At 37.0% G+C, this 237,823-nt stretch overlaps 1 protein-coding gene, 1 long non-coding RNA gene and 3 pseudogenes across 3 annotated transcripts; 3 read left to right on the forward strand and 2 right to left on the reverse strand.

The window, feature by feature from the left end:
- Positions 1 to 1,786: 1,786 nt before the first annotated feature.
- Positions 1,787 to 2,215, forward strand: LOC108589876 (NHP2-like protein 1 pseudogene; annotated as a pseudogene).
- A 22,228-nt stretch (positions 2,216 to 24,443) lies between these two features.
- Positions 24,444 to 162,742, reverse strand: LOC144581416 (uncharacterized). 2 transcript variants are annotated; one of them, XR_013532205.1, is made up of 4 exons: positions 162,572 to 162,742; positions 155,450 to 155,619; positions 29,582 to 29,655; positions 24,444 to 25,173 (listed from the first exon to the last, which is right to left on the reverse strand). It is a non-coding gene; the product is annotated as an uncharacterized LOC144581416 (long non-coding RNA). The 2 variants fall into 2 exon arrangements; XR_013532206.1 differs by lacking the exon at positions 162,572 to 162,742 and adding an exon at positions 158,826 to 158,925.
- LOC100390822 (YTH domain-containing family protein 1 pseudogene) lies at positions 76,344 to 77,091 on the reverse strand (annotated as a pseudogene).
- Positions 133,041 to 133,087, forward strand: LOC118151966 (U6atac minor spliceosomal RNA; annotated as a pseudogene).
- Positions 162,743 to 195,265: 32,523 nt separating the features above from the next.
- RIOK2 (RIO kinase 2) lies at positions 195,266 to 213,131 on the forward strand. The gene is made up of 10 exons (XM_008991758.4): positions 195,266 to 195,369; positions 198,383 to 198,521; positions 199,212 to 199,328; positions 199,750 to 199,925; positions 203,452 to 203,540; positions 205,005 to 205,196; positions 207,204 to 207,296; positions 208,073 to 208,588; positions 211,056 to 211,152; positions 212,832 to 213,131. Exons 1-10 carry the CDS (start codon positions 195,304 to 195,306, stop codon positions 212,994 to 212,996), a joined length of 1,650 nt encoding a protein of 549 aa, XP_008990006.1. The 5' UTR covers positions 195,266 to 195,303; the 3' UTR covers positions 212,997 to 213,131.
- The last annotated feature ends 24,692 nt before the right edge of the window (positions 213,132 to 237,823 follow it).

The following is a 237,823-nucleotide window of genomic DNA, read 5'->3' on the forward strand; positions in this document are numbered from 1 at the left end:
TGATATTCTCATTGTTTATACATTTTTAAAATTTTTATAGATGTAGTATATGAGTATTTTTCCACAAGTCTATTAATTCTAGAGTACATAATAAAACATTTAAAATTATATAAATCAAATATAGAACACTGTTCATTTATCTTTAGCACCAAAATTTACTTATCTGGGCCAAAATCTTTGAAAGATTTATAAGGTAAGGAATAATCTTTAATGTAAAATTTAAAGTCCAAAGCAGAAATTCTAATGAATTTATACATAAGAATATGAACATTTTCAAAGTACTTTGAAAGAAACCATCAGACCAAATGGAGCGATTAACCTTGTTTACCTGGGACCACCTCATTTTAGCATTTAAAGTCTCCTGTCCCAGGAAGCCCCTTAATCCAGGGCAAACCAGGATTGTTGGTCATCCTACAAATACACTACTATGTCATTTTTATCACAGGGCATGAAGTAACTATAGTTTAAATTTTCTAAGGACTCACAACAAATAGGGTTTTAAAAGAAATAGTTACATATGTATCTGCATCAAATATTAATTAACCTTTATCTTATATAAAATCTAGAACCTTAAAACTATAAGGGGCCCTAGAAAGTATTTTGCCCCATGCTTATATTACAAGTAAACAGATTACCAATTAAGAGAATAGGAATGTGAATTGAGTATGATGAGAACTCTCTTCTCAGATTAGTTCTCACAGAACTTTTTGAGGATATTCTATTAGGTTGGTGTGAAAGCAATTGTGATTTTTCCCATTGAAAGTAATGACAAAATTGCAATGACTTTCACACCAACCTATTAAAAAATAATACTGAAGAAATTTATGATGGCTCCAAGGTGGTGAAGAAATTAGAAGACAATGCACTTTATTTTTATTTTTTTTAGATAGGGTCTCATTCTGTTGTCCAAGCTTAAGTGCAGTGGTGTGATCTCCACTCATTGCAACCTCCACCTCCCAGGCTCAAGCAATCCTCCCCACTTACCCTCCTCAGTAGCTGGGACACAGGCACGCACCATGATGCCAGGCTAATTTTTGTCTTCTTGTAGAGAGGGGGATCTCGCCATGTTTCCCAGGCTGGCCTCAAACTTCTGGGCTCAAGGTAGGGCATTTTAATATATAAATTCAATGTGAATACAAGATCTTATGAATAATTTTCTTCCATTTAGATAAATCGTAAAATTCATGTGGGAAAATGCCCAATAATTGTTAAGACAACTGTGAAAAAGAAGAGGAGGGAAGGAAGAATTGTTTGCAAGATACACAAAAGAGTCACAATAGTCAATTCTCTATGATACTATTGCTGCATGTATAAATTGTTCAGTAGAATATCAATACATGAGCATGAGGAAAATGGAAGGACACATCTACAGGTGTTAACATGACAAATATGAGACACGGAGTGCTGATTTATAAAAGTTTGTGGGGGAGGAAAGAGTCTATTGATAAAAACTGAATGTGTGATATAATTTTATCTGTGAACAATGACAGAAGGATATATGTATATATATATATATATATATATATATGCATAAAAAGATGCTTGAAAGACTATGAACACTAAAATGATAATGGTTGCTTACTCCAGGGTAAAAATACTGAATATGACCTTTATTTACTTCCATATAGTATTATTTTTAAACAGTAGGTGTTCTAGCCCTATGTTTCTATGCTTCAAAAGATTAAAAACTAGTAGATATATTTTGATTTGTCTTACATCATCTGAGAAAGAATATAAGACATTCAAAAGTCTAGATGTGCTCCGATTAAAAATTTCCTACCTGTGGATGTTGGCTGTGCTCGTTGACGAGTGGCAAACTCACCAAGCCTCAGCCACGGCTGAGGCTGATGTAAATCCAAAAGCCTACCCTCTTACACATGTCCACCTCACCAAGAAACTACTGGACCTCATGCAGCAGTCATGTAACTACAGGCAGTTTTAGAAAGAAGCCACCAAAACCCTCAATAAGGGCATTTCTGAGTTCATTGTGGGGGCTGCAGATGCTGAGCCACTCACTGGAGATCATTCTGCACCTGCAGCTGCTGTGTGAAGACAAGCATATGTTCTATTGTTTCTATCCTCCAAATAGGCCCTGGGGTGGGCCTGTGGGGTTTCCAGGCCTGTTCTTGCCCTGTCCTGTCACCATCAAGGAACCTCACAGCTCAAGCAACAGATCCAGTCCATTCTGCAGTCCACTGAAAGACTCTTGGTCTAAAGCTGTGGCCTCTGCCACAATCTCCTGCTGACTCTATACTGTGAAGATGTGTATCATATTGTCTGTGCTTGCAGGTAGAATTTTCAACTACTTTCTATTGTTATACAATACTGTAATTTGTAGAGCTGATTTCTGGAGTTTTGTATTGTTTTCATTTTGTTTCACTGGGTTGTTTCCGCTTCGCTCTTTACACACACTGTCTGTCTCTCTGCCATCCACTTTTTTTTTAATCCTCTATTTTGAGAAAAATACAAATGCCCAGAACAGGGAGAAGCAGAATGATGTGCCATTCAAAGGCTGGAAGAGCCAGGAGAGACCTGATGGAGTCAGGATAGAGATCTGGTTCCGACTTTCACTCACTAAATTCCTACTGTGTACAGGGTAAGATAGAAGTAAACACCACCCACTTGTATCCCTGTGCCTGGCATGCAGAATCATCCATACCTGTTAAAATGCTCAAGGGGTTTCCTTTGATCTATGGATGATTATGTATCATTTGAGGGAGAAAGCATGTGTTCTGTGAGGTTGTTAGGCTTAGGTCTAAGTGTTGTCATCTACTAATGTACCCCTGCTGCTTGCATTTGGTAATATGATCATAAGTTCTCCCTGCCAACCCTTAACCATGTCCCTGAGGGTGGCAGGGTGGCAACTCCCCAGAGAGATGCACTTAGGACCCCAGAAGTAGTCTGGGTGAGTGAGGGATGGGGTAGTTGGCATGGGTCTTGAAAGAGTCAGTAGTGACAAGGGTAAAGAGCATCAACTGCTGCTGCAACAAAAGATTCTGAGGTTATAAAGACCTGGCTGGGAGCTAAAGCAGAGATGAAATCCAAGGAAACAATCTCTCTCTGGTGGATGGGAATTTTTTCAGTGGACACTTGGCACCAGCTTTAAGCCCTAACCCCTGTTTCCTGCCATAGTATGGGTCAGATATATTCTTTATCACATGAAGAGGGTACTAACATGTCCAATCTTGTGAACATCCTATCAAATAAATATATTCCTGTTCTAATTTAAACAAAAAAATGCCTTCTTGACAATGGATCTATAAGCTGGCATATTTGAAATAGAATTAATATCATCTTTACAAACCTCATCCTGCACATAGGTGGACATAGAAAAAAATTAAAATAACATTTTTTTCTGAATTTGAAAGTAACATACTGTAAACACTTACAAAATAGAATTTACAATTTAAGAAGAAAAAAATTACAATAAACATTTTAGTTTATATCCTTTCATTACATATATGTGCATAAATATATATGTACTTAAGTATTTATACAGGAATATATGCATATGTGTGTTTGTAACCTGTGTTTTTCACTTCAGAGTGTATGATAAACTGTTTGTGCCATTAATTATTCATACTCAATATTGGCAAGGCTGCACAGTACTACACAGTATAACTAACAAGATTATTTATTTTACTATATTCCAATTTGAGCATATGTAATGTAATTTTCCCAATTTTTGTAACATTATAAATAACACAGCAGTAAGTATCATAATAATTATCTAGGTACATCTATAGTTATTTTATGTGACCGAATAATTTTGCTACTTTGATTTTCTCTAAAAGGTTTTGAAGTTTTTTAAAGCTTTAAATATATTATACCAAATTACCCTAGAGGATTGCAAACACAAAAATATTGGGCATTGTCAGTGTCCAAAGATCTTGGACACTTCATAATTATATCAAATTGCTCTAGTGGGTAAAAAAAAAATTTTATTTAGAAAGCCTTGTGATGTACTATTTACAAAGGTCACCTTTAGCTATCTTCTCAGTGTCTGCATAGAATCATGATTAGAAAAGTGTTCACATTTTGATGATGATTATTTCTAGGTGGTAGAGATTTCATGTGATTTTTTTTAACGTTTCTATTTATACTTACTGTCTTTCTAAATTATTTATAAAGAATGTGTTGCAGTTTTTAAAAATTTTATTTTAGGTCTGGGTACATATGAAGGTTTGTTACATAGGTAAACTTGCATCATGGGAATTTGTTGTACAGATTATTTTATCACTCAGGTATTAAAGTACTCAATAGTTATTTTTTCTGCTCCTCTCCCGCCTCCCAACCTCCACCCTCAAGTAGAACTGACTGTTTGTTGTTTCCCTTTTTGTGCTCATGAGTTCTCGTCATTTAGCTCCCACTTTTAAGTGAGAATGTGCAGTATTTAGTTTTCTGTTCCTGTGTTAGTTTACTAAGGATAATAGCCTCCAGTTCCATCCATGTCCCTGTAAGGGACATGATCTTATTCTTTTTATGGCTGCATAGTATTCCATGGTGTATATGTATCACATTTTCTTTATCCAGTTTGCCATTGATGGACATTTAGATTAATTCCATATTTTTGCTATTACAAATAGCAATGCAATGAACATTTGTGTGCATGTGACTTTATGGTAGAATGATTTATATTCCTCTGGGTATATACTCAGTAATGGTATTGCTAGGTTGAGTGCTATTCTGTTTTGAGCTCTTTGGGGAATTGCCATACTGCTTTCCACAGTGATTTAACTAATTTACACTCTGATCTGCAGTGTATAAATGTTCCTTTTTCTCTGAAACTTCACCAGCATCTGTAATTTTTTAACTTTTTAGTAATACCTATTCTGGCTGCTGTGAGATTGAATCTCATTGTTTTTATTTGCATTTCTCTAATGATCGGTGATATTGACCTTTTTTTCACATTCTTATTGGCCACGTGTATGTTTTCATTTAGAAGTGTCTGTTCATGTCCTTTGCCCACTTTTTAATGGGGTTATTTATTTTTTTCTTGGAAATTTGTTTAAGTTCCTTATAGATGTTGGATATTAGACCTTTATCAGATGCATAGTTTGCAAATATTTTCTCTCATTCTGTAGGCTGTCTGTTTACTCTGTTGATAGTTTATTTCACTGTGCAGAAGCTCTTAAGTTTAATTAGATGCCATTTATCAATTTTTGCTTTTGTTGCAATTGCTTTTGTGTCTGTTATGAAATCTTTGCCTACTGTCTTTGTCATAAAGCCTTTGCCCTTTCCTGTGTCTAGGATGGTATTTCCCAGGTTGTCTTCCAGGGTTTTTATAGTTTTAGGTTTTTCATTTAAGTCTTTAATCCATCTTGAGTTAAATTTTGTATATGGTGTAAGAAACGGGTCCAGCTTCAATCTTCTGCATATGGTTAGCCAGTTATCCCAGAAATGGCTAGACTGTTATTTGGGTGCCCCCAAATCTCTGTACCAGGAAGGTCCTACAGGCCTGGGTCTCTGGCCAGCCCCTTCTGGGGCTACTGAGCCAGTACCAACTCAGAAACTCCCTGAACAGAGCCTTCAGGGGCCAATGAAAGTCTCTCTGGCACTGCCTTTGCAGTGGGACTGCCCCTGCTACTCTCAGACTAATGAAGGAACAGACTTTAAATGCTTTGTTCACACTTACAACAAGCTGCAGTCAATCCAAGGAGAGGAAGCCAGTCCATCCCCAGCCCTTCCCCCTCCTCCTCACCAGACAGGGAAACCCTAGCTTGGGCCCACAGCATAGACCCTCCATACTGGGCTGACTACACTGAGCAACTGCTGACTTGCATCTCTCTGGGGTGGAGTCCTCAGGATACAAGCAAAATACCCTTGGCCAAAACCACTACTAAGGTCCCTTCCACTGCTACCTCCAAGACAGAGAAGGAACACAAACTCTGAGATCATCCTAGAGCTGCAGAGAGCAACCCAGGAGTGCCAAGTCATGATCTACAGCCAGCACTTAAGGGGGAGAGGAACTCACACTTTCAGAGCACTGACAGGGAACAAGACTGTAACTGTGAGGAAACAGAGGGGAGCTAAACAACCAAGCAAGTCTACCAACTGGCCAGTAAGCCTAAGTGCCACCATCCAGATCACACCCCAAAGCTTCATCACCAAAAGTAGCTTGCTAGCATATCCCCCTCTGAAACCAGAGACAAGTCAACTGCAAATAAAGACCCTGCACAAAGCCTCGCCCTATGAAAGCATCCAGAAAAAAAGTCTATTGACTGTACTCAATCTACACTGAAGTTAAAGGAACACCCACAGGCAGAGATGAGAAAGAACCAATGCAAGAACTCCAGTAACTCAAGTGGCCAGAGTAGCATATGTCCTCCAAACAACTGCACCAGTTCTCCAACAAGAGTTCTTAACCAGGCTGAGCTGGCTGAAATCACAGAAATACAATTCAGAATATGGATAGGAATGAAGATCATCAGGGTTCAGGAGGACAGCAAAATCCAATCCAAGGAAACTAGGAATCACAATAAAATGATACAGGAGCTGACAGCTGAAATAACCAGTACACAAAATAACCTAATGGGTCTAACAGAGCTGAAAAACACAATATAAGAATTTCACAATCTAGTCACAAGTATTAATAGCAGAATAAACCAAGTTGAAAAAAGAATCTCAGAGCTTGAAGACTGGCACTCTGAAATGAAGGAAAAAAGTAAAGAAAAACAATAAAAAGGAATGAACAAAACCTCTCAGAAGGACAGAATTATATAAAAAGGAAAAATCTATGAATCACTGGCATCCCTGAAAGGGAGAGGGAGAAAGTAAACTTAGAAAATGTATTTCACAATATCATCTATGGAAACTTCTCCAACCTTGCTAGAGAGGCCAAGCATCAAATTCAGAAAATACAGAGAATCCTGTGCCGAGAGTTCTCCACAAGATCATCTTCAAGACACATAAACATCAGATTTTCCAAGGTTGAAATCAAAGAAAGAATGTTAAAGATAGCTAGAAAGGACAGGCCATGTACAAAGGGAATCAGGCTAACTGCAGACCTCTCAGCAGAAACCCTACAAGCCAGAAGAGATTGGGGGGCCTATATTCAATATTCACAGATGAAAAAATATTCAATGAAGAATTTCATATCCAGCAGTTTTTTTAAATAGTTCATTTAAAATATCCCCACCATATGAAACCAGAGATTAAAATATATCCACAAGAATTATAGCAGCAATGGTGGTAGGAGTAAGTACTCCAGCTTTTTCTTTCTTCTTTTTAGAGATAGCATCTTGCTATGTTGCCCAGGCTGGTGTTGAACTCCTGGGTTCAAGTAATCCTCCTGCTGTGGCCTCTCAAAGTGCTGTGATTACAAGTGTGAGCCACCATGCCCAGACAACTCTCTAAAATTCTTGAATACCATTCACTCAAAAGCATCAGCTCATTTTATTGTTAGTTATAATCAACTTGACAATTTCTGTGCATTTCTGATAAGTACCAAATTTATCTACATATAAAAACCTGGCCCAACTGTACTCAACAAGACAAAATAAAAACAGCTGAGTTAATTAAAAACCATTTATGGAATGAAGAAATGTTTATATAAGTGAAATAAATATGTCTTGGCCCTTAATCCTTTAATTTCAGCTGCTTATCTAGCCATTTGGCAAGATATTTGGATTACTGCTAAAACATGATGCATTCTGAAATGGTGCTATTGGTGCCATCTGTCAAGCAGTATTTTTATGTCAAATTATTTTGTTTTCAATCTTTCCTTTACTCACTCTTCCTTGGCCATAACATGTGCAATAGGAGGACAGGCTAGAAGTTAGATTATACCAACTTAAACAATAGTTCTTTTTCAACTGTTGAATCAATTAAGTTTCTTTGTTTGCCATCAACAGAACTTAACTCTAGCTAAATTAAGTGTTATTAAAATAAAACAGAAAAAGATGTTATTACATGCATTGTTGTAAATGGGCTACTCAAAGATCAACAGAATGAGAATGGAAGGCCAGACATGGCTGACCAGAACAGTGAGCCACAAGAACCAAGAAAACAGAGAATGCTGGGAAAGCCTGGCCAGTATGACGCTGACATTGCTAGTGATATCAAAAGTCTCTGATCATTTTCTCAATCACTCTCTCAAGACTTAAAGTCCCTAAAGAGACAGCATTTTATAGGCCAACCTTAGATCACATAACTGCTTGGCTACCAGGGTGAGAGGTTGGCAACTGGAAATAACTGCATACCGTGAATACTCACTGTGGAAGAGGGGCAATCTGCAAACTAAAATGAGGGTACAACTCTAAGTGGGAATGGCTGTCAAGCATGATAAATGTTCACTGCAAATGACCGAATTTAGTACTATTACCTTCTTCCCTTGACTTTTAGTCTTTTTCAAGCTAAAGATTAACAACATATTAGTGAGTCATAAGATCAATTTAATAGATCTTAACTACCTATTCAAAAAAAATTGAATGGAACAGAAAATTTCAGAGCACATTGCACATAGGATGTTTGTGAAACTTCTGTTTATTTTATATACATCTGTGGAATATGAGCATGTACATGTTTGTGTGTGTGTGTGTGTGTGTGTGTAAATGTAGTCATGATCCACAAAGTTTGAAAAAATTTTATTCTAGTCCTTCCCAGAAATCTGTAGAACTAACAACTATATGTGCTCTCTAACAAGGACTACCACAGTCCACAAAGGGTAAATCCAATCTCATTTAACTAGTGTTATGAAGCCTTCATAATGAATCACTGTAAGTAGCTTGAGATACAAGATGGTTTCATCATTTATATCATTACATATGGTCATTAAATTTTATTTAATTAGGACAAAGAATTTTTACAGCCATTTATTTGATCACAAGTATGTACCCTCTTGTCTGAAATCTTACCAGTGCCACAAGTGAGAAAATTCCCCACATGGCAATTTTTCATTGTAAATGTTTTTATATAATTGTAATTTTATTAGCTCATGTTGAGCCAGTCAACTCTTGCTTCTTCCATAAAATTTTCTCCAATTATTGTAATCCACACTAACTCCTCTCCTTTCTCCTAACTCCTTTGATATTTAACTCTTAATAGTTCATCATATTGCTGTAACACCTCACCAAAATAAAACATACTTCAAAGCTAGGTAGGGATCAAAGACATACAAATGGCCAAGAGAAACCACAAATTTAAAACTAGTGCATATTTTTCATAAGGAATACCTCTGGAATCTTGTCTGAAGCTCATTCTTTCTGCTTTGTATAAAATTCTAGTAAGCATCCTATCTAGCACATGACAGATTTAAATATTGAATAAGCAAATGGATAAAATAACAAATGAATTAATATGAAAAAAATGAGATTTCTAAGCCCAAAGAAGCTTAATTGGAAACAAAATGCAAGGCTGGTGCTATAGACTGAATTGTGTCCCCTGAAAATTGATCTGTTAAAGTCCTAACCCCCAATATGACTATTTGGAGTAAGGAAATAATTAAGGTTAAATGAGGTTAGGAGGGTGGGGTCTTGATCCAGGAGATCAGTGTCTTTATATTGAGACTCCAAAGCTTGCTCACTCATTCTCCACTATGAGACACAGCGAGAAGCCAACCATCTGCAAGCCAGGTAAAGGGCCCTCACCAGAACCTCAGCCCTGGCAAAAATGTTGATCTTGGGCTTTCTAGCCTCTAGAACTATGAGAAAATAAAATGCTGTTGTTTCAGCCCCCAACCCCAACTCCTTACTAGGAGCTGTGATCTCTCTCTCTCTCTCCACTGCCACCCCATCTCTCTCACACACATACAACACTTGCATTTTGAACCCAAATTCAAAATGGCTTGGAGTTAAAGCATAAGAAAACAGAAGAGAATATTCAACAGTATTATCAAAAGAGTAAATTCGCATAATAAAGATTTTAAATCACTGAAGAGATTGTAATACATTCAGTATATTCTATTTACCAAAGTGGCTAGAAGTTAAATATTTTGTTACCTCTTGTCAAACTGAAAAAGGCAGTGTCACAAAATACTCTTTTCCAAAAGGATTTCTGTAGCTGAATTTGGTTGCCATCATTTCATCAAGTGTAATTTCACCTCCATGAGTTGATTATGGGCAATCTGAGGGCAGCAATTACCTGAGGTGCTTCAGAAATTATTAGTTGAAAACAATGTCAGAAGAGTGTGAGCCCTACACCTTAGAAATGGATAAATGGATCATCATTCATGCAATGATTGGATGAATTTTAAATATCATCCTTTACTTGATAAACTAATTTAAATCAAAATGTATAAAAGCCAAATACAATTCTGTGAATGATACAGAAAATTTATGACATTAAGCATTTTCTAAGGAAGAACAAGTCTATTTTATACAGCTGAGGTTGTTTCAGTAAATACATACCTCTGTAAGGTATAGACTCACTCAGGACTAAATCCTGGGATTTGAGAGCTTCAGATGCAAATACTCATCCCACCTAACAGGGACCCATCTGGTTTATTAACCACATTTTAATGAAGAGCAGAATTCTATTCCATAAATGGTTTGCATAACATCTACAGCTCATTTTCATGAAGAATTTATGCAAAGTGTTGTGCTCATACAACTAATATGCATCCATTTGGATTACGGTCTTTACAAAGACCACTCACCACAGTTTTCAAAATAGAAAAAGAATAAGAAATACATATGTGAACAAGAGAGGACAAGAAGTTTTCCAAAGGGCTTGTATATGTCAGAACTTCACAACTCTGACCTTAAAAAAACATGGTTTTGCCAAACTCCACTTTATTTTAAGGTAATTTTTAGTTTTATACTGAAATTTGGCTGAAATTGGAAACATTACTAAGGAATATTTATGGAGTCTTCTTCAAACTATATAGAAACTATACTCTTGCCTGATAAATATGAAGATATATATATATATATATATATATATATATATATATAACTAGGAACAAGATTAAAATACTTCTCAGTTTTTGTTTGCTTTTTTTGTAACAAAAATGTGTGCATATTTCTAAGATGAATACATTTCAACCTACACATTTTAAAACTGTAGTAATCAGCTCAAAGAACACCGAATCTATAAAAATCAAATAAACTTTTTTGTTTTATATCACAGTCTGTTTAAATTAGTGAACAACAGCAGTTTCCAGGGCTTTACCAGAAGTATGAATTCTGACAGCTCTTTTTGTCTATGTCTGTTAGAAATAGTGTTAGAGTTGAAATAGTAATTTATAGAGTAATAGATTTAAATCAGAAGATATTGAAAAATGATACTGCATAAACAGATCAACAGATCATTTTGACATGCACCGGGTATAGTTTCGTCTTCGCTGGTCTCAAAATAATTTCAGGGATGTACAGAAGGAACTGCTAAAATTCACAAATAATGTAAGATATAGCTTTATAAAAATATATAAAATAGCCTCTGATACTACTTCACTTATAAAAAACCACAAATATATTGTTCACAAGATCCTCTTACTGATCATGAAGTCATGCAAAATGTTTTGCAGGGAAAATGAGAAAATGCTAATCTAATGACAGCAATAGTCCCCAAGAGGATAAGCAGCCAAAATTATGCAGTGGAGGGCAGTGGAAAAGGACCAGAATTGGCATATTTGCTAGCAAGGTGACAACCATTATTAAACCAATTCTATTTCGCTTTATCTCAATATTCAAATCAGAAGGAAATATCAATTAACAGTTAAATCATTTATAATTTAGCACATCAGAGCATTTGTTACCCAGTGCCTCTCAATCTTTGTCACAGCATGGCACACACAGAAAATGATGCTATTTGAATAGCACAGAGAGATAAACAGATAAGATAATTGACTCCACAACTTCAACCACCGTAGGCTGCCCCAGGGCTAAGGGGACAAATACCTCTCAGTCATCCATAAAGAATTCTCAAACACACATTAGAAATCTCCTAACCAACTGAAAATGGAAATGTGTGCTATAACAATATCCCAAGTTGACATACATTAGCTTCCACATGCCAAACAAAATTTAAAAATATTCGCTGAATGTCTACTATGTGCCATGGTCTATTTTTAATGATGGAACCAGCAGGCAGATTTGAATATCAGGCTAAATCCTAATTTCACTCTGTAGACAGCAAAGTGCAATGAAATATTTGAGCACAGAAAAATAATTCAAGGGGAAAAAAAGTTTAAAAAAATTACAAGATGCATTTGAAAGATGATGCTAGAAAGATGTTTCAGTCCTAACTGTATTTTTTATTTGCTTTGGGAATGAGTTGAATTAAAAAGTTTATTGAGTAAGGTCTATAATTGTTCTCTAAAAGGTAAGAGGAGGAACAAGAAATCGGATTGACTGTGGTACTTCAGTGAGTTTAATTTGGCAAAAAAAAAGTCTGGAATTCTGGAAAGGAAAGAAACTAAAGCTGAGGGACCCAGGGTGTAGTGGTTGTCAGGTAGTCAGTGCTTCCAGGACAGGAATAAAAAAGAAACAAATATGCAAAAGATATAAAAAGGAACAGAAAAACACAACTTTATGGCTAATTATAGTTGTGAACAGACATAGGAAGCAGAAAGAAAAATTTAAGTTGTGTACAGTTTTCTGATCTAGAATATAAGATATATGTGACATCATTATTAGAGTCAGCTTAAGAAAAAACTAACAAATTAGATTTTAGATACTTCAAGTTCAGATGGCAGGACATTCAAGGATTAGGCAAATATGTTGTAGAACTTAAAAGAGAGGTGACTTTTGAAACTGTAACTATGCATTAGCATTCCAAGAAAAGCAAAGTGATGTTTATGAGCCAGATTCTACAGTCCCAATGACAATAGTGTTAAAATAGAAAAGCATACGCAGGTTCAACAACATGCCACATAAAACTGTTTATTCCACAAATCTCTTCCAACTCTCCACAAGTTATTTATTCAAATAAGATTCAGCGAATATTTAAATGCCTTCAGTGGCAGGACTGGGACATACCATGGAAGGCACAATTAACTTGGTCCTTGACCTGATGGAGCTTGCAGCACAGTGGGAGAAACCAACAGTAAGCAAAATGGCATGCAAATAAATATGTAATTGTCAACTGGGAATAAATGTTGTGAATTCAAATTTAAAATGCCAGAAGATAGTCTTACTGTCAAGTCATAAATCTGCTATGTACTAAATTCATGTTTTTAAAATACTCAAGGAACCAAAAATTACATATTTAATATTTAATGCTGGCCTTAATTAGATACTTAATTTACATTCAACTTTTTAATTGCAAAATTATTTTATTATTTTTGAGAAATTTATAATTCACATGAACAGCATAACCAAAGCTTAGTCAGTGTCCCTTTTAAAAGCACCATAACTATCTCTGTTCGTATTCTTCCATAATGCTGTATAGTTTTCTGCTCATAAGACTATCTCCCTTCCTTGACTTTACACTCCTTGAGAGCACTAAACAAGGCTTAAATGTTAGTATATCTGCAAATGCCTAGCATAAGGTCCAGTGCGTTGGAGGCACCATAGAATGAACAAGTGACTGAATGAATAAATGACTGTGAGCAGGAGAAAATCACTAGGAGAACCTCCATATTTTTATTTTCATCCTTCACCTTCAATACCAAAAATTATTAAACATCCGCCATAGATCAGGCTATAATAATTATTGGATTACAAGGAAGCACAAAATACAGTGCTAACTCTCAAAAAGTTTATAATTTAGGGACACAGACATACAAATCACATAGCATTTCATAGTTCACAAACTGTCTTAACATACAGTATCTCTTATGATCATCATAATAGTCTTATGAGAGCAGAAGGGCAGATATTAACTCTTATGATTCTGACGAAAAGACTGAGACCCACAGATATTAAGTGCCTTGTCCAAGGTCTTACTTGAGTTCTAGTACTCACTTTTACTCCTCTGCCTCACACTGAATTGGACACTGCCTTACTCAGGTGTACTAGAACTCATGTAAGGCAGTGTCTAACTCAGTTTGAGGCAGAGGAATAAAAAATAAGTTTCAGAAGTAGGTAAATTATAGCTTAAATACGAGATTAGTTCTTCAGGCTTACAAGTTAACATCAATTCAGCCTCAAATCTCTTACCTTAGATGCTAAAAAAAGTTATGTATAAAATATAAATACAATCAGTACTAATAATATAATACATTTAATCTGAGATTCAAGAATGTCATTTTAATTGCCTTCATAAAAAAATAAAAGCTAAAGGGTTTATATTTTCTAAGAGCCAATGTAAGTATTGATATATGCATATTTTTAAATAATTTGTATATTTTTCTTTTATGCAATAAATGCAAATTTTTTGCATTTTTTTGAAATAAGTAGTAGTGATAGCTAATGACTACTAGTAATGTAGTTAAAAGTTCTATTTCAAGCTCATACATCAACCAAACATTAGGAATAAGAAAAAAAGTCTTAAAATTGCTCAAGTGACTGAGTAATTTTAAGGTAGGCACCTCTTATTGCCTCCAGCTCATATCCTTCTTTGAGAACAGCCCCTCCTCTTCTTTCAACCATGTTTCTAGCCTATTCTCTCCATCAGAGCTAACTGGACCACTAGTAGGTAGATTACTGATCCAAGCAAGGCAATCATATTTTCCCTAGAGAACTTGAACTGCAGGACACAGAAATTGAGGAGCACAGTTGAAAGGAACAGTTGTGTAAATGGAAGAGCTAAAGGGAATTCCATAGACTTCCTTGCCAAAGATCCAGGAGCTGCCTTGACCTTCCATTCCTGAAGCTTGTCTGTTTCATTTATGTATCTCAGTCCCCTTTCAAAATATTCCTTTAAAAAATAAAAACGGAGAGTGGACTCAAGATGGCGCTGTGAGAACAACCCAGGATTGGAGCCCGCGTTGAATTCGCAAACGGTGAGTCAGTGCTGCATTTCCAGACTGATCTTTGTTGCCCACAGAACAGGGAAACTCCCAAGTATAAAAAGACACGGGACGCCAGGCAGTAGGTCTGCCTGGCGAAGCCGGCAGCCGGGGCAGCGGCGGCCGGCCCTACCCAGCAATCCCCACAGGGCGCGCTTGTCCGGGTGCCTTGTTGAACCGGCAACCTGAGACTTGAGAGGGCTGGACTTGAGACTGAACGAGACTTGCACAGTAGCCCAGCCCAGGGGATTGCAGGGACAGATCGTTTGGGATACCCAGTGGGACGAACAAAACCGCGATTTCAAACTATCCCGGGCAGACGGTCCGACACGCTCTGTGGGGGAGGGGCGTCCACCACTACGGAGGCAACCTGCCCCAACTGATATACACGCCCACTGCTGAGGCAGCCAGCCGTTGCCGAGGCAACCCGTCCCTATTGAGATACACGCCCACTGCTGACGCAGCCTGCCGTTGCTGAGGCAACACGCTACAACGAAGAGACTCCACCGCAGGGCGTGGAGGAGACCACAGCAGAGCCGGCAGGAACAGCGCGAATCACACAACAGCAGGGTGGAGCCTCGGCAGCCAAACAGTGGCTAGTCTGCCTTTGAGCTGGGCAGGACACCTGATCGGACATCCAAAAATAAAGCCCAAACCCCTCAACACAGAGCATTTGAGAAAAAAAAAAAGGGTTGTTTAATGAGCTGTGTTGCAGCAGAATCAAACATAGCAGCCTAACAGCCCTGAATGAACAACAGAGTGCACAGCTCAGCAATTAAACCCCTATAAAGTACAAACTGTCTCCTCAAGCAGCTCCCTGACCCCTCTATATCCAAAAGACTGTCATTAGGCAGGCATCATCCTGGGACAAAGAGAGCAGAAAAAGAAACTGGTAGCATCCCTCGCTGTGCCACGGCTACTAGAGGTGCACCCCAGACAAGCAGGGTCTGGAGCGGACCTCAACAGTCGTACAGCGAAGGGGCTAGACTGGTAGAAGGAAAACCAAGCAACAGAAATACTTCATCATCAACATTCTGGGTGTCCACTCAGAGACCCAAACGAAAAGTCAGCAACTACGCAGACGACCAGCGGACAAATCCACAAAGATGGGAAGAAACAAGCGCAAAAAGGAGGAAAACACCCGAAACCAGAACACATCGCCTCCTAGAAAGGACCAAGACTCTTCACCAGCAAGGGAACAAAGCTGGACGGAGAATGACTGTGACGAAATGACGGAATTAGACTTCAGAAGATGGATAATGAGAAACTTTTGTGAGCTAAAAGATCATGTATTAAATCAATGCAAAGAAACTAAGAACCTTGAAAAAAGATTTGAAAAAAGATTCGAGGAAATGATAACAAGAATGGATACCTTAGAGAGGAATATGAATGAATTAAAGAAGCTGAAAAACACAATACGAGAACTTCGCGAAGCAAACGCAAGTTTCAATAGCCGAATTGACCAAGCAGAAGAAAGAATATCTGAAGTCGAAGACCAACTCAATGAAATAAAACGAGAAACCAAGATCAGAGAAAAAAGCGCAAAAAGGAATGAACAAAGTCTCCAAGAAATGTGGGACTATGTGAAAAGACCTAACCTACGTTTGATAGGTGTACCAGAAGGGGACGAAGAGAATGAATCCCAGCTGGAAAATACTCTTCAGGACATCATCCAGGAAAATTTCCCCCACCTAGCAAGACAAGCCAACACTCAATTGCAGGAAATTCAGAGAACACCACAAAGATATTCCACAAGAAGAGCAACCCCAAGGCACATAATCGTCAGATTCAACAGGGTTGAAATAAAGGAGAGAATACTAAGGGCAGCCAGAGAGAAAGGTCGGGTCACCCACAAAGGGAAGCCCATCAGACTCACAGCAGATCTCTCAGCAGAAACACTACAAGTCAGAAGAGAGTGGGGGCCAATATTCAACATTCTTAAAGAAAAGAACTTTCAACCCAGAATTTCATATCCAGCCAAACTGAGCTTCATAAGTGAAGGAAGAATAAAATCCTTTGCGAACAAGCAAGTACTCAGAGATTTTGTCACCACCAGGCCTGCTTTACAAGAGCTCCTAAAAGAGGCACTACACATAGAAAGGATCAATCAGTACCAGCCATTCCAAAATCACACTGAATGCTAAAGAGCTTCAACATAATGAAGAATCTACAACAACTAACAGGCAAAACAGCCACTTAGAATCAAAATGGCAGTATCAAATTCACACATAACAATATTAACCCTAAATGTAAATGGACTAAATGCACCAATCAAAAGACACAGACTGGCAAATTGGATAAAAATCCAAAACCCATCAGTGTGCTGTATCCAGGAAACCCATCTCACATGCAAGGATACACAAAGGCTCAAAATAAAGGGATGGAGGAAGATTTACCAAGCTAATGGAAAGCAAAAAAAAGCAGGAGTTGCAATTCTCATCTCTGATAAAATAGACTTTAAAGCAACAAAGATCAAAAGAGACAAAGAAGGCCATTACATAATGGTAAAAGGATCGATACAACAAGAAGAGCTAACGATCCTAAACATATATGGACCCAACACAGGAGCACCCAGATACATAAGGCAAGTTCTTAATGACTTACAGAAGGACTTAGACTCCCACACAATAATAGTGGGAGACTTTAACACTCCACTGTCAATACTAGACAGATCAACCAGACAGAAAATCAACAAGGATACCCAGGGCTTGAACTCAGACCTGGAGCAAGCAAACCTGGTGGACATTTACAGAACTCTCCACCCCAAATCCACAGAATACACATTCTTCTCAGCACCACATCACACCTACTCTAAAATTGACCACATAATTGGAAGTAAAGCACTGCTCAACAAATGCAAAACAACGGAAATCATAACAAACAGCCTCTCAGACCATAGTGCAATCAAGTTAGAACTCAGAATTCAGAAACAGACCCAGAACCGCACAGCTTCATGGAAACTGAACAACTGGCTCTTGAATGTTGACTGGGTAAACAACGAAATGAAGGCAGAAATAAAGAAGTTCTTCGAAACCAATGAGAACGAAGACACAACGTGCCAGAACCTCTGGGACACATTTAAAGCAGTCTCTGGAGGAAAGTATATAGCAATAAGTGCCCATATGAGGAGAATGGAGAGATCCAAAATTGACACCCTATCGTCAAAATTGAAAGAGCTAGAGGAGCAAGATCAAAAAAACTCAAAACCCAGCAGAAGACAAGAAATTACTAAGATCAGAGCTGAGCTGAAGGAGATTGAGACACGAAAAACCCTTCAAAAAATCAATAAATCCAAGAGCTGGTTTTTTGAAAAGATTAACAAAATAGACAGACCACTAGCCAGATTGATTAAAAATAAAAGAGAGAACAACCAAATAGATGCAATAAAAAATGATAAAGGGGAAATCACCACAGATTCCACAGAAATTCAAACCATCATCAGAGAATATTACAAACAACTCTATGCACATAAACTAGTAAACCTGGAAGAAATGGATAAATTCCTGGACTCCTGTGTCCTCCCAAGCCTAAACCAGGAGGAAGCTGAAACTATGAATAGACCAATAACAAGGCCTGAAGTTGAGGCAGCAATTAAGAGCCTACCTCACAAAAAAAGCCCAGGTCCAGATGGGTTCACAGCCGAATTCTACCAGACACACAAGGAGGAGCTGGTACCATTCCTTCTAAAACTATTTCAAACAATCCAAAAAGAGGGAATCCTTCCCAAATCATTTTATGAGACCAACATCATCCTGATACCAAAACCCGGCAGAGACCCAACGAGAAAAGAAAACTTCAGGCCAATATCCATGATGAACATAGATGCAAAAATCTTCAATAAAATATTGGCAAGCCGATTGCAACAGCAAATCAAAAAACTTATTCATCATGATCAAGTAGGATTCATCCCAGGGATGCAAGGCTGATTCAACATACGCAAGTCTATCAACGTAATTCACCACATAAACAGAACCAAAAACAAAAAACACATGATTATCTCAATTGACGCAGAGAAGGCATTTGACAAAATTCAACAGCCCTTTATGCTAAAAACCCTCAATAAACTCGGTATCGATGGAACGTATCTCAAAGTAATAAAAGCTATTTATGACAAACCAACAGCCAATATCATACTGAATGGGCAAAAACTGGAAGCATTCCCTTTGAAATCTGGTACTAGATAAGGATGCCCTCTCTCACCACTCCTATTCAATATAGTACTGGAAGTTCTAGCCAGAGCAATCAGGCAAGAAAAAGAAATAAAGGGTATTCAAATAGGAAAGGTGGAAGCCAAATTGTCTCTATTTGCAGATGACATGATAGTATACCTAGAAGACCCCATCGCCTCAGCCCAAAAACTCCTGAAACTGATAAACAACTTCAGCAAAGTCTCAGGATATAAAATCAATGTGCAAAAATCACAAGCATTCGTCTACACCAATAACAGACTTAAAGAAAGCCAAATCAAGAGCGAACTGCCATTCGCAATTGCTACAAAAAGAATAAAATACCTTGGAATACAACTCACAAGGAACGTAAGGGACCTCTTCAAGGAGAACTACAAACCACTGCTCAACGAAATCAGAGAGGACACAAACAGATGGAGAAACATTCCATGTTCATGGTTAGGAAGAATTAATATCGTGAAAATGGCTATACTGCCCAAAGTAATTTACAGAGTCAACGCTATCCCCATCAAGCTACCATTGACTTTCTTCACAGAACTGGAAAAAACCACCATGAACTTCATATGGAACCAAAAGAGAGCCCGCATAGCCAAGGCAATTCTAAGCAAAAAGAACACAGCGGGGGGCATCACACTACCGGATTTCAAACTATACTACAAGGCTACAGTAATCAAAACAGCATGGTACTGGTACCAAAACAGAGATATAGACCAATGGAACAAAACAGAGGCACCGGAGGCAACACAACATACATACAACTATACAATCTTTGATAAACCTGACAAAAACAAGCAATGGGGCAAGGATTCCATGTTTAACAAATGGTGTTGGGAAAACTGGCTAGTCATGTGCAGAAAGCAGAAACTGGACCCCTTCCTGACACCTTACACTAAAATTAACTCCAGATGGATTAAAGACTTAAACATAAGACCTGGCACCATAAAAACCCTAGAAGGAAATCTAGGCAAAACTATACAGGACATAGGAGTAGGCAAGGTCTTCATGAACAAAACACCAAGAGCATTGGCAACAAAAGCCAAAATAGACAAATGGGACCTAATGAAACTCCACAGCTTCTGCACGGCAAAAGAAACAGTCACTAGAGTGGATTGGCAACCAACAGAATGGGAAAAAATTTTCGCAGTCTACCCATCTGACAAAGGGCTGATATCCAGAATTTACAAACAACTCAAGCAGATTTACAGGAAAAAAACAAACAAGCCCATTCAAAAGTGGGCAAAGGATATGAACAGATACTTTACGAAAGAAGACATATATGAGGCCAACAATCATATGAAAAAATGCTCATCGTCACTGGTCATCAGAGAGATGCAAATCAAAACCACATTGAGATACCATCTCACGCCAGTTAGAATGGCGATCATTAAAAAATCTGGAGACAACAGATGCTGGAGAGGATGTGGAGAAAAAGGAACACTTTTACACTGTTGGTGGGAGTGTAAATTAGTTCAACCATTGTGGAAGACAGTGTGGCGATTCCTCAAGGCCTTAGAAATAGAAATTCCATTTGACCCAGCAATCCCATTACTGGGTATATATCCAAAAGACTATAAATCGTTCTACTATAAGGACACATGTACACGAATGTTCATTGCAGCACTGTTTACAATAGCAAAGACCTGGAATCAACCCAAATGCCCATTGATAATAGACTGGATTGGAAAAATGTGGCACATATACACCATGGAATATTATGCAGCAATCAGAAATGATGAGTTCGTGTCGTTTGTAGGGACATGGATGAATCTGGAAAACATCATCCTCAGCAAACTGACACAAGAACAGAAAATGAAACACCGCATATTCTCACTCATAGGTGGGTGATGAAAAATGAGAACACATGGACACAGAAAGGGGAGTACTAAACACTGGGGTCTATTGGGGGGAAAAGGGGAGGGCCAGTGGGAGGGGGAGGTGGGGAGGGATAGCCTGGGGAGAAATGCCAAATGTGGGTGAAGGGGAGAAGAAAAGCAAAGCACACTGCCATGTGTGTTCCTACGCAACTGTCTTGCATGCTCTGCTCATGTACCCCAAAACCTATAATCCAATAAAAAATAAAAATAAAAAAAAATTAAAAAAAATAAATAAATAAAAACCAATTCTACATGTAAAATATATAAATCTTTGTACATATATAAAGTCCTCATATTTCATTTTTAGCAAGACTAGGTAGAAATGAATTATGTCCCTTTCAAAATGTATTTATTTATAAGGGAACAGGGAGGGGAAGAGCCTCTAATCTCACAGAGTTGAAGCAATTGATCAGAAACAAGTAATAGAAAAGATATAGTGGATGGGATCTTAGAGTTTAAAAGAGCCACATTTCTAAATTCGTTAGATTCTTACTATGACAATCTGAAAAATCATATCATTAAACAAACTTTTCTTTGATATATAGGAAAATCCTTCACCAATATCAACCTCAATTTACAATGGGTACATGACACAATAGTGCCATGTTTGACTTTTGTATTAGGTTACAAGTTTTAGGACATGCGAATGAAATGCTGTCCCAAGACAATCATTGCTATTCAACCATGGACTTCAATCTAGATACTGAGAGAATAGTTCCCAAATCATAGAAAAAAAAAAAGAAAAAGAAAGAAAAAAATCTTGCATTGGAACTGAGTTATAGAAAAAAGGAGAGAATAGTTGTACCCTCTCAAGTTGCTTTCTGAAGCCTTTTTTGTGCCACTCTTGGCAGAGGTTCCTTGTGTTAAAGAGTCACAAGAGGATAAGACAAAGGTGGTAACTTAATGAAAGACAAGTCTACTAAAATTATTTTATGGCATTGTTCTGATTAAGATAACCACATTTTATTTAATTAGTGGCTTGTCAGGTTTCTATTTCAAAGTGTATTAAGCAATAGAGACCTCTTCAATATTAAGCAATTTCTATTTTGTTGATTTTAAGGATTATGTTTGATTTTAAATTTTTTAATGAATTTTATTGGGTATATTTGAGGTCTACAACATGGTGTTAGAGGATACATACAGGTAATAAAAGAGACAGTAAAACATGAAGCACATTAACGTACCTATCATCTCATACAGTTTTATACCTTTTTATGACAAGAGCAGCAAAGTGTATTAGGAATTTTTGTTAAATAAGTATATTTTAGTTTTTCCATTTTTAAACACTATTTTTCATGATACTAATGTTTTAAGATTTATGTATTTAAGGAATAAAATTTCCGGGTTTTTGTTCTGTTTGGCTAACACCAATGATAGCTTTAAACGAGTCTGTCTGTGAAGTCTTTCTCAGAGTACACTGACCCCACTATTCGTTAATTAGTGCTTATGCTAGATTTACAATTGATAGTATCTCTTTCTGAAAATAACTAGTCAAGACAAAGGTCAAAAAAAGATATTCTAATATTTGAGGAGTTTCATTGTTGGATTTAAAAAGTCATGAAACCAAAAAGATCAGTTAATAAAACACCCCACATGCTGAATAACTAAAGTATTAAAGTAGCAATAGTAAAAATTTTAAACCTCCTTGTAAACCGCTAGTCCATAAAATTTAATATTAACCATAAAATGAATTTACCATAATTTGAAATACTTTATCCTGAGATAAAATGGGTAATGGAAAAGTCTTATTTATTGAAAAATAGATTAAAATGTTTCAATATCTTCACTTACAAAAGTGTGTGCAGATGAAAGAAAAAATTTTTCTCCTGCAAAATACCTTCCTTAAAATTGAACTTTATTCAAGGTACTCTCTTGTTATCCAACAGTTAACTGGTTTACATAAAAATAATGCACAAATGAAAGTAGGAGATTCTACAATTAATATGATAATTTATAGTCTGGGGTGTTCAGTGTAAAAATTAAAGTTATTTTAAAGAAAATTATTTTATATCTGATCTTTTTGGTCAGCAAATCTTATAAATTATAACAGTATAAAAATTCCATTTCATTATTTTTACTTCAGAGTGTTTTTCTTTATGTCTAAAAATAAAGTCAATTTGTATTCATAGCTCATAAACAATTTTCACACAATATACATTGTCATTTCTTCTGCTTTAGCATAAATAACAGCTAAAGCACTAGCTGGGCGAGGTAACTATTTTGTAGGGGAAAGTTCAAGTTGAATCTATGGTTGAATTTAAATTAATTTTTAATCTGTGAGAAGGAACTGAATAGGCTATTACTTGTCCTGGGTCTATTTATCTATATCGGCAGCTTTTTTCATTAGAGGTAAGGCAGTGGTAGAATTTCGTCAGTGCAGTGGCAAGATTACTTAAGAGTTATTCACAGTCTGATCTGTCAGGGAAAAAATGATACAGGAGGTTTAAAAATATAAATAGACAACCCCATATTTTATCCTATCTGTTCATCTCTGCATGTAGCAAGGTGTTTATGGGAACATGAAAGTTAAGATCATGTCTTCCTTTCTCTTCTCAAGTTCTCTGAAGTGGTACTGTTTGTTATTAAAAAAAAAAAAAGAGGCAGCCAGGCTCCTCTTCTCTCAGGGGAGACAGCTTCATTTAGAAAAAGAAAGTATCTACAGCTCCCCCTCTCCTCTGTCCCAATCTACACTGATGGGGCACGCAAGTGCCAGCATATATGAACATAAAACAATGACAGTTACTAAGAACAAGAAAGAAGGAAATCTAATCTGTCCAGCCCACACTTTTCTTAGAAACTCCAGGTTTACTACGTCTACCAAAACAGAGGAACCAGAAACCAAAAGGGTCTTTTTTTTTTTTTTTTTTTTTTTTTTGTAGAGATCTGACCTCACTATATAGCCTGGGTTGGCCTTGAACTCCTGGGTTCAAGCAATACTTCCACCTTGACCTCACAAAGTGCTAAAATAGCAAGTTTGAGCCACTATGCCCAACCCCAAAAGGTCTTAATGCTAGATATCAAGACCAACCACTTCATTTTTAGATAAGAAAAATTTAAGCTCAAAGGTATAAAGTGATATGTTCAAATTCTCCCAATCTTCATCCAACAACTTTATTTCTGGGACCAGGCTCTGCGCATGCCCCATGGCAGACCACAGTGGCCACATTCTTTTCTACTTGGGGCCTTGCTCCTGCTTTTTCTTTTGCTGCTCCCATCTCTTCCTAAGGCTTCTTCTCAGTTCACGTTTCTCCCGAGAAACACCTTGCCTGACCACTCTAACTAGCATATATTTATCACAATTTAAAATTATCTTTTAATTTATTTTTCTCCGCAGTCATTGCCTCTCCTTTACACTGGAACATAAGTCCCACGAGGCAGAGGCAGTTAATTATTTTCTTCACACAGTGTGGTATAGGGTCTGGCATACAGTAGCTGCTCATTGAATATCACTTGAACCAAGCATTGCTAAAAACTAAGGCACCAATAAAGACAAATGAGCCAAGTTTCTATCCACCAGAAACCTATGATCTAAAGGGGAAAGTGACTACTCAGATAGGCCCACCAAAGACAGAATTGAATAAAAGTAAAATATCAGGCATATACCTTATGAAGAAAGGTACAAAATACATAACTCTAAAGCCAGAAGTTTCTTAGAAGAGGTAGACATTTTTGAGCAGGATATGACTTGACTTTAACAGAGATTCTAGAAGGAAGGAACATTCCAGGGAAAAAAAGCATCTTGACCAAAACCATGGAGAAGATAGATATTATATTTGGGAAATAACCGGCGACAGCATGAGAAATGGAGAGAGCCAAGGACAAGTACAGAGTAAGGTAAGTACATTCCAGATCCCTTGACCACGTCCTTCTCTCCAGCTAATTATGCCAGTTTCTACGGTTTCTCTTCCTTCCATGCCAGGCCAGACTTCATGATATCACTTGAATCTCTCTTTTCAAAGAGCCTCATACTAAGTTTTCTATTCCACCTGCCCTTCAAAGCTCTGATTTCAGTCCACCTAGATGTTCCCTTTTTTTATACCTGGGATGGCAAAACTCAGTCCTTGAGTAGATCTATGCCCCTATCTAGGTACTTAACATTTCTTGGCACCCCTTTCTGAATCCTTTATGGAACTTACCAGGTATGTTTTTTCATGCAAGTTAGCCACTGGTTGTGCAATCCAGGTGTCCTGCAGCAAATGCCTGGTTCTATGTATCCCTGAAGGTGTCTTTGCTTCACACTCAGCTTCCTTCTTCTTGTACAGCACCCATCACAATATTCTACCTATTGGATTATAGACTGTGTCATTGGACTATACGATCTTCAAGGATTATAACTTATATCTAATAAATTATGTCTCTCATTCATTTTTATGCTTACTGTATTTCATGATACATTCTTCTAGGTACTTAAAATATATTTCCTGATTTAATAAGTAAATGAATGAATAATAGTACAACATATTAGGACAGAATGAGATGAAGGGGGTTGAGATTTCAAGTTGAAAAGTTTGTATTTCTTAGCATTGGAAAGTGATTTAAAAACTCAACACCATGATGGCTCACGCCTGTAATCCCATCACTTTGGGAGGCTGATGTCAGGGAGATCACTTGGGGCCAGGAGTTCAAGACAAGCCTAGGCAACATAGCAAGACCTTCCCTCTATAAAATAATAAATGAAATTAGCGTGGCATGGTGGCATGCACCTGTGGTCCTAGCTACTCTGGAGACTAAGATGGGAAGATTTCTTGAGCTCAGGAGATTAGGCTGCAGTGAGCTATGATCATACCACCACACTCCCTCCTGGCAACAAAGTAACACTCTATCAAAAAACAAACAAACAAAAAGCTCAACATAATCAGATATGTGTTTGACACTAATTCTGGCAGTGCATCTCTGATGATGTCTGATGTGGAAGACAAACCGCAGAAGAGAGAAACATGTGGCAAGTAAATCAGTTAGTAGGCCATCACAACTGTCCAAGTGAGGATGATACGGGCTGTGTTAAGACAACAGAAGGAAATGCAAAGATGGTAATTTAAATGGGTAAATGACAAATTCAATTTAAATATAAAGTACAAAAGTCTTAACTCGCTGTTGGGAATATGGGTCTGGATACGAAAAGATACTTTAAAATCACGGAACTTTTAGAATTAGAAATCAGCTACTACTCTTCCCACAATTCTATTTTAGCTTTTGAAACTGATGTGAAGGGCAGGTAATTCAATCCAATACAATTGGCTCTAACTTCAGCGTTACATGCTTAGAAGATGACGGTTAATACCATAGAAAGATAACATTTTCTGGGGAGGGGCTATAAGCACCAGAACCTGGGCTATAAAGCAAGAGCAAGACAGAGGAGCCAGGAAAGAAAATGAGGAAAATGAAATGGTCTAACTTTTAGAGTCTCTTGTTGGTCAAATTCTTGGTTTTCACACAGGGATCTATGTTCAATTCCTCGGTTTATTTCAATAAGTTTTTTTTTTTTTGTAACCTACTCAGTGCCAGGTACGACACTAGGTGCAGAGGCCACAGCGATCAATGGTAGAATTGCAAAGAGGCACACAATGTTTATACTCTTAGCCGGGAACCTATGTGAACATCTTGCACACATTTATCTTTCATGTTTTTACAACCACTCTTTGAGATTAAAACACAGAATGGTTAAATAACTTGCCCAAAGTCACCCACCTAGTTAATGGTAGACAAGGATTCAGATCTAAGCAGTCTGTCTCTAGAATCTGCTCTTAATTACTAGCTCTTAATTGCTATGCTGTGTTGCTTCTGAAGCCATACTTCCTGTCCCAAGAAAACCTGGGACAAAACATTCCAAAATATGGAAGTACATATATCAATTTAAATAAAATTAAGTCAGCATGGGGTAATAAATGCTTGGAGTTCAAATGAAGAATTGCAGCATGAGGGATCAAATAGTTTGAATGCTTCTAGTGTTTGTACTGGGTTATTATGATTTTCCTTATAAAACTAACATTCTGATGTAAGTAATTGAGGAATTCACTGGGGTTTCTTTGAATCTAAACCTCCCAATGACTTTCTATGATAGTCAATCATTGCACCAAGAGTCATTTATTTCATGGTCAGTACATAGTCAGTGTGAAACAGCTCTGGAGCCCAAGATGTATGCCTGTAAAAGCAAGGAGAAAAATGTCTAAGAATTAGACAGAAATGGGACTAGAATAAAGAAAGATACAAAGAAAAAGAGAATGCCAAAGACAAAAATTACATTCCCCTAGCTTTTCATTTGGCAACATTTAGCACATCATACAGTTAGCTGCTCACTTTGCAGTCTTTTCAAAGGAGCAATGGGTATTTGAGCACTTGTTGTATATTGGCTGAACTTTCCTGTCATGTTGCCTTTACTCTAGAAAGGGGTGAAAGAGGAGTAGGAATTTTCCATAAGAGAAGATCTGACCAAATAATAGTCTATTCAAAGGCTTTTCCCCCTTGAGTTTGCAAGTAAGGGATTGCAGGGCCTTCATGTTATTTTATCATCTCTTCTCCTTTCACCTTGACTAAAAGGCATGTCCTTGTATTAAACTCTGAGAGAAAGAAATCAAACATGATTTAATGTTCTATGTTTGACAACAATATTCAATGAAGTAATTTGTATGATTTACAAAGATATAATTTCCTCTGAAAGAAATTACATATGCTTAAAATAATTCTATGATACAGCATAGTTGTTTAAAAACTGGCATAAATACATGCTTTAAAATTATCTTTGCTTTCAGAAAGGAAAAGAAGAGCTTAAAGATCATCAATATTAAAAGAACAAAATAATTTTTTTAAAAATCAGGGGGAGATTTATTGAGGCCAGAGTACAAATAGAAACCATCTGTATTTTCATGAAGATTACAAAAATCAATCTATTGATCTTAGATTAAATACTTCAAATAAATACTATACATATAACACAATTCAGTTATAACATTACAAATTCAATATATTTTCATAATGTTTAAATTAAATATATAAATATTTTGGATAAGAATCAGGTTCATTTCAATTATTTATCTCTCAAGGGTCTAGAATTCTAAGTAGCAACCCTGGTACAGGCATCATTGCAAATAGTATGTATCATGAATCTATATATTCTATAATTCTTGCCATTTTTATTTGCATTCATTTTGCACTAACTAAAAAATACATTAGAAATGTCTTTCTCATGCTTTATACTTAAAATACAGTAAAATTAATCATCACATGAGTTTCATATATTATTTTCAGAACTGAACAATTCAAACCCACAAATTACAATATAAGAAAAATTACACTAAATTAAAGTTTGAAAGAACTTTTCACTAGAAGCAAACAAATATAAGCCAAAATAATGGCTCTAAAAAACAGAACTTGAAAATGCCAATTAGTACTACGTCTTGTGTTCAAGATGATCGCATGTCTTGAACTAGACATTCTAGGAGCCAAAATCTTAAATGCCTGTAGGTTCCAGGCCAACAGTATAAAGGCAGAAGCGTTAATCCATGTGAAGACTATGGCAACCCAGAGAAAACAAGCTCTGACTAAAAGGGACAGCTTCCACCAACTCAACACATAGTAAAGTCAACTAAATGTTGGTAAGTCATCTTTAAGAAAAAAGGAAATCTGAGGATAGTTTATGAAATCATGTGATTATTAATATTGACAAACAATTTTTTTAACTAAATAATATTCGGGACAAATCTTTTACTCAAAAGTTTCTCTGATGACAGAATGTAATCCTTAAACAACAAATGTTATCTTCCATGAATCACTGTATGATTTTAAGTCAATGTGATTCCATGTTAATCTAAAACACTGTGTGCAAAAAAAATTTAAATCGATTCCAAGATTTATCACAAAAAGAAAAAAAATAAATCTATGTGTCTCTCTTTCTATTTGGCAGCTCAAAAGATTTTTGTAGATTCATAGAGGGAATGAGAATTCAAGGCTTGCCACAGATGTCTTATTCTCTGTGTCTAAACAGCTATATTTTTTTAAAAAAACCTTAATTGTTTTAGAAAGAATTTCAAGGTAATAGATGTTAATAGCCCCACTTACAGTGATAAAATGAAGCTACAGATACTCTCCAAAAAAAGTGGTAAAAAGGAAAACAGAAAAACCACTCATTTCACTTTCATATTATTCTGCATACTAAATAGAAATCACATGGCAAAACATTTGTAAACGACCTACTGAAAATGGCACAGTGTGTCTATCAACTTGTATGCCAATCTAATGAACTTTACCAATTACCAATCATTTCACATACTACCAAGGAAAAGGTTGTGCTCTTAAGTTTTGTTTTTTTTTTTTTAAAGGGCAAGCTTATTTTAGCCTTTGTAGTGACCTATAAACAAAAGGGGCATCTATGACACAACAAAAACATTTTGCTCACTACCAGGGATAGCAACCTTCTGCATTTATAATCCCTTCTTACTTTGAATACTACATTACTTTCAGGGAATTTTGTATTCTTAGCATTCCCTTAGTGACCCCATTTGGTTTGATGCAAAAAGAGGAGAAAGTCTGATCTTCCAGCACCACAATGGGGTGGGAAATTTGTGAGCATTCCCTCTACTATCTTCAAGGAAATTCTGCTCCAACACCTCAAACTCCATTTCCTTGGAGGCTGAGGAAAGGTAATCACTAAACGTGAGGGGAAAAAAAAAAAACTTTATAATTTTTTAGCATACCCAGAATAGGTTGTCTAGCACTTCAGTTCGGCAGCTTTTGTTTTGCTCTTGAAATCTGGAGCCTCAGTAAAAAGCTGAAAAAAGAAAAATTCTATTTTTACAAACCATTTTATGTTTAAGGGCTTATTAAGTCTGGATGTAGATGCATACAGTAAAGAAGTTTCAGTGTGAAACTCTAGGATAAATCCAATGTCTAAGGGTAAAAAGACAATAAAAGTTACTCAAAGGGGCAGGAAAGATTAATCCATGAAAGGCAAAAATGAAGAAAAGTTTAGGAGAAAATGTGTCAAGCATGCTTAGATTCCACAAAGAGATTAAGATGAAAACAGAGGAGGAGATTTTATATGAAATGATTCCTCATAGAAGTAGGAGACTGGTATCTTTGAGATTAGAAGTGGTGGGGTACATACTAGACAGGGGTCTTGTGTTGATACAGCCATCTGTAGTAGCATTCAGCAGTCTATGCTTTCTGCTCTTAGCTTTCCACTCCATTTTTGCTGTTCTCCTTGGCCTAAGGTAATACTCATTCAACTCACCTTAGGAAGTTGTCAATTCTCTACTACAACACCTCTTCGTACTTTTACAACTATTGTTAGAGACAGACCCCAGCAAACTTCGGGGAAGGTGTGACCCAGGAGATCACATATATTCCCCCAAAATTGCAAGATTTTGCTAATATATTTTTGCAGAAACCAGAGGCATGTTTGAAAATGAATTCTAAATGTCTTAGATCAAGGAGAATAGAAGGTAGTATTAGCTTAAGTTTGAGTTTCTTAAACATTCAGATATGTACTGACCATATAAGCCAGCAATTCCATTCTAGTATTTGGTCCAGAGAAATGAAAACATATGTCCATGAGAACTTATAAATAAATATTCACAGCGGCATTATTCATAATACACAAAAGCTGGGAAAAACCCAAATGTCCATCAACTAGTGAATGGATATACAAGCAGTGGTATATCCATGCAATGGAACACTACTCAATAATAAAAAGGAACAAACTATTGAAAAACACATTATGCTAAGTAAAAGAAATTTTAATTAGAAAATAATAATCATACTGTATGATTTCATTTGAATGAAATTCTAGAACAGGCAAAACTAACCTATCAAGATGAAAGTTAGATCAGTAGTTGCCTGGGGACAGGGAGTTAGGAAGATTAACTTAAGTGGACACAAGGGAAATTATTGCATAAATTTCCAAAGTCTTTGATCCATATACTTAAAGTGTATGTATTTTATTTTTTGAATTATAATTCAATAAGTTGATTTTTTAATACATTACATTGAATTTATTGATATGAGTACACTTTCTGGAAATTCTGACCTTAATTTTTTAGCTCAAGCAGCTGAGAAGTAGCTCTAATCATTTTTTTGGTTAGTTAACTAAAAAATTATCATGACCTACAGTTAATTAAGCCAAGAAGCCAGAACTCTCTAGCATCATTGGAAGAATCCAAAAGCTTAAGAAATGGATTTATCACATTCAGATTATACACCCATCCCCATTCCTGAAAGCTTAGAGGCCTTCACTCACTGCAATGTCAAGAAATACGTCAGAGCAGTGAGCAGCAGCATCCTTAAAAAGTTGTGTGGTGGAGGTTGCCCTCTACAGGCTGGGAATGATAGTGGGAGACATCACTGTTGAGACTGGCTCCTGACAAAAATTGTGATGAGACCCCAGGGTGACAGGGCTACTTAGCAGCACTGACACACTGGAAAAAAAGTTAGTGCAATCACTGCAATGAAAAGCAGGAAAAAGTAATAATTACAATGGCCTAGTCTGCAAAGATCTTTGCTATGGCTAACCAACCATGTTGTCCTTAGAAATAAAATAGTTTCCCTACTCAATATTATTTATATAATATTTCAGTGTACATAACATAAAGTATCTTAAGAATGGATGGGTAGAAAGCTGAATAAAGGGGAAAAAACTGACATCCACCCAGTTCTCAGACCTAAGCCAGACCCAGACTTCCTTGGCCAAAGGGGAGACATTGTCCTCTTGAGATGGACCTTGCAACATAGCCCAAAAATATATGCTGAATACTTTTTCAAACCTTCTTCCAAAAGATGTGTATACTGGGGGATAAGTAATACTCAGACCTTTCAAAATTTACTGATTCTAATTCCCAAAGACCCAATGTAATAATTTGACTTCATTTGTTAATGTTTACTGACAGCGTTTAAGCCTCATCTCTATTTTCCTCTTCTTCCTTGCATCTATGCAAACTGATACAAGACATCCCCTTTTTAGCACCAGCAGAAGGTTCAAACAACATGTAGGAACCCTCACTCTGACCGCACCCTCTGACCACCATAAAAACTCCAAGCTAGTACAGCCATTATGGAAAAGAGTATGGAGGTTCCTCAAAAAACTGAAAATAGAACTACCATATGATTTGGCAATCCCACTGTTAGAAATATAGCTGTAGGAAATGAAATTAGTATGTTGAAGGTAGATCTGCACTCCCATGTGCATAGCAGCAATATCCACTATAGCCAAAATACTGGAAGCAATCTAAGTGTCCACCAAGAGAACGGGTAGAGAAAATGTGAAATAATAGACATATACATATATATATACACACACACATACACATATATATATATACGCACATATATATATATATTGTTTGTGTGTGTATCACACACACAATGGAATACTATTCATTTTTAAATAATAAAGAAAGTCTGCCATTTGTCATAACATGGAGAACATTATGCTAAGTGAAATAAGCCAGGTACAGAAAGAGAAATACTACACAATCTCACTTATATGTGGAACCTAAAAATGTTTAACTTACAGAAGCAGAGAGTAGAATGGTGGTTATCAGGGGCTACTGGTGTTGGGGGACAGGAAGATGCTGGTCAAAAGATATAAATTTCAGGTAGATAGGAGGAATAAGTTCATGAGATTCATTGTACAACATGGTGGCTGTAGTTAATAAAGATATATTATATATTAGAAAATTGCTTCAGGAGTACATTTTAAGTTTTTGCACCACAAATAAATGATAACTATGTTGGGGGAGGAGCCAGTCTCTTTTTCTTGTTCTCTCAAGCCATTTTCAGCCCAGGATGGGAGGGCTACATTGTTTTCCCCAGAAAACTTCATTATGTGAATAATAAACCTTTCCATACTCTCTTGACATGTGTGTATGTGCCATCTGTCTCAATATAAAAAAAAACCATTTTGAGTGGGAGGTTCGTTCTGTTTCTGAGGGATAACCTGAAACACCCCAAATGCCACTGTAATTCACTAACACAGGAGCTGATGGTAATTGTAATAGATAGAGCTTTGCTGTATGTCTCCTCAGATAGATTCCTTAGTTATTTCCTCAGTTTCTGGATATATAAAATGCTCATCAATGGGCTTAAATCACTATATTTGGAGATACTAGAGTAAGATATGTTATGGTAGAAAGAGCCAAGTAGAAGCTCCTGGAACATCCTCTCTCCATCTGGGTAGAAAATCAAACACAATGCTCTACATCCAAGGAAGACATGAATGCCACTATCAAAGTCTTGAAAATGCAGTTTAGTGCTTTTTATTATGTCCTCATTTAACTTACCTATTTGGCCTATGCAGATGGTAGATGATCTTGGAGAGTAAAACTTAACCAGGTAATAACTACAGTTGCTGCTGTTTGTTCTCTTGGAGTATCTTATTGGAGCAAATCAATGCAACCCCGGGTACCTTACACACAGCTATTGATTTGACTAATTTTTTTTCTCTATAACAATTTGAAAGTATAATTAGACACAGTTCATTCTCACCCAGAATGGGCAAAATTACACCTGCACTGTCACCTCAGTGAATTATGTTAACTCTTCTGCCCTCTAACCCAATTTAGTCTGCAGAAATCTTAATCATTTGGCATCCCAGAGAATATCTGGTCCATTTCACTGATGACATCATGCTGGTTGGGCCAGACAAACAAAAAGTGACTTGTATCGTTGTAAAACACAGGAAGGCCATAAAATAGTAAATGAACTCATGAAAATTCAATCTTGTTACTATAAAGTTTATCAGGGTCCAATGGTCTAGGGCATGTCTGAAAAATATTTCAAAAGTAAAGACCAATTGTACCTTCCACTAATTGTTGCTACAAAAGAGTCACTGAGATCTAAAGTTTTCATTTGATTTTAGAAATAACATATAATATATTGGAATGTGCTGCTCCAATCCATATACAAAGTAACACATAGGTCAGCTCTATTTCAGTGGGGCTTAAGGAAAAGAAAGGCTCTGCAGCAGATCTGGGCTGCCTCTGCAAGCTGTGCTGCCACTTGGGCCATATGACCCCACGAATTTAATGGTACTTGTGGTAAATAAAGATGCTGTATAGAGATTCTGGCAAGCTTGAAAAAAAATAATTATAGTTCAAACACCAAAATATTTAGAGCAAAGACATGTCTTCTTAATGATTCCTTCTCTTTTGAGACAGACTGTGTAACTGTTATCCAGATATGGAAAGTGTGACCATTAGGAATCTGTAGCTCCGCTTTTTGAAGAGACGATAAAAGTCTTGCCCTTTCTTACTCTGCTTAATGATACTTAGGGTATAACATTGCAATCAACATTTCCCAGATTCCTTTGCAAGCAGACTTCCCATTAGGTTATCTCAATAGATAATACAGAAGGAAATTGTTAGTCAAAAATTCATACATTTACATGATCTCATTCAGGATAAAAATGTATTTTTGAATATACCTTTAATTCGTAGTGTAGGTTCACAAACTTAATTTTTGTCATTGGCTTCAAGAATATACATTGGAAGATAATTTATAATATTTTATAGTGAGAAGATATTAAATCAAAATTAAACTTAAAATTAAATATGTCAAATATTGTGCTTTTGAACTGAGCATACATGTGCTCCAGAAATAATCAATATTGTTGAATCTGCATACTTTAAGTGTAAATATTACTTGTCTTCCCAAAATAAAACTTCAAAAACTTTGCAATATTAATAATTCAGTTCAGCCCACTTTCCACTGAGGAGTTACTGCCTCCTATAGATTCCTAAAATATGTGCCAGGGAGACACACAGGAACCCATACAAAGGCTGGGTGCAGTGGCTCACATCTATAACCTCAATGCTTTGGGAGGCTGAGGCAGGAGGAGGATCACTTGAGGCCAAGAGTTTGAGACCAGCCTGGGCAACATAGTGAAATCTTATCTCTACAAAAAAGGACAAAAGAAAAACTATCCAGTTATGGTGGTGCACACCTATAATCCCAGCTACTTGAGAGACTGAAGCAAGAGGACCACTTGAGACCAGAAGTTTAAGGCTGCACTGAGCTATGATTACACCACTGCACTCCAGCCTAAGCAACAGAGCAACATGCTGTCTCTAAAAATGAAATAAAATTCAATTTAAATTTAAAATGAAACATATATACATCGTTTCATAACCAAATTAAAAAATATAATCTTACACTTTTAAGTCACCCAAGGTACTAACGTTTCTGTGAGTGTCAAAATTAGCAAATCACTGCAGCATTCCTCAGGAGACTGATTACATACCCTCATATGATTTATCACCCTCGCATGAAGGGCTTTTGGGGAATCTGCAGCACAGGTTTGTAGGATCTTTGTCCTGGGGCTTGAATGAAGTTTGGTGTTTGCCTTGCGGCATGCAGGTGTCTGTACAACTCACTCAATTTGGTCCCAAAGGCACTCTTGTGAGAAACAAAGGTTAAGAAAAGATATGGTAAACAGTGGAAAAGCAAAGGAAGTTAATTATGCCAGGTGAAAGGCCACAGAATTCTGTTTTCGCACCTGCAAAAGTATGCCAATATTTATACAACAATCTCCTGGGATTTATGGAAGGTGTCAATTTTTAAGACACTCTACCTTTCCTTTATTTTTTTACTTTCAGCCATCTGTGAGTAATATGTGTAGAAAGAGGATGATCTGACAAAGAAGGAAACACAACAAGCCGTAAGACTTTGGGCCTTGTATAACAAAATATGAAAACAAAGATCAAAGCCACAAGGCATACTGGGTGATTGTCTGGTTTTTCAAAAGAACAGCCCAAAGCAAGGAAAAAAATTTCCCAACTTCTAAACAACCAGAGTATCAGCAAAACATAAACAAGAGCATGTTTATCTTATACCTACCACTGAATCTCCTTGTGTCCTTTTCCTGTTTGAGCCTTTAGCCAGCTGGACACATAGTCAGCGGGGCAGCCTGCTTTAATTTACTCAGAATGAGAGATTATTTTGAAGTTCCAGTGTTACTTTTTATGAAGTCAAATCCAAGAAAATTAACTCACATGGATAAATGTGTAAATCTACAAAAACTAGATATACAATATGATGAAAATGAATTCCATAAAACATACACAAAAAATTCCAAGCAATTTAGATCCTAATGCTGATAAAAGACTTTCAGTCTTTGAAGAAAGGAATTTCATTCTTTGTAAAGACACTTTTAGAATGTTATGGGCTTTTTCTTCCATAAGTTAAATGTGCACCAGAGGTGACCTACATAACTTCCTGTGAGTAGGAAAGTAATATCTTCACTTAGACATGAAAATGTCTCACTTTCCAGTTCTTCTAATATTATCCTTTAATGATAAAAAGGTAATATTTTTAAACCATATTGTTAGGTAAAAGTTATAAATCTAGCTCAATAAAACATTTTCCATCAATTCTATAATAGGGACTTTTAAAGGTTGCTTTGGTATCCAGAGAAATAAGCACAAAGTGAGTAATAGAGAGTCTTTATCACATTAACCATAATGCTCAATACAGTTTCATATTGATTAATTCAAAAAAATTGAAATAGAAAAATTCAATATGTGACTTAAAGACAGAAATGTCCACCAAAATTGATATATTGTCTTTAAACTCTATAATTGTTTTTGTTGCTGGCCATGAACAAAAGGTACTTTTGAAGCTCAATTTCATCTTTAACTCTAAGTACAATTTGAGAAGTATCTTTTAGTTTTTCTTCCTTGCCATCTCAACTGCTATCTCACCTAGGTGTATATATCATCACACAAATCTATTTATTTCACTAGATCTGCTCCTAATATTTGGGGGATCTGAACTAAGAGTAAAAAGAAATCCATATACCATTTGTCTAAATATTTAAAAGTCATTAAATCAAGCTAACAAACTACTAAATAAAATATATGCTGTCTTTCTACCTTGAAAGAGATGATTCATAATAATCAGACAGGCCAAGCTCGAATTTAGGGTTTTTGGATTCCTCAAAATTCTATACATACTACAGGAACTACAGGAACTTGATACTACAGGAAGCGCTTTTTCCTAACCTTCATCCTACTACGGCCTACCCTCTTTCTCCTCTCACCATCCACTCCAATATATATCAAGGTGTCCTGCATGGGCATTCAGCCTGCATGTCCAAATTCAGTCCTTTCATTCCCACAGCAGATGGCTATCCATTGGCTGCTCTTAGGGCACAGGTATGTGTAACAGGCTAATATGGGAGGAAAGACCTTGAATAAAGGCCTATACAGACCCTGAAAATGTGCTTGGAGCCATCTCAGCAGAGAATTCTGGGGTTCTAAATACACAGGTGCTGGGGTATAGGCCCTAGATGGACATACCTCTTGTCCCTTGGAGGATACACAACTGGAGGACAACCCAAACGGGCTCTCATAAGCACAGGTCCCTGGCAGGACAGGGACCTCCTTTATTCCAATCCATTGGTGATACTGAATTGTCCTTCCTGCTCAACCATCTTAAATTCACTCTACATGCAAATGTTATGTTCAAAATTACATTACTTATCAGTTCGTAATTACATATTCACCTTCTCCTGAATGTCCTAATATGCTAATTTTAAAAGCATCATAATTCAAATATTTGTTTAAGCTAGAAATGTTAGGGTCTTAGAACTTTAGAGTCCTAGACTCTTCCCCCACTATTTGTCTTCAATCTTAATTTTTTTTAGCTGAAACATCAGTAAATTGTTCTCCTTTTAAACTGCCATTATCCTAGCTAAAGCCTTCATTATTCTTCTACACTGTATCAATAGGCTCTTAAATGGTTTTCCAGCACATGGCATTCTCTACCTAAATTCATCCCCTGGTCTTTTAAAAGCACCATTTGTCATCAAGTCACTATTATTTTTAAAAAGATTTCATGGTTGCCCACTGCCAAAGAATAAAACTAGCATGAGTTCAGCATAGACAGCCTTTTTCAATGTGGCCCCGGCCAATGAGCAGCCATTTCTCCCTAAACCCATCCTGCCTTTTTCTTTGGCCACACTAGGCTACTCATCATTCTCAGAATATTTTATGCCTTTTTCACTTCTTAATTTTTGCTCATGCAATTTCAACTGACTTGAATGCCTTTCTCCAGTTCAGATGCATATGAATTCTTTCTCATCCTCCAAAGCCAGCTGAAATATCTCCACCTTCCCACAGACTTCTTTGAGCCCTAGACAAACTTAGTAATTAATTCTTCCCTCATCTGTGTCCTGATTGAATTTTATGCCTTTCTTACAGCATGTATCAAATTCATTATGCCTAACTTTCTTACAGCATGTATCAATATCATAATTCATATTAATCTTAGCTGAATGACAGAAGTGATTTTTGAATTTATATTGATTTTCTCTTAGTTTGATTTCCCCAGAAACATATCCTGAGACAAAGATTTGTGTGCAAATAATTCATTTAAGAAGTGTAGGAATTACTGCTATACAGTACGAAAGTGAGGCAAGGAAAGGAAGCCAGCCAATAAGGTTTACATCATCAAGCCAAATAATACTGAGAGCAACTAGAGCTTAGGACAAACACCCTCCCAAAGGACAAGGTGGCTGAAGTATGCTAACTCCATCATCGTGGCTACAGGCTGCTCCCAGAGAGTATTCATTCCCCTGTACTTCTCCTGAGCTTTATAGAGTGGCCTTCCTCTTTTGAAGAAAAACTCTTAAGCACAGAGATACAAATAGTTGAAGTTATGGTGAGCACTGTATTGAGACCCTTAACAGGTGTTCTGAAGCCCAAATCTAGAATTCTATTGTTTCTATGGCATGCTATGCAAAAAGCAGGAACCAACAATTTACGATTCCTCCATTAACTACCAATTTGTTCCTTAATCTCTAGCTGCATTAACTCTGCTGAAAGAGCAAGGATTCATCAACCACCGTGAAACTTCTACTTTATTCAATCCTCATAGCACTTAGAGGTAGCTATTGTTACCATCATTTTACAGAAGAAAGTGATGTTCAGAGAATTGAATTCATAGAATTTAAGTCAAAGAATTTAGACAGTACAGTTAAAAAGATTCAGAAAAAGCATTTGAACATAGGTACTCTAAAAAATTCAAATGCTTAATAAAAAGGTCTTAGAAGAACTAATCTGGCTATTTATTTTCGAATCAAAATGTTAATCAAACTGGACATGTTTTGTCATTTCTGTGCCTAATTTTTTAAAAACTTCATATTTAATGCATATTTTAAAAATCTTTAGTTACTTGAAATTATAAGCTATAAGAATTTATTTAAAAAATGCTTTGCTTATTGTTTTCAAAAATCAAATATTAAAATATCATAGTCCCAAACTAGTAAGGAAATATACAAAATTGTATTATAAAATACTAGAAACATGTTATAAATGCCTAATAGATGCCATTATTAATATTAGAAATATTAATGGATCTTTAACTCTAAAAATAGTACCTCAATTTGTGCTTAATATTGTTAAAGAAAACATTAAACATAAACAAACAGCTATTGATATACGTGGAGTCCATCTGTGAAAAACGTTCAGAAATTTGAAATAGATTGCTTTATACTTGTCATGAAAATCCTAGTCACTATATATTTAAGTGATATTTTTTATTTCTTCAAATTTTATAATTTACTTTCAACCTTTTTGGAAGCATGCAGAGGATAAAACATTAAAACAAAGATTTTAAGATGTACAGTACAAGCACAGCTCATACCACCATATCATACCCTCACAAATAATCATTAGGCCAGTCCAGCTGTTCAATCCCCCAAAATGTGGAACAAATTTTTCAAAGCATTTGGATATGATTTGTCCCAACAAACAAATTGTTCTATAAATATCAAGAAGCTAATATATGTTGAGACTAAGTGGGAAATCATCCAATGATATTTTAAAAATTAACCATTTTGCTAAAAAGCTCAGTAGAAAAATAATGTTGATTCCATTTTGATTTAAAATAAGTAAAAAATGAATATTGTGGTTCTTGATGATTTCTGGCAAAAGGTTAACTTAAATAAGTTTTTTCTTAATTTTTTAAATAAAAGCTTAAGATGGAATCAGCAATTATCTTAGACATTTACTCATAAGGGTATGTGCCTGTGTGTGTGTGTGTGTGTGTGTGTGTGTGTGTGTGTGTGTGTATAAAATTCATATTGAGTCATTCTTTCTTCCACATATTTAATTAAAAATCTTAGTTTGTTTTTCCTCTTAAAAAGAAAAGAAGAAACAAACCAAACCAAACCAGACTTACTAACGAAGGAAAGATCACCAACACAGAATATTAAAGCAAAAGTTCTAGATGTTTAGAAATATCTAGAAAAAGTCAATTTGTGTACCTTTCAATAAAACAAAAAATAATTATTATTTATGATGTATTCCAAGCATGGGATTTATCAATCAGAGTTCTGACATGTTTAATAATTTATCTTGATAAAAATAAGAAGAAAGAGAGAGAGAGAGAAAGGAAGAAGGGAGGAGGAAGGGAGGGAGAGAGGGAGGGAGGAAGGAAGGAAGGAAGAAGGGGAAGGGGAAGGGGAACCGGAATAGGAAGGGGAAGGGGAACCGGAATAGGAAGGGGAAGGGGAAAGAGAAAGGGAAGGGGAAGAAAGAAGGAAGGGAGGATGGGAGGGAGGGAAGAGACGGAAGGAAGAGAGGGAAGAGAAGGAAGAAGGGAGATAGGGAAGGGGAGAAAGGAAAGAGGGAGGGGGAGAGAGAAGAAGAAAAAGAAAAAAGTGAATGATAAATTTGTCACTAAATTACATTTAAAGACATTCTCATTTTTATAGCCTATAAGCTGTGGCATATTCTAAAACATCCATAAAATTCCTTCTATCTCATTTGTATTCTACATTTGTAAATTCTGTCTCAAGCAAAATAAGCAATTGGGTGCAACATTTGCAAACTTTTATAAATACTGTTTTAATTACTCTACACTCCTGAATCCTTCTGTTTGGATTCAAGACAGTGATGTCAAACATTTATGAGAGTGTTTATTGCTTTGGAGTGGGATGTGACACTTATATGGCACATCTGTGTATTTTAGAAGACTGCTTTATATAACTCAATCACATACACATAGGATTACAGGTAATTTCACTTTTATATCAGATCAACACAAAATCATTATCAGCTTCAGTGAGTCTAATATTTTACAAAATCTCAGCTTAAATGAAAAATATACTTTGCAATTCCAATTGACTTCTGAATTCACTATATTCCCAACCATGATAACAAAGCCAAAAGAAATGTTAGCAATATAATTCAACCTTTTAAGAGGGGGAATTCTTAAAAGTCATGAATTAACGTTAATTGGTTTTAGTCCCAGCTTTTATTTTGTTAATTTATTGTTGATTAATTTATTAACTTGTTCATTTAGTCAACAAATGTTTACTGGGTTTCTTCTGTTGGGCATCTTTAGGCTGGGCACTGATAATACAAGATACAATCGTGCCTGCATTTAAGGAATTGCCAGCTGGTGAATTTATCCTCCTTTCCTTTAAAGGAGGTACCCAATCTAATCTGAAAAGACTTAATGTATGGCACAAAGTATTATAAATAAATCCTCTTTTAACTGTATAGAATTTGTTTTATTAGAAACTAAATCTCATTCCAATTTACAGAACTTTGACCTTATTGCATTTCAGCCATCCACACCTACATTACCACAACCCAGAACAGCTCTACCTCTGGAGTCACACATTTAATTATATTTTTCTGCCCCAAACATTCCATTAATTCACTCTCTCACTACCTTACTTTCATTATAAGTGTCATTTCACATCATTAAAATCCTCCAGTCCCTTAATCTCTTTCTTTTCACACTATCAATCTGCTTTTCTCATTTCCTTCACTGAACAGCCTAGAGTTCATAATCCATCATTTCTCATTGCTAGCTTTCATTCCACCTTAACCCTAAATAAACTCAGAGATTTGTGCTCCTTTTCCTATAGCCAGTCAGTAGGTCACCTGGATTCTGCAGGACAAACTACACAACCCTATCGATTTGTTCCATTACTAAGACAGGGTCTCTAGAGTCATGTGGGCCATCAACCAGGAATAACAAACTTTTAAATGTCCCTGGGTCGGATACCTCTGTTATTTCCCTGAGATTATTTTAGATATTTATGAATGTATCTGATTTGTGTAATGCAAACTCCTTACCATTTACCACTTTAATCACTTTTTAAAAAATACCCAAAGCTGAAGAAACTTGAATCCTAGGAGTCCTTTTTTACTTATCCAAGAGGGTTGCATGCTTTCTTTGTTTCCATGTCTCCCTAATTAATACTATTCTGTAATTGCTTATAATTATTTTATCTATCTTGATAATTAGTTACTTAAGGCCCAGATTATATCTTTGTGTGTGTGTGTGTATGTGTGAACTTACAAAACCTAGCACAGCACTTCACAGATAATAGGCATTTAATTTTAGTTGAGTAAATTTATTTTAAAATATTTACTATAATGTTTATTCTCATTTTTTTCACCTACTTCTTTGAAAGTTTTTTATTGTAATATGAAATAGCACCAAAATAGCTCTTTTTCTTTGTCCTCCTTGAAACAATCCCTTAGAAAATAACAGTTTTTGTTTTTGACCACAAATTAAAATCTAGCTTTTAGTTTAACTAATTTAAATATTTTGATATGCCAAATTTCAAAAGAATATTTCCAAAAATACTACATTTTAGTAAAAAAATTATGAGTATGTGAACACATTTATCACATATAAAGATAAAAAAGAAGGAATAGCTGTTCACCTAATTGATAATAGTGGTGATTCTAGGGAGTAGTATTAGAAAAAGTGTATTTCTTACATTACAAATATTTACATTATTTGCATTTTCTACAAGGAACATGAATCGCTTTTATTTTAAATCTTGTGAGTACTTCTTATAGTTTTTTAAAAGAAATCTTAATAAAAAGGAGAATTTCTACTTGTAAAGAACAAAGTATTTCAGAGTGGAATTTCACCATAACATTATAAGTCTAATGAAATTCTCCTTTTAAATAAGCAATTAAACTTTCTTAAAGAAGGTACAAGATGAACCTACTATATGTAAAATTCTAAGAAAATACCATAGGTTTCAAATGCACTTATTAAGTTTCTGAAGAATTTGCTTCTTTTGGCCTGCTGCTCACACACACCAATACTCAAACAATAACTTCAGACTAATTTATTATAATTTATTTTATCTGGGGTCATTTAAAAATTGTCAGTGAAAGTCTTCATGAAAGAGTTTTCTTCCCAGCAATTTCCAAAGCACTTATTTTTAAAATCCAAACAGTGGTTTAGGATTCCAAATCAGCAACAATATGTGTTTAGACTGAAAAATTAAAATACATTTCAAACCAAATATTTCAAAATCAATTTCTTTCATGTTTACTCATCAATCATTTTGTTACGGGCTCTAAGTTTTCCCTGAAACAGTTGACAGTTTTGCTTTTGGTATTAAATAACATAGGATTAGCTTGCCTGAGGGACCATCTGTTGTTCTTTGCCCTGTCATGACAATTTGGAGGCCTTCAGAACTGCATTCTGTGGTTTCTCATTAAGGGGAGAATAAGAGTCCTCTCTATCATGAACCTAAGCCTCAGATATGCTGTCCATTACATATGCATCAGAATGTATCTGTGACATGTGTCAAGCAAAACAGGATGTTTTTGTTTCATTCTATGTGAATATTACTTGATGTTCTAGCAGATGGGAAGGTGAGTTTTGTTTGCTTAATTGTTTTTATTTCATTAGGCTGTGCCTTACAATGTGGATGTGGTGTTTAACACTTAAACAGTTTTCTCAATTTATGAATTACTGCTGATATTCCTGATCAAGCCATAAGTTAAAAACCAAGTATAAGTAAAAACATGTTTTTAAATGTATTATGTTTTAACAAGTTTAGGCAATCAATACTCATGTTCTTTCAAAGTTCAAAGAGAAGATGTCTGTCTTCCACCACAACTTCACAAACCTGTTGTGTCAGAAAACTCAAAATAATATGAAACAAGTCCACATACAATGAGAGTGTTACAAATAAGGGTAAACAAATCAGTACGGATTCACTAAGGAAAGATTACGGAAACTTTTCCAACAGTCTTATGTTTTGTAATAAATTACTGAAGGACTAGCAGCATGTATTGACAGAAAGGAATGTGTTAAAAGTTTCCTGGGTCTGCCCTAGAATTCTTTTGCCTTTAAGAAAAATCACATTAAATTGGCTTAAATACCAGTGCATATTTTGTTTTTATATGTATTACTTATATATGTAATTGTTTCATTGTTTCAAAATATTAACTAGATTTTATTTATCAGACTCTCAGCTATCTATAGTGTATAATGCAAAACTCATGGGCCATGCATGGGCCATGGAGGTATGAAAAGATAAGAGTGGTCTAAAAGCTTCCCATAGGGTATAGCCAAGAGTTAGGGGTTACCCTCAGAAATTAAAAAAAAAAACAATATGAAATAGATGAACATAGTCATCTCCAGAAGTAGCAACATTTAAAGATTCCATGTAAACATGTTTACAGATAAGGCCACAATAACCCCAGTTTTCCAGTGAAAAGCCCACACTGTCTTCAGGATTCAGTCATGATAACAAATATTAATATGCCTTTCAACTCCAATTTAAGTCAATTGAAAAATTAAAAGGGAGTATTAAACAGCTAACAATTTTACTATAATATGTCTGAGATAATTATTGTCTTGTTAAAACAGATGAGCTCCAAATCTAGAGAGAGACACGAGCAAAAAGGAAGTTTCATGTGATGTATTTCCAAAAGATACAGACCTTGCTTCTAGCAGAAAAACTGTTCAAACGCAAGATATTTGATATGATGATAAATCACTTTTTCAAGCTTATCCCTAGGCTGAGTGAAATATCTCCCCAAACCATTGCAAACTGTCTGCCCCTATTTCATAGAGCATCCTTCAGGTTAAATTTTGTTTTCCAATTTCCTCCACATCTTGAAGGTGATGCCCCATATATAGGACATAAGGATAACTTAACAGATAAGTTAGCCCTGCAATTTAAAAACCTTCTCTGATAGGTTCAGGTAGTATGCATTGAATGATCCAACAATAACCACGGGGAAACTAACTACATTTTCCTGAACTTAAAATCTAATGTTATGAAAGGTAGCTCTAAAAGACCCACCTCCACCCCAGGAGCTGTGTGTACATATCATCTCTTAATACTATTGTGAAGCCTAAAGCTATCAAGACAGAGGTCAGCTCCAGGTAGCTCAAAGCCTAGAAGAGGAGTTAAGTGTGTATAATTAACTGTTATAAGACAGAAGGATTGGGCTAACATGATATTCAAGCACCTTAAGGAGTAAGAGAAGCTTAATAAAGGAACAAGTTAGTCATCCAAAAAATATTTTTCAAGCACTGTAGCATTGAGCTGGGATTTGAAGTGTAACAGAGTGGAAGGAAAGAAAATACCAAGCTAAAATATAAAGAATGCCATCAGTAAAGTGCTGCGAATCCTTAAGTAATTCAGGGATTCTCATTTGACTGATTTAACAATACATAACAGAGAAGAGGCTATCAAGGTGAGTTTGTTTGAATCCTAGTCCAGACCTGGTGTTCTTAGTATACCAACCTAAAGCGTATAGACTTGATTTTATAAACACCTGGAAGAAGGATTGCTTTTGTAAGGGATACTACATGCTGGGTCTTATCTGGGCTCCCAGATCACTCTGGCAGTTGGTAAGGACAGATTTTGTACGGAAGAGGTGGTGAAGTCAGTGGGGAAGCTATTGTGGTGATTGAGGTAAGAGTCAATAAGGACACAGACAAGCAGGGTACCAATAAGAATACAGAAGTCAAGACATGGGTCATTATTACATTTCTATAGCTACTCGATTGATTTATTGATATGCCTCATTTGAATGTCTACTGTGTATTCAAATCTTGAAATTAAATTACAACTTTCAGTTACAAAGAACTGGAAGATAAGATCAATCAAAAAAGTAATTTGATAATATATGTTTATGATCCATTTATTGTGAACCTCAGAAATAAAAGAAAAACCTGCTATTGTGGATACAATTATGTAACAGATCAGTAATCTTACGTGTTTTTAAACATTTTACTTTAATAAAATTGACTGGATTGTCTCTCTCAACTGATAAAGTTACTGACAATTAAAATACCTAGTCACTCAGAACAGAGGAATAGAAAGAGTTAAATATGACTAATACAGAGATGGTGGAAAGGAAAATAAAGCTGTTGAGATAGGAAGGGGTAGTAAATGTGAGGACTCTTACATATGGTATAGTTCAAGATTGGAACCTTATTAAATGAAGGGTTAATAAAGGACTTTATTTATTAAATTAGGGGTGATAAAAATCTTTGCAGCTCTGCATTAAAAAAAAAATCAAACTTTACACTCCCCGTATTCAATTCAGCTTTAGTAATATATGTATCATCCCAAAATCTACAAAAGAAATCCCCGCATTCCAAAAACCTTCAAGTTTTATTAAAGAACAATAAAATATTCTCATATTTAAATAGTAGGACTTTATACTACTTATGCTAATACTGTGAGCTGATTTCTCTAAGAATTTAATATAGGTATGTAGTTAAGATATATTAATTTTTTAATGTTATGGTAAGAAATTTATCTGGCTATTGTGACATATCTAAATGTATTGTTTAATTAAAATTTGACAAAAGTAATCATTATTAAAATATTGCATACTTAAAGAATAAAGATGAAAGCATCATCCTTTTCTATAGTGTATTGGTGGTTTGGTTACTCCCTTTCACTCAATAAAATAAAGGCACCATACAGAGCGCAATCTACTCCTTTGCTCTTTACCCTTGATCCCAAAATTTTATCATGGGTCATTGTTTTCTGCAAGGTTATTTAGGAGAAAAGATATTCAATTTTGTTTTTAGACCTCTCTCCAGACTTTATTTTCTTAGTAGTAAATTGTTTCAAACATATTGGTTGGTATTTAAAGCTACATTAAATAAGGTCCAGATATAGGTGAAGGGGAGGAAGGCAGAAAATCACACTGCCATGTTTGTACCTATGCAACAATCTTGCATGTTCTTCACATGTACCCCAAAACCAAAAAATAAATAAATAAATAAGGTCCAAATGTGTATGTTTAAGTGCCTCATCATATTCAGTGGAAAAGGTTTAGTTTCTATCTCTGGAGAATATTGCTGAAGAGTTTTTCTTCTTTACTATTGTATCTAAATGATTTTTCTTCCTTTATATTATATTTTAATTGACAAGTAATAATTGTACATATTCTTGGGATACATAGTGATGTTTTGATACATAGATAGGAATCCATAGGCTAATGGGCATATCCATCATTTCAAACATTTATCATTTATTTGTGTTGGGAGTATTGAATATCTTCCTTCTAGTTATATGAAGCTATATATTAATAGTATTGTCTCCTATAGTCATCTTACAGTAGTATAGAACAATAGAACTTATTCCTCCTATCTAGCTGTAATTTTGTATCCTTTAACAAATGTAAAGATGTATTTAAATGAGACTGCTAATATGGAAATTTTTTGTAATCAAAATTCCAATGTTGAAATATTTCTAGAGATCAGGTAGCATAACATCCCACTTTTTGCAGCTGAAGGTAAATTGAGGCTCAGAGTGTCTAAACGGCCTACAAGGCTACGCATTCAGCTTTTTCATGAACTAGGAATCAACCCTAGGTCTCAAAATATAGTGGTTTTTTTCACTTTTTTAATTTGCTGGTGGGTTCTACTTTATAGTATCACACAACTGCTTGGCCAAAATTTGGCATGGCTCAGCAATTGACTGTTCCTCCTTCTGTAGATCCCATCTTGAATAAAACTATCATCTACATTGCCAGCCAGCACTTTTTATTTCACAAAACTAACTGGCTACCATGCTCTGTTAATTCTGTTTTCAAATAAGTTTTGAAGCTGCTATACTTCCTCATTACCCTAAATGATGCTGATATAATTTAGGCAGTTACCATATCCCACTTTGATTACTATTAACGATGATGGCAGCAGCCTGTCTGGAAAGGCTGCTATGAGGACACCAGCTGCGGTGGAGGAGGCACAGCTGAGGCTGCACGCTCCATGGAGCCAGTGCAGATGGGAATAAGTAACCCCAGCAGGAGCCCCATGCCTTACCAAGTTGGTGGGGTGGGAATCGAAGTTCCCAGGTGCATCTGCAGCCATCCACCCATGGCTCTGGACCTGGGCATCCATGTGCTCTTGGGGGTTCAAGAAGCCCGCTACCCCTACAGGCTTAGAAGTGCCTGCTCCCACTGCCTGGTCTCTACCTGTTCCAGCACCCACTTCAGTGTGGAACAAAGTTGTGGCTAAGCCTGGGTGCTGTCATGACCCAGACAGATGGGTGTGCACTTGGGGCGATGCTGACACATCAACACACTGCCACTCAGCCCCCTTGGGACTTCGAACACTGACAAGTGCAGGAGGGAGGCCAGGGTGGCTGAGGGTGGCTTGGTGTGGGCCTGCAGGAGCCCCTCAGCAGGGACAATGTAGGTGCTGTGGATGGCATGTTGATGGAAAGGGGTGCAGACAGGTTCTGAGGCAAAAAGGGGGGGTCCTTGGTGAAACCCCACTTTCAAGTTAGGGATCACCTGAAGCCTGTGTGCCAGGCTACCCTTTATGGTGGAGTTCATAACCAGGAATGAGAAGTTCCTTGATGCCTTTTGGCCAATCAAGTGGTGTTTTTACCAGGCCCACCCACGGGCACCCATGGGCCAAGCAGCACACAATTCCTCTTGCCCATGGACCAGTCAGCATGCACTTCCTCCACTCTGAGCCCATAAAAATGCAGGACTCAGCCAGAGTCAGACACTCTCAGGATGACCTGCTTTTGAATAGCAGCTAGCCATTTCGGGTCTCTTCTCCACTGATAGCTGTTTTGTGGCTCAATAAATCTCTCTGCCTTGCTCACCCTCCAGTTGTCCACATAACTTTATTTTTCCTGGATGCAGGAAAACAAGAACTCAGGACCTGCCAAACAGTGGGAGCTAAAGGGAATGTAACATGTTTCTGGCTGGCTTACCAAGCTGAGGGCAGTGACATGCTCACGGACTGTAGGAGTGAAGAGTGGTGACCCTTCTAGGGGCCCAGACCTTAGGATTCCCCAAGCCAGAGCTGCTGTAACACTATAGCCTTTCTACCCTCTGCTGGAGCCCAGCAGCAGCCCCACACAACAGGAAGCAGCTGCGGGGCTGGGCCAACCCAGGAGCCATGGGCTGAAGCAAGGCAGCAGGGCTGAAAGAGCTGCACAACAAGCAGGCTAAAATACGTACCCCTGAAACACATCCCCCAACTTGCCAGACGGCAGGCAACAAGAAGGAGAAAAGAGCTGTGCCCCTTCTGGGAGCCCAGATCTAGGGTTCCTTGAGCCAGGGCTGTGACATGCCGTAACACCCTTTTTGGGGTGCTGCACTTCCTGGCATCTCTGAGCTTTCAGGTACTACCACATTCCCTTTGTCCAGATGTTGTTACCCATAGCAGAAGCCATTTGTGGTACATCTGGTCCAGCCGCAGCCTCACACGGAGCTGGTGCCTGTGACACCACCTGGAACTGCCTGTCCCATGGCAGCAAATGGCATGCCTGACTGTGCATGGTGGCCGGACCCTGGGCTTTCTTGTTCACACACCACTCACTGCTCCACACGTGGCTCCTCTTTGGCAGGTGTGTTATCTGGCCCAGTATCAGAAGCCAAGCACAGCATGCCAGGCCAAGTGGATGAAATTAACCCAGTGGGTGTGAGTGAAACTCAAGCAGAGGTGCTGCTGACCACAAAGGTTTCTGGGTGGTTAAGCAACACCCAAAGGGTCCTGTGACTTTTCAATATCCTTATATCCAGTTCCTCCTCCTTTAACCTAATCCCACACTTGTTCTTGAATGAATTTTAAGACTATAATTCTGACTGTCTGCCATTTGAAAGTCATCCAATGGCTGACCATTGCCCTAAGGATAAGAGTTTAAGAGTACCAGATATGCCACAATCTGGCCCTTGATCATATCCCCCATCATCACCCCCTTGTCTCGTGAGTACAATTTCCTGAACATGGCATGCTGTCTCTTGCCTCCTTTGTTAGATCTCCTTACAATAACTTCCTTCTTATCACATAGTCAACTCATTCTCAAATTTCCAGATACCCTCAAGTGAAACTTTCTCTGGAGAGTCTTTACTGGCATTCCTCCAACATTTGAAGGTATTAGATGCTTCACTTCTAAGTTCCCAAAGTACCATGGGCACTAATCAATCATGGCACTCAGCTGTAATATAAATTTACATGTCTATCTCTTCTATCTTGAGCTTCTAAAAAGCAGGGACCTACTTTCATCTCTGCATCACTGGAAACTAGCACAATAATTAAAATATATTTGCCGAATAAACGCAGAAATAATTTAAGATGACTAAATGAAGAATGAATAAAAGAGTCTATAAGGCAAATAAAACAGAAACCAATATATACAAGTACAATTGTTATGTAGACAGGCACCAGAGAAGTCAATTTGTTACACAGGCCTCATAGGTAAACTAAACATGTAAAGTTTTGAGTCTATGTTATAACTACTGCAAAATAGAAATATGAACAAAAATTATTTTTGTTGGAATATGTTTTATAGTAAACTTCACCTGAATTTAAAGTGTTTTGATCTCTAAACTAAAAGGCCTTTTAAGAGCGCTGAGGTTCTCAAAATTAAATGCTCATTTTTTAAACTCCTGACCATGAGATTCCACTTCTACCCTTTGGATCAACTAATGAGATACCCATTACAGCCAAATATGTTATCAATAGAAAATAGTGGATACTACCTTCTGGGATTCTTGCTGTAGGCTATCATCAGTGCAAGTGCCATAAAATTTTGGTGTAGAAGGTGTGAACTAATTCTAAGTAATGCTAAGAGAACAGAAATGCCATAGAGAAGAGCATCAATCAAAGGAAAAGGACGTGTGTCTCACACCCTTTCTATCTCTGGCTAAATGCCACAGCAAGTCTTCTCTGATCCTTTCTATGACCTTTTCAAGTACTAATTTTTTTTAATGTTCTATGAATACAAATACATGTTTGTCATTGCCCTTCCTATGATGATTATAAGGCATTAGCAAAGCAAAATAAATTTGATATTGAAGGTTTAACTGCACAGCTTTTGCATACACTTTAATAGGCAATGCAAAACCTTCTCAGCAGGTGCACTATGAGATGAAGTGATATTTTTATGAATAATTCATTCTTATTTTTTTAAAAAGGTACTTCTGCTAAGATACAATGTGCAATAATGTTTTTCAAGAGAAATCAGTGAAAATTTGAAGCTGTCATTGACAATTTGTTTTAGTTCAGATTCAAAAGGTCACCCATTTGACACAATGACAATGAAAAATGCCCATTACATTTTTCTAAGTCAACATGCTATGCTCCATATTTTTTATCTAAAATATTTTCGAAACCTAAAGAGTAAAGAATTTTATGAGATCTAATAAAACTTTATACTACCACAGAAAAAATAAAAATTTATAGAACTTCCTTCAAAAATCAATTTCAATAGAGTAATATAAAAACGTGGAAATTAACTCAGCATCCTTTGCTGTAAAATGCCCAAGGTTTATATTAAAATGCCATCTTACACTATCATGGACCAGAAAGTTCTGTGATTCAAATCATGGCCTATACAGACCATCAGTAAGAATGTTTACTTTTTTTTTCTCTGAAAGATAATAACCTCCCGTAGAAGTTCTTATATATATTATACTTTTTCAAATCCAAGATTACTGTATTTGGCAGAGCAGATAATAATGTCATTTTTTAAGATGAGGAAATTGACAACATAAAAAATTCTGAGGCAACACACTCAGAGTCACAAAACTACATGGTAAGGTCAAGAACCATGAATACAACACTTTTATCAAGTGCTACGATTGGCCAGGACATCAGAATTACTATTCCTATGGGGTTTTTATTTAATACAAAGCACATTAGGATTATATGTAACAGAGTCCATGCTATATGTCAAATGCAATAAGGATATATTCTTTCCAAATTTTAGTTTTAAGAGGCAAAATAAATGAAAATGTAATACATTCTGAATACATATATACTGAATTGTTTACTTCTAAAACATAAAACTTGAATAGATGATATTCCTTATTTAATAATAGTAGACTGTATTCCTCATATAAGAGAACTTTTCTCCAAAAACACTTTTTTATCAATACTTTTTATCTCAGCTATTACTTAATAACAACATAAAAAATAATCTAAGCCCCAAGGGTTTTCTGCTAAGCATATCAGCATAGGTCAGAGACCAAAAAAGGTAAGGAACCCATTCCAAGATATCAAACAAGAGAAAGAACTGACCTTTGTTTTTATGAGAAGAAAAAAAAATGGGATATCAGTAATATGGTAAAACAGGTTCATATCATAATGTTCATTATAATCTTAATTGGCTTTATGAAAACAAGGGTACATGAAATCCTGATGACTTGGAAATACTTTTAGAACCTCTGTTCTTCTAGGGATTGGGAAGATGTGTTGGTTACTGATGCTGACACAAGTAGAAGCAGCAGGAATTGAACTCAGTTCCATTCTCAGTTTCAAATTAGATTTCCATTATCAACAATTTCAAATGATAGGAGTTATCGATCTCCTCCAGAAAGCATTTTCTCCTTTCCTTCAGCTGCAGGTCCTCCACTGAATTACTTTGCTTCATTATTCACATTTCCTGCAGCCCCAAAGGAGAGGATGCTTTTCTAATAATGACCCACAGTCTCCCTCTTCCACTTCAAGGACACCATCAGAGGTACCATAAACAAATTTGAAACACATATGCATCACAACATGGCAGAGATCAAAGAGGAAGCAGTCACATGTGAAGAGAGGCAAATCTGAGGGGTATTCTGGCTTAATAACAATGAGCTTTGGGGAACTTATTCATTCCCATGAAAACAAATACAGGCAAGAAAGCAAAAACTCATTCATTACTATGAGAATAGCACCAAGCCATTCACAAGAGATTTGGCCCCATAACCCAAATACCTTTCACTAGGGCTTAACTTCCAATACTCAACATGAGCTTTGGTGGGAACAGACATACCATATGCAAGACATAACACTGACTAAGCATATGCCACCATTCTCAACTGACTCTGGTAATAATTTTTGTCAATATATCTGAAACTTAAGTGTCATAGTGTGAAAAGCTATTCTAAGGGCACAATCTGAGTTTTAGATTAGAGTGCTAAGAATGCACAAGGGCCATACTTTTGAACTCCTTAAAGGAGATCCATGTAGTACCAAAATTTCAATTATACCCCAGAACAAAAAAGACTAAACAACAGAGTACACATATGAAGTATTCTCAGCCTTCACTGGAGAAACACTATATACCAGAAACTGTGATGCACAATGGTGATAGAATGATGAACAGGACAGAAAATGAGAATAACCCTTTCCTTACATAAAGCTTAGCATCTAGCTGAAAATATAGACTTTTAATAAAATAACTAAAATAATGTGTAATGAGTGCCTTGACAAATAAATTAAGGGTGGAACATTTACCAGGATAGTCTATATTATACATCATAAAACATACCTTAACAAATTTCAAAGAATACAAATTAGACAAAGTACATTCTTAGACCACAGTGGAATTAAACTAGAAATATAACAAAAAGGTAGCCAGAAAGTTACTGAATATTTACAAATTAAATGAAACACTTCTAGACAACACATGGGTCAAAGATGAAATCTTAGAGAAATTTTAAAATATTTGGAACTAAATGAAAATTAAAATACAACTTATAAAAATGTATGGGATCAAGTAAAAGTAGTGCTTATAGGGAAATTTATATTATTGAATGCAACGTATATTAGAAAAGAATATCTATAACCAGTAACAGTAAGCCTTCACCTGAAAAAAACTAAAGAAAGAAGAGCAATTTAAGTCTGAGGCAAGCAGAAGAAAATACATAATAAAAATTAGAACAGAAATCTATTAAATGAAAAAGAGGAAAACAAGAAAAAAACAAAAACAAAAGCTGATTTTTGAAAAAATTAATAAGGTTGATATAAACCTTTAGCCAGAGTAACTTGGAGGAAAAAAGGCACAAATTACAACTATCAATAAGAAAAGACAAGTCATCCCTACTCATGCCATGGACATCAAAATAATAAGAAATAATACAAACAATTTTATGTCTACAAATTTGCCAATATGGGCAGTTTAAATTTTCCTTCTGACGTTTTGATAATTGAGTCTGCTAGGATAAGCTGACAAAACGCAAATTAACAGAGGAAATGGCAAATAAACTTACTAATGTACATGGAGTCACACAAAAGTACATGGGAGTCACACAAAATATGAAACTCAAGGAAGAGCTAGATAGTTGAAGCTTAAAAATCCTCTTCTTATTGGGAAAGAAAGTGTGGAAGGCAGGCAATTTTAAAGGAAGAGTAAATGATTTTTAGGGGAGATAAATGGACCTGCAGCACAGACAACAGCCTGCGACAATGTTCCTCCAGACTGTGTGGGAGGTGGTGACAGTTATGAGAAGGTGAGGGGTAGAACGGCACTACAAGATTGCCAAATTATACAGATAAAGTCTCTCCGGTAACAGCCTTCGGAAGATTAGATAAAACATCTGCCTAGGTGGACATGACAATAACCCTTAGTTTCATCTTTTGAGATTCATATTCCGTGGTTAATGAGATTTCACACAAGGGATTGATGGCAGGCTTAACTATATACTTTTTTCTTCACTTTTTTTCCCCCACAGCACAGCAAGCACATGACAATATTTGCAAGTCATGACAAATTAAAGAACACGGTCACCTTAACAAACATCTCTATGAATATTTTTGGATCCTCTGAAAATTTTCCTTATTTTGACTGAAAAAAGCCAAATCACACTTAGAAAAGTGCACATATATTCCAAGTGTTACTTTATTTCCATCAGCTACCTCCTGCAATTGACACAGCTTCAATTTTAGAGACTGATGTGGGACCCCACTCCTGGTGGTATTGTTTGAACTTACTTTCTCAGGTAATAGAGGCAATAAGCTAGGGCTAGTGGATAAGGCGGAGAGATACCTGATGACCCTCGGGTGGAATCCTTCATTAGAGAACTAGTGGGATTCCCCCTACCCAGAATTGAGAGACTGAGGAAGATCCAGGGAGGGCCTCGGCCTCCTAGGAAGAGAATCTAGGAGGATATCCCTTAGGGATAGCTTAGGGGTAGCTTCCTAAGTGCGTGGAAGTAACAACCCAGTAAAGGACCATAAGAGCCTGTACATAAATACCTCTTCCCACTGTCCTTATTTACAGAATGAATCTAATGGTAAAATAACATTATAACATAAAGAACCATGACTAGGCCAGATGTGTTAGTTTTCTACTGTGTAATGGAGCCAAAAAGCGTTGCAATAGAAAATGAGTTTCTTTTTCTTTAAGCCAAATTTGAATTTGCTCTAACAGCCTAAAAGACACCCTAGTGGAGAGTCCTCTGGGATGCTCATCATTGTCACCATGTCTAACAAGGATTTCTACAGGATACAGAAGACTTTCTAAATCTAGTAAGAGAGAAAGCAAGTAGGCCCTTGCTATTTTTCCCTTTTAGTTTCTTACTTCCTGCAAAGAAGGTGTAAGTATAGTTAGCAAGTTATGAGAGTTGATTATAAGTGTTTTCCAGTGAATAAAATATGACAAAAGAAGTATTTTTTTTACAACTAAGTGTAGAAGGAAAAGTATAAATAAAGTGACAAAAAATGCTGTTGCAAAAACTAATAACTTTAGAGCCAAAAACAAGAGAAGGCAAGATCAAGATTCCCCCAGGGTGGGTCTCCAACCCACCATCCTAGAAGTGCCAATGCCACAAACCCTGGAGAATCCAGGGAGCAACACAAATACCAAATGCCTAAATCCTGCAGAACCTGCATATCAGCCAGTGGGGGTCTCTTCAACTAATGCCAGAAAACCCAAAGTGCCTGGGGGCCAACCAATGCTGAAAACCCCAGAGCATCCAGAGGGCAGCCAGCAGAACAGCCAAAGGCCTGAGTGGGGCCACAGAACAATGTGGCTCTGGCATTTCAGAGTCCTGAACACAAAACATTCATTTTAGGACTGAAAATAAAATGACCGGTGGGGCAATAAAATGGAGTCAGAAGAAAAAGGACTGAGGGAAGGGATAACAAGGGTGTGTTTCAGGGCATTCAAAGGACAGAGGGGACCTTAAACTGACCATATAGCCAGAGGTCTTTATTTCCTAGCTCACCCAATATTATGGGAACTAGGGAAGAGCAGACACTCCTCAATCCAAAATGGAGCCAAAATGGTGCTGACCAATCTTCCACATGGGACCCAGGTGAGCTTTCTTCAGGTTCCACCCTGGGTTGGGTGGGCTTAGCTGTTGCAGAGGGAGTGGCCAGCACAGGGACCAGTAACCCACTAGCCTGCTGGTCAGAGTGGCAGGTGTTGCACAAGGCAGCAGTACTATGATCACTTGCCTGTCCACTCAGTTCCACTGCCTGCCTGGAAAAATGATGGCTCTGAAAAGAGCCTTTGCTTAGTGCTATATTTGCAGTGTGAACAGCTCTTCTGTGTTACAGCCTCAGTGTTACAACTCTTGCAGCCTCAGTCACTGAGCACTTTACCATCTCTCTCCTTCTCTTTGCTCATCATCTCACTGGTCACTGTCTCTTGCAATCACCTTGCCAACTGCTAATTACTGCTTCTCTCACTGCCATCTTCTCTCTTCAGCCCCACCTTGGGTACTACTCGATGTAAGGTGAGCAAACCCCAAAATTGGGTCTTGGCCTTGGAAGTTTCTTGGCTTTTCTCAGGGAAGCATTCAAGAGCAAGCCAGTAGTAGAAGAAAACACATATTGAGGCAGCAGAGTTACAACTTTGTGACTTCTCCTGCAAAGCAGCACTACCCCATAGGCAGTATGTTAGAATAGCAGCTCGTGGGCTGTTCTACAGTCATATTTATACCCACTTTTAATTACATGCAAATTAAGGAGGCAGGTATTCAGAAATTTCTAGAAAAGGGGTGGTAACTTCCATGTGTTGCCATGGAAAAGGGCAGTAAGTTTCCGGTACTGCCATAGCAATGGTGAACTGTCATGGTGCTGGTGGGTGTGTCTTATGGAAAAGTGCTTTCAGTCCCTCTTTCTGTTTCAGCCAGTCTTCAGTCTGGTCCAGAGTTGAGTCCCACCTCCTAACTCGGTTTGGCAGTTTCTTACAAAGCTAAACATTACATAACATTACTACATAATCCAGCAATTGCACTCCTGGGATATTTACCAAACTAATTTGAAAACAGGTCCCATAAAAACATGCACATAAATTTTTATAACAGTTTAAATTATAGTTGTGAAAAACTCATAACAACCAAGATGTTTTTCTATATCTTAATTCATAAATACACTTTAGTATATATTAATACATATATAGTGCAATATTATTGAGTGATAAAAAGAAATGAGCTAATAAGCCACAAAATGGCATTAATGAATCTTAAGTATATATTACTATCTGAAAGAAGCTAATTTGAAAACACCATGTAATATGTGGCTCCATTTATATGACATCCTGAAAAAAGACAAAATGATAGGGATGATAAACATATCAGTGGTTGCTAGCAGTTCTGGTGGGTGAGGAGAGTTGAATAGGTGAAATTATGCTATATGACATTGTAATGTTGAATACAAGACATTAAGCAGTTGTGAAAATTTATATAATTATTCAGCACAAAGAATGAGCCTTTAATGTACACAATTTTTGAAAAATCATTTAGGAAGTCAGGTGATATCAGAATATAATGTGGGTTGTAAAAAAAAAGACAACTGTATTATAAATGTAGGAAATGAATTCATGGAAAGGGGTGGGGAAAGTGTACTGTCCTAAGTAATTTGAAAATGAGTAGAGTATGTAAAATTAAAGGCAAAAATAATTCCATATAAGCACTGTACTCTAATTGATAAAGTAGTATCCCTAGGGGGTATGGGTTAACAAATGTAACACTGCTATGCATGCACACTAAAATGGAACAATTAAGTGGATTGGAGCCAAATTTCTCACTATTGCAGTGTTAGATTACAGATAAACAATGGGAGGATTCTAGAATATCTATGTGGTAATGGATTAGAGTCAGAGACATAGGTATGAACTGGTGTTCAGTTTACTAAGAGAAAGACAGTTACACCAAACAATATTTATAGATATAGAAATATTCATGGGTTAGTATGCACATGCATACTATATTTAATTGTCCTGTCCATCAATAGGACTTAGAAGCAATGATACCCTAGCAGCAACAAGTATACCCAATTGTAGATCTTAGTTTCTAATAACATTGTGCAGTAAAGAAACTAGGACTCCTGGAAGCAATGGCTTATTCTGGGACTGGGGTAGAAATGTACAAGATGAGACTGGAGCATCTTGTGCCAGAAAGTAAGAAAGTGCAAAGAAAAAAAAAAAGTAAGAAAAGAAAAAAAAAGGGAGGGAGGGGCAGGGGAAGGGGAAGGGCAAAGGGAAAGGGAAATTAAAAAAAAAAAGAAAGAAAAACCACACATGATGTAGCTATGTCAAAGGAACACCAGGAGCCAACCTACAGAGCTCCCAGTAGCCAAAGCTGGAACAATCTGAGCAACAAACAAAATAAGTTAATATTAGATTATAACCCAAAGCATAAATGTCCATGATTCCATACTAATATAAATAAATGACTGAATTAAAAGTGGTGAAAAATGGACAAACTGCCCATGCAAAAAAATTCCAAATAATTTATGTGGATATTCTCTCCCCGAGGAGGTAACGTATAATTCCCCACTCTCTCAAGTGTGGTCTGTACATAGTGATCTTCCAAACAGTATAGTATGGAAGGGAAGCGTGGAAAGAGTAACTATACAGTGGAGAAAGTTGACAAGCAATACCTCAGCCAGCTGATGAAAGTCGACATCGACAGTGATAAGTCACATTGAAAGCATATACCCTGAATACGATAGGATGAAAACGGAACATTGCCTCTGTGGTTCTCCTCCCAAAACCATTTAACCCAATTCTAATCATAAATAAAACATCCTACAAGTTCCAATTTAGGGACATTCCAGAAAATGCAGTGAGTAGTGCTTTTCAAAACTGCCAATCCTCATCAAAAACAAGGAAAATGTTAGAAACTATCACAGCCAAGAGCAACCTAAACAGTTAGGACACCAAATGTAGTGTGGCATCCGCTAAATGTAATGATGCCATGCATAGAAATAAAAGGACATAAGAAAATGCGAGTGAAGTATGAATTGTATTTCCTAATAATGTATCAATATTGATTCATTAATTATAACAATGGTACCATATTAATGCAAAATAATGATAATGAGGGAAAGGGTGTGGGGTATATGGGAAATCTACGTAATATCTTTCAAATCTTTTCTGGATCTAAACCCATTCTAACATTAAAAGTTAATTTTAAAAAAACAATTTGCCAACTGCAGGGGATGATAAAGAAACAATTCATCTTCTTGAAAACTAGTAAATTAAGGTAAAGAATCATGCACTGATCTTGTCATTCTTAAATCAACTGTACCCTAAGTAATTTTGGTAGCTTTGTAAAATGGCAATTTGGTTGGGCTGAATTGTGTACTTGAGAACTCCCTTTCCTGTGTGTTTTTGGTTAGGTTGGGTAAGAAAGATCATCCAAGGCTAGTGTAGAGTGAGGCCTGTAGTGGCTGTTAGCACAGTGGACAGGCAAGACCAGTCTTCCTCGAGTCAAGCTGTTTGAGAATGCAGCCCAAAGCAAGTGGTAAATTTCATCTTTGGCTAAATATCAGCAAGATACTGATATTTAATAAACCAGTACAATAAGGGAAAGTTGAAAATAATTTTGAAAGGAGAGAGTGAGCAAGACAGAAAGCAGTCTTTTATAACCTAATTTAGAAAGTGACATCCCATCCCTTTTGCCGTATTCTATTCCTTATAAGAGAGTCATTGGTCCTAGCTTACACTCAAGAGGCAGGGATCACACTGAGCATGAATACCAGGAACAGGGATCATTGAGAGCCATTTAGAATGTGCCTACCACAGTTTGCCTTGTTACTCCCCCCGACTCACATCCTTCCGTATACAAAACACACTCATCCCCTCCCAAAGGCCCCCAGATTCTCATCCCATCATACCATCAGCTTAAAGGCTAGAATATGGCATCCTTCTAATCAGATATGTATGTGGATGGGGCTCCTCGGGTGTAGTAACTATTTATTTTCCTTCTTAAAAATTAAAGATGCTTAATTTCCAAATCTAAAACTTAAAAATAGTATTAATTTCAAGTAAATACATACTTCTTGTCATTAGCAAGTTGTATACGATCCATCATATATATTCCAAAGTAAATATTTAAGTGCTAAAGATGAGATACTTTAAGAGACCTTAATTAACAATTGCCAGGTCCATTGATCAATCTTGACAAATGTCTTTATTAAATGTCAATGAGAATCTAGAAGACTGGCAACAATTTCTGGAGTTAGCTGGCAGGTCAAGGCTGATACTTGATTAATCCTAATTCTTCCCTGTCCTATTTTTGTGTGTAAAAATGACACTTGTGACATTTTTCAACTAATATCAAAGGAGTAAAAAAAAGAGAATTTATTATGCTCCCTAAAGTAGTTGAAACTTTTTCATTCACAAATGACAGAAGCATACTTTAAACTAGCATAAGCAAAAACTGAATAAGGAGTTTACTTGTCATTAACTGAGAAATGTAAGGCAGAGCTGTATTCAGGTGCAACTGAGACCTCAAATGACACCGTCAGATCTTTCTGCTTCCCTTTCTCTCCAGCTCTCAGAACCACTTTCCGAAAGTGTTAGAAAATTCTCCTCTTTAGGCACCTGTCAACCCATGAAATGTACCACAGAACAGATAGAAAGATCTCCTTTTTTGAGTCAAAATATAAAATTTCAGAGAAGGCCTCTGATTGGTCCAGCCAGGACCACATGTTTATTGGGCTGCTTTTTTTTTAAAATCAAGAACCAGGGTACTGTCACCTCAAACAGACCAGAACTGGTGTAGAAGAGGGCCTAAGGACAGGTAAGAAATAGGGGAGAGCAGGCGGGAAGGGGGATCTTACCAGAGGAGGAAAGAAAAAGATAGCTGGACAAGCTAAAACAGTTTCATTACGCTGTCTTAATAGTAAATCTAAATCAATTATTATGTGAATTCTATAGCTACATCTAAAATGTACAAAGATACCAACATTTCAATTCAAGCAAGTTTACCTCAGCCAAGATTTCTCTGTTTTCAAAAACTAATAATCTTCATAGTCATTCATATCCATTATGTATTTAGACTTTCAATTTGTTGGTATTTGATACTACACACCATTGCTAGAATAATTATGTTTTTGTTTTTTTATCTGAGTAATTTACCTTATCTTAATCTAAGTACATTGCCCTTGTAGATAAATGTTAAAATAGTTTTTAGATATGACTCAACTTTAAAAGTTCTCTAATATAACTCTTCCAATAAAAAAGATGGTATATGCAAACACAACACATTTATAAAGGTAATCCAGCTCCGGTAAGAAGGTGATACTAGTGACATGTTGTTATGTTGTTTTGAATTGTTTTCAACTATTTTCCTTGAAAATAAAACTACACAAAAAAACAAACTGAAAAAAATGAATAACTCGAGTTATTTTAAGATGAATTCACTTATAACTACCACTCAATCATAAGATAGAATTCTGCAAGCTACCCAGAAACTCCTCCATGTAACCCATCACAGTAATAAGTCCCCTATTCTCCTAAATTTAATCACTGTTCTGACATTTGTAACATCCACTTCCTTCTGTTTCATTAACATGTTGTCACCTAAGTATGCATCCTTAGACACTATAATTTAAACTTGTACCCTCTTTAAAAATCTTATGTATCTTTTAAGTCTCTTTCAATTTATAGGTTCCTCCTCCACTCCTTTCTTCTTATGTCTGTTAAATAACTCAGTGCATTTGAACTATAGAATATTCCAGCAGGTTCCTGTAGCAGTTTAATTCCTTCAAGTCTATTCCTTCAGCTCTCTCAATAATTGTGGAAATTGCTAACAATCCTGGATAAATCCTTTTCTGTTTAAACTAATCAGAGTGGGTACAAATGCCTACAGCTAAAGAAATACTTATATGATGGACTATAAGATGAGGATAAAAGTTATCTGTAAAAAATTTAAAGCACATTGCCATGTATGTACCTATGCAACAATCCTGCATGATCCGCACATGTACCCCAGAACCTAAAGTACAATTAAAAAAAATTTTTATTGAAATTTTGTTTTAAAATAAATCCATATTTTGAGAAATAATATTGCAGCTTAGTTTCTTCATGTCATGTAGACACTAAGAAAACTCTTTCTAAAAGTGTTTATCATTTATTATAGATCCACACGCAGACTTCTATCAGTGGGATTATAGCAGGTAGGAATATATAGATATAGATGAAAATCTCCATGCAGAGATGAAAAAAATATGGAAAAACTTAGGCTTGTAATATGTCCAGCAAAACCCAAATTAGCTTTAGAATTTAAAAAGCAAATATGATTTCACCTTTAATGAGCATAAAAAATGCACATGACACCACCAAAAAGTAATAGTAATCACCTATCTTTTTACTCAGTTTGAAAAGGTCATGCAACCTAAGAAAAAAGACAAAAGACTCAAAATATAGACAATACCCTAGCAAAAGGCAAAGTCTCTACAAGTGCGAAGTGACTTTAAGGGTAATTACTATTAGATTTAATGTAGTAAAGATTAATGAAGATGCATAAGTATTACTTGAAGCTAGCTAGAAAACAGCACATAAGACGTTGACAAACAGAATGTCATCATTCTAATGCAATACTTTTATTGACTATCCTTATTCAGTAGGTACAAAGGAAATACAAAGGAAAAATTTGGATAATAATCTAACAAGCTTGCCACATATTTTATGTGTTTTCCATCTAAACAGGCAATAGTCCAGAAGTAGATTTAATGTTTTAGCCTATGTATTCTTGGCATTACCCAGGGTTGTTAAAAGCTCTTCAATAACAAAAAGCATAAGAAAACAGTGTGGAGATACATAAGATAGGAATGTGTAAATAATAATATCATAACAGGAATACTAATAGATAATGCTAAAATATCTGCACATTCACACACTATAAAGTAATACAAAGAGGGACCTATTCCAAACTCCCCAGGTTGGAATGACTTACTTTTTGTAGTCTAGGCATCTGATTAGTCAGTTATATCTTAATACCAAACTTCAGTTACACTTTAACATATGTCTATGGAACAGTGGAAGACAATAGCATATCAGAATGATATGCACATCAGAAATGACAGATATGTGGCAGACACTGTTATTTGCACCAACTCCATAGTTCCATCAGATACTCCTAACCAATGATAGAAGTCTCTCCTGAGGACATGGGCAAAGATTCAGAATTTCAACTCAGGGATCCAGGAAGCTACTACTAATTGAACAAACATGGATGATCCTTTAGACTATGTCTATTTGCTCTCCCTAGCCTGAAGTAAATAGGCAGAAGGATAACCTTGAATTATCTGACAAGAGATAAGCTAAAAATAGCAGATACTAAGCAATAGAAATATGTGTATCATTAAAATTTCCCCAGAATGATGCTTCATAATGGAAAAGTTACTGAGTTTGAAAAATCATGTTTCCTCAGCTGGTATGATAGGTAGTCAATGATTTATATGCCTTGTTTTTCAAATCATAGTCAACCTAATCTTTTATACCCCATAAAATGCTTAGGTTAATTCTCATAAAAATAATATTTTATAAAAAGTAAGGTACCGGCCAGGCGCGGTGGCTCAAGCCTGTAATCCCAGCACTTTGGGAGGCCGAGACGGGTGGATCACAAGGTCGAGAGATCGAGACCATCCTGGTCAACATGGTGAAACCCCGTCTCTACTAAAAATACAAAAAATTAGCTGGGCACGGTGGTGCGTGCCTGTAATCCCAGCTACTCGGGAGGCTGAGGCAGGAGAATTGCCTGAACCCAGGAGGCGGAGGTTGCGGTGAGCCGAGATAGCGCCATTGCACTCCAGCCTGGGTAACAAGAGCAAAACTCCATCTCAAAAAAAAAAAAAGTAAGGTACTGCTATGAGCATGTTTTTGAAGGAAGCACAAATGTAACATAGACTAAATATAATGTGCCAAAATTTAATATTTAAAGGTATGTTTCTTTGAAAATGCAAATTCAATTTTTACCTATCATTGAACTTCTACTATAAGTGATGCACCTTTGGAGATTACAATCCTATGTGGTGGTTCAAAATATGAGCTCAGGAATCATAGTGTCAGGGGTCAAATCACAGCCCTGCACTCCATAACTGACTTGGTGACTTCTCTAAGCCTGAATTTCCCATCTATAAAATGAAGTAAAAATATTAGCTATGTCATTGTGAAGTTGTATAAACTAATTATATATTATAATGAAACAGTACTACACTATCTTCAACTAGTGAACACTCACCAAGACTTAGGAGTTATTGTTTATTGTTGTTATTGTTGTCATTATAATACATAGATCAATATGATTCATTTAATATTCTCAAATCCTACTTCAAGAGTATGGGAGCATAGGGTGGGAAGGGAGGTGAATGGGAAGTAGGAGGAAGAAACAATATATCTAACAGAATAACATAAGAGAATAATATTGGTATATTGATATAAAACCTGTTATATCAATTCAACTGTTATGAGAATTCAAGTTCTTGTTGTCTACATCTGCAGTGAATGTATTTCAATGAATACTAAATTCAAAGAAAATTTATTGAGTTTCTAGTATGTAGACATTTCAACAATATAATCGTTTCTTGCACATAAGAAATTAACAATCCCGTAGGAGTTCTATTTATATAATGAACCACAATTAAGGCGGAATATGCTATGTGCCATGATAGAGATAAAATCCAGGGTCTAAAGTGTTTCAAAGAATAAAGATACCTTTTATTTTTCACTAAGATGATTGACGAAGACTTTATAAGACAGGTAACGCTTAAATTGATTCTTGAAAAACAATATAATTCTGACAAGTCAAAATTATAAGTAGAGATCCATGATCTGAGAAAAAAAACAAGATGAGGAAAGGAGAGATGAAGATTTACATTCAACCAGTTTGAATACATAATAAGGTGTATGTGCAGAAGGGTGGATGATGCTGTAATGAACTACCCAGATTGCCCTCAGGAATGAAGGACCTATATTCTAGCTTCTGGAAATTCTGCCAACTTACATGTCACCCCTCTCCAGATATATCCTATGTCTAAAAAGAGCCACCTGAATCAAGTTCAGGTGAAAGGATTAAGAAGGTCTTCATAGAGAAGATGAAATTTTGAGAAAGGCAGGAAATGGTACCTATGATTTCAACAAGCAGAAGGGTCAACATAAGCAAGCAAGAAAGAAAGCAGAGGACATGTTTGGAGTCAGAAATTATAGGAGTGAGTGAGGAAAAATGTGAAATATAATTTAAAAGTTAGTCTGGGCCAGGCCTGGTGACTCAAGCCTGTAATCCCAGCACTTTGGGAGGCCGAGGCGGGCAGATCATGACAAGAATCATTGGTAGAGATATCTGACTTGTAGATGAAGAACAGAAAGCATTCTACTCCATTTATTTTGTCCTCCAAGATAGTTCCCAAAACTCACGAGTGGACAAAAAAAAAAAAGAAATTCCATGTTCAATAAAACCAGTAGATATATTCAAACCCAAAATATAACATGGAAAGAAGAAAAATAGAGACCCGTGCATTTAGCAAAATATTGGCTGATTAGACTTCAAAGCACTCAGACAAGAATAACTAGAAAACAGTTTGCCCCACATATCCATGAAGATTGTTTAGGGACTGAACTTTGCCCCCCAGATCCACATGTTAAAGTCTTAAATGCCCAACCCCCACCCCAGTACCATAGAATGTAACTGTATTCGGAGATGGAATCTTTATAGAGGTAATTAAGCTAAAATGAAGTCCTAGGTGGACCTTAATACAATATGACTGGTGTGCTTAGAAGAGGAAATTAAGACACAGAAACATACCGAGGGAAGATTATGTAAAGACCCAGAAAGAAGATAGTGATTTACAAGCCAAGAGGTGAGGCCTTCAGAAGAACCTAACCCTGCCAACACCTTGATCTTGAACTTGACTCAAGAACTATGAAAAAATAAATTCTGTTGTTCACAGTTGTCACCCTGTCTATTGTGCTTTGTTTTGGAGGCCTACGAAGACTGTGGGTCGTATCTAATTCCTCATGCCTAAAGATCTTAAGCTATTTGAGAAAACTCAAAGGAACAATTAAAGCAAGGGAATACAAAGGAAACGCAACCAGCATAGAATATAACAGCAAGCTTCAAGTAATCATCTTCAATATCCTAAGAGAGATAAGATAATAAGTTATATCATGAAACAAGATATAGATTGCTTAAAAATAACAAAAAAAATCCAATTTCTTTTAAATTGAAAATGTAACAGAAATAGAAAAAATTAATAGCATATTCAAAAAATAAATTTAGAAATTAGAAAATTTCCCCAAAAATTGAATGAAAAGAGTCAGAGAATAGGAAAGAAAAGAAAATTTAAAAAACAGTTGAGGAAGGCCAATGTTCAGCTAAAAGGGAGACCATGTGACATTAGTCTAGCTAATAAGATGTAAATCAAAGTCATTATTAGGTAGAGCTTCTAGGAAAATTATTTTATTTTATTTTATTTTTATTTATTTTATTTTATTTTATTTTATTTTATTTTATTTTATTTTATTTTATTTTATTTTATTTTATTTTTGAGATGGAGTTTCGCTCTTGTTACCCAGGCTGGAGTGCAATGGCGCGATCTCGGCTTACTGCAACCTCTGCCTCCTGGGTTCAGGCAATTCTCCCGCCTCAGCCTCCTGAGTAGCTGGGATTACAGGCACGCGCCACCATGCCCAGCTAATTTTTTGTATTTTCAGTAGAGACGTGGTTTCACCATGTTGACCAGGATGGTTTCGATCTCTTGACCTCCCAAAGTGCTGGGATTACAGGCTTGAGCCACCACACCCAGCCTAGGAAAATATTTTAAAAGAAAAAAGACTCAGAAGGCACATGCTTTCTGCCTGTTTTTATTCTTTCTTCCTGTCTAAAATATAGATGAATGGTGAAAATAAAGAACTAATCTTGCGACCTAGAAGTGACCTGCATGACATAAATACACAGATGAGAAGAACTGGAAAGTCAGAATGGAACTTGTGTCCCAAATGGTATAGTGAAGCCTATTCATCAGCATTGAGCTGCCCATCTCTAGGCTTCTTACCATATGGGTAACATTGAACTCCTTTATTTATAAGGCACAGTGTAGCCAAGTCTTCTATAATTAGCCAATATAGTACTACATCATTATTATAGTATATTATTTGACTTAGCAGATATTTAAAACATTATAAAAACTCTAAATATTAACTTTAAAAACTACAATATAACCAAAAATAGTACATATTGGAAATAGGGGGGTGTATTAGAGTTCCCCAGAGAAACAAAACCAATAGGAAATCAGTATAATAGATAGATACATGATAGGTAGGTAGGTAGATAGATAGATGATTGATTGATTGATTGATTGATTGATTGATGTAGAGAGAGAGATTGTGAGAAACTGGCTCATATAATTTTGGAGGATAAGAAGTCCAATGATAAACCATTTGCATGTAAGTAAGTAAATTCCAGGCTGAGGACAGGAGAAGATGCAATGAGAAATTCCAGCTCATATAGTGTAGAAGGAAAAAAAAGAGGGCAAATTCCTTCTTCCTCTACCTTTTGTTCTGTTCAGGCCCTCAACCCTGAAGAGATTAAATCATGCCTACTCACATTGTGAGTGGTTCAAATACAAATCTCATCCAGAAACCCCCAGAAATACATTCAAAATGTTTAACCTGGATATCCCTTGGTACAGTCAATTTGACACATAACACTAATCATCACAAGGGAGTTGCAAGGTAGCATAAATCCCAATTTGTGACATTCAAGCTTAAATAAATGCCTTAATGAGTTGAGGGAGAGTAGTGTAACTTAAAAATATGAACGATTATAAAATACCTAAAGGCCTGAAAGCGGCTGCCAAAGGAAGCTGTGGTTTGAAGATAAAAAGACATGAAGCAAGAGAATGAATTTTTAATTGTAATCCTTTTAACACTATTAGACTTTATTAAATGTTTAACATGTATATTTTTAATTTAGAAAGTATTTGAAGATGAGAAGTGGATTCCAGTAGTCCTTAACTATGCCCTTATCTATCCTTCATACTTAAAAAATTTAATAACGGGCACTCTCATTTTGTTAAGTGGCCTACACGCATTTTAAGTCAGCACTTCAAGAGACTTCACATATAAAATCAGAAAAGTACAAACTATTTTAAATTTCACAGTACTCTTTTAGGTTGGTTGGTATTCAAACATCTATGTGTTTCACATTTTAACTACCCAGTGTCCTGGTGATGGATTTCCAGTTTGATCTTCCCACTGTCCCAGTGATGGCTTTTTCAGGCTTACTTTCCCAGTGTCCCAGTGATGGGAATCTAGGATTATCTACCTATTGACCCAGCTCATCTATTCCTGTCCAGGTGGCAGACATCCTGGCTGTCTTCAACTCTTGCCTTGACAAATATTTCTGCAGAGAAAATCCTAAATCCTCACATGTGTCTCCTCAAGTTCCCTGAAATACGTACCCAGTAGAAAGGTAGAGTTGTGGGATATACTTATACTTAATCTGGATAAGTCATGTCAGCTCCACTACAGTGCAGTAGAGTTGCCACTACCACTAGAGTGCAACAGAGTTCTTAGGCCTTCATATCTCAGGTGCTATTACCTAAATTTCAAATGTCTGCCAGTCTAATCACAATTAAAGCTCAATGATGCTTGAATTTGAATTTCTTAAATTACTTACCATTCTGACCATCTTATCACATGCCTCTTAGTTTTCTAAATTTGCTCTTCTGTAATTTCACCTTCATCTATTTTGGTCTGTTCCCTGGGGTGCCTTTTTCTAACTGATTTGTAGGAGTTACTTGTGTAGTTTATATATTAAGCACTAATTGCTGTTAGATTTTGAAACTGTATTTCCATTTATTATCAGTTAATTTTATTCAATAAGTTCTCTATTGAACAGAATGTTTAATTTTGATGTAATGTTATCAATTTGCAATTTAATTTTTTTTTTAATTTTTGAACTTTTAAATTCAAGGGGTATATGTGAAGGCTTATTACCTGGGTATATTGTGTGATGCTAAAGTTCAGGGTATAAATGATCCCATCACCCAGGTACTGGGCACACTACCAACAGTTTTTCCATACCTGCTCCCTCCCTTCCTCTCCACTCTAGTAGTCCCTACTGTCTATTGTTATCTTTACGTCCATAAGTACCCAATGGTTAGCTTTCACTTATAAGTGAGAACATGCAATATTCGGTTTTCTGTTCTTGCATTAATTTGCTTAGGATAATGGCCTCCAGCTGCATCCATATTGCTGCAAAGACATTTCATTCTTTTGTATGGCTTGGTAATATTCCATGGTGTATATGTACCACATTTTCTTTATTCAATCCACTGTTGATAGGCTTGTAAGTTGATTCCACATCTTTGTTATTGTGAATAGTGCTGCAATAAACATGTGAGTGCATGCGTCTTTTCAGTAGAATGATTTGTTTTCTTTTGGGTACATACCCAGTAATGGATTGCTGGGCCAAATGGTAGTCTGTTCTTGAGAAACCTCCAATCTGATTTCTACGGTGGCTGAAATAATTTGTAGTTCTACCAACAGCGTAGAAGTGTTCCCTTTTCTCTGCAGCCCCACCAATATCTGCTGTTTTTTGACTTTTAATAATAGATATTCTGGCTGGTGTGAGATGCTATCACATTGTGGTATTTTGTTGTTGTTGTTGTTATTGAGACAGGGTCTTGCTCTATGGCCCTACAAATTTTTGTATTTTTAGTAGAGATGGAGTTTCACCATGTTGTCCAGGCTGGTCTTGAAGTTCTGACCTCTAGTGTTCTGCCCGCATAGGCCTCCCAAAGTGCTGGAATGACATCGTGTTTTTGATTTGCATTTCTCAAATTAATTATATGGAGCAATTTTTCTAATTTTTATTTTTAAGTTCTGGGGTACATGTGCTGGATGTACAGGTTTGAAACATAGGTAAACAAGTGCTATGGTGGTTTGTTGCACCTATCAACCCATTACTTAGGTATTAAGCCCAGCATGCATTAGCTATTTTTCCTGATGCTCTCTCTCCCTCCACCCCAACCCCTGAGAAGCCCCAGTGTGTGTTGTTCCCCTTTCTATGTCCATGTGTTCTTTGTTTAGCTCCCACTTGTAACTGAGAACATGCTGTATTTGGTTTTTCTGTTCCTGCATTAGTTTGCTGAGGATAATGGCTTCCAGCTCATCCATGTTTGTTGGTAGCTTATATGTCTTCTTTTGAGAAGTGTCTATTCATGGTTTTTTTTTTTTTGCCTATTTTTAATGGTTTTTTTTCTTCTTCCATGGTTTAAGTTCCTTATTAATTCTAGATATTAGGTCTTTGTCAGATGCATTAGTTTGCAAATATTTTCTCCATTCGATAGGTTGTCTGTTTACTCTGTTGATTGTTTCTTTGGCTCTACACAAGCTATTTAGTTCAATTAGTTCCCACTTGTCAATTTTTACATTTGTTGCAATGGCTTTTAAGAACTTAGTCATAAATTATTTCCCAAGCCCCATGTCCAGAATGGAGTTTCCTGGGTTTTCTTTCAGGATTCTTATAATTAGAAGTCTTACACTTAAATTTTATACACATCTTGAGTTAGTTTTTGTATCTGATAAAAGGTAGAGGTTCAGATTTATTCTTTTGTGTATGGCTAGCCAGTTATCCCAGCAACATTTATTAAATAAAGAGTTTTTCCCCATTGCTTATTTTTATCAACTTTATCAGCAGTCAGATAGCTGTAGGTTTGTGGCTATATTTCTGGGTACTCTATTCTGTTTCATTGGTCTATGTGTCTGCTTTTATACCAGTACCATGCTGTTTTGCTCACTGTGGCCTCATAGTATAGTTTGAATTTGGATAATATGATGCCTCTAGCTTTGTTCTTTTTGATTAGGATTGCCTGGGCTATTCGGGTTCTCTTTTGATTCCATATGAATTTTAGAATAGTTTTTTCAATTCTATGAATAATGATGTTGATCATTTGATAGGAATAGCATTGAATCTATAGATTGCTTTAGGTGGTATCGTCATTTTAATGATATTGGTTCCATGAGCATAGAGTGTTTTTCTATTTGTATCGTATATAATTTCTTTTAGCAGTGTTTTGTTTTGTCTTGCAGAGATTTTTTACCGCATTGGTTAGATATACTACTATCCAGTAGTATATTCTATATTTGTGTGTGGCTATTATAAACGATAGTGTGTTCTTGATTTGGCTCTCGGCTTGAGCAGTACTGGTATACAGAAATACAGCTGGTTTTTGTACATTGATTTTGTATCCTAAAACTCGGCTGAAGTTGTTTATTGGTTCCTGGAGCCTTTTGATGAAGTCTTTGGGTTATTCAAGGAATAGAATTATATCATCAGCAAGGAGAGATAGTTTGACTTCCTTTCCTATTTGGATGCCTTTCTCTTGCCTGATTGCTCTGACTAGTATTTCCAATACTATGTTGAATAGGAGGGGGAAGAGTAGGCATCTTTATTTTGTTCTAGTTATCAAGAAGAATGCTTCCAGTTTTTGCTTGGTCAGTATGCTGTTGGCTGTTGGTTTGTCATCAATAGCTTTTATTATTTTGAGGTTCAATGCCTAGTTTCTCAAGGGTTTTTACAGTGGAAGAATGTTGGACTTTACCTAAAGCTTTTTATGCATCTATTGAGATGATCATATCATTTTTGTAATATAATTCTCTTTATATGATGAACCACACTTATTGATTTGCATATGTTGAACCAACCTTACATCTGGGGAATGAAGCCTACTTGACTATGGTCTATTAACTTATTGATGTGCTGCTGAATTCAGTTTGTTAATATTTTGTTGAGGTTTTTTGCATCTATGTTCATCAGGGATATCGGCCAGTAGTTTTATTTAGTGGTTGTGTTTTTGTCAGGGTATTGCTTGCTTCATATAATGAGTTAGGGAGAAGACCTTCCCCTCAAATTTTTGAAATGGTTTCAGTAGAATTAGTACCAGGTCTTTTTTGTACATCTAGCAGGATTCAGCTATGAATCTTTCTGGTCCAGGGCTTTTTTGGTTATTAGACTTTTTATTAGTGATTCAATTTCAGAACTCAACATTGATTTGTTTGGGGTTTCAATTTCTTTGTGGCTCAATATTGGGAGATTGTGTGTTTCCAGGAATTTATCCATTTCCTCCAGATTTCCTAGTTTGTGTGCATAGAGGTGTTCATAATAGTTCCTGAGTACCTTTTTTTATATCTGTGGGATCAGTTGTAATGTAAATTTCTGATAGTGCTTATCTGGATCTTTTCTCTTTGTAAATCTAGCTAGTGGTCTATCAATCCTGCATATTCTTTCAAACACCAACTTTTGGTTTCATTGGTTTTTTATATGAATTTTGGGATGTCAGTTTCATTCAGCTCCATTCTAATTTTAGTTATTTCTTTTATTTTGCTACCTTTGGAGTTACTGCATCCTTGTTTTCCCAGTTCCTTGAGTTGCAATGTTAGATCATTAATTTGAAATCTTCCTAATTTTTTGAAGTAGGCATTTAGCACTTTAAATTTCTTCTTAATACTGCTTTTGCTAAATCTCATAGAATTGGGCATTTTGTCTTTTCCAAGCTTTGGGGTTAGTGCATCCTTGTTTTCATAGTTCCTTGAGGTGTAGTGTTAGATCATTAATTTGAAATCTTCCTAATTTTTTGAAGTAGGTGTTTAGCACTATAATCTTCCTCTTAACACTGCCTTTGCTAAATCTCATAGAATTGGGTATTTTGTCTGTTTTTATTTAGTTCAATTTTTTTTTATTTCTGCCTTGATTTCATCATATACCCCAAAGTCATTCTGGAGCATGTTGCTTAATTTCCATGAAATTTTCTGGTTTGGGGAGATTTTCTTGGTACTTATTTTTAGTTTCATTTCACTGTAGTCTGAGTGTTATGGTTGATAGGATTTTGTTTTTTTTTTTTAATGTATTGAGAGTTGCTTTATGGAGGAGTATGTGGTCAGTCTTGGAGTATGTTTTATGTGCAGATAAAAAATGTATGCTCTTGGTTGAAAGGTGAAGTATTCTGTAGATGTCTATTAGGTCCAATTTGTCAAGTGTCAGTTTAAATTCAGAATTTTTTTGTTAGTTTTCGGACTTGATGATCTGTCTGATGCAGTCATTGCAGTGTTGAAGATCCCCACTATTATTGTGTGACTGTTTAAATCTTATAACAAGTTTAGAAGTACTTGTCTTATGAATCTGGATACTGCAATGTTGGGAGTTTACATATTTAGGATAGTTAAGTCTTCTTGAACTGAACACTTTTTCATTATGTATTGCCCTTCTTTGTTCTTTTTTACTGCTGTTGGTTTAAAGTCTGTCTTGTTCTGATATAAGAATATCAATTCTTCTCTTTTTTCTTTTCCATTTGCATGGCAGATTTTTCTCCAACCCTTTACTTTGAGCCTATGGGTGTCATTATGTGTGAGATTGGTCTCAAAGATAGCAGATGAATGAGTCTTTTTTTAATCCAATTTGCCACTCTGTGCTTTAAGTGAGGCATTTAGACCATTTATGTTCAAAGTTAATATTGACATGTGAGGTTCTGAACCTATTGTAAAATTGTTAGCTGTTCACTTTGTAGTTTCTATTGTGTTTTTGCTTTAGAGGGTCTACGGGCCATGTACTTAAGTATGTTTGTGTAGTAGTGGGTATTGCTCTTTTGTATCTATGTTTAAAGGTCTCTTGTAAGGTTGGTCTAGTGGTAGCAAATTCCTTTAGCACTTGCTTGTCTAAGAAAGATTACATTTCAACTTCACTTATGAAGCTTAGTTTGGCAGAATATAAAATTCTTGTTTGGAATTTTTTTTTTAAGAATGCTGAGAATAGGTCCTCAACCAGACATGGTAGCTCACACCTGTAATCCCAGCACTTTGGGAGGCTGAAGCCTGCAGATCACTTAAGGCCAGTAATTGGAGATGAGCCTGGGCAACATAGTGAAATCCCATCTCTACTAAAAATACAAAACTTAGCCTGGCATGGCAGCACACACCTGTAGTCCCAGCTACTTGGAAGGCTGAGGCAGGAGAATTGCTTGAACCCAGGAGGCAGAGGCTGCAGTGAGTTGAGATAGTGCCAGTGCATTCCATTCTGGGTGACAGAGACAGACTCAGGGTCAAAAAAAAATCCTCAATTCCTCCTGGTTTATAAGGTTTATGCCAAGAAGTCTGCTGTTAGCCTGATATGGTTCCCTTTGTAAGTGATTTACCCTTTTTCTCTAGCTGCCTTTAAGATTTTTCTTTTATTTAGCGTTGACCTTGAACATTCAGGTGACTATATCCCTTGGTGATGTCTGTTTTGTATAGTATCTTGCAGGTGTTCTCTGGATTCTTGTATCTGGGTATCTACCTCTCTAGCAATATTAGGAAAGTTTTCTTGAATTATTCCCTCAAATATACTTTGCAGGTCACTTCCATTTTCTACTTCTTCCTTAGAATGCCATTAATTCATATGTTTGGTCACTTTACATAATCCCATATTTCTCAAAGACTTTGCTCATTTTATAAAATTATTTCTCTTTATTTTTGTCAGACTAGGTTAGTTCAAAAGACCAGTCTTCAAGCTCTGAAATTCTTCTGCTTCTTCCAGTAAAGTGATATGGTTTTCAATTGTATTTTGAAATTCCTTAGCTAAGATTTTTAATTCCAGAAACTCGGACTGATTTCTTTTTAATATGTTTATCTCTTCCTTCATTTCCTAGATTGCTTAAAAGTTTCTTTGTGTTAATTTTCAACCTTATCTTGGATCTCATTGAGCTTCCTGGCAATTCCTGCTTTGAATTCTTTATCTGTCATTTGTGAATTTCCATTTTGGTTAAGAAACCATTGCTGGAGAGCTAGTACAATTATTAGGTGGAGTCACTATGTCAACTAAAATTCCAGTGGTGGTGAGTTCAATTATTTCATGAGTCTCTCATTTCACAAAACAAAAGCTAATTCTTTTTTCTTCTTCTTCTTCTTTTTTTTGAGACAGAGTTTCACTCTTTTTACCCTGACTGGAGTGCAATGGCACAATCTTGGCTCACCACAACCTCTGCCTCCTGGGTTCAAGTGATTCTCCTGCCTCAGCCTCCTGAGTAGCTGGGATTACAGGCATGCACTAACATACACAGCTAATTTTTTATTTTTAGTAGAGACAAGGTTTCTCCATGTTGGTCAGTCTGGTCTCAAACTACCGATCTCAAGTGATCCACCCACCTCAGCCTCCCAAAGTACTGGGATTATAGGCTGAGCCACCACACCTGGCCTAATTCATTTTTTAAATGGGTTTATTTTTTGTTTTTACCCATTCAACAGAAAAAAAATAAAACATGGTGGAATTTACAATCAGTAGCATCATCATTCTGTCTGTACTATGAAATTCTACACTTAAATCTCAGCATTTTTGATATAAAACTTTAAGACAGCACAAGGAATTTCAAGTGAAGAAAAAGGGGAAAATTAAAAATCTACAAACAACTAATAATGACTAAGCACTGAACCAGACCTTAAACATCTTCCAGTTCCTCCACACATTGCATCCCATTACCATCCAGCCACATCAGAAAACAGACCAGTGAAGAACAGAGAAGACACTTGGTAGATATTTTCAAGAGATTTTAACAGAATACTCTTAAATGAGAAAACAACTCATGGTTTCTTATGTTTGCTATAAAGCAACAAAGGGTAAAAATATGAAATCTCAAATAGAGCTATTAAATGACTCTAAATTTAAGAAAAAGAACATAATTTCTGCCAAAACAGAAAAAATTAATTGGAGGTAGTAGGTTTTTCTGTTTGTTTTGCTTTGTTTGTTTTTAAGGGTACTTATATTTCACATTAGTCTCATTGATAAAATGACAAAAAAAAAACTTTTTTTTAAAGTCTTGCTCTTGCTCTGTTGCCAGGCTAGAGTGCAACAGCATGATGTCAGCTCACTGCAACCTCCTGGGTTCAAGCGATTCTCCTGCTTCAGCCTCCCGAGTAGCTGGGATTACAGGCACCCACCACTGCACCCAGCTAATTTTTGTATTTTTAGTAGAGACACGGTTTCACCATCTTGGCCAAACTGGTCTTGAACTCTTGACCTTGTGATCCACCTGCCCCAGACTTCCAAAGTGCTCGGATTACAGGCGTAAGAATGAGCTCTACAGTATCATTTTTTAAAGTACAAGTGAATGTGGATCCATCTGGGCAAAAATAAACTACAAAGAAGACAAAGATGCAACACTCAACCCCTGCACAGGACAACACACTGGAGCTGACCAAGCACATGTTTTATAAACACTTTTTCGAAATCAAATGTTAGAACATATAAAAACTTGTTTGTTCTTATTATTTTGATTCTGTCATTCCTTGTATATCACCTCCTCCTTGTCCTGGCACTCCATGAAGTGAGAAAGTCATCAAAGTTGGAGGTTGTGTGCTTGTTGGAAGTAATCATTTTCAGCACTTGTTTTTCTTTTTTCTAAGGGAACCTCCTGTGTTTCACAGTTTATGATGGCTTGTTGTCATTATTCTCCAGTCTGATATGCCTGAGCTGGTTACTGGGCATATCCCTGACAAAAATACACTTGACATCAAACTTCCCCTTCCATTTATCTTGAGACCAGACTCCAGCACTGGTGCTGCTGTCCACAGGGCACTTTCATCTCAGCCACCCCACAGAAATACCCACTCCCCACTGACACTGAAGAACTGGTAGACAGGCCCCGTGCTGCTTATAGAGCTGAATGCACTGTCCAAGTACTTAGTGCCAATGTTCTGTACTACACAAAATGGAGTACTTAATGAAGTGGTGAATGTCATCCTCAGAATAGCTCTTTAAAATGCACAATGGCCACATTTAAGATTCCAGTCAAATTCTTTAGGACGATAACTGTGGGCAGCTTTCAGTTTTGTTTTTTTTTTTTTTGAGGCTGGTCTCAAACTCCTGGGCTCAAACAATCCTCCCAGTTCAGCCTCCCAAGTAGCAGGGATTATAAGCATGTGCCACCAGGCCTGGCTATCCTTGCCATTTCTTTCCCAGTGTTCACCTACTCAACAAAATTGTGAAGACAAAAGATCAAGGACTGTGGCTATCTTGTTTACTAATGCTTATCGCAGCACCTTCCATGGGGTAGACAGGTGCTCAATGAAGTCTGCAGAATCAGTAAATAAATGGAAAGAATAGGTATTTCATACACAACTGGAGATTTATATAATAAAAGCCTGTGAGAAAAATTAGATTTAATTGGTTTTAACTAATTTTAGCTTATAAAATAAGTAGAAGAAAGGGCTAATGGTGATGAAAGAATAAAATATAAAACCATAGAGAAAATCGACAAGGTCAAAGTTTTTTTAAAATTTTTTATAAAACTGATAAAGTCCTAGCAAGATAGAATAAGTAAATTACTGACATCAAATATGAGATAGTCCCCTATTATCTCATATTTGAGATATACTATATATTATTATAGATAGTATAGAAATTAATGAGATAATTAAACATGTTATAAAAATTTTATGTTAACAAATTTGTCAACTTAAATGAAATGGACAAATTTAGAAATAGGTAAACAAATTTTGATATGTTGATACAATGAAATACTATATAACAATATAAAAAAATGAACTATTACTACATACAAGATGAATCTCAAAAACATCTTGTAAAGTGACAGAAGTCAGTCCCAACTTAAAATACACTGTACATTTCTAGCAATATGAAGTCAACAAACAGGCAAAAATAATCAATGGATACAAAAAAAAATAGTGATTTTTGTCTGAGAGATCTTTGGGGGTGGTATGAATGGAAAAGGAAATGGGGGAACTTTCTAGAATAGCCATTCTCAGTTCAATGCTGTGAGAGAATTAAGTCTCACAGAAAATAATTTGAGAGACTATTTTCTTAATTATCCTAATAATAATACATAGTATTATTCTTGATGCAGAAGAGGTAAACTGATTAATTAGAAACAATGTATGCCTTTGGGCTTGAGGATTTAACTCCTTTCTAGATCCCCAGTTAACAGGTGCTATCAGGGGCTGCACTGTTCCATATTGTAGCCACTACCCACACATAGCCATATGAATTTAAATTTAAATTATTTAAAATAAAATAAAATTTAAAATTTAGTTCCCCAGTCAGACCAGCCACACTTCAAATGCTCAAAAATCATATATGGCAAGGGCTGCTATATTAGATAATACATATATGTCCATTTTAATCTCAATTTTTAAAAATAAGAAGTTAGCATAAATAAGTTTATATTAGGTATGAATAAGGTTTTAAAGTTTGATGATGGTAAGGCATTATGTCTCATGAAACAAAAAACAAAACAAAACAAAACTCTTTTGTCAGTTTTCATAATATAACACATTTACAAAACTGTAACATTTCATATGATTACCAGTTCTGAATAATCACTTTCCATGAAAACAGCAATTTGGAAATGTGTAACTGGACTTGAGTTCATTTTGAAATATAATTAATACCCCCAGGACTGGTCAGATTTGTTTCACCCAATTTATCTTTAAAGGATTATAGAACCAGGGTATTTTCCAGTAGTACTTGGACCAAATGCTTAATATTCAAGATGGGCTTTAACACAGCCACTGTGTTAAAACACCACCACTGCCACAAACAATAGATCACTTTCTATATTAGCCAAGTTAAACATTATCAGCATCTTTCATGAAGTCATGCGGTCAAACAGACTTCATTTTACAAGACATTGTTCATTGGACTCTAAAATGAGTTTGCTAAATTAGTATTTCAGTGAATTACAGTTAAAGAGAATATACAGATTTTCAAGTGCCATTGGTTTAGACCAAAAAGTCTTAGAACCAAAAAACAAATTTATCAATAGCTGTCAGCAGTCTCTAAGTATTCAGCTTAAAAGAATATGTGTAAATTGTGAATTTATTCCAAACATACAAACAAGAAAATAAAATTTTTTTTAAAGGCTCTGATTCCTAGAATATCTTATGGCCAATTTTTCTACCAAAAGAATGCTTATTTCAAATAAATTATCAGCCTAATGTAGCAGCTGAATTATAGTCTAAGGTCTAGCACTTATATAGACATATAGAGTGTAGTGTGTATATAATATACTAGCCTGCCATAAGGCTTGGGAGGTCCCAACAATGTCCAGTTGATGTGGGAAAGATGAGTTCTAAGTCACAGAGCTCAGCCACAGTGTGCTCGGGGCAGTTTGCCTTGTCTTTCAAGAGCTGACTGTACTCATATCTTCCCAATTCTACCTTCAGGGACATCATGTTAGTGGCTTGAATTAGGCCACAGTGGAAATTGCCAGATGGCTCTTATTTAAACACTGAAATAATGTAAGTAATAGCACACTGGAAAATGACAATAATATGAAACAGGTCCTACACTAGAAACCTATTTTATGGTTTATTGTTGTGTTGCTCCTGACTGCTGCTCTCACCCACTCCACCATCTTATTTAGTGGCATCTCTATTCTCTGGATACTCAGGCAAAATACTTTGCAATCATGCTTCTTTTTACCGCATGCCTTTTTCATCACCTATCAAAAAATTTGGCTACTGTTTCTTTCAAAATATATCTAGAATTCAACTACTTCCCATACTTCTCACTGCTACCACCCTGGACCAAGCCACCAACAGCTCTTTCCCGGTCTTCATCTGCTCTTAACTGCTGCCATTCTACCTCCTACCACCTAGTCTCAGAATAGCAGCCCCAGGGATACTTGAAACCTTGCTGCCTCCCCATTCACAGTAAAAAATTCAAAGTCCCTTTTTTGGCTTTTGTTGCCAATGCTTTTGGTGTTTTGGTCATGAAGTCCTTGCCTACTCCTATGTCCTGAATGGTTTAAACCTAAAATGCAATTAAAAAAAAAAAAGATAACACACAAACACACACACTCACACACACACAAAATTCAAAGTCCCTACAGTGAACTGTTTATCTGACCCCTATTCCCACTCTGAACACAGTTTTAGCTTCTTTCCTCTCACTCTCTCCACTCCAACCAAATCGGCCTTTTTGCTCTTCCTTGAATATGCCCCAAGAATTCCCACATTCATGCCAGTGCATGAATTGTCCTAGTATTAGAATGTTATTTGCTAATATATGCATGACTACCTCTTTCACTCCCTTCAAGTCTTGACTCAAATGTCACCTTCCTAATAAGCCCTATCCTGATCACACTCACAAATTGCAATGTACTCTTCAGCAATTGCCCTTTATCTGGTTCATCTTCCCTTTATCCTGCTCCACTTTTCTTTTCCTCCCATAGCACTTATTAACTTCTAACATACTATATAATTTACTTATTTTATGTAAATAAAGGCAAGTAAAGTTAATACTTTATGAAGGCAGAGTCTTTCATCAATTTTATTCGCAGATGTACCCCATGCTTCTGGAATAATGCTTGGCACATCGTAGTTGCTCAAGAAATGTTTGTTAATGAAAAAATGAGTGGCTATCCCAAACTCTAAAGAATGTCCAGATAGCTTTGTTTTCTCCTTTGATTGTAAGATGTTTGGGAACATGATAACTGGATCTGAAAGCCATCCAAATGTGTTGTGAAACGTTCAGAATTGTTTAATCACATCTGTGATTCTATTCTGTAAACTAAAATCTGTCAGAAATCTAATGCCAAAATTCTTAGTGGAATTTTCTTGCTCGCTGCATCACTTCTAAGAACAGTTTGAATCATTTCCTGAGACCCTAAAGGCTATAAATGTACAATCTGCTTCTTAGCTGGCGAAGAGACTCTAGTATGTGTAAAGGTTTTAAACATATTTTAGGACACCTAAATGGTTTGAATACTAAAGTTAGCCTATGATTTATAGGAGCAAAGAAACAAACGATTTTAGCACCCTGTAAAATTTTATGCTTGACTGCTACATTATTTTATATCTGTACATGAAACTACTTTTCATTTTATTTACTGGATACTATCAACATACAAATAACTCAAAATCTAGAAGTGTAAAATTCTTATAACACCAAAGAACCAGCAGAATTATGTACTTTGTATTGTTCAATAATAGAGAACCTGTATTATTGCATTTGAACACTCCAGTTCCAAAATTTTATAAAATGTCTAAATATTATATGCAAATGATCATATATATTTTGGAGCAAATTTCTAAAATGGCCTTCAGACACAATCTTCATAGCCATTTAGAGATGTAAAGCAACAAATAACCTGCATTTGTTTTAAAAATGTGTTGCAATGCTCTAAACACCTAACATGCTTTAAAAGTTTAAATTCATGCTATGGCAGTAAACATGACTGACAGCTTTAGAATACTTAAAAAAATGAAAAAGAATTTTTAACACTATTATGCCTGTCTGGATGGGAAGAAGTAAAAAGAGAACAAATACAGGGAATTCTAACTTTTCCATAACTTTGGAGGATAAGAGAGTTGTTCGTTATTCGTTTGTTTGCTGTTCTCTTTTAAAAATAAAGTGATAGTGGCCGGGCGCGATGGCTCAAGCCTGTAATCCCAGCACTTCGGGAGGCCGAGGCAGGTGGATCACGAGGTCGACAGATTGAGACAATCCCGGTCAACATGGTGAAACCCCGTCTCTACTAAAAATACAAAAAATTAGCTGGGCATGGTGGCACGTGCCTGTAATCCCGGCTACTCGGGAGGCTGAGGCAGGAGAATTGCCTGAACCCAGGAGGCGGAGGTTGCGGTGAGCCGAGATCGCGCCATTGCACTCCAGCCTGGGTAACAAAAGCGAAACTCCGTCTCAAAAAAATTAAAAAATAAATAAAAAATAAAGTGATAGTGCATGAACTACATTTTCACCCATCAATTTTTGGCAGAAGCATCTGAACAAGTAGTGCAAAAAGAAACTATGGATCCTGCTGTCACGTCGGGGATAACCATAGTCATCAGCATTGAATGGCGATGTAAAATATATAATTATTGTAGCAATCAAAGTACAAAAGCCCTACCTGGTCCATTCATATGTAACTCAGTGAGCATTGTTCTCTGTGGGCAAGATAAGCAGCCCCAAAGTACAGGTGAACAGAAGATCTGGTGAGATTACCAGCATCAGTGTGAATCCTAGCCAGTTTGAAAGTTCATATTGGAACCAAACCTGCTAAAGAGGAAGTATTACTAAGCAATAATGAATATTAAGAGCATGGTATTATTGATGATTAAATTCTCAAGTATTTATAATTTTTTAAATGCACAATATGCCTTCCTAAGGAAAACTTAGACCTCACTTGCCTCTAGAATCCTTGTTTCAGTGCACACTAAATGTTTAGAAATGACATATGAAAATTTTACAGCTTTTCTATACCTTTCAATTAAATAACAAATATCTAGTGTTTACCTATCACTCACTAGACACATGTTGAGAGTGCAACAATAAACAAGGCAAGTGATGCCTGAGATACATTAGGAAATCAACATGTGTCCTCTAATTTGGGACCAGATGGGTCAATGTATACATTCATTATTTTCTAGAAAACAAAAACATATATATTGATAGCCAAATATGACTACAAAAGCAGAGTTCTAGAAATTAAACGAAGGTTTCTCCATAAAAGATAACAAAAAATAATAAAAAGGTAAGCAAAGGTAGTATTCCTATCCTGTATTACATCCAGTGGTTCAGGATTAATTATTTTTATAATGAATCTCAATGTAAATTTCATTTTCTATGTTTTGTACTCACCCACCAGCATATTAAACAATTTAACTTGGGAATTCATTGTTCAAATATACTTAATATGCTTGTGCAAATAGGTAAATACAAAGATGTCTACTAAAATATTATTAATAATTTTTAAAATGACATAACCTAAATGGCTAAAAATAAGGGAATGAAGAAGTAATTATCTATATGAGATATTAGCTATTAAAAAGAATATTTCAAATTCATATATACAGGCTTAGAACAATGTCTTAAACTTCAAAATGAAAAAAAATTAGCAAATGCTCTGTGTAATAACACTGCACTTTTGTCTTTTAAAAGCATATACATATATATTTCTGTATTGATATATTTTATTTCACTGCACTTTGCCTTATCGCACTTGGCTGATACTGCATTTTTTATAAATTAAAGGCTTTACACAACCCTTTATCAAGCAAGTCTATCAATACCAATTTTCTAAATCCATGTGCTCACATTTTGTCTCTGTGTCACATTTTGGTAATTCTCATAATATTTCAAACTCTTTCATTATTATTTATCATTTTTGGTGATCTCTGATGAGTCATCATGATGTTACTATTGTGATTGTTTTGGGGTGCCACAAATCATGCCCATATAAGACAGAAAACTTAACTGATAAATGCTGTGATTTATCATGTTTTTGCTTAGGGATTGCCTTGGTTATTTGGGCTCCTTTTTGGTTCCATATGAATTTTAAAATAGTTTTTTCTAGTTCTGTGAACAATGTCATTACTAGTTTGATAAGAATAGCAGTGAATCTGCAAATTGCTTGTGTGCTCTGACTACTCTATCAACCATCTGCTCACCATCTCCCTCCCTTTCCTCAGGCCTCTCTATTCCTAAGAAACAGAAATATTGAATGCTGCCAATTAATAACTCCATAATGATCTCTAAGTGTTCAAATTAAATGAAGAGTTATGCATCTCTCACTTTGTGTGTGTTTGTGTGTGTTTTTTTCTTGGTATTTTTCTTTCCTTTTTTAAAACTCTTTTATTTTAGGTTCAGGATTACATTGAAGGTTTGCTATATAAGTAAACTCATGTCATGAGGGTTGGTTGTACAGATTATTTTATCACCCAGGTATTAAGCCTACTACCCAGTAGATATTTTTTCTGCTCCTCTCCCTCCTTTCACCATTCACCCTCAAATAGACCCCAGTGTCTATTGTTCCTTCCTTTGTGTTCATGAGTTCTCATCATTTAGCTCCCATTTATAAGTTAGTCTGTGGTGTTTGGTTCTGTTTCTGAGTTAGTTCACTAAGGATAATAGCCTCCAGCTCCATCTGTGTTCTTGCAAAAGACATAATCTCATTACTTTCTATGACTGCATAGTATTCCATGGTGTATATGCACTACATTTGCTTTACCCAATCTGTCATTGTTGGGTATTTAGGTTGATGCCATACATTTGCTATTGCGAATAGCACTGCAATGAACATTCACTCATGTGCATGTGTCCTCATGGTAGAATGATTTATATTCCTCCAGGTATATACCCAGTAATGGCATTTCTGGATTGAATGGTAGTTCTGCTTTTGGTTCTTTGAGAAATTGCCACAGTGATTTCCACAATGGTTGAACTCATCTACACTCCCACCAACAATGTATAAGTGTTCCCTTTTCTCTGCAACCTCAGCAGCATCTGTTATTTTTTACTTTTTTTTTTTTTTTTAGGAAAGCCTTCCAAGAAAATATTTTTTGACTTTTTAATCATAGCCATTGACTGCTGTGAGATAATATCTCACTGTAGTTTTGATTTGTGTTTCTCTAATGATCAGTGATATTGAGCTTTTTCTTATATGTCTGTTGGCTACGTGTACATCTTCTTTTAAGAAGTCTCCTTTGACTACATTTTAATGTGGTTGTTTGTTTTCCTCTTGTAAACTTGATTAAGTTTCTTATAGATGCTGGATATTACACCTTTGTCAGATGCGTCAATTGGAAAAATCTCCATTCTATAGATTATCAGTTGACTCTGTCGACAGTTTCTTTTGCCGTGCAGAGTGCTTTCGTTGCAATTGCTTTTGATGTTTTTGTCATGAAATCTTTTCTCATTTCTATGTCCAGGATGGTACTATCTAGGCTGTCTTCCAGAGTTTTTACAGTTTTGGGTTTTACATTTAAGTCTTTAATCTATCTTGAGTTGATTTTTTATATGGTGTAAGGAAGGGGTCCCATTTCAATCTTCTACATATTCAATAATATTTTCTATTCAATAAATGGCTCTGGGATAACTGGTTATCCAATTTATTGAATAGGAATTCTACTCCCTATTGCTTGTTTTTGTCATCTTTGTCAAAGATCAGAAGGTCACAGGTGTGTGGCCCTGTTTCTGGCCTCTCTATTCTGTTCCATTGATCTCTCTGACTATTTATGTACCAATACCATGCTGTTTTGTTTACTGTAGCCCTATATTATAGTTTGAAGTTGAATAATGTGATGACTCTGGCTTTGTTTTTTTTGCTTAGGATTTCCTTGGCTTATTTTTGGTTCCATATGAATTTTAGAATAGTTTTTTCTAGTTCTATGAACAATGTCAAAGGTAGTTTGATAGGAATAGCACTGAATTTGTAAATTGCTTTGGGCAGAATGGCCATTTTAATAACATTAATTCTTCCTGTACATGAGCATGGTATGTTTTGCCATTTGTCTGTATCTTTTCTGATTTCTTGAGAAGTATATTGTAATTCTCATGGTAGAGATTTTTCACCTCCCTGGTTAGCTGTATTGCTAGGTATCTTTTTTTTTTTTTTAGTAATTGTGAATGAGACTGCCTTTCTGATTTGCCTTTGGCTTGACTTTTTTCAGTGTGTAGGAATGCTAATACTTTTTGTACATTGATTTTGTATCCTGAAACTTTGCTGAAGTTGTTTATTAGCTGAAGGGGCTTTTGGGCTAAGACTATGGAGTTCTTAGATATGGAATCTTGTAATCCGCAAACAGGGATAGTTTGGCTCCCTCTCTTCTTATCTAGATACCCTTTATTTCTTTCTCTTGCCTGATTGCTCTGGGTAAGACTTTCAGTACTAAGTTGAATAAAAGTAGTCAAAGAGGGCATCCTTATCTTATGGCACTTTTCAAGATAAATATTTCCAGCTTTTGTCTATTCAGTATAATGTTGGCTGTGAGTTTGTCATTGATGATTCTTATCATTTTGAGGTATGTTTCTTTAACACCTAGTTTATTGAAAGTTTTTAAAAGGAAGGATATCTGTCACTTTAAATTAAAAGCTAGAAATGATTATGCTTACTGAGACAAGCCAAAAGCTAGGCCTCTTTTGCAAAATAGCCAGATTTTGACTAAAACAGAAAGCTCTTGAAGAAAATTAAAAGTGCTATTACAGTAAACACATGAATAAGAAAACAAAACAGCCTGATTTCTGATATTTAAAAAGTTTGAATAGCCTGTATAGAAGATCAAAGCAGCTATAACACTCCCTTAAGCCAAAGCCTAATATGGAACAAGGCCCTAACTCTGTTCAGTTCTATAAAGGCTGAGAGAGATGAGAAAGCTGCAGAATAGTTTGAAGCTTATAGAAAGGTTTGTTAATGAGGTTTAAGGAAAGAAATTGTCTCCATAATATAAAACTGAAAGGTAAAGCAGCAAGTGCTTATGTAGAAGCTGTGTTAGATATAGTGAACTCCAAGTTTTTCTTCAAATAATCAGTATGTCAGTATGTTCAGGTCTCTTATTCCTTAATTCTCTATTTTAAATTTTAACTTCGTTGTAGTTCCAGTAAACAATCTTTTTCACTTGTTCTAATCAGTAGTTCACATCTGTTCCCCCAGCCCCTGGCTCCATCCTGACTCATCCCAGTCACCTGCTTCAATCACCTGCTCTGGTCATCTTCTTTAACCTAGGACAACCCTGGCTATCTACTCTGACCTGCCTGTAACCATCCTTCCCGCCAAACCACCCACCCTGCCACTCCAGCTCAGACCCCTGCTCTCTTTAAAATAGCCAGTTGGGATTAGTTTAGCTTGTGTAGTCTAACCATAGCCAACAGAGAAATGACACAGCAGTAGGGGTGCCTCCCACCAGACATAAGTATCCCCCCCCCTCTTTGTCCAGGTATGCACTCGCCATTGTTCCATCTGTGAGCCGCATCCTTCTAAACAAGTAAATTGCTTTGCTGAGGAAATTTGTATTTGAGTACTACTTCTTTTGCAGCATCAAAAATTCTACTTATATCAGCTGCAGCAAGTTATCCAGGAGACCTAGCTAAGATCACTGATAAAGGTGACTACACTGAACAACTGATGTTTAATGTATATGAAATAGCCTTATATTGGAAGAAGATGCCATCTAGGACTTTTGTAGCTGGAGAAGTCAGCCTGGCTCTAAACATTCAAAGAACAGGCTGACTCTCTTGTTATGGACTCACTTGTTAGGGACTAATGCAGCTGGTGACCTGAGGTTTAATCCAATGATCATTTACCATTTCAAAAATCCTACAGCCCTTAAGAATTATGCTAAGTTTACTTTGCCTGCTCTATAGAAACAACAAAGCCTGGGAGACAGCACATCTATTTACAGAATTGTTTACTGACTATTTTAAGCCAAATTTTGAGACATATTTCTCAGACAAAAAAAAAAGATTCTCTTCAAAATATTACTGTTTATCAACAAAACACGCAGGTCACAGAAGAGCTCTGGTAGAGATCTAGAAGAAGCTTAATGTTTTTATGTCTGCTAACACAACCTCCATTTTGTAGCCCATGGATGGAGAAGTGGTTTTGACTTTCACATCTTATTATTTAAGAAATACATCTTGTAAAGCTATGGGTGCCACAGATAGTGAGTCCTCTGATGGATCTTGGCAAAGTAACTTGAAAAGCTGGAAAGGACTGACCATTCTAGATAACATTAATATTTGTGATTCCTAAGAGGAGGTCAAAATATCAACATTAAAAGAAGTTTGGAATAAGTTGACACTAATGTTCGTGGATGACTTTGTGGAGTTCAAGGTTTCAGTGGAAAGAGTAATTGCAGATGTGGTGGAGATAGAATGAGAACCAAGATGTGACTAAATTGCTTCAAGCTTACAATGACACTAACCTATGGAGAGTTGTTTCTTATGGATGAGCAAGGAAAGTAGTTTGTTGAGATGAAAACTTCTTCTGATGAAGATGCTCTAAGCATTGTAGAAATGAAAACAAAGGATTTAGAATACTACGTAAACTTAGTTGATAAAACAGTGGCAGGGTTTGAGTGGACTGACTCCAATCTTGAAAGAAGTTCTACTGTGGGTAAAATGCTATCAAACACCATTGTAAGCTACAGAGAAATTTCTCATAAAATAAGAGTCAAATGATGCAGCAAACTTTATTTTTGTCTTATTTTAAGCAATTTTCACAGGAATCCCAACTTTCAACAACCCTGATCAGCCAGCAGCCATCAACACTGAGGCAAGACCATCCACCAGCAAAAAGACCATGACTTGCTGACTGTTTAGATGATTGCGTTTTTTTTAGCAATACAATATGCTTGAGTTAAGGTGTGTATATCGTTTTCTTAGACATAATGTTATTGCACAGTTAATATACTACAGTATAACAAACATAACTTTTATATGCACTGGGAAACAAAACAATTTTTGTGACTTGCTTTATTGCAATATTTATTTAATTTGGTGGTCTGAAACCAAACTTGAACTATCTTCAAAGTCTGAATAAATGAAATCTAGAAGGATTTCAAGCAATTAACAGTGGTAGACAACAGATTCAAATTTGTACACTTGGTACACTATTTGAACCATTTAAATAAGCATGTATCACTTTTGTAATAAAAAGAAATTTTCACTGGGTAGATCTGCCCAATATCTTGCTACCCACCCAGTTATTAAAAAATGCTTTGTGATGTGATTATCTGGGAGGCAGAACACATGGCAGGATAGAAGACTCCACTGATCATACCCCTGAGAAGTACATCAATTTAACAACTATCTACATAGAACAACAACAAAACAAAAACACCTGCATAAGATCTAAAAACCAAATGAGCCTTCACAGTACCTGGTTTGAATTACACATCACTGAAAGAGGTACGAAGAGATAGAAAAAAAGTCTTGAATCACCAGTGTCACCCCTCCCTATCACCCCAGCATTGGCAACATGTTGAAGAGATCATCTCTGGGTGCTGGGGGAGGGAGAACACAGCAATTGTGAGCCACTGAATTCAGTGCTGCCCTGGTAAAGCAGAAAAAAAAAAAAAAACAGACCAAATTCAGCTGACACCCAACCACAGAAGGAGCATTTAAACGAGCCCTAGCCAGAGGGGAATCACCAGCCCAAAGGGTCAAACTTCAGTTTCCACAAACCTCACCTCTAAGGGCCAAAGTGCTCTGAGTCTCTAAGTAAACATTAAAGGCAGTCTAGGACATAAGGACTGCAACTCTCAGGCAAGTCCCAGTGCTAAACCAGGTTAAGAGACAGTGGAGCACACAACCTACTGAGACAGCTAGGTCAGCTAAGAAAATACTGCCATCACCCTTCCCCTAACCACAGGCTGCATAGGTCCTGTCTCCAAATGTGACCCCTTCCTTACTCATGAAGAAGGGAGAGGAAAGAGAGGGCAGGACCTTGTCTTGCATCTTGAATACCAGCTCACCCACAGCAGAATAAGGCACTGATCGGTCATGAGGCTTCCCCTTTCACACCAGCTCAGTCACAGCAGAATCGTGCACTGGTCAGTCTGAGGCCCTAGCTCCCAGATAACATTTTTAGACACAAGCTGGCCCAGAAAGGAACCTACTACCTTGAAATGAAGAACCTATTCCTAGCACCGTTTATCACCTTCTAAATGAAGAGCCGAGCCCTTGGGCCCTGAACAATCCACAGCAATACCTGGGAACTACATTGAGGGCCTTGGGTGAGCTTTTGAGATTCACTGGCTTCAGGTGAGATTCAGCATGTTACTGACTGTGGTGGCTACAGGGCGAAACTGCTTCTGCTTGAGAAAAGCAGAAGAAAAAGTACAAAGGAATTTGCCTTGCACTTTACATACCAGAATGTCCATAGGAGGATAGAGAATACCAAGCAGGCTCTTGGGGTCCATGATTCCAGGTCTTGACTCTTGTATGGTATGTCCCAGAAGGGAGCCTACTCCCCTACAAAGTGAGTCCCAGGTCAGGCAGCATTCATCACATGCTTGTTTAAGAATCACTGGGCCTTAAGGGAACACTGGCAGTAGTCAGGCAGAATTCCTCATGGCCTGTGGGGGCAGTGACTATGAGGTGAAGCTCCTCTGCCTTTGGAAAGGGGAGGAAAGAGTGGAAAGGACTGTATCTTGTGGTTTGAGTGTCAGCTCAGCCACAGTACAAGAGTACATCATGTAGACTTCTAAGGTTTGTTACTGTAGTCCCTGACTCCCAGATAGAAACTGTAGATTCACTCCAGGCCTGAATGAACTTGCCACCCTGAAGGGAAGAACACAGGCTTCCCTGGCTTTGCCACCTGCTAACTGTAGAGCCCCATGGCCTTAAGCAAACATAGGCAGTAGCCAGGGTGTGGTTACAGCAGGCCTTAGGTGAAACCCAATGCTATAACTGCTTCAGATCTGATCTGGTGCAGTCATAGTGGTGGTGGCCACAGGGGTATTTGTGTCACTCCACCCCTAGCTGTAGATGGCTCAGAACAGAGAGACTCCATTTGTCTACTAGAAAGTAAAGGAATAGAACAAGAGTCTCCCTGGGATAACGAAAGAATTCTCCCAGATCTCGCCCAGGACTGTTAAGGTGGTACATCAGTGAGTCTACAATAACCACAGTGTTATTGGGCTTGGGCTGCTCCCTGAAGAAAATACAGCTTAGATCACAAAACCCAAGTCATTGCAAATATCTAGAAACCATTCCCAAGAAGGACAGGTATAGACAAGCCCAAATACTGAAGACTACAATAAACACCAAACTCTATGATGCTAAAACACTAAAGAAAATCTACTGGCATTAACACCATCCAGGAAAAAATGACCTGACCAAATGAACTAGATGTGTGACCCTTCAGATACAGAATTCAAAATGGCTGTCTAGAAGGAACTTGAATTCAAGATAAAACAGAGAAGAACTGCTTCTTTAACTGGCTTCCCAATCTTGTTTCTCCTCACTGGGCAGAACCTCCCAACCAGGGCCTCTAGCCATCCCTGCCAGTGTTCTCTGTCTGACAGATATTTGAATTCTCTCAGGGATGAAATTCTCAGAAAGGGAGGTGGGCTGACACCTTTGCTGTTTGTGTGACTGAGCCATTTTGGTCTGTGGGCTTTGAAGAGTCCAAACCAACCAGGGGCAGAGGAGATCCCCCATGACAGCACAGCTGCCCTACCAAAATGTGGCCAGACTGCTTCTTTGAATGGGTCCCCATTCCCATTCCTCCTGACTGGATAAAACTTCCCAACAGAGGTCTCCAGCCACCTCCTACAGGTGCTTTTAGCCAACAACACTTCCCTGCCTCTCTGGGCTGGAGGTCCCAGAGAAAGGAACAGGCTGCTATTTCCATCTTTGCTGTTTTGCAGTCTTCACCAGTGATACTTCCAGATGCTGAAAAAAACCCAAGGCAACTAGGGACTGAAGCAGACCCCCAGGAAACCTCAGCAGCCCAAAGAAAATTGGCCAGACTATTAAAATAAAAAGAGACAGAAATTCAAAGGTTGGCAGCTTCAAAGATAGAAGGTAAATAAGCCCAAAAAGATGAGAAAAAATCAGTGCAAAAACACAGAAAACCAAAAAGCGAGAGTGTCCTCTTTCCTCCAAATGATTGCATCATGTTTCCAGCAAGGATTTAAAACTGGGCTGAGGCTAAGATGGCTAAAATGACAGAGGTAGAACTCAGAAAATGGATAAAAACAAACTTCACTGACCTTAAGAAGTACCTTGTAACCCAACACAATGAAGCTAAAAATCATGGTAAGACATTATATGAGCTAAGCAACAAAATAGACAATATAAAGAAGAATATAACAGCTGATAGAGATAAAAAATAACACACAATACAAGAATTTTATAATGCAATCACAAGTATTAACAGCAGAATAGACCAAGTGGAGGAAAGAATCTGACAGTCACACAAGGATAGAGAAAAATGAATGAAAAGAAACGGTCAAAACTTCTGAGAAATATGGAGGTATGTAAAGAGACTGAATCTATGACTGACTGGTGTACCTGAAAGATATAGGGAGAATGGAAAATTGGAAAATGTCATCCATGAAAAATTCCCCAACTTAGCTAGACAGGCCAACATTCAAACTCAGGAAATGCACAGAATCATAGTTAAGTTACACCACAAGAAGATCATTTCCAAGACACATCATCACCAGAATCTGCAGTGTCAAAATGAAAAGAAAAAAAAATGTTCCCAGCACTTTGGGAGGCCGAGGCGCGTGGATCACGAGGTCAAGAGATCAAGACCATCCTGGTCAAAATGGTGAAACCCCGTCTCTACTAAAGATACAAAAAATTAGTTGGGCATGGTGGTGCATGCCTGTAATCCCAGCTACTCAGGAGGATGAGGCAGAAGAATTGCCTGAACCCAGGAGGCAGAGGTTGTGGTGAGCCGAGATCGCACCATTGCACTCCAGCCTGGGTAACAAAAGCAAAACTCTGTCTCAAAAAAAAAAAAAATGTTAAGGCCAGCTACAGTGAGAGCCAGGACACATACAAAGGGAAGCCCTCTGGACTACCAGCAGTCCTTTCAGTGGAAACCCTACAAGCCAGAAGAAACTGGGGTCCAATATTCAAAATTCTTAAACAAAAGAAATTCCAATCCAGAATTTCATATCTGGCCAAACCAGGCTTCATAAGCAAAAAAGAGATGAGAGCCTCTTCGGATATGTAAATACTGAGGGAAGTCATTACCACCAGACCTGCCTTACAAGACTTCCTAAAGGCAGCACTAAAGGAAAGGAAAAGAAAGGAAAGATCATTACCAGTCACTCCAAAAACATGCTAAAGTACACAGACCAGTGACACTATAAAAAGAAACCACATAAACAATCTGCAAAATAACCAGCTAACATCATGACAGGATCAAATGTATACATATCAATATTAACCTTAAATGTAAATAGGCTAAATGTCCCAATTAAAAGACATGGAATGGCAAGCTAATTAAAGAACCAAGACCTATTGGTATGCTGTCTTCAAGAGACCCATCTCACATGCAGTGACAAACAGAGGCTCAAAACAAAGGGATGGTGGAAAATCTACCAAGGAAATTGAAAACTTGCAGGGGTTGCAATCCTAGTTTCTGACAAAATACATGTTAAGCCACAAGATCAAAGAAGACAAAGAAAGACATTCATTACATAATGGCAAAGGGTTCAATTCAACAAGAAGACCTAACCATGAGCACCCAGATTCATAAAGCAATTTCTTGGATAGTTTCAAAGAGACTTAGACTCCCAAAGAATAATAATGGGAGACTTTAACACTCCAATGACAATATTAGACAGATTATCAAGACAGAAAATTAACAAAGATATTCAGTACCTGAATTCGGTACCTGAATTCAGTTCAGGGTCAAATGGACATGATAGATGTATATAAATTTTCAACCCCAAAAACAGAAGAATATACATTCTTCTCACCAGCATATGGTAGTGCTCTAAAATCAATCACATAATCAGAAGTAAAACACTCCTCAGCAAATGCAAAGCAACTGAAATCATAACAGTCTCTCAGACCACAATACAATCAAATTAGAACTCAAGACTAAGGAATTCACTCAAAACCACACAATTATATGGAAATTCAATAACCTGCTCCTGAATGACTTTGGGGTAAATAATAAAATTAAGACAGAAATTTAGAAGTTCTTTGGAACCAATTAGAATAAAAATGCAACATACAAAATTTTCTGGACACAGCTAAGGCAGTGTTAAGAAGAAAATTTATAGGACTAAATGCCCACATCAAAAGGTTAGAAAGATCTTAAGTTAATAACTTCACAACTAAAACTAGAGAACCAAGGGAAAAAAAATTTGAAAACTAACAGAAGACAAGAAATGACCAAAATCAGGCTGTACTGAAGTAGATAGAGACATAAAATACCATTCAAAAGATGAGAAATCCAGGGGCTGGTTTTTTTTTGGGGGGTGGGGGGAATCTAATAAATTAGACTGCTAGCTAGACTAACAAAGAAGAAAGAAGAGAATATTCAAGCACACAAAATCAGAAATAGATATTACCACCAACCACACAAAAATGCAATTGACCATGAGAGAATATTATAAATGCAACTATGAAAATAAACTAGAAAATCTAGAAAAGATGAATAAATTCCTGAACACTTACACCCTCCAAAGTCTAAACCAGGAAGAAATTAAATCCCTGAATGGACCAATAATGAGTTGTGAAATTGAAGCAGTGGTAAATTATTGGAAACTGAAGCGAGCCCGGGAGTCTCGCCCAGCGAGAGGGTCCCAAACCTGGAAGAGAGCGTATGCAGAAAAAAGGAGACAGAGAGTGGGGTCTGGAGGACTGATTAGGTAGTGCCCAAACAGTGGCAGTGCCCAACCAGCAATTTTATTGGTGCAGTAGGTTCCATTATATACTTTTCTACTTAATGTTATTTACATCAGATCAAAGCTTTTCTCAAATAACAAAAGAAACAGAAAACAATTCTGGGGAACTAATAAGAGGAACAGATACTGATTTAAAAGATCAAGGGGAAAATAGGTGAATGCTGATTAGCAATATTGTCAGAACAACCAGTAACTCGGATAACAATCTTCAATTATCTAGAAGTCACAAACTCAGCAGTAAATCATGCATCTGCAAAAGACAAGGACCACAGGGGAAGTCACCAGGCTGAAACAATGCCTGGTACACAAAGTCATAAAACAGGCTTAGATCAGGAGCCAGAAAGGGGGGACACAATACCCAGTTAAACCACTTCGGCATTCACGCAGACATTATCTCATCGACCAAGAAGGCTGGAAATAGTGTCCTGCTTAGACACTCTCCTCTCAATTCTTTCTTTCCCATAGCTTGACAGCCTCCAGCCAGGGAGAGTGTGTAAGGAATCAAGCTCACCTAATGGCGGAGGCCAAGTTCTTAGCCTCTCGCAGAGGCGATCCCCATAGGAAATATCTTACCAAAAACAACAACAACAACTAAAAAAACCCAGAACAAGATGGATTTACAGCTGAATTCTATCAGATGTACAAAAAAGAGTGGGTACCATTGCTGCTGAAACTGTTCCAAAAAATTGAAAAGGAGGGACTCCTCTCTAGTTCACTCTACGAGGCCAGCATCAACCTGATACAAAAACCTGGCAGAGCTACAAGAAAAAAAGAAAACTTTAGTTAAATATTTTTGATGAATATTGATGCAAAAATCCTCAACAAAGTACTGGCAAATAGAATCCAATAACACATAAAAAGTGTATCCACACAATCAAGTAGGCTTCATCCTCAGGGTGCAAGGTTGGTTCATTCACAAATCAATAAATGTATTCATTACATAAACAGAACTAAAACAAAAAAGCCACATGATTATCTCAACAGATGCAGAATAGGCCTTCAATAAAATTCAACACCTTTTGGGTTAAAAACTCTCAATAAACTAGATATTGAAGGGAAAAACATAACTCAAAGTGATAAGAGCCATCTATGACAAACCCACAGCTTCCATTATACTTACTGGGCAAAAGCTACAAGCACTCTCTTGAAAACCAACACAAGACAAGAATGCCCTCTCTTATGACTCCTTTTCAACATAATATTGGAAGTTCTGGCCAAAGCAATCAGTCAAGAGAAAGGAATAAAGAGCATCAAATAGGAAGAGAGGAAGTCAAATTATCCCTGTTTCAGATTACATAATCCTATATTTAAAAAACCACATTACCTCAGCCCAAAAGGTTCTTAAGCTGATAAGCAATTTCAGCAAAGTCTCAGAATACAGAATCAATGTGCAAAAATTGCTAGCATTCCTATGAATCAACAGTGAAGTCAAGAGTCAAATCATGAATAAACTCCCATTTATATTTGCCACAAAAATAATAAACACCTAGGAGTATAGCTAACTAGGGAGATGAAAGCTCTCTACAAGTAGTAGAAACCACTGCTCAAAAAAATCAGAGATGAGACAAACAAATGAAAAATCATTTCATGCTCATAGATAGGAAGAACCAATATTGTAAAAATGGCCATACTTGCTAATGTCCAAAGCAACTTACAGAGTCAATGCTATTCTCATTAAACTACCATTGACATTCTTCACAGAATTAGAAAAACATGTTTTTAAAATTCACACGGAACCAAAAAAAAAAGAGTCTGAATAGCCAAGGCAATCCGAGGCAAAAAGAACAAAGCCAGAGGCATCACACTACCCAACTTCAAACCATACTACAGGTCTACAGAAACAAAAACCACATAGTACTGGTACAAGAGAAACATAGACCAATGGAATAAAATAGAAAACCCAGAAATAAGACTGCACATTCTACAATTATCTGATTTTCAACAAACCTGACAAAAACAAACAATGGGCAAATGGCTCCCTATTCAATAGATGCTGCTGGAATAACTGGCTAGCCATACACAGAAGATTGAAACTAGACTCCTTCCTTACAACATATATAAAAATCAACTCAAGATTAACTAAATACTTAAATGTAAAGCCCAAAACTATAAAACCCTGGAAGACAATCTAGGCAATACCATCCTGGACATAGGAACAAGCAAAGATTTTATAATGAAGACATCAAAAGCATTTTCAACAAAAGCAAAAAATGATAAATGGGATCTAATTAAGCTTAAGAGCTTTAAACAGCTAAAGAAACCATTAACAGAGTAAACAGACAACTTACAGGAGAAAATTTTTGCAAACTATGCATCTGACAAATGTCTAATATCTAGCATCTATAAGAAACTTAAACAAATTGGCAAGAGAAATAAACCATTAAAAACAGACAAATGACATGGACAGACACTTCTCAAAGGAAGATATACATGCAGCCAACAAGCATATGAAAAAAAGATCAACATTACTGATCATTAGAGAAATGCAAATAAAAACCACAATAAGATACCATCTACACCAGTAAGAATAGCTGTTTTTTAAAAAGTCAAAACATAACAGATGCTGGTGATAAAAGGAACACTTATACACTGTTGGTAGGAGTGTAAATTAGTTCAATCATTGTGGAGAACAGTATGGCGATTCCTCAAAGACCTAAAGACAGAAATATTTCACCCAGCAATTTCATTACTTAGTATATATTCAAAAGAATATAAATCATTCTTATAAAGACACACAAATGCATATGTTCATTTCAGCACAACTCACAACAGCAAAGCCATGGAATCAACTTAAATGTCCATCACTGGATAAAAATAAAATGTGGTACATATGCACAGTTGAAATACATACACACACATATACATATATTTGGAATATATATAACAAAGGAATACTATGCAGCCATAAAAAACAATAAGGTCATGTTCTTTGCAGGAACAGGAATGGAACTGGAGGCCATTATCCTTAGAAAACTAACCCAGAAACAGAAAACCAAATATCACATGTTCTCATTTATAAGTGGGAACTAAATGATAAGAACATAGGAACACATAGAGGAAAACAACACACACTAGGGCTTATCAGAGGGTGGAGCATGATGGGAGGGAGAGGACCAGAAAAAATGACTAAAGATTGGGTACTAGGCTTAATACCTGGGGAATAAAATAATGTGTACAACAAACCCCCATGGCACACATTTATCTACATAACAAACCTGCATGCGTACCCCTCAATTTAAATAAAAGTAATTTTAAAGACATAGAGTGGCTGAATGGGGAAAAAAAAGTCCCATAGATCTGTTGCCTAAAAGAAACTCACTCCAACTATAAAGATAGACATAGACTAAAAATAAAGAAATGGAAAAAGATATTCCATGAAAATGAAAAAAAGGGCAGAGTAGCTATACTTATATCAGACAAAAGAGAATTCAAAACAAAAACTATAAGAAGAGACCAAGAAAGTACTATATAATTATAAAGTGCTCAATTCAGTAAGAGAATATAAAAATGTTAAATATGTATGCACTAAATACTCAACCACCCTGATATATAAAGAAAATATTATTAGAGCTAAAGAGACAGATAGGTCCCAATACAATAACAGCTGGACACTTCAACTTCCTACTTTAATAACTGAACAGATCTTCCAGACAGAATATATACAAAAAAAATGAACTTAATCTATACTATACACCAAATTGATCTCATAAATATTCACAGAACAGTTCATCCAACACTTACAGAAAATATGTTTTTCTTCTCAGTACGTGGATAATTCTCAGTTAGAATGGCAATCATTAAAAAATCTGGAGACAACAGATGCTGGAGAAGATGTGGAGAAACAGGAACACTTTTACACTGTTGGTGGGAGTGCAAATTAGTTCAACCATTGTGGAAGACAGTGTGGCAATTTCTCAAGGATTTAGAAATAGAAATTCCATTTGATCCAGCAATCCCATTACTGGGTATAAACCCAAAGGATTTTAAAATATTCTATTATAGACACATGCACACATATGTTTATTGTGGCACTGTCTACAATAGCAAAGACCTGGAACCAACCCAAATGCCCATCAATGATAGACTGGACAAAGAAAATGTGGCACATATATACCATGGAATACTATTCAGCCAAAAAAAAGATTAGTTCGTGTCCTTTATAGGGACATGGATGAATCTGGAAACCATCATTCTCAGCAAACTGACACAAGAACAGAAAACCAAACACTACATGATCTCACTCATAGGCGGGTGTTGAACAATGAGAACACATGGGCACAGGGAGGGGAATGTCACACACTGGGGTCTACTGGGGGTGGGGGGACAGGAGAGGGACAATAGGGGGTGGGGAGTTTGGGGAGGGATAACATTGAGAGAAATGCCTGAGGTAGGTGATGGGGGATGGAGAAAGCAAACACCATGGCATGTGTGTACTTATGCAGCAATCCTGCAAAATCTGCACATGTACCACAGAACTTAAAGTACAAGAAAAAAGAAAAAGGTCATTCATTATGACCAAATGGGATTTATCCCTGGGATGCAATGATGGTTCAACATATGCAAACGAATGAACATGATGCATCCTAACAACAGAATGAAAGATAAAAACCATATAATCATTTCAATCAATACAGAAAAAGCATTTGATGAAATTCAACATCCATTCATGATATAAACCCTCTAAAAACTGGGTATAGATAAGACATGTCTCAACATAATAAAAGCCATATACAACAGACCTGCAACTAGTATCATACTGAATGGGGAAAACCTGACAGCCTTTCCTCTAAGATCTGGAACAAAACAAGGATGCCCACTTTCACCACTGTTATTTAACATAGTACTATAAGTCCTGATTAGAGCAAACAGCCAAGAGAAATAAATACAGAGCATCCAAATTGGAAAGGGAAAAGTCAAATTATCCCTGTTTGCAGATAATAAAATCTTAGATTTGTTTGAAAAAAAGTAAAGACTTTGTCAAATAAAAAAACTATCAGAACTGATAAACTCAGTAAATTTGCAGGATACAAAATAAACATGCAAAAATCAACAGCATTTCTATATGCCAACAGCAAGCAATCTGAAAAATAAATTAAAAAGTAATCCCATTTACAATAGCCATACATAAAATTAAATATCTAGGAATTAATGAAAGTGAAAGATCTCACTAATGAAAACTGAAAAACACTGATAAAAAACATTGAAGACCCCAAAACCTATAATCCAATAAAAAATTTAAAAAAAAACATTGAAGAAGACACCAAAAAATGGAAAAATATTTCATGCTCATAAAGTTGAAGAGCCAATATTGTTAAAATGCTCATGCTACCCAAAGCAAGCTACAGATTCATTACAATCCCTATCAAAATACCAATAACATTCTTCACAAAAATAGAAAAAAAAAATCTTAAAATTTACATGAAACTAAAAAGGACCAAGAATGGCAAAAGATAGCATAAGAAAATATAACAAAACTGGAGGAATCACATTACCTGACTTCAAATTATACTACAGAGCTATAATAACCAAGACAGCATGGTACTGGCATAAAAACAGACACAGACCAACAGCACGTAAGAGAAAACCCAGACACAAATCCACACAATTACAATGAACTCAATTTTGACAAAGCTGCCAAGAATATAAGCTGGGGAAAAGACAGTCTCTTCAATAAATGGTGCTGGGAAAACTGGATATCCGTATACAGAAAAAGGAAACTAGACTCCTACCTTTTCCATATACAAAAATCAAACCAAAATGGATTAAAAACTTAAATCTAAGAACTCAGACTATGACACTATTATAAGAAAACATTGGAGAAAATCACCAGGTCATTGTTTTGGGCAAATATTTCCTGAGCAATACTCCACAAGCACAATACTCCAAAAATGGACATATAGGGTCACATCAAGTTAAAAAGTTTCTACTCAGCATTAAATACAATCAATAAAGTAAAAAGACAATCCACAGAATGGGAGAAAACATCTGTTAACTACCCATCTGACAAAGGAATGATAACCAGAAGATATAAGGACCTCAGACTGTATAGGAAAAAAATCTAATAATCTAATCAAAAAATGATAAAACATTTAAATAGACATTTCTTAAAAGAAAACATAGAAATGGCAGACATATGATAAACTGCTTAACATCACTGATCATCAGAGAAATGCTAATCCAAACTACAATGAGATATTATCTCACCCCAATTAAAATGGCTTATATCCAAAAGACAGACAATAACAAATGCTAGAGAGGATATGCAGAAAAGGAAACCCTCATGCACTGTTGATGGAAATGTATGTTAGTACAACAACCATAAAAAACAGTTTGGAATTTTCTCAAAATCTAAATATAGAGCTATCATGTGATACAGAAATTTCACTTCTGATAACATACCCCCAAAAAAGCAAATTAGTATATTGAAAAGATATCTGTACTCCCAGGTTTGTTGCAGCATCATTCACAATAGCTATTAATAAAATCTGGAAGCAACCTAAGTGTCCATTAACAGATGAATGATAAGGGAAGTGTGGTACATATACACCATGGAGTACTATTTGGCCATAGAAAAGAATGAGATCCTGTCATTTGAAACAACATGGATAATACTGGAGATCATTATGTTAAGTGAAATAAGCAGGCAGAGAAAAACAAACATTGCATGTTCTCACTTATTTTTGGGATCTAAAAATCAAAAAAATTAAACTCATGGATATAGACAATAGAAGGATGGTTACCAGAGGCTAAGAAGGGTAATAGGGGTATGGGAACAGTGGGGACAGTTAATGGGTACCAAAAGAAACCCAGAATGAATGAATAGGGTGTACTATTTGATAGCACAACAAGGTGACTACAGTTGAATAATAACCGTACATTTAAAACAACTAAAAGAGTGTAATTGGATTGTTCATAACACAAAAGATATTGCATTCTCAATGATGTGATTATTACACGTTGCATGCCTGTATCAAAACATTTCATGTACCCCACAAATGTATACATCTACCATGTACCCGCAAAAATTAAAAATTTTAAAAGTTTTAAAAAGAAATGGTGTGTAATCCTAGTAAAATGAAATTTAGGAAACCAAACAGTAATTATAGAACAAAAACACCAAAGAAAAAAGGAAGAAATATTTGCATTGATACAAGACTATACCCATAGACCCTACCTGTCTCAAGTAAACACACATGCACAAAATACACACACATCCCAATTTGGCATTGCCAGTCTGAATGCACAGGTTGGAATATAATTCTAATACATAAGCCTTTTTAAACAGGTGAACTGCTTCCCAACTTAAAAGAACTAATTGGAGAGTGACATTAGCAGAAGAAAAGGACTGAGACATATGTAATCTAATGTCTGTTCTCTCCTAAGTCCACTTGTGATAGCAGCACGAAACCCATTGAATTATAGTCAAGAACTTAACCTTACCATATTTCACCTCTTGTAACTCTCTTAATAATGCTTGTGAGGGTCACTCTGGGTCTTTCAGTTCTATGGAAATTATTTTTTAACACTATTAAGTACTGATTGGAATTACCAATTTAAAAATTCCAAACCTGAATGTAACCTCACCTATCAGGAACCAGTTTCTAAGTTCTCTTTATTGAGTCAAATACTTAACTCATGAGGACAGTGAGCAGAGACATAAGAGAGAATGACTAAATAGGACAGTTCATTAGGTTATAGATAGACCTTCTACCTTAGATCAGTCTGAAAAGTATACAAATGAATTACCTTGTTTAGGTAACAGAAGTTTGTTTTCAAAAAGAAAACATGCAACTATGCTTTCAGCATACTTATGAGGAGAAAAGTCTGCCTGTATTACCTGGCAAGGAGAGAAGAGGTCAACTACCAAGGCCAGAACGTAGTCCCTATGAAGCCTGTCTTAGGGACTAAGTTCTGGCCTTGGTAGGAATTAATAAGGAAGTACAAGCATTCCTTATTAATTCCTAATTAATAAACCTCAAATATTAATAGATACCCTATGGACTCAGCCTTCAATTATATGAATATTATCGAAACTGTTTTTATAAATCTGTAACGTCCTAATTTATTTGGCTTTTATTTATCAAATATTTATTAAATATCTACTCTTTACCAAGAATACTATAGGCAGACAAGGATCCTTTCTCCTACTTAACTGGGAGTGTTAATGAAGCAATATATAAGTAGGCAGTTATGAACTGGATCCTATCACAACCCTCAATAACTCAAGACTTTTACTCCTCCTGAGATTGAAAAACCTTGACATACACTCCTTGGCCATATTTTCTTCAGCATAAACATTCACTTTCTTGGTTTACTCATCCAGTCTTGGGACTCTAAAATTTACATCTCAGGCCAAGAATACTTGCTGAACTCTAGACCTATATATCCAGCTACCTAATTAACATCTGCACTTGGATGTCTAGTAGAAATTTGTATATGTCAAGTCCAAAACCTTGGATGATCTTTTCTTTCAAACCTGAAATTCCATCCATCTGCCCATAAAACCTAATCATCCTTGACTTTCTCTTTCCCTCTCTCTCTCTCTCTCTCTCTCTCTCTCTCTCTCTCTCTCGCTCTCTCTCTCTCCCCACCCTCCCTCTCAAACATTTAATTTGTCAGGAACTCCTGTTTTCTCTACCTTTAAGACAAATCCAGAATTAAACAACTTCTCACCACCTCCACTGTTACCTTTTTATTTCAATCCACGCTCTCTCCCTAGTCTCTTTACATGTCTATGGTAGACATTGCTTCTCTTTATTCTTTGTCTTGGAGCAGACACAGAGATCACTTAAAACTGGATTCAGACCATACCTTTCCAGGTTGTTCTAACCTTCCAAAACCTCCCCATCCCCTGCATCAGCTTTCTCAAATATTTCTCAAATGTGGCAGTGCTGCCTCCACCCTGGGTTGTTTGTGCTCTATTCCCTCTTCCTGGAATGCTCTTCCCTTCCAAAACAGCATGACTGAGAGGAGAGGAAACTCCTCCTAGTATTTCCAGTATTTACTCGAAGGACACTTTCTTAATGAGGTCTGTCCTGAGTAATGGGTTTTGTTTTTGTTTTTCTTTAATTTTTTTTCCTGCCATCACCGCCTTCCCTGAGTAATGTTTTTTAAATTGCTAAGCATGCCTACCCTTTGCATTTCCAATCCCCCTTACCCTACCGTTTTTTAATCATTTTTTTCCTTAGCATTTCCTTAGTTAAAAAGTGATAACCTTTTAACATACTATATATGATTTTGTCAATCATCTGCCTTACATTACTGGAAACTAAGCTCCATGCAGGTAGGTATTTTTGTGTCATTTGTTCACCGAAGCACCTAGAACAGTTCATGACACATAAGAGGCACTCTATAATTATTTGGTGAATGAATGCATTAATTAATAAATTATCCCCTCACTCTCCTACAGGATCAGGATTTTTTAACTACATTGCCTCCATCTGCAAACTAAAAGCGCAGGAGGTTGAGTTTTTACTCCATATGTGATGGGGAAACACTGAAGGAAGTAATGGCAGGACATGAGCTGATCCAAATTTTAAATAAACTACTCTCATTTCTTTATAGAGATAAAATTTCTAAGAAGCCTGAAACTGGAGCAGAAAGAGGAAGTCCAGAAGCCACTATTAAATAAGCATCAGAATTATATACATAGAACCAAAAATCCATTTGGAGAATATATTGACAACAGATATAGCACACAACAAATGTGACAAGCTGCTTTTATTGGTATTTCATATTCTGCCAAATTTTGAACCATCTTTAACAATAATGATAATAGTACAACTTTAATGCCTATATTTGGCCATTGCTCATTTAATGAACATGCAAATATATATCCTTCTGTATATTTCTCTCCATAAAGCAGATAAACACTAGACCAATACAACTAAAAATGGGGCACATGTTACTCTTTGAAATACTGATGACAAAATATTTTCTTATATTCATAGTGAACGTATATTGCATTTTCATATGTCACCAGCCTTAGAGCTATTTTAGAAGTCAGTCATAAACACCAAAAAACATAAATTCTAATATGGAGAAACTAGTCTTTAAATATAAAAACAAAATGCTAAAAGGGCAATTAATTCTTTTTTTAGTTCCTTCTTTACTTTTTTACTCAGATTTCAACTTCAAACAAGTATTTCAACACTTAATTATTCCAACACAAAGTGATCAGTATCATTTTTTCATAGTTGCTAATTGTAAAATGGAAGTAGAAAATACTATGTACAGAAGAAATTATTTTATGGTTTCAGTATCAAAAAATTTCTGGACTGAAGGAGGGAGGAGAAGGGTTTCACATGCTATTGTGTATTTTTCCTCATTCACTTATTCACTGACCTTTACTCAAAACCAATAGCAAGAGGAAACAAAGGTGGAAACAACCCCGGACACAGACAGCTTGAAAATAAAATCCCTACATGATCTTTAGATATGCAAGTAACTTTCAAGCTGCAAGCACCAGGAGAATAATAAAACATTTTCTATGCAACTATATTATTTAGCTGTCAGATACACATATACCTAATTTACCTGAGCAGACCAGGCAAAGCATCTGAAAGCAATGGCTGATGAGAGCCTGCAACAAAAGAAGCATGTCACAGAGGAAGCTCAATCTGGATAAAGACAATTTAAGATGAGTTCAGAATGTTGTCACGTGATTAAGATTAGTCTTTTATGAAAAAATAATAGTCATTATATAAATCATACATACCAGAAAAATATTTTCCGCTATGATTTACACAAATATAAGTTCTCATATTATTTAAAATTAAGTCTGTTTATACTAAATGAAAGCAACCTAGTTATTCTTTTGTATATTTTAAATTTCATGCACTTAGAATTTCTTCATAGAATAAGGGGGTCCTATTTAAACTTACAGAACTTAGAAGGGAGTCAATCTAAAATTGTATAAACAATGCAGCAGTTTGTCTTGTGCTGATTTTTGTAGTTTTGCTTTTCTGTGTTTGTTATCAGACACATTATACAGCATTTTTTTCTGGCAAAGATAAGATGCACTTTCAAAAGACAGGCAATAGGAAGCATATTTCCACATCAAGGATTATAACTAAATATGGTCCACCCTAGAAGCAAATGAGGTCCTCAGTCTCTTGCCTAGACCTTATAAATCCACCTACTTGTCTACTTAACTTTGTCCTTTCATCATTTCAAAATCATATTTCACATTGTTTTCCTAAAATGATCTACTAATCAAGAACCTATTAAAACTTGGTTCACATTGATTTCACATTCATTGATCTTCTTTCTGAATGACTTTCAAATTGAAATGCCCTGAAAATGGGAGGAAATGAGAACCACATATTCAGGGCCATAAAATTAGTAGAAAATGAAGTCATACACTGCTCAGGTGATGAATCCACCAAAATCTCAGCAATTACCACTACAGAAACTATCCATGTAACCAAAAAACCACCTGATCCCAAACAAATTATTGAAAAAGAAAAAAAAAAAAAACAAGAAGCCCTACATGATCTTGATACATATATATTTCAAACAGGATGGAGACTCAAAGCAAGACACCAGCTATGTAAAAAAAAAAATCTCTTCACCAATGCTTTCTCCTCTACACACTCACAGGTGATTTTCAGTGAAGTAGTTAAAGAATCATGAGATATTTTAATATTATATATGGTTTCATATCACTCTCTAATTTCACATCTATTGTTTCTGGATACTTAACTGAAACTCGTTTTAATTCCCTTCAATTTTAATATCTTCTCTCTCTCTCACGCACACACACACACGCACACACACATACAAGAGTAACTATGAATGAAGTTATCCTTTGTTTATACCATCCACAGACGACTACAGTTCATTTGAATTAAGAGAAATTATTAGAAAATGTTGACTTTTTATACAATTTTGGTACTGAAAGTTCCCTCATGCAAATAAATAAATAAGTTAAAGAGATAAATTGAAGAACGAAGATAAAGCTTCTTAAAGGACATAGAATTTCATGATACACTAAAGTGGATTCAAGTCATATTTAATCATTATTACTTTTATTGGATAATCTGTCTATTTAAGAATATTTAATAACAACTGGCTGACCACTATCAGTGTATTAGTTTTCATAGTAAATTTATAGAAGACCAGACCAAGTCCTATTCTCGTGTCTATTTAATAAATATTGACTTCTTGTTTAGCTATCAAACAAGATTTATCTACATGACAATTTCTTATTTTCTGAGGATTAAAATTTTTATTAAACCCCAAAACTAGAAGGCAGTATCAATACTAGTCTTGGTCACACTCATTTATCATAAAATTCATTCAAACCACAGTTTGAGGTTTACATAAAACAATTAGTCCTGTTTCTCATTCCATGCAAACAGGACAGACAGAAGCTATTCAAACATTCTTTCTCAAACCAGATATGAGCACAGAACTCTTGAATCTAGATGCAATGTTGAATTTAGTAACAGCGCACCTAAAACCAGCAAGCTCTCTCAAAAGGCAAGATGAGATGGGGGAGAGGCACTGCAGTGCAGTCACTGTGCTGCCAGGTGAGGATGGGGATCATCACCAAATGGCTCACTGTCAATTGTCAAAGTGGAAAACACTAAATTAACTTGCACACATGAAGATCCTCTCTAGATTGCATGCAATTGTCATCTAAGAGATAATAAAGGACAATATGAAGAGATTTTGCTTATGTATCTATTTCTTTGCTTTTTAATTTCCCACCTAACATAAAGCAAAAGGAAGAAATCTAAGGTGGCCCTGAAACAATAACCAATAATTAGACTGCTAAGAGAAAATAAGAATCCACAGATGAATACATCTGAGAAAAATAAAGCCACCTTAGGCTTTTGTTGATTTGCTTATTTCCTTTAAATAATATATGCTAAGTTTCTACATAATGTCAGCATATATCAAGTAATTAAAAGTATTTAATAATTGAGCACTGTTATGATTGATATTATAATGAATTTCTAGCAAAAGAATATTTGCAAAGCAAACACTCTTGATAAAGACACTATAAGCAAGTATGCTAAAAGAATAAATAATAATTTGCTCCTTATTGAAACATTATTTTTATTGTGTTCTCTTGTTAAGAGGGAAGGAAAAGATAGGGACAGGTAGGAAGAATAGAATACCATATGTATATATCGTCAGATAAAGACTAAGCTAAAACTAATCCATTTTTACTAATTAATAATTATAGCCTTTCACCAAAGCCAGAAACCAGATATTAAGTGCATATATATGTACTTTATATAAATATATTTGGTTTGATATGCTCCAGATGGGCTCCCATATTATTCAACCCAAAACTTAAAATCAAAATAATTATTATGCATTCAGAAATTGTCATGCCTTAACCTCAGAAAAGTAAAGTTTTACAGAGATCCCCAAGACAATAACTTAATTATCCTAAGTTATCAACACAACAGGTACTGTCACGGTATCCTAACAAAACAATTACTTACCTACAGCACTGCCTGGTACAGAGTAAGTTCTCAGTAAATATTTGTTAAATAAATGAATGAACCAGAGGAACAATGTAATGGCATTTTGCCAATGATCAATAAATGTATTATTTTTTGAATGGAATAACTCTGCTTAAACATAAGAGGTATAAAATCAGTCAAGAAAGGGTCCTGATGTAGTCTCTTCAAAATACTCTTTAATCTTAGAGGGTCAGAGAGTATTTAACTCTGATATGTTTTGTGATATAAGAAGAAGTATCAAAACAGCTTTACAAAATTCTATACGAGAACACCTTGGCTCATTTCCCTCTCTCACCAAATCAAGTCATTAAAGATCACTTTTTTTGTATTATGGAAACCTATCATCCTTATCTGATGATATATACATACACATAAATTCTTACAAGAAAGGTGACACGGTTTAATAATTAGTCTTGAAAACTGCTTCTCAAACAAGACACCACCCTGAAAAAAAAAACAAGACTAATGAAAAAGATTGCTTTTATTCACTACTTGTGTGTTATCCAAGGAAAATACAGACAGCTTTTAGGTGTCTGGGGAAGGCTACTTGCTTCCCCAGAAAGGCATTTTTCAGGCAAAAAAGGTAGATAAATGACAGATGTTTTACTTCAAACTCTGTCATTTATCAATTTGGAAAATTAACTTGAAGTATAGGTTGCCATTTTCTACAAATATGATAAGGTTAACATTTGCTGCTATCAAGGTGGCATCAAAGTTTAGCAATCTCATGGCAATGTAAGTATATATAACTGCAAGAATACATTACTCAATGCAATTTAAAATGTAAATGGTGATTTTATTTAGGTGTATTTAAATGAAAAGAATCAAGTTTATTTATTTTTTCCAAAGTATCTTTATGGCTTTAGTCAGGTCAAATCCATTCCATATAGACAATCTATCATTAAAATCAAAAGGTGATAATTTTGGTCTGAAAAATAGCAACTTTGAATTTGAAAAGTGTATCTCATTTTTTGAATCACTGCTGCTATATCCACATTTTACCTTTGCTAGAGAAAGATAAATATATAAAGATCATATAATAATTTGAAGGTCATTATAAAACAACACACATACAAAATTAGTATCTGTTACTAAGAAGAGAGTTAAAATTAAAAAGTAAAAATTGGAATTCTTTATACTTAAATTTAACCCATAGAAAATATATCAAATTCTTCAAAAGAAAATAAAAAGGGATATTTTGAAAACAATTTCCAGGTAATGCTGATAATCTTCCCTGACTAGAATAATCTCAAAATGCTATATAGCCACAATATAGTATTGATAATTATATTTTCCTGTTTCATTTGGGTACCAGGTATTTCCTTCTCAGTGTCCAGCCATAGTCTTCAGATCTTCCCATATCTATAGCTAAACTTATCTTCCTTCCCCATCTTTAATCTATTGTCAGAGTTATAATCTCTATCAGAGTTAACAGCATGGGAATTGCATTCTCCTAAACTATAAATTTCAGTCTTTCTCAAGAGACCCCTTTCTTCTTAACGCTCTGTGAATCAGCATGATCTTTCAATGCTCTCTTTAAAATTTCTCTCGAATCTGGCTGAGCTTCTTGCCTCCGTGTTATTAAAATTGCTTCATCATTTTTCAACAAGACTAATGCAACAATCTCCTAACTGCTGTTCCTGTCCCCACTTGCTTTCAATTTGGTCCACTGTCTAAGGTGCTCCCAGAATTACATTTATTAAGAAGTATTTATTATATAATTGTATCTCTTCTCTTATTGAAAACTTCTTTCAGCTCACTACGGTCTTAAAAACAAAGTTTCAAAATCTTCTTTTTTAATTTGAGACAATGTCTCGATCCATTGCCCAGGCTGGAGTGCAGTGGCACGACCTCATCTCACTGCAGCCTCAACCTCCCAGGCTCAACTGGAGCTATTGTCACATGTCATCATGTCAAGTTAATTTTGTTTATTTTTTGAAGTGAAGAGGTCCCACTATGTTGCCTAGGCTGGTCTCCAACCCCTGCACTCAAATGATCCTCCCACCTCAGCCTCCCACCTCATTTGGGCACATGAGCCACTTCACACACCCAAGTTTCAAAATCTTTAACATGTCATATATTACTCTTCAAAATTTGACTACCCTTTACAGCATCAACTTCTACTTCCCAAACCTCTATACCTAATAACCTATGGAATTTCTCACTTATGAGTTTAAGGCTTAAGGGTGGTTATACATGCTATTTTTTTCTGCATGGTTTGCTCTTTTCTACAAAATTCCTGCACATTCCCCAATCCCAACTCAATTTTTATTTCCTCTGTGAAATCTTCCCCAGTTCCTCCACAGTAAGACACTGTTTCCTTTATAGAGCATTCATTGAAACAAGGAAGTTCACCATGAAAAAGGAAGACAATATTCTGAAAATGGGAAATTTAAAATCCAGAGGGGAAAAGGGAATTCCCAGAAAGATGCTGAAAGGAATTTCCTGGAAGACAACTATGCAGTAAGTCAGGGGGAAAACCAACAACCTAAAAGCAGGAAATGGACATGGCTGGAGTCAAAAGAAAAATCATGCTATCAAATTTTGAGGTATCTCCACCTACTGAGAGGAAACTTCAGTTTTGTTTTTTGTTTTTTGTTTTTTTTTTTCAGGTAATTTGGAAGAAAATTAGAGATAGACATCTAGAAAATTTCCTCTCCAAAAATAATGAGGCTCCTGTTGCATCCAGGATAAATTTAAATTTGTGTAAGAAAAGGAATGTAATCAGTTTCTATGAGACTCATCTCTGAACAATAGTTACTAATGAGAGTAACATAATCCCTGAATATTAAATAAACAAAAATGTGTTAATCATAGCTATATGATCCCTGAATATTAAAAAACTTAAATGTGTGATATAATTAAATTGGGAGGAATTTATATGACAATTAACTCTTCATCTTCCTTAAGAGGATTGGATGATATGTAAGACTGAAAAATCAAGAAACAGAAGTATACTCACATGCTTTTTAGATGCAGGAGGTGAAGGCCGGAAGAAACTGCAAAAGATCCCTAAGGACCAAGCAGGACCTCTGTTCCACAACTCCAGGGGCATCATTCAGGTTAGGTTATCTGCAAGTGGTGCCCCAGCATTGTGAAATGGATCAGAAGACCAGAGTGGGGCAATGAGGTAGGCAAACACTGTTTTTTCATTATACCCTTGTAGTATTATTTGACCTCATAAATTATGTATGTAAGAAAAACATCTCAATGTAGGAGAATAATGGTGGCAGCATTCAAAGTAATACATCTTTGATCTTAAATATCATTTTTTGCCAGGAGCGGTGGCTCATGTCTGTAATCCCAGCACTTTGGGAGGCCAAGGCGGATGGATCACTTGAGGTCAGGAGTTCAAGACCATTGTAGCCAATATGGTGAAATCTTGTCTCTACCAAAAGTACAAAAAGTAGCTGGGTGTGATGGTGTGTGCCTGTAATCCCAGCTACTTGGGAAACTGAGGCAGGAGAATTGCTTGCAACTGGGAGGAGAGGTTGCAGTGAGCCAAGACTATATTATTTCACTCTAGCCTGAGTGACAGAGGGAGACTCCATCTCAAAAAAAAAAAAAAAAATCATTTTCTACCCCAACTAAGTTGGTAAATCATCATTATACTTCTATAAAATCTTCAACTTAACTTTTCATGAGACAATAATAGTACAGTATAACTTATCTAAACTTAATCTTAAATTAATATTAAAATACGATAATATTAAGTCTCAAAAGTAAAGCAGTAACATTTAACAGCCATTATTTTAAGAGACAATTCCTACAAAAAAAATAGCCCAAGTTTGACAGAGGTAAATATATTAAAATTCTAACAAGTTGGATTGAAAAGTGTTAGCAAAATTTGCAGTAAAAATCCTAACTGTTATATGATATCATCAAGTGCAGATATAGCTCTCATATCTGACACATTTAGGATAACTGTTTAATTAGAAAAGTTGGTTAAAATAAAAAACAGGAATCATTTTTTTTTAAGTTATATCCTGTGGTAGACAATGTTGATCGTGGCTTAAAAGCCATGTATTACTTCTTTCTTAGCTGACCCATGACAATTTTGTTTGGGTGGCAATGTTTTCCCTACAGGCAGGCTCCTCCCTCAGCCTGGGGGATATAAACCTGGATCAGTCTCCACCATTTTAGCAAACTGGTTGAATACTGCCATCATTTAAGGGTGGGCATGTGGTGCAATACTATTCCCTGAGGCAAGAGAAAATCTGCTAAGGAGTTATATAAGGTCCTTCTCCTTGACGATTGGAGAATAAGATGTAAAGAGAAGCTGTGCCACCTTCTATTTGCCCGGGATGATGCCACCTAAGAATGGAAATTTGGTTCCATGAGAGCTACATTGCTACCCAGAGAATCGCAGAAAAGAGAAATGTCCAGAAGACCTGATCACCCTTGACATGTTAATTCATCAAAACGGAAATAGTCTAAGCATGAAATTCTTATGTGAAATAATTAAATACTTTTACTGTTTGAGTACTTTTTGTTAAGAAATTATATTCCTTGACTATGAACGCATTGTAACTAATTCAGACATACTTTAAATTTTAACTTTTCACTGAAAGCTTACATTTTTACTTAAATGGTCATTTGACACAGGGTTCGGACCTTTCCTTTGAGTACAAGTCTTGAGATTAGACTTCTGCTCAGTCTTTCTTTAACAGGGAACTAAAACACAATGACTCACAAAACAGTCTGAGAAATTACTCTTAGATTTTTACAGTGTTCTTTTTAATCATTAATGTTTTTCATACATACCTACCATAATGATAGTTTTTACTGACTTGCCTTAATCATTTTCCAATGCTTTTAATGTCTAATTTTTATTTTCTTTTATCAGAAATATTGTACAGATTATGTGAGAGATATACTCAATCTAAAGACGAATATTTTTAAAATGTGTAATATAACCCATCAAGCACACACAAAAAAGAACATTACCAGGAAGTTTGAAGCCTAGGACTAGAATTGCTGGCTATGAAGGTATGTTTGAACATCATCGACTTTTTTACCAGACAGTGTACAACTGTTTTTCAAAGTGCTTTTACCAGTTCATAGTCCACCTGCAATGTAGGAGTGGTTCTCTTGCTCCATATTATTCTCAAGATTTAATGTTGCCAGACATTTTAGTTTGTGTCAATCTGGTGTGTGTGAAATGGTATACTGTTATGGTTTTCAACCTGATCTTCATAAAAACACAGATTTTTACACTTACTTGTTTTACACAGCATATAATTATAGAGGCAAGCATAAAGAGGTTTAGAAAAATATACTATAGACTCTCTTGGTAAACAAACAACTCAGCCAATGGGAGAAGTTAAGCAGGCACAATGTAGAAAAGTCTAATAGTTATGGGCATTTATCATGCCATGGACATCAAGTTCACAGAAGGAATGCAGAATTCTGATTAATCAGATTCGTCCATTAAGTTGAGATCAGCTCAGAGAGCTTCCCCTGCCATTTCCAAACAGAATCCTACTATAATTGGGATGTCATTTCTAGGTTGATGGAACACTGCTCACATGCAGTGTGCAATTGCTTCTGCTCTTAAGACCATATCTGTCATTTTTGTCTTCTATTCTGGAGAATTCTATTTTTCTTTTTTAAAAATGATGAAATATTTTTAAAATACAGTAAAATACAAATAACAATAATCTTAATATATGCTATGTTTGCCATGAATCTTTTTTTATTTTTGAGAACCACAACATTACAGATATAATGGAATCCCTGTGGATCCAGAACCAATCATGTATTTCACATTTGCCCCATGATAAACACACTATGAATTTAATACTTGCTATTCTTTTATTAGTCAACATCATTCAAGAAACAGCACAGTAAGAAGGGCCCACTGAAGAAAAGTTTAATGAAGAGACAATTTCATGGTATGGACAGGGTTTAAATTAATAAAATATGGGAAAGCACCCTAAGAGTAATAAGAATAGAAAGCTTTCTTAATCCTAGACCTGAAAGATAAAAATATACAGTTCCTGGGACCCTGCACAAAGTTCAGCTGTCAGAGAAGACTTCTGACAGAAACTGTGGCCTGGAGAAATGTGCCATGCCCAATGAAGGTCTGGCAGGGCACCAAGTAGGAACTGCATTCCCAATGGCAAAATGCAGCTGGAAGTGGTAGGATCAAAGTAAAGTACATAAAAGCAGATACTAGAGGTACTAAAAAGCAAAAGAAAAAATAAGATTAGAAGAAACAAAAGAGATGGAAACCACTAATTTCAAAATTTTGTTTCTAGGAATGGCCAGAAAGTAGGGTAAAAATAACCAAGAAAAGGAATTTTATACTAGATTTGCTATAAAATCAATTGAAATGTTTATGATACACAAGAGGACAGAGTTAATGTGCTATAATAAATTATCCCTCGCTATTTTCATTTTATTTAGTCATTTCAATACACTGAGGTTAGAGCTTTTAAGTTAGAAATTAAATTTTTTGTTTAAACAAAAACTTTCATAGCATTAAAGGACTGTTTAAATACATTATTGTCTCTTTCTGAACATGAATTTATAATGTTACACATGAGCATTTTAAGTTTCAATATAAGTATATACAGCTATATATTAGAGTTATGAGTAACTTTAAATAAGTAAATTTTAATAAATAATATGAATAAATAATAAAATTAATAACTTTTCTAAATAATAAAACCACCCACACATAGAGCATTTGTTAGTATAGGTTACTCCAAAAGCAAAGTCTTAGTCAAAGACTTGGATGCAGCTGATATATTTGAACAACTAATCCCAAGAAGCAGAAGGTAGCAGACAACACGAGATACAAAAAGAAAAAGACTAGGCAAAACAACAAAAAGCAAAATAATTTTAGGGGTTCACATTCATTTATCCCACTTATATAAGACACAAGTAGCTACAGATCATTTAATTTCATATTTATATCACTGATAATTTATCTACCAAGTTACCCAGAATGCAATGTTCAAAATAAGAAATTCAGTTACATAATCTGAAATACTAACTGAAATAAAAATGACATGACCATTTCAGTTGATTTTTTAAAATAATTTTAGGCAAGTAAATAGTTGTTTTATAGAAATTTTAAAAAATAATAATAGAAAGCTATTTGTTCAACATAAAAAGCAGAATTAAGGGCCGGGCGCGATGGCTAATGCCTGTAATCTATAAGTGCTGACTTTGGGAGGCCGAGGAGGGTGGATCACGAGGTCAACAGATCGAGACCATCCTGGTCAACATGCTGAAACCCCGTCTCTACTAAAAATACAAAAATTAGCTAGGCACGGTGGTGCGTGCCTGTAATCCCAGCTACTCAGGAGCTGAGGCAGGAGAATTGCCTGAACCCAGGAGGCGGAGGTTGCGATGAGCCGAGATCGCGCCATTGCACTCCAACCTGGGTAATAAGAGCAAAACTCCGTCTCAAAAAAAAAAAAAAAAAAAAAGCAGAATTAATTAAAAAAAACTTACTGTTATTAGTATATCTAAAAGGCTTTTGGAAAAATTCCCTTTAGAGTGGGAATACATATTAGCACCCATGCATAAAGTTCCTAGCCAATGCAATAATATAAAAAAATAGAAATTAATCTCAAGAATTATAAAAACAGAGCTAAGGCTGTTCTGTTTTTCTTCAAATGTTTTCATTTTCTACATGCACATAAAATTCAAGAGGATTAGCAGATGAAGTGATATAGCTATAATGCAATTTCAGTTTGGTACAACAGTTATTAGAAAAGCAGAAATAATGCTTTTACTGGAAAGCAAAAATAATGCATTAGAAAATGTAATATGAGTTTACTCAACACATTTTAAGAGCCTACTATGTGTCAGACCCTATTCTAGGTATTAGGGATACAGCAGTGAACAAAAGAGACAAAAATGCCTGCCTTCTCAAAGCTTACATTCTAGCTAAAAAGTAGAAATTACAGTAATATTAGAAAAAAGGAAATATCTAATTCACTATGGCAACAAAAACTGTGAGGTACCTAGCAATGCACCAAACAAATATAACACCATAATAATGGAGAAATATGACGTGTTCAGAGATTGAAATAGTATCATAAAGATGTCAATTGGTCTATACATTAAATACAATTTCGATCAAAATACAACAAGTTGGAAGGGGAGGGGTGACTTTAAAATTCATGTGAAAGATTTAAAAGTGCTGAGAATAAACAAAACAATGTTTGAAGAAGAAGTTGGGTATCACTTCAAGAAATCAAGACTGATACAGTTTATATCTGTGTCCACACCCAAATGTCATGTTCTATTTTAATCCTCCATGTTGGAGTGGGGCCCAGTAGGAGGTGACTGGATCATGAGGGCAGTTTTTCATAATTTAACACAATCCTCCTTGGTGCTGTCATCACAACAGTGAGTTCTCATTTGGTTGTTTAAAAGTGTGTGGCAATTCCCCCATCTTACACCTTCAATTTCTGCCATGATTGAGGTAACTGAGGCCTCCCCAGAAGCCAAGCAGATGCCAGCATCATGCCTCCTGTACAGCCTGCAGAAATATGAGCCAATTAAACCTCTTTTCCTTACAAATTACCCAGTCTCTGGTATTTCTTTAAAGCAACGTAAGAACAGGCAAATACTAAGACTTCACTGAAAAAATTATAGTTGCAAAAACAATATTGCTTTGGTCAGGGATACAAAATGAGTCAATTGAAAAAAATAGAAAGTACAGAAATAGACTCACATATACTCAATAAATGGCTGAAGTTATATAAAAATCAACAGTAGAAGGATTCACTAGTCTATAAATGGATCTGGGTGAAATAGACTGATCTATGTGGGGAAAAAAATGCCTGTGTCAACTGTTTATTATCTTGAGGTAGGAAAGATTTTCTTACACAAGATATTAAACAGGCAGACAACAAAGGGAGATGCTTGATACATTTGACTTCATTAAAATTACAAACTATGCACAACAGACATTATAAAAAGAGAAAAAGACAAGCCCACCTGCCAAGAGAAAATTTTCACAACATTCAAGTCATTGGCTTGCAGCATATTCAAAGTACTCAAATCAGCATAATAAACAATTCGATGGAAAAATGGGGAAAAGATATAAACAGGCAATTATCAGAAGAAACATAAATAACCAGTAAAAGAAAAGATGCTCATGCTCACTAGTAGTCAGAAGAACAGGAAATAAAATAGCCCATCACATTGGCAACAACAACAACATAACTGTTTAAGTATCTCTCAATATTAAGTGGTGGTGTGGAAGTAAAGCAAGAGGAACTTCAAGTCTGCTTGAAGAAGTGTCAGTTGCTAAAACCACTTTGGAGAGAAAGTTGGTATTATCTAGATAAGTCATAAATATTCATCATCCACAACCGATAAATGCTAGTTCTAGGTACAATTACTAGGAAATCTATTACTAAGGTTCACAAGGAACCACATGTAAGAATAATTATTTTAACATTGTTCATTCAAATTCTTTATACAGTCTGGGTGCGTTGGCTCATGCCTGTAATCCCAGCACTTTAGGAGGCTGAGACAGGAGGTTCACTTGAGCCCAGGAGTTCAAGACCAGCTCTCCGTTTTAAATACATTTGTGTAAAATACACATCTCTTGTGAGTATGATAATGCCTTTGTTGTTCCCGCATCCATTCCCACAAATATTTTCCCACCCCTCAAACTCACATTTTTGTCTTTGTGAGCTCTTTGTGTCCATGCCTGTTAACTCAGGAGCAAGGTTTTAAGACATGACATAAAAGTATTCTGTCAATTAAAAAATAAGCAACAGTTGGAGACAAACTACAGTAGATACTGTGGTAGTCCACCCTGATCTTTCTTCAGGGTAAAGCCCAGCCATTCCCAGTCCAGCTATGAATGCCCTCTGCTGATACAAAGGCCTCACCCAATAATCTTAAAATATAAAGGCCAAGTCTCTTGTCCCAGCTTTTAACAACTCTAAAGAGCCAACACAGTTCAAGGATACCCCAGCCTCAGCCTCATTGGATCCAATCAGGTCTCAGTTGCTAACATGTTCTCCTGCCCAATTTGACATCCCTCACTTCTTTACACATCTCTTTCCCAAGGGCACTCGCAATACATTTACATGCAACTCTATCTCAACATCTGATTTCAGCTAATCCTCTCTAAGACAAAAGTTCTCCAAAATAAATACCCTCTTCTTAAGAAATTACATTAAGAAGAAAACACTTGAAAGAAATGTGCGTACTATATATCAGCAGGTTCCTTATTGAATGCTATTCTAACTTTTTCAAAAGATATCTATGGTTCTTCAGTGACATAACAATAACATACTAGCATCTAAGCATAAGTCTACCTAACCAAAAATCTGGGATTGGAGAAATTCCTAAATAGTTTGAGAAAACTCTCCTATTTATTTATGTGAAACTCTCCATTTCAAAAGCCTAAAAATTTTACATTTTGTCAATAATTGTATATTTAGGAAATAAACAAAGTATTCAATATCTAGCCCAGCTTTTTGATATAAACATACTTGTTTAAAGTTTCATGAAAATTAATATTTTCTTAATTACAGTATTTTTTAAAATTTAAAATTTGAAATGAAAATATCACTTTAAATCTAATAGTATTGATATAGGAGTTAAGAAGGAATTACTTAGGCAAATAGCAAGGGCATGGGAGCCCTCAGTAAGGTTTTGTTTGTTTGTTTTTTTGTTTAATGAAAAGCAGCCCCAAATCATTTTCTAGCAAACAGTGCCCTGTAAAGTCAGGCTGCAGACATAGACAAGCAAGCTGGGAGCTTGCAGGTATGAATGCCAGCAGGAACTAGGGCTAGACATGTTCAAGATGGCAGCTTCATCTTCCCTTTTCTTTGTCAGTTAGGAGTACAATAAAGAGTAGACAAGACGGTGCCAATCAACTGGAAAGGCTGTTGGCATAAAAAGATTAGGGTGTGGCAAAACACCAATCTTCCCTTCTCACTATGTAAATGTCATATCTGATAGAACCAATCTGTGAACCCTACCTACACTGGACAATGCCTTCTCTGGTCTGCCTATAAAATTTGCTGCAATCCACTACCTCCCCAGTTTTTTCAGACGTGTCTCTCTCTCTCTTTCACAAGGATCTGCTCTCCTCTCTCCTTTCTTGTGTCTACTAAACTTTCCACTCCTTAACCCACCTACATGTGTCTTTGTCCTGAATTCTTTCTCAGCACGAAACAATGAACCCCAGGTATATAACCTAGACAGCACAGCCGCTTCAGTATTAAATATCATTTAATAAAAAGTTGATGTGTTAGAGAGACAAAAGGAGGCACAGCAACATGGCCAAATAGAACTCTCTAGTGATCACCCCCTGAAGGAAAACCAAACTAAACAACTACTCCCACAAGAAAGCACCCTCATAAAAAACAAAAAACAAACAAACGAAAATACGGTGAGTGATTACTGTACCTGGTTTTAACAAAGTATCAAGGAAAGAGGCATTAAGAAGGGTAGGAAAGAGAGTTTTGTATTGCCTATACCACCCTTCAGCCATTTCATGGCTGCACAGTCCAGAGAATTAGTATGCTTTGGGGAGGCAGAGTGGAGTGTTGGAATTTGCATTGGAACTCAGTGCTACCTGTCATAGCAAAACACAATAGAGAGCAAAGAACTTTGCTGACATCCACAGAGGAATCATTTAAACCAGCCCTGGACCAGAGGGAAACTCTCAGCCCCAGCAGGAGGAACCCAAATCACAGCTGATTCCACCACTGGCTGACTAATGTGACCTAGAGCCTGTAATAAAATTGAGTGACCATCAGGCCAAAAGGACTACCTTCATTAGTCTCAGAAGCAATGGGACTTGGGGTGCATGTGACCCAGTGTGACACCAGCTGTGGCAGCTAAGAGATTACTCATGTTTCCCCTCCTAGAACTCTTGGCAGTGCAGCTTGGGGAGAGATTCCTGCTTGGGGAAAAGAGAGGGAAGACTACAGAGGACTTCATCTTGCAAGTTGGGTACCAGTTTAGCCACAGTAAAATAAACACCAAGAAGAGCCAGCCCGGACTCCAGGCCCTAGCTCCTCAACAGCATTTCTAGACCCACCCTGGGCCAGAAGAGAACTTGCTGACCTGAAGGGAAAGACACAAGCCTGACTAGACTTACCATCTGCTCACTAAATTGTCCTTGGCCCTTGATAAACATCAATGTTAGCCAGACAATAATCAACACAGACCTTGAGCAAGACCCAGTATTGTGCTAGTTATAGGTCAGACCCGACAGAGTTCTAGTCATAATGCCCATAGGCGCGCTTGTGACACCCCTTCCCAAACTCCAGGCAGTTCAGCACAGACTCCATTTGTTTCGGGGAAAGTAAGAGAAGAGAATAGGGAATTCTCCAGATGTTACCCAAACCACCAAAGCAGTACCACTAGGAGTCTCTGTGACTCTTGTCACAAAGGTACCTCTGTGACTCTTGTAGAGTCACAGCATTACTGGGTTTGGGGTGCCCCCTAATGTAGATATGGCTGCACTGACCAAAATCTTAGATCACAACACTCAATTCCCTTTGAATACTTGGAAAGCCTTCCTAATATGGATGGATACAAACAAGTCCAAACTACAAAGATTGGAACAAATACCTAGCTCTTCAATGCCTAGACATCAATTAATATCCACAAACATCAAGAGCATCCAAGAAAACATGACCTCACCAAACAGACTAAATAATAAATTAATGGCCAATCTTAGAATGACAGAGGTATGTGAACTTTCAGACAGAGAATTCAAAATAGCTGTCTTGAAGAAGCTAAACAAACTCCAAGATAATACAGACAAGGAATTCAGAATTCTACCAGAGACGCTTAACAAAGAGAGTAACTAATATTTTAAAATATCAAGCAGAAATTTTGAAGCTTAAAAATTAAATTGACAAACTGTAAAATAAATGCAAAGTCTTTAGCAAGCAGAATTGATTAAGTAGAAGAAAGAATTAGTAAACCTGAATGTAGGCTATATGAAAATACAGTCAGAGGAGAAGACAGAAAAGAGAATAAAAAAAGAATAAAGCATACCTACAAGATCTAGAAAACTGCCTCAGAGGGTCAAATCTAAGAATTGTTGGCCTTAAGGAGGAAGGGCGGGGGAGGAGGGAGAGGGAGAGAGAGAGAGAATATCAATGAATATGAATCAGGTTAGAAAGTTTATTCAAAGAAATAATAACAGGGAACTTTTCAAACACAGAGAAAGATATGAATATTCAGGTACAAGAAGGCCATAGTTCTTGACCTTCTTGATATGATTTAACCCAAATAAGATTCAATCCAAAGAAGATGATCTCAAAGTATATAATAGACTCTCAAAGGGCAAGTATAAAGAAAGAATCCTAAAAGCAGCAAGAGAAAAGAAGCAAACAACATATGAAGGAGCTCTGATATGTCTGACAGCAGACTTCTCAGCAGAAGCCTTACCAGCTACAACAGAGTGAAATGACATATTCAAAGTGCCAAAGGAAAACAAACTCAACCTAGAATATTATGTCCAGCAAAATTATCCTTCAAATATAAAGGAGAAATACTTTCACAGAAAACAAAAGCTGAGAGATCTTGTCAAATACCAGATCTGTCTCACAAGAAATACTCAAGTGAGTTCTTCAATCTGAAAGAAAAAGATGTAAATGAACAAGAAATCCTCTGAAGGTATAAAACTAAATCACTGATAATGATAAGTACATGGACAAATATAAAATATTTTAAAACTAATTGCAGTATGTAAAATACTCAGATCTTTAGTAGGAAAACTAAAAGACAAACCTAACAAAAATTAATAACTACAACATCTTTTCAAGAGATTGGCAATATAAAAAGACATAAATTGAGATTACAAAAAGTCAAAAAGCAGGAGGATGGAGTTAAAGTGTAGAGTTTTTTAGTATTCTCTTTGCTTACTTATTTTACTTCTTCGTAATCAGATTTAACTTGTCATCAGTTTAAAATATTTAGTTATAAAATGTTATTTGCAAACCTCATGGTAACCACAAAAAAATCTGTAATAAAAAAATACACAGATATTTTTAAAACAAGAAATTAAAACATAGTATCAGAAAAAATTACTTTTACACACTAAGTACTTTTCTTTCTTCCTTTCTGTACTCTTTCTGTCAGTGAAGGAACTGAGAAAGAAATTTTATAAGTTTTCAAAACAAATAAAAATGGAAATACATGTACCAAAATGCATGGGATGCAGCAAAAGCAGTAATAAGAGGGAACTTTAAAGCAATAAACATATACCAAAAAATTAGATAAACTTCAAATAAACAATGTAACAATGTATCTTAAAGAACTAGAAAAATAAAAGCAATGTAAATCCAAAATCAGTAGAAGAAAATAAATAAAGATCAGAACAAAATTAATAAAATTTAGACTGAAAAAATATAAATGTCAATGAAACAAAATCTTTTGTAAAAAGATAGATAAAATAGCCATGTTAACTAAGAAAAAGGAGAAAAGACTCAATAAATGAAACCAGAGATAAAAAGGAGATATTACAACTGATATCACAGAAATCCAAAGAATCACTAAAAACTATTATGAACAACTATATGCCAATAAATTAGAAAAACTAGTAGAAATAGATAAATCCCTAGACACATTACAACTTGCAAAGCTTTAACCACAAAGAAATCCAAAACCTGAATAGACCAGTAAAAAGTAAAGAGGCAGAACAGTAATAAAAAGTCTCTTATTAAAGACAAGCCCAGGACCCAATGACTTCACTACTAAATTCTACCAAACATTTAGAAGAAATAATACCAATTGTACTCAAACTACTTCAAAAAACTGAGGAGGAGGGAATACTTTCAAACTCATTCTACAAGGCCAACATTACACTAATACCAAAACCAGACAAATCTGCAATAACAACAACAAAAAAACCTACAAGTCAGTATTCCTGATTAACAAAATGCAAAAAATTCCTAATAAAATACTAGTAAACCAATTTCAACAACATATTAAAAAGATCATTTATCATGATCAAGTAGAATTCATCGCAGAAATGTGAAATTGGTTCAACATATGCAAATTTTAAAATGTGGTACATCAACAGAATGAAAAACAAATATCACAAGATCATTTTAATAGATACAAAATAATCAACTGATAAACTTCAGCATCAGGCCTGGCACAGTGGTTCATGCCTGTATTCCCAACACATTGGGACACTGAACAGGAGGATCCTTTGAGACCAGGAATTTGAGACCAGCTTAGGCAACATAGCAAAACTCTATCTCTATCAAAGAAAGAGACAAGAGAAACATTTTAACAAGGCATCCATTTGCATTAAAAAAATCCACATCGCCGGGCGCGGTGGCTCACTCCTATAATCCCAGCACTTTGGGAGGCCAAGGCAGGTGGATCACGAGGTCAAGAGATCAAGACCATTCTGGTCAACATGGCGAAACCCCATCTCTACTAAAAATACAAAAAATTAGCTGGGCATGGTGGCGCGTGCCTGTAATCCTGGCTACTCAGGAGGCTGAGGCAGGAGAATTGCCTGAACCCAGGAGGCAGAGGTTGCGGTGAGCCGAGATCACCCATTACACTCCAGCCTGGGTAACAAGAGCAAAACTCCGTCTCAAAAAAAAAAAAAAAAATCCACATCACTTTATGGTAGATAGTTTCAAAAACTGGGTAGATGGAACATACTTCAACATGATAAAACCCATATATTACAAACCCACAGCTAGTATCATACAAAATGGAAAAACTGAAAGCCTTCTCTAAAATCTAAAACAAGATAAAGATGCTTACTTTCACCATTTTTATTCAACATAGTACTAAAATCCTAGCTAGAGCAATTAAACAGAAGGAAAGGAAGGAAGGAAGGTAGGAAGGAAGGAAGGAAGGAAGGGAGGGAGGGAGGGAGGGAGGGAGGGAGGAAGGGAGGGAAGGACATACGAATTGGAAAGGAAGAAGTCAACTTATCTTTATCCACAGATAATAAGATCTTATATTTGGGACAACCCATCAAAAAAAAAAAGCCATTAGAACTGATAAATAAACTCAGTAAAGTTGCAGGATACAAAACCAACATACACAAATATTACTAAATGCCAACAATGACCAATCTGAAAAAGAAATGAAGAAACTAGACCCATTTACAATATCTACAATTACAATAAAATGCCTAGGAATTAACTTGACCAATAAAGATCTCTACAATGAAAATCATAAAGAACTGATTAAAGAAATTGAAGAGGACACAAAAAAAATGAAAAGATATTTTATGTTCATGAATTGGAAGAATCAGTATTACAAAAATATCTATACTACTCAAAGTAATCTCCAAATTCCATTTAATAGCTATCAAAATGAATATATTATTCACAGAAATAGAAAAACAATTCTAAAATTTATCTGGAACCACAAATTACCAGGAATAGCCAAAGCTATCTTGAGCAAAAAGAAGAAAGCTGGAAGCACTACATCACCTGATATTATATTATACTACAGAGCTATAATATTCAAAACATCATGGTGCTGGCATAAAAACAGACACATAAACTCATTTTTGATTAATGTACCAAGAACATATATTGGGGAAATGAAAGTCACAAACTGAAGTTTGTGTTTACCACTACTTAGTATCAATTTATCAAAAAGATACCTGCACTTACATGTTATCACAGAATTATTCACAATAGCAAAGTTGTAGAATCAACCTAAGTGTCAGTGAAGAACTGGGTAAAGAAAATGTAGTACACATACACAATGGAATATTATTCAGTCATAGAAAAGAATGAAATCATGTTTTTATTAGCAACATGGATAAAACTGAAGCTCATTATCTTAAGTGAAACAAGTCAGACAGAAAGTTAAGTATCACATGTTGTCACTCATAAGTGGGTGCTAAAAAACCATGAGCACATAGACTTAGAGGGTGGAATGATAGACAATGCAGACTCAGCCAGGTGGTGGGGTGGGAGGGGTGAATGATGAGAAATTACTTAATGAGTATAATGAATAAAATTTGGTGGATACATATCTGAGAGCCCTGACCACTGCATAATCTATGCATGTAACAAAATTACACTGGCACCCCATAAATTTACCCAAATTTTAAAAATTAAGTAACAACAACATAATACACTTTAGAAATAGAAGCTTAAGGGGCCTTGCTAAATAATTTTCTTCATTAAGTTAGACGTATAAAACTTATATTTTTACCAAGCATGTATACAAAGCTCCATTGTAAGACTATATAAAAGAAATCTTTTCAAAACTATACATTTATCAGAAAAATGGGGTCCAGCTGGAGCTGGGTAAATTAGGTGAGGTTTTACTTCCACTTCAGGTACAATTATTGTTACAATTCTGCACTAAAAAGTGTGATAATTGAAATACTTTGAAAACTAAGATATCATTGATAATAATGTAATCTTAAGGTTAGGAGAAAAGGCTGCCAAAATTCTCATGTCTCTCATCTCCTCATCTATTTATTAATATCCTTTTTTCAAAAAAGTTTCCTCATAAACAGTCATAAGACTTACATGCAGGTTTCTTTCTACAATATTAATAGTAAGCCCATTTCATTTCATTGCTGCATTTCTTTAAAGGGTTTAAAGAATTTCAGAAACCCTGTGAAACAACCAGGCAGAGGCATTCTCTTAATCTACAAAATGAGATTACTTGTTCTAAAATTTCTATCTTTTTAAAATAAAGCAGTCTCAGACAATTCACAGAATAGTCATCCATTTTATTAAGGACGTTTGTGTGGGATTTTAATTAATATTTAAGCTAATATTGCAATTAATTCACTCTGCACACTTAGTTAATGCCAGATTCTCCATTGATTTGACATACATATTTTACTTTAACTAGTGTAGAAATAGCAAGCATCTTAAAAAACACAAAAATTGGATGAAATTAAAGCAATGTGAAGAATAAAAGATCTTAACCCTCCTCTAAATTTACCATTTTAATGCAGTCCTAGCTAAAGCCAAAGATGATACAAGGTACAGAAACTATAAATATTTTAAAACAAAGAAGTTTCAAATGTTCCCACTTATAAGTGGGTGTTGAACAATGAGTACACGTGGACACAGGGAGGGGAATATCACACACCGGGGCCTGTTGGAGGGGAGGGATAGCAGTGGGTGGGGAGATTGGGGAGGGATAACATTAGGAGAAATACCTAATGTAGGTGACGGGGGGATGGATGCAGCAAACCACCATGACATATATATATATACCTATGCAACAAACTTGCAAGATCTGCACATGTACCCCAGAACTTAAAGAAAAAAAATATAAAACTATCTGGAAAATTCATAAAAACTAAAGTTTGGAAAAGATAAATGAATTGTAGTCAATATTAAGGCAAGAATTTGGTTGTTGTGGTAATAAATAAGATATGAAAAACCAACATGAAGCTATTAACAGTTAAAGGAAGTACTCTGTGTAAAATAAGGTTATTATTTCAATCTGTCCAGTATTAATTAGAACTCCACTTCTAGTGGTTAGTTGGGGAATGATCTGATACAAGAGATAAGGAAGATCAAATGGTTCAAGACCTAAAAACTAAAACCTCAAATGGCTTACTTTAGTAAGAATTAAATCTCAGTGATTATATTCCACAAACATGTTAGATGAACTAGGTGACCAGGACTAAGACTTGTTTAGAAAACTTGCCATGCATGGAGCTGCATATCCTTTTTCAGTGGATGCATTTATGATAAATAGTGGGAGGATGAAAAGTTTAGTAATAAATTCCCATTTGTTTTAAAGAATACAGAAATTTTCTGTGTCATCAATTTGACGACTATAATTCATTTAAAAGTAAGAACATCTTACAAATTTGTATGACACAAATGGCATAGGTGATAAATAATATCCAATTTCAAATATTTATTTATGAGAGTGCTACACTGAGGTAAAAAATGATATCTGATAATTTATCTCACACTAAAACAAATTTCTTTTTTCTCTACATATTTCATAAATTGGATGCTTTCCCTAAAGTAATTTTACTCAAAGAATTGCACCCATATAAGTTGTAATTTATACTTAACTCATAGGCTGAGTTTGGTTACAAACTAAAAAGCTTTGGCACAGCAAATTAAACTACCATCATAGTCAACAGACAACCTACAGCATGAGAGAAAATTTTACAATCTATCCATCTGACATAGGTCTAATATCCAGAGTCTACAAGGAACTTAAACAAATTTACAACAAAACAAAACAAAACAACTCCCATTAAAAAGTGGGCAAAGGACATGAACAGGCACTTCTCAAAAGGAAACATACATGCAGCCATCAAGCATGTGAAAAAAGCTCAACATCACTGATCATTAGAGAAATACAAATCAAAACTATGATGAGATGTTGTTTGACACCAGTCAGAATGACTGTTATTAAAAAGTCAAAAACAACAGATGCTGGCAAGGTTGAGGAGAAAAAGGAAAATTTTTATATTGTTGGTGGGATGTGAGAATGTAAATTAGCTTAACCATTGTGGAAGAAAATTTGGTGGCTCCTGAAGGACCCAGAGGCAGAAATACCATTTGACCCAGCAATCCTGTTACTGTATATACCTTATGTTTCTCATTTTTCATTACCTGAAAGTCTTTTAAAAGAATAATCTATATTCTATTGCTTTGATTTTTTACTTTTTATTCCTTACCCTTTACAATCTTCCTTTTGTCATTTTTCATTTAATTAGATCACATTTGTCAATTTTTGCTTTCATTGCTTTTGTTTTTGGTGTTTTCATCATAAAATCTTTGCCCATGCCTATGCCCTGTGTGGTATTGCCTAGATTTTCTTCCATGGTTTTTACAGTTTTGGGTTTTACATTTAAGTCTTTATCTTGAGTTAATTTTTGTATATGGTGTAAGGAAAATATTTTCTATGTGTCAGGCACCCAAGTCCTTCAAACTCTATAATAGAAGTAGTAACAACCATAGAGAAATAAATGGTCACTTCAGTAATGCTTCAAACAAATGGAATGAATAAAGACCAAAAACAGCACCCTTGCCTTTTAGGGAAAGTATAGGCAGCTGGAGTGGCTAAAGCAAGGAATAAGAACATAGTGAGAGCTCTGGATGGAGAAGCAGGCAGGAATCAGACCAGAGTGACTCAGCCACAGTGAAAACTAGCTTGAACTTCATCCTTAACGGGAGCCATTAAAGAGTTTCAGCCAAAGAATTACATGATCAGACCTGCACTTTTTTAGTGACTTTGCCAACAGACTGCAGGATAGACTGAAGGAGACAGAAAGCAGAAATACTTAACTATTGCAATCATCCTCAAGAAAGATAATGAAGAACTTAATTTTCTTTTGAAGGAGTTTCCCCATCAGAGCTTCATCAGCCTGCAGTGGCTCTAGTGGCTCAATCGTGGCCACTCCCTTATTCTCCATGAGTCAAAAGGATGCAAAAAAAAAAAAGATTTTGAATATATAAAGAAACTGGAGCATGGAGTGACCCCGGGCCATACCAAATCAGCCTCTATGAGCCAGATTCTTAAACTTCTTTGGAGAATCTGATGAAACAAGAATGCATAGGCATAAGTCATTTTGAAATAGTTTTAGGTAGACCCAGAAGCCTGTCCATGTACTTCAATGCAATCCAATAACTATATATTAAGTTCTATATGACTGTAACTTACAGTATAGGGTTGCAAAGGGTTAATGAAAAATGAATGGGAGATTGGACAGTTGCTTGCAATTAATGCTAAGAAGTTTGGACTTTGGCCTGAGTAAAGTGAGAAGCACTAAAGCATTTTAAGGAGAAGAATAGCATGGTCAGATTTTCATCTTACAATATAGCAAATTGATTGGAACTGGGAAACCTAGAGACAGAAAATCAATTAGAATATTTTTCCATAAACCAAGAGAGACGACAGCTGTCTAGCCTAAGTTCATGACAGTGAAGATAAAGGAATATGTACATTCTAGAAACGTTTAGGAGGTTGAATTAGCAAGGCTTTGTGATTGATGGAAAGTAAAGTCAAAGAAGTCAAAGATGATCCCCAGATGTCTGATTTGGCAAGAGGAGTGAATGCCTTCAGCCAAACAGGAAGTGGAGGAGTGGAGCAGGTTGGGAGTTAAGGAAAGAGGCTAGAACTCCATTATGATTGTGTTGCATTTTTAACGCCTAAGAAACATCAAAAGGAAAGATCCATCAGGCAACCCAGCATTGGAGTAAAATATTCATGAGAGTTCTGGATGGAAGAAAACTAGAAACTATTTTGAGTAAGCATGGAGATGGTAACTGAGGTCATTGGAGTGAGTAGGGTCACCCAGAAGAGTGTGCAGAGTTGGAAGAGAAAGAAGTCTAAGAAAGTACATTTAAGGATGGGCAGAAGAAAGAGAAAAAGAAAGAATAAGCAACCAAGAAAAACCAATACAATGTGTTACCAAGAAAACGAAGTATTTTGAAAACAGGGAAGTAGTCAGCAGTGCCAAATGCTGCTAAAGGTAAGTAAATAGAGATTGTAAATGTCCATTGAATTTTAATTACAGATATATTAGATATATTAGTTTTTACTACAGTCACTGATGTGCTGCTTTTTTTAAAATTCTCTTTTCTCTGTGTTTCTGTTTTAATTATTTCAATTGAGATGGCTTCAAGTTCACTAACCTTTTCTTCTGAAATGCCTAACCCATTGTTAATCTTATCTGTGATAGGTCATTTTATGTGTCAACTTTAGGCTCTGATGCCCAACTACTTGGTCAGACAGCACCATGAATGCTTCTGTGAAGGTAATTTTTAGGTGTTCTAACATTTAAATCAGCAGACATTGAGTACAATAAAGCAGATTATATTCCATAACATGGGTGGGCCTCATCCAATCAGCTGAAAGCACTAAGAGAAAAGACTGAGGTCCTCCATGGAGAAAGGAATTCCATCTACTGGTGCACTCAAGACTGAGTACAAAAATGAGCATACTGAGTATACTAACTCCTGCTAGAATTCCCAGCCCCCCATGGGTCTGCCCTGCAAATTTCAGACTTGCCAATCCCCACAATTGCATGAAGCAATTCCTTAAAATAAATATCTCCTTCCCTCTCTCTATGTGTTTGTGTATGCCTTTCATCTATATGTGTGTATATACACACATGGGGGGAGAGATTTATTTTATGGAACTGGTATACATACATGCACACACACATATACATATATACATAAATGTACATCACATCTATGCATCCCATATATACACACATATCACAAACATACATTTGTGTATATGTGTGTGTAGATGCTATTGATGAAGTACCCTGACTAGTACACTATTAATTGTATTTTTCATCTCAGACATTGTCTCTTTCATCTCTGAGAAGTTCCATTCAGGTATTTTCTGTACCTTTCATCTACTTAACTTTTTGAATATATAAAACACAGTTATAATCATGGTTTTAATTTTAATGTCCTTGTCTGGTAGTTATAACATCTATATCAGTTTTGGATTGGTTTTAACTGACTTCCTTTTAGGTCTTTTTTTTCCTGCTGCTTTGCATGTCTTGTGATCTTTTTTAAAATTGATATATAATGTTTGCACATATTTATTTGGTGCATGTGATATTTTGCTACATCCATAGAATGTGTAAAAATCAAGTCAGGGTATTTAGAATAGCCATCACCTCAAGTACTCATCACTTCTTTGTGTTGGAAACATTTCAAGTCCTCTCATCTAGCTATTTTGAAATACACAATGCATTGCTAACGATAGTCACCCTATTCTGCTATTGAACATTATAACTTATAGCTTCCATCTAAGTGTATGTTTGCACCCATTAAATAACCTCTCTTCATTCCCTCTCTCATACATACACCTTTCTGGTATCTACTCTACTCTCTACCCCTTCAAGATGCCTTATAAGCTTTAGTTGGATATCAGACTGAATTTTATCTTGTTGAGTGCTAGATATTTTCATATGTCTATAAATCTTCTTTTTTTTTAAACATAACATATACCATTTTACTGATTTGATTTTCAAAAGAACCTTGGCTAGTCAATATAAGTTCAAATTTAAAGTGGAATTTCTTTTTTTTATGGCATTTTAGGTTTTGCGGTACATGTGAAGAACATGCAAGATTGTTGCATAGGTACACACATGGCAGTGTGATTTGCTGCCTTCCTCCCCTTCACCTATATCTAGCATTTCTCCCCATGCTATCTCTCCCCAACTCCCTACCCCCAACTGTCCCTCTCCTATTTTCCCCCAACAGACCCCAGTGTGTCGTGGTCCCCTCCCTGTGTCCATGTGTTCTCATTGTTCAACACCCACCTATGAGTGAGAACATGTGGTGCTTGATTTTCTGTTCTTGTGTCAGTTTGCTGAGAATGATGGTTTCCAGGCTCATCCATGTTTCTACAAAGGACATGAACTCATCATTTTTTTATGGCTGCATAATATTCCATGGTGTATATGTGCCACATTTTCCCTGTCCAGTCTCTCATCGATGGGCATTTGGGTTGGTTCCAGGTCTTTGCTATTGTAAACAGTGCTGCAGTGAACATTCGTGTGCATGTGTCCTTATAGTAGAACGATTTATAATCCTTTGGATATATACCCAGTAATGGGATTGCTGGGTCAAATGGAATTTCTATTTCTAGGTCCTTGAGGAATCACCACACTGTCTTTCACAATGGTTGAACTAATTTACACTCCCACCAACAGTGTAAAAGTGTTCCTATTTCTCCACATCCTCTACAGCATCTGTTGTTTCCAGATTTTTTAATGATCGCCATTCTAACTGGTGTGAGATGATATCTCAATGTAGTTTTGATTCGCATTTCTCTAACGACAGGTAATGAAGAGCATTTTTTCATATGTTTGTTGGCCTCATGTATGTCTTCTTTTGTAAAGTGTCTGTTCATATCCTTCACCCACTTTTGAATAGGCTTGTTTATTTTTTTTTTCTTGTAAATCTGTTTTAGTTCTTTGTAAATTCTGAATATCAGCCCTTTGTCAGATGGGTAAACTGCAAAAATTTTTTCCCATTCTGTTGGTTGCCGATTCACTCTAATGACTGTTTCTTTTGCCGTGCAGAAGCTGTGGAGTTTGATTAGGTCCCATTTGTCTATTTTGGCTTTTGTTGTCAATGCTTTTGGTGTTTTGGTCATGAAGTCCTTGCCTACGCCTATGTCCTGAATGGTTTTGCCTAGATTTTCTTCTAGGGTTGTTATGGTGTTAGGTCTTATGTTTAAGTCTTTAATCCATCTGGAGTTAATTTTGGTGTAAGGTTTCAGGAAGGGGTCCATTTTCTGCTTTCTGCACATGGCTAGCCAGTTTTCCCAACACCATTTATTAAACAGGGAATTGTTTCCCCATTGCTTATTTTTGTCAGGTGTGTCAAAGATCCAGTGGTTGTAGATATGTTGTGTTGCCTCCAATGCCTCTGTTCTGTTCCATTGGTTTATATCTCTGTTTTGGTACCAGTATTATGCTGTTTTGATTACTGTAGCCTTGTAGTATAGTTTGAAGTCCAGTAGTGTGATGCCTCCCGCTGTGTTCTTTTTGCTTAGAATTTACTTGGCTATGTGGGATCTCTCTTTTGGTTCCATATGAAGCTTAAGGTGGTTTTTTCCATTTCTGTGAAGGTCATTGGTAGCTTGATGGGGATAGCGTTGAATCTGTAAATTACTTTGGGCAGTATGGCCATTTTCACGATATTGATTCTTTCTAACCATGAACATAGAATGTTTCTCCATCTGTTTGTGTCCTCTCTTAATTCGTTGAGCAGTGGTTTGTAGTTCTCCTTGAAGAGGTCCTTCATGTTCCTTGTTAGTTGTATTCCTAGGTATTTTATTCTCTTTGTAGCAATTGCAAATGGCAGTTCGTTCTTGATTTGGCTCTCTTGAAGTCTGCTATTGGTGTATAGGAATGCTTGTGATTTTTGCACATTGAATTTGTATCCTGAGACTTTGCTGAAGTTGCTTATCAGTTTCAGGAGATTTTGGGCTGAGACGATGGGGTCTTCTAGGTATACAATCATATCATCTGCAAATAGAGACAATTTGACTTCCTCCTTTCCTATTTGAATACTTTTATATCTTTTTCTTGCCTGGTTGCTGCAGCTAGAACTTCCAGTACTACATTGAATAGGAGTGGTGAGAGAGGGCATCCTTGTCTAATACTAGCTTTCAAAGGGAATGCATCCAGTTTTTGCCCATTCAGTATGATATTGGCTGTTGGTTTGTCATAAATAGCTTTTATTATTTTGAGATACAAATCTTTTTAAGCTATGTCCTGGGATGGATTTTACTTTCTTGGAAACAATTTGATCAGTGGCAGATAGGGATGCTATGCTATTACGAGACTTTGGCAGGCCCCTGTAGGTGAACGCTGGGGCAAGGAGGGAAAACTGTAAAAGATGATACTAAGGAGCTGTGTTGTATGAAAGGAGAGAAGGTTAGCACTCCCCTTGACAAGGATACTAAGGAGCTGACATAGGTGAGTGGGAAATTAAAGTTCCAGAGATATGATAAGAGGGATTTGAGAGCAAGGCCCTGCATCATCTCCAAATAATTACTCTCCTTCTGAGACATAGCTCTCAACCTTAGTAGAGACTGAACACTTGACCATGGGCCACCAAGTTACTATGTTACATGAGCCGCCCATCATAAACTAAGTGTGATCTGACCCACCAAGCCATAAAATTGGGCAAGCACAGCATCACTCTATCATTCTATGGAAGTAGTATATAGATTAACAGGCCCTGAGCAGGCTCTGAATATACAAGTAAGTTACATAAAGAAGTGGCCCCAACGCCCATGGTCCCCACTTCTACTATAATACCTTCTCTTGCTAGCCTGCACCTATTATCGCATATAATCAGTTGACAGAGGAAGAGAAGACCTGGAACTGGTTTACCAATTATTCTGTCTGCATGATACGCAGGACTACCCAAAAGTGGACAGCTGAGGCACTTTAGTCCTTCTCTAGGACATTCCTGAAGGACAGCAGTGAAAGGAAATCCTTCCACTGGGCAGAACTTTGGGCAATGTACTTGGTTGTACACTTTGCTTGGAAGAAGAAATGGTTAGATGTCACCCTTTTAAAAATTGGTGACAAAGAAATTTGGAGTAGACAGGTATGTGAAAAGATCTCTCTGAATGGGTGAACAATGTGAAGTTATTTGTGCCCCATGTGAATGTTCACCAAAAGCTGACCTCAACTGAGAAGAGTTTTAATAATCAAGTGGATAGAATGATTCATTCTATGGATACCAGTCAGCCTCTTTCTAAAGCCACCACTGTCATTGCACAATGGATTTGTGAACGAAGTGGCCATGGTGGCAGGAATGGAGTATGCGTGGCTCAGCAACATGGACTTCCCCTCAGCAAGGCTGACTTGGCTAAAATTACCATTGAGTGCCCAACTTGCCAGCAGCAGAGACCAACTTTGAGCCCCCACTATGGCACCATTCCCGAGTGATCAATTACCTGGCGGCAGGATAATTATATTGGACTGCTTCCATCACAGAAGGGACAATGCTGTAGCCTTAATGGAATAGATACTTTCTCTAGATATACATTTCCCTTCCCTGAAAATAATGCTGCTGCCAAATCCATCATTAGTGGATTTACAGAAAGCCTTATCCACCAACATGGTATTCCACATAGCATTGTGTCTGATCAAAGAACTCAATTCACAGCAAAAGAAGTACAGAAATGGACTCATGCTCATGGAATTTGTTGGTCTTACCATGTTCCTGAAGGAGCTGGCTTCATAGAATAATGAAATGGCCCTTGGAAGATACAGTTACAGTACCAGCTAGGTAGCAATACCTTGCAGGGCTGGGTCAAAGTCCTCCCAAGGAAGGCTGTATGTACTCTGAATCAATGTCCAATATATGATACTGTTTCTCCAATAGCTAAGATTCATGAGTCAATGAATCAAGGAGTAAAAATGGGAGTGTCACCACTCACCATTATCCCCAGTGACCCATCAACAAAATTTTTGCCTCCTGTTCTTGAATCTGCTGGCCAACAGCTCTTAGATTCGGAGGAAGGAATGCTTCCACTAAAGATACAACAATGATTTCACAGAACTAAAAATTAAGACTGCCACCCAGGCATTTTGGGCTCCTCATGACTTAGTTAACAGGCAGAGAAGAAAGTTGTGAGGTCAGCTGGCGTGGACTGCTACTCCCAACAGAGGTAAGAGTATATCTGGAATACCAGAGATCCCTTAAGGCATCTCTTAGTATTATCATATGCTGTGATTAAGGTCAATGAAAAAGTATAACAACCCAATCCAGGCAGGACTACGAATGGCTCACACCCTTCAGGAATAAAGGTTTGGGTCACCCCACCTGCTAAAGAACCATGGTCAACTGAAGGCAATGGGAAAACACAATGAGTAATAGGAAAAGATGATTATAAATGCCAGCTATGACCATGAGACCAGTCACAGAAATGAAGATTGTAAATGTCATTAGTATTTTCTCCTTATTTGGTTATAAATATGTTTGCATGTATATATACATATATTCAACAAATATCTTTGCTTTCTTTCTTCCTTTTTCCTTTTCATTTAACATAACATATATTGACTTTATAACAATATTTTAAGTGTTGTGCATTTCACATCACCGTATTTTAGTTGTAGGATATCAGAAGAAAAGTAAACATCACTCAAGGACTTAACCACTTTTTAAAATTTACTTATTTATTTATTTATTTATTTATTGCAACAGAGTCTCACTCCCTCGCCCAGGCTGGAGTACAATGGCAGGATCTCAGCTCACTGCAACCTCTGCCTCCAGGACTCACGTGATTCTCATGCCTCAGCCTCCTGAGTAGCTGGGATTATACTTAGGTACTACCATACCCAGCTAATTTTTGTATTTTTGGTAGAGACGGGGTTTCACCATGTTGGCCAGGCTGGTCTTAAACTCCTGACCTTAAGTGATCCACCTGCCTCAGCCTCCCAAAATGCTGGGATTACAGGTGTGAGTCACTGTGCCCTGCCAACTTCACCTCTTCTTTTAGGGAAGGAATTAGTTCATTTCTGGTTGTGCCCAAATATCATCTAACCTATTATTATCATATTAAGCTTTTTAAATCCTTATTTGAAGATTAAATATGGCTTAAAAAGATATGGATGGTTGCCAAGCTGACAAGCAATGGACTTAAAATGATTAATTTCACATCTTGACTGGGCTAAGGGATGCCTAAATAGCTTGTAAAACATTTCCAGGTATGTCAATGAAGATGTTTCTGGAAGAGATGAACATTTGAATTGATACAGTGAGAAAGAATATCACCCTCACTAGTACAGATGGCCATTATCCAATTCACAGAGGGCTCCCAAAAGAACCAAAAGGCAGAGGAGAGGTGAATTATCTCTCTGTTCTTGAACTGAGACATCTATTTTCTCTTGTTCATAGACAGCACTTCTGTTTCTCTGGTCTTCAGATTCAGACAGAAACTTATAACATTAGCTCTCCTTGAGCCTTCAGGCTTGAACTTAAACTATACAACAAGCTTTTCTGGTTCTCCAGCTTGAGGGGAGCAGATCATAGGACTTCTCAGCATTCATATTATAATAAACCAATTCCTGATAATAAACCTTTTTCTATATAGCTATAAATATCCTATTATTTCTGTTTCTCTGGGGAACCTTGACCAATACATATACAAATGAAAGAAAAAATAAACTAGGATTTTTTTTTTCTAAATCTTTATAGTTTTGGTTGGAGCTCAATAAAGGTAGCAGTTTTGGAGTAGCCCTTATGAGCAACCTTCCCAAACTTTGCCCAGTTAGCCTTTTTAAAAAAGTAATCTGAAACTCTCCTAAACACAGTAATGTATTGAAGTATTCCATTACCCTAGAACTTCTAATTCACAACTTTTAGTTCAAACCTTCCTGAAATTTCCAGAAATGAAGAAGAAAAGGAGGGAAATTTGGGGGCAAGGTGGCTGACTAGGTGTAGCCAGGAGGAACAGCTGCCACTGAGAGGCCAAGACAACTGACACAGTGACATGTTCCTCACAGATCTCCAGAGGGAAATCACCAAGAGTGGATGGAGGGAAGACACAGAAGTGGAGCTGAAGGAGGAGAAGGCCAGGAAACCTACACACCTGGACTTGTTCCTGGACCCCAAGTCTCCAGGGAAATGGGTGAGTTGAACTGGCAAGGAGCAACACACTCTTGCCACAGGCCTCTAAAACCAAGGCAGAGGAGATCTGACAACCATCATGGACATGAGTTAGCAAGGAGAGTTGCTTAGAGAAGTGGTAGGGACAGCAAGCCAGCTTATGTAGAGCCAAGAAGGTTTGGTCCAGGAGCATCTGTAGCAAACCACAGCCAGGGATGGCTACCACCTCAGGCTCAACTTATTCACATAAGAGACTTTGCCCTAGGAGAACTGCCAGTTGTGAACACTGCAGGGCAGTCTTGACCATCAGATAGGGATGGTCTGACTTGAGCACTCCTTAGTCAGCCCTCTCCCAGGTCCCCAGCCTGGCCATGCCTGTTTGCAGGGCAGCCTCAGGTACCCTGGGAACTTGCATCATAGCTTCTGCACTTGACTGGTGGAGAGCTCCAGCAGGGGGCACACCCCTGGCCATACCCTAGCTCACATGCTCCTTTCCCACACTGCAACTTCCCTCAGGTACATAGCAATAACCCACATTGTTTTGCTTGCACATACCTGCATGGGTAGGTTTTGCTTTCCTTGCTTCACCAGCACACCAGTGTGCATGCACTGCACCCTGCCACTCCTGTGGTGGGAGTGCAGTCCACCCCCTGCCCCTGCCAACCACCACCACCACAAACTGAGCCTTGGAAGGCACAGAGCCAACCAGCCTCACCCCCACCAATTTCCCACAGTTGTACTAACACTGGAGCAGGAGTGAGACTAGGGTCAAAGAACAACAGATCCTCCCCAACCCAAGCAAGCACTCCTGCTTGCAGTGCACAGAGAAGGCAAACAGACCTGTACCCACCAGCTCCCGACACCTGAGCCAACACCACCACCAGTGCAACCCCATACGCAGTCGCCAGCAGAGGCAAACTCCATGTTACCCCAAGCTATGTTGCCTCCACCACTGTAGTGAACACATGTAGGGAGGAAGGTATCCCAGCACACACTAGGACTCCGCTGCAGTCAATAAGTATACACCCCATTGCACTGCCACTACTGCTGCTGCTGGCACGTGCAAACAAGTCACTGTCACCACACTACAAAACACTTTGGCTAACACCACCCCTCAGAGTATAGTGACCAGCAGCCCAAGGGCACCTTACCTCTTCCACTCCCCAACACAGTGAATTCCTAACTTCAAGGAGCCAGAGAATGAAGTAAGAGCCAATACAAGTCTCCCAGAGTTAGCTTTGGGAAGATTTTAGTGTTGGCCCCCTAAAATCTTCCAGAAATGAAGTTAGTTGGCTGAAACCACCTTATACCACAACCAAACCCTCAAATATTGAAGGAATATAAGCCCACAAAGATAAGGAAGAACCAACACAACAACACTGACAAATCAAAAAGCCAGAGTGCTCTCTTTCCTACAAACGACCACATCACTTCTCCAGCAAGGGTTGTGAACCAGGCTGAGATGGCTGAAATGAAAAAAATAGAATCCAGAATATAGATAGGAACCAAGATCATTGAGCTATCGGTATAGGTTGAAACCCAACCTAAGGAAGCTAAGAATTATGATAAAACAATGCAGGAGCTGACATACAAAAAATAGGATAGAAAGAATGTAACTGACCTGATATAGCTGAAAAACACACTACTAGAGTACTTACGATTACATTACATTACATTTCATAATGTAATCACAAGTATTAATAGAAGAATAGACTAAAGTGGAGGAAAGAATCTAAGAGCTTGAAGATTGGCTTTTTGAAATAAGACAGTCAGACAAAAATAGAAAAAAAAAGAATGAAAAGGAATGGACATCTGAGAAATAAGGATTATGTAAAGAGACCAAATCTATGATTCACTGGTGTCCCTGAAAGAGATGGGGAGAAGGGAACCAACTTGGAAAACATATTTCATGATATCATCCATGAGAATTTCGCCAACCTAGCTAGAGAGGCCAGCATTCAAATTCAGGAAATGCAGAAAATCTTAGTAAGATACTTAACAAGAAGATCATTCCTAAGACACATAATCACCAGATTCTCCAAGGTCAAAATGAAATTTTAAAAATCTTAAAGGCAGCTAAAAAGAAATGTTAAAGGCAGCCAGATTCATACAGCAAGTCAAGTCTCTCACCTTTCTCTCTAGCTACATTTAACATTTTTCTCCTTCCTACAAAGGGAAGCCCATCAGACTAACAGCAGACCTTTCAGCAGAAATCCTACAAGCCAGAAGAGATTAGGGTCAAATTCAACATTCATAAAGAAAGGAAATTTCAACCCAGAATTTCATATCCAGCCAAACAAAGCTTCATAAGCAAAGGAGAAATAAGATTCTTTTTAGACTAGTAAGTGCTGAGGGAATTCATTACCAACAGACCTTCCTTATAAGAGCTTCTGAAGGAAGCACTGAATGTGAAAAGGAAAGATTATCCACTACAGAACACACTGAAGTACACAGACCACTGACATTATAAAGCCACCACTAAATAAGTCTTCAAAATAACCATCTAACATCATGATAACAGGATCAAATCCATACATATCAGTTCTAACATTGAATATTAATATGCTAAATGCCCCAATTAAAAGACATAGAGTGACAAGCTGGATAAAGAACCAAGACTTGTTGGTATGCTGTCTTCAAGAGACCCGTCTTACACACAAGGACACACATAGGCTCAAAATAAAGGGATGGAGGAAAATATACCAAGAAAATGAAAAAACAGAAAAAAAGCAAGGGTTGCAATCCTAGTTTCAGACAAAAAAGATGTTAAACCAATAAAGATCAAAAAAGACAAAAAAGGGCATTACATAATGATAAAGGGTTTAATTCAACAAGAAGACCTAATTATCCTAAATATATATGCACCCAACACAGGAGCACCCAGATTCATAAATCAAGTTCTTAGCTTCAAAGAGACTTCGACTCACACACAATTATAGTGGGAGACTTCAACACCTCACTGACAGTATTACATACATCATTGAGACAGATAATTAACAAAGATATTCAGGACCTGAACTCAGCACTAAATCAAATGGACCTGATAGACACTCATAGAACTCTCCTCGCAAAAACAACAGAATATACATTCTTCTCACTGCCACATGGCACATACTCTAAAATCAATCACATAATAAAATACAAAACATTCCTCAGCAAATGCAAAAGAACTGAAATCATAATGACCACTCTCTCAGACCACAACACAAAGTAGAAATCAAGACAAAGAAATTCACTCAAGGCTGGGCGCGGTGGCTCAAGCCTGTAATCCCAGCACTTTGGGAGGCCAAGGTGGGTGGATCACGAGGTCAACAGATCGAGACTATCTTGGTCAACATGGTGAAACCCCGTCTCTACTAAAAGTACAAAAAATTAGCTTGGCCCGGTGGTGTGTGCCTGTAATCCCAGCTACTCAGGAGGCTGAGGCAGGAGAATTTCCTGAACCCAGGAGGCTGAGGTTGCAGTGAGCTGAGATCATGCCATTGCACTCCAGCCTGGGTAACAAGAGTGAAACTCCGTCTCAAAAAAAAAAAAAAGAAATTCACTCAAACCAGCAATCCCATTACTGGATATATATCAGAAGAATTATAAATCATTCTATTATAAAGACACATGCACATGTATGCTCATTGTGGCACTGTTTACAATAGCAAACACCTGGAACCAACCCAAATGCCCATCGATGATAGACTGAACAAGGAATATGTGGCACATATACACCATGGATTACTATGCAGCCATAAAAAATGATGAGTTTGTGTCCTTTGTAGGGACATGGATGAATCTGCAAACCATCATTCTCAGCAAACTGACACAAGAGAAAATCAAACACGGCATGTTCTCACTCATAGGTGGGTGCTGAACAATGAGAACACATGGATACCGGGAGGGGACCATCACACACTAAGATTTCTTGGGAGGGTATTAGGGGAAGGGCAGTGGGAAGTAGGGAAGTTTGGGAGGGATAACTAGAGGAGAAATGCCAGATATAAGTGATGGGGGGATGGAGGCAGCAAACCACATTGTCATATATGTACCTATGCAACAATCCTGCATGATATGCACATGTACCCTAGAATCTAAAGTACAATAAAAATAGATAAAAAATAAATTATTTCTAGGGGAAAAAAACCCATACAGTTACATTAAAATTCATAACCTGCTCCTGGATTACTTTTGCACAAATAATGAAATTAAGACAGAAATCAAGAAGTTATTTGAAATGAATGAGAACAAAGATACAACATACCAGAATCTCTAGACACAGCTAAGGCAGTGTTGAGAGGGAAATTTATAACACTAAATGCCCACATCAAAATTTAGAAAAGTATCAATTTAACAACCTAGTATCACAACTAAAAGAACTAGAGAGCCAAGAGAAAACAAACTCAAAAGATAGCAGAAGACAACAATTAATCAAAATCAGAGCTGAACTGAAGGAAATTGAGATGCAAAAATTCATTCAAAACATCAATGAATCCAGAGCTGTGTTTAAAAAAAAAAAAAATTAATAGGCTGGTGCAGTGGCTCACACCTATAATCCCAGCACTTTGGGAAACCGCGGTGGCTGGATCATGAGATCAGGAGTTCAAGACCAGCCTGGCCAAGATGGGGAAACCCCATCTCTACTAAAAATATCAAAATTAGCCAGGCGTGGTGGTGGTCGCCTGTAATTCCAGCTGCTTGGGAAGCTGAGGCAGAGAATCACGTGAACCCAAGAGGTGGAGGTTGCAGTGAACTGAGATTGGGCCACTGCACTCCAGCCTGGGCAACAAAGGAAGAATCTGTCTAAAAAAAAAAAAAAAAAAAAAAAAATTTAACAAAATAGACCACCAGCTAGACTAATAGAGAAGAAAAAGGAGAAGATTCAAATAAACACAATTAGACAAGGGGGACTATTGCCACTGACCCCACAGAAATACAAACAACCATCAGAAAATATTATGAACACCTCTATGCACATAAACCAGAAAATCGAGAAGACACTGATAAATTACTGGACACATACACCTTCCCAAGACTGAATCAGTAAGAAGTTGAATCCCTGAACAAACCAATAACCAGTTCTAAAATTGAGTCAGTAATAAATAATCTACCAAACAAAACAGCCCACAACCACACAGATTCATGGCTGAATTCTTCCAGATGTGCAAAGAAGAGGTGGTACCATTCCTGCTATAACCATTCTAAAAAATTTAAGAAAAGAGACTCCTCCCGAACTCACTCTATGAGGCCAGCATCATCCTAATACCAAAACCTGGCAGAGACATAGCAAAAGAAGAAGACTTCAGGCCAATATTCTTGATGAACACTGAGGTAAAAATCCTCAAGATAAAACTGGCAATTCAAATTCTGCAGCACAAGAAAAGGCTTACCCACCCTGGTCATGTAGGCTGTATCCCTGGGACAGAAGGTTAGTTCAACATATGCAAACCAATAAATGTGATTCATCACATAAACAGAACCAAAGGCAAAAACCACATGATGATTGCAATAGATGCAAAAAAGTCTTTTAAAAAATTCAACATTGCTTACTGTTAAAAACTCTCAATAAACTAGGCATTGAAGGAACATACCTCAAAATAATAAGAGCCATCTATGACAAACCCACAGACATTTTACTGAATGAGCAAAAACTGAAAGTATTCCCCCTGAAAACCAGCACAAGACAAGGATGCTCTCTCTCATCACTCCTATTCAACATGGTAGTGAAAGCCCTCACCAGAGAAATCGGGCAAGAGATAGGGCATCCAAACAGGAAGACAGGAAGTCAAACTATCCCTATTAGCAGTCAACGTGATTCTCTATAAAGAAAACAAATTAGTCTCAACCCAAAAGCTTCTTAAGCTGATAAAAAAACTTTAGCAAAGTCATAGGATACAAAATCAATGTACAAAAATAACTAGCACTCCTATAACCGGCAACAACCAAACCAAGAGCCAAATCAGGAACGCAATCCTATTCACAGCTGCTACAAAAATAAAAACTAAAAAAGTAAAGCCTAGGAATGCAGCTAACGAGGGAAGTGAAAGATCCCTACAATGAGAATTACAAAACATTGTTCAAAGAAATTAGAGATGACACAAACAAATGGAAAAACATTCTATTCTCACGGATAGAAGCAATCAATATTGTTAAAATGGTCATTCTACCCAAAGCAATTTATAGATTCAGTGTTATTCCTATTAAACTACCACTGAGATTCTTCACAGACCTAGAAAAAAATACTTTAAAACAAAACACATTGAGATACCATCTCACGCCAGTTAGAATGGTGATCATTAAAAAATCTAGAGACAACAGATACTGGAGAGGATGTGGAGAAATAAGAACGCTTTCACATTGTTTGTGGGAGTGTAAACTAGTTCAACCATTGTGGACACAGTGTAGCAATTCCTCAAGGACCTAGAAATAGAAATTCCATTAGACCCAGCAATCCCATTACTGATTATATCACCAAAAGATTACAAATTGTTCTATTATAAAGACACATGCACACATATGTTCCTTGCAGCGCTGTCTACAAAGCAAAGACTTGGAACCAACCCAAATGCCCATCAATGATAGATTGGATAAACAAAATGTGGCACATAAAAACCATGGAATACTATACAGCCATAAAAAGGATGAGTTCATGTCCTTTGCAGGGACATGGATAAAGCTGGAAACTATCATTCTCAGCAAACTGACACAAGAACAGAAAACCTAACACCACAGGTTCTCACTCATAAGTGGGTGTTGAACAATGAGAACACATGGACACAGGGAGGGGAGCATCACACACCAGGGCTGTTGGGGTGTAGGGGTGCTAATGGAGGGATAGCAGGGGGTGGGGGGAGGGATAACATTAGGAGAAATACCTAATGTAGGTGACTGGGGGATGGATGCAGCAAACCACCATCTCATGTGTATACCTATGTAACAATCCTGCATGATCTGCAAATGTACCCCAGAACTTAAAAGATAATAGTAATAAAATAAAAATTCATATGGAACCAAGAAAGAGCCTGCATAGCCAAAGCAATTCTAAGGAAAAAAGAACAAAGCTGGAGGCATCAAATTACCCAACTTCAAACTCTACTACAGAGCTACAGTAACCACAATACCATGGTATTGGTACAAAATCAGACACACTAATGGAAAAGAACGGAGGATCCAGAAATAAGGCTGCACACCTACAACTATCTGACCTTGGACATAGCTGACAAAAACAAGCAATGGGGAAAAGACTCCCTATTCAATAAATGCTGCTGGGATAGCTGACTAACCATATGCAGAAGACTGAAATTAACCCTTTCATATACCATATACAAAAATCAATTGAAGATGGATTAAAGATTTTAAAATTTTAAACCTAAAATTATAAAAACCCTGAAAGACAACCTAGACAATACCATTCTGAACATAGGCATGGAGGAGGGAGAGGATCAGGAAAAATAACGAGTGGGTAATAGGCATAATACCTGAGTGATGAAATAATCTGTACAACAAACACTCATGACACAAGCTTACCTATATAACAAACCTGCACACATACCCCTGAACTTAAAATAAAACTTAAAAATAAAAGCGAGAGAGGGAGGGAGGGAAGGGAGAAAAAAGAAAGAAAAATAAGACAAAAGGAGGAAATAAACAAATATAGCAGGTTCAAATTCTTAAAGATAATTATATATATAAGTATCATTATATGATTAAATATAGAGTTATGAATAATAAACAGTTTTAAACATTTTCCTCTAATTCAGAGTGACTTTTTGACCACACAGCACTTGGTTCTCTCAGATAAGCACTTAGCTTTGGGTTAAGAGTTTTTCACTGTAACCAGAGCTGGAATACCAGATATGTACTTGTAATGGATTCTGCAGTTAAGCCAAATGAAAGGGAGTTAAAGGCAATATCCAAAATGATAGTGGCAAGCAAGGATGGATGAGGAGTGTAACAAACTACAAACACAGCCTAAGCACACAGCCAAACTGACACAGTGAACTGGTCAAAAGCTAACGTGGAAACAAAACCCAAATCTGTGCTCCAAGGCAGGATGAGGGCTCAGTCAGGCACGAAGGAGGTATGGGCTAAGGACCTGTAGGAATACGGGCCAGCCTGGGCTTCCTTCCTCCGTTTGTAAGAAATAACAATCTATCCCCTGGCCGTGGACAAGTTCAGCTTGAATGGCAGCTAGGTTACTTAGATATTATAAGCCTAGGATCTAGTTGCTGGTCAACCTCCTTTAGACAGATAATTCAAATCTTCTACATTTAATCATAATGTTATGTTTATTTATATCTTAATGTAAAGAAAAAAATTCAAAACTATTTAAATGCTGAGTAGCTCTCCAAAGTCCCAATTCAAAACTATTTAAATACTGAGCAGCTCTCCAAAGTCCCAATATCAGTCAAAGTGGAACCAGAGCATAAGACCCATTTCCTCACTCCTGGCATCAGTATATCTGCCTGTTATGCTACTTTTCATCAAAATAATTTAAAGTTATTCTTTTTCCCCTAACGCTATGCCCCAATGATGCCACATAAATCTCAAAGTAATATTAGAGTTATATTTCTTTTCAGAACATAAAGGCAATCTAGTTGATAGGGAACAGAAATCCTACATATTACCTTATATCAGAACAATGTATGTATTTTTAAAATGTGAGCTCTTAGGAACAACATCTGGCTCCCTGCATAGACACAAATGTGCATAAATCACAGCATAAAGGTTAACACTATAGGCTTTAAAGTCAAACACACAAATATTTTAATCACAACTCCGACAAACCATGTGATCTTGGGCTAGTGATGACTTCTTACATCATAGTTTCTTCATTCATAAAGTAGAGATAATAGCAGTAATCCTCTTAGAGAGCTGTTCTGAGAACTAAATAAAAAAATGCAATGAAGGCTTAGCACAATTCTTAGCATAGAGTTAGTGCTAATTAATGTGTGCTAATAATAATAACAGTCCTCCTAAAATTTATGGCAGGAAGCTCACCAGAGGGAGCCTAAGACTCCCCTCTGGGCTCTTGGGTTATACTTGTATCCATGACATGAAACTTATGTCATATTTGAGAGCATGTCAGGGAGAATGGTGTGCCTCCCAGTGTTTTCAAGAGCACTGGTGTTACCACACACACACACAGCTCTGAAAATGTAAGTAGATTTCAAAGTTGCTTAAATAACTTTCTTGGCCAAGAGTCATGCAAGTTGCCAACTGGCAATGGAGTGATTTTCCACTCAGGCTTGGCAGCAGCAGGATTTAAACAGAAAACTGGGAGGAGGGCAAAGGAAGTAATATGCTTCCTTACTCAGAGGAGTTTTAGACTCTTTGGCACCACAGAGAAAAATTGTAAAGACAGAAATTTTGTGTGAGGACTACCATATTTTTCATCAAAAATAAATTGAAAAGAAATTTCTAGCTACCATCATAAAAATATCTTTTCTACCATTTATTTTCATATTCTGTGAACTCTATTTTGGAAGATGTTTAGAATTTCATTTGGTTGCTCTCACTCAATAATCATTTGCTTAAGAAAACTTTTATCTAATATAAATTTCTCCTGTTAGAGCCTGTAACAATTTCCTTATGTTTATTTGTAAAATAGAGCACTATTATTTGGGCCATGGGGGAATGTACTTATATTTTAGTGATTTCTACTGATATATTTTGAATAAAGATGTCATGATACAAGCAAAAATAAACCAATATAGTTAGTTATGACAGAGAGAGAACAGCTACTAAGCACATTCTATAATAATATTCACCTGTGTAATTTTAGCAGTTGGTGCTCCTCAAAAAAATGTGTAAGAAAAACTATTTGGTTTCTAGTGATGACGTTAATTTACCATAAGATACCCTAGCTCAGAGATGAGCAGTTTCATAATTTCTTGCACTATATGACTCTGGAGGACAGAATAATGCCCCCTACAAGAATGTTCACATACCAATCCCCAAAAACTGTGAATATATTACTAAACACAGCAAAAGGGATTTTGCAGATGTGCTTCAGATAAGGACCTTGAGGTGGTGAAAATATTTTGGGTTGAGTGGGTTCAGTATATTCACAAGGGTCTTTATAACAGTGAGGCAGACAGCTCTGTGTCAGAGAGAGGAGAGATAATGACAGAAGCAGAGGTTGGAGTGATGCAAGGAACTAACCACAGAATGCAGGTGATCTCTAGAAGCTGAAATGGAAAGATATAGATTCTTCCTGGGAGCTTCTAGAAGCAATGCAGCCCTACTGACACCTAGATTGTAAGACTTCTGACCTTCAATACTGTTAAGACAATAATTTTGTTGGTTTTACGCCAATGATATAGTAAGAAAGATTTATTCTCTGCCCCCTAGTTCTGCAACAGAACTCCTAAATCCCTTGGAATTTCCTCTTTGATAGAAAAATCTTTCCTTCTAATGAGGAGACTCTTGGTGGGCACTTGGATAACTCAGAATGGGGGCTGACTGTAGAGAAATTTACTGTGTGATTAGAGGGTTAGAACTTTGAGCACCACTTCCTGAGCTCTGGGGAAAGGAATGGGTTAAGTTGGTCACCAATGGCCAATGTGTAATTAATTATGCTTATATAATGAAGCCTCCATTAAAAGTCCTAAAGATAGGATGTGGAGAGCTTTCCAGTTGCTGAACACATAGAGGTGCTGCGGGGTGGAGCACCAAGAGAGGCACAGAAGTTCCTAATCCCTTTCCACAAACTTTGTCCTGTACCTTGCCTTTTCACATACCTTGTCTATTCCATCTGGCTATTTATCTGTATCCTTTGTAATATCTTTTATAATATAATGGGTAGACGTAAGTAAAGTGTTTCCCTGAGTTCCAAAAGCCACTCTAGCAAACTAATTGAACCTGAGGAGGGGACTGTGGGGAAGCTGATTTACAGTCAGTTGTCCAAAAGCATGACAACCTAGTACTTGAGACTGGCATCTAAAGTTGGGGGCAGTCTTGTGAAACCGAGCCCTTAATATGTGGTAACTAACCCTACCTCCAGGTAGATAGTGTTGGAATTGAATTGAATTATAAGACACCCATGGAGAATTGCTTGGTATATGAGGAAAATTTCTCACACATCTAGTGTCAGAAGTGTTATGTGGTATGCAAGTAGAAAAAAAATGCGTTTTTTCTGTAGCCTCCACATTTGTGGTAATTTTTCTCATGGTATTGAAACTAATACAGTAACTATGAACTAAATATGTTATTTATTGACTCATGAACATCTAGGCATCAAAAGTAAAACAAAGTATAAAATTTTTAGAAATAATCCTCATTTGAAAACATACCTCCTGTATTTTAAATAAACCACAAAATGACCCCCAGGAGTATTTAGATACTTGTAACAATTTTCAAAGTGTGCTTTTTAGTATCCTGGTTCTGTCAGTGTCAATAGGAATCAGGCATGAAAAATTCTAAGATGAAATAACACTGAACTGTACAGTTTAATTGTGGGATAATTGAAATAATTTTTGAATTATCTCAGGAGTCTAGATTTAGAAAGACACTTTCTGAGATACCCAAAGGATTCCCATATGAAGTTAATTCCACTATAAGGGGAAGGTAGAAGATAAAGGCATAGTGTGGAATAAAGGTACTAAAAAATTTCTAAGTGTCTTTATTTATAGTATGCATATATACTATATACATATACATACAACAAAGTATGAAAGTGTCATTCCAGCCTCAGAACATCTTGCTTATCAGCCTTCATCACAATTTCCTCCTCAGCCCATGCCCATGTAGCCATCTCTGTAGACCCTGTTCATAAATCGTAAGGCTGACTCAGCAAACAGACTCAGATGGCATAGCTGGTCCTCAGTGTCTCTGCCACCTGCCACTAATCCCAACCATGAGATATTTCCTATGCTTTTATTTGGAGAAATGACAAAAGGAATATCCACCAAAGTGAAAAAAGCATACTATTTATCTCACTTACCTAATCCAGCCCCTTATAATTCACTCAATCTGCTCCTCCAACCCTTATCTAATGTTCTCTAGTAATGAGGAAAACAAAACTTGTGAAGAATATAATTTTAGTGGATCAGAAAACTTAAACATGGCAATTAAAGAAGTTTCAGGCCTACCCTAAAGTATAATATTACAATATGCTCAAAGCTCCCAGGGCAGAGGAAAATGGCTTCAAAACTTACCCACAATAGCAGAGTAAAAGCCTGGTCTCCCATAATAATGCTGCATTGGAAATTCTAACAGATTATTTAACTACATGACTCACAAACACCATAAATCAAGAGAAAAGGAAAACTACACAATGTTTTTCACACATATATAACCTAGAAACTTTCTTCTCTGAAGCATCTATGGTACAAAATTTTGAAAACAATTTACTAATTATCAGTCAACACCTTTGAAAATTGTCATGTGAAAAGAAAATAAAAAGAGCCAGCATTCAAAAATTCTCTGTAGGCTATTAAAGAAACTTGTTTCCAGATATCAGGGAGAAGGTTTGGGCTCTTCCTGATGAATAGCTGTAGCCAAGATAATTGAATTTAGGATAGACGAAGAATGCCCAATTGTCAGATGCACAATTACATCAGAAATTGAGGTTATAAGGCCGAGACAAGATCATAGTCAAGGAGATCAACATATGGCATAAAATTAACACAGTTCATAGAAAGTCAGATCACCAAAGTCTTCCCTACCTGCCATTTCAAGCAAAAAGCTCAGAAGCTACAATAATCTCAAATTAGTACCTCAACATAACCCCAAGTCCTAAAAGTTAAAATGTAGGGAAAAAATATTTCCAGCAAAATAAATTATACCCTGAAAACATAACTGTCATAATTTTTAAAATCATTACACAAAATAGCCATATTATCTGACAAAGAGATGCATTTATCAGCTGGGAATTCCATAGGCCTTAGTCCCAGCATAATTTCCTTACTTATAATCCCCATATTTGTCCTTAAAAACTGGGGGAGAAAAATCCTTTTGAGAACTTTCCAAAAAAATAAACAAGAAACAACCACTAACTTTTTTCCTCCAACAGAAAATTATCCACTTAACTTCTCTATTGCAAAATATTTTCTAATTAAAAATTAGTCACCCTGAGAAGAAAGGTGTAATTATAAACGCTGTTCATTTTAACCTGAAAAAGCCCATAAATAGCCAAAACTGCACACATGAACGCACAAAACCTAATTTGTATAACATTGTATACCATGTTTTGGAGAGAAATTTTATAGCACATGACAGCCGTGTGTCAGGTTATTGTCTTAGATGAGCTTATCTATCTTCTTGTAATCAAAATGGTGCAATTAATTTTGAAAACAAAAAAGGCATATTCAGCTTACGTTACTTATATTTTTATGAAATAAACTTTAAATGTAATCACAACAATTAATACATTTTCTCTTAAATGCATACATTCATTCAGTAGATACACAAGGACTTTGAAAAGTTTGTGGAAAGTTGAATTAGAGATAAAAATTAAAAGTACAGACTTTACTTCTCAATATAAGCTTCATGAAGTTTAAGACACTTTTGTAAGTGAAGATACCAGCAATTTAGTCTATCCCTGAAGAACTGAGGGTCCTGGGGACTTAAACATGTCAATGCAGTCTTTTTTTATATTATTAACTAAAGAAAAATTAGTACAGTTTTTTAAGATTGGGGGAAAAAAGACAGAAGAAGCAAAATAAGGACTGTAAGCTAGATGCCTAATGATTTCCCACTGAAACTCACCTGATGAGAGGAATGAACAGGAGTACTGTCCTGGTGGAGAAGGATCATGTGGCGAAGCTTTCCCAGCTAAAGCTTTGGCTAACTTTCTCAAAACACCCTTACAGACAGATGTTATTTTTCTTTAGCCCTCTAGAAAGTCAACAAGCAAAAGGCCTTGACCATCCCCCAGAAAGCTGCTGCCATGACCTTTGCTCTTGATTGGTCTGCTTTTGCTTTGACTGGCCCAATTCCACTTCTTGGTAGCCATTGTTGTGATTGTGCTTCGTCTTCAGGATCGTATTGATAAAGTCATGTTTCATCTCCCTTTACAATTCTTTGAAGAAATGCTTCAGGATCTTCATCCCGCTTGTTTAAAATGGCACTGAAAGCTCTACTCCTGCCTGCAGCTAATCTGTACACAACAGTTTTGGTAGCCACCAAGTAAGAAGTTTACTCAGCTTTTTCAGTCAGAACTATGTAAGCCATACCAGTCAAAATGGCTGTGGCATTGGCTATTGTTTTTGCTGTCAATCGTCAGTCCTCTTCTATTCAGGCACAAACAAGGTAAATTTTTTCCTCACAAATTAATGTGGATGGTCTACTGCTGCGGGTCTCATCTTCAACATCATCTCATCCCTTAAAATGAGTTATTTGTTTGTAAACTCCTGATTTCTTTGAGGTATTGTTACCACGACCTTTTTGTAAAGCATCAATGATGTCACCATTCTTGTCTTCAAGCTTCATTTGTAGATATTCATTGTTGTCTGTGCATTACCTAGTTAGATATTTATTGTGGTCTTTGCAACCTGGGCATCATAATCTGTGCCTATCCTTCTTGGGAAGGCTGTCCACGTACTTGAAGGGACTTGGGCCCCAAGCCCAGTAAAGCTGTGATTCTTGAAGACTCCTGAAGGTACCATCTTAGTGGTCTCAGATAAGATCTAGAAGAATTCTCTGGGTTACTAGGCACAGACTCTTGTTATCTTCCCTTACTTTTTCCCAAACAAATGGCATCTCTATACTGAGCTGCCTGCACCTAGAGGTGCAGTGATATAAGCACCTATGTGGCCACCACTATTGGATCTTCCTAGAGTTAGACCTGAAGCCAACAAACCACTGGGTTTCACCCAAAGCCCACTGTAATCACTACCTGGCTACCATCTATACTCACTCAAGGTCCTAGGGCTCTTCAAACAACAGGTGCTGAAGTCAGCCAAAGCTTTGTGTCCTTCCCTTCAGGGCAGTGAGGTCTCCGAGGCCCCAAGAGGGTCCAGAGATGCTGTTTGGGAGCCAGGAATTAGAATAAAAACCCTTAGAAATTGGCTGAGCATGGTGGCTCACACTTATAATCCCAACACTTTGGGAGACCAAGGTCAGAGGCTTACTTCAGCTCAAGAGTTCAAAACCCGCCCAGGCAACATAGCAAGACATCATCTCTAGTGAAAATGAAAAAAATTCACCAGGGCATGGTGGCATGTACCTGTAGTCCCAGCTACTTGGAGGGCTGAGGTGGGAAGATTGCTTGAGTCCAGAATGTCAAGAATGCTGTGAGCCCTGATTGTTCCATTGCGCTCCAACCTGGGCAGAGTAAGACCCTGTCTCAAAATTTAAAAAACTTAGAAATCTACCTGGTATTCTGCTGCAGCTAAGCTGGCACTCAAACCACTTCCCACTCATCCCTCCCTTTTCCACAGGCAAAGTATCCTCTCTCCAAGGCCACCACCATGACTGGCCCATGGGAAGTTCTGCCAGGCTACTACTGATACTCACTTATGGCCCAAGGGCTCATCAGTCAGCTTGTGGTGAATATTACCAAGCCTGGGATTCACCTTTTAGGGCAGGAGCAGTGGCTTGCCCTCTGGCCAAAGGCAGGTCCAGAAATGCTATCCAAGCCTATGACTGTACTTGGGTACCCAAAGAGCCTGTGTGGTACCTTTCATCAGACATAGGTCTCACTTGCACATGATGCTTATGTGTACTGAATGATGTTTTCCCAAAGTAAACCCTCTTAACCATTCAACATGGGTCAAAGTGGTAAGCTTCAGGACACCACAGCAAGGAAAACCTTCTTTAATAATATTCTTAGCTGAATTTTTAAAAATTAAAAAGAAATAGAAAGGCATTCAATATATAAATGTGGCAGAGCTGATAGCTCCACTGTGGCAGAGCTAATACCTTAGCCAGCATGTGTCAGAGTCTCATCCAAGGCCCATGGTGTACTACCTGAGTATCGCTGTTGGTTATTCAGCACACAAGGGCACTTTAATTAGGAGGTGAATCATTCCAGGACTGGTTCCTTCTCTTCAAGGCAGCAGATTCCCTTCTTTCCCAAAGTATGTCTAGAAATGTCTTCCAGGAGCCAGAGCCTGGGATGGGGGCTCCTACTGTGGGTGAGCTGGTATTCAACGTATAAGACAAAGTCCCCTTTATTCTTTTCTCTCCTCTTCTCAAGTAGAAGGAAGGAATCACTTTCGTTGCTGCAAGCTGCACTGCCTGGGGTTGTGAGGAGAGGTGGCACAAGCCTCCCCCAGCCACCCTGTCTGATGTTTCACTAGGTCACCCACTGCACCATTTCACTGGATCTAAGCCCAACACAGCATCAAGATTGCCTAAGAATTCCAGTCCGTGTATTCTAGATTGGCTTTCAAATTCACTTAGCAACCCAGAGCACTTTAGCCCACAGTGGCAAGGCTTGCTTAAACTCAAGTTTTGGGCACTGCTATGGGCACTTCCTTCCCCTCTGGCTAGGGCTGGTCCAAATGCCCCCCTCCATTGGTAGGTACTAGCTGAGTTCAGCACAGTTTTGCTTTCCACTATGACAGGGAAGCACTGAGTTCAATGCAAAGTCCCCCAGTAACTGTACTCTCTCTACGAAGTGCAGATACTCTGTCTTTACCATGCAGCTGCTGCTGGGGTGATGTATACAATTCAACTCTTTCCTACCCCCTTCAGTGCATATTTCAGTTATATGAAGTTAAAACGAGGGACATTGAGTGTTCACCTGATTTTTGGTTCTTATGAAGGTGTCTGCATACAGACAGTTGTCAAAATTTGATGTTCATTCATGGTGGGACGATCAGTGGAGCCTTCTATTGCTTCATCTTGCTCTGTCCTCTCTGTAGCTCTAATTTTTAAAGTTAGGCATTTGTTTTGAAAAAAAAAATCCAACTAAATGATAAGATATTTTTGTTTTGTCTAAATTATGCTAATTTTTCATTTAGTTTTAGGATTTAATAGCATTTCCACTTCATAAAATACTTTAGCAGAAACACCATAAAAGCAGCCATGAAAACGTATATGATATTAAACAACCTGTAATATTTTACCCAAAAATTGCCTGAACAAAACATTTTTCAATAGCTAGATGAGTAACTATATTTATAAGAAAAAAAAAAACTGTTTCCCAAAGTAATAATGGAACTGAACTCTAGTTTATTATAATTGAAAATTTCTTTTCCAAAAGTGTTATGGTCTTGACCCTAATGCAGTATATAGATTAGATTCTACACTTATTTGAAAACAGTATAACTTGATTTAATAGAATCATGTTTCTCACAATCAGTGGTCCCTTTAATGTCATGTCTCAGATTACATAAGTAATTTCAATACACAAAGACAGAGCATCATTATTTACAGGAGCAGTTAAAGATAACACATAATTTAAGCATCATTCTCAGGCAAATCTATTAACAACCAACGCAGCTATTTCTCACTATGTAATCACCATTGTATTAGAGATAAAAAATATTATCCCTACTCCTGTGAATCTTAAGTACTAAGTAGCTAAATCTAGCAAGTTTCATGTTTTGCTTTTTTAATATGTTGCCTTAGAAGAAGTTTCATTTTTCATGTTTTCTGTAGGTAAAATTATCTTAATTCCAGAATTACTCAGTGCAAATAACCGGATGCATTGGGGTGACATTCTTTAAAATAAAGTTACTTGGACATAAATTTTATGTGGAGAAACTGTATTATAGCCACAGTTCATTCAGTCTACTAATCTGCAAACAAGATGCTATGAGGAAAGGTTATCATTTTTCTCAACAGTATTATTCATATGAGGAAACTGATATTGAGAGATGTGAAATAAGTAGGCTAAGACCATGGATTTTATAAATGGCAAAACTGGGCCTTAACCACTATCGATAGCTAAAATCACCACCTGGGCCTTTCCAACAGACTGAGACCACCAAAATTGCCTGTTTCTCCTCACACTGAACTAACTTCCAATTTTTAATGTACTCTGTAAATAAATGAAAACACAGAATACATTCTATAAACCAACTCTGCTTGGCCTTATAAAATCACTATCAGAAATATTTATGTTTTCTCAGACTAGAAAAATATTCCATAACTCATTTAATTTCGATTTCAATAAACAATGTTATATATGCCTTTTTTTCCAGGATAAATATTCACAGCCTATTTCATGTACATAGGAAAGGCAAGTTAAAAGAACTAATTGTGCTCCTAACAAATACTCCCAGGGACAGACTTTCTAATTCCGTTTCTAAGCCTCCCATCAGACACAGGTCTCACTCACATATGATTCTTATGTCTATTGAATGATGTTTTCCAAAGTAGACCCTCTTGGCCATGAAGCATGGCAAGCTTCAGGGCACCACAGCAAGGATAACGTTCTTTATCAATATTCTTGGCTGATTTTTTTAATTAAAAAGAAATTGAAAGACATTCCAAATATAAAGAATAACTTCCCTTTCCTTTATAGTCAGGTTTGTTGTGCTTATTTCCAGCGCAAATTAGGTATTCCATTATAAAATCATTAGGGGATCATTTTAAATTATTTTTTGTGGTTGTAGTAGGTCATATTCAGGCATGTGTCAGGACCTCAAAGCAACATGAACTCATTCTTAAACCAATTTCCTTGTTTTGCAGAAAGCCAAAGAAGATCCACCTGCTTATGTAATAAGATTTTTCTCATTAAAAAGGCTTTTAAATAAACTAAATCTATTTGTGTTTTCCTAGTAATACTAAAACTTTTAATATTATGCTACTTACATTTCTGAATAATCTGATGCAAATGTTATGTGGGTTCAACATATCATAGCCTCTTTTTACCTAGTTAGATTCTCCTATTTAAGACTGAGCTCCTCATCATCACCTCCCAAAAGCCTCCACCAAAACCTCCAGACTGAGATAGGTATAGTTCCAACATGTTGCTGCAGCACCTGCAGAAGAGCACTGTGTTAGCACACTGATATGGGTTAGATCTGTGACCCCACTCAAATCTCATTTTGAATTGCAATCCCCAGTGGCAGAGGTGGGACCTGGTTGGAGGTGACTGGATAATGGGGAGGGAATTTCCCCCTTTGGTGCTATTGTCATGATAGCATTTTCACAAGATTTGGTTGTTTAAAATTGCATAGCACGTCCCACCACCCCACCCACTGCACCCCATACACAGCCCCTCTTCTCTCCCTCCTACTCCTGCTATGTAAGATGAACCTGCTTCCACTTCACCTTCTGCCATGATTACAAGTTTCCCAAGGCCTCCCCAGCTATGCTTCTGCACTAGCCTGTGGAACCATGAGCCAATTAAACCTCTTTTCTTTATACATTACCGTGTCTCAGATATTTCTTTACAGCAGCATGAGAGCAGACTAATACACACTGTACTCTCCTATCTTTGTATGTTTGTCCCCTTTCCAGAATGTAAACCTCTGGATGGCAAAAGCCTTATCTTATTTGCCTTTTAATCACATATAATAAACTCATTTGGGAAAAAGTAAGGTACAAAAGTCAATCACAGATCTTTCACTTCTCCTTTTTTCCCCATCCCTTCTTTTCTGAACAATTCAGACCATTATTATGTGGGGTAGAACAAGGCAGATGTCTAGGTGAAAAACCCTAGCAGGGTAAAAAGGGTGTCCAGGCAAGAGGGCTGCCCAGCATAGAGAGTTAATATCTGAGTGGGTGAGGAGAGCATTCACATGAGGAGGCAACCTAGTGTGGGAAGCCAGGTAGGTGTGATCCAGGGAGTATGACCCAGGGCAGACTATCTGAGTCAGAGCAGGGTGAGGAAGAAGTTCATGGATTGTGGCAGCACTGTGTGGAGAGTCAGGACCCAAAGAAAGTAAAGAATGGAGGTGACCCAGCCTAGGGTAGCAGAGCCCATGCTGGGTGTAGAGAGTATCTGTGTGGGAAAGGACCTAGAACAGAATGCTGAAGTCCAAGCAAAGTAAGAAGATCATCCTCACGGAGGAGCACTCTGGCACAGGGTATCATGTCAGAGCCCATGTCAGGGAGGGGGACATTCCCACAGAGGGGCCGAGCTCCAGTGCAGTAATGAGAGCATCTGTGCAAGAGTGACGGCCTGGTGTAGGATCAGTGCCTGTGCTAACATGAAAGGCAAGAGGAGTGGCAGTCAGAGACGGAGTGGGGGAGGAGGAACTGCCAAAAAGGGAGATGGCCTACTGTGAGGTACCGGCCAACCAGGGTGAGAAGGGCTTTGCCATGAAGGCCAAGGGGATGCTGGCCAGTCCCAGAGTGTCATTGTCAAGCTATAAGAGCTGGCCTGGGGTTCTGAAACATAGGGATGGTGGGCAAGGCATCCACTTGGGAGCCATGACGTTGGTTACACTCACAGGATTGAACAAGCAAGTAAACCTGAACAAAGACTTTCTGTATTGAGTTGGCTTTTTTTTTTTAACTTTCATTTTAAATTCAGGGGTACATGTAAAGGATGTGCAACTTTGTTACATAGGTAAACATGTGTCGTGGGGGACTGCTGTACCAATTATTTCATCACCCAGATACTAAGCTTAGTATCCATTAGTTATTCCTCCCAATCCTCCCCCTCCTTGCATCCTCTACCCTCAGACAGGCCCCAGTCTCTTTTGTTCCCCTCTATGTGTTCATGTGTTCTCATCACTTAGCTCCCACTTATAAGTGAAAACATATGGCATTTGGTTTTCTGTTCATGTGTTAGTTTGCTAATGATAATGGCCCCCAGCTGCATCCATGTCCCAGCAAAGGACATGATTTTATTCCTTTTTATGACTGCATAATATTCCATGGTGTATATGGATCACATTACTTTATCTGGTCTATCATTGATGGGCATTTAGGTTGATTCCATGTCTTTGCTATTGCGAATAGTGCTGCAGTGAATACAGACATGCATGTGTCCTTATGATATAAGAATTTATATCCCTTCGGGTATATACTCGATAATGAGACTGCTGGGTCAAATGGTGTTTCTGACTTTAGGTCTTTGAGAAATTGCCACACTGTCTTTCACAATGATTGAACTAATTTACACTCCCACCAAGAGTGGACAAGCATTCCTTTTTCTCCACAACCTCACCAGCATCTGTAATTTTGTGACATTTTAGTAATAGCCATTTTGACTGGTATAAAATGGTGTCTCTTTGTGGTTTTGATTTGCATTTCTCTAATGATCAGTGATGTTGAGCTTTTTTTCACAAGCTTGTTAGCCGCATGTATGTCTTCTTTTGCAAAGTGTCTGTTCGTGTCCTTTGCCCATTTTTTAATAGTGTTGTATTTTTTCTTGAGAGCTGGATTTATTACTGACAAATACTCTTGGAAAAAGGCTAAAATTCAATTGGACCCTAAGGATTTGATATTTGGATTCTATATTCATCTGGGTTTGAAACTATTCTAAAATTCAAAATAATTTAAAATATACTAATAGCCAGTTCTTCTGAATACTTTGAAAACATATTAACCAGTAGAGTTAAAACATATTTTAATGAGATAGCATTTTAAATGCTGTATAGTATACCAGTCTTAATATATTTAAATTTTTGATATAAAGCCTCAAAAGAATCAGTGGGGAGAGAGGATAATTCACTGACAGTGGCAGATTCTGAGCTGAGGCACTGGCAGAATGGTATAAGCTTACTTGCTGCCATGGTGTTTACTGCCCCACAAGAAGCTCACACACCCCCTCCACACCAGTCCACAGGAATACAGCCTGACTCCTGCGGCCTATTTCTGCCCATTGTTCTACTCAAACATATATGAGTTTAGATCAGCCAATAAGCTACATATGCAAACTTCAACCTGTTTTTGCAAGAATTCTCATTCTCTCCAAGTAATTCACTTGGAAGCCAATATTCATTTTCTCTCCCTCTCTTTGTGTCTCTCTGTCTCTCTCTTGCCTTCTTCCCCTTTTTCCTTCTCTCTGTCCAACTCCTCCTGGAGTTCTCTTATATAAGTAGAAGGGGCCTAGAGTTAGAAGGAGGGGTTAGTATGTGATTGGGAACTGCAGACCCTATTTGAGCCCTGGAGGGATGGTCACACTACAGCTCTCTTTAGAACATGAGGTGCTGCCGGGTGTCCCATATGTCCTTGGTTTTGTCCCTTATTCTAGAGCAACAGGTGAAGTCCAACTTAATAACCTAATACTTACATTAATGCGAATGAAAATGTTGGAAAGATGAATACAAAACTAGGGACCATGTTAAATCCAGTTGGGGACTGGCATGGGTAACTGGAAAAAAGGGAACATACACATGTACTGTCTCAATCTTTTCCCAGACTATCTTCCTGTATTACTTATGTAATTTAAAATAAATTTTTAAAAAATCAAAAGCAATTAAAAATTTCAAAACGAATTACCTACTATACAATAGTAGTGAATATAAATCACAGAATGGAGATTGGCCATATAAGTAAATATATATGCATATCTTATACAAATACATTTTTATTTTTTTGTTTTTTTCTTTTACAAATAGATTCTTAAACATTAAAACTTTAATGATTTAATGAGCTACAAACATAAATTAACTACTCATAAAGGAAGAGAAATAAATTTGAAAACTAATTAATATCTACTGATTGCCTTAGGGTGCTAGATTCCTGGTGGCATGATTTTCTTTTTTCTAAAATTTCTATAATGAACATCTATCTAAAATTAGGAGAAAAAAAGTTGAAAAAAGCCCCTCTCATCTCTATCTTCCTTGTTCCCAAAGAAGTGTATATAAGTATACGTGTGTGTGTGTGTTGTGTGTGCATACGTGTATATGTCAAATACACACAGTTGGTAAAACTGAGTCTGAATATTAGTAAAATAAAAAGACAAAAAGAAGTACAGAAACTCAAAGCCCAGTAAGGAAACCTAATGATTTATCCTTTTTCCAAAGGCACAAATGTATAAAAACAGCTTTAATGATCCGATATTTTATCATTGCTTCTATATTTTTAAAAAGTCAGCTAAATTTTTAATACAGCATTCTTTTGAAAAGTATCAAGACAAAGAAACGTAAGTTCTTGAGTTAAGCAATAAATATATGACTTTTTATAATTTTTATACTATCTATGAACAATTTCCTATAGCTTGCTAGGTTTTTCTTTTCCTTTTCTTTCTTTTTTCTTCACAAAGAAGTATCCTAAAATTCTTTCTAGCAAAAAAGAACATTTCTGGCCAGGCACAGTGACTCACGCTTGTAATCCCGGTACTTTGGGAGGCAGAGGCGGGTGGATCACAAGATCAGGAGATTGAGATCATTCTGGCCAATATGGTGAAACCCTGTCTCTACGAAAAATTAGCTGCATGTGGTGGCTCCTGCCTGTAATCCCAACTACTCGGGAGGCTGAGACGGGAGAATCGCTTGAACCAGGCAGTTGGGGGTTGCAGTGAGCTGAGATCCCACCACTGCACTCCAGCTTGGTAACAGAGCAAGACTCCAACTCAAAAAAAAAAAAGAAAAAGAAAAAGAAAAGAAAATTTCTGTCCTCTGGCCTTAAATAATTCTGACATTTAATACAACTCTATTTTTTAAGTTTATACTGTATTTTCCTTCAAAAAGAAAGGTGCACTAAGCTTGTGAATTAACATTATATCTAAAATTAACCTGTGACTCAACCAGCCAAATATACAGTTATAATCTATATGCATAATAGACAATTTTCTTCGAGAAGTTAACAACCCACAATGAAATCAAACACCAAGCCACTAGCATCATTTGGGCCAGCTCTCTGATGAAATGGAAGGAGGCAATGATCCAACAAAAGGTACAAGAACACTCCTATGAATAGAAAGGGTGAAGCCTGACTTACTCCCAAAAGCAGTCTTTGACAATTCAAGGACAGGAAACCTGCCACTGCATTTAATCTTTCTATCCTTGCAACTGGTTGTACCCTATCAACTGAAAAAGAAACTGTAAATTGCATATTTCCTGAATCAAAGAAGAAAGTCAATGGAAGTAATGTAATTATATGATTATCATTTTTATCACTAAAACAATCTTGAGTTATCCTTATAAATTATATCAAAAAGAACAGATTTTTACCTAATCAAAAAGAAGATTGTTTTATAAAATGAAAACATACTATGTAACAGATATATTGGCACATTACTTCTTAAAAGAGTGGGAAATTTTACTATTTTTTCCACATTTGAAAGTATTGTTTTTATTATTTTACTGTGGACTCAACCTCACTAAAACTGAAGCAATAAACAGGGCAGTATTAAGCAAAAGCTTCTTGGTGAACTGGTGACTATGTCATCCAACCCTACATAAGAGCCTGTTAAAGAGGAGTTGGGATTTTAGCAAGCTAAACACTTGTCAGATAGAAAATCGTAGGCAGTCTTCCCTGGAGATCTGGGGTCACTGGACATTTATGCGAGTGAGCAACGTGCCCCTGATCACAGCAGGAAAGCTCGCAGACGTGACACGTTCAGTGACAAAGCAAGGGCTCTAATTAGCGAAGGGTTCCGGTCTGACAGTAAAGGGCTTAACCTTTCCTGGGAAATAATGAGCCAGACAATGTTTGAAGCCTCCATGTAAGTTTCAGAGAAGAATGAAGGATGCTGAGAACTGCCTTACATGTGCTAAACTGACAGACACAGGTGACCGAACAATGAACTGTACACTTGGCAAAGAACGAGAAAACACTTGATATATGCTAGCGTCCTCCAGAGCAGCATTCCTCTTGTGTCCCTGAATTAAGATGAAACAATTTGATAGGTCACATTATTTGGCTCAGTTGCTTTAAAGACAATAGAAGACTTTATGGAGGGGATATATTTTCTGAAAACTTTTCCCAAATACCAACTTTTTGATAAGGCAACCTCTGTGAACTTCACTGAAGATCAGAGACAAATCTCAGTAAAAAGGCTAACCATTAACTCATGGGCAAACACAAACATCCAGTGGTTAAAATTACCTAGTATGACATCCAAGCCAAGGGCCTAAAAACTAGATTGAAACAAAACCTTTAAACAAAATGGGTTCTACTTTATTGACAGAATTTCCAAAAGAAAACAAAGTTTATACAAAGCCAATAATAAATTTTCTTCAAATGTGTGTCATAAGATTATGAAAGCCATATACCTATTTTTCTGTATTGTTCAGTCAGATAACATGAGAACAATAAATAATAGAACACGTTATTATAATTTTTAACCAATTTTTATCTTTAGACTTAAAAAACTAGACAAAGACAAAAGGAAATAAATGCAGATGATTACAGTTAACTAGTCTGGAACATATTCTATTGTTGAAAGATGAGGAAAGGTATTATGAAAATCAGAGAGATAATTGGTCTATCAGTCTGGATTTCATTTTTCATTTGCAAGAATCAAGAAACTCAAAGTAAACAGGCTTAAGCAATTTTTTAAGGGAAGACAAAGATTTATGGGCTCGTATCAAGCAGCAGATTTATATTCACACACAGCCTAATCCAGGACTGAAATATAACCAGAATCCTTCTTAACTTTTCTTCCTCTGGGTTGCTTAATTTTTAGCCTTCACATGGCAGCCTCTAAGAAATGCTAAGCTCTCCCTTGAATCTTCAATACCTATCACTCTCAATATTCACATCACTAAGCTCAAAGTAGAAAAGAGAGTGTGTACCCCAACATTCTCACCAAAATCCTTCTGGGGTTTATTCTAATTGGACCAGCTTAGGTCATATGCCCTAAATGATACACTCCAAATGGCTTGAGCTAACTAAGTCTCACCTCTAGAGCTAAGTGTGAGGTCAACCCATTAGGGAATGTTGCCAGGAAAAGGGGAGCATGGATATTGACCAGCAAACCACCTTGATAACAGGGTACGGCAAATCCCCAAATGCTGAACTTATTTTTTCAGTATCAGCTTCCACTTCTTAAGCCAACTTTTAAAAATAATGTTAAAGAAATTTGCTTACCTTGATTGTACTGATTTTCTGTAGCTGCTTAACAAAAAACTTAGAAACTTAAACTACCACCCATTTATTGTCTTACAGATGTATGGGTCAAAAGCCCAGCATGGCTTAACTCTACTCTGGGTGTCACAAAGCTGAAATGAATGTGTTATCTGGGCTGTGTATACCACGGAGAGCTTGGGGTTCACTTCCAAACTCATTTTGTTTTGTCATAATTCAGTTTCTTACAGTGGTTGTCCTGGTTTTCCTGCTGGTTGTAAACAGAGGACCACTCTCAGCCACTAGAGGCCAATCTCAGGTCCTTGCCCCATGACTCCCTTTCATCTCAAAACCACCACTGGAGAACCTCTCTTAAATTGAATCCCTCTCACATCTCAACTCTGACTCTCTCTCTAATCTCTACAAACAGATTTAAGGGGCTCACATAATTAGATGAGACTCACGCAGATAATCTCCCTAATTTAAGGATCTTAATTTATCTGCAAAAAATTCTCTTCACAGCAGTATCTACATTAGTGTTTGATAGAATAACTGGGGGAAGATGTATATGTGTACCTGGGTCCAGAAATCTTTGAATTCTGCCGCCCACATCAGTGTATACATAGTGATATATATACAATATATACTATACACACACACACACACACACGCTATATATCGCTTTTATATAAGGGATGAGAATGGGCTGAAAGAAATGGAGAAGGCTTTTGTTTTCTTAATAAATCCATTTGTTTTGTGGAACTACCACAAAAAGAAGAAGTCTGTGGCATGAGGGAAATAGTCTAAAATTTTAAATTGCATGAAAAATACAAATAGAAATGTAGAACCAAAGAGAACAAACTGGATGTTATGGCTCTTGTTTTGGTTGGTTTTTTGGGTTTTGGTTGGATTTTGGGTTTTGTTTTGTTTTGCTTTGCTTACCAAGTCAGGTGACAAATCTGGAACCTTAAAATTGTTTTTAAGGGGGAAGAAAGTTTATTTTTGAGGAAGGAGAATAATATTATGTAACAACTAAATTTGAAGCATAAGTCAAACTCTTTCATGCTTTCTTAGAAAATAAAGAATTAAGCCAAAGAAATCTTCCCTAAAAACTCCAAATCAAATATTAGTTTAAGGAAGTTCTAATTATCTTGGATATATTCTGGTTAAAAGCATTCTTGTTAAATGTCTCACCTCTATGGTACATCTTTAAAACGAAGAGAGAGAATGAGCTGAATGAACTACTTCCAGTGTTTTAAGAAACAAAGCTGCTCTTGACATTTTCGCACTGGGTTGGTGATGTAAAAGTAAAGCACTGCCCCCTAGAGGAACAAGGACCTTCTAGAGCAGGCAGCTATTTCACATCATGTAATGTTGTTACCCACATAATGTCCTAATTTCAGGTAGATGTTCTTTAGGGCATAGAAGAAAAACAGAAAATTGTTGCAGTGTAAAAAATGCTAAAAAATGTTTTAAAGACATTTCTGATTTTTTTCAAGAGATTATAGATTTGCGGAACCATAATTTGCGGGGAGTAATTTATTTATAAGCTTTCAAATAATATTTTTGCATTGTATTTATGAAATAAATATTTGTCTTAAAGAATAGGAATTTTTTATTCTTTCTTCTTATAATTTTTTCATAGACAAGGAGTCTCTTTATGTTGCCCAGGCTAGTCTCAAACTGCTGGCCTCAAGTGATCCTCCCACCTCAGCCTCCCGAAGTGCTAGGATTAGAAATGTGAGCCACCGCACCCAGTCTAGTCTCTCTTAAAATGCGCAGCTTTACATCTACCAGACTTTTCACACAGTTAGTACAATAGAACTATGTGTAAGATGTATATGATCTTATCTAAAATTATAAAGAAAAGTGGGAAACAAAATTGACCCACATGATTTTGCTACCATCATCAAACTTACTATTAAAACAAGAAACAGAGGAAATCTAAAACTTTAATGGCTAGATCTGGCAAACCGTGTCAAAAATTCCCCATTACCAGAAGAGTTCAGCACACTCACATTGTCTCTGGAGTCAAAATCAGAAACTATAACAAATCATTCAAATGTCTAGGTCTCTGTTTTTAATGCAATTAATTGTGTGTTTTCACAATATTCTCCCCAGAACCACAACCAGGAAGTGTTCTAGGTACTTATCTATTCATCTACCAGAGCAGTCTTTATTTTGTCTTCCTTTGGGATTCCATGTAAACTTTCCACAGAAGAAATGGTTCTTAGGGCTTTAAAAAGGAAGGAAGGAAAGAAGGGAGTAAGAAAGGGAGGAGAAAAGAAGGAAGAAAGGAAGAGAAGAAAAAGAAGCCTGAAAACTCTTGGGGTGGTCTCTTTAAATTCCTCTCTTACATAACTACTCTATTTCGTTCATTTTTGTCTCTCTAGAGGTGGTAGCAGCAAGGGTCTAGATGCCTCAGGCAAGTTCCTAAAATAAGAGCTCATGCCAAGTACAAACTTGAGCCAGACACAAAAGGATAAAATCCCGGTAGGGCATATATGTTCTTGGTGTGGATTCTACATTGTAGAAAAGACTCTTACAAAAACACACAGTTCCTTTGAAGGTTGTCACTAAGAAAAGATACTAAGTAGAAGAGCACTTTACAACGGGGGGCAAAGCACACTGTATAAGGGAGATGTCATCATGTGACATGGTATTTTTCTCAGCACATACCTGCCAGCCAGCTCACACCGATTTTTATAATTAGACATGTCCCTCTCCCTTCCTCTCTCACCCCAAGTGCCATGGCATATTTATAGAACTACAAATATGTCACAAGGTAGCAGGGTGAAACTTTTTATTGAACTATTAAAGAAAATTGCCAATGGAAGTTTCTATTTTGACTCTGTCGATTTTCCACAAGCAAAGGATTAAACTACTCTTTACAACAGAATCTGAAAAGCACAGTCTTTTCTGCATCTTGAGAATCAACTATGCTGGACCATCAAATTTTCAATCAATTGTTTTAAATGCAAAGATTATTTGACCCAGGCATGAACAATTTTAGGATATAAACTATTTGTACTCATTTAGATGTGAAATCCAAACTGACCAGGCTCACCTCACAAAACTGGCTTGTTTTCTTTCTTGCTCCATGAGGCAGTTACTGCTATAGTAGGCAGCTAGTCAGGTCTGAGCAGGGCAGGAGAGGGCTCCCCCACACACCAGGAGTGTTGGGCATCCATCAGATGACGATCAGGCAGTTGTTAACTGTTTAAAGTAATTGGTCACAGCCGGCACCAGGGAAAAGCCATCTCCTGAAGATAGAAAACACCTGAAACTGATCAGCAGCTTCCCAACAAGACCTCAGGAGTGGGGAGAAGACAAGATCCCAGAGGTATGTCAACCTATAAAACCCCAAGTCAAGAGGTCAAGCTGTGTACTTGATTTCTCAAGTCACCCCCTTGTTCCTCTTCTGAGAATTACTTTTATTTTTTTCTTTCCTTTTCTTCCTTTCCTTACTGTTCTAAAGCTTTTTAATAAACTTCACTCCTGCTCTGAAGTGTGCCTCAGTCTGTCCTTCTGCCTTATGTCCCCCAGTCGAATTCCTTCTTCTGAGAGGCAAGAACTGAAGTTGCTGCAGACCTGTATGTGTATGCCACCAGTAACTCGGGGTAACTCGTATCTCTTTTACCACTAACACTACCACGTGTGGCAGCACCTCCACAGAAGAAACAAAACAAACCCTTCTTGAATAAGTTTCATAATATCTCCTTCACTTTCTCCTGACATTTGAGGAAGGAATTCAGAAGCCCTTCTATTTCCTTACCCTCCAGTTAAGCCAAATTCCACCAGTGCTCCACCTCTTCAGCCTCCATCCTCTCCCATCCTCCCCTCCAGGGCCACCTGATAGGCCCTAAATCCCTTCTTCCCCCAGCTCAGCCAATGCATCTTCATCTACTGTAAAATAATCTGCCTTTATGTAAGAGGGTTTTAAAACAACTCTACCAATTAAAAAAAGTCTGATATGACTAAGCAGAAATACATTTGGAATATACATAAAATTAGAAAATAAGATTTTATTCCAGAACTTCTTCCAAAAAAAGAACAGAGATGTTTTAAAATTGTTGACAATTTGTGTCACACCCAGCTTTCAATCCAAATCCTATCCATATTTTTCTTTTGCACAAGCTTGGAAGAAATAATAATATTATGTTAACATCTTTAATAAATCATTTTTATAATGTAATCTTGGTTTTCAAATATTTCCCTAAATATGATCAAGTACTTTGTGTCTGGCTGCATGGCTGGCGAAACAATCTATAGAATGAATATTGAGGTTCTGAGAACACCCAAAGCTTCCTGGAGGAAAAATGAGTCTGGCATGGTCTGAATATTTGTTGTGTCCTCCTTGAATTCATACGTTGAAACCAAATCTCCATGTGGTGATATTAAGAGGTGTAGCCTTTGGGAGGTGAATAGGTCATAACGACTGTGCCCTCATGAATGGGATTAGTGCCCTTTTGTAAAAGAGGCCTGCATGAGGGAGCTTTTTCAGCCCCTTTTGCCATGTAAGGACACAGCAAGAAGGCACCATTTATGAGGCAAAGAGTAAGACACCAAATCTACCAGCACCTTGGTCTTAGACTTTAAAGCCTCCAGAACTGTAAGCAGTAAATCTCTGTTGTTCATAAATTACCCAGTCAAAGGTATTTTATTATAGTAGCTTGCATTGACTATGACAGAAGCCAAATACTGTTCCTTGTTGAGAACCAAAAGTCCTCAAATTATTTATCATTCTTCTACCATTATAGCAATGACTCATATTTATTGTGTATTTACCATACGCCACATACTGAAAAAGCATTTGTTTACATATTAAGCAACTTGAAAAGTATGATTATTACTGGCATCTTACAGAGGAGAAAGAGAAACACAAACAGGTTAAGTGATCTGCCTATATTCACTAGCAAATGAGTAGCACAGCCAGGATTTAAACCTAGGCTGTCTGGTTCCAGGCCCAACTATTAATGAATATACTGAGATGCCTCCAAAAAGTTTACTGAGAAGTGGTGGTGTGCTAAGAGTCTATTCTAGACTCTTAGAATACTATGGAGATTTCCTCCTCCTAGCAACATAGCCCTGAGAATTGTATACCACCCTATAGCTGGCACTACAGGTGCATGCCACCACGCACAGGTAATTTTTTGTATTTTAAGTAGAGATGGGGTTTCACCGTGTTAGCCAGGATGGTCTCAATATCCTCACCTCATGATCCACCCACCTCGGCCTCCCAAAGTACTGGCATTACAGGCTTGAGCCCCTGGGCCCGCCACCCTTTCTTGAAAGTATTATAGATGTTTGAAACAAAAGCCTGCAATGCCACAGTTCTTTGCAATTTCTGCAGAAAAGGTTCATACCATATACTGTGTTGTTTTCCATTAATGGTTACCAGTGAAAATACGTAAGGAAACATATCTAATTTTCATATTTTATCTAAGCATCAAGGTCCTCACAGGTCTTTTAGTTACATGATAAACCTAAAGGGAATTTCATCTTTTGTGTATGATTCCTACCCAGAGATCAAGTATTACATGCAGATTTATTTAGAGCTCTTGGAAATGTTGTCATCATCAGTTTAATTTTAGATTTATGTTACTTGTGTTTACATTATTTAATTTTACATCTATTTAATTTATATTCAGTAAATATAGCTACCAATATTCCCTCCAAATAACTCACCCTCTCCCATTTTTAATTATATGTAAACAAAATACAGGAACATGTCAAAGGCAGAAACTATGAAATTTAATTATCATTGAAAAAGTCATCTGAAATCCTAATTTTTCAGTTTTAATGGCATACTAAAAAAACCAATCCATCCCCAGATATCCGTCAAAGGAGCACTTATTCCATTTTATCTGCACCCACTAGAAAAACATGCAAAGGAAAACAATTAAGAACCACTTGATTAAAGCTAAGATAGTATATTATTTTTATATAATGGTTAAAGTTACTATTTATCTATCTACTTTGAAATTTCCAATAATACCTAGAATAATATTTGAAGAAAAAAGATCTGAAGTCACTGACTTCAGAGAAGCCAATTAAAGCTTCTCTCAAGATGAATTTTTAAATGTTCTGATCAACAAGGACAACTAAACACAAGTTATGGCTTAGTAATTAAAGAATTACATGAACAAATTGAGGAAATGCCAGAGTAAATCAAAATTGTATTTGAAACCAAAATATTTTATATAATTATATAAAAAATAAAATTAGGATTATTCAGTTAAATTTCAAGAAAAACATAATAATAAGATACAAGAATGTTATGGGGTTTTTGCACAGCATTCCAATAATGTTCCTCATTACTTTTGCATTTCTACATATTCATCACACATTTAATACTTAACTCTTTAGTTATACTAAGCAAAGTAAATGACTGTGGTATTCATTTATTTACTATGTGGTTAATGTAATGAATAAAATGTGCTCTACGTGCAAAAAACCAGATTCAAATATTTAACCAGTAGTTGCCAAAACTATTTAAAGTTATTTTTCTCAAAACTATGTCAGTTCTGTGGAACTTTTATAAAAATTGAAATTTTGTATTCATTAGTTTTCATTACTAATGTAATTTTTAAATTCCAAGACTAAAGCAGCTAGCAACTGGAGCCAAATTTCACAAGTCACATTTTATCAGTCTATAAATATTGACATAATGTCTCTATCTCACTTGACTTGTGAAATTTTACTATTCCTGATTTCCAAGTTACCATGATAGGCTTATAAAAACTTTCCTGACACATTTGTCCTTATCATGTAAAAATCAAATGAGTAGCACTTTACTGTCAGATGAACTGCACAATTTAGGTTTCATGGTAAAGACTGTAGACATTTTTCCCAGAAAAGCCCTAAATACAAAATAGACTATATTGTTCATAACATCATCTGTTTTTTATATTTACTATAAATCAACATACACAGGCTTGCTCTATAAATATGATCCCAATGTTTTCTAAGTCAAACATATCCTCTCAAAATTCTGAGATTCTACAGTTTTGTTCTAACATTAAGCTCTCAATTTTTTGTAATATGTGAATTAATATTTTTGCATTACATTTTTGGGATAAATTACATTTACATTTCTAGTAAATAGTCCTCATTTGCAACTTTGCAAAGTACTAGGACTAAATGGGCTTTAGAAAGCATACATTGAACTGGGCACGGTGGCTCATGCCTGTAATCCCAGCACTTTGAGAGGCTGAGGCAGCCAGATCATGAGGTCAAGAGTTTGAGACCAGCCTGGCCAACATGGTGAAAGCTTGTCTCTACTAAGCATGCAAAAATTTGCCAGGCATGGTGGCATGTGCCTGTGATCCAGCTACTTGAAAGGCTGAGGCAGCAGAATCACTTGAACCAGGGAGGCAGAGGTTGCAATGAGCTGAGATGGCACTCCTGCATTCCAGCCGGGGTGACAGAGCAAGACTCCCTCTCAGGAAAGAAAAACAAAAAGCACACAACATAAAATAGAAAATTAGCATAATACGAACACACCGCCTGTTAAAAATGCAGCCCAAGAACAAAGCATTTGCCAAGAAAGCACTCTAATGTTACCACTTTGTTATTACTTATTTCTCCTGTCTCCACAGAATGTACACAGGCAACTAAGACAAGACAATCAACATCTCTAATTCACAAATATATCTGTACTTTCAGTAGTATATGTGGTAGAGAGACCATTCTACCTAGTAAGTGGCTGATAACAAGATCTGAGAAATGTAGACAAAGTCTCAAATTTGTCTCCATATGTTCCTCAGTAATATCCCAAACCAGAAAGCTCTAAATTTCCCTTAGTTCCTACCAGAGACCTGTTACCTTAGAATTAACATAGCCTGTAATTTTAGGGAAGAAAATCAATAACCTAATCTATTCAGGATAAAATAAGTTAATAAAATAATTAGAACCCAATGAGTGTCAGTGAAGGCTAGAAATACTTAATTACTGAAATACCATGACTACATCTAATACTTCATGGTTTGTCACATTTTTGTTTATCATTTGCTCTGCATGACCAGCCTATGAGACTGGGAGGTCAAAGTCTACCATAGTTTACAAATAAGGAAACTGAGGATCAGAGAATTTAAGCAATTTGCTTAAAGTCATACAGTTAGTAGCAGAAGAGAGGTAGAAGCCATGCCTGTTAATGATGCTTTCAGAACCATTTCTACCACTGGTGAATCCATTTCTTTAGATTTAATTTCACAAGATACTTAGTAGTAAACAACTGTTCAAAAAAGTACCTATTATGTGGTTTCACTATGCTCAAGACAATGCTTAAATCCTTTACTGTTTCCTTATCAAAACATGGCCAGAGGTGCTGGCTCACGCATGTAATCCAATGCTTTTGGAGGCTGGGGCAGGAAGATCACTCAAGGCCAGGAGTTTAAGACCACCCTGGGCAATATAATGAGATCCCATCTCTACAGAAAGTGAAAAATTAACTGGACCTGGTGGTGCATGCCTATAGTCTCAGCTACTTGACAGGCTGAGGCAGGCAGATTCCTTGAGCCTAGGTGTTAGAGGCCACAGTAAACTATGATCAGGCCACTGCACTCCAGCCTGAGTGACTAAGAGTAAGAGACTCTGCCTCAAAAAATTAAAAGAAAGAAAAAAAGAGAAAACACCATCTGATGAATGCCTCTAAAATGTGTGAGATTTCAATTACAGTATTTCTAATATATATATTTTCATTTTATAGGTTGAGAAAACCTGTAAAGGAATTATTTGGTCTTCTCTGGATGTTGCCAATCTCCTATTTTACTACTAAACATACTGATGCTACATATGAAGGTAGAACAAGTAGTGTGTTATTACAGAAATAAACTGAGACTATAATTTTGAACATGAATTAGCAAACTCTGTACATAGTAATACCAAATCAGTAACAATGAGAAATTTATTTAGGATTTTCCTCTATAATTTAAAACCTGAAGATAATAAAATCTATTTTTCCAAACCCTAAAAATATACTTAGGTATATGTTGGTAGTTACCAGCCAACCTCCACAAGTAAAGGTATTTCATCTTCTAAAGTCTAAACAGGAAAATAAGTCTAAATAGGAAAAAATACATTTTTAAAATAAAGTATACTCATCAAATGCTGTTAGTCTATTTGTTAAGGAAACTGAGAAAAAATATGACAAAAAGAATCTGTATAAATAAAAAGAAGAAAATCTGCTATCTGACTCCCTCCATCCTCAATCTTTTATAGTCTGATTTCTTCTCACAAGAATAAAAGAATATTCTCTGCATAAAATAAATGACATTATTAGTAGCTTGTTTTCATTCTGTTCCACTTGACCCCTCAGCAGCATGTGATCTGCATATATTTCTCTATTTCTAAATACTAGCTGACCCCTCAGCAGCATGTGATCTGCATATATTTCTCTATTTCTAAATACTAGCTCCTTGGCTTCCAGGACATTCTCTTTCCACATTATATTCCCTGGTATATTCTGTCTTTCTATTCACCAGCTTTAATCTCCATATTACCTGGAAAGGATCAAACTGTTTATAAGAGACTCTGAGTCCCAGAATCAAACTCAAGAATATTTATAGGATATAATGCCCTTCTTTGTCTCTTTTAATCTTCGTTGGTTTAAAGTCTATTTTATCAGAGACTAGGATTGCAACTCCTGCTTTTTTTGCTCTCCATTTTCTTGGTAAATCTTCCTCCATCCCTTTATTTTGAGCATATGTTTATCCTTGCATGTGAGATGGGTTTCCTGGATACAGCACACCGATGGGTTTTGGCTTTTTATCCAATTTGCCAATCTGTGTCTTCTGATTGGGGCATTTAGCCCATTTACATTTAAGGTTAATATTGTTATGTGTGAATTTGATCCTGCCATTTTGATGCTAGCTGGTTGTTTTGCCCATTAGTTGATGCAGTTTCTTCATTGTGGCAATGTTCTTTACCATTTGGTATGTTTTTGGAGTGGCTTGTACTGGTTGTTCCTTTCTATGTTTAGTGCTTCTTTCAGGAGCTCTTGTAAGGCAGGCCTGGTGGTGACCACATCACTCAGCAATTGCTTGTCTGTAAAGGATTTTATTTCTCCTTTGCTAGTGAAGCTTAGTTCAGCTGGATATGAAATTCTAGGTTGAAAGTTCTTTACTTTAAGGATGTTGAATATTGGCCCCCCTCTCTTCTGGCTTGTAGGGTTTCTGCTGAGACATCTGCTGTGAGTCTGATGGGCTTTCCTTTGTGGGTAACCCACCCTTTCTCTCTGGTGGCCCTTAGCATTTTTTCCTTCATTTCAACCCTGGTGAATCTGACGATTATATATCTTGGGGTTGCTCTTCTTGAGGAATATCTTTGTGGTGTTCTCTGTATTTCCTGCATTTGAATGTTGGCCTGTGTTGCTAGGTTGGGGAAGTTCTCCTGGATAATATCTTGGAGAGTGTTTTCCAGCTTGGATTCATTCTCTCCATCACATTCAGGTACACCTATCAAATGTAGATTAGGTCTATTCACATTCCATATTTCTTGGAGGCTTTGTTCATTTTTTTTCACTCTTTTTTTTATCTAATCTTGCCTTCTTGTTTTATTTCATTGAGTTGATTTTTCAATCCCTGATCTCCTTTCTTCTGCCTGGTTGATTCAGCTACTGAAACTTATGTATGCTTCACGGAGTTCTCTTGTCGTGGTTTTCAGCTACATCAGGTCATTTATATTCTTCTCTAAGCTGTTTAGTCTCATTAGCATTTCATCTAACCTTTATTCAAGGTTCTTAGTTTCTTTGCATTGGGTTAGAACATGTTCTTTTAACGTAGAGAATTTTGTTATTACCCACTTTCTGAAGCCTGTTTCTGTCAATTCATCAGACTCATTCTCCATCCAGCTTTGTTCCCTTGCTGGTGAGGAGTTGTGATCCCTTGGAGGAGGAGAGGCATTCTGGGTTTTGGTGTGTTCATCCTCTTTGTGCTAGTTTCTTCCCATCTTTGTGGATTTATCTACCTGTGGTCTTTGTAGTTGGTGACTTTCAGATGGGGTCTCTAAGTGGATGTCCTTTTTGTTGATGTTGAAGTTCTTTCTTTCCATTTTTCAGTTTTCCTTCTAACAGGCCCCTCCACTGTAGGACTGCTGGAGGTCCACTCCAAACTCTGCTTGCCTGGGGATCACCTGTGGTGGCTGCAGAACTGTAAGGGTTGCTGCCAGTTCCTTCTTCTGTTATCTTCGTCCCAGGAGGGTACCACCACATGTCAGCCCAAGCTCTCCTTTATGAGGTGTCTCTTTGGATATATGGGGTTTGGGGAGCTGCTTGAGGAGATAGTCTGTCCCTCATAGGAGCTCAAGTGCTGAGCTGGGAGCTCTGTTGTTTTATTCAGAGCTGCTGGGCAGGTATGTTTAAGTCTGCTGCAGTGGAACTCATAACTGCCTTTTTTCCCAGATGCTCTGTTCTAGGAAGGTGGGGCTTTATTTATAAGTTCCTGAGGTACTGCTGCCTTTTTTCAGAGATGCCCTGCCCAGCAAGGAGGTAGTCTAGTCACAGTCTGACAGCAGAGACTTTGCTAAGCTGCCATGGGCTCTGCCCAGCTGCTGTGTGAACTTCCTTATGGTTTTGTTAATAGCGGTACAGTTAGAACTGCCTTGGTAATGGCGGTCTGCCTCAGTAATGGTGGACTGCCTCAGTAATGGCGGACTACCTCAGTAAAGGTGGACTGCCTCGATAAAGACGGACTGCCTCGGTAATCATGGACTGCCTTGTTAGTGGTGGACTGTCTCTGTAATGGTGGACAGCCTTGGTAAGGGCTGATGCCCTTCCCCACACAGAGCAGGACCGTCCTGGGTCCAGCTGCATTTGCTGTGAAACTCTCAGTCCAGAGCATTTCAGATTACTGGTCCCTGTTGGGGATGGGACCTGCTGAGCCAGATCACCTGGCTCCCTGTTTCAGCCCCCTTTTTATCAGTTGAATTGGCGACTCTGACTCCTAGGCATTCCAGGTGCCAGTTGAAACAGCCACCCAGATTTGTGTGAGTTTTGTGCAAATACCCATGGCTCCAGCTGAAATAGACATGCTGGAAACTCTTGGTACTTTTCAGCCTGGGAATCTCCTGGTCTGTGGGCAGCAAAAACTCGTTTGGAAATGTGGTGATCTCTCACCTTCTGCATTGTTCTCACTCGGAACTGCACTCCAGAGCTGTTTCTATTTGGCCATCTTGGATTCTCTTCATGTTGAGCTTTTTAAAAATGTTTGTTGGCACATAAATGTCTTCTTTGTAGAAGTGTCTGTTCATGTCTTTTGCCCACTTTTTAATGGTTTCTTTTTTTCTTGTGAATTTGTTGAAGTTCCTTATAGATTCTGGATATTAGACCTTTGTCAGATGGATACATTGCAAAATTTTTCTCCTATTCTGTAGGTTTTCTGTTCATTCTGATAATAGTTTCTTTTGTTGTGCAGAAGCTCTTCAGTTTAATTAGATCCCACTTGTCAATATTTGCTTTTGTTGCAATTGCTTTGATGTGCCTATTTCCTGAATGGTATTGCCTAGATTTTCCTCTAGGGTTTCTGTAGTTTTAGGTCTTACATTTAAGTCTTTACACCATCTTGAGTTAATATTTTGATAAAGTTTAAAGAAGGGGTCCTATTTCACTTTTCTGCATAGGGCTAGCCTGTTTTCCCAGCACCATTTGTTAAATAGGGAATCATTTCCCCATTGCTTGTTTTTGTCAGGTTTGTCAAAGATCAAATGGTTCTAGATGTGTGGTCTTATTTCTGAGATCTCTACTTGATTTCATTCATCTATGTGTCTGTTTTTGTACCAGTACCATGCTGTTTTGGTTACTGTAGCCTTGTAGTAGAGTTTTATGTCAGGTAGCATGATACCCCCAGCTTTGTTCTTTTTGCTTAGGATTGTCTTGGTTCTGTGTAAATTTTAAAGTAGTTTTTTTCTAATTCTGTGAAGAATGTCAATGGTAGTTTAATGAGAATAGTATTGAATCTATAAATTACTTTGGGCCTATGGCCATTTAAAAAATATTGATTCTTCTTATCCATGAGCATGGAATGCTTTTCCATTTGTTTGTATCCTCTCTTATTTCCTTGAGCATTGGTTTTTAGTTCTCCTTGAGGAGGTCCTTCACTTGCCTTGTAGGCTGTATTCCTAGGTATTCTATTCTCTTTGTAGCATTTGTGAATGGGAGTTCATTCACAATTTGGCTTTCTCCTTGTTTATTGTTGATATATAGAAATGCTTGTGATTGTTGCACATTGGTTTTGTATACTGAGACTTTGCTGAAATCTCAGACTTAGCTTAAAAAGCTTTTATTATGAGATAATGGGGTTTTCTAGATATAGGATTATGTTATCTAGATTAAAAACAATTTGACTTCCTTTCTTCTGATCTGAATACCCTTTATTTCTTCTCTTGCCTGATTGCCATGACCAGAACACCCAATACTATGTTAAATAGGAGTGGTGAGAGAGGGCATCCTTGTCTAGTGCCGGTTTTCAAAGGGAATGCTTACAGGTTTTGCCCATTCAGTATGATATTGGCTGTGGGTTTGTTATAAATGGCTCTTATTAATTTGAGGTATATTTCACCAATATCTAGTTTATTGAGAGCTTTTAACATAAGGGATATAGAATTTTACCGAAGGCCTTTTCTGCATCTACTGAGATAATTATGGTTTTTCTCTTTAGTTCTATTTATGTGATGAAGTACATTTATTGATTTGCATATGTTGAACCAGCTTTGCATTCCAGGGAGGAATTTGACTTGATTGTGCTGTATAAACTTTTTGCTGTGCTGCTGCATTTGGTTGCCAGTATTTTGTTGAGGATTTTTCTATTCATGTTTATCAGGGATATTCATCTCAAGTATTTTTGTTGTTGTTTTTGTTGTATTTGTTGTCTCTCTCTCCTGTTTGGTATCAGGATGATGCTGGCCTCATAAAATGAGTTAGGAAGCAGCTCCTCCTTTTCATTTGTTTGGAATAGTTTCAGAGGAAATTGTACCAGCTCCTCTTTATATCTCTGGTAGAAATCAGCTGTAAATCTGTCTAGTCCTGGGCTTTTTTTTTTTTGTGGCAAGCAGCATAAAGTGTCAAGACCCATTAGTGTGCTATATCATAACAGTCTCTCAGACCACAGTGCAATCAAATTAGAATTTAGGATTAAGATACTAACTCAGAACCATGCAACTTCATGAAAACTGAATAACAGGCTTCTGAATGTCAAATGGATAAACAATGGGCAGAAATAAAGATGTTCTTCGAAACCAATGAGAATGAAGATACAATGTACCAAAATCGCTGGGACACATTTAAAGCAGTGTCTAGAGGGAAAATTATAGCAATAAGTGCCCACATGAGATGCAATGAAAGATCTAAAATTGACACCCATCACCAAAATTGAAAGAGCTAGAGGAGCAAGATCAAAAAAACTCAAAAGCTAGCAGAAGACAAGAAATAACTAAGATCAGAGCAGAACTGAAGGAGATAGAGACACAAAAAACCTTTCAAAAAATCAATAAATCCAGGAGCTGGTTTTTTGAAAAAAATCAACAAAATAGACACTAGCTAGATTAATAAAAAAGAAAAGAGAAAAATCAAATAGATGCAATAAAAAATGATAAAGAGGATATCACCACCAATTCCACAGAAATACACACTACCATCAGAGATGACTACAAACAACTCTATGCATATAAACCGGTAAACCTGAAAGAAATGGATAAGTTCCTGAACACTTGCACCCCCTCAAGTCTAAACCAGGAAGAAGTTGAAACCCTAAATAGACCAAGAACAAGAGCTGAAGATGAGGCAGCAATTAATAGCCTACCAACCAAAAAAAGCCCAGGTCCAGATGGATTCACAGCCAAATTCTACCAGACGTAGCTGGTACCATTCCTTCTGAAACTATTCCAAACAATACAAAAAGACAGAATCCTCCCCAAATCATTTTATGAGACCAACATCATCCTGATACCAAAACCTGGCAAAGACTCAACAACAACAAAAACTTCAGGCCAATATCTATGATGAACATAGATGCAAAAATCTTCGATAAAATGCTGGCAAACTGATTGCAATACCACATCAAAAAGCTTATCCATCATGATCCAGTAGGCTTCATCCCGGGGATGCAAGGCTGGTTCAACATACTCAAGTCTATAAACGTAATCACATAAACAGAGCTGAAGACAAAAACCACATGTTTATCTCAATAGATGCAAAGAAGGCCTTTGACAAAATTCTACAGCTCTTTATGCTAAAAACTATCAATAAACTAGGTATTGATGGAACATACCTCAAAATAATAAAAGCTATTTATGACAAACCCTCAGCCAATATCATATTCAATATAGTATTGGAAAGTCTAGCAAGAACAATCAGGCAAGAAAAAGAAATAAACCATATTCAGTTAGGAAAGAAGGAAGTCAAATTGTCTCTATTTGCAGATGACATGATTGTATATTTAGAAGACTCCATCATCTCAGCCCAAAATCTCCTGAAACTGATAAGCAACTTCAGCAAAGTCTTTGGATACAAAATCAGTGTGCAGAAATCACAGGATTTCCTATATACCAATAAGAGACTAAAAATCTGCCCAAAGTAATTTATAGATTCAACGCTATCCCCATCAAGCTACCTATCACCCTCTTCACAGAACTGGAAAAAAACACTTTAAAATTCACATGGAACCAAGAGACAGCCCGCATAGCCAAGACAATCCTAAGCAAAAATAACAAAGCTGGAGACATCATGCTACCTAACTTCAAACTATACTACAAGGCTACAGTAATTAAAACAGCATGGTACTGGCACAAAAACAGAGATATAGACAAATGGAACAGAACAGAGGCGTGGGAGGAAATGCCACACATCTACAACCATCTGATCTTTGACAAACTGACAAAAACAAGCAATGGGGAAAGGATTCCCCGTTTAATAAATGATGTTGGGAACACTGTGCAGAAAACAGAAACCGGACCCCTTCCTGACAACTTAGACTAAAATTAACTCCAGATGGATTAGAGACTTAAACGTATGACCTAATACCATCAAAAACCCCAGAAGAAAACCCAGGCAAAACCATTCAGGACATAGGCATAGGCAAGGGCTTCATGACTAAAACACCAAAAGCATTGGCAACAAAAGCCAAAATAGACAAATTGATCTAATTAAACTTCAGAGCTTCTGTACAGCAAAAGAAATGATCATCAGAGTGAACTGGCAACCAACAGAATGGGGAAAAAAAATTTGCAATCTACCCATCTGACAAAGGGCTAATATCCAGAATCTACAAACAACTAAAACAGATCTACAAGAAAAAAAGAACCCATTCAAAAGTGGGTAAAGAACATGAACAGACACTTTTCAAAAGAAGATATATATGAGGCCAGCAAACATATGAAAGAATGCTCATCATCACTGGTCATTAGAGAAATGCAAATCAAAACTACATTGAGATACCATCTCACACCAGTTAGAATGGCGATCATTAAAAAATCTGGAGACAACAGATGCTGGAGAAACAGGAACACTTTGACACTGTTGGTGGGAGTGTAAATTAGTTCAACCACTGTGGAAGACAGTGTAGTGATTCCTCAATGACTAAAACCAGAAATATCATCTGACCCAGCAATCCCATTACTTGGTATATACCCAAAGAAATATAAATTATTATATCATAAAGATACATGCACATGTATGTTCACTGCCCCACTATTCACAATAGCAAAGTCACGGATCAACCCAAACATTCCAGAATGATAGACTGGATAAGGAAAATGTGAGTACATATACACCATGGAATACTGTGCAGCCATAAAAAGGAACAACATCATGTCCTTTGCAGGGGCCTGGATGGAGCTGGAAGCCGTTATCTTCAGCAAACTCTTAACACAGGAACAGAAAACCAAATGCCACATGTTCTCACTTATAAGTGGGAGTTGAACAAAAAGAACATATGGACACAGGGAGGGGAACAACACACTCTGGGCCTGTTAGGTAGGGAGAACATCAGGATAAATAGTGTGATGATTAATGCTGAGTATCAACTTGATTGGATTGAAGGGTACAAAGTATTGATCCTGGGTGTGTCTGTGAGGGTGCTGCCAAAGGAGATTAACATTTGAGTCAGTGGGATGGGGAAGGCAGACCCACCCTTAATCTGGTGGGCAAAAATCTAATCAGGTGCCAGCTAATATAAAACAGGCAGAAAAATATGAAGAGGCAAGACTGGCCTAGCCTCCAGCCTACATCTTTATCCCATGCTATATGCTTCTTACCTTTAAACATTGGACTCAAGTTCTTTAATTTTGAGACTTGGAATGATTCTCCTTGTTCCTCAAGCTCACAGCCTATTGTGGGACCTTGTAATCATGTAAGTTAATACTTAATAAACTCCCATATATATGTGTGTGTGTATATATGTGTGTATGCATATATATATGGGCACACACACAGACACTCACGCACATGTATCCTATTAGTTCTGTCCCTCTAGGGAACCCTAATTCAAATACCTGATGCATATGAGGCTTAATACCTAGGCAATGGATTGACAGGTTCAGCAAACCACCATTGCACACGTTTACTTATGTAACAAACTTGCATGTCCTGCACATGTACCCCAGAACTTAAAATAAAATTAAAAATAATCCTCATTTTAATCATGTTTTTTTCCTTACTCTTTCTTAATGGAATATTTCTTTTTATGTAATTGATGAGAAATGATGATGGAAAAGAAAAGTCAAAAAGAACACTATCATTTAGTGAGCACTCAATAAATATATTTTAAATAATATCTTTTAAGAGTCCAATTAAAGTAGCATGTTTGAATTTTAGAGATGAACTTTCACCAACTTAAGTATCTTTTTTAAATTATTTAATAATGTCTCTCTAAAATCACTTACAAATGTGACCAATTTTTTAGCATAATATGCAAATATGATTGTCATCCTAAGTAGACCAGAAGACTTGTAGTTCTTGTGGAACAAGATAATCATATACTATGTGTGTTTCCATATAAAAGTGTGATAAAAGGATTTGATAAAGAAGATTCTTAGGAATAATTACGTGGATTTTTCAGCAGTACTCAAATCCCTGTTTTGTGCTCCAGAAATAAGAAATTGTACAATCAGGCTATCTAAATAATAAGAAAACAAGAAAAATAAAGAAAAAATAAAAATCATTCAAGGTTAGAAATGTTAAACAGAGAAAAATGAATGACAAAATAGAGCTATGATCTCTTTACCAGTTCTTAAAAATGTTGAAGTTGGATTGTCAAATAAATATTCAAATATTTTAATATCCTCCCCAACACATTTCAGTATTTCCCTGAACCAATTTTATGTACATGTAATTTTTATTTGTGTCAAACACCTGCATGTTATAAATATATTAGCACAAAAACCTATTTTGAGGATTTTATTAAATCAGAAGTATGTACTAGTGCACTTCCATTTAGTTGAAGAAGTTAGTACAAGAATTGTTGGCTAGTTATGGTACAAAACTGAGCCAGGAAAAACATTCATTTATTTATATACTGTAGCACCTGAAAATGTTTCATTTACACTGTGCCCAGAACCACAAAATTTATCAAATAAATTTCCAGACTCTCCCATCCAAGTAAAGCCTAGATGTCCAAAGACACTGTAAAAGTTAGATTAATTTTTTAAATAAAAAAAAATTAGCAGTGCATAATTGTACCTAAAAACAAAAGAAGAAATTATACTTTGTAAATGGTGAAAATAATAATAAAGTATAGAAGATTTTGTAAAATAAAGTATCTTACACAGAAATTGAGGAAATAATCCAAAGAAACTTTTATGCAAAAAAAAATCAAGACTATATATGATAAAGCTAAAAAGCCAGAGGGCCCAGGCATAAAACAAGTTTATATTATTGTAACAAACATGTAAGATGACCTGAAATTTTTTTATTTTTAAATTACTATTTATTTATAATACTTAGAATCAGCCTGTTTATTTAATATGGAAAAAAAAATATGTCATCAGATCATGGAGGATGGGAGGCAGGAGTAGATTGCAACTTTGACTCAACAGACAGAGCAGTGTGTAGAGGCTGCATCATGATATTTTCTCCAGAACAATTGCAGGAATAAATCAGGAAACCTGAGAGGACCCACACACACTCTAAAGGAAGTGGGTTGCTCCTGCAGGAACTGGGAGATACCCAAATACTGTGAGTGCCCAAGCTTTTGGAAATGGGAAAGGGAGGTCAACCACCCCGAACACACATTCCTCACTGGGTAAACTGAAGGTCTAGATTACGGGAGAAGATTCCGACCTTACCTGGAGCTCAGTCTATTCAGAGCTGAGGGAAATATAGGAGTAGAAGAAGCAGTGGGAAAAGCCCCTCACTGGGCCTCCTAGCAAACCATTTCTGCCTTGTCTCAAAGGGGTCCTTTGGCAGGGCAGCTAGAGGCACTGGGAAAAGACCACAGGGAGAAGGTAATCTCCAGCTGAACTTATTAATAATTTGAACTGATTGAGAAGTCTGCTGGCCAGAACTCAGGAGAGGGCATGAATCTAATTTGCAGACTCCACAGCCAGGGAAAGAAGGAAAGCCAAACTTGCTTTTGCAGCTGGGAGGTAGATAGCCTGGGGCAAGTTCTCACCGGTGCTCATCCACTGCCTGGAAACAGACTTGGTGCTGTTAGGAGGGAAACAGTGAGAGTGAGACTGGCCCTTCAGATTGTGTGAGAACTGGTGAGGCCTGTGACTGCTGGCTTTCCTCCACTTCCCTGACAACCTGTGTGACACAGTAGGGGCAGCCATAATCCTCCTAGGAACATAACTCCATTGAACTAGGAACCTCGCTCCCATCTCCCACAGCAGCTGCAGCAAGACCTGCCCAAGGAGAGTCTGAGCTCAGACGTGCCTAGCCCTGCCCCCACCCAATAATCCTTCCCTACCCACCCTGGTAACTGAAGTCAAAGGGCATATACTCTTGGGAGTTCTAGGGTCCTACTCACTGCCTGTTCCTCCCCATACTACCACAGCTGAAGCTCTCTGGAAAGCTCAACCTCACAGCATGGGGCCAACCAGCACAAAAATAATGGAATAAACCACCACAGCTAAGAACCCATAGAGTCCATTTCACCCCCTTGCCACCTCCACCAGAACAGGTGCTGGTATCCACAGCTGAGAGATCCACAGACGGTTTACATCACAGGACTCTGTGCAGACAACTCCCAGTACTAGATCGAAGCCTGACAGATTTGCTGGGTGGCTAGATCTAGAGAGAGATAACAATCACTACAGCTCAGCTCTCAGGAAGCCACATCCATAGGAAAAGAAGAAGGATACAACATCAAGGGAACACTCCATGAGATCAAAGAATCTGAACAACAGCATTCAGCCTGAGACCTTCCTTTTAACAGAGCCTACCCAAATGAGAAGGAAACAGAAAACCAACTATGGTAACACGACAAAACAACGTTGGTTAACACCCGCAAACTAGCTCACCAGCAATAGACCCAAACCAAGAAGGAATCCTCGATTTATCTGAAACATAATTCAAGATATAAGTTATTAAGCTAATCAGGGAGGCACCAGAGAAAGTCGAAGCACAATGTAAGGAAATTAAATGATACAAGAAGTGAAAGGAGAAATATTCAATGAAATAGACAGCATAAATAAAAAACAATCAAAGCTTCAAGAAACAAAAGACATGCTTTCAGAAATGCAAAGTGCTCTGGAATGTCACAGCAATAGAATCAAACAAGTAGAAGAAATTCAGAGCTCAGAGATAAGGTCTTTGAATTAACCCAATCCAACAAAGACAAAGAAAACAATATGAAAATATGAACAAAGCCCAGCTGAGAATCAAATCAAGAACTCAACACCTTTTACAATAGCTGCAAAATAAAATAAAATACTTAGTAATATAGCTAATCGGAGGTGAAAGACTTCTACAAGGAAATCTACACAACACTGCTGAAAGAAATCATAGATAACACAAACAAATGGAAATACATCCCATGCTCACGAATGGATAGAATCAATATTGTGAAAATGACCATACTGCCAAAAGCAATCTACAAATTCAACCCAATTCCCATAAAAATACCATAATCATTCTTTACAGAATTAGAAAAAAACAATTCTAAAATTCGTATGGAACCAAAAAGGAGCCCTCATAGCCAAAGCAAGAGTAAGCAAAAGTAACAAATCTGGAGGCATCACACTACCAAATTTCAAACTATACTATAAGGCCACATTCACCAAAACAGTGTGGTACTGGTATAAAAATAGGCACATAGACCAATGGAACAGCATAGAGAACCCAGAAATTAACCCAGATACTTACAGCCAATTGACTCTTCGAAAAAGCAAACAAAACATAAAGTAGGGAATGGATATCCTTTTTAACAAATGGTGCTGGGATAATTGGCTAGCCACATGAAGGAGAATGAAATTGAATCCTCATCTCTCACCTTACAGAAAAAATCAACTAAAAATGGATTAAGGACTTAAACCTAAGTCCTGAAACCATAAAAACTCTAGAAGATAACATTGGAAAAACCCTTCTAGACATTGGCTTAGGCAAAGAGTTCATGACCAAGAACCCAAAAGCAAATGGAATAAAAACAAAGACAATTAGGTGAGACTTAATTAAACTAAAGAGCTTTTTCATGGCAAAAGGAATAGTCAGAAGAGAAAACAGAAAACCCACAGAGTGGGAGAAAATATTCAATCTATACATCTGACAAAGGACTAATATTCAGAATCTACGATGAACTCAAACAAATCAGCAACAAAAAACCAAACAATCCCATCAAAAAGTGGGCTAAGGACATGGATAGACAGTTCTCAAAAGAAGATATCCAAATGGCCAACAAACATGAAAAAATGCTCAACATCACCAATGATCAGGGAAATGCAAATCGAAACCATAATACAATACCACCTTACTCCTGTAAGAATAGCCATAATCAAAAAATAGCAGATGTTGGCATGGATGCGGTGAACAGGGAACACTCTACACTGCTGGTGGGAACATAAACTAGTACAATCACTATGGAAAACAGTGTGGAGATTTCTTAAAGAACTAAAAGTAGAACTACCATCAGATCCAGCAATATCACTACTGGGTATCTACCCAGAGAAAAAGAAGTCATTAAAAGAAAAAGATATTTGCACACACATGTTTATAGTGCACAATTCTCAACTGCCAAAGTGTGGAACCAACCCAAATGCCCATCAATCAAAGAGTGGATAAAGGAACTATCATATATATGTAGATATGTATAAAATGGAATACTACTCAACCATAAAAAAGGAATGAATTAATGGCATTCACAGAGACCTGAATGAGATCCAAGACTATTATTCTAAATGAAGTAACTCAGGAATGGAAAATCAAACATTATATGTTCTCACTCATAAGTGGGAGCTAAGCTTTGAAGATCCAAATGAATAAGAATGACACGTGCACTTTGCGGACTCGGGGGAAAGGGTGGGAAGGGGATGAGGGATAAAAGACTACAAATAGAGTGCAATGTATACTGCTTGAGTGATAGGTGCACCAAAATCTCACAAATCACCACTAAAGAACTCATGTAACCAAACACTACCTGTTCCCCAATAACCTATGGAAATAAAAAAATCAAAAACAAATAAGTAAATAATAAAAAAGTTATGTCACCTAAACGCATGCTTGCATCCACAAGGATAGAGCCTATCTAAAGTTTCATCTCTATACTTTAGTAGTTCATAACTGGGGTGACTTTGCCCCCCAGGAGACATGAGGCAATGTTTGGAGACTTTTTTTTTAAACAACAGAAATTTCTTTTCTTTTTTTTAATTGCATTTTAGGTTTGGGGGTACATGTGAAGAACATGCAAGATTGTTGCATAGGTACACACATGGCAGTGTGATTTGCTGCCTTCCTCCCCATCACCTATATCTGGCATTTCTTTCCATGCTATCTCTCCCCAACTCCCCACCCCCCGCTGTCTCTCCCCTATTTCCCCCGGACAGACCCCAGTGTGTGATGCTTCCCTCCCTGTGTCCATGTGTTCTCATTGTTCAACACCCACCTATGAGTGAGAACATGTGGTGTTTGATTTTCCGTTCTTGTGTCAGTTTGCTGAGAATGATGGTTTCCAGATTCATCCATGTCCCTACAAAGGAGATGCTTTTGGTTATCACAACCAGGGGACAGAGGTAGGGCTACTAGCAACTAGTGGGCAGTCAGGAATGCTGCTAAACATCGTACAAGGCAACGTCAACAGCACCAAGAATTATCCAGTCCAAAATGTCAATAGCACCAATGCTAGACATTGCCACACATATAGAAGCCTTTTTTAAAAAAAACCCCTCCCTGGGTCAAGCAACAATGAACAGAATAGCAAGATCAAGGAAAACGAACCAGGGTTGTCTGTAAGGAATCACTTGGAAGAGGACAATGTATTACATGAGTACATAATTGGCCTGTCTAATATGTCAAGACAATACAGAGCACCCTTTTTGTTGGTTAACACATATTGCTTCTCATACCTGCATCCTTAGGACCTCTACTTGGCTAAAAGTTATTATCTTCTAATCTCTATGTGTTTCTCTTTTTTAATTTTTATTATGGATATGTTCATACACACATAGAATATAATAGAATAATGTGGACATCACCTAGCTTTAAAAAATATCAACATTGGGTCATTTTTAATTCATCTAGGCTTCTACCACTTTTTTATTAGTTTTCCTAGGGCCTCTAAAAGCAAATCTCAGACAACATATTATTTCACTCAGTAATATTTCAGTTTCTCCCCTAAATATTTACTGCTGAAGAAAGGTGCTCAGGATAAACTGGGTATCATCAACCTGGAAAGTGGGCAACAATACCAAGAAATTAATCAGATAAAGCAAGGAGGTGAGAGGAAAGACCAAAGGAAGAGCCCAGATCCAGAAGGAAGAAAGGTAAGCCCTTCATGTCTATAAGAAGTGAGCCAAGGGATACACACCAAAATATGGTAAAGGTGAAAGCATTTATGGTAGCTGCAGTCAGATAAAGATCCAACAGCTAAGATCCATATAGAAACTAAGGTAGAGTGAGATGCTATAACATAGATGCCAATAATAAGCCAAGTGTTGGATCAGGAATGTTGGTAAGTCCCAATGCTTCTGCCAACTCTAGCAATTTGATAGGTACATATAGGGGCTACAATAATGATTCTGGCACTCCAAGAAGAGGGAAAAATCCAGGATGAGTGGGGAATAGGCAAAAGGTAGCAACTATACCACAGAGCTGTCTTATATTATCTGAGACTAAAGTAATAAAACCTGGAGAGGAAGCAAAGCTTCCATGTAAAAGTCAAGCATTACCAGAGAATTCAGGAAGCCACAGTGAAGTCTGGTCTGCTCCTTGGCATTCTGCCTACATAGGTGTCCCTACATTCACAAGTTTAGTCAAAAATTACCTAGAACCTAAGAGCTACATACCTTGCAAGTGTGCTATTAGTATGTCAAAATAAAAGTATGAAGCTAAGACTCTGCATGTGTCACATGTGTACTTTTGGGAAGGATTAAGCCACTGGTTGAAATCAAACATGTTCAACTCATAAACATACAGACCAGAGATAAGACATGTACACTTGCTCTTCTGCTCTCCAAAGAGCAGCCTGAATATTCTTTTCAAAATTCAAATATAATTATGCCATATCATGCTTAAAATCCTTCAGTGATACCCACTTTGCTCCCAAATGAAGTCCCAAATCTTAGCACACAGCCCGACCTGCCCTTATCCACTTTCCTTCCTCTAATGACACAGCACTCTGCCTTACTCTCCATCTACATTGGCCTTCTCTTCCTTTCACAAATAATAATGTTCTTGTTATGCTCCAGGCACTGTGTTAAGCATTTTACATACATTCCACTTAATTCCCTCAAAATCTTATAGCTTAGGTGTAATTATTGTCTCAACAAGAGAGGCCAGTATCTTGCCATGAAGAGCCAAGTACAGTGTCTAATAAAAGCTTCACTACACATGCTTCAACTATAACCCTCTGCAATAAAAATTTGTCTAAAGTATAAGAAATTTGATTTTAGATCACAAGCAAGCACTAGTCTCAAATAATTGGGTCATAATTTTTTTTTTAAGTTAGCTATAAAAATACCATAATGCCCCAACTTGATCCAGATAAGACCTCTGATCATCTGTAGTTTTGAACTAGAAGTTGGCTTAAAACATTGAAATAAAAAGGCTAAAAGGCCTATGGTGAAATCCATGAACTTTATATGATAGGACAAGAAGTTACATATAGGCTTCAACAATTAGGTGAACCATATCATGATAAATTACAGGTGGACACAATAGCCAACGAGAAGTAAGAGCTGATAGACAATTTAGAGAGTAGGCCAGACCTTGTCTTCTTTATAATTCTTCCATACAATCTGAAAGCATTTGATTTTAGTAAGTGGTAATATAATATACTCAACAATGTGTCAATGCATCACAGCTTAATTCAATATTTGAGATTCATAAAGCTAACCCTGAATCAAATAGGATTTAAGCTGGGAAAGTATTGTGCAAATATTTTCATTCTAAATAATTAAAATAGAAGTTTTGATATTTACAGATTTAAGCTTAAGTTATTTTTTAAATTCTGCATTATCTCTATGACACTGGTTAAACGGAGTGTTGCTGTGCAATATAATGGCTAGCCATCTGCAAAACCGGAAAAGCCAAATTTCTTTGAGAATTCACTGTCCTAAGTAAAGGACATGAGTTTTTTCTGTTAATGGAGACATATATGACAACTGCATCTATGTTGGAACATGTGTTTATAAGTTAAAACACAAAGCATGAAGAATTTAGAACAATTTTATAAATGTCAGGAAGTAAAAAAATCTTGTGAATTTTAGATTCATTTATTGAGGAAAACAATATACATTGATTTCTTTTCTCTGTGCTATTGCCAGTTTTAACAATCACATTATATGTATGCATGTGTGTTTCTAATATTTATCGTTTAATTGCAAAAGTACTGAAAATTCCTTGTACATACTTTTGAAAATGCAGAATAGGGCAGAGAAAAACTTTAAATACCACAACACAAAGATGGCTATTCCTGCTAAAGACTCTGATATATGTTCTTCTAGGTATATAGAACAAGTATATCTAAGCTATAGATATAGATACATAGAGAGAAAGAGAGAATATAGATTATATATATTCTCTTTTATACATATATTCTCTCTATATATTCTTTTATAAAACTATGAAAAGATTGTAAAAACTTTTGTGTAATTTTTTTAAATGTAACAACTTTTCATGTTCTTATTTTTCTAGAACAAGGTTTTTAAATAGCTACGTGTATATATTTATTGTAACCTAACTCAAGAATTTTTTAACATTGGTGGAATATAAAATACGAATAAATATTAACCCTCCTAGCATAATATTAGTTTAATCTGATTTTTATCATTATTAAAAGGCAAAACAACTTACTTTCTATTGTAAATTAGAATAATTTGAAATGTGAGACTTGAATTTAAATACATATTCAAATTGTTTTATGGATTAAGAACAGTATAGCATTCAGATTTTTCAACCAAATAATATGATATTCTGGAAACATGGAGCCAAAAGTATATTTTTGCAGGTTTAAAATATAATGATTAGATTGATGAGGATTGTAAAGACTTTCTTTTAAGTAAGAAAAATAAATAGCCCACAGAAGTCAGAGCCAATCAGTATTACTTTTAAGGGGATTCGTTATGAGGGAGGAAAATCATAATTCTCCAAAAGAAGCAGAAGAGGAAATGACAGAGCATGTAAATTATAGCAATTTTTAAGGTTTGTATTTTGAAATAATTTTAGACTTACAGAAGCATTACAGAGAAGGTACCATTTCCTTTAATCTTCCAATCTTAGTATTTTACATAATCATGGTACATTTATCAAAACTAAGTTATTAAAATGGGTACAACACTATTAACCAAAGTTCAGATTTCACCAGTTTTTCCAGTAAATGGCCTTTTTCTGTTCCAGGATCCAAAGCAGTTTACTATGTTGCACTTAGACTTGATACCTCCTTAGTTTCCTCCAGTCTCTGAGAGTCCCTCTGTTATTCCTTGTTTTTCATGACTTTACAGCTTCTGAAGAGCACTGCTGTGGTATATATTTTGTAGGCTGTTACACAGTTTGGGCTTGTCTGATGTTTTCTCATGATTATACCAGGGTTAGGAATCCTTGACAAGAATACTCTACGGATGAAGTGCCCCTCTCATCATTGATATGTACTTGGAAGTACATATCAATATGATTTATTACTGGTGATGGTAAATGATATGGTTTGGATCTGTGTCCCCACCCAAATCTCATGTGTAACTGTAATCCCCAGTGTTGTAGATGGGGTCTGGTAGTAGGTGACTGAATCATGGTGTTGGTTTCTCATGAAAGGTTTAGCACCATCCCCTCCATGCTGTTCTTGTGATCCGTGAGTTATCATGAGATCTGGTTGTTTCAAAGCATGTAGCACCTCCCGCTTCTCTCTCTTCCTCCTGCTCGCCCCATGTGAAGATGCCTGCTCCAGCTTTGCCTTCTGCCGTGAGTCAAAGCTCCGTGAGACCAAAAGCAGATGCTGCCATGCTTCCTGTATAGGCTGTGGAACCATCGGCCAATTAAACCGCTTTTCTTAAAAATTACCTAGTATCCAGGCTGAGACAGTAGAATCGCTTGAACCGGGGAGGCAGAGGTTGCAGTGAGCCAAGATTGCACCACTGCACTTCAGCCTGGGCGAAAAGAGTGAGACTCCATCTCAAAAAAAAAAAAATTATCCAGTCTCATGTATTTCTTTATAGCAATGTGAGAACGAACTAAACAGTAACTTTGATCACTTCATTAAGATAATGTCAGCCAGGTTTCTGACTATAAAGTTACTATTTTTCCCTTTCCATATTATTTTCATTAGAAATTACTAAATCCAGACAACACTAAAGAAGGAAAAATTAAGCACTGCATCCTGAAGTGGAAAGAATCTAACTCTCTAATTATGTGGTTAATTTTTCTGAAAACCAGCTCCCATCCTGAAGTGGTCTTGCCCTGACCTTCTAAGCATACAAAAGACAGTAAATTCCAAATGTTTTAGGAGCTCTGTGCCAGAAACAAAGACCAAATAGTTAGTTTTTATTATCCCACAAAACTCCACACCAATTGGAAGTCATTCCACATTCACACTCCCCTTACTCTCTTGCAATTTATAATCTACAGTTTGTCTCATGGATTTGTATATTTTGGACATTTCTAATAATGGAGTCATACAATATGTGGCCTTCTATATCTGCTGCTTTCATTTAGTGTAATGTTTTCAAGGTTCTTCCATATTGCAATGTGTATCATTACTTTATTCATTTTTATGGCAGAATACTATTCTATTATACGGATATGATACATTTTATTTATCCAATCATCAGTTGATGAACATTTGGAATGTTTCTACCTTTTGACTACAATAATAAAAAATGCTACTGTAAACATTAGTGTAAAAGTTTTTATGAAATCCAATGTATGTATTTTTTTCTTTCATGCTTATGCTTTTAGTGTCATATCTAATAAATAATTGCCTAATCCAAGGTCAGGAAGATTTATGTCTGTTTTTTCTAAGAATTTTATGGCTTGAGCTCTTACATTTACATCTTTGATCCATTTTGAGTTGAGTTTTGCTTATAGGTAGGGGTCGAACTAACCTTACTTTCTTGTATACCGATATCTAATTGTCCCAACACTACTTTTTTAAAGGACTATTCTTTTTCATTTGAATATTCTTGAAATCCTTGCTGAAAATCAATAAACTATAAATGTAAGTTTTATTTCTGGATTCTCGATTGTTTCATTGACCAATGAATGTATCTATCCTTAAATCAGTACCACACTGCTTTGACTATTGTTTTTCAGTAAGTTTCAAAACCGAGAAGAGTCTGTGCTGAACTTTTTCTTTTTCGAGATTATATTGGCTATTCTTGGTTCCTTGCATTTTCATATGAATTTTAAGATTACTTTGTCAATTCCTGCAAAAAAGGGCATCTAGGATTTTGATAGAATTGCACTGAATCTATAGATCAGATCTACTCAGCCATAAAAAGGAACCAAATAATGGCATTTGTAGCAACCTGGATGGAATTGGAGACTCCATCTATGTGAAGTAACTAAGGAATAGAAAACTTAACATCCTATGTTCTCACTCATTAAGAGGGAGCTAAGCTGTGAGGATGCAAAGCCATTAAGAATGATACAATGAGCTTTGTGGTTTCAGGCAGAAAGGGCAGGAAGAGGTAGTGAAGGATTAAAAAACTACACATTGGGTACAGAGTACACTGCTTGGGTGATGGGCGCAATAAAGTCTCAGAAATCGCTACTAAATAATTTATCCATGTAACCAAATACCACCTGTTCGCCAAAAACCTATCAAAATAAAAATAAAATAAAATGATCAAATCAAGCCATTCAACATATCCACCTTGCTTGCTTATCACTTTTTGTGGTGAAACATTTGAAATTTACTCTTAGTTATATTGAAATGTACCTTATTATTAACTATAGTTACCCTGCTGTGCAATGGTTCACAAAAGTTATTCCTCCTGTCTATCTGAAAGGTTATATCCTTCAACCAGCAATTCCCCATTGTCTCCCTCTCTGCCTACTCCCAGCCTCTGGTAGCCATCATTCTATTCTCTACTATTATGAGTCCAACCTTTTTAAGATTCCGCATATAAGTGAGATCATGCTATTTGTATTTCTGTGCCTGGTTTATTTTCCTTAGCATAATGTCCTCCAGGTTTATCCACATTGTTGCAAATGACAGAATCTCTTTCATGTTAAGACTGAATAATATTCCATTATGTATATATAGCAAATTTTCTTTATTCATCTGTCCATGGATACTTAGGTTGATTCCATATCTCCACTATTGTGAATAATGCTACAATGAATAGGGGAGTGCAGATATTTCTTTTTTTTTTTTTTTTTTTAACCGACCCACCCAGCCCCCTCCTAGGGCTAAAGCATTTTCTCTGCCATAGATGAAGCTGGGCATGAGCGGGGTGGGGGGTGGAGTGCAGATATTTCTTTGACATACTGATTTCATTTCCTTTGCACATATACTCAGAAATGGGATTGCTGAATCACCAGGCAATTCTATTTTACATTTTTGAGGACCCACTACACAATTTTCTATAATGGTCATACTAATTTACATTACCATCCACAATGTATAAAAGCACCCTTTTCTCTGGATCCACCACAACACTTGTTTTCATCTTTTTTATAAAAAAAAAATCCTAACAGGTTTGAGGTGAAATTTCATTGTAGTTATAATTTCTATTTCCCTAACAATTAGTGATGCTGGGCATTTTTTCATGTACCAATTAGCCATTTGTGTGTCATCTTTGATAAATGTCTTTTCAGGTCCTTTGCCCATTTTAAAAATATTTTGAGTTCCTTATACATTTTGGGTATGAACCCCTTTATCGGAGGTATGGTTTGCAAATATTTTCCCCCCTTCTATGGGTTTTCTCTCTATTTTGTTAATCATTTCCTTTGCTGTGCAGGTTTTTCAGTTTGATTACATCCCAGTTGTCTGTTTTGCTTTTGTTGTCTGTGCTTCCATGGTCATATTAAAAAACTTTTTTAATATGCAGTCAGATAGAAGGAATATATTAATGTTTGATAGTAATATAGGGTAACTATAGTTAAACAAAAATATATTGTATTTGGATGATAGACACCCTAAATACATGTAAAAAAAATTTCTCATGTACCCATAAATTTGTACTAATAAACTTAGTCAATTGGTTTCTTTTTTTTTTTTTTTTTTAAGATGGGGTTTCACCATGTTAATCAGGCTGGTCTTGAACTCCCAACCTCAGGTGATCCACCCGCCTTGGCCTCCAAAGTGCTGGGATTACAGGCGTGAGCCACCACGCCTGGCCACTTGGTTTCTTTGAAAACTTTTCAGCCAGGCGTGGTGGCTCACGCCTGTAATCCCAGCACTTTGGGAGCCTGAGGCAGGCGGATCCCTTGAGGCCAGGAGTTGGAGACCAGCCTGGCCAACAGGGTGAAACCTTGTCTCTGCTAAAAATAGAAAAATTAGCTGGGCGTGGTGGTGCACGCCTATAATCCCAGCTACTGAGGAGGATGAGGGAGGAGAATTGCTTGAATCAGGGGGGCAGAGGTTGCAGTGAGCTGAGATGGATCCACTGTACTTCAGCCTGGGCGAAAGAGCAGGAGTCTCAAAAAATAAAGATAAATAATAAATCATTTTTATGTCTTCTTATGTAAGTATGAGTAGGAAAAATAAAAATAGAAATTAACTTTTAATAGATAACAAGCTTTAAGACTAGGCTACAAAAATAATTATAAAGAACAGAGGAGCAACCCTCCCAGCCTAAAATTGCCTGCAGTTAAAGCAGACCCAACATAACCTCCTCCCAAGATAAAGCACCCAAACATATTTTTGTACCCTCAGCCCACAAGCATATTTCTGTTAAAACCTGTTTTCTTCCCCAGCTGCCAGTGGGGGGAATGAGATACCGCTTGGAGTGTATGTATTCTCAAGGTTGTAAAACTTGTCACAAGTCAGTGACTGTCTTTGTTTAAACCCCTTTTTCCCTGCCTTATCGTCCCGCGCCAAAATTTATATAAGCAAGTTATTTTCCTTTGTGCGGGGCTGGCAGCAATTACGGGCAGTACGGCCACCGTCAGCTGAAGCTCCAATAAAGAGATTCTCTTGTGTCTCAGTCTCTCTGTTCGTCTTGGCTCGAGTTTCTCTAACAAGTACAGAAAGAAAAATTTCATTTAAATGGAGATGTTCATTGGTTGAATACGGTGAATCAATGATATCGGGTATTCACGCAGAAAGCAGCCAAAGGCTTGAATACAGAGGGAATAAAAGGCTGTTTTTCCTTTTCCATTCTGTGATTTCAGAGCACTAACTATCCTACCTGGAAACACAGAGCAGATCATAGTCATCCTCTTTGTTGGGGTACAACTAGCCTATAGTCCCGCTCCGGAGTTGCAGAGCCAGCATGGGTAACTATTCTAAAATCCTTAAATTGCTCTTGGGACCTCAAAGTCCTACTCGCGCTGGCCAGGTTGAACTATCAAAATGCCCACTTCCCTGAGAGTAAGGATCGCGGTCGCTTTCCACGTCTCACCTTAAAACCCCAGCCCTAAACCGCGCAGGCGCACTCCGAAGCCTCACGGACAATTTAAGGGAAGTACTTAGCAAGCACAGGAGTTCCATTAACAACCCGTTCCGGGGCTGTCTGGAGCTGGCGCAATTAGGAGTAGAGGGCGTGCTTGTGTGATTACAGTCCTCTACCTTTAACAGATTTGGTTGTCTGGACTGTGGTTCAGGTTAGCAGTCACTTTGCCTAAACTAGCTGTTTGCGGGAAAAATTTGCTCCTCCCATTAAGTTACCACTTTGCTCTGTGAGGCGGCACGCGTCATTCAGGCAGCAAGTCCTGACAGATATGGGTTAAAAAGGCATATTGTGGAGAACATCTACACTCCGCCAACTCAGCCATAATGCAAAAATTTCGCAAAAATAAAATACTCCCTTTTTCTATACTATATGCTTCATAAAACATATAGTTTTATTTTCCTATACCAATGAGATTAGCTCTTCTAGCTATTAAGGACCTATAATAAGATGCAGCGCATGCGCGAGCCATTTGACCGCTGTAAAGTGCGTGAGAGGCTGGAATAGCGACGTGCTCTGCGCTTTCCGGCTGTCGTGTGAAAGACGTCTAGGTCCGAACTGAGGTAGCCATGGGGAAGGTGAATGTGGCCAAGCTGCGTTACATGAGCCGAGATGACTTCAGGGTCTTGACCGCGGTAAGGAACCCGCCGTTTTTATTCTCCCTGTCCCTTCTCACTGTGTTCTTCCTGTTCCTTGAAGTTTTCCGGGATCTGAGCAGGCCCTCTCTGGGACCCGGGACGTGGCAGAACTTGAGAATGGAGAACAGAGCAGCAGAGTTGGATTTTTAAAAAGCTGTTTGGAAACTTACCTAACCCCAAATAGGGCAAAGGCCCCGTCTTCTAATGATTTTCTTCTTTTCTGTTGCTGTTCTCCTTGTGCTTAAGAGAAATGCTCGCATCTTTGTGGCCTGGAATCGTCTCTGAGCCTGAGCTTCCTACCAGCTGTGAAAAGTTTAAGGTTCCTCCTGAGATTTGGTAATATTGACTTCCTTAGTAGATTCAGTCGCCTAGCAGTCTTTCTGATTCATTCAATCAACACGTATTTGTCGGGATTTTAGTAACAACATCAGGAGGTTCAACAAGGTACAAAACGGGCAAGTGGAGAGAGAGACACAGATCATCAAGTAAACGAATAAGTAGGGTAATGGATAAGCGCTATGAAATTGATAAAGGGTAATGGAATAGAAAGATATGTATCTTTAGGAAGTATTACGGGAGAGGAGGGGCACTAGTTATTGGCCTTTGGTAGACAATGAATAAATATTCGGTAATCGAAAGAATGAATGGGGGAGTAATAGGAGCCGTGTGAGAAGGAGACAGCCCGGTGAAGTCCTTGGAAAGAGTTGGAGGCAGAGGAGAAAGGAGTAATAAATGCAAAGTCCCTAAGACAGAAAAGTCGTTGAAGAGAGGAAAGGCCAGTGTGGCTGGAGACACTAATGGTTGGAGATGTAGCTGGAAAAGGTGAGAGTCAGATTATGTACTACAGAGCCTTGCAGGCTTGGTAAACAATGCGGGGATAACCACTGAATGTTTTTAATCAGGGGAGTAACAAAATATGATTTTATGGCCTTAGTCTTATGGCCCAGAAATTAATATATAGATCTAAACATTTGTACAGTAAAGCAGTACATTTATTTAGGAGCTGTTATCTTTTGGTAAGAAATGAACCCCATGATAAGGACGACCTATGTTATGTAATAGGATATGTGATATGAGTCACACCAACTCTTGTATTATGTATTTTTTAATTAAATAGTCAGCACTTAAGGATTAAACTATCAAATGCAAAGTCAGTGTGAAATTTGGAACACACTTTACTTTCTCCTCATGTAGACTTCCCTTATGAAACCTGTCACCTCTGAAAGATACCTTCTTTTTCTGCTTCCTCAGCACATGCATTCCTTAATGCCTCTGAAGAAGTAGGGGTCAAAAGAGTGTTACAGGATGGAGGAGGCAGAGACAAAGCACAGAAAATAAGTTAAATTTAAAAGTTAAGGTTTTGGTGAGACATCAAAATGATGCCAGATTTATCTTACAAAACATTGACTCTGCAATATTTATCTTTAAAGCTCACCAAGAAATGACTTCATCATTAAATATAACATTCGGCTCATTTGCATCTCACCAGTGTTGGTAACCTTCCTTGGGCCTCTCTTCCCTTTTTGGCTCCTCCTATATCAATAATCATTGTTAGTCTAGCTGCCCTTGACTTTCAATATGAACTTGCCCCAGAATTCTTCTCCCTAGCATTCCTTTTTCTTCTGTTATCTCTTGCTCAGTGATTGCATCCACTTCATGTCTTCAAGTCTCACCTCTGTAAAATAAATGATTATTTTTCCTTCTAATTACAACTTCATTCCTAAGTGCAGACCCCATTCCAATTTTCCTTCAAACGTTTTTACTTGACTCTATGTGCTCAAATTAAATTCAATTTTTTTCTACCCTCTTTCTCTTTTCCCAAACTCTTTAAAATATATATATATATATATATATATATATATATATATATATATATATAATCTTAAAACTTCCTTTTCCTCTTCACTTCCAGCTGTGGCTTTTCATTCCCTTTACCCTTCCCTTTACCTTTACCTTTACTTTTCATACCCTTGGCATCTAATTGCCAAGGTCTCCCATAATACTTCCTAAAGATCTTTAATTCCTTCATCCAGTACCACTACCATTTGCCCTGTTCTGGTTGCTCTTTCCCCTGAGCTGGACTTCTGTCTTAGTTCTCCAGAGTACCTCCTCAGATTTTGCCATCTCTAAGCCAATTTGCATATTTCTGGCAGATTAATGTCCTTAAAATAATCCTGTTCATGTGTATTCCATGCCTAAACATCTTTAAGAGTTTCCTGCTTTCCTCAGGGTAAAATATAAAATTTTTTGGTCTACATTTCAATGCCTTCTGTATCCTAGAAGTATCTTCCAGCCGCCTTTGCATGAACTCTATGTGCTGTCCCATCTGAGTTGCCACTGTACTCAGCTATTCTCTGTGGTCAGTACTTTCTTGCATATGTGCCATTTTTAAATCTTTTTCTTTCACTAATATCCCCTTGTCTGTTTTCTCTGTATGCCCACATCTTTTAAAAGTCAGTCTCTAGTTTGCATCTTCCTTGGAACTGATCCCTCAGCTAGAAGTATTCATTTACCCTGAGCTACCTTTTTAAGCACTTATCACTTCTTACCTTCTAATAAACTTAGATGTATACCATTTTCAAAAATTTCCATCATGAGATAAAAATTCCTCAGGGGTAAAAAGTGTTTACATATATATTTTTCATCCTCTACAATGCCTACATGTAGTACTTTCTCATTAAATACCTGCTTAATAAATACTTGCATATCTGTAGTTTTTAAAGACAAATGTTTATATGTTATCAAATACTTTAGCATTTCCAAAAGGTCATCAGTATGTGTAGAACTCAAAATTCCTACTCTTGAAATGGAAAGACAATATAAATACCAGTGATTAGATCTCAAATTGCAATTTTAAAATAGTTTCGGAGATGGAAGTGATTATGTCTCAGAATTAGTTAGAGAACAGCATAGTAAGGAAAGTTTCAAGGAGAAGTTCATTTCTTAGCAGGGTTTTGATAGATAAAGTTTTGTGTTGATTATGATTACATAATGATTCCCTTAATTTCAGGTTGAAATGGGCATGAAGAACCATGAAATTGTTCCTGGCAGTTTGATTGCTTCTATAGCCAGCCTTAAACATGGTGGCTGTAATAAAGTTTTAAGAGAATTAGTGAAACATAAACTCATAGCTTGGGAGCGTACCAAAAGTAAGTATTTTGAGGCACCATTTGTGAGTTTTCAGGTAATTGGTTTCCTCCAGAGCAAGTGTTCCAAAAGGCAAGAAGTAGAAGTTGCCAGACTAGTAAAGCATTCGACGAAGAATTGACAAAACATACTTCTGCCATATCCTATTAATCAAAACAGTCACAGGACACTCCCAGCTCAAGAACATGTAGGGTACCGCAGAAGAACGTGTAGGGTACTGCAGAACTGCAGAAGAGCATGTAGGATAGAGATACTGTGGCTACCATCTTTGGAAAATACAATCAGCAGTCATACTCTAGAGAATTACTTAAACCATCTGTGGTGAGGGATTCGTTTTTTCAAACCTATCACAGATCCTTACTTTTATAAAATAAAAAAAAAAATACTAGAAAAATGAAATGGATAACAGATAGATACAAAATCAGACATAAATTCTAGGTCAAATTAATATAAAATTGAACCTAAATGCCTTTTTTTATCTCATCACAAACACATATAGACCTCAGTTTGTAGGTCACACTTTAACAGCACACTGGAGAAGAAATGCAAATTATAGGAAGAAATTGGAAGTTTGTGAGCCTGAGCTTCCAATAAAGATTTTCCACTGTTAAATCTTTCTTTTGAGTTGAACTTAAGTGACTTGGTTATATAGTGTAACTAAAATGTGGTTTTTCTCCTTTGATTTTGTGTAGCTGTCCAGGGCTACCGGTTGACAAATGCAGGATATGATTACCTAGCTTTGAAAACACTTTCTTCTAGGCAAGTCGTTGAGTCTGTTGGAAACCAGCTGGGTGTTGGCAAAGAATCAGGTAAGTGCTGATAGTACTGTGGAAAGTATTTGCTTTGATTTAATTTATGTTTTCCCTTCAGAAAGCATATTTTAATTTTCCTTTTTTTCCAACTAAACAGTAAATTGGAAAGTTGGTTGGAATCAATATAAATCAGAAGGTACCCTTAATTAGTAGGTTATTATTTTATCTGAAAGTCTGTCACTGAAAATTTATTTATACTAGGAATTTTCTTCTAATAACTTCCAAGATATCTCACTATTTGTGTCCCAATATTCCCAAATTCAGATGACTACTGGTCCGAAAGTTTTAGATAAGGGATATTCAGCCTTTATTAAGAAAAATGACATTTTTGATACAAATAAAATTAGACAAAGTTAGAATTGTTTTACATGATTGGAATAAACCTGTAATAATGATTTTTTTGAAATCTTGTCTCTAGATATTTACATTGTTGCAAATGAAGAAGGACAGCAATTTGCATTAAAGCTTTACAGACTAGGAAGAACCTCGTTTCGAAATCTGAAAAACAAACGTGATTATCATAAACATAGGCATAATGTTTCTTGGCTTTATTTATCTCGTCTCTCTGCCATGAAGGAATTTGCCTATATGAAGGTATTTATTTTATAGTCATGAATGTTTTAGCCAAATAATACATGTGTCTCAAAGGCCTTAATGTCAAGTTTGATTCTGTTGCTCCCACATCTCTCTAACCTCAGACTCAATGCCTACAGACAGACTCAATCCCTAAATAATTCTGTTGATTATTTGGGCTCTTTTAAGTGATTCCCTTCTATGTTAAGGTATTTTAAATTGTTATTAATTCATAAGGGCAACACATTCTATAATATTGACAAGATGGAAGAACCAAAAACAGTTAATATGCTGTTACCTCACAAATATTTTATGTTTGGGTGTATATATATCTATTCAATACATACAACTATATATTTGTCTGTTTCTAATTGAAAATACCAAGTAATTACCATCTGTGGAAACCTTAATGTCTCAGATAAGTTGGCTAGTTTTTTGTTTCACATAGTGGAACAAACGTCATTTATAGACTTATCTGAATATTAAAAATGGTAAAAATTGGCTGGGCGCAGTGACTCATGCCTGTAATACCAGCACTTTGGGAGGGCAAGGCAGGCAGATTTCTTGATGTAATGGAGACCAGCCTGGCCAACAAGGTGAAACTCCATCTCTAATAAAAATACAAAAATTATCCAGGCTTGGGGGTGGGCACCTGTAATCCCAGCTACTTGGAAGACTGAGGCAGGAAAATCACTTTAACCCAGGAGACAGAGGTTATAGTGAGTAAAGATTATGCCACTGCACTTGAGCCTGGGCGACAGAGCAAAATTCTGTCTCAAAAAAAAAAAAAAGGTAAAAATCTTTAGTTTGTAAGAGGAAAAGATGAAGAGAAGTGGGTTAAAGGGTACAAACATATAGTTAGAAGGAACACATTCAATGTTTGACAGCAGTGTAGGGTGACTATAGTAAATGAAATGTATTTTACTCAGGAGATGAACACACTAAATACCCTGACTTGATCACTACTCATATATACTTAACAGAATGTTACATGTACCTCATACATTTGTACAAATAGAAAAAAAATACTTAACCTTGCAGATGAAATGCCATAATTGCAAAGATGGTTTTCTCAGGGTTAGGCCTTTTCATTTTACTTCAGGTGTGCTTCTTACCTCTGCAGTTTCCCCAAGTATTGGAACTTGACTACATATGTTATGGTAGTGATGAATTACAATTGTACTCTATTCTTACATTGAAGAAAATTTTTAACTTTTTGCCTTCAAAATTAAGTTCAGCATAAATTTGTTAAATATAATAGCCAAATAAAATATATTCAATAATAACTAGGTTAAACGAAAGATAATACTGTGTTTTTGTTATTCTGCCAATAGGATTTGTCATAATTTATCTTCATTTTTTTAAAAAAAATTTAAATGGAGGATTGGCACAGTGTGTAAACACCTGTTTCTTGAGGATTCAATTTGTTGTTCTTTGAGTACGTTATATTCTATGCTTAAATGTTTACTAATCATGGAAGATTTCTTAAGGCAGTATAAACTAGTACTACTGATACCATACATGTTGTGTATTTATTGTCTTATACTAATAGTTTATGTCTTATAATAGTCAGTAAATTAGCAGCTTGGTAGGGATCATTACACATTTTCCCAAAACTGTAGTAGGTGTTTTTCAGGATATTTATATGGAAGGTATAGGAATGGAATCTCATTGCACATAAATGCATTCCTTAAATATATTGATTTTTTATAACAGAGAAAAAATAAGATAAAGATTAGGCTATAGCATGACGTCTAGGCTATAGCACAAATTATAGACAAATGTTCACAATGTTTAAGGTTATCACTTGCTATTGATCTGCCAAGTTATGTTCAAAATGGTCTATGTTGAAAAAAATTACTTAAAAACAAAGCAAATAAAAATCTCTGGGAAGTAGGAAGTAGTTTGGTTCTTGTTCACAGAAGGTAAGCGAGACAGCCTTTTGAAATTAATTGCTGGGGTAGTGTAGGATAAAGGAGTGGATGCCAAAGAAATAACCAGTACAATCTGTGTCTTAAAGTTGAGAAGATAACACAAACACACATGAAACAAAGAATCTATCTATCTATTTATTTTTGAGACAAGGTCCCACTCTCACCCAGGCTGGAATGCAGTGGCATGATCACAGCTCACTGTAGCCCTGACCTTCTGGGCGCAAGTTATCCTCCCACCTCAGCCTCCCAAGTATCTGGACCACAGGCATGTGCTACTATGCCTGCTTTGCAGATCTGATCTTGCTGTGTTGCCCCGGCTGCTCTCAAACTCCTGGGCTCAAGAGATCCACCCACCTCAGTCTCCCAAAGTACTTGGGTTATAAGCGTGAGCCCTGCAAGTCTAAGAACATTTTTTTTTTAATTATATACTGAGTTTAGAGAAACTTTAGTAAATGATAGAGTAGTTGATGAAGGAAGTTTCAGGTAGTGAGTAGGAGCTGAGTGGAGCCATGAAGCTTGGATATTACTTGACTCTAAGACAGTGTATTTTGGCAGAGAAGCCAGTATGGGCAAATACATGAATATATGTTAGCCCTATGTGTTTAGGTGACACTGAGGTAACTGTCCTGACTGCATTTCTTGGTGCGTATTGGAGAGAATATTGGGAGAAGTAGGACTGTACAAGTAGATTGAAGAGTTTTGAAAACCAGGAAGAGTTGTTCAAACTGAAAATAACACAGCCAGTGTATATTTTTTAAATGGAGTATTGGCATCAGCAGGTTAGTCTGGTATTGGTACATAAAATAGGATAGGTATGATGGCAAGAACTAGAACACTGGCGGAGTAATGAAGTATAAATAACAAATGTCTCCTTACACTATGTTGGTGCAAAAGTAATTGCAGTTTATACCATTCCTAATACTAGCATTTTAAATGTCAAAGGGCATAAATCTAAAGTGAATACCTACTTCAAGGAAGTAATAGCAGGGCTTTGTAAACAATAACGTTGAAGACAGTAAGCTTAGGTGAAAAGATGTATGGATAGTCTTAAATAACTCAGAGACTCAGCCTACAACAGTGTATTATGTTTTTCACAGAATAGATTTATATTGCATATTGTGGTCTGGAGAAAAAGGTCGGTGCCCTATAAACCAATATGTCTGATCTCTTAGAATGCCTCATTTCCTAATATGTCAGAAGATGAGTATTTCCTAAATTACAATTTATTTCTAGTTTGAATATTTTCAGCACTTTTCAACAAATGCCAGAGAATTACAAAATAGGAAAGGATATACCCCTAAGAGACTGTAAGCTTCTTGGGGGCTTTTTAACACTAATTATAGAGTGTTTAGAAACTTTTTAACACTCAATTTTGTAAATGTTCATTTTTGGCAGAAAAGTGAATTCAAACTTTTGTTTAAAATTTGTTTTTTATGTATGGTTTATTCTGCACAGTGAATAAATAAGTTATGCATAAGTAATCCCGTGTTAACTATAATTTTATAAACGATTGTGTGTTTTTCTTCTTGCTATAGAAAGGTGTGTTTACTTTTATTGTTCTTTAAAGAGTAATGACCTCTTCATTAGCTTACAGCTGTTTTGCTATGTTTTAGGCATTGTATGAGAGAAAATTTCCAGTTCCAAAGCCAGTTGATTACAATCGTCATGCAGTGGTCATGGAACTCATAAATGGTTATCCACTGTAAGTATTCATTATTCTTAACACCATGAATTCTGAGAAATAAATTTAAATTTCAGGGTTTGTAATAAAAATTTTTTAGTTAATGAACTGTTGTCTCTGGGAAGTTAAAAATTGATTTAAAGGAATAGACTCAAAGACAAATTAAAAACAGTTTTATTCTGATAATATGGACTAACTAAAGGAAATGTATATCAGTTGTTAGTAAGCACTATGGATAAAAATAAAGCAGAGTAAGGGAGAAAGGAAGTACTTACTGGGGACAGGAGACTACTGTTTTATGTAGGGTGGTCAGGAAAAGTCTCACTGATAAGGTAAAACCTTATCAAATTTTGATTCAGATTAGAAGTCATTGGAGTGGGAATATTTTGAGCAGAGAAGAGGTGATCTCATCAGTCAGTGATGTCAATGTTTTAAGAGGGTCACTCTGCCTGCTGAATTAATAGACTCTGGGGAGACAAAGACAGAATTAGGAAGACAAGTTAGGAGGCTATTATCATAATCTAGGCAAGAAATAGTTGTAGTTCTTGATTACAGTGATAGTTGTGAAGGTGATGAAAAGTGGCCAGATGCTGAATGTGTTCTGCAGGTTGAACCAACATGATTTGGGATTGGATATGGATGTGAAGGAAGGGATGAGTCAATGGTGACACCAAGGTTTTTGGCCTGAGCAGCAAATTAACTGGAGGGAGAGAGCTACCATGTACAGAAATAGAGCTATAGGAAGAGCATTTTGGAGGAGTTGGAGGGTGGGAGAGAATCAGAGATTCCATTTTGGACACGGTAAGTTTGAGATGCCTGGGAGTTCAAGAAGTCTAGGTTAAAATCAGTGTATATATGGTATTTAAACCATTAGCCTAGATGAGATAACCAAAAGTGAGTCTAAATAATAGAAAATAGAAGGTCATAGGCTTGACCTTTGAGGAATTCCAGAATTTAGAGGTAAAGGAAAGAAATGAAATACTAAAAGAAAAGACCAAGAAGGTTTGAGCTATGAGGAAGGAAGAAAACCTGGAGAGAATGGTGTCCCAAGAATTAAGAGAATGTTTCAAAGAGGTCAACTGACAGACCACATATGGTGAGGACTAAGAATTGACCTCTGAATTTAGCAACATTGAAGTCATTGGTAGTCTCAACAAAGGCTATTTCACTGAAATAAGGTGGATAAAAGCCTGTTTGAAATGGGTTTATTAGAGAGTGGGAGGAAACAAATTGGAAAAAGCACATATAGACAAGTTTGGCTGTAAAGATGAAAAAAAGGTAGTGGAAAAAAGATACAGAATTGAAGCAGAGTGTGGCTTTTTTTTTTTTTAATAGATGGGAGATATATCTGTGTGCTGATGGGAATGAAAAAAATACTGGGGAGACAGGGCATGGAAATAATATATATGTTCACATGTATACATACTGTGATTAAAACCATAAACAAATACAAATAATCTGTTTTCATTCTTAAAATACTTTCAGATGTCAGATACACCATGTTGAAGATCCTGCTTCAGTATATGATGAAGCTATGGAACTAATTGTCAAACTTGCAAATCATGGGCTGATTCATGGAGATTTTAATGAATTTAATCTCATTTTGGATGACAATGACCATATCACCATGATTGATTTTCCGCAGATGATTTCGACGTCTCATCCCAATGCTGAGTGGTACGTACATGCCATTATTGATTCTGGATGTGAATGTGTTTGTTTGGGATCTATCCAAACAAAAATTATGACTGAAAAAGATCCTATTTTTTGTGATATCATTATTTATGTCGGTAACTGGTTTGAAGTAGCTAGTGTTAATGTTATAAAAACTTTTCTTTCTATTAAAGTATATCTGACTACTAGAGTTTTCCCCATAAGAATTTGAATTTCTCTGTTGTAATTAGACAGATGCTCAAAAGTCAAATTGTCTTAGCCATGGAACCCTTTGTTCAATCAGACTTTTAGATGGCTGCCCACTGTTAAAATAGGTAAAAGTAGGGAATGAGGCAGGGAACCCTAGAACCACTTTTGCCTTTCCCTTTTTCTTGCTGTTCCATGATTGCCTCCAAGAGAGATTCACCAAGCATAACCCAGTAATCCCAAAGATCTGAATAAAAGTTGTGGTTTTGGACTAGACTCAGTTGTCAAACCAATGATAATTATCTCTTGTCACTTTTAGCTTTTACTATTAGAAAAAATTTCACATAAAACTTTATCTCTGACACAGAGCAGAATCACTATATACTATAGTAATCATATTCTTCACATTATTTATTTAAACCAGCCAAGTCACGAAATAAGACCTTTTCCTTTATTTCCTTGTAGTTCATGATTCAACTGGGTATAACTAAGGATTTTTTAAATTTCGGTTACAAGCTTTACAAGAAACTTCTTTTTCCTCAACTAATGACTAGTATCAGTTATATAATAGAGTATATTAATTCTTGCAGAGATTGAGCTTGAAGTAGTGAAGTTTGTCTTCATCCTGGTTTCCGGTAGAAAATGTGTATACATATGCTATAGAAAGAAATGTCATTTGAAAATAAATTTTTTAAATGTTTTCAACAAAATACTAAAAGACTAATGCCTGGCACTCAGGTGGTCAGTACTCTTTGGATGATGACTAATCACCATTTTTATTAATAAGGAATAACATAGTCACACAATAATGGAACATCTAGGAGCCATCAGAGTGTAGCAGATTATGACATTCTAGGTTTAGGTGGCATCATTCTATGGGGAGACATGGTAATTTAATTTCAGTTTTTATGAACAGTACTGGGCCCAAGGAGCTGTGGTAAGTGCTAGAGATTGAGAGATAAATAAGCCCTGTATACGCTTTAGAAGAAGTTACTGTCTCATAGGGAGATGTAAACATATAAAAATAAGTCTTTTTAAAATGTATTAGTATCTTTCCCAGAGTGCCCTGTGAGCAAAGAGGAGAGGCATTGTCCTATTTCCAGATTTCATCTTTCACAAAGAGATAGTCAGTTCCACGTTATCCTGTCCTTATTCTCCTTGTCTGGAAATCTAGAGAATTGAATCCATTTTTGCTGCTTTATGGTGGCCCAAAAAGGCAATGTGATATTAAGAAATTATTCTACTTTGGGTCCAGATAAACCTGTCTTCAGATTACTTTTATAAGCTATAGCATTTATCCTTTGGGTGTTATTGCAAATTGGCTACTGGATATAACAAAGATATATAAACATAATTCAGTAGTCTCCAAACTTATTTAATATTAATATCTTTTTATCTTAAGCTCTTTCAGTTGCTAGGGGTTCTCTTGAGTATTGCTGATAGGAAGCATAGCCAGACTCAGGACAAAGAAGTTAAGTAGAAACCTATCCCCAAACCGTAGGCCCATAATCTTACTTCCTGGGGTTCACACTTGTCTTTCCCTAGTGTATCTAACTATGTACCAGCAACTATGAGAAAACCTTGACTTTCCTAACCATAGGAACTGCATGGCATTGACAGCTTAGTTTCCTTGAGATTTCCTTGGATTTTAGTTTTTTGAACACACTGGTAACTCGTTTGTATGTTTTTTTCTTTTGTGTAACATCTTTTATCTCCTTGTTTAAGGAGGAGCAGTACCATTAACTAATAAAGATACTGTCATTGGCTGATAAGAAAAAAGATGAGCAATAAAGGCTACATCATAAATGATCCTTACTTTTGCAGGTATTTTGACCGAGATGTTAAATGCATTAGAGATTTCTTCTTGAAACGTTTCAGCTATGAAAGTGAGCTTTTTCCAACCTTGAGGGATATCAGGTGTGTACTCCCCATTGCTTTACATGATAGGACAGTTTACCTTGTCTGTGTATTTCTGAAAGTTTTTCATCTAAAAAATTTTTCCAATTTTATCACATAATCACTGTTAGATGTCATTGCTCTGTAGTACATAACTGAAATTTAAAACTTGAAAATTCTTGCAATTGGTCCATTAAGGCACTGCTACTGAATTTTAGGAAGGAATATATCTAAATTCTTATAAATTCAAGAACTTTTAATTCTATTTTGGGTGCTATGTGAATAACTCATTCATAAGGAATCACACCAAATATGCATTGAAATTTGTGTTTTTCCTTTATTGAAAGCAGGAGGTATCTTTAATTGATTCTCAAGACATAATATGTGTATTCTCAAAGTTCAGTTTTCTCATATTTATTTTATACACTTAAAAGATATTTTCTGATATGGGAGGAGTTGCATTATCTGAAGGAAATCTTTAGCCCCATTTGAAAGTTAATTTACAAAGTTAATAAACATAAGCTGAGATTTTTATGACCTTTTTATTTATATTGTCATTTTTCAGTTATTAAAATGACAGCATATATGCCTTTCATGTTTGTAATATTTCAATGTAATATTTAAATGACACATTTATATGTGTCATTTAAATATTACATTAGGGAAAGAGAAAATTATTTTTAACATATAAGCCATTAAACTCACTTGAATCATAATTTATCAGAATAGTAGATACTTGCTCCTCTCAGATAAACATTTTTTTCTCTTTCAATGCTTGCCACATTTTTTTTTTCTAGGAGGGAGGACACTCTTGATGTGGAGGTTTCTGCCAGTGGCTACACAAAGGAAATGAAGGCAGATGATGAACTGCTTCATCCATTAGGTCCAGATTATAAAAATAGTGCAACAGAAGACGGATCTGAATTCTCATTTTCTGATGAAGAAGTGGAAGAAAAAACAGAGGTTTATAGGTCAGAAAATGAAAGTGAGCAGAACTCTCTAGAGGAATCAGAGGGCTGTGATTGCAGATCATCTGGAGACCCTAGACAAATAAAAGAAGATGGTTTATCAGAAGAGAGCGCTGATGCACAGAGTTTTGAAATGAATGAATTCCATCAAGCTTTAGAAGAAATAAAAGGGCAGATTGTTGAAAACAACTCTGTAACTGAATTTTCTGAAGAGAAAAGCAGAACTGAAAATTACACTGGGCAAGATGGTCAGACAGTTCAAGGAGGAATCTCTGCTGGCTCCGAAGAGCATGAAGATGAATGCCCTCATCTAATTGCCTTGTCATCATTAAACAGAGAATTCAGGTATAGACTTTTGTTGATTGCTTTTTTTTTTTTTTGGAGTCTCACTCTGTCACCAGGCTGGAGTGCATTGGCACCATCTCAGCTCACTGAAACCTGTGTCTCCCAGGTTCAGGTGATTCTTCTGCTTCAGCCTCCCAAGTGGCTGTGGGACTACAGGTATCTGCCACCACGCCCAGCTAATTTTTCTATTTTTAGTAGAGATAGGGTTTCACCATGTTGGCCAGGATGGTCTCGATTTCTTGACCTCGTGATTCACCTGCCTCAGCCTCCCAAAGTGCTGGGATTATAGGCGTGAGCCACTGTGCTGGGTTTGTTGATATGATGTGGCAGAATTGTATTCTTCCATCTTTATATGTAAAATGAAAGCCAAATAATTTTTTGTTAAAAACTCAAAATAGCTTCCTTTTTAATTGACCTGATTCTAGGTAGCCTGTTACTATATTTCAAGTAATTCTGCTTTAAAATACAAACTGATGGCCGGGTATGTTGGCTCATGCCTATGATCTCAGCACTTTGGGAGGCAGACCTGAGGTCCTATACCTGAGGTCAGGAGTTCAAGACCAGCCTGGCCAACATGGCAAAACCCTTGTCTCTACTAAAAATACATAAATTAGCCAGGTATGGTGGTGTGTGCCTGTAATCCCAGCTACATGGGAGGCTGAGACAGGAAAATCACTTGAACTTGGGAGGCAGTTTGCAGTGAGCTGAGATGGCACCACTGCACAACAGCCTGGGTGACAAGAGCAAAGAACTCTGTCTCAAAAAAAAAATACAAACTGATGACTTTCAAATTAATGTAGGTCTCTGGATACATTGATCAGGTTTTAGATAGATGAGTTATTCCTCATATATTTTCCTAATTACGCATCTGATGTGTTTGAGTTATATAAAGGCATGTAAAAATTAAAACATGCAATAAATGTTTTTATTACTTTCTACATGAAACATCTGCAGTGAGTTTTCTCTAGAACCTTGAGCCTTCAGTTCTTTGTTCATGTATAGTTAAAGTTATATAATGATGTTTTCTTTTAAGAATTTTTTTTTTTTTGTCAAATATTAAACTCAGCTTAGGTTAGCAAACTAAAACTTAACTTTTGGATTTGGGATAGCATATTCAGAATCAAACTAGTTTAATGAAATATTGGTTTTATTCAAAATAGTAATATGACAATTAAAATTAGATCAGCAATTTATTGAACATTTTTCAGTACATGTTTGGACTTATATCTTAAGCCTATCTTTATCTTTACAGTTTTATTCATGAAGCAAAACCTGAGAGTTTTGTTCCTTTTTCATGTAGCTGTGTATCTGTGTCACAGGGCTACTGCCATTTGAATAATAAACTTGGAAAACTTAATCAGAAGCTTAAGAGTCGGGAGTGAGAGAGGGTCAGGATTTTGAGTAAGTGTATTAGTCTGGGTTCTTCAGAGAAACAGAATAAATAGGAGATTTATTATAAGGAATTAGCCCATGGGGTTATGGAAGCTGAGAAGTCCCAGAAAGCATATGTTCCAAATCCAAAGGGCTGAGAACCAGAAGAGTCAATAATGTAAGTTCCAGTCCAATCCAAAGAAAGGAGAAGGACCCATGTCCCAGGAAGTGAATTCTCTCTTACTCTGCCTTTTGGTTCTGATGAGGCTTTCAATGGGTTGGATGGGGTCCACCCACACTTGGGAGGGCAATCTGCTATACTCAGTTTACTGATTCAGAGACACCCTCAAAGACACACCTAGGTTAATGTTTAACCAAATATCTGGCACCCTGTGGTCCAGTCAAGTTAACATATAAAATTAACCACAGTGATAGAAGAAAACCTGCATAGGATTAAATGGTCTTTTAAACTCAGAATGGGAACAGTAATTTTGTTCTCACTCTCTGGATACATGCTGAGCCAAACTTTTATTTCAAGTAAAAGCAGAACAGCAGATGTTGCTGAAAAATATTAATTGTTAGGAGTTAATACTGTCTGAGTTTTTATACATTGCATATATTGAAACTTTGAGCCATGTGAAAGCATTAGTCTTTAGATTGCAGTTTTTCCTACCTTAGCAGAGCTGACTAAAATGAGTACTGTCTGTTTCCATTATATCTTCTGTTGTTTGTGAAATTGGATACAGTCTCAAAAATTTAGATTGGGAGAAACATTATTTCTATAGTTCAGTGAAAGAAGAGGAAAGGATTATTAGAAAAGGGAAGATGAATTGTGGGGTGGTGATAGATTTCCATGGCTAAAGCATTCTACTATTTTGAAATTTTGATAGTGACTATCAGAATGCTGGAAAATACAAATTGTTAATATACAGAACTTAGCAGTAGGTAGTTTTATCTTCACAGAAATTTTGAAATATAATCTTTCTGAAGTATTTTATGTCTTCAGTTGTTCTGTATGCAAAAAATAATATAAATTAAATGGGATTCATTACACTATACAAATTAACTAGATAAATTGTGGGTTTTTTAATTTTAGAGATGAAGAAAATATGGGAGCTATCAATCAGTATAGAATAAGAACTCTGAGTATCACTTCTTCAGGCAGTGTTGTAAGCTGTTCAACAATTCCTCCGGTAAGTAGTCATTCAACATGTACTGAATGTTTATTAGATCACTACTGTGATTAAACAAATAATGCATGCTTTTCAGGTACAGACTTCTGTTGATTGCTTTTTGACTTAGTCTTGAAACCAGTACTTTATTTGATTCTAATAAGTGATGGTTTCTCAAAGGATATGGCAGAGTTGAATCCTTTCACCGTTATGTATAAAATGAAGGCCAAATGACTTTTTGTTGTTAAAACTCAAAATACCTTCTTTTTCAATTTTAGGCAGCCTTTTGACTAAATTTCAAATAATTTTGCCTTAGAATCCAAACTGATGACTTTCAAAAACTTAATGTAGGTTCCTTGACAAAATAATCAGGTTTGAGATGGATGAGCCATTCTTCATATGAACTGAAAATTAATGACCTCGGTCACTGTGAGGACTATAAGGTGCTTAAGACAGTCTCAGACATGTGGACCTTACATGTTAATGGTATAAAATGTTTTGTTATTGGTTTTTGTTTTTGAGATGGAGTTTGGCTCATCACTCAAGCTCTAGTGCAGTGGTATGATCCCAACTTACTGCAACCTCCGCCTCCTGAGTTCAAGTTATTGTCCTGCCCCAGCATCCTGAGTAGCTCGAATTACAGGCACCCACCACCACGCCTGGCTTATTTTTGTATTTTTAGCAGACGGGGTTTCACCATGTTGGCCAGGCTGGTCTCGAACTCCTGACCTTGGGTGATTAGCCCGTCTCAGCCTCCCAAAGTGCTGGGATTACAGGCATGAGCCACAGCGCCCAGCCAATGATGTTCCAGACCAGCCTGGGCAACATAGCAAGACCCCTGTCTATAAAAAACTTAAAAATTAGCCAAGTATAGTGGTGTACACCTGTAGTCCCAGCTACTAAGGCAGCTGAGGCAGAAAAATGACTTGAGCTCAGGAGACTGCAGCCACCATGAACTATAATCCCGCTACTGCACTCCAACCTGGGCAACAGAGCGAGACCCTGTCTCAAAAAAAAAAAAAAAAAAAAAAAAAAGACCCTTGTTCCTGGCTCTGCAGCATTTTGTAGCTATATTTTTTAGGAAACACATTGAATGATACAAGGTTATATACAGTTATTAAATAACAGACTGTAGTGCTTCAGGCAAGAAAAGATCATTGTGAACTGAATATTTCACATTTCTTATTCATCTTGTAAGTCATTTGACATGCACAGTGTGTCTTAACTAATAATAAGTAACTTGAATTTATGATATATGAAGCCTTTTTCATGGGTGATTGCCACCATCAGGTCATTTCTACAACCGAAATTGTGAAGTCATTCTTGGATATATTGAGCAATACTGAATGCTTTCAAAAATAATTTTCTATTACAAAATCTATTCAAAAAGCTTACTTTTAACCTAAAAAGCAGAGGAACAGGCAGTTTTCATCTCACCTTTTCCATCAGTTTTTATGATGCACACTAGGTGGCACTATGGTAGTTTTTTGAAAATTCTGCCTGTACACTGTATTTTTTGCTATATAATCTGTATTTCTATTTGGAATTTAACTCCCCCTGTGTAACAGTTTCTATGTAGTACTGTCAGTATTTGGAATCTTAAAAATTCATGCTGTCAACATACAAATATAAAAGCTATTAGCAGTGTACTTTTTGAAATGGTTCATTATCAGTAATACTGATTTATGAAATCTTTCCAGGAAGTGGTGAAACAGAAGGTGAAACGTCAGTTGACAAAACAGCAAAAATCAGCTGTCAGACGTCGACTGCAGAAAGGAGAAGCAAGTATATTTACCAAGCAACGTAGGGAAAACATGCAAAATATCAAATCAAGTTTGGAAGCAGCTAGCTTTTGGGGAGAATAATATATTTAGGATCTTGGATATGTTTAATATATTTTTTGAAGTTACTGTCATTCCTTTTTTAGCCCCAATTAGTCTTTTTTGGGCCAAGGCCATTATGTATTAACAAATAGATAAATAAATTCTTTCATCTATAAATTTGGGTCATTCAATATGTGTCTTGCAAAGAATATCTGCCAAAGCAATCCATTTTTCAAAGTAATTCAGGTAACTAAAGTTAAATAACTGAGATATTTGCATATTTTTTAAAGTCTATCAACATTTGTTATTTTCTGTTTTCTACCAAAAATGGGTAGATTACTTGGTTTCAAATTCTGGCTTTTCAACCTACTAGTAGAAGTAGTCATATTTCTCTTTTTTCTACTCTGCCTGTTTTCTTACTGTTAAAATTAGATTTATAACTACTTCAGTTGTTTTGAGGATTATATGATACAGTGCACGTATAGCAATTAGAACCATGTTTAGCACATTATAAGCATTCAATAAAATAGTTATTAGAATAATTATATTGATGTTTCTGAAATTCTGCTGACAACTTGCTTACATTTTATTTGGCAACTGGAGGAATTCACTACCTTATTTTTCTTAAGAAGTAAAGATAAGCTAGTAATGCATAATTTACTTAATTACTTGATTAATTAATCATCTGCGTTGTGCCACTTACATTGGTAATGTGGTCATGAAAACAGAAAATTACTTGAGATAGTCCTACCACAATTTTTACAGTTGTCAGCTTCTAAGCAGGCCTGAGTAGCGGAAGAGTTAGGGGCAGGGGAAGGTGGAGGGAATGAGGAATGAAACCTTCTTTCTCATAGCTTATGTAAGTGGGTCCAGAACATGTTCTCATGTCAATGGTAACAAATACTTGCAGGAAAGCAAATAAGTAGCCATGATCCCTTCCTCAAGGACTTCGTAATTTAGTGAGACGTAAATTTGAGTGTTTAAGTGTATGCATCTGATTTGTCTCTTCATTACTGCATAACTCAGAAAAAGAAGATCACTTGCAGCGATAAATGGTCACTAGATGGCAATATCACCCCATAATCACCAAACAGGATTACTTCCATCCCTGATTATGTTCTACCAGAGGAAATATAGCACAGAGTTTTCCAAGATTGATAAAGACAGCAGATTCCCTTTCACCTTTGCCAAATTAACTCTACTAGCTACTTGCAAGACCTGTCATTATTAATAAATTGGAAAGATATAGTGGCTAGAAAATGCCATTTCCGGTTCCCTTTAAAGTTATACTAATTTTGGAAATACTTAAATAGCCCTGCTTTGCATTTTAGATGTACCTTTGAATTGACGTATCCATTTTTTATAATCTCTCGACTTTAAAGCATTTTTTTTTTTTTATTGCATTTTAGGTTTTGGGGTACATGTGCAGAGCATGCAATACAGTTGCATAGGTACACACATGGCAGTGTGTTTTGTTTGCTTTCTCCCCTTCACCCACATTTGGCATTTCTCCCGAGGCTATCCCTCCCCTCCTCCCCCTCCCACTGGCCCTCCCCTTTTCCCCCCAATAGACCCCAGTGTTTAGTACTCCCCTCTCTGTGTCCATGTGTTCTCATTTTTCATCACCCGCCTATGAGTGAGAATATGCGGTGTTTCATTTTCTGTTCTTGTGTCAGTTTGCTGAGAATGATGTTCTCCAGATTCATCCATGTCCCTACAAACGACACAAACTCATCATTTCTGATTGCTGCATAATATTCCATGGTGTATATGTGCCACATTTTCCCAATCCAGTCTATCATCAATGGGCATTTGGGTTGATTCCAAGTCTTTCCTATTGTAAACAGTGCTGCAATGAACATTCGTGTGCATGTGTCCTTATAGTAGAACGATTTATAGTCCTTTGGATATATACCCAGTAATGAGATTGCTGGGTCAAATGGAATTTCTATTTCTAAGGCCTTGAGGAATCGCCACACTGTCTTCCACAATGGTTGGACTAATTTACACTCCCACCAACAGTGTAAAAGTGTTCCTTTTTCTCCACATCCTCTCCAGCATCTGTTGTCTTCAGATTTTTTAATGATCGCCATTCTAACTGGCGTGAGATGGTATCTCAATGTGGTTTTGATTTGCATCTCTCTGATGACCAGTGACAATGAGCATTTTTTCATATGATTGTTGGCCTCATATATGTCTTCTTTCGTAAAGTGTCTGTTCATATCCTTTGCCCAATTTTGAATGGGCTTATTTGTTTTTTCCTGTAAATCTGTTTGTGTTCTTTGTAAATTCTGGATATCAGCCCTTTGTCAGATGGGTAAACTGCAAAAATTTTTTCCCATTCTGTTGGTTGCCGATTCACACTAGAGACTGTTTCTTTTGCTGTGCAGAAGCTGTGGAGTTTCATTAGGTCCCATTTGTTTATTTGGCTTTTGTTGCCAATGCTTTTGGTGTTTTGTTCATGAAGTCCTTGCCTACTCCTATGTCCTGGATGGTTTTGCCTAGATTTCCTTCTAGGGTTTTTATGGTGCCAGGTCTTATGTTTAAGTCTTTAATCCATCTGGAGTTAATTTTGGTGTAAGGTGTCAGGAAGGGGTCCAGTTTCTGCTTTCTGCACATGGCTAGCCAGTTTTCCCAGCACCATTTGTTGAACAGGGAATCCTTTCCCCATTGCTTGTTTTTGTCGGGTTTATCAAAGATTGTATGGTTGTAGATATGTTGTGTTGCCTCTGATGCCTCTTTTCTGTTCCATTGGTCTACATCTCTGTTTTGGTACCAGTACCATGCTGTTTTGATTACTGTAGCCTTGTAGTATAGTTTGAAATCCGGTAGTGTGATGCCCCCCGCTGTGTTCTTTTTGCTTAGAATTGACTTGGCTATGCGGGCTCTCTTTTGGTTTCATATGAAGTTCATGGTGGGTTTTTCCAGTTCTGTGAAGAAAGTCAATGGTAGCTTGATGGGTATAGCATTGATTCTGTAAATTACTTTGGGCAGTATAGCCATTTTTACAATATTAATTCTTCCTAACCATGAACATGGAATGTTTCTCCATCTGTTTGTGTCCTCTCTGACTTCGTTGAGCAGTGGTTTGTAGTTTTTTTTAAAGAGGTCCCTTACGTTCCTTGTGAGTTGTATTCCAAGGTATTTTATTCTTTTTGTAGCAATTGTGAATGGCAGTTCATTCTTGATTTGGCTCTCTTTAAGTCTATTATTGGTGTAGAGGAAGGCTTGTGATTTTTGCAGATTGATTTTATATCCTGAGACTTTGCTGAAGTTGCTTATCAGTTTCAGTAGTTTTTGGGCTGAGGCAATGGGGTCTTCTAGGTATACTATCATGTTGTCTGCAAATAGAGACAATTTGGCTTCCACCTTTCCTATTTGAATACCCTTTATTTCTTTTTCTTGCCTGATTGCTGTGGCTAGAACTTCCAGTACTATACTGAATAGGAGTGGTGACAGAGGGCATCCTTGTCTAGTGCCAGATTTCAAAGGGAATGCTTCCAGTTTTTGCCCATTAAGTATGATATTGGCTGTTGGTTTGTCATAAATAGCTTTTATTACTTTGAGATATGTTCCATCGATACTGAGTTTATTGAGGGTTTTTAGCATAAAGGGCTGTTGAATTTTGTCAAATGCCTTCTCTGCATCAATTGAGATAATCATGTGGTTTTTGTTTTTGGTTCTGTATATGTGGTGAATTACGTTTATAGACTTGCATATGTTGAACCAGCCTTGCATCCCCAGGATGAGTCCTACTTGATCATGATGAATAAGTTTTTTGATTTGCTGTTGCATTCGGCTTGCCAATATTTTATTGAAGATTTTTGCATCTATGTTCGTCATGGATATTGGCCTGAAGTTTTCTTTTCTTGTTGGGTCTCTGCCGGGTTTTGGTATCAGGATGATATTGGTCTCATAGAATGATTTGGGAAGGATTCCTTCTTTTTGGGTTATTTGGAATAGTTTCAGAAGAAATGGTACCAGCTCCTCTTTGTGTGTCTGGTAGAATTTGGCTGTGAACCCATCTGGACCTGGGCTTTTTTTGTGTGGTAGGCTTTTAATTGCTGCCTCGACTTCTGCCCTTGTTATTGGTCTATTCATAGTTTCAGCTTCCTCCTGATTTAGGCTTGGGAGGACACAGGAGTCCAGGAATTTATCCATTTCTTCCAGGTTTACTAGTTTATGTGCATATAGTTGTTTGTAATATTCTCTGATTATGGTTTGAATTTCTGTGGAATCAGTGGTGATTTCCCCTTTATCATTTTTTATTGCATCTATTTGGTTGTTCTCTCTTTTCTTTTTAATCAATCTGGCTAGTGGTCTGTCTATTTTGTTGATCTTTTCAAAAAACCAGCTCTTGGATTTATTGATTTTTTTGGAGGGTTTTTCGTGTCTCAATCTCCTTCAGTTCAGCTCTGATCTTCGTTATTTCTTGTCTTCTGCTGGGTTTTGAGTTTTTTTTATCTTACTCCTCTAGCTCTTTCAATTTTGATAATAGGGTGTCAATTTTGGATCTCTCCATTCTTCTCATATGGGCACTTATTGCTATATACTTTTCCTCTAGAGACTGCTTTAAATGTGTCCCAGAGATTCTGGCATGTTGTGTTTTCAGTCTCATTGGTTTTGAAGAACTTCTTTATTTCTGCCTTCATTTCATTGTTTATCCAGTCAACATTCAAGAGCCAGTTGTTCAGTTTCCATGAAGCTGTGAGGTTCTGGGTTGGTTTCTGAATTCTGAGTTCTAACTTGATTGCACTATGGTCTGAGAGGCTGTTTGTTATGATTTCAGTTGTTTTGCATTTGCTGAGCAGTGCTTTACTTCCAATTATGTGGTCAATTTTAGAGTAGGTGTGATGTGGTGCTGAGAAGAATGTATATTCTGTGGATTTGGGGTGGAGAGTTCTGTAAATGTCTATCAGGTTTGCTTGCTCCAGGTCTGAGTTCAAGCCCTGGATATCCTTGTTGATTTTCTGTCTGGTTGATCTGTCTAATATTGACAGTGGAGTGTTAAAGTCTCCCACTATTATTGTGTGGGAGTCTAAGTCTCTTTGTAAGTTGTTAAGAACTTGCCTTATATATCTGGGTGCTCCTGTATTGGGTCCATATACGTTTAGGATCGTTAGCTCTTCTTGTTGTATCGATCCTTTTACCATTATGTAATGGCCTTCTTTGTCTCTTTTGATCTTTGTTACTTTAAAGTCTATTTTATCAGAGATGAGAATTGCAACTCCTGCTTTCTTTTGCTCTCCATTTGCTTGGTAAATCTTCCTCCATCCCTTTATTTTGAGTCTTTGTGTATCCTTGCATGTGAGATGGGTTTCCTGGATACAGCACACTGATGGGTTTTGGATTTTTATCCAATTTGCCAGTCTGTGTCTTTTGATTGGTGCATTTAGTCCATTTACATTTAGGGTTAATATTGTTATGTGTGAATTTGATACTGCCATTTTGATGCTAGCTGGCTGTTTTGCCCGTTAGTTGTTGTAGATTCTTCATTATGTTGATGTTCTTTAGCATTTAGTGTGATTTTGGAATGGCTGGTACTGGTTGTTCCTTTCTATGTGTAGTGCCTCTTTCAGGAGCTCTTGTAAAGCAGGCCTGGTGGTGACAAAATCTCTGAGTACTTGCTTGTTCGCAAAGGATTTTATTTTTCCTTCACTTCTGAAGCTCAGTTTGGCTGGATATGAAATTCTGGGTTGAAAGTTTTTTTCTTTAAGGATGTTGAATATTGTCCCCCACTCTCTTCTGGCTTGTAGAGTTTCTGCCGAGAGATCTGCTGTGAGTCTGATGGGCTTCTCTTTGTGGGTGACCCGACCTTTCTCCCTGGCTGCCCTTAGTATTTTCTCCTTTATTTCAACCTTGTTGAATCTGACGATTATGTGCCTTGGGGTTGCTCTTCTTGCGGAATATCTTTGTGGTGTTCTCTGTATTTCCTGCAATTGAGTGTTGGCCTGTCTTACTAGGTGGGGGAAATTTTCCTGGATAATGTCCTGAAGAGTATTTTCCAGCTTGGATTCATTCTCTTCGTCACATTCTGGTATGCCTATCAAACGTAGGTTAGGTCTCTTCACATAGTCCCACATTTCTTGGAGACTTTGTTCATTCCTTTTTGCGCTTTTTTCTCTGATCTTGGTTTCTCGTTTTATTTCATTGAGTTGATCTTCGACTTCTGATATTCTTCTGCTTGGTCAATTCGGCTATTGAAACTTGTGCATGCTTCGCGAAGTTCTCGTATTGTGTTTTTCAGCTCCTTTAATTCATATTCCTCTCTAAGTTGTCCATTCTTGTTATCATTTCCTCAAATCTTTTTTCAAGGTTCTTAGTTTCTTTGCATTGATTTAAAACATGTTCTTTTAGCTCACAAAAGTTTCTCATTATACACCTTCTGAAGTCTAATTCTGTCATTTCATCGCAGTCATTCTCCATCCAGCTTTGATCCCTTGCTGGTGAGGAGTTTTGGTCCTTTCTAGGCAGCGAGGTGTTCTGGTTTTGGGTGTTTTCCTCCTCTTTGCACTGGTTTCTTCCCATCTTTGTGGATTTATCCACCTGTCGTCTGTGTAGTTGCTGACTTTTCGATTGGGTCTCTGCGTGGACACCCAGATTGTTGATGATGAAGTATTTCTGTTACTTGGTTTTCCTTCTACCAGTCCAGCCCCTCCACTGTACAACTGCTGAGGTCCACTCCAGGCCCTGCTTGTCTGGGGTGCGCCTATAGCAGCTGCAGAACAGCGAGGGATGCTACCAGTTTCTTTTTCTGCTATCTTTGTCCCAGAATGATGCCTGCCAAATGTCAGTCTTTTGGATATAGAGGGGTCAGGGAGCTGCTTGAGGAGACAGTCTGTACTTTGTAGGAGCTCAAGTGCTGAGCTGTGAGCTCTGTTGTTCATTCAGGGCTGTTAGGCTGCTATGTTTAATTCTGCTGCAACATAACTCATAATAAAACCCTTTTTTTCTCAGATGCTCTGTCTGGGGGGCGGGGGGTGGGGCTTTCCTTGTGAGTGTCCATTGTGCTGTCCTTCCCAGCTAGGAGGCAGTCTAGTCACTATTTGCCTGCCGAGGCTCCGCCCTGCTGGTGTGAGGTTCGCCCTGTTGCTGCAGGCTTTGCCCTTCTGCTGCAGTCTCCGCCCTGTTGCCACGGGCTACGCCCTGCTGCCACGGGCTACGCCCTGCGGCAGAGTCTCTCTGTTTTATCGGCTTGCCTCGGCAACGGCAGGCGGCATCAGCAATGGGCGTGTACCTCAGTAGGGGCCGATTGCCTCGGTAATGGCGGACGCCCCTCCCCCACGGAGCTGCGCTTTAAGAAAACCTCCTCACCGGGAGCGTTTGGAATCGCCGTTTTGTTTGTCGCACTGCGCTACTGCAAACGCTATGTCCCTAAGGTTTCCTGGGCTGGCTCACTGTCTAAGTCGTGTTCAGTCTCAAGTTCAGCCCTCTCAGGTCTCAGTTTGCCAGTTCAACAGGTCACCCGTAACAGTGCACTTTTGTATGGAGCACTGTGGAGCGCCTCTGCGCTCCGGCGCGGGCTGCAGCCGCACCGGCTGCCAGCTACACCAGCCAAGACCTCTGCCTGGCGTCCCACGTCTCTTTTATACCTGGGAATTTCCCCATTCTGTGGGCAACTAAGATCCGTCTGGAAATGCATCCCCGACTCACCCTCTCCGCACATCCAGCGAGAGCTTCAATCCTGGGTTGTTCTCACAGCGCCATCTTGAGTCCTCCCTCGACTTTAAAGCATTTTTATAGTATGAAGTTGAAAACAGCTTAATAGAACCACCTAATGTTTATTTTAGAATAATTTATATTCAAAGTGTTCAAAGCAAATTGGGACTAAAACCTTATCCTCCTCAGCTTTACCTAGTTGACTCAGTTGCTTTTGAGTGCCTACAACATAAAAAACTGGTTACTATTAAGAAACTCAGAAGACAAACATGATATTTATCTTCAGTAGCCTAAGATTTTATGTGGGCCAAAGAATAAATTATTCCAATCAGAAATGGAGGCCTTACCTCATTTGGGCAAAGATTAGTGCTAGCTATTAAAGATCTACTAATGATCTGTTAAGGAATTTAGTTTTTTCTGGATATGTTGTTTTGGTTGTCAAAAACTAAGGTATAATTATAACTTATTTTTTGAAGATATGTTTGGCTAGCCATCAATTATAAGTTAGAGCATTTGTCCTAACAGACGAGCTATAATCCTTACGTTTTAAAACATGCATAGTGAACAATGAACAAAAACAAATTTTAAATTTTACTAATGTAGTAAAGCTGTATATTTTGATTATTAAAACACCTTTTTTAAACGCTTAGGAGTTCCAGATTTACATCCTGGTTCTACACTTCCCAAACCTCAGGTACCTTCTGTAGCCTCGCTAACCTCAATGTTTGTTTGTTTGTTTGTTTTTTTTGAGACGGAGTTTCGCTCTTGTTACCCAGGCTGGAGTGCAATGGTGCGATCTCGGCTCACTGCAACCTCCGCCTCCTGGGTTCAGGCAATTCTCCTTCCTCAGCCTCCTGAGTAGCTGCGATTACAGGCACGCACCACCATGCCCAGCTAATTTTTTGTATTTTTAGTAGAGATGGGGTTTCACCATGTTGATCAGGATGTCTCAATCTGTTGACCTCGTGATCCACCCTCCTCGGCCTCCCAAAGTGCTGGGATTACAGGCTTGAGCCACCGCACCCAGCCAATGTTTTTGTTTGTAAAATGGGGACATTTAATAGTACCTACCTCAGACTCAAGAAGACTAAACGAAGTACCACTTGTAAAGCGTTTATTATAGTGCCTCACATATACTATATGGTTAGTACTGCTAAAATGACTTCTTAAGGTTACCAAAAGGAAAATTCCACAGGCTGACCACGTTTCTTATTGTAAAGGTCACTGATATTTCAACTATGATCCTTTGTTGTGTATTTATCCAGACTGAAAGAGGTTTTTCTAGTAACCATCTTCTTGCATAGTCTTACTGTCCCCATTAAATAAACTTTTTCTACAAACTATGTGATTTATATTTATGCTAACTTTGTGTATTGGTAGCCATTGGTCTGTGCTTTGGCACATAGCTGGCCATCTTCGAGCTTTCTGCAGAACCATAGATGTTTAATTGATACAATCAGATTTAGTGCAGCTCACACTTTTAGCCAACTGCTTAGTAAATTTTCTGACAAAATACATAGCTGCCTAATTAAAAAGCTTGTCTGATGCTGCCCTCCAGGTTGCTACTTACAAAGGATAGAGGAATAAGTTATGTTAGGTTTTCAGAGCACTTTCTGAAGTGTAGGTTTATTTCACTATCACAAATTCAACGCTCTGGGTGGGCTACAGTTCGCCATGTTCAGTCTTCTTTATCCCTCCCTCCTCAGAACATCTCCCTAGAGAGCATCAGATCGTATCTTAATTTGCCCTTAGTTTAAGTACTGGAGCCATCTTATGCAACTGTGTAAGGAGTACAACGGGTATGGGGATAACTCCAAAGCTACAATACTTTATAGAAAACTTGTCATTCACAAAGTCTATGTTGTTACATTTTAAAAACTAAGTTTTTCTTTTACCTTAATATTGTAAATAATCACATTAAAAATAATAACATTTTGCAGTAGAGGCCGAACAAGGTGACCAAATAGAAACCTTCACCAATCATCCTCCCCACAGGAACACCAAATTGCCATAATGCATAAGGCAACAGGCAGAGTCCATATAAAAAAAAAAAGCGCTTTCATAAGAACCAAAAATCAGATGAGAGAGCACATTACCTAGTTTTAACTTACTATCAGTGAAAGAGGCACTGAATAGGGTAGGAAAAACCATTTTGAATTGCTGATACCACCACTCCTCCACCCCTTGGCAGCAGCCACATGGTGTGGAGAGAGAATGTGCACTTGGGGGATGAAGAGTACAGTGATTGTGGGACTTTGCATTAAAACTCAGTGCTGCCCTGTCACAGCAGAAAGCAACACGAGGTAGAACCCAGTGCCCATGGAGGGAGCATTTAGACCAGCCCCAGCCAGATAAATAATTTATCCGAGTGGTCAGAACCTGAATTTCACCACCCATGCCGCCACAGGCTAAAGTGCTCTGGGGTCCTAAATAAGCTTGAAAAGCAGTCTAGGCCACAAGGACTGCAATTTCTAGGCAAGTCTTGGTGCTGGGCTGGGTTTGTAACCAGTGGACTTGGAAGAAATGACTTAGTGAGACACCATCCAGGCTGGCCAAAGGAGTATCTGTGCCACCTTTCACTCAATCCCACATAGCACACCTTGCAGCTTCAGGAGAGATTACTTCCTTTTAAGGAAAGGAGAGGAAAAGTAGAGAGGACTTTTTCTTGCAGCTTGGTTACCAGCTCAGCCATAATGCATAAGGCAACAGGCAGAGTCCTGAGGCCCCCACTCCAGGCCCTACCTCCTGGACAGCATTTCTAGACACACCCTGGGCCAGAAGGGAACCCACCTCCTTGAAAGGAAGGACCATTCTGGACAGGATTCATCACCTGCAGACTAAAGAGCTTTTGGGCCCTAAGTAGTCAGCAGTGATAGCCAGGCAGTACTCACCATGGGCCTTGGATGCAACTCAGAGATGTGCTGGCTTCAGGTATGACCCTGCGTATTCCCAGCTGCAGTGCCTACAGCGAGTGGCTCCTGCTTAAAAAAAAGGAGAGGGAAGAGTAAATGGGACTTTGTCTTGCACAGTAGGTACCAGCTCAGCTGCAGTAGAATAGAGGACCAGCCAGGCTCTTGAGGTCCCTGATCCCAGGCATTGGCTCTTAGACAGCATTTATGGACCTTCCCTGGGCCAGAGGGGAGCCTAGTCTCTGAAGGAAGAGTCCCAGGCCTGCCAGCATTCAACACAAGCTGACTGAAGAACCCTTAGGCCTTGAGTGAACATATGTAGTAGCCAGGTGGTTCTCACGACAGGCCTGTGGTGGTGGTGGCCATAGGGAGAGACTCCTCAGCTTGTGGAAAAGGGAGGGAAGAGTGGGAAGAACTTGGCCCGTGGCTTGGGTGCCAGCTCAGCCACAGTAGAATAGAGCACCAGGTAGATTACTAAGGTTTCTGACTCCAGGTCCTGGTTCCCAGATGGTATCTGTGGGCCTGTCTGGGGCCATGAGGAATTCTGCCACCCTAAATGGAAGGCGACTGATTTTAGAGTCTTAGGGTCTTAAGTGAACATAGGCAATGGTCAGGCAGTGGTTACCAAAGGCCTTGGGCAAGACCCAGTGCTAGGTTAGCTTCAGATCTGACATAGCACTTTCCCAGTGGCAGTGGCCACAGAAGTGCTTGTGTCACCCCTCCCCAGTTCCAGGCAGCTCAGCACAAAGAAAGACTCTATTTGGGAGAAACTAAGGGAAGAGGATAAGTCTGGCCTGGTAATGTAGAGAATTCTTCTGGATCTTATCCAAGACCACCAAGGTGGCACCTTTATGAATCTGCAAGACCCACAGCATTACTGGCTTGGGGTACCCCCTAATGCAGATATGGCTACAGTGACCAAAAACTTAAATTATGACAACTAAATCCATTCAAATACCTGGAAAGCCTTCCCAAGAAGCACAGGTACAAACAAGCCCAGACAGTGAAGATTATAGTAAAAACCTAAATCTCACAGCTAGACATTAACAAACATCCACAAGCATCAAAACCATTCAGGAAAACAAGACTCCACCAAACAAACAGAATAAGGCACCAAGGACCAATCCTGGAGAGATAGAGATATATCTTTTAGACAGAGAATTCAAAACAGCTGTTTTGAGGAAAATCAGCAAAACTCAAGAAAACAGAAGTAATTCGGAATACTATCAGATGAATTTAACACAGAGATTGAAATAATTAAAAATAAGCAGAGTTCTGGAGAAGATGGCACTGTAGGACCAACTCAGGATTGCAGCTCCCAGTGAAAGCGCAGAGGGTGAGTGGATGCCGCATTTCCAGACGGATCTTTATTGCCCACAGACCAGGAGATTCCCAGGTGTAGGAGCCCCATGGGCCACCAGTGCAGCTGTTTGGGCTGGCACAGCTGTTTGGGCTGGCACGGCTGTTTGGGCCGGCACCGCAGCGCAGTGGCTATCCATACAAAATACACAGGTTTGGTTGCCCCATTAAACCAGCAATTGGAGATTTCGGAAGGCAGATTAGCACATTCATCTGATTAAACGGGACTTAAACAGAATGCCAGGCCAGGAGATTCCTGGGCAGCAACGTTGTTTTCAGCCAGCGCAGTGGGTTGCCGCATGGGAAATCACACAGATCCTGGCGCCCTTTCAGCAGGCAACTGAACACCTGGGAGAGAGTCAACCATTCAACTTAAAAAAAAAAGGGCTCTGAGGCAGGGAGCCAGGTGATCAGGCTGGGTGGGTCCCACCCTCATAAAATTCCAAAACAGCATTAGAAACGCTCGGGGTTGAGAGTTTCACAGCAGGCACAGCTGACCCCAGGATGGTGCAGCTCGGTGGGGGAGGGGCGTCCGCCATTACCAAGGCACTCAACCCCTACAGAGGTACTCTGCCATTGCTGATGCAGCCTGCCATTGCCGTGGCAACCCACCATTGCTGAGGCAACCCACCATAACAGAGAGAGTCTGCCATTACAGAGGAGGGCCATCATCACCACGGCAGTTCTAACCATACCCAAATAAACAGGCCTACAGGGAATTACACACAGCAGCAGGGCAGAGCCCACTACAGCAGGGCGGAGTCCATGACAGCAGGGCGGAGCCCACGGCAACAGGGCGGATCCCAGGGTAACTCAGCATAGCCACTACAGGCAGGCAGTGACTAGACTGCCTCCTTGCTGGGCAGGAAAGTGCAACAGATACTCATAAATAAAGCCCTAACTCCCCGGGACAGAGCACCTGAGGAAAAAAAAAAGGGGCTTTATGAGTTCTGCTGCAGCAGACTTAAATGTACCTGCCTAGTAGCCCTGAATGAACAACAGAGCTCACAGCTCAGCACTTGAGCTCCTATAAAGTACAGACTGTCTCCTCAAGCAGCTCCCTGACCCCCGTATATCCAAAGAGTCACCTCACAAAGGACTGATCAGACTGACATTTGGCAGGCATCATTCAGGGACAAAGATAGCAGAAGAAGAAACTGGTAGCAACCCTCACGGTTCTGCAGCTGCTTCAGGTGTTCCCCAGACAAGCAGGGCCTGGAGTGGACCCTAGCAGTCCTACAGCAGTGGGGCCAGACTGTTAGAAGGAAAACTAAGAAACAGAAATACTTCATTATCAACAATCTGGACGTCTACTCAGAGACCCAATCGGAAAATCAGCAACTACTCAGATGACAGGTGGATAAATCCACAAAGATGGGAAGAAACCAGTGCAAAAAGGAGGAAAACACCCAAAACCAGAACACCTCGCCTCCTACAAGGGACCACAACTCCTCACCAGCAAGGGAACAAAGCTGGACGGAGAATGAGTGTGATGAAATGACAGAATCAGACTTCAGAAGGTGGGTAATGAGAAACTTCTGTGAGCTAAAACAACATGTTCTAACTCAATGCAAAGAAACTAAGAACCTTGAAAAAAGATCTGAGGAAATGATAACAAGAATGGACAACTTAGAGAGGAATATGAGTGAATTGAAGGAACTGAAAAACACAACACAAGAACTTCGTGAAGCATGCACAAGTTTCAACTGCTGAATTGACCAAGCAGAAGAAAGGATATCAGAAGTTGAAGATCAACTCAATGAAATAAAATGAGAAGGCAAGATTAGAGAAAAAAGGGCAAAAAGGAATGAACAAAGTCTCCAATAAATGTGGGACTATGTGAAGAGACCTAATCTACATTTGATAGGTGTACCTGAATGTGACAAAGAGAATGAATCCAAGCTGGAAAATACTCTTCAGGATATTATCCAGGAAAATTTCCCCAAGCTAGCAAGGCAGGCCAATATTCAAGTCCAAGTCCAGGAAATACAGAGAACACCACAAAGATATTCTGCAAGAATAGCAACCCTAAGGCACATAATCGTCAGATTCAACAGGGTTGAAATGAAGGAGAAAATGCTAAGGGCAGCCAGAGAGAAAGGTCGGGTTACCCACAGAGGGAAGCCCATCAGACTCAAAGCAGATCTCTCAGCAGAAACCCTACAAGCCAGAAGAGAGTGGGGGACAATATTCAACATCCTTAAAGAAAAGAACTTTCAACCCAGAATTTCATATCCAGCCAAACTAAGCTTCATAAGTGAAGGAAAAATAAAATCCTTTGTGAACAAGCAAGTATTTAAAGATTTTGTCACCACCAGGCCTGCTTTACAAGAGCTCCTGAAAGAAGCACTACACATAGAAAGGAACAACCAGTACCAGCCATTCCAAAAACATACCAAATGCTAAAGATCATCAACAAAATGAAGAATCTACAACAACTAACGGGCAAAACAGCCAGCTAGCATCAAAATGGCAGTATCAAATTCACACATAACAATATTAACCCTAAATGTAAATGAACTAAATGCACCAATCAAAAGGCACAGACTGGCAAATTGGATAAAAAGCCAAAACCCATCAGTGTGCTGTATCCAGGAAACCCATCTCATATGCAAGGATACACAAAGGCTCAAAATAAAGGGATGGAGGAAGATTTACCAAGCAAATGGAGAGCAAAAAAAAGCAGGAGTTGCAATTCTCCTCTCTGATAAAATAGATTTTAAAGCAACAAAGATCAAAAGAGACAAAGAAGGCCATTACATAATGGTAAAAGGATCGATACAACAAGAAGAGCTAATGATCGTAAATATATATGGACCCAATACAGGAGCACCCAGATATATAAGGCAAGTTCTTAACAACTTACAAAGAGACTTAGACTCCCACACCATAATAGTGGGAGACTTTAACACTCCACTGTCAATATTAGATCAACCAGAAAGAAAATTAACAAGCCTATCCAGGACTTGAACTCAGACCTGGAACAAGCAAACCTAATAGACATTTACAGAACTCTCCACCCAAAATCCACAGAATATATATTCTTCTCAGCACCACATCACACCTACTCTAAAACTGACCACATAATTGGAAGTATATCACTCCTCAGCAAATGCAAAACAACTGAAATCATAACAAACAGTCTCTCAGACCATAGTGCAATCAAGTTAGAACTCAGAATTCAGAAACTAACTCAGAACTGCACAGCTTCATGGAAACTGAACAACAGGCTCTTGAATGTGGACTGGATAAACAATGAAATGAAGGCAGAAATAAAGAAGTTCTTCAAAACCAACAAGAACAAAGACACAACGTACCAGAATCTCTAGGACACATTTAAAGCAGTATCTAGAGGAAAATATATAGCAATAAGTGCCCACATGAGAAAAGTGGAGAGATCCAAAATTGACACCCTATTATCAAAATTGAAAGAGCTGGAGGAGCAAGATCAAAAAAACTCAAAACCTAGCAGAAGATAAGAAATAACTAAGATCAGAGCAGAACTGAAGGAGATAGACATAAAAAACCCTTCAAAAAATCAGTAAATCCAAGAGCTGGTTTTTTTGAAAAGATCAACAGAATAGACAGACAACTAGCCAGATTGATAAAAAAGAAAAGAGAGAATAACCAAATAGATGCAATAAAAAATGATAAAGGGGAAATCACCACTGATTCCACAGAAATTCAAACCATCATCAGAGAATATTAGAATCAACTCTATGCACATAAACTAGTAAACATGGAAGAAATGGATAAATTTCTGGACACTTGTGTCCTCCCAAGCCTATGTAATGGAACAGAAGGAGTTAATTATGTTTACAAGTCATGGACAGACTCTATATCTTCATTTCCTTATCATTGGGAGCATTCTGAGCTCAGAATTTTTCCCAATGCAAAAAAGGGCTCTGAAGAGTCGGATCTGGGAACCTGGCCAGTTCCCAGATCCAATTTTTGGTAAACACCTCAAGGATGTTAGTTACCTGATGAAGACGTGGACAGTGTCCTGACTTGACCCTTTTTTGTTTTAAAAAGTATAAAAGATTGTTTAGCAGAAGCCGAACTGAGCTTCGGTGGTGACTTGGTCTGGACTTGCGAAAACCCGTGCTGCTTTATTGCCGGTGTTGAAGTTTGTGAGCGTCTCTAGGTATCCTTGTAAATAAACTCTGTTTCTTTCCTTGTAAATAAACTCTTTTTCTTTTCTCTATATATCTCAGCTGGTGTTTTTCTTCCCACAAATCTGCCTGAAAAGATTAGAAAATCCAAGCTTAGTACTGAGCAGTGCTCACACAGCCTAAACCAGGAGGAAGTCGAAACTATGAATAGACCAATAACAAGGTCTGAAGTTGAGGCAGCAATTAAGAGCCTACCACACAAAAAAAGCCCAGGTCCAGATGGGTTCACAGCCGAATTCTACCAGACACACAAAGAGGAAATGTTACCATTCCTTCTGAAAATATTCCAAATAATCCAAAAAGAGGGAATCCTTCCCAAATCATTTTATGAGACCAACATCATCCTGATACCAAAACCTGGCAGAGACTCAACAAGAAAATAAAACTTCAGCCCAATATCCATGATAACATAGACGCAATAATCTTCAATAAAATACTGGCAAGCCAATTGCAAAAGCACATCAAAAAGCTTATCCACCATGATTAAGTAGGATTCATACCGGGGATGAGAGGCTGGTTCAACATACGCAAGTCTATAAACGTAATTCATCACATAAACAGAACCAAAAACAAAAACCACATGATTATCTCAATTGATGTAGAGAAGACCTTTGACAAAATTCAACAGCCTTGTATGCTAAAAACTCTCAATAAATTCAGTATTGATGGAACGTATCTCAAAATAATAAAAGCTATTTATGACAAACCAACAGCCAATATCATACTGAATGGGCAAAAACTGGAAGCATTCCCTTTGAAATCTGACACTAGACTAGGATGCCCTCTCTCACCACTCCTATTCAATATAGTACTGGAAGTTCTAGCCAGAGCAATCAGGCAAGAAAAAGAAATAAAGGGCATTCAAATAGGAAAGGAGGAAGCCAAATTGTCTCTATTTTCAGACAACATGATAGTATATCTAGAAGACCTCATTGTTTCAGCCCAAAAACTCCTGAAACTGATAGCAAATTCAGCAAAGTCTCAGGATATATCAATGTGCAAAAATCACAAGCATTCCTCTACACCAATAACAGACTTAAAGAGAGCCAAATCAAGAATGAACTGCCATTCACAATTGCTACAAAGAGTATAAAATACCTAGGAATACAACTAACAAGGAACCTAAGGGACCTCTTCAAGGAGAACTACAAACCACTGCTCAACAAAATAAGAGAGGACAAAGAAAGATGGAGAAATATTCCATGTTCATGGTTAGGAAGAATCAATATCGTGAAAATGGCTATACTGCCCAAAGTAATTTACAGAATCAGTGCTATCCCCATCAAGCTACCATTGACTTTCTTCACAGAACTGGAAAAAACTACCTTGAACTTCATATGGAACTGAAAGAGAGCCCACATAGCCAAGTCAATTCTAAGCAAAAAGAACACGGCAGGAGGCATCACACTACTGGACTTCAAACTATACTTCAAGGCTACAGTAATCAAAACAGCATGGTACTGGTACCAAAACAGAGATATAGACCAATGGAACAGAGGCATCAGAGGCAACACAACATATCTATAACCATACAATCTTTGATAAACCTGACAAAAACAAGCAATGGGGAAAGGATTCCCTGTTTAATAAATGGTGTTGGGAAAACTGGCTAGCCATGTGCAGAAAGCAGAAACTGGACCCCTTTCTGACACCTTACACTAAAATTAACTCCAGATGGATTAAAGACTTAAACATAAGGCCTGGCACCATAAAAACCCTAGAAGAAAATCTAGGCAAAACCATTCAGGACATAGGCGTAGGCAAGGACTTCATGACCAAAACACCAAAAGCATTGGCAACAAAAGCCAAAATAGACAAATGGGACCTAATGAAACTCCACAGCTTCTGCACGGCAAAAGAAACAGTCACTAGAGTGAATTGGCAACCAACAGAATGGGAAAAAATTTTTGCAATCTACCCATCTGACAAAGGACTGATATCCAGAATTTACAAAGAACTCAAACAGATTTACAAGAAAAAAACAAACAAGCCCATTCAAAAATGGGCAAAGGATATGAACAGACACTTTACAAAAGAAGACATATATGAGGCCAACAAACATATGAAAAAATGCTCATCATCACTGGTCATTAGAGAATGCAAATCAAAACCACATTGAGATACCATCTCACACCAGTTAGAATGGTGATCATTAAAAAATCTGGAGACAACAGATACTGGAGAGGATGTGGAGAAATAGGAACACTTTTACACTGCTGGTGGGAGTGTAAATTAGTTCAACCATTGTGGAAGTCAGTGTGGCGATTTCTCAAGGACCTAGAAACAGAAATCCCATTTGACCCAGCAATCCCATTACTGGGTATATATCCAAAGGACTATAAATCATTCTACTATAAGGACACATGCACACGAATGTCCATTGCAGCACTGTTTACAATAGCAAAGACCTGGAACCATCCCTAATGCCCATCGATGATAGACTGGACTGGGAAAATGTGGCACATATACACCATGGAATATTATGCAGCAAACAAAAACGACAAGTTCGTGTCCTTTGTAGGGACATGGATGAATCTGGCAAACATCATTCTCAGCAAACTGACACAAGAATAGAAAATGAAATACCGCATATTCTCACTCATAGGCGGGTGATGAACAATGAGAACACATGGACACAGGGAGGGGAGTACTACACATTGGGGTCTACTGGGGGGAATAGGGGAGGAACAGTGGGGGAGGGAGCCGGGGTGGGATAGCATGGGGAGAAATGCCAAATGCTGGTGAAGGGGAGGAAGGCAGCAAATCACATTTCCACGTGTGTACCTATGCAACTGTCTTGAATGTTCTTCACATGTACCCCAAAACCTAAAATGCAATAAAAATAAGATAAAATAAAATAAATAATCAAGCAGAAATGCTTTCAGCATTGGACAGATCTTCCAGATAGAAAATTAACAAGGAAATATTAGGCTTAATCTGCACTACAGACCACATAGATCTAATAGATACAGAACATTTCATCCAACAGCTGCAGAATACACATTATTTTCTTCAGCACATGAATCATTCAAGGATAAATCATGTGTTAGGCCACAAAACACATATTTAAAAAAATTTTTTTAAAAATGAAATTATATCATGTATCTTCTCTGATCACAATGGAATAAAATTAGAAATCAATAACAAGGAATTTTGGAAATGATACAAACTCACAGAAATTAAACAGTATGTTCCTGAATAACAAGTGGTCAATGAAGAAATTAAGAAGAAAATATTAAAATGTCTTAAAACAAATGATAATGGAAAAAACATGCCAAAACATATGTGATACAGCAAAAGAAGTACTAAGAGAAAATTTTACAGCATAAGTGCCTATATCAGAAAGTAGAAAAAAACATTAAACAACCTACCAATGCATCTTAAAGAACTAGAAAAGTAAAAGCAATGCAAACTAAAAACTAGTAGAAGAAAAGAAATACTAAACATCAGAGCAGAAATAAATGAAATTGAAATGAAGAAAACAATACAAAAGATCAATGAAACAAACAGTTGATTTTTTGAAAAGATAAAAGTGACAAACCTTTAGTCAGAATTTTAAAAACTGAAAGAGAAGACAAAAATAAAATCAGAAATGAAAAAGGAGGCGTTACAATTGACACTGCAGAAAGCCAAGGGATCATTAGAGACCACTGTGAACAACAATAAGCCATTAAATTGGAAAGTCTAAAAGAAATGGACCTATTTCTAGACACATACAACTCCCAGGCTTGAACTATGAAGAAATCTAAATTCTGAATTAACCAGTAATAAGTAACATGTTTGAAGCCATAATAAAAAGTCTCCCAGCAAAGATAAGCTCAAGAACCCATGGCTTCACTGCTGAATTTTACCAAACATTTAAAGAAGAACTAACACAAATCCTATCAAGAAACCAGCTTGGTCGGAAGACCCCCACCCAGGTGGGCTGAAGGTATCGAGAGGCAGACACCCAGAGAGCAAAACAGAGTGGATCTATCCTGGGGACAAACAGCCTGAGAGCCTGCAGGGCTGACAGCGCTCCACACTGAGGGCCCCCAGCAGAGATTCATCCACACATTTATTTGCTCTTTGATTAGGTGATTCTTATTAACACACAGGTGTTCTACATATACACATAACTCAAGAATATACCAAGTAGGCAGCTATGACCTGCCTACCACTAAATACAAACTAAGAGGTATCATCCACAGAGGAGCCATGGGGGCAGGGTAAACTTAATATTTCTCAACAAAATCCTACTCAACTTATTTTGAAAAATGTAGAAGGAAATACTTCCAAACTCATTCTGCAACTCCTTACCCAAGTGATCCTCTTGCCTTGGCCTCCTAAAATGCTGAGATTACAGACAGGAGCCATAGTGCCCAGCCCAGTGATTTTATTTTAAAGAGGAAGGATTGGGGCTATGGGAATTTGTCTGTCAATGTTAGAAAGTGTTTGAGGGAATTTGGAATAGAATCTAAAAGGTTGCCCAGTCAGTAGTCTAAATATTAAGGTTGAGACAATCTGGAATAGAATCTTATTCTATAGGACTTATGGTTACAGTGATTCTCTATTACCTTGTTCTTACTTTAGAGATGAGAAAGCATCTTTAGATGTAAAATCACTTGCCAAAAATCACAGAGTGAATAAGGTGTGGAAGGAGTAGGAGAAAAAATGTAACTGATAAGTACCAAATTGGCAAATGCCTGGAAAACCAGCATATTCTAGAGGCTTAAGGCTTGTATTCAGCCTGGGAGTCTTTTCTGCAGATTCTCGAAGGCCCTCAAAATTTGACTTGTCATCCTGGTGACATGGTAGTATGAGATGAGACAGTTTTCACAACCAGGTTTGATTCTATCCTCCACCAAGTTTTCTCACTTTCTGAAAAAACAAAGCTTTTTCTATTACAAGTCTTTCTGTCTTCTCAGTACACACCCAAGAAAACCCATCTCAATAGACAGAAGCCCTAGTGGAACATTCCTGGGCTTTTGTTTTGTTTTGAGGGCAATGCTGGGGGAGTGCTTTTTTTTTTTGAGTTCAAGGCTACTGAGGTACCTTGAGAAGCTCAGAAGAACATAAACTCTAATTTGGTCTTTCTCCAATTTCCATTTACAGGAAAATTCGATGCAGTTTATTTCTCCTTTAAACAGATTTTGAAGAGAAGCAATGTTTCTCTTTTTTTTAATTTTTTACTGCACAAAACTCCTTTATAATGTTTCTTCTTTGTCAGCAGAATGCATGTTAAGTGCAGAACTCTAGTGGCGACTGCATAGGAAGTGAAGTAAAAATTATAGTTTCACAGTGTGAAACGGATGGCACAAGGCTTTTATCTTAATGTAAGCATATCCATAAGTGTAGCCTGGATTGAATTAAGAGTATACTAATGATGCAGTCTTTACAGGAAGCTTCAACTAAAATATATGGAGCTATGAAATTACTACGTTGCTTGAACCCAACATCTCCATCAACTAAATTTAGGTTTAAGTCATTTGTTTAAACCAATAAATATTGTCCCTAGGTATTTTAACCTAATAATTTTTGCATAGTCTAGATTTTCCTTTTAATTTTCTCATTAGTTTTGCAAAGATTTAAACATTCTATATGACTTATACCTCCAGAAATGTGACCTTATCTAAAGAAGGAAAAAAAGCAGCGCTAGTTAACCCATAGAAGGGATGTGTGTCTCATCCCTTGGCTTGCCCCTTATAGAAGACCTTGTCTCACTTTATTTGAGAAGCTCAGAAACTCAGCTGAGATTCAAATGCCTCTTTTAGACTCAATCTGATCACTTTACAGTAACATTTTGTATAAAGTTTTTTCCTATAAACACAATGATATAAGTTTCTGTCCTGGAAAGGGTGTGTGCTATCTGAAAAAAAAAAAAAGAAGAAGAAGAACCAATAACTAAACTTTTATAAAAAAGAAAATATCATTATAAAGGCCACTAGCAAAACCCACTCCAAAAACAAACCAAAAAAAATTAAACTATCTTTTTAAAAATACCTATTAGGCTGGAAGTCGGCCAACTACCACTAATCAGCTCAGTTATCACAGAACACATATCCAATGAAACAAGGCCTTGGCATCATTATCTCCAATCTTATAAATTTGAACGTCCAAATTCTCCCACTTAAATAACACTGAATTTATCCTTAAAGTGTTAATCTGTGAACTAGCAAAGCCTCCTTCCATCTCTTTGACCTCTGAAGTATTTCTTGAATAATCAATTTTACTTCTCTCAGAGACCAAATACCAAGTCAACTCTGGGTAATTGGTTACATAAGACCATCAAGATAATATGGACCTATTCAGGGTCCCCAGACATATACCAATCAAAATATATACCAAGACAGCTCTGGATGATCCATTATATAAGACCATCAAGATAAAATAGACCCATTCAGGGTCCCCAAATATATACCAATCAGAAAGCTGACATAAATGATCAGTTGACTTTCATTGTGCTTTATGGTTATGAGAGTTGACTTTGCACTGGCAAGGAAAAAGATTCGTTTACAGTGGTTTTTTTCATTATGTTCTATAAAAATGAAGAAATGTACATTCCTATAATCTGTAGATGGGATATTAATAATTGTTCTAGTTATTGTTCATGTAGTTCAACAGATTAGTTCCTATTAACGATTTCTTAAAGGCAGTGAAATATCAATAAACACTTATCTAGGATAAAGTTATTTTATTTTACTTGTGTTTGTAAACTTTTGCCTAGAAACCATCATAAGTTGCCTTTCCAACTCACCCTCTCGATAAATACCTGGATTCAAACATCTCACTGGTCCCTTCCCAGCTGACAGTAAATAAATTAGCACTGCAGCCATTCAATCTTTTAACTTGTTCTTTCCCAGTGGAGAGTAAACAAAGTTGATGCCATACAGTCATTCATTCCTCCTGTTGCTCTCTTCCTAGTTGAGGCTAAACAAAGCTGACACTAAACAGTCATTAACTATTACCTCTGCAAAATAATTCTGCATTTAGATCCTTTAGTTTAATAAGTGACCCCGACCTTCTTGCCATTTTTATAACTGTAATGAGTAATGAGCCATCTAACAACAAAACTGTTACTAGAATTACAGGAACTTCTTCCCCACCTTTCTTCTTCATTCTCCCACACACCCTCAGAAACACTCCTGAACACAGCTTTGACCCTCTTCTGCCGATTCTGCATTTAGACCCTTTCAGTTCCTTCCACTAATTTCCCATTAGAATCTAAAAGAAGCTGTTGTCATTCATTTCCTGTTATTTTAATAAACAATTTGTTCTCTATATGAAGGCATTTAACTGTCTAGTTCCAGTTCTTTTTCATTTGATCTATTTTATCTTTAATTGTAAATTTTTAAGAATTAGTAAGTGAAGAAATTATTTCAGGTAAAATAATCTTCCTAAATCTCAGTCAGGGTCCATTCCTTCCCTCAGTCATATGATTCACTAGAGACAAGTATAAGTCATCTCAGGCTCAGTTACTGCAGGCCTATTCTTTAAAGCCTTCATACCTTGAACTGATATCTCTGAGGACCTGGAGTTTCACTAACCTCACCTGCAGCCTTACCAACAGGCCCACTCTCCTGTTTCACCTATCCTAGCTTCTTTCTCCAGAGCAGAGTACCTTATGGCAAAAGGAGGAAGTTCCTTCTTGTTTCTAACTAAAGATGATTCTTCAATGTATCCATTATATTTTCTAACATTCTGGATGTTATTTTAATAAGTGGCCCCACCTTCTTATCATTTTGATAACTGTAATGAGCTATTGAACAAAACATCTGTTACTGGAATTACAGGAATTTTTTGTTTTGAGATGGAGTCTCACTGTGTTGTCCAGACTGGAGCATAGTGGCATGATCTCAGCTCACTGCAACCTTTGCCTCTGGGCTTCAAGTGATTCTCCTCCCTCAGCCTCCTGAGCAGTGGGATTACAGGTGTGTGGTATCACATCCAACTAATTTTTCTATTTTTAGTAGAGATGGAGTTTCACTATGTTGACCAGACTGGTCTTGAACTCCTGACCTCTGGTGATCCACCAGCCTCAGCCTCGCAAAGTGCTGGGATTACAGGCCATGAGCCACCATGCCTGGGCAGGAATGATTTTTTCTTACCAGCAAAATTATTGTTTCCATCAACTTTTTTGTTGCATTATGTATAAAATTATGCAAAATATGTCACCTTGATTTCTCATGTTGAAGAGCTCTGTCCTCCCTGGAAGTTTGGTAAGTGTGCTATTTCCCTGAGCCTTCTTCTTACCATTGGGTGGTAAGTTTTGATCACTGAATATGTCAGCTGTCATTTCTCATCCTCTGATTAGTACACTCTGACAGGATTTGTAAAAACATCATGTTGGTTTTTACCGTAGTTAACTATCCTTGCTTGAATACTTTTGTTTTTGGTATATGCCGACAGATGGTTGAGGTTTACAGTGAAATCTAATGTGATCTTTAGAATTTATACTAAAATAGATACACTGTTCAGGGGTTTCTTGGGCTCTTCCATCTCCATCAGATGCTTCTTACATCAAATGAGGAATAGTAAGAAATAGTTGTTTTTCTAGACTGTCGTATGATAGCACTTTAAGGTAAAAAGTCTTTATGAACATTTAAGAAGGGAATGCATAAGCAAAGGTTTAAGAAAACTACTGCTGAAGGATTGGGCTTAATAGGAATGAAGAAACTATGCTATCTAACTGGAATGTTGTATAATTCACCTTTCTTAGAATTTCTTTTTCATTTTTCAAAACATAACTTATTAAAAATCATATTTATACAAACTTCTCTTTATGAAGCTG

The sequence above is a fragment of the Callithrix jacchus genome, chromosome 2 (genome assembly GCF_049354715.1).
Source record: "Callithrix jacchus isolate 240 chromosome 2, calJac240_pri, whole genome shotgun sequence".
Lineage (NCBI taxonomy): Eukaryota > Metazoa > Chordata > Mammalia > Primates > Cebidae > Callithrix > Callithrix jacchus.

Coding starts and splice junctions, on each gene's coding strand:
- RIOK2 (XM_008991758.4), top strand. CDS start 195,304: ATGGGGAAGGTGAATGTGGCCAAGCTGCGTTACATGAGCCGAGATGAC. Junction 203,541..205,004: donor CTCATAAATGGTTATCCACT/GTAAGTATTCAT, acceptor AAATACTTTCAG/ATGTCAGATACACCATGTTG. Junction 211,153..212,831: donor GCTGTTCAACAATTCCTCCG/GTAAGTAGTCAT, acceptor AAATCTTTCCAG/GAAGTGGTGAAACAGAAGGT.